Raw genomic sequence first — 278,672 nt, forward strand, 5'->3', positions numbered from 1 at the left:
TGCATGAAAAGTCATAAAGGCTCAGTCTGTATGATAAGGTACCATAAGAAACAGGGATACTACTTTGGGCCATTCATACACTCCATGTGGTGTGTTTCACGCAGATTGCGAATCATTAAGGTGAGCACTTCCTTACAGGTAGCCTGCTGAACGACTGAATGTGTTAACTTGCAAGTATCTATGGTTAATTGGCTGTTTAGGACATTCAAAATATCGGGTCGGACTAAATATCTTCTGGCTGCTTTTGGGTGTGAACGTGTAACAGAGACAGTCAGTAACATTACATAATTGATGTCAGCATATTTAATACAGACTTGGTAGCCATTTGGCCATGTGGCCTTCGCGTGGTAGGTATTTAGTCGAATTTTAATCAATGCTGCTTTTGTTGGCTAAACTAGTATCTTCCATTCCAGAGTAAAGAGTCTGACAAACTGAAACCTATCCATGCAGGTGGACTGATTGTTTAAAGGATAGTGAGATATCAACCCGCTCTGCCACAACAGAAATACCTGTAAATGTGTTTATGTGTTACAACTACTGAAAGAAAATAACAAATTACGTAAGTGAAATGTTTTTTGCACAGAAGTGTTGTACACATGTAAGAAGTAAACAGTGAATGAGTAGTGCCCACGTCAATTTAGGTGTTCTAGATAAGGATGATCTAAACACGACATATTTGCAACTGGTCATGTGCAGGCTGCCAGTGTAACTGCATTACGTGCAAAGGTGGAATATTTAGTAGGAGAAAAAGTAGTAATGGAGGAATTATTATTGGAATTCGAGGACCTATTTAATCCTCGTGGCCCATTGGCAGCAATCTGAGTGAGAATGGGGATCAGTCACTGGGTCACTGTAAGCCACATAGCGTGCCCCACCATATACAACTGGCAATGCAAGAATTTGTCAACCAGCAATTAATTGATGGCATAATTGTGGAAAGTACTAGCCCATGGGTGCACCTGTGTACCTAAAAAAAATTTCCTGAGGATGAAGAAATATTAATTCTGTTGTGATTGCAGGTATGCGAATGCCTGTATGGCCAGTACTGAATATCACAGAAAACCTGGACAACCTGAACTAATGTAGATATTTTTCCACAATAGACCTAAGAAGTGGGTAACATCAATTGGAAGTAGGTACCTATGGATGGAACAAATATTGCACATATGGTTCCTTGGTGTCATTACAAGTATCAGTGAACACTGTTTGGTTTGAAAACTGCACCAGCCACATTTCAGCTGTTGTTGAATGGAGTTTTGAGAGGATTAACACTATAACAGTGTTTTGTGTAACTTGATGTTGCATTTTATTGCAAAGGATGTGGAGGAATATGTGCAAGGGTTGAGAGAAGTTTTTAAAAGACTGTGTCAAACACTTTTGATTCTTAGCATGGACTAGTGTCACTTTGCACAGAAGGAAAAGAATTACCCAGCATGGAGCAAGAATGGCCCATGGTTCGTGAATGCTGTACAAAGTTTTCCAGTGCCAAGGGTTTACAGTTGTTTTTGGTAAAGGCTGATTACTATAGGAAATTAATAATGGAATTTTGCAGATTTAGCATGGCTAGTTACACATTTGTTATAAAAGGGTGTGAAGCTACAGAGGACACTAGGGTGTGAAACTGTGTTTGAAAAACTGTAAGAGTTGTTAGCAACTAGTTCTGTGTTGATATTTCCAGATTACGAAAAGAAATTCATTTTACCATGTGATACTGATGAACATGTATTTGGTGGTGTTTTAAGTCAGGAAGTGGATGATCCAGTCACTTACGTATCATGGCAGTTGAATAAAGACAGAGAAAATTATTCTATCTTCAAGAAAGAGGTGTTAAGTGTAATATATGGCATTATCTGCTTTTACTGCTAATGATATGGGAAAAATTTAATGTATTGACAGGTTGCATAGAATTTAAATTGTTGTTGGGACTGAAGGATGTGCCAAATAGTCTTACACACTGGTAAGTAAAATTGAGTGAATTTCACTTCAAAGTAATTCGCATGTCTGGCAAGAAACACAGTAATGTGGATGGGCTTACCAGTAAAATAGATGTGATATAGACACTAGCTTATAGTGTTATGAAGTGAAGGAGAGCACAAGCTGCTGGCAGAGATCGCAAGCTATTCGCATTTTGCTGTTCACAATGGGATATTGTGTAGCACATTAAGGCCTGGACCTCACATGGTAGTGCCTGCCATACTACAAAAAGAAGCGATTGTATGTCATGTGTGTAAGTCATAGCCAGAAGCTACTAAGCATTTTGAGATGATCAGAATGTACGAGGGCAGTTCAATAAGTAATGCAACACATTTTTTTTCTGAAACAGGGGTTGTTTTATTCAGCATTGAAATACACCAGGTTATTCCCCACTCTTTTAGCTACACAACACTATTTTTCAACGTAATCTCCATTCAATGCTACGGCCTTACGCCACCTTGAAATGAAGGCCTGTATGCCTGCACGGTACCATTCCACTGGTCGATGTCGGAGCCAACGTCGTACTGCATCAATAACTTCTTCATCATCTGCGTAGTGCCTCCCACGGATTGCGTCCTTCATTGGGCCAAACATATGGAAATCCGACGGTGCGAGATCGGGGCTGTAGGGTGCATGAGGAAGAACAGTCCACTGAAGTTTTGTGAGCTCCTCTCGGGTGCGAAGACTTGTGTGAGGACCGAGCGAGGTGGCGCAGTGGTTAAACACTGGACTCGCATTCGGGAGGACGACGGTTCAATCCCGCGTCCGGCCATCCTGATTTAGGTTTTCCGTGATTTCCCTAAATCACTCCAGGCAAATGCCGGGATGGTTCCTCTGAAAGGGCACGGCCGACTTCCTTCCCCATCCTTCCCTAATCCGATGAGACCGATGACCACACTGTCTGGTCTCCTTCCCCAAACAACCAACCAACCAACTTGTGTGAGGTCTTGCGTTGTCATGAAGAAGGAGAAGTTCGTTCAGATTTTTGTGCCTACGAACAGAAGTGCTTTAAGCAAGATATTAGAATCATCCAAATGATTTAACTATTGATATTCATTTCATAAATCAAAGTAACTAGTCTTATGGATTTTTGTTTCTGTCTGACAATATTTCTCCTTTTTTCTGTTTTTATTACCTAAGGAGTAACTGAATCCACTTCCCCTTCTTCCCTTTTTTCCCCTCTCTCCTCCCTGATGAAGGAACAAAGTTCCAAAAGCTAGGAATGTAAATTTTCTGTTCTGTTTTGTGTATTTATCGGCTGTACTGAGCTGAGGTAAGTACTGGCCAGCCCCTCTATCTCTTTGTTAGTATTTGTTTCACACCTTTATATGAGATTTAATCATTTAAATTAATTATTTATATTTATAGTCTGACTTCTTGCCCATGGTGGGCTAATGGCTGTTCAAATGCCTCTGCATGCACTCTAATTAAACTAACCTTGTATTGAGGTACCTAAAGGAGTGACATGTGGAGGTCTGTAGTATATTCTGAGTTTTCTTGCTTAATACTGGTTCTTTAAACTTTGTTAAGTAAACTTTTACTGAATAGATAGGCTAATTTTGAGGATCTTCCAGTTCAGTTTTTCAGCATTTTAATGACATTTTCCCTTGAGTCAAACAAATCCCTTATCATTCCTACTGCACTTCCTTCTGTTAATTCAGTACCACTGGTTAGTCCTATTTGGTGTGGGCTCCGCACATTTCATCAGTGTTCTGAGATGGGATGTATGGATAATTTGTACACAGTCTTGTTTGTAGACTAGCTCCAATTACCCAATACCTTATGAATGCACCATAGTTGACTTACAACTAAGCCTATGTGATCATGCCATTTACTATCCCCACGAAATTTTACAACCAAGTATTTGTAAGAATTGATTGATTCCTGTAATGATTCTTTGATACTGCAGTTCTAGATGCTACATTCTTGCATTTTGTGATGTGAGCAATTTTAGACATTGTAATCTTACCCTCCCTCATTTCTTGATTTTCGGTCTTAAAAATTAAATCTTTCAATAAGCTCTGAGAGGAGTCAGATTTACAAATAACTTTTTACTTATCTTCTTTTCTCATTATTGGCTTCAATTTGTCTTGTCTAGGGGTTGATTCTTGAGGCTGAAATTTTTTGACTTTGTAGGTTCCAAATGACGTGGTAATGATGAAGTAAGCCTGCTGCGTAATTTCTATTTTTGTACTTTTTTTTTATTCTATCAAATTTTTCTATATCACACTGTCTTAACAATTTCCACTTTAAAACCGAAATTTCCATTGTTACTGCCAAACATAAAACCACATCTGATCACATCAGATGCATGCCTGCTACTACTCATTCTTCAGTACTAACAATACTCCACAGAGTTTACAAACTTTGTTGGCAGAAGAAGAATCTTCACCAAATTATATCATTGTTTTGTAAATAAATCCAAAAATAAATTTAATAATTAGTGTTACATTGTGCAATTAATAATAGTAATTTTAAGTATGCCAGGTATTTTGTAGTTTCATATGTTTCTAAAAGAAGAAGAATTTACACTGTAGATACAGAGTTAATGCATATTGATTGTAATAAAGTAATAAAATAATTTTTCTTTATACATTTTAGCCTGAAATATAATGCATCGTATACAAAATCATACGAAATTCCTTTAGGGAAACAGCTGAGATAATATTAACCTACACAAGATTAAAAAGTATTTTGGTTTTGATTACTTCTGTTCAATAACTGTTATGTTAGAGGAGGGTGTCCCTTTACAGCTTTATGACTTTTATTGAAGTAAGTCGTCAATTTTTTGCACTAATTTGGAATCTTGTCAAAAGTTACATGTATATTCGTGAAGGGTTTTTAGATAGTACTTCAGTATAGATACCTGCAGCATTTGTAAAAAGTTTAATGTTCCCATTGAACAGCAAATGTCTCAACATTTTTCCCTATGGCATGCCTAAAGTTGCTTCCACATCTATAAATGTCTTTCAGTCTAAGAAAACATGGTGCATCCTATCTAAAAAGTATTCCTTAATTTAGTCATCAACTTCATTTGGCACACCAAACAATCATACTTTTGTTAAGAAGGATTGATGTAGTACCAAGCCCATTGAAACTTGCAAATCAATAAATACAGCCTCCCACAGACTGCCTTGATGAATAAGTTTCAGGATGTTGCGTAAGAAAAGCATGACTTGAATTTCAAATGACCTTTCTTTTTCTTCCATTGCTGGTTAACATACAAGGGATAATTGTGTTTGTGACACCTCATAAAGTTTGAACTTGGAATCATGCCCTGGGGACTTATGCAATTTTATTAATTTTAGCTGTCTCTAAATGCCACTTGTACTAAGATCTGTATCACTCTGTTCTGTTGTGGTGCAAGAATTAAACTGGGGCAGTACTCCTGTATCTTGCTTTGTGCTGCAGTAATCATTGTTTTTACAACTGTTCATGGGTACTGATACCAGTTTCGATGTCAGATATATCTCTTGGACAAAATATATTTCTATTGTGAGTGTTTCTCAAGTATCTGCTCTGAGAAGTTTTCAGAGAAAGCTTTTGGTATTGTTTCACAGGATGTCTTGGTACACCCACCACATAAATCCAAACCATCAATACCTTTGTTTGGATGTTGTAACTGAATGTCACTATAAATAGAGCCAGACATCTATGGTAGCAGAAAATGAAGTTTCTGCTATGGTTCTCTATAACACAACAGTAGATGCATGCCAACAATATCTAAACATACACTGTTGTGACAGTGTTGCAGTAGAACATAAATGTGGCATACAGTTTAAAAGCACAATTATCATTTATTAACACAGAATAGTGACAATAAATGTACTTAACTGTCTCGAAGCTTGATGTGAGGCACTTCAAGTTCTGTATCTAATACAATGGAATCCAAATAACTGTGGTGTCTTGTGGCAGTTCATGATTTACTCACTACATCTGAAATTACTTTGCAAACACTTTCCATTAATGGTCCTATTGTAGCATAAATAGGGACTGCTATGTTGTAACTATAACCACTGTAGAATTTCATGGTTTTCTGTAGAAGAAACATAACTGTATTGGCTTGTGAAAGGAAATGTTGGAACTGAGCTGCATGGTAAAATTGCCAGAAATGTGTCAGAGCTGTGATGGAACTGACTATGTGTCAGTGGTACATTGCCTTTTTTGGAGCTCTGTCCACACCCATGCTTCATGCAAGCAAAGTAGTCCATGGTTGACAGTACTCTCAATGGTGCCTGTGAAATGTTACACCTCATTCTTCATATGATTCCAAGAACTAATTTAGCTTATCTTTCACATGACACCAAAGTTAATTCAGGTTGCTTAATTAAATGTTGTATGATTAGATAGGACCACTATAGGTAATTTCACCTTTTGAACACTTAAATGTAACTTTCAGTAACATTATTTCAAAGTACTCAACAATATTACATCCTTCCATTGCTAGGAACATTTATAAGCAGTTAGTGTTATTACATCTGGAACCATTCAGGTTTGAACAGTCAAATAATGAAAGAGGCACCAAAAATACTGTTTGTACAAACTCTGATTAACACACTGTTAGTTACTCTGCAACTGCTAATCATAAAAATACTTACTTAGTAGTTACTGAAACTGAAATCTTGGCAATTATGTAAACAAAGTGATTAGTTGGGCTACTGTAATATTTATTGACATTCTGTTCACACCAAAAAGTAATGTACATATTAGGAAGATTTGGGATGGAATAGTTTCTGTGCAGTTAACAAAAATGAAGTCAGCATTGTTTATTTGAATAATTTGACCTATTTTTCCATGAAAACAACAGATATGTATTTGATCTTGTATCCTTTTGCATGCATTCCAATTGTAACCACCAACTGATAGATGCTATTTTCCTTGACTTCTGGAAGGCGTTCGATACAGTTCCGTACTGTTGCCTGATAAACAAAGTAAGAGCCTACGGAATATCAGACCAGCTGTGTGGCTGGATTGAAGAGTTTTTAGCAAACAGAACACAGCATGTTGTTATCAATGGAGAGACGTCTACAGACGTTAAAGTAACCTCTGGCATGCCACAGGGGAGTGTTATGGGACCATTGCTTTTCACAATATATATAAATGACCTAGTAGATAGTGTCGGAAGTTCCATGCGGATTTTCGCGGATGATGCTGTAGTATACAGAGAAGTTGCAGCATTAGAAAATTGTAGCGAAATGCAGGAAGATCTGCAGCGGATAGGCACTTGGTGCAGGGAGTGGCAAGTGACCCTTAACATAGATAAATGTAATGTATTACGAATACATAGAAAGAAGGATCCTTTATTGTATGATTATATGATAGTGGAACAAACACTGGTAGCAGTTACTTCTGTAAAATATCTGGGGGTATGCGTGCAGAATGATTTGAAGTGGAATGATCACATAAAATTAATTGTTGGTAAGGCAGGTGCCAGGTTGAGATTCATTGGGAGAGTCCTTAGAAAATGTAGTCCATCAACAAAGGAGGTGGCTTACAAAACACTCGTTCGACCTATACTTGAGTATTGCTCATCAGTGTGGGATCGGTACCAGATCGGGTTGATGGAGGAGATAGAGAAGATCCAAAGAAGAGTGGCGCGTTTCGTCACAGTGTTATTTGGTAACCGTGATAGCATTACGGAGATGTTTAGCAAACTCAAGTGGCAGACTCTGCAAGAGAGGCACTCTGCATCGCGGTGTAGCTTGCTCGCCAGATTTTGAGAGGGTGCGTTTCTGGATGAGGTATCGAATGTACTGCTTCCCCCTACTTATACCTCTCGAGGAGGTCACGATTGTAAAATTAGAGAGATTCGAGCGCGCACGGAGGCTTTCAGACAGTCGTTCTTCCCGCGAACCATGCGCGACTGGAACAGAAAAGGGAGGTAATGACAGTGGCACGTAAAGTGCCCTCCGCCACACACTGTTGGGTGGCTTGCAGAGTATAAATGTAGATGTAGATGTAGATAACATTTTCTGTAATTTTGAATTACTCATGTGATTGTAATTAATAAATTATTGTATGTAACAATGTCCAACTGTCAGGAAATGTATATAAGACCCATGAGAAACTGCATGAGACAGCCAATATCACATAAGATTTTGATGAGGACTCTGTGACATAATAAATTGTACACATGAAACAGCAACTGTTTTTACACCATTATTGAGAACCATGCAGTTTTCCAGCCTGTTTTCACTTAACAAACTTCCAGGAAATAGCATCTGCAGTGAAGCATCAAGAGCAAGATAAGTTGATAACGTTAATTATTACTCTGAATATACTGAGTTACACCCAGCAGATTACAAGAACTTTAGTTAAAGCTACCATTAACATTATGAAATGATGATTAACTTTTAATTATTTTTGGTGTGTGTGTAAATTCCTAAGGGACAAAACTGCTGAGGTCATTGGTCATCTTTTTGGTACAACATTCTTTTATCCCTAACAGTGCAGTTAAGATCACACCTGGCAACATGTTGGCAGATGGTAGCGACCCACCGCAGAAGCAGCACAGTGGCAGCAGTCTCATGTTTTAGTCTGTGAACATTTTGAGCTATGTTGAACACAGTATGCCTCCCCAGGGAGCGGGCCTCATCAGCGTCCTGCTTCTGCACTTGTCGGTGTGCAAATTTAGTGCTGCACTCATAATGCTAGCCCTGCCATTTGCCCGTGGCAGCTTGGGAAACCTACTCAAAGTCATGATGAGGGAGCTGCTGCATTTTCCATTTCAATGTGCATTGGCTGTCTCTGAGGTGTGAGGCACAAGGTCAACTTCCATCAGCTCATGTGGGGTGGAGGAGGTGGGTTCGGAGGCTGCTAGCTGCATCTGAAAGTTCCCCAGATGGCTGTGGTGCATACAGATCTTGTTATGAGTAGAGTGTGGTGTGATTTGATTTTTATGGTCCACTGCAACTTTTAGCAAATATATAACTTGGGGCAATACATTACCAAGCTGCTCTGTGCCTATGTCTGGCACCCATGTCTTTTCCCCATTTGGACATTGCATTGTGTGCTGGATGATTTGGTTTTAAAAAGTTTTGTTTCAGCTGTTGTCAAGCTTGGCTTGTCGATGCACAAGTGGCTTTAAAATTGACATTAATGTTTGATGCAGTCTTCCATGTAGTTTCTTAGTTTGAGAGTATACCCCATTTGCAGAGGCTCTATACTTTGAAAGGAAGATCAATAAAACATTGTTGTTACTGTACATTTCATCATGTGTTACTTGAAGTTTGTGTGAATCCTACAGTGAGACCATTGAACTCAGGATGAAGCAGTGCAGTACTAAAGCGTGAAATCCTGTTGGATTCATAAAATAACTGAAATTCCTGAGAAGAAAATTGAGTGCCATTATTAGTGACAATAGATTTCAGCAATCCTTCAACAGAGAACAGATCTGAAAAAGCCCAAATAGTCTTTGTTGAAGGTATCAATGACATCTGTATAACATACAGAAATTTTGAGAAAGCATTGACAAGGATAAGCCAGTACCTTCCATGAAATGGTCCTGCAAAATCAATATGCAGGTGTGATCAGGGTTGTGATGCCTTTGGCCATGGAAAATATAGTTAAGTCACAGCTGAATGGTATTTTTTGGCGGAAGTGGCATTTAGCCAGAATTGTGTCAATATCTTTATCAATATTTTCCCAGGAGCAATGATCTCTCGCAATGTGTTTGGTAGCATCTGTAATACCTTAGATTTAAGCATCAAAGGAATAACCAATCATGTCTTGCCTGATCCTGCATGTTCCAGTGTACCTTTGTACACTGTAAGCACATGCCTCATATTCCAATATAATTAAATCTCTGGCTGATTAAGTAACTTCTTATCATTCCATTCCATTCCATTCCACTTGAATTGTACAGGATGACTGTAGCAGATGGGAGATGTGTGGGCATCCAACAGTTAAATAAGAACAGACCAGGATTCCAGGAAAATAAACACATGAAATCCATTTTGGGAAGGGGTGTCCATGTTGCATTTACAGAAGCCATCTTGTCGCACAGACAGAAGTCACCTTGTGTTTGGAGAGACTGTTCATGGTCTAAGTGTTAGAATAAGCCATCAGCATGGCAAAGAGGACGTTTTAGCTGGTCAGAAGTCAGCAAAGGTGAGAGCATTGCCTCTTGGTTTCACTGCTCTGTCAACTATGTCTGAAGCCCATGTGATCCCTCCCAGCAAACTCATTAGACTTCAGTCTCATCTCATGCCAGTGAAGGCATATTTAATTCAGCAATTATCAGCTGTGGGATCCATGCTGAGGTCTGCAATTACATGCACAGCAAATGGACAGGCTGTGGTACTGTCCTGTGAGAGGCCAGCTCTGACTACAGCATCGAGTCTGCATGAACATTTACAATAAAAATTTATATTCCCTACCCAAACTTCTCCAAAGAAATGGCCCACCACACAGAATATACTGTTAGATCTTAGACAAACCAGGACCTATAGGTACAAGCTCAGTAATTAAAATATAGTTTACTGGGAAAATTTGAAAAACATTATAAACTGGTGACAAACTTCTTGTCTTACCCCATGGGGAATAGAGAAAACAAATCTGTGTTCATGTGGTGCACTGTGGAACTGAATATAATTTAGTAGTCATAATTTGACAGAAGTAACGGCCAGTGCTACAGACATTAAGCTACCCTTGTAAAAGCAGTAATTTTTGGTCCAAAGACAGCCAGAAAAGGTTTTTGGTTGGTAAGGAGGATCAATTTATGTCCTCAAATGCAGTCATGAAATTTATTGACCTTGATCAATCATAAGAGGCTTCTTCTTGACTGTAAACTTATTTGTGTCACTATGAGAGTCTGAGGCAAGCACAATTGGTCACTCACAACATGTGGCAAAACAGCACCAGTGCATCCGCTGCAGCAGTCAGCATTTTGCTTTGATCATATGTCACAAAATATTTGGCATCAAGCAAACATCATTTCAATTGCAGTCCTTCTCGGCATATTCCACTGATGAATTCTCCTTGGATTATCAGCCTAGTGGTGGTGTCATCTTGTCGCAACATTTCAATGAGTTTTGTACCCATCATCTTCTGGCGAAGTGTCGGTATGCTGTGTTCTGCATATCTGTATAGCTGCTTGGCTGTTGTCTGCTATTGTAGGCCAACCAATCACGTTCCACGTTCCTCCGGAAGGGGATACTGCGTCAGTAGGGAGGGGGGAGGGAGAGATGCGGTGCGGCCCGGTGTCCAGACCCAGTGGCTATCCAGTCTGTCTGCGGATGCCACTGCCTTCAGATCGGAAAGTTCCTGATGTATTTTGTCAATTGTGGGATTCCACGCTGCACTGAGCTGAAAACCACTATCCCTGTTTACTAAATTGTTGTGCAGACGTATCTCCACTACCTCTTTGGAGATCGAGTCCCAGAAACCGTTGGCCCTGCAGAGCTTCTTCGTTTTTTTTAATTCCAAGGAGCGTCCCTTGATAATGCTATGTTCTGCTACCGCAGACTTGTTTGTCTGTCCTAGTTGTACATTCCTGATGTGTTCAGTACAGCACTGGGAGATACATCGTTGTGTCTGCCCGATATATTCCATGCCATATTCACACTCAATACTGTAAATGCCCGGCGTCTGCAACCCCAGCTCGTCTTTGGTTGAACCAAGTATATCTTTGACTTTTTTCAGTACGTGAAAGATGGTCATTATTTCATGCTTCTTTACTATTCTTGTGATCTTGGCTGTTGGCAATCCAGTAAACAGCAGAAGCGCCACACATTTTGCTTTTTCTTCTTCTGGTTTCTCCTCTTACCTCTTGTCTGCATGCAAGGCGTGTCTTATTTGTGTCTCAGTGTATCCATTCTTATGGAAGGTTTCCTGCAGATGTGCTAACCCACACAGCAAACTCTTGCTGTCACAGATCGACCTGGCTCTTTGTACTAAGGTGCTCAGTACTGAGTAATGTTGTGCTGGATGGTGGCAGCTCCAAGCATTGAGATATAAGTCCATGTGTGTCTTCTTCCTGTAGACCGAGTGTCCCAACGTACTGTCCAGATTTTTCTTGCTCAAAATATCCAAGAAGGGAAGGCAGCCATTCTCTTCTACCTCCATGGTGAATTTGATGCTGTCATCTATGCCACTGAGATGGCATAGGGACTCCTGTAGTTTTTCCTTGCCGTGGGGTCACACTACAAAAGTGTTGTCTACATATCTGTAGAACACCTTTGGTTTATGGCAGGAAGTGTTCAGTGCCACATCTTCAAAGTGCTCCATGTAGAAGTTGGCAGTACCTGGAGCCAGGGGGGAACCCATGGCGACACCATCTGTTTGTTCACAGGATTTCCCACCACATTTGAAGTACGTTGTGGTTAACATGAGGCGAAAGAGTCTGAGTGTGTCCTCATTGAAGTGATCTTTGGGTAGAGCTAAGGAATCATACTGCAGCGCCCAGGTGAAAAGAGAAAAGACATCAAAGCTGACTAGTAGATTCTTCTCGTCCCTCCTTGGAGTACCTTAACAGTACGCCTGGACGAGAAGAATCTACTAGTCAGCTTTGACGTGATTGGCCGCCCTACAGTAGTGGACAATGGCCAAGCAGCTATATAGATATGCAGAACACAGCATCTCGACACTTCGCCAGAAGATTATGGGTATGAAACTCATTGAAACGTTACGACAAGATGAGGCCACCACTCGGCTGATAACCCAAGAAGAATTCATCAACATCATTTCAGTTTGTCAAGTACCGGTATGCATTGGCATTCACTGTAGCATTTTCGTTGTGTGCCTTTATGTAACAGCTTGTGCAGTGGTTCACTGATGGAAGCTGCTTGAGTGGTAAACCTCCTATAATAATTTATTTGTATTAATGTGTCATATTATTTGATATTCTTGGGAGCCGAAAGGTTTTTACTGGGTTCAATGTGCTGCAGCAACAGCTGGATGCCATGTGCAGACAGTATGTGTCTGAAGTTTTGCACTTCATGTTGAAATATGGTGTACTTGTCATTGTTGCATTTCAAATTTGCTGCTTGTAGAATTTTGAAAACGGGTTTCAAATTCAGTATGTGTTCCTATGGAGTTGTTTTGATGGTTCACAGCATTTGGAGATTTCTAAATTTTCTAAATACCACTGGAAGAAACTCAATGCACTGCTTATTCCGAAGTGTAATCTTTTGTAATGGTATACACCAAATGGAGTATTTATCACCATAAGTCTCTGTATGTCTTCATCCAAACAGATTTCCAAATATATATCTTTAAGATCCATTTTGTGAAAGTACATGCCATCAGTTAATTTTGACATTGGGTTCTCTGGATTGTGAACTGGATAAGAGTCATAATAGATTGACCACTAACCATCACTTTGAAATCTTTGCAGATGCCTAATGAGCCATTCAGTTTCTGTACAATTGCCGGTTATGGAACTATAATTTCATTCTGTCCATGGTGCTTGGGGTTCTGCTTTACTTTATCTTTTAATGTAAAGGGACTATTGTGTTCTTTGCAAAATTTTTGCACTGTATTTGGCTTCAGATGAATGTGCCTTGTAACCTAAAATACTGATTGTTGCTTCAGAAAAAATATCATCGTATTTTTATAACTGCTGTTTTAACTTTCCATTCAGAATGTTAGTTTGAATTTAATTCTCTCCTTTGTGAATGGGAAGCCCAAAGCATTGGAGAGTTCCAGTCCAAGTAAATAAATTGCTTTACTTGAATTTGCAACTATGAATGAAGCCTCTTTCATTAATTGTTTACATGTAATGCCCATTGAAAATTATCCTTTTACTGGAATCTCCTGATTGCTGTAAGTGAAGAGCAAGCTTCAAAAGTCCGTTAACTTTGGTGATCCTAATTTCCATATGCCTGTAGGTTGACAGTTGAAACTGGTGACCCTTTATCTGTTTGAAAGTTAGACTCTTCGTTAACTTGAATAGTTACAGATAATGACTAGGTTTTGGCAGGAAAGACAGCATTCACATGATAATTTGTGATAATTTGTCCATGAAAGATTCTGAATTTACACATGTTTGTTGTGAACATCGCTTGACTTTATATTGTTAACCATTACAGTATGCTTGGGTGTTTTATTTTGCTGCAGGTTGTGCTTCACTTTGCACACCTCAACCCTGTGTCTGGTCTTTTTACAATAATTAAAACATGCATTCTGATAGAAACAATTGTCTGTGTCGTGGTTCATGGCACAGCATGAATAAGACTGTAATTCAGCATTTCTGAACTTGTTTACTTACTGCCTAAGTTGAGTAGCATGATCTTCCTGTGTTTTTCAGGTCTGGCCACACCAGTCACTAGGCAGTGCCAGTTGTTGATGCATAATGAACACATCCTTGCTCTGTGATATTTCAGCAGATTCGTGTGCCTGTTTCTATGTGCAAATTAATGGGAGACATTCTTTTGAAGAGGGGCTTGTTAGACTAAGCAGGTCGTTAATTTTTTTCAGGGGACTGCATGATAAGCATATCCTAAATTAGAGAAACTGCATAAAATTTCTTACATTGCCCATTTTCAAAATGAAATTTACCCTGCCTTGTTAAGCCCTGTTATTTAGTAATCTACTCTTTATAGCTCTGATTTAACTTCTTAAAACACTGAAAAAATCTGTGCCTCGCACCGGCAACACAGACTAATGAGTCATAATGTTTCTCAGTAATATCCTTGATGGCAGAAAGGAGAGAGTCACAGGTTCACAAGTAGGCAAGAGTTTCTGGAGGAGTTGAATACAGAAGGCCTGGATATGCTGGCAAAAATTCTTTTTGCTCCACCTTACTTGATATGTGATGCACGATGATGTGCTACTCCAGATGTTGAATACAGTTGTTACAAGCCTCAAGTTTCCGACTGTATTCAAGGAAAGAGTGCTGGCAGCACTTTAACATTTTGAAATTCCTGCTTGCCTTTGCCATTGCTTTGTTCAAATTTAGACAAGCATGTCACCACATACTCCTGGGTTGCTATCAAAACACTTCCTGGAAAGGAAATGGTTTAGTGCTCGTAGAACCTAATATTAAAGTGTTGCCACAAAAATGAGAGTAGAGCATGCACTGAGAAATAATGGAAAAAACCTACTCAATTCTGTGTTGTTGCTGGTGTTGGGATGTTGTAATTTTTGTTGGGATTTTGTAACTATTGTCTTTGAATGCTACCTGGAAGTAAATTGCTTTTGCAGATTTCCATTTTCTTTCAGACTGCCTTCATTTTGGATACTGTTGTGCCTTTATTTCACAATCAAGCTGATTTTTTCTCTTTTCCATGAGTCTTACCCTTTTAGTCCTTGCTCCCCTTGAATCTAAGTCAACACATGTTTGCATGTATGCATGTAGAGCAATACTTTTTTGTGTAGTAATTATATCCTGCAATCAACAACTTAATCAAAGAAACAGAAAATTATACAAGAATCAGTCAAAACGTAAAGGCTCCTATTTTTTTATCCTTACATAAAGTTCATGAAGTGAAAAATTTGAATTTGGCACTGTTCCACAATGCTTCTTCACAAGTCCAGTGTAGTAGTAACTTTCTGCATCAACAGATGCCAGTACTGCAGTTGCTTGAAAAATGACCGACATTGATTTTCATACTGGACAGTGTTCTGTGATGGAATTCTTGAACGCAATAGGTGAAATGCCCTTTTGTGTTCATGAAAGACTGAAAAATGTGTACAGTGATGCGATCATAGATATCAGCACTGTTAAACAATGGGTTTGCCACTGTAATGAACCTGAAGAGCAAGCACCATTTGCTAAGAAAATGTGGAGCAGCTGCCCAGTGATTGCAGAGATTCAACACAACATTCAGTGAGTTGATGACATCATTTGTGGTGACTGCTGGGTGACTGCAAATGATTTTGTTACATTACCTTCCTCAGTAAAGGCAATGTGATGGATACTCAACTGTTTGTGCAACTTGGATACCAAGAATGGCATCGGAAACAGGGTTGTACATTTTACCACACTGGAATACATTCCCCTGTTAAAAGATGGGCCAATTTAGAAATGGATGGAGATTGCGTTGAAGTCATAAATTAGCAACAATCAGTGTTCTTTTCAACCTATGTAGTTGTATTTGAAATTCTTGGCACAAAAAAGATATGCTGAAACCCAGTTCATTAAACAGAAATCAAGCTTGCCATTATATTATACTAAACAAAAACAGAAGCTCTACACTGATAATGTACAAGCAAAAGATTAAATGAGCCCTCATAAATTAAAAAATTATATTAAAGGACAGTTCTGTAGGTTCTTGGTAGAATATTTTGCTAATTATAAATGAAAAAATTGTACTATAAACTTAAACATGCATATTAATGTTCCACAATGATATTTATTTTATACACTGAAGGGCCAAAGAAACTGGTACACTTGCCTAATAGCGTTTAGGCTCCCCGCCAGCATGCAGAAATGCTGTGACACGATGTGGCATGGACTCGACTAATGTCTCAAGTAGTGCTGGAGGGAATTGACACCATGAGTCTGCAGGGCTGTCCACAAACCCATAAAAGTACGAGGGGGTGGAGATCTCTTCTGAACAGCATGTTGCAAGGCATCGCAGATATGCTCAATAATATTCATGTCTGGCAAGTTTGGTGGCTAGTGGTAGTGTTTAAACTCAGAAGCGTGTTCTTGGAGACACTCTGTAGCAATTCTGGACATGTGGGGTATCACATTGTCCTGCTGGAATTGCTAAAGTCCATTGGAATGCACGCTAGACATGAATGGATGCAAGTGATCAGACAGGATGCTTATGTACGTGTCACTTGTCAGAGCCATATTTAAATGTCTCAAGCGTCCCATATCACTCCAACTGCATACGCCCTACACCATTACAGAACCTCCAGCTTGAACAGTCCACTGCTGACACACAGGGTCTGTGGATTCATGAGGTTGTCTCCATAGCTGTACACGTCCATCCACTTGATAGAATTTGAATGAGACTCATCTGACCTAGCAATATGTTTCCAGTCATCAACAGTCCGATGTCAGTACTGACAGGCCAAGGTGAGGCATAAAGCTTTGTGTCATGCAGTCGTCAAGGGTACACAAGTGGGCCTTCAGCTCCAAAAGCCCAGATCTATGATGATTCGTTGAATGGTTCGCATGCTGACATTTGTTGATGGCCTAGCACTGAAATTGAAACAATCTGCAGAAAAGGTTGCACTTCTGTAACAATGAGTGATTCTCTTCAGTCATTGTTGGTCTCATTTTTGCAGGATCTTTTTCTGGCTGCAGCGATGTTGGACATTTGATGTTTTACCATATTCCTGATATTCACAGTTACATTATATTAATACTTGTTCTATAGATCATGAATATGACATTTTGTAATGATGTGGAACATGTCAGTTCAACATAGATTTTCTTTACAAGATATAATTTATTCATTTATTTATTTTACATTTACTACTTCATATCTAAAAATTCATCTATTTAGTAGAAGAAGTTCTCATTAGGAAACTCATTTAATTTGTTTTTAAATGTTGGTTGGCTATCTGTCAGACTTTTAATGCTATCTGGCAAATGACCAAAGATTTTTGTGGCAGCATAATTCAGCTCTTTCTGTGCCATAATTTAACCCAGAATAGTGAACATCATCCTTTGTTCTGGTGTTGTAGCTATGCACTTCACTATTATTTTTAAATTAGGGATGGGTTATTAATAACAAATTTCATAAGTGAATTTATGTATTGCAAAGGTACTGCGAATATCCAGAGTTCCTTAAATAAATGTCTGCAAGGCTATCTTTGGTGGGCTCCAGCTACTATTCTGATTACATTCTTTTGTGCAATGAATACTTTTCCTTTTAATGACGAATTATCCCAAAAGATTATGCCATATGCAAGCATTGAATGAAAATAGGCATAGTAAGCTAATTTACTAATATGTTTATCACCAAAATTTGCAATAACCCTAATAGCATAAGTAGCTGAACCATACTGTTTCAGTAGATCATCAATGAGTTTCTTCCAATTCAATTTCTCATCAGTGCACACTTCTAGAAATTTTGAATATTCTGTGTTAGCATGAGACTTTTGTCCATAGTCTATATTTATCAATTGTGTTATGTAATTTACTGAACAAAATTGTGTGTACTGTGTTTTTTAAAAAAATTTTGAGAGTCCATTTGCAGAGAACCATTTAATAATTTTCTGAAAGACATTGTTTAGAATTTCCTCAGCTGATTCTTGTTAATTGCATGTGGTTACTATATTTGTATCATCAGCAAAAAGAACTAGTTTTGGGTCTTCGTGAGTATAGAGTGGCAAGTCATTAATATACACTCCTGGAAATGGAAAAAAGAACACATTGACACCGGTGTGTCAGACCCACCATACTTGCTCCGGACACTGCGAGAGGGCTGTACAAGCAATGATCACACGCACGGCACAGCGGACACACCAGGAACCGCGGTGTTGGCCGTCGAATGGCGCTAGCTGCGCAGCATTTGTGCACCGCCGCCGTCAGTGTCAGCCAGTTTGCCGTGGCATACGGAGCTCCATCGCAGTCTTTAACACTGGTAGCATGCCGCGACAGCATGGACGTGAACCGTATGTGCAGTTGACGGACTTTGAGCGAGGGCGTATAGTGGGCATGCGGGAGGCCGGGTGGACGTACCGCCAAATTGCTCAACACGTGGGGCGTGAGGTCTCCACAGTACATCGATGTTGTCGCCAGTGGTCAGCGGAAGGTGCACGTGCCCGTCGACCTGGGACCAGACCGCAGCAACGCACGGATGCACGCCAAGACCGTAGGATCCTACGCAGTGCCGTAGGGGACCGCACCGCCACTTCCCAGCAAATTAGGGACACTGTTGCTCCTGGGGTATCGGCGAAGACCATTCGCAACTGTCTCCATGAAGCTGGGCTATGGTCCCGCACACCGTTAGGCCGTTTTCCGCTCACGCCCCAACATCGTGCAGCCCGCCTCCAGTGGTGTCGCGACAGGCGTGAATGGAGGGACGAATGGAGACGTGTCGTCTTCAGCGATGAGAGTCGCTTCTGCCTTGGTGCCAATGATGGTCGTATGCGTGTTTGGCGCCGTGCAGGTGAGCGCCACCATCAGGACTGCATACGACCGAGGCACACAGGCCAACACCCAGCATCATGGTGTGGGGAGCGATCTTCTACACTGGCCGTACACCACTGGTGATCATCGAGGGGACACTGAATAGTGCACGGTACATCCAAACCGTCATCGAACCCATCGTTCTACCATTCCTAGACCGGCAAGGGAACTTGCTGTTCCAACAGGACAATGCACGTCCGCATGTATCCCGTGCCACCCAACGTGCTCTAGAAGGTGTAAGTCAACTACCCTGGCCAGCAAGATCTCCGGATCTGTCCCCCATTGAGCATGTTTGGGACTGGATGAAGCGTCGTCTCACGCGGTCTGCACGTCCAGCACGAACGCTGGTCCAACTGAGGCGCCAGGTGGAAATGGCATGGCAAGCCGTTCCACAGGACTACATCCAGCATCTCTACGATCGTCTCCATGGGAGAATAGCAGCCTACATTGCTGCGAAAGGTGGATATACACTGTACTAGTGCCGACATTGTGCATGCTCTGTTGCCTGTGTCTATGTGCCTGTGGTTCTGTCAGTGTGATCATGTGATGTATCTGACCACAGGAATGTGTCAATAAAGTTTCCCCTTCCTGGGACAATGAATTCACGGTGTTCTTATTTCAATTTCCAGGAGTGTAGCTTAAGAACAATAAGGAGCCAAAGACTGGACCCTAAGGGACACCATTCTTGACACCTTCACAGTTAGAGGACTCTGCTGATTTTTGCAGACTGTCTGTACTGTTAATTTCAACATTCTGCATTCTTCCAATTAAATATGAATTAAATCATTTGTGCACTGTCTCACTCATACCACAATGCTTAAGCTTATCTAGAAGAATTTCATCATTCACACAGTCAAAAGCCTTTGAGAGCTCACAAAATATCTCCATGGGCGATTTTTAACCTATTCAGAGCATTTAATATTTGATCAGTGAAAGCATATATAGCATTTTCTGTTGAAAAGCCTTTGTGAAAATCAAACTGACATTTACACAGTACTTCATTTTCACAAATATGTGATGCTACTCGTGAATACATTACTTTTTCAAGAATTTTGGAAACAGACCTATCCCCTTTTTTTTTGCAATGGTTTAACAATAGCATATTTCAGTCTATCTGAAAAATGCACTGTTTCAGTGAGCTACTATATATGTGGCTGACAATCCCACTTATTTGTTGGGAACAAGCTTTTAGTACTCTGTCGGAAATGCTATCAATTCCATGTGAGCTTTCACTTTTGAGTGACTTTATTATTTTCCTAATTCCTGTAAGAAAGATGGGTTAAATTTCAATTTTATCAAATTGCATAGGTATTGCATCTCCCATATATTACCTTGCATTTTCTAATGACTAGCTGGATCCTGTTTTCTCTATAACATTTAAAAAATGATTATTAAAAATGTTTTCTACTTCTGGTTGTTTGTTAACAAACTTTACATTGAATTTGATAGAAATACAAGAATACAAAAAGCATGGTTCAAGCTGGAAAATGGGCTGCGACAGGGAAGTGCACTTTCACCTTTATTGTTATGGATGAAATCCTACAGCAAGTATCAGATGCAATTGGAGATCATAAAATGAAAGCAGTGCTTTTTGCCGATGACCTGATGTTACGGGGAAATTGCGAGAAGGAGGTGCAAGAGCAGTTAGATGTATGGGAGGCAACGGCAGCACAATATGGAATGCATTTCTCTGCAAAGAAAAGTGAAATAATTGTCACAACAAGGAAGAAGAATAGGCCAAATGTGGATATAACTTGTGGAGGGGAAAAACTACAAGTGGTAGAGAACTTCAAGTACCTGGGAAGCATGATTGAAAGTAAGGGGGGAAACGCAATGGAAATAAATGAAAGGTGCAGAAAAGCAGGGCAGTTCTACAAATGCATTAGGGGGCTTATTTGGAGCAAGGAGGTGCCACAGAAATCCAAGGGAATTATATACCGAACCTACTTTGTCCCCATATTGGCATACAGAAGTGAGACATGGGTAATGCACAAAAGCAACAAAAGTAGAATACAGGCTAGTGAAATGAAGTTCCAGAGGAGCAGGTTGAGTGTAACAAGACGAGACAGATTGCGAAATGTGTATGTGAGGGAAAGACTAAAGGAGGAACCAGTACAGGACAGGATAGAAAAATCAAGACTGCAGTGGTATGGACACATGAAGAGAATGGATGAGGGAAGAATTCCAAAGAGGATGTTTGATCTGCAACTGGAGGGGAAGAGGCCCAGAGGAAGACCAAGAGATAGATGGGTGAAGGGAGTGAAGGAATGTGTGACAAGAAGAGGAGAGAACTGGACGAAGGTGGAAGAAGGGGAATGGTGGCAAGACAGAACACGATGGAGAGGCTTGTGTTCCCGACAGACCCAGCCAGTGGCTGGAAACTGTCCAAGATGAGATGATGATAGAAATACAGTCTTTCTGTGCTCTTAGTTGCCGTTTCCCTTTTGAAAATATTCCAAATTGTTTTAATTTTATTGTCAGAGGTGCTAATCTCAGACATAATGCACATACTTCTGGAATTTTTAATTACTTTTCTTAACATAGTCCAGTAGTTTTTATAATGTTTCACTATTTCTGGATCATTACTCCTTCTAGTTATAAGATACATTTCTCTTTTCTGTTTATGAGAGATTTTTATCCCTTTAGTAAGCGATGGTTTTTTGGATGATTTCTTACAATTATGTTTCACTGTTTTGTTATGGAAACTATTTTCAAATATACTCACAAAGGTATCATAAAATAGGTCAAATTTTGAATAAGCATCAGGTTCCCTGTATACCTCATACCAGTCTAACTGTTGCAAGTTTTCCCTAAAATTTTCAATAGTTAAATCATTCATTGAATGCGCTATTTTGGAGGACTATTTTGCATTACTGTATAGAGCTCTGTTATATACTGTAACTAGCTGTGCATCATGATAAGACAGACCATTCTTAATGAGAAAAGTTGTTATTTAATTAAATTTATCTTGGTCTGTGAAAACATTATTTATCAGAGTGCTGCTTTCCTGTACCACCAAAGTAGGAAAATCAATAACTGATGTCAGACTGAAAGAATCAAGTAATACTTCAAGAGCTGAAAGCTTATATCCACCTACATTAACTTTTCCTTATATATGACTATTTGATGTTCAGACAGGCATAGTGCATCTATTCCACCCTCAGTTTCTGAATCTTCTGAACAAACAAGAAGCTTATCTACTTTGCTTTTTAATCCCCTGATATTTTGATGCAATATACTAACATTACCTGATCGATGTATGTATAATAATCCACACAAATTGCAGAAAATACTATTAATTCCACTCTTTACTGAAGGTGGAAGCACGTCTTCACTGTTGAAAAGAATGTGGGCAACAGTATTCCTAACATAAAAAGCTGGTGTTTATTTCCTTAACTTTAGTTTGCTGGCAAGTACAGAAGAGTCAGAGGATAACGACACTTGTGTATCATCCTCCACAGTTATAACAATGTGAATGCTGTTTCCTGTTACATTTTTTTGTGCTCCATGGTTTGGTCCGCTGTAGGTTAGTAGTTGCCTTTTTCTTATTTTACATAAAGCCAGAGGCAGGATGTTTAAAATTCTACATAAGCCAATAAAAGATGAGCTAAAATGTAATTTAAAAAACATAAACAGCATAAAAATCAGCCCAAAGTAAAATAGCAGTTAAAATTATAAATGACAGTTCTCAGGCAATTACTGATGAACTATTTAAATCAAATTTAAGGTAGTTTGCTACAAAAAGACACACAACCAATTCTGTAAAATATCTCAATAAATTTCTATATCATTCCAAGGTTGTAACACCATTCTTGACTCGCCATGTGTGTGTGTGTGTGTGTGTGTGTGTGTGTGTGTGTGTGTGTGTGTGTGTGTGTGTGTAGAAACAGGACTTGTAATGCGGTAACTGCATGCAGCATCGCCAAGAATAGGTAGGGTGAACTCTCCTCTGTGTCAGAGCTGTCCCACTAGCTCAGTGACATGGTGGTGCACCATCATGTTGAAACCATAGCTGCTGCTGAACACCAAGTAGAGCTTTTTTCCGTCAGGAATACTATTACAAGAAACATACAATACAGGGGCACATTCAACTTGACTGGGAATACTTTAGGGCCAAGAAGCACTCCTCCCACAATTCTGGCCTATGGTTTTATGCCAATTTGTGTCTGAAAGCCACATTCACAGGTGACATGTGGGTTGTGTTCTGACCAATAATGGCTGTTGCAGAGATTCAAAACACCTTCACAAGTGAAACTAGATTTGTTAGTCCATATCATATATAAAATGTTCATTATTCTCCACTTGGTGCAAAAGCCATTCACAAAATTGTACTCATTGAATGCAGTCTTCCGGCCACTGGTATAATGATATGGATGCAGTTCTTTGTTGTGCAACCCCTTGAACAGCCAGTCTCTGAGATATCTGGAGCTGCCTTGCAATACCACAGGTACTCCAAGGAGATGATTGCTGAACAGTTCCAAGAATCACGTCTAGTCCTGTCCATTACTTGTGGATGAAGATTACTGGTTTCCTGCAGGCATTTTTTTTAGGTAGTAAAAAACATTCTTGTTGGGATGGTGCCTTTGGGGGTACCATGCAGCATACACAAAAGCGACAGCAGCAGCAGCTTCATTATCAGATGCACCCTGCACAAAAGCCTGTCGACATATTCACTGTTTGTGTACTCCATCGGGAAGCCACTGGTAGGATCGGCCAACACACTAGTATTACAAAGATGCTTCAGGAACTCAAACGGAAATCCCTGAGTGGAAGGTGACCTTCTTTTCAAGAAACACTATTGAAAAAATTTAGAGAACTGGAATTTGAAGCTGTCAGCAGAACAGTCCTACTGCTGCCAACAGACATATCGCATAAGGACCATGTGGATAAGGGCTGAAACGGATGCATGTAGATAGTTGTATTTTCCTCGCTCTGCCTGAGACTGGAAGAGGAAAAGAAGTGACTGGTAGCAATACAGGGTACCCTCTGCCACATACCATATGGTGTTTATGAGGTGCATATGGAGATGTAGATACATGAACTTGACTGGAGCAGTTATGGTTGTGCACTGCATGCTTTGTACACTTGCATGCAGTTTAATAGATGCCACTGTCAAGTGATGAGCTACTGTCACGTGAAAAAATGATAACATATTTATAAACAACAACAACAACTAGTGAATGGAGATCTAAAAAAATGAAAAACGAATGTTATGAGGATTCGAACTGTGGCTCCATGGTGGATGCGGGTTAGATGTTCTAGAAGTCTACTCAGTGAGCTATGACAGGTGTGTCCATTGATGAGAGATTAAATTGGAAGAAACACATTGATGATCTGCTGAAACGTTTGAGTTCAGCTACTTATGCAATAAGGGTCATTGCAAATTTTGGTGATAAACATCTTAGTAAATTAGCTTACTATGCCTATTTTCACTCATTGCTTGCATATGGCATCATATTTTGGGATAATTCATCACTGAGGAATAAAGTATTTATTGCACAAAAGTGTGTAATCAGAATAATAGCTGGAGTCCACCCAAGATCATCCTGCAGACATTTATTTAAGGATCTAGGGATATTCGCAGTAGCTTCTCAGTATATATACTCTCTTATGAAATTTGTTATTTACAACCAAACCCAATTCAAAAGTAATAGCAGTGTGCATAACTACATTACTAGGAGAAAGGATGATCTTCACTATTCAAGATTAAATCTAGCTTTGGCACAGAAAGGGGTGAATTATACTGCCACTAAAGTCTTTGGTCACTTACCAAATAGTATCAAAAGTCTGACAGATAACCAACAAGTATTTAAGAAGAAATTAAAAGAATTTCTGAATGACAACTCCTTCTACTCCGTAGAGGAATTTTTAGATATAAATTAAGAAAAAAAGAAAAAAAAACAAAAAAATTATAAAAAAACAAAAAATTAAAAAAGTTGTTTTATTAACTTAATTATGTTGTTAAATTAACTTAATTATGTCATGTATTGGAAAATTTGACTCGTTCCACATCATTACGAAATATCGTATTCGTGATCCATGGAACTAGTATTAATCTAATCTAATCTAATCTGGTATGGTACTGTGGGGTGATACACATTCGTCTGTACTTTCTGATGCTCTGAATGATGTGAAGTGTTGCCAGTTGCTTGTTTTCATACATGTGTTTTCAAAATGCACCCGATCAGATACTAAATAATTTTACTACAGTGTAGCGTTGTCTTTTGCCAAAGGCTTGTTTTTACTTGGTGCATATGAAAGTTTGTTTTCTGCCTTATGTTATGATTATGAATGTTTTAAGTTTTGAGAAGGACACTAGAAGATATTATGCACATTTCTTTTTTTAAAAAAAAAATGCATATTCGAGAAGATAAATCCATAAATACTTTAAAGAAAAAGAATTCCCATCCTGTCAAAGAGCAGACTGCAGGGTTAGATTTTTCCATTTATTTCATGATTCTCACTATTGTTCTTTGCATCGTAAATAGTTTGTGGTAAGATGATCAGTTGTCCAATAAAATGATCCTATATTTTAGGGCAGAACGTACATTAACATAATAGGCTACATGGTCATCAGGCATTCCACATGGCAGTATTTTTCTAGCACTGTCATTAAATAGCACATGGTACTAACTCTTTTAAATTAACTGTGGGTCTGTGTTGCCTGACTAAGGTTACCTTAGAGCCAGACTTCCAGAAATTTTATACTGACCACATTTATAATACCTGTGCCTGGTACTCCTCCTTGTTATTCCCCTTGATGTTACGGAAATTTAGTGCTGCTGGTACTGTTTTATTTTTATTTATTATCAGCTTGCTGTGGCTGACCTAATTTGCAATACTACTCTGTGAGTCTTACAGTGTTCTCTGTCACATTACCACTGATTAAGGTGCTTGTGTCTTCTGGAGTTGAATACTTTTATGACAGGTTATCTTGGAGCCAGACAACCAGAATTTTGTACTGACCACATTTACTCTAGCCGTGCCTGACATAGTATGCATATTTATGTGCTCTTCATAATTTCTCTTGATGTTATGGAAATTAGTGATACTGTTTTATTTTTATTAATTATCAGGTTGCTATGGCCGAACCAATCTAGAATACCACAGTACTTTGTGTCTTCTGTAGTGTTTTTACCCATCTTACCCTAATTAAGGTGTTTGTGTCATCTTCAGACTGAACACTTTTGTGGCAGTGCATGTTTAACGTCAGATCATGTTAAAATCAAAAAGAGAATTGGCCTTGTGGCACATTCATATAATTATGACGTGTCGAATATTGTCAAATGATAAAAAAATAAAAAAAATAAACGCTTCAGTAACTGACGGTGTTACCACTCTTGTTAGTTTTTATTATTCTTAAAATGTGATGTGGAATGTGGATGCAGACTCCAGCTGCTGTCCTTTTTTTGAAAAGCAAGGTACTCTGAGGAATAACTAAAACTGTTGACAACAGTGACACGCACGACATAAAATCATTACGCTCAAATATTGCTAACAGTCATCTCTCTAAATCAACGCGATGCTCACTTTAGTTAGTTACGCAAACTCTGGCAGCCACGCTACTCAACGTTTCTGGCAGCAATGGTTGCGAATACTGCCGCCCAGAATTCAGTACAAACTGTTTTGACGCGTCTGTCGCGTGACGCAATACTGCACACACATAAATCGGCCTTCAGCGGCGACTCACTTACAGACATCCAGAAATTTGTGTGGCTGCTCTACTACGCGGCCTTTAAAGCATCTCTTTACTGTTGTGCGAAGGCTGTCTGCGTCAGCTGTTCATACGCGAACAACAGAAAATGGTCCGACAAATTCGAATATATCTCGACAATCCTGTAGCGACGTATTTCGGAGGCGATACCGTAACGGGGAAAGTAGTTGTCAAAACAGACGAAGAGGAAAAAATTCGCTGTAAGTAGTAAGAAGTAATTTTCTGCGATATGCATATATTTGATAGGTTACACAGTAAGGACTTGTCTATCAGTGATGTTCATTTCACATCGTAAATTACCTACAGGAAGGCTACGTAGATAGTAGGAAAATATTAACCGCACAGAAAACAAGATTTTGAAAAGCAGTTGACGCTATCATCTTGAGTCTAGTTATGACAGGTGGCGTCGTTCTCCAGGCTAATGGAAGGATAGATTTAGATAACCAATGAGAGGTGAGAAAAGAGACGACGTATTTTCGGCGCCGAAATTCAAATAATTCGGTGTTTTTGCCATGTCATTTTGAGTCCTCTTATAGCAGGTGGCATTGTTTTCCAGGCTAATGAAAGGATAGGTTTAGGTAACCAATGACAGGTGAGAAAAGAGGCGGCGTATTTTGAACGCCAAAATTCATATAATTCGGTGATTTTGCCATGTCATTTATGAATTTAAACTTTTGCTACTCAGCTTCGACAAACTCTTTTTCCGAACTGTTTATCATGAAAGTTGTGGTAACACTCTAGTCTGTAGCGTAATTCGCTGTCTAGCTCGGTTGAAAATTGGCTGTTAGTTCGTAAAACCAATGAATGTTACGTTATGACAAACACCTCGGCTACATTTATGGAGCAGTTACAAAAGTTATTCAGAAAACAGTACGCGGTTAAAGATTACGTACGTGTCACATTACTTTGAACTATCATACGACAAATTTATTTCTCTCATTACGGCAGTTATCTTCGTGACTTCAACATAGCGCGCATTTCTTCTTGTTGCCAAATTCGCCCTTTCCATCCACGGTTTTTCAATCAAGTGCGTCACGATTTGATATCATTAATCTTTGTCTGGAACTTAATACCAATCAAAAATTGAATAATTATCGGGAAATAGACCATTTATGAAACATCATTCAGTAATATTGTAGACTTTAAGCTGCAATACTATTCACAATATGTTTCTATGTTTTTCTTATCTCACGCTTTGTTCCACTACGTAAGTTAATTCACATCATAATTAGAAATAGGCCAACAATAAATACAGAACTGTTCCATATTCTGGATTGTGCATTCTCATGGTCTGCTTTTGTTGCCCAGAGGGAAGGGCTAACGACACCAAATTATGACTGATAATATAAGAAAAAGACTACAATGTTGCTCTTGATATTGGATTATTGTGTCAGATAGAACTTGCAACTGATCGCTATAACTACCCCACACTTACTGTTTGACAACATTTTGAGCTAAAACAAAAATTACGCTGGATACCAGAAGCATGTTACATACCTATTATTCCAGAATTGCAATGAAAGTTTTTTATTACTGAGAGAGGTTGTGAAATAGTTGATACTTAACAGCTGGGCAGATCAACACAGTTTTCTCAACTGTGGTTGTGACAAGGCATCATGTGAAATGTTACTACATGCCTTCTCTGACAACTACCTAGAACAGATGGTTTGGAACCTCACTTATAATGATAATGTATTAGATGTAATGGAAACAAATAGACCCGATCTCTTTGAGGATGTCCACATTAGAACTGGTATCGATGATGAGGTAATTGTAGCAACAACGATCACTAAAGTATGAAAGCTAACTAAAACAAGTAGAAAGATGTATGCATTCAGTAAATTAGATAAAGAAGCAGTAGTGTCACATCTGAATGAGAAACTTGGAACTTTTAATTCAGAACAGAATCCAGTAGAGGAACGATGTTGACAAGTTTAAAAGAATGGTTGACCTTGTTATGAATAGACATGTACCCAATATAACATTTCTTGGTGGGAGGGACCTCCATGGTATACAGGGTGTTACAAAAAGGTACGGCCAAACTTTCAGGAAACATTCCACACACACAAATAAAGAAAAGATGTTATGTGGACATGTGTCCGAAAAACGCTTAATTTCCATGTTAGAGCTCATTTTAATTTCGTCAGTATGTACTGTACTTCCTCGATTCACCGCCAGTTGGCCCAATTGAAGGAAGGTAATGTTGACATCGGTGCTTGTGTTGACGTGCGACTCATTGCTCTACAGTACTAGCATCAAGCACATCAGTACGTAGCATCAACAGGTTAGTGTTCATCACGAACGTGGTTTTGCAGTCAGTGCAATGTTTACAAATGCGGAGTTGGCAGATGCCCATTTGATGTATGGATTAGCACGGGGCAATAGCCGTGGCACGGTACGTTTGTATCAAGACAGATTTCCAGAACGAAGGTGTTCCAACAGGAAGACGTTCGAAGCAATTGATCGGCATCTTAGGGAGCATGGAACATTCCAGCCTATGACTCGTGACTGGGGAAGACCTCGAACGACGAGGACACCTGCAATGGACGAGGCAATTCCTCGTGCAGTTGACGATAACCCTAATGTCAGCATCAGAGACGTTGCTGCTGTACACGTTTACAACGTTGACCACGTCACTGTATGGAGAGTGCTACGGGAAAACCAGTTGTTTCTGTACCATGTACAGCATGTGCAGGCACTATCAGCAGCTCATTGGCCTCCACGCGTACACTTCTGTGAATGGTTCATCCAACAATGTGTCAATCTTCATTTCAGTGCAAATGTTCTCTTTACGGATGAGGCTTTATTCCAATATTATCAAATTGTTAATTTTCACAATCAACATGTGTGGGCTGATGAGAATCCGCACACAATTGTGCAATCACATCATCAACACAGATTTTCTGTGAACGTTTGGGCAGGCATTGTTGGTGATGTCTTGATTGGGCCCCATGTTCTTCCACCTACGCTCAATGGAGCACGTTATCATGCTTTCATACGGGATACTCTACCTGTGCTGCTAGAACATGTGCCTTTACAAGTACGACACAACATGTGGTTCATGCACGATGGAGCTCCTGCACATTTCAGTCGAAGTGTTCGTACGCTTCTCAACAACAGATTTGGTGACCGATGGATTCGTAGAGGCAGACCAATTCCATGGCCTCCATGCTCTTCTGACCTCAACCCTCTTGACTTTCATTTATGGGGGCATTTGAAAGCTCTTGTCTACGCAACCCCGGTACCAAATGTAGAGACTCTTCGTGCTCATATTGTGGACAGCTGTGATACAATATGTCATTCTCCAGGGCTGCATCAGCGCATCAGGGATTCCATGTGACGGAGGGTGGATGCATGTATCCTCGCTAACAGAGGACATTTTGAACATTTCCTGTAACAAAGTGTTTGAAGTCACGCTGGTGCGTTCTGTTGCTGTGTGTTTCCATTCCATGATTAATGTGATTTGAAGAGAAGTAATAAAATGAGCTCTAACATGGAAAGTAAGCGTTTCCGGACACATGTCCACATAATATATTTGCTTTCTTTGTGTGTGAGGAATGTTTCCGCAAAGTTTGGCCATACCTTTTTGTAACACCCTGTATAGTCACTGTAAAGAAACAGACACTACTGCATAACAGGTGTAAAATAAAGCAGAGCACTATAGGTAGATTTCTTGAATGAAACACATTTTACTGTCAAGAAAGCAATGCCTAAAGCACTCAGTGACTACTGTAGCAGAATGTTGTTTTAAGTTTTTTCACAAAAACTGAAGAAATCCTGGTCATATGTAAAGACTATTAGCGGCACCAAAGTATGCATCCAGTCACTCAATGATGAGTCAGAAACTGAAATTGAGAGCATTAAAGCAAAAGCATTAATGCTCAACTCTGTTTACATATGTGCCCTTACAAAGCAAAACCGAGGAGTGTTGCCCCATTGTAATTCTTGTACCACTGAAAAGATGAGTGAAATAGATATTAGTGTCAGTGGTGTCGACAAATAGTTGAAATTGATATAATTGAACAGAGCTCCTGGGCCCATTGGGATCCCTATCACATTCTATACTGAATTTGAAGCTGACTTAGCCCTCCTTGAACTATAATCTACAACAGATGCTTCCAGTAGTTGGAAGAAAGCACAAGTTACACTCATTACAAGAAAGGCTGCAGAAGTAATCCTCAAAACCATCATCAGTATCCTTGACATCCTAATGTAGAGTATTAGAACATTTTCTGAGCTCAGACATAATTATGTATCACAAATCGACTATCAGTCTGAAGTCAACCAACATGGATTTAAAAACATAGCTCATGTGACATGTGTCTTGCAATTTTCTCACATGACACATTGGAAGCCATGGATCAAGGCAGTCAGGTAGATGCAACATTTCTAAAATACCCAAAAGCATTTGAGTCAGTACCACATCAATGCTTATTATCAAAAGCAAGTGAATTTTGTGACTGCATTGAGGATTTCTTGATAGGGAGGATGCAGCAGGTTATGGTTGGATGGAGTCATCAACTAATGTAGAGGAAATTTCTGCTGTGCCCCAGGGAAGTGTGTTGGGATCCTTGCTGTTCATACTGTATATTAACGACCTCCTGGGCACTACTAATAGTAACCTCAGGTTTTTTGCAAACAATACAATTATCTATAATGAAGTATTGTCTAAAAGAAACTCCGCAAATATTCAGTCAGATTGTGGTAAGGCCTCAAAGGCTTGCACAGTGTGGCATCTTGCTAGAAATGTTCAGAAATGAAAAATTGTGCACTTCGCAAAAGGAAAACATGTAGTATCTTACAACTATAATATCAGTGAGTCACAGCTGGAATCAGTCAACTCATACAAATACTTGAGTGTAACACTTTGTAGAGATACGAAATGGAATGCGCACGTAGGTTCAGTTGTAGATAAAGCGGATAGTAGACTTTGGTTTATTGGGAGAATACTGGGGAAATGCAGTCAGTCTGCAAAAGAGGCTGCATACAAGACACATATGCAACCTATACTAGAAGACTGCTCAAGCATGTTGGATCTGTATGGTAGGGAGGTTAGATGGAGTGGGTGAGGGCAGCAGAAAAGAGGAGAAGTAAAAAGACTGTGAGTGCTGAAGTAGGAATACGGAATGGGCATAGGACAATGACTAACAAAGGTTGAGGCCAGGAGGGTTATGAGAACATAGGATATACTGCAGAGGGAGTTCCCACCTGCCCAATTCAGAAAAGCTAGTGTTGGTAGGAGGGATCCAGATGGCACAGGCTGTGAAGCAGTCATTAAAATGAAGTATTTTGTGTTTGTCACCACAAGGAGTCATCAAAAGAGTTCTGAGGTCACCAAACTATGTTTTTAGTCAACAGTTTTTCACCAATAAAACATTATGACAAACTGTCTCTGTATAATGGCCACTTCACACCTTTACACATACACCCAAATTGGTACTTCAATGACAAAAAAGTGCTAAAAAGATTCTTAACATTCATGAAAAAACTTACTATGACTGCAAAAAGTTATGTAAAATTGGAAAGACTACAAATTCAGTAAAATATTTCTAATGACATTTTTATTTTTTTAAGACAAAGATCATAAGCCAGGAATACCAATGAACTATGGTCAATGAGCAAAGTATTGAGAAAAAACGTGAAGCAAACAATTTTGTGTTAACCTTATATCATGCATACTTATTTATTTGTCGTTTACCTGTGTCAATGTATATAAATGTGTCAAAGTATATAAAAAATGTCAAAACCTTACAGACCTATGGAACTCATTTTATATAAGCAGCACACCCAGTTGTAAAAGTGAAAAGAAGGGAACTCACCAAGCAGGCTCCATCAATCCTCATTCCACCATCCTCACCAAAAATTTTGACTGTTTTGCGCTGAAAGAGAATAGCAGAGAGACACTGATGGTGGAAGAGAGAGGAGAGACAGTGCCAGTGGGAAAGAAAGAGAGAGGAGGCAGTGATATTGTGAGAGAGAAAGTGGCAGTGAAAGAGGAAAAGTGTTGGATGAAAACAATAGTACAGTGGTAAACAGAGAGGAAACAAGAATGGTCAGTGAAAGACAGTGGCAGAAAAAGAGAAAGAGAGATGGATGGAGATAGAAGCAGGGGGAACAAATGAGAGAGGAGACCATAGAAAAACAGAAAATACAGGCGATTGGAGACCAAAGATAGGTTTGGGGGGGGTCTAGACTCTCCCAGATCAGCGAATATCAACACATGGATATAGGTGAGGGCACATTTTGGACCAAAGTTTTAAACACATGGGTATAGGGAAAAAATAGTTGGACCTTCTAGAATTTTTGAGGTGCTGTGGTATTGTGGAGACAGTGGCAATGGGAAAGAAAGTCAAAAGGAGACAGTGTAAGTGAGAGAGAAGACAGTGGCAGTTGGATACACTTTAAGTCAGTGGGAGAAAAAAGAGGCAGTGGGAGGTGGACAGTGGCAGTGAGAAGGAGATACTGAGTGTGAAGGCTTAACTGCAAAGAGAGACTGGGTAAAATGGTTTAGAATGTTCTGTGTTAAAAGAGTGGAAATATATTTGCAAGCTAAAATTTTTGGTGAGGAAGACTGAATGAGGATTGAGGCATCTGGTTCCACACTTATCTGTCAGATCCTTTTTAAAGAGGGACATATTCTACTTTTTTGTGCTCTGAGAGGAGCATTTTCCCACTGGTGTAATACGAATCTGAAGACATGGTGTATTTGGTCCAGAGTTGCCACTGGCCTAATGTTTTAGAACTGTTATCAGTTGAGCATAGGGTAACAAAAGACAGCAAAAAAGTGTATGGGTGTTCTACATCTACACCCTTCCAACCAATTTTTAACAAAACCCATCAACAATCAGGTCATTAAAGATGAAGCACAAGGTTCAATTGAACCAAGTGGGGATGGGAAATCAGTAGTGTCCTCCTCAATGTAACCAAACTGTTATTCACTTTAGGGAAATCACTTGAGGTTTGGGCTGTATAAATGCACTCTCTTGTTGAAATGTCATAAACTGCTACTTAGGTAGAGATTGTCTTTTTACATTACAGGTTATATGGCTTGCTTTTCAGTGAGGGTGTGCATGCAAGATTACAGATATGAGTAAACTGTGTGGCATATGAAGACATTTGAGAGAACAATAAAAAAGACGAGGAAGGCAACCATGCACATCCATCTAGTTGATGTGCAGTGCCCACAAATGTGACAGAACAGAGACATTATAATTTTCAATCTTCTGATCTTTTTCTACTTTCTATAAACATAAAACCGTACAAACACCAATCCAAAATTGTGGTAACATTGGGTATATTGTTACAAGTATTTATGCATGACAATTCATTCCTTCAGTTTCTGTTATAATATTTGACAAATCAGTTATTTTATTGGCAAAAAGGCTAGAATGCAGATTCACTTGATATTGTGATAACAAGTAGATCTTTCAGCATAAAGATAGTCTTATTATCTTAATCAGAAAAAGCACCTCCTACATAAGGAAATAGGAGGAGCAAATTCAAAGTGCAAGTAGTATCAGCCATTTTCCCCGCAGAATCAGTATCACAGTCATTCACTATGCTCCATTTGTAATATTATAATATTATCAAGTTTTTCAGTTGCTTCTGGAAATTAGCTAATTGATGCTTACAGAATCACGTTGCCATTTTGTTTCCTTCTCTATTCCCCTTACAGACAGTATGTTTACTACTGAAGTTGTGATGAAGCAAGCTGGGATTTCTTTACTTTCTCTCCTGCTTTGCATCTGCCTCCTTAAATTTATTTTATTTTCATTTTTGCCTAATCACCATTAAAATACATGAGTATAATCTGCATTTCCATAAAAGAGAAAGGCTTGCCCTTAGTCTTAAAGAAAATAGCACCAGGCCTAATTTTGTGCTTAGTTTTATGTATGTAATTAATTTACTAACTTATTTTGACCGTTCCTAGTTAATACTTCTATTATAGGATGAAATAAGTAATTGTTTTGTGATTTAGATTCTATTGTTGACTTACAGACAAATGTAAATTCTGTAATAATTATAAACATTTGGAAGAAAAAGTACTAGAAATTTTTAAGTATTTATTTGGATTTATTTGAAAACTTGTTTTCAAAGCCAGCCCTTATTTAACTCCAAAACAATTACCAGATTTGTCAAAAGCATTCCAGAATGAGATTTTCACTCTGCACCGGAGTGTGCGCTGATATGAAACTTCCTGGCAGATTAAAACTGTGTGCCCGACCGAGACTCGAACTCGGGACCTTTGCCTTTCGCAGGCAAGTGCTCTACCAACTGAGCTACCAAAGCGCGACTCATGCTCGGTACTCACAGCTTTACTTCTGCCAGTATCTCGTCTCCTACCTTCCAAACTTTACAGAAGCTCTCCTGCGAACCTTGCAGAACTAGCACTCCTGAAAGAAAGGATATTGTGGAGACATGGCTTAGCCACAGCCTGGGGGATGTTTCCAGAATGAGATTTTCACTCTGCAGTGGAGTGTGCGCTGATATGAAACTTCCTGGCAGATTAAAACTGTGTGCCCGACCGAGACTCGAACTCGGGACCTTTGCCTTTTGCAGGCAAGTGCTCTACCAACTGAGCTACCAAAGCACGACTCACGCTCGGTACTCACAGCTTTACTTCTGCCAGTATCTCGTCTCCTACCTTCCAAACTTTACAGAAGCTCTCCTGCGAACCTTGCAGAACTAGCACTCCTGAAAGAAAGGATATTGTGGAGACATGGCTTAGCCACAGCCTGGGGGATGTTTTCAGAATGAGATTTTCACTCTGCAGCGGAGCGTGCGCTGATATGAAACTTCCTGGCAGATTAAAACTGTGTGCCTGACCGAGACTCGAACTCGGGACCTTTGCCTTTCGCGGGCAAGTGCTCTACCAACTGAGCTACCGAAGCACGACTCACGCTCGGTACTCACAGCTTTACTTCTGCCAGTACCTCGTCTCCTACCTTCCAAACTTTACAGAAGCTCTCCTGCGAACCTTGCAGAACTAGCACTCCTGAAAGAAAGAATATTGCGGAGACATGGCTTAGCCACAGCCTGGGGGATGTTTCCAGAATGAGATTTTCACTCTGCAGCGGAGTGTGCGCTGATATGAAACTTTCTGGCAGATTAAAACTGTGTGCCCGACCGAGACTCAAACTCGGGACCTTTGCCTTTCACGGGTAAGTGCTCTACCAACTGAGCTACCGAAGCACGACTTATGCTCGGTACTCACAGCTTTACTTCTGCCAGTACCTCGTCTCCTACCTTCCAAACTTTACAGAAGCTCTCCTGCGAACCTTGCAGAACTAGTGCTAGTTCTGCAAGGTTCACAGGAGAGCTTCTGTAAAGTTTGGAAGGTAGGAGACGAGGTACTGGCAGAAGTAAAGCTGTGAGTACCGAGCATGAGTCGTGCTTCGGTAGCTCAGTTGGTAGAGCACTTGCCCGCGAAAGGCAAAGGTCCCGAGTTTGAGTCTCGGTCGGGCACACAGTTTTAATCTGCCAGGAAGTTTCATATCAGCGCACACTCCGCTGCAGAGTGAAAATCTCATTCTGGAAAAATCCCCCAGGCTGTGGCTAAGCCATGTCGCCGCAATATCCTTTCTTTCAGGAGTGCTAGTTCTGCAAGGTTCGCAGGAGAGCTTCTGTAAAGTTTGGAAGGTAGGAGACGAGGTACTGGCAGAAGTAAAGCTGTGAGTACCGAGCGTGAGTTGTGCTTCGGTAGCTCAGTTGGTAGAGCACTTGCCCGCGAAAGGCAAAGGTCCCGAGTTTGAGTCTCGGTCGGGCACACAGTTTTAATCTGCCAGGAAGTTTCATGTCAAAAGCATTGTTTGTATAACTATATCTGTTAATATCAGTATTTAAACAAATAATTTGGCCTAGCCTTTGTGACAAAATGAACCGTTAAAAAGTAGGAATTTTTTGATGTATTCACTTAACTGAATGATTTATGTGTTAATTGTAATTTCTGTAATTTAAACACTGTACAATGTATAGTTTCAGTACCTATTATTGTGAGGATATATAAAGGCCCTATTTTTGGTCCCAAGTCAGTCAGCCCACAGCCGAATTTCAGAGGGGAATTATTTACTGTTTCAAGTGACAACAATGCATCAACTTAACTGTGGAATTAGTGTAACACAAATAGACCATGTGTTAAAACAATGACAGTGTCTGTTCATTTTTTTTTTAGAAATAGTGTCACACATACCTTATTAGTTTGCAAGAACTGTGAACTGTGTGGTTACGTATCTATGCTCATAGATGTTCAACAGCAAACTATTGTAGCAATATGCTGACTTTTGCCTGCAAGCTATTAATGAGGCTTATCATTTACCAATAGTGAACTGGCCATATAACTGTGTAATATTGGGGGTTGTGAACAGTGAAAGTAAAGAACTGTGAAACATAACTGTGCAACTGTTGGCTACATCACTTACTGTAGTCAGTGTTAAACTACCTCCCCCAACCTCCTCCCCCCCCCCCCTCCCCCCCCCCACCCATTTTCAGCCAGTATAACAATGCAGTACATCGGCACTGAGGACTATCAACGAAGAAAAAAAAAAGGCAGGTGAACATACGAAATATGTACTTATGAACCCATCATGAGACTGTATGCTACCTGGTTGTATTGCAGGTACATGATGCAATAAGAAAAGAAGTATATAAGCAGAGCAGAGATGAATGAAGAATCATTCTTGCAATGGTAGCAGCTGCAAGTCCTCAATCAAAGCCAAGGCAATGTGGAGTTTCATAATAAATGAAACAAATTAAATACCTCATGAACATGAAAATACTACACTGACCCACAACAATTCCACAAGAGGTTGAAAATATTTTCAACAATTACTGTGAAAGTATTGTAAAGCAACTACTACAAAGTGTGAGCAGAACCATATCCACACCCAATAGACAAAACAAAATAAAAACTTCTATAAACATCTGTGTTTTTCTGCGAAACTACAGCTGATAAATTATATTAAGCACAAAGAGCCTTAAAAACAAATTATCATCTGGAATTGATGACATTCCAGATTTGATCTTAAAGAACTGCATAACTAAATTAGCTGTACCTCTCTCTAATGTGTACAGCTCATTGTTGGTGACAGGTTCATTTCCTGATTGCATGAAAGTCGCCAGAGTTATCCCAATCTTTAAAAAAGGTGAGAAAAATAACATGGAATGCTATAGACCTGTATCATTATTATCGATGTTTATCAAACTTCTGGAGAGACTAATCTATCAAAAATTAATAAACTTTCTTGAAAAGAACCAAATCCTCTCAGTTTCCCAGCATGGCTTCAGGAAAAATAAATCCAACAACTGGTATATATGAGTATATACACTCCACCATAGATGCTCTTGACAAAAAACAAAAAGTAATTGTGATTTTTCAAGATTTGTCAGAAGCATTTGACATCATAGACCACAATATTCTACTTGACAAATGACAGTTATGTGGCATCAAAGGCATCCCTCTGAAGTGGTTTAGATCATATATCTCAAACAGGTAACAGAAAGTATCTGTATTTAATATATTATCGTTATTACTTAGTAAATCTCTTAACTAATTTCCAAACTACCATGGATACTAAGTGTGTGCAGTAGGAAAGTTAGTTCAGGGGTTTTCTGCAGCTGTTGTGACAGGTGGTTTCATTGGGGAAATTGTAGCGGCATGGGAATTGGGGAAGCAAATGAGACTCTTCCATTCTCTTGCAGGGTTTGCTCAAGAGATAGGATTATAGCTGAACAGGAGGAGAAAATTAGAGCCCTTCAGGCTGATTTGGACAGAGCGAGGGAGGAACTGAAGAGGTTAAGGGGGAGGAGGGCAAACAGCAGTGAGAAGTGGTAGCTGGGAACAGGGGCCACAGAAAGAGGACAGTGTCTGACAGTTTCCCAATTGGCACAACCAATAGATTTGCCTTGCTACCACAGTTAAGTAAGGAAGAGGCTCCAGTAGAAGTAGATGTAGTTAAGATGGAACAGAATTTCACTAGGAAAGCGACTGTTTCCAAAGAAGTAGAAAGTAAGAGGAAAGTTCTGTTGCTAGTTAGCAGCCATGGAAGAGGTGTGGGCCAGATTTTGCAGGAAAAATTAGGTGACAGGTGCCAGGTCACAAACTTTTTCAAGCCAAGTGCAAGTCTTAGCCAGGTGGTAGAGGATATAGGCTCCTTGTGCAAGGGATTCACAAGGCAGGATCACACGATGGTAGTGGGTGGAGTGGGAAACAGTATTGATAGGGATCAGGGCTACAGCATTGAGTGTGACGTGGTGAAAATAGCCTCGGCAACGACCCATACCAACGTTGGGCTGGTGCCTACTTTTGTGTGGTATGATCAGCCCCAGTTGAACCGCTCTGTCAGGAGGGTAAATATGGAGTTGGATCAGTTGCGTAGGGCGGCCACTCTGTCAGACATTGGATTGGTTCCTGTCGAGGCTATTGATAGGGGGGATTTCACAAAGCATGGCCTACATCTCAATAGGAAAGGGAAGGGTAAACTGGCAGGATTGTTAGTGAAATCCATAAGAGGGGACACTAGTACTCATGGATGTATCTTTTTTTAGACTAATGTCAGTGTCCAATGAGAATTTCAGGCAGGCAGGTGCTAAAGAGGTCCAAAACTCACAACAGGAAAGTAAATAATAATGTTACCATATTTAACCAAAATATTGATGGATTAAAGAAAAAAGTAGATTCTCACAATAGTAAAGTAAAAAATAATGTTACACTTTTTCACCAAAATATTCCGGGATTGGAGAATAAAGTAGATGAGCTCCTGGTTTGTTTAGATGACATTGAATCTGATAATGTAATAGATATACTATGCCTGTCTGAGCATCACATTGTGTCTGATATGAAAAAGGTAAATATCAGTGGTTATAAACTAACTGCACGTATGAGTAGAGAGAATAAGGTGGGAGGAGAAGTTGCCACATATGTCAAAAGTTATCACTGTGTAGAAAGCTTAGATACAAAAAAGTTTTGTCTAGAGCAACATATAGAAGCACGTGCCTGTCAACTTAAACTGAAGGAGGGCTCTTTTATAATTGTAACAGTATATAGGCCCCCTTCAGGAAACTTTCATTTATTCCTGGAAAACTTGAATGCCTTGTTGTGCTATCTGTCAGATAGGGGAAAGCAAAATATTATTTGTGGGGATTTCAATGTTGATTCACTGAAAGAGTGTAATAGGAAGAATGACCTGGAAGTCTTGCTCGGTTCTTTCAATTTGACATCCGTCATTAACTTTCCTACTCGGGTAGTAAAGGACAGCAGCACATTGATAGATAACACTTTCATAGACCAAGATAGGTTTAAAAACATAAATTCTTGTCCTGTTGAGAATGGGCTTTCTGATGATGATGCTCAGCTAGTTACAGTATATGATATAGCTCTATTCATTCATTCATTCATTTCATTGTTGCCCTTATGGACAGTGTTTGAACTCGAAAATCACATGATGACACAATTTTCACTTCTTTCCTTTCTTCCTCTTCTCTTCCCAAAATCTCTTCATCCTTTGGCTGTGCTCCTGTTTCCTTTGCTCTGTCCATAATGTTCCTTTCTTCTTTCTCTCCTTTACAATAAATTTTGCACTCCTAACTTTGTTTCTGAAGTATTTCCTGTCTCCTATCATTTGCCTGTTGATCCCTATCTGCCTTAAGTCTTCATCTATTTCATGATACCAATTTGTTTTCTTGCTTGAGCTGTTTACTACATCAAAAATTTTCTTGGTAAGTCGGTTGTTGTCCATTCTCTGTATGTGCCCATAGAAAGTTAATCTGCGTTTTCTGATCGCGTCTGTTAGTCTGTCAGTGTGCTGGTACAGCTCTTTGGTAGGTCGCTTCATCCATATGCCATCTCTGTGAATTGGTCCAAATATTTTTCTGAGAATTTTGCGTTCTATTTTTTCTGTGTCTATGATGCCTGATGCTCCAATTGTGGTTGTTTCTGATGCGTACAATGCTTCTGGTAATACAACTGTTTTGTAGTGCCTAAGTTTGGCCTGCCTCGATATGCTTTTCTTATTATAATGTGACCATGTGAGTTTGTATGCCTTCTGGAGTTTCTTCGTTCGTTCCATGTTAGCCGCCTTGTTTGATCCTCCCATTTGTATGTACTCCCCTAAATACTTAAATTTTTTGACTCTTTCTACGGATCCATATACCATATGCATGGTGTGTACATTGTTGGTCTGTCGTTCCATATATTGTGTCTTCTCGTAAGATACCTGCAGACCTGTTTTGGCAGCTATTTCATGCAAGCATTCCAGTGCTTCCTTTGCTCCTGTGTATTATTGCTGAGTATGGCTATATCATCTGCAAATGCCAGACATTTTATGATTGTTTTGGTTTCACGTGTTCTTCCAAGCTGTATTCCTTTAACTTGTTCCTCCCACTGCTTGATAATTTTGTCTAACACCATGTTGAACAGGATTGGTGAGAGCCCGTCTCCTTGTCGGACACCTGTGTGTATGTGGAAGGGTTCCGAAATTTCTCCCATGAACTTAATCTTGGAGGTAGTGTCTGTAAGCGTCTGTTGTATAAGTGCCCTGGTTTTTCTGTCGATACCATATTCTTCCAGTACGTCAAAGAGTGTCTGTCTGTCTATGGAATCATATGCTTTTTTAAAGTCCACAAAGGTAACTACAGTGTTTCTTGCCTGTCTGACTTTCAAAAGTGTTCTCAAGTTCCAGATCTGTTCGATGCATGATCTCCCTTTTCTGAAGCCTGCCTGGTATTCCCCAATTTGCAGACCTGCTTGTGGTTCTAGTCTGTTTAATAGCACCTTAGAGAAAATTTTGTATGTAACTGGTACTAGCGAAATGCCTCTGTAATTGTTTGGATCTGACTTATCACCCTTTTTATGTAACGGATGGATCAATGCACATTTCCATTCCTCTGGCACTTTCTCTGTGATCCAAATTTCGGAGATAATCTTATGGATTTTTTTGGTGATGTTTTCATCTTGGAGTTTCCAGATCTCGGCGATAATACCATCTTCTCCGGCAGCTCTGTTATTTTTCATTTGTTTTATGATTTCCTCTATCTCTTCTATTGTGGGTGGATCAGAATCGGCATTAGATGTGGTCTTTTGGAATGTTAATTTTCCTGTAGGTTTTTTGCAATTAAGAAGTTTATCAAAGTAATGTTTGAGAATTTTACAGTTTTCTTTTGTGTTTGTTTCCAGGGATCCATCTGTTCTTCGGAAGCAGAGGCTAGGGGGTTGATAGCCCTTAATATTTTCTTTGAAAGTTCTGTAAAAATTTCTTGTGTTATTTCTTTTGAAATCTTCCTCAATTTCTTTTAGTCTGTTATTGTCATATGCTCGTTTTTCCCTTCTGATTTCCTTCGATGCTAGTTTCTGAACTTCGTGAAATTCTTTCCATGTTTCTGAATTTCTGTAGCTACTGAACTTGTCCCATGCTTGCTTTCTTCTCTCAATGGCTTCATCACACTTTGCGTTCCACCACCTATGTTTGCGTTTTCTAGGTGGTTGTCCCCAGCACATAGTCTTCTGAACTGCCTTCGCCAGATCTGTCCATGTGTCTATTGAGTGCCTATTAATTTCTTCAACGATTTTATCCCTGTTTATCTTCAAGTATTCCGGATCAGGTTTGACTATTTTGTTTTTCGCTGTCTGTTTCAGTCTTGGGATTGGCCTAATCTTAACTTGTAGCAAATAATGATCAGACTCGAAGACTCCTTTACGTGTTCTGACATTTAGAATTTCCCGCGAATTTTTCTTGGATATGGCCACATGATCAATCTGAAATTCTCCCCACACTGTGTTGGGTGCTTTCCATGTTGTAAGTTTTCGTCTTGGTTTTTGAAATTGTGTTGACATGATTTTGAGGTTAAGGTTTTGACAATATTTTATGAGGTGTTCCCCATTTCTGTTCGTGCGAATATGTGCTGAGTATGGGCCTGTTATTTCTCTGAATTTTCTCTCCTTACCAAGCTGCGCATTGAAATCACCCATTACAATTTTCACATGTCTTTCTGGTACGTTGTTAGTTACTTCCTCCATGTCTTCCCAGAAGTCTTCAATTTCTTGTGGCTTCTTTCTGTTATGGTCATTTGTAGGTGCATGTGCGTTGATAATTGTGTATGCTTTATTACCTGATTTGAAGGACAGTGTCGAGATATGTTCTGATATTGAATTGAAGTCTATGATGTTATCCATGACTGATTTGTGTACTGCAAACCCTGTACCAAACAATAATGGTGTTCCTCTTCTGACAGCAGGTTTACCTTTGTAAATCCTGTAATGTTCTGTGTCGAAATGGTTTTCATCTACGAAGCGCATCTCTTGGATGGCAAGAATTTTGATGTGAAATTTATCTAGCATGTCTGTCAGTTGTTTTAGTTTTCCAAGTTTGAACAGAGTGTTTGCATTGAGAGTGCCAAGGTAGTGCTTGCGAAGAGGTTTTGAGAAGCTCCGACTCTTCTCTTCATGATGTTCCTGGTCCCCCAGAATCCGATGACCAGGAAAGTCCAGTCCGTTGACTGGGGCCTGGGGTAGCGGATTTCTTTCCATTTGTTCCATCATGATTACTTCAAGTTGAAGTTGGTTGTGGTGACCTTCAACAAGATCACGGTAATTGCAGACTTGATTGTTGAGATCAAGCCATATTTCACTGCCGCACCAACTAGGTAAACAGACGCAGACCACTAGTCGCTGGATACCAGAACAGACACTAATGGATTTCTTGATGTTGTGTGTTTGGTCCGCGAGAGCTATTTTATTTCGCTCAAGTCCGCCGGCAAGCCGGTGAGGACCCCCCTATCCGCCACCTGGGACGCGCCACGTCGGAGTATCACCTCTCCGCCTGCTACGACACCGTAGTAGTATAGCTCTATTCAGTAATTCAAAACTACCCTCCAAAGTTGTGCGTTCAATTAGTGACTCAATAACCAGAAATTTCACAGAAAATCTTCAGCAGTTAGACTGGGATGAGGTGTACAAGGAACCCGATACTTATTTAAAATATAACTTATTTCATGATACACTTGTAAGAGAATTTGAAAACTGTTTCCCCAAGAAAGTAGTTAAATCTAATTATAAGAAACTATGCAAAAAACCTTGGCTTACTAAAGGAATAAAATTATCTTGTAACCACAAAAGGGAACTGTATCTAACAACAAGAAAGAGTAATGACCCAGAAACAGCCAAATATTATAAAAAACTACTGTGCTACATTAAGAAAGGTTATTAAAAAGTCCAGAAGCATGTGCATCATGTCTGAGATTAATACCTCTGATAACAAAATCAAAACAATTTGGAATATTATTACAAGGGAGACAGGACAACCGAGAGTACAGGATGACAGCATCACCTTCAAAGTGAATGAAACAACAAGCCGGAAGTCAAAAACATTTTGAATAATCATTTTTTAACTGTTGTAGAAAAAATAGGATCTAAATGTTCATTAGAAGAAGCAAGGCAGTTAATGGAAGTGGCCTTACCCACACCATTTGATAAAATTTAAATTCCACCCACCTCACCATCTGAAATTAGGAAGATAATAAACTCTCTCAAGAATAAAAGCTCACATGGAATTGATGGCATTTCCAGCAGGATAATAAAAGCTTGTTCCCAAGAAAGGGATTCTTAGCCACATATGTAATAGCTCTCTGAAGCAGGGTATTTTCCCAGACAGACTGAAGTATGCCATTGTTACACCACTGCATAAAAAAGGGGATACATCTGATGTCAACAACTACCGCCCAGTTTCTCTTCTGACTGCCGTATCCAAAATTCTTGAAAAAGTAATGTATTGTAGAGTAGCTTCACACCTTTGTAAAAATAAAGTTTTAACAAAACGTCAGTTTGGTTTCCAGAAGGGTTTTTCAACAGAAAATGCTATATATACTTTCACTAATGAAATATTAAATGCTCTGAGTAACCGGAAGTCACCCGTTGGGATTTTTTGTGATCTATCAAAGGCTTTTGATTGTGTAAACCATGGAATACTTCTAGATAAGCTCAAGTACTGTGGTATGAATGGGACAGTGCTCGAATGGTTTAAATCATACCTAACTGGAAGAGTGCAGAAAGTTGAAATAAACAGTTCACATAATATGCAAAAAACTGGTGATTTCTCAAACTGGAGAACAATCAAGAATGGGGTGCCACAAGGTTCGGTCTTGGGTCCTCTGCTGTTCTTAATATATATTAATGACTTGCCATTCTATATTCAATAAGATGCAAAGCTGTTACTTTTTGCCGATGATACAAGTATAGCTATCACACCCGACAGACAAGAATTAACTGGTGAAATTGTAAACGATGTTTTTCAGAAAATCATTAAGTGGTTCTCTGCAAATGGGCTCTCATTAAACTTTGACAAAACACAGTATATACAGTTCCACACAGTAAATGGAATGACCCCATTAATAAATATAGGCTCTGATCAGAAATTGGTAGCTAAGGTGAAATATTCAAAATTTCTAGGTGTATGCATTGATGAGGGACTGAACTGGGAAAAAAAAAAAAAAAAACAAAAACGCTGAGGATCTTCTGAAACATTTGAGTTCAGCTACTTATGCTATTAGGGTCATTGCAAATTTTGGCGATATACATCTGAGTAAATAGCTGCTTTCGTATGGCATCATATTCTGGGGTAACTCATCATTGAGTAAAAGAGTGTTCATTGCAAAAAAGCGTGTAATCAGAATAATTGCTGGAGCTCATCCAAGATCATCCTGCAGACACTTATTTAAAGAGATATAAATCTTCACTGTAGCCTCACAATATATATCTTCACTTATGAAATTTGTTAATAACAACCCGAACGAATTCAAAAGTAATAGCAGTGTACATGGCTACCACACTAGGAGAAAGGATGATCTTCACCACTCAAGGTTAAATCTAACTTTGGCTCAGAAGGGGGTAAATTATGCTGCCACAAAAGTCTTTGGTCACTTACCTAATAGCATCAAAAGTCTGACAGGTAGCCACATAGAATTTAAAAGGAAATTAAAAGAATTTCATAATGGCAACTCCTTCTACTCATTAGATTAATTTTTGGAAGTAGTAAGTGGGTAATTTCCCAACGTCCACCAAAAAATAAATAAATATTGAGTGTCATGTAATATTTTGTCTAATGTAATATCTTGTATAGACACCTTTTATTAACTTGACACATTCCACATCATTACTAATCTACTCTACTCTAATCTAAAGTACGAGTAACGTGCAATGGTCATGGACATATTGAAACTTATACTCTATGGTAGTGTCACACACGATGTACACCAGGGTTCAGTATTTGGACTATTCTGTTCCTTCTTCATATTAACAACTTATCATTGAATACCAGTGCCACTACAAGTACACTCCTTGCAGATGATGCCAGAGTCCTTGTTACCAGTAGAAATGACCATGATCTGCAAGAGGCTATAACTGAAAGTGTAGATGAAATGGGTGATTGGTTTGACAGAAAAATCTGATAGTAAATACAAAGCGAACCACCTTCCTAAACTTCCAACTGAGAACCACAAAATTTATGCCTGATGTGGAACTATGTGACTCTGCAATTCCCCCCCCCCCCCCCCCCCCCCCACACACACACACACACACACATCAGAAACAAGATTTTTAGGCCTTTGTATCCAGAACAACTTAAAGTGGGAAACTGTTTGCTGTATGCAATTTCATCATGTAATGCAGTATGGTATCATATTCTGGGGAGACTCCACACATAGTAAAGACGTTCACCTCACCCAGAAAAGAGCTGTGAGAATAATGAACAGGGCAAAGCCAAATGACAGCTGTAGACCTTTCTTCCAAAGTTCTCTTATTCTTCCTCTTGGCAGTCTCTACATATTAAAAACATGTAAATTTATAAAAAGTAATATTACTAAATTCAACAAAAATGTGAATGTTCATGATCATGGTACAAGGCAAAAAACAAAACTCTATATTCAAAATATGCATACCTCCCCCTTCAATAACTCACCATTTAGGCAAGGCATCCATCTATACAACAGTCTTCACAAGAAATAAGGAACACTAAGTATCTGCCTTTGTTCAATAAGACCCTGAAATCTTTCTGCTTAATAAATAAATAAATAATAAATGGTTTATTTGTCCATAATAATTTAACCGTCGTGGTCATAGTCAGTTTACAAACACAAGGACATTAAAAAAGGTTTAGAAGTAAAGATAGATTACAGACAATAACATTAAAAATCCTTGATGGAGTACAAACATTTATCAATTAACAGTTGCTTTAATTTTGCCTTAAATATGTTTCCTTTAAACAATTTTATAATATTTGGCAATGTGTTATAAAAATGTCTTTCAGTGGGAAATGAACTATGATCTGTAGCTCCTTTATTACTGAATTTTATGGTAATCCTCTCTTTTTCTTGTATTATAATTACAGATGTCACTATTGATTTAACTATACTCCGTATTTTCTTTTACAAACAATATAGTTCTGAGAACATACAATGAATACACCTGTGATGCCTCTGGCATGAAGCACCATGTCTTTGGAGCTGATGTTCTTTGACTTTATTTTGCTTTGCTTTGTCTATGTCTCGCTGTGCTCTGTGTTTGACAGCCATTTTTGTATTCATCTTGTTCAGTGTTAAAATACATGTTCATTTGAGTGCAAAAGTGTGTTACTATGGATCTATGCCACTTAATTCCCATAGTGGTGACCCCGACATCGTTGTCGTGTGTTCAGAAATTATTTTGTGCTTCTTTTCATCATTAACAGACTTCATGTGCTGGTCCACATTGTCCTTGGGACAATGGATCTACCAGTGTCCTTTAGTGCCAGTGCCTCGCACTTTATTAACTGTGCTTGTGTTTTTACTAGTGTTCCTTATGTACACTTGGTTAAAAGTGAACAATTACCTGGCCACAGCCATGCTGGCAGCTACTTAATCATTACTGGGTCACCATGGCCACTGTCGAATGCTACTATGCAGCAATGCCTGCTTCACAGACAGTGCATGCTGTTTAGTGAACGGTAATCGAGTAAAGGACGTTGTGTTTCACCCCTCAGCTAAGCAGTCGCCTTCGGGTTGGTTTGATGTGCCGACAATATTTAAGAACTGTAATTTGAATGTTCATGCGCATGGGGCTGCACATTCATATATGCCTGACATCATTACACTCCCCCCCCCCCCCCCCCCCTCCCGCCTCCCCCCTGCACTCTGTCTCGGCGACACCAGTCACCTCAACTGCACCAGTTTCCATGGCCATTGCTCCATGGTCACACCACAACTGCTTTATGTCCGCTCTCATAATGGCACCATCTATTTCATCCATGCTGGTTTCTGAAACAGCCCTCCCTTGGCTGCATTGCGACCGCCTTCCACCTGCTGTTGCAACAGTAGCATGTGCTGCTTGCAGCCGCTCCCCCACGCACACCTTGAATGACACATCATCCACCACTATTGCACTCCCAGCATTGGGGGCTTCCTACACCGCTCACACAGATCTTCACCTCCCAGTGCTCAACATGTGGTACCGGGCAGATATCCACCAAATCACCCCTGATGAGTACCTCGATGACTGCACCCCTTTGCAGCTTTGACGGTGCCTTCATGCATTAATTGACAACAAAGCTCTACCAGACCCCATGCTGTGGACCTTGTGGATGGTCAAGCTTCCATCGGACCTACAACTTCATCTACTTTCTCTCGTAGTGGACACTGTCAATGTCCTTCTATGCATGGCCGATCAGGCCTATGCAATCATTCGTCACTGGCATCGCCTCTCACAGACGACATTGCCTTCACCTTCAGTTGGCATGCCTGCACCTTCAGTTCTGCATCCTACTGGTAGGGGCCAGCTTGTGCACCTCAGCAGCTCAGCGGCCTGCCAGGAGATGCCTCCTGGTGGCCTACAGAAGGTACTGCCTGCAACCTCCCAACAGCAGCCAACCTCGCCCGAGCAGCAGCCTGAGTGGTCTCAGGCAATGATCCAGTCTACTGCATCCCCCACCCACTCTGCACCACCTCGCCTCGAAGCTTACCTACTATGCTGGTACCATGCAACCTATGGGGATGCCGCTCGGAACTGTTGCGCACCTTGTGCATACCCAAACGATTCTGGCATGCACATTTAGGCATCACATCCCGCCACGATCGTCAACGGTGCCTACCTTCAGACGCCGCACCACTTGTTTCAGCAGCACAGTGCCTTTACATCATGGACCTGCTATTGGGCAAGCGCTTTCTCATCAACATTGGCGCTGATGTCAGCATTATACCAGCCAAGCTAGTTGGCAACACACTTTCTCCTTCTAACCTCACTTTGATAGCCGCAAATCACTCTCCTATCACGGTCCATGGCTCCATTAAGATGTTGCTTCGCCTATCACCAGTTGTGACCTTTCCTTTGACCTTCCATGTCGTCAACATGGATGGGCTTGTGATCAGGTTGGACTTTCTACACTATTATGAACTTTCACCAGAGCTGCAGGCCGCAACTCTCTGCCATGCGTCTGGTTCTACCGTTCTGTGCTTGAACGAGTTCAGCATGACTCCACTCTCTGCCTCTTTGGCTGCGCTTTCCACATGTGCATCTCTGCTTGAAGGTATTACTGCACATCTCTCTGACTTGGTGGATGTCCGCATGCAGATCGATAGGCTCCGCACGCAAAACGATAAGTTGGGCTCTGCGCACATGATGAGGATTAACGCACCCACATTGCTGCTACCTCTGCTGAATTGATTCATGTGCAGAGTACTATTTGCAATCTGTCTGCAGAGCCATTTCTTCCAGAACCATTGCTGCTTCTACTGCATCTTCATTCTGCATCGCTCCTGGGTTGAGCTTACCTTCCCCTTCTGCCGGTTCCACGCCGTCACAGGTGCATCTACAGAAGACTCATGTTCCCACTCCATGGGTTCCCTTGCACCGCATGGCTGCTGTGCCATACCCTCCGTTGTCATCTGCTGCCATCACCCCGCCCACGTCACTCCGGCCCGGCACAGATGCACATGTGCTCGATTTGCGGAATCCTCGCATCGCTTGGCTGCCACGCCACGCCCTCAGTTGTTGTCTGCCGCCGACACACCACCCACGCCATTCCAGCCCGGCAAGGTCAGTGAACCACCATTGCTTGTGCCCCCCCTCCCACCTCCCCCCGCCTGCCTCCCTTTGAGGGTTTCAGCAATCAGCAACAGCACTCATCACAGAATCCACACTACAGACGGCCCACCTGTACATCATAAAGCTTGACGTCTTAATGCTTGCAGATTGCTCCAGGTGAAAGAAATGGTTCAGGATTTGTTGGCTTCAGGCATGCATGCTCTGACCATTGGACAGCAACTGGTCTTACCTATCCACCTTGTGCCTAAGAAGGACAGCTTGCTATGCACGTGTGGGGACTACAGGTCCCTTAATGCTAGGACAATAATTGGTAACTATCCCAGTCCTTGTATCCAGGATTTCACTCAATTAGTTCTCCTCTGTCTTAGACTGTTCGAAGGCATACCACCAAATTCCCATGCGCCCACCAAGTATTCCAAAGATGGCCATCATCGCACCCTTCAGCCTATTCGAATACTGTTACATGCCTTACGGCTTGAAAAACGCTCCACAGATGTGGAAACATTTCATTTATTCCATTTTGCTACCTCTGCCTTTGCTTTTGCCTATTTGGATGACATCCTGATCTTTTCCTCGTCTGCCAAGGAACGCAAATTTCATGTTGATGCAGTTCATGTGGCCTTCACGGCCAATTGTGTGGTTATCAAATGGTTCAAATGGCTCTGGGCACTATGGGACTTAACATCTGAGGTCATTAGTCCCTTAGAACTTAGAACTACTTAAACCTAACTAACCTAAGGACATCACACACATCCATGCCCAAGGCAGGATTCGAACCTGCGACCGTAGCAGTCGCATGGTTCCGGACTGCAGCGCCTAGAACCGCGAGGCCACCGCGATCGGCTGTGTAGTTATCAGCCATGACAAATCTAAACTCCGTTCTACATCAGTTACATTCCTTCGCCATACGGTCTCGGCCAACAGCCTCCGACCAACAGAGTCTCATGTCAAAACCGTTCTCGCAGTGCCTCTTCCTGAGGATTACACTCAACTGCAGCATTTTCTGGATATGGTAAACTTTTATCGATGCCATATCCCCCAGGCTGCCTCCATCCAGTCGACCCTTACTTTTGCCCTCTCAGATGAAAATACCATGGGAAAGCAAAAGTTGGACTGGACTAAGCCCATGCTCAATGCTTTCGACAATCTGAAATTGGCCATCACGAAAGCAGTCACTCTGGCCCACCCTGACTACAAGGCCCATTACCAACGCTAGTGAGACAGCTGTGGGTGTTGTCTTACAACAGCACACTGCGGACTCCATGCAGTCGTTCTGTTTCTTTTTGAAAAACTAACCAGGAGACAGTGTAAATGGTTGGCCGTTGAAAGTGAGCTTCTTGTAGTTTATGAGGCAGTAAAACACTTCAGGAGTGATGTGGAAGGGTGTCCTTTCACCATCTACTCGCACCATAAATCTCTCATTGATGCAATACGCAACACGGTGAAGGATCTCCCGCTGCGCCACTTCCAGCACGTGGACTTTATTTGCCAACATCCTTTGGATGCTTGTTACATCTGTGGTGTAGAAAATGTTGTAGCTGACTATCTATCTCATTTCTCAGTGATCTCCACACCCTTGAACTTGGATGAACTCGCACAACTTCAGACTGAAGATGCAGACACACAGCGACTGGTTTCAGATGATAAGTCTTCGTTCACTGTCAGACCTCTTACCCTGCATGGGTCATCGACCCTGTCCTCTGTGACATTTCTACTGGTTGCTCCCACCCCTTGGTGCTGTCCACCCTTCGGCACGGGATCTTTGATGCTTTACAACCTGGCCCACCCAGAACACAGGCAACAACAAGACTAGCCACTGAAAGTTTCGTCTGGCCAGGTGTGCAGCATGACTGCCGCTCCTGGACACACACTTGTGTTTCTTGCCAATGAAGTAAAGTGGGCAAACGTGCACAGCCTCCTTCAGGACAGTTCAACGTCCCCAAGGGCCACCTGCAGCACGTACACATTGATGTGGTCAGTTCTCTCCCCCCTTCCAAGGGGTACAAATACATTTTGTCTATGAGCGACCACTAACTCATTTGGTTGAGGCAGTTCCTCTGGTAAACATTATAGCAGAGACTATAGCTCACACTTTCTTATTGGCGTGGGTGGCGAGATTTGGCTGCCCTTTCACTTACTACGGACCAGAAATGACAATTCGAGTCCACAATTTTTGCTCGACTGTGTGATCTGTGCAGAACAGCAAAATTCCACACAACGGCCTATCATATGCAGGTTAACAGCCCGTTTGAGCGATGACACAGAATTCTAAAAGCTGCACTCATGTGCCATGATGGGCTTTGTTCTGAGGCACTTCCTTGGGTCTCACTCGGCATCCGCTCCGCCCACAAGGAGGACCTGAATGCTTAGCTGGCGGAGGTCTTATATGGAGAACCTTCCATCCTGTCAGCCAAATTCGTAGAGGGCACACCCCTGACCGACACAATCAACCTTCCAGCCCTTGTAGAATGAGTGCGTGCACACGTCATCCACCTTCATGCACCACTGCCTCACATTCATTCAATCCCACCAGTGTCTGTACACAAAGACCAGGTATCGTGCGAATTCATCATGCTATGAGATGACTCTGTACAGGTGGCCCTGCAACCACCATACTCTGGTCCACACTGTGTCTTACGCCGCGGAGTTAATACTTTCTTGATACTACTCAATGGACAACTGAATGTGGTTTCAGTTCACTGATTTTTGTACTCGCCTGGTTCAGCATTAAAATAAATGCTCATTTAACTGCAAAAGTGAGTTATTATGGATCTATGCCACATAATACCTACACACTGTTAGTATATTATACTTAATGAAATATTCTCTACAGGACTGATGCTTACTAATGTTAGCTATTATCCTTATTGCTCTTTTCTGAGCTCTGAAAGCCCTATCCATATATACCATTGGTACCCCACCCCAAATCTTGATACCATATTGCAGGTGGGAGTGTATAATTCCAAAATAGATTTGTCTTAAAACAGGTTGCGCTATTCTGCTAGAAAGGCATCATAGCAGGGAGGTGTTACAGGAGATTTTTTGAGACATATAGCTGATGTGCTCCTTCCATGTAATATGTTCATGTACTATAATACCCAGGAATTTAATGTTTATCAATTGTTTCAACTGATAGCTCTGGTTCTTTATCCACTTGTCTTTATTTATAATTTAGCAGAAACTCCATCAGGATTGTCTTGTCCTTATTTAGTGTCAATTTGTTTTTGGTGAGATATTCTGTGACAAGGTTAGTGTTCTCTGCATTATTTTGCACTGCTCACTGTTTTGTAGAGCCCAACTTATGAAGGTGGTATCATCAGCATAATTTACTAGGTTTAAATTTTGTGGAATTATTATATAACTGATGTACACAATAAACAAACAAGGCCTGATAGGGCTTTTCTGAGGGACTCCAGAGTTAAGAATTTTATAAGATGATTTTGCTGTTTGTGTATGTCTCCCAGCTCTATAAATAATACAGCTTTACACATTGTCTCCTGTCACCAAAGTAGGATCTTAAAAAATCTAATGCTACTCTTCTGACTCCATAAGTTTCTAATTTATGTAGAAGGACAGAATGATTTACAGAGTCAAAAGCCTTGGATAGGTCTAAAAAGGTGCCAATAACTTTGCTTCCATCATCAAGTTTATTCAGTACCACTTGCAAAAATGTAGCTACAGCTGTTATTGTAGACCAGCCCTTCCTAAACCACGCTGACAGTTTTTTAATAGATTGTACTTACAAAAAAATGATTCAAGTTGATCAAGAAGTAGCCTTTCCAACAGCTTACTAAGTACTGATGTGAATGAAATAGGCCTATAATTTTGTATGTCTGTAGTTATTCCCTTTTTATGCACCAGTCTTACTTCAGTGACTTTCAAGAGATCAGGAAATGACCCCTGCCTGAAAGAGCTGTTTATTACATGCTTTAGTTTCTTTATTAATTCATTACTGCATTCTTTCAGAAATTTCACTGAGATGTCATCCCAGCCACAGGATGTACTAGCCTTTAAGTTGGAAATGGTTTTCAGGATTTCCAGTTCTGTAACACACCTCAGGAAGAATGAATTACTAACATTACCAGTGGTGTAGCGTGGTTTTAAAAGTTGGGGAGACTCTACAGTTATTACAGGGAGACAAAATAGTACAACAAACAATAATTTAAACAAATGAAACAAAATGCATCAAATAAAATGACAACAACAACAACTACTACTACTACTACTTCCACTACCACTGCCACTAATAATAATAATAATAATAATAATAATAATAATAATAAATAACTTGTTCAAGAAAGGATGACAAATTTGTAGAGCTCCAGCAGCAAGAGAAGAAGCACTTATATTTCCTTGTACACAAGTGCAATGCGCCTGTCTTTTCCTTACATGAATAAGTCTATAACTTGGTCTACAAAGATCTGATCACTGGATAGCTCTCTAAGTAGTCTCTTTCCTATCGGTAACATGCTCAAACAAGACAGCCAGGTGTTGGACATTGAATTTCTTAAATAATTCTTCACTCGTTTAAGAGTACTCATGCTTCATTCTATGCTTGCTATAATTGCGGGTAGGGTCAAAACCAAAAGCAGAAACTTCATCGTTTCTTCATAAACAGAGTTTAAATCATTGTTGACAATGTACTTTAAGAGGATTCTTGGGGATAAGTGTTTTTTCTCATCAGCGTATATGTTACACAGTTCACGCTCAAGTTGTTCTTGTTCATAAAAAGGATACTGTTCTAATAACTGAAGCAGCTTCAACTTTGGGAATTTTTTTGGATAGTTTGGGAAACACTTTTCATTCAGAAGTTCAACAAATTGTTTTTGGGATAAAGTCTTCAAATCTTCTTTCCATCTGAAAAATTTGCAAATTCATTATCTGCCCTGAGAGGTGTCTTTTGACTGTCAGAGGATGATAAGTTGCCATTCAAACACAAGCTGCATTTAATGCATTCATAAACGAATGTTTGTGTTCTTAATTGTCATAAGTTTCTAAAAACAGTTCTTATTTCGTGGTGGCAAGCAATTACACTGACAGATTTTGACTGAAGAACATTAAAGAGATGATCGACATAAACAAAGCACTCTCGGTAGAAGCAAAGCAAGTAGACAAACATAGGATCATCCATTTGTCGTTTCATTACCTACATCCATCTACATCCATACTCCGCAAGCCACCTGATGGTGTGTGGCGGAGCACAGCTCAAAGATTCTGGGTCCCATTGAGAGTCTGCATCATCAATTACATAATTAAAAGCAACATATAACAGTGAGAAATGACTAGATATTGTTGAAACTGCCCTAGAACGAATGTTTCAGCAGTGTTGCTTGCTTGTGGCAGGTTAAATCCTTTCTCAGTTAGCAATACAGTTCGTTTTGATGATTTGCTGAAAAATGAATGGAATGTAGTACTATCACTTACAAACATGTGTACTTGTCATATGATTTTGGAGGCATGTAACAGTACCAAATTCAGGTGGTGTGCATAACAGTGAATAACCAGCGCATGGAGACAGAACTGCTTCACCAATTGTTGTAGTCTTCTTTCTCTGCCCTCCATTACTGAAGCGCCATCCTCTGTTTGACTAACCACTTTTCTTTCCACATTCCACTCTTTCAGTACTGCATGAATAATGTGTGACAAACCTTCAGCAATTTTATCTCCAGAAACATCGTGAAATCCGACGAATCTTTCCTCAATTTTATTTGCAATACAGTACCTGAATATTATAATCATTTGACTCTTGCATGACGTGTCCAATGCTTCATCAGCCTGAATCGAAATTAAATTGCAGTTCTCAATTTCAAATTTTATTTTCTCATTAATTGCCAAAGTTATCATTTCTATTACATCATTCTGTATATCTGGAGAAGTTCCTTTAAAGGTTGAAGATGATGACAGATGGTCTCGGATTAACTGCTCTCCTTGAGCTAGTAAATCCAACAATTTCAGATAGTTGCCCTAGTTGCTAGAAGATTCGTCTTCTCGATGGCCGCAAAAGGCTAGTTCTTGTTTACAAATAAATTCAATTGCCTGAATAAGATGAGCCACTCTCCTGTTGGATGCAACTTGTTCATTTTATTTCTTTGCCGTCAGACGAGCGGCTTCAGAAAGGGCGTGCTCAATTCTGCTTTTGCCCAATAGCTGAAATGATTATTTGTTCTGCAGGTGACGTTTTGATATCTGATGCTTTTGTGCTTTCCTGTCAAAGTTCTTTATTGTACAAATGCCCTCACTTCACCATTCCTTTTCACCACCGAACAGAAGACATATATAACAATATAATCTGTTATTAACAGCATTCACAATCAGCCAAGTATACCTTTTGTACCAGGCTGTCTGAAAAGTGCGTTTTTGTCTGGCTTCATTTAAAACTACGTCTGGCTTCATTTAAAACTACACTGAGTATAGGAATAGGTCGTTTGTCCTTCAATTCGCACTTTTTGCATTTGTTAATGTAGAAAAAGGCATTTTTTATAAAAATTCTATAAGGTGTTCAGTTGCTGGCTCACTCATGTTGGCGACACAGCGAAAATATGCGCTATAATCACACAAGAATGACTATGAACACAAACCGCGCCACTGTTCACTTCTGTGTTAAAAGCCAGCAAGAAGCGGCAGAGACTAGTCTCGATACGTGCTGTAAGTGCAGCGCACTGGCCTTCGTGGAAGAGGGAAAGTGGAGGGGAGCCGAGAATGCCACTAAAGCATGCAGACGCACACAGCCAGGTAAGCGAAGGGAGGCAGAGACTGGGAGCAGTCGAGTCTCAAGCAGGCAAATACACCAATACTCAGGGTGCGGCGCGGGCTACAAAACTGATGTCTTCGCACATTTAGAGCTCTTAGTAGAAAGTTACTTATATTTTTGTTGTGAATTACTATTGCATCTTTTTTTAAGCAGAAATACAGTGGAGACTAAGTCTCAAAGTCTCCCCTCACGCTACGCCACTGAACATTACTGGGATTTAGCATCTGTGGTGGGTCGATCACATCCTCCCTACTCATCTTACTAAACTGGTCTATGAATCTCTCACATACCTCCTTTGGGTCACTCAGAAATTTTTCATGGTCACTTATTATATTATTATGTTATTGCACACTACATTGCCACTCCCTCCTCTTTCCTTATTTACTATACTCCACATTGTTTTGGTAACATTACTAGATTTCCTCATCTGTTCAGCATACATCTGCACTTTTAATGTTTTAAGTGCTTCTCTGTAGGTTTTCTACAGGCTTTGTTGATGCCTGGAACTGTCAGTTTTCTTTAGTATTTTGACCACTGGGGACACTTGATTAAGACAATGGGTTAATGTTGTATAAAATTTGTCCCACTTTTCATTAATATCTTCTATTTCATATAGATCTACCTGATGCCAATTTGTGTGTGCCAGGGTTTTCTTTAATGCATGATAGTCAAGCTTTCTTTTATAGGTTGCTTTTGCACAGTATCTGAATTTTTTGCCCATATGTGTGAACAGAAATATGAAATCAATTGCAGGAATGGATTTTGTACAAGAAGTAAACATTAATATAAAGTAGTTTTGTGTTTATACCATCTAAAAATAAGCAAATTCTGTAACTATACCAACCAGGCATGTGTTTTGTATATGTGCGAGAAAGAAATGGAACTAGAATAATTAATAACTATGTAAAATTCTGTTTGTACATTCCCATCATATCGCATCATGTCTTCAAACCATCATATCATGCTATGAATTGTCCAATTTCAATTGTATGTTTGGCATCACCCTGTGCATGTCTTGTACAAAAATGATTCAAAGGACAGATATACAAATGGAGAAATCCGATGACATAAATGACTTTGACAAAGGGCAGACTGTTATGCCTGGAACATGGGAATGAGTTCTTGGAAATGACAAAGTTGGTTCAGTGTTCAGAAGTTATTGCCATTAGCATCTCTGGAAAGTGGTTGAAGGACTGGGGAACCATGAGTATGTGACAGTGTACTGGACGCCCGTACCTTATCACAGTATGTGAAGTCAGGTGCTTGGCAGCTCTGGAAAGTAGGATAGGTGGTGATCTGTGGAAGATCTGATGACAAAGGCACAAGTGTTTTGGATTACATCATTCAGCATATGTTGTTGAACAGGAACTTTGCAGCAAATGTCCCCAAAATGTCCTCATGTTAACCCAATTCCATCATCAGTTGTGATCACAGTGGGCATGGGATCATAGAGATTGGACTACAGGTGAATAGAAACCTGTTCAGATGAATCATGTTTCTTGTTACACCATACTGATTATTGTGTCAGGATATGTCATAATCCAGTCAAATGGCTACTCCAAACATCCACTAAACAACAGGTGCAAGCCTGAGGGGCATTATTATGCTATGGGGAACAGTTACTTGGACTTCTGTGGGGTCTGTGGTAGTAATCAAAGGCAATATGACAGCTGTGGACTTTGGGAACATAGTTATGGACCACCTACATCCACTCATGCTTGAAGTCTTTGCTGACAATGATGACATCTTCTGGCAGGATAAATGTCCACATCATAATGTCACAATTATGCCACAGGGGATTGAGGTGCATGATAGTGAACTCACCTGAATGTGTTGTGCACAAAATTTACTGAATCTGATTTTTCTGAAATGCTGCTGGAATGCTAGGAGGTGTCAGCAGGACTTATCAAAGCCATGTCAGACAGAATTGCTGTCACACAGACTCACTGATTTATAACATTCCAAAGATGGACCAACATGTGGTTAAGCAGCTGATCATAATGTTTTGGCTCATCAGTGTAAGTTGCAAAGGTTACAGCACATCACTTCATCTGATGTCTAGATGCCAATCTCAGTCTCACTGATTGGAAACGAGTAAAGATCTTGAACTATTCTTATGATGTTCATGCCAATTTATTTGCTTGCTTGTCACTCTCCATGATATTATTGACTCACTTTTTACAGATTTCCATTTTTGTAAGACCAACCATTATTTTCTGAAATAGAGGAAGGGGGAAGAAAGGAAAAGGGATTTGTGGGAAATCATGACTCCCAACCACACAGGGCATTGCAGTATTGCAATAGCAAAAATTGAAAATTTGTGCTGGACTAGGAATTAAACCTGGATGCTCCACTTCTCTAGAATGGTTGTCTTAACTGTCTGGATTTAGTCACAGATAGCAGGTTTGTTTAATAATCATTTCTGAAGTGTACTAGTTCAAAACAAAAGTTGAAGCAGCATCTTGAAAATGCAACCCACATCAAATTCAGTCTTATGGACCTGTCATCCACTTCTCCTTCAGAAATTAATGAAATGATATATTCTCTCAAAAATAAAAGCTCATCTGGATTCATGCTGTTTTCAATAGAGTACAAAAGACTTGTTCCCGTATAATAAGTGGAGTCTTTTCTGAAATATGTAATGCGTCACTAACTCAGGGTGTTTCTTTCCAGAAGATTGAAATATGCCACTGTTAAACTTCTCTACAGGATTTTCCAAGTCTATTCATTCAAATTAATACAGGAGAAACATAAAAACAAATATATTTATTTATTGCACATATGGTTCCTGATGGCGGTTTCTGGTGCTAAGGACAATTTACACAGAAGGCAGTTTATTATTCTAATTATAGTAATGGAATTCATAGGAACTGCTCAAATGCATGACCATTTGCCTGTATGCATCAGTACACCACGGGACATTGTCATGTACATTTGAAGATTGCTGGCATGTCCACAATAGTACGGGCAGCAATGGCAGATCTTCCACTGTTTCTACAACAGTCTCATACACCAGCTATTTCATTGCATCTAAAGGTAGAAATCCAGACATTTTAGGTCAGGTGATCTGAGTGGCCAGTTCACAGGGCCACATCAACTGATCCATCAACTGCCAAAGGTGGCTCTTAGGTGATTTCTCACAGCGTTGCTGAAATGGGCTTGAGCCCCATGATGCTGAATGTACATCCTTTATTTAACATTCAGATTCAGAGGCACATCTTCCAGCAGTTCTGGCAATCATTGTCCACAAAAATGTGATGTATCCATCCATTAAGGCAAAATGAAAGAATGTAAGGTCCAGTCAACCTATCACTAAGAATGGTGGCCCACATATTAATTCTGATTCACTGTCGATAAGACTGATGCTGGATAACTTGAAATTCACATGTGCCATAACATGTGAATTGTGGTTATTTGAATGTCAGTACACATTCACAGTCAGTAACACTGACACAACGGCTTACTCCAGCACCACTAATAAAATGTTCCCTAACAGTACAAGTCAAATTCAGAGACCATATGTTTCTTATTGAAATGTATTTGATTTGATATTCTCCACCTCTTGTATTAATTTGAATGAATAGTTTCAAAACACCCTGAATATGAAGAAAGGTGATAGGAGAGAAGTCAGCTATTGACTCATTTTCCTCCTCATACCATTTTCCAAATTTTTGAAAAGGTAATTTATCCTATAATAGTAATCCACCTGAGTGATAATAGTATCCTCGGTAAAATGTAATGTATTGCGAATACATAGAAAGAAGGATCCTTTATTGTATGATTATATGATAGCGGAACAAATACTGGTAGCAGTTACTTCTGTAAAATATCTGGGAGTATGCGTGCGGAACGATTTGAAGTGGAATGATCACATAAAATTAATTGTTGGTAAGGCGGGTACCAGGTTGAGATTCATTGAGAGAGTCCTTAGAAAATGTAGTCCATCAACAAAGGAGGTGGCTTACAAAACACTCGTTCGACCTATACTTGAGTATTGCTCATCAGTGTGGGATCCGTACCAGATCGGTCTGACGGAGGAGATAGAGAAGATCCAAAGAAGAGCGGCGCGTTTCGTCACAGGGTTATTTGGTAACCGTGATAGCGTTACGGAGATGTTTAATAAACTCAAGTGGCAGACTCTGCAAGAGAGGCGCTCTGCATCGCGGTGTAGCTTGCTCGACAGGTTTCGAGAGGGTGCATTTCTGGGTGAGGTATCGAATATATTGCTTCCCCCTACTTATACCTCCAGAGGAGATCACGAATGTAGAATTAGAGAGATTAGAGCGCGCACGGAGGCTTTCAGACAGTCGTTCTTCCCGCGAACCATACGCGACTGGAACAGGAAAGGGAGGTAATGACAGTGGCACGTAAAGTGCCCTCCGCCACACACCGTTAGGTGGCTTGCGGAGTATAAATGTAGATGTAGATGTAGAAATGCACTTTCTGTAACATTTCACCATTTTCTTTAACCCTCTGCATAGAACTCTGCTGACTGCAATTGAACCACTCGTTAATGCCAGTCTTGAGTTCATCATTATTTTGAAATCATTGTCCATCTAGCCACTTTTTCAAACACAACAAGAAGAAATAGTTGTAAATTTGGAACTATATGGGTTATCAAAAAGTTCCCATGAAAATCTTGAATCTTCTTGTTGGTTTTGGCAGAGATGTGAGGGCATCCATCATTTTGAAGGAGAATTATGCCAGATGCCAGTTTCCCACAACGTCAATTTTTGATTGCACATTTCATCTGGTTAGTGTATATGTCAACTGTAATTGCTGACACATTGTCCATAAAATCAAGCAAAAGAACGCCCTTCTCATCCCAAAAAATGGTAGAATTCATTTTTTGATTTGAGAATGGAGATTGCTTAATCTTTTTGGTTTGAATGAACTTGTATGGCAGCACTGCACTAACTGTTGTTTCTGTTCTGTGTTGGTGTGTGATATCACCCATAAGAATGTGGGAAAACAAAACATCTCCATATTGTCTATAGTGCTCCAAAAACTGTCATGCACTTCACATTCTTTGCACTTTGAGTTGATTAGTGAACAACATCTTACACACACAATTTGTGATATCTAAGCTGTCCGGTGACAGTCCTTGTAAATTGAGGTTTGAGCAACATTTTGGAATTCATTTTGGAAATAGCCAGACCACTAATTATCAATTGCCAATCACTTTGAAGTTTTTGGTTCACTTGATCAACAATGTCATTGGCCCGAATACTGGGCCTACCACTTCGCTATTCATTATGAGCATTTGTGCAGCTATTTTGAAATTCTTTACACCAATTTTGAACTTTGTCACTCATTATTTCATGTACATACATTAGGCATAACTCATGGTGGATTTCAGCAGTTGAAGATCCTTTTTGTGCAAAAATCTAATCACACCACACACTTCACAACTAGTGGAATCTACAGTTGTCCTGGCCATTGTGATCTGATCACACTGATTGGCAAACAACTACTGAATCAAACGAACAGTGCAGTATTGTATTGTATTGTATTTTTATTGATCCAGGCAATCATAGTATTGTACAGCTGTACATATGATATTGGATAGATCAAGAGAGCTATTTACAAGTAATTTTTACAAATTGATTTTTACATTATTTTGTAGCAAGGAAATAATCTATCTTAAACAAAACAGTTAATACAAATCACAGAATTGTAAGGTTGTACAAACGATATTGGATAGGTCAAGGGAACATATTTGCAAGTAATATTTAATAAATTGATTTTACATTATTTTGCAATGAAGAAGTTAGCTATATTTAACAAAACAGTAAATGCAAATGTTGTATGGTAAAATACAAACAGCCAATACAAATGTAATAGTAAAGTAGTCCAGTGTATTTCATAGACATGCACAGTATATAATAATCCAGTATATTTCATAGACATGCACAGTATATAATTTTCAGACCTAATTGAACATTTATCATATTGTTTACATTTTTAACCCCTTTCAAAAAAAGATCAACTGCATAAAAGCAATGGTCCAAGAGATATTTTTTTAACTTATGTGTGAAGGCTCTTGGGTTCTTTGTTGCTTTGATTTCATTGGGTAAATTATTATACATTTGTATCCCAACATTTAAAACACTTTTTTGGTAGCAGGTAGTTCTGGACTGAATCATATGTAGGTCAGATTGCTGCCTTGTTGCATAGTTATGAATATCTCCATTGAATTTTAGTGTGCAGTCATTGTTTAACAGGTATGACTTGACAAATGAGACAATATTATAAATGTAAGCAGAGGGCAGTGTCATAATGCCATTTGTTTTCAAATGTTGTCTGCATGATTCGTTATGTCTTAGATTACATATTATGCGTATTGCCTTTTTTTGCATTTTGAAAATATATCTATCTCCAGGTGAGTTCCCCCAAAATATGATTCCATACTGTAATGTAGAATGGAAGAAAGCATAATTTACATGTATGAGAACAGATTTTGTGACTGATTTTTTGAGTATCCTTAAAATGTAACACACAGTTGAGAGCTTTTTTGAGATATAATTTGTGTGAGTCTCCCACTTAAGATTTCCTTCAAGCCATATGCCAAGAAACTTGACAGAGTCCACACACATAAGCTCTTGGTTATTTAGAATCACATCAGGCATTTCTTGTTTTTGGGATGAGAGTCTGAAGTTGATGAACGTTGTTTTCTGTATGTTTATAATCAGTTTGTTCTCGTTGAACCATTTGCTGAGTGACGACATAGGCGGTTTAATTTTTTGGTTGTGGTCCTCTGTATCAGTACCCATTATTAGTATACTTGTGTCATCGGCAAATAGTGTGTATGTCCTGTAGCAAGCTTCGTGCTTATATCATCAATGTATAGCAGAAACAGTATGAGTCCCAGGATTAAGCCTTGTGGCACACCATATCTAATGGGCATTGTGTCAGAGGAGTGGACAGTAGATCGATGGGTGGTTGTATTCTTTTTTTCAAAATTAATTTCAAATTTTTGAAATCTGTTTGACAGGTAAGATTCTAACCATTTGTTTGCAATTCCTCTTATACCTTTATTTGCTAACTTCTTAAGGAGTATGGTATGGTCAATTACATCAAAGGCTTTGGATAAATCTAAAAAGATACCAGTAGTGATTTCCTTATTATCCAGTGCTTTTAAGGTTTTGTTGAGATACTCATAAATAGCTGTGGTAGTTGTCTTTTGCTTTCTAAAACCATGCTGGTGTTTTGTCAATAAGGATAGTTTATTAGTAAAGTCTTCCAATCTGGTGTAAAATAATTTTTCAAATATTTTTGAGAATGAGCTGAGTTGTGCTATGGGCCTGTAATTGGCTACATCATTTTTAGAGCCCTTTTTGTGAAGTGAGGTAATTTTAGAAGTCTTTAGTAGATCAGGGAAAACTCCATTTGTAAAGGATGCATTTATTATGTGGGTTAGGGGTTATACAATGGATTCTCCACATTTATTTGCAATTAAATCAGCAATGTTGTCACTACCACTGGAGTACTTATTCTTTAGTCCTTTTATAGCTGTAAGTACTTCAGTATTGGAGACTTTGTGAAGAAACATTGATGCCTGTACTGGTATGGTTTCTATTAGTGTTTGGTGTTGAGTATTTGGTCTGTGGCAGTTGTTCTTTATCAGGTTTTCTGCTATTTTGCTAAAATAGTCATTAAAACCATTTACTATTTTTTGGGGATCTGATGTGACTTCATCATTTAGGTTTAGTTTTAATGTTTTATTTATAACATGCTGCTTGCTGTTTGTTTCATTTTTTACAGTAGTTTCCTAAAGAGTTGGTAGTCAGTGGTGCATGTGTGTTTTCTGATAATGGTCTCACTCTCAATTTTAGAAAGACACAACATATTTAGTTCAGCACATCTAGAGAGACTACATCAATGATAAGAATAACACATGATGAGGAAATATTAACTAGGGTGGAAACTTCATAATTTATAGGCATCCAATTTAAACTGTATACAAAAGTGGTGCATTTTTGGACATCATTGTAACCAACGGAGATACATAATTTTCAGCCAGAGTTGAAGTACCTGTATGCAGTGGAAACTTCCTGAATCACTTTTGTGTAAGACATACAAAATGCAACCATTTATTGGTAAAACCACATTAACTATCCTTCTATCCTTTGAAGTAATCATAAGCTAATTACCTCTTATTTCTTGGAGGAGGAGCCTATACTGCTGAGGCATGATTAAGAACAATATCAAACCCACAATGAAAAAGAAATATCTGAAATGGCAGAGAAAAGATGTGTTTCTTCATCAAGGCAATACTTGACTTCATATGGTACAACTGACAATGAAAAAAATTGGCAAATTGCATTGGAAGCTCCTGTCTCACCTTTATTACAGCACTGACCTTGCCCCTTCAGATATTTTTCATGTTTGCTCAGATGAAAGAAGCATTCCATAGCATCAAGTTCAGCTGCAGTGAAAAGGTAAAGAAAAAAATTCAAAACTGACTTTGAGATCAAGGCAAAGAATGCTTCACTGAGGAAACAAATAGACTTGTAAGGAGGAGGTACAAGTGTGTGAGAGTTGGTGTCGATTATGTGCAAAAACAGACAAAAACATTGTACTCATTAAAAAATTATCCCTACACTGCATAGTGTTGTAAGTTTTGCAACACTAACGTTTTTTATGTTTTGTAGGCATACTTTTTGTTTCCAAATGGAAACACCATACATCTAGTACATACTGGAATCTGTTCTGAGCATTTAGTTGATAATTTCCTCCAAAGATAGCATCCCAGTCATTAGTTGCATAGAAATACTACAAAGAGCATGCAAATGAATTTTACTCACTATTGAGCATTAAATTTCATAATGTACAAACATGTTGATATGACATCTATGAATTAAAGAAATATCATAGCACTGCAGACATCTAATAGGAATATAAAACAAGGTAGATGTTAATATTTTCCCTATAAATAAGTTTCAGCCTAAATAAAATCATTTGTTGCCATTTGGCAACATCATGTGTTCATTCATAGCATTGTCGTGCACTTGTATAGTTATCTGGTGCTCACTGCTCATGAATTTTGTGCAGTTTCAGTGGTTTTATGATGTTTCTGCAATCAAACAAGACAATGTGAGTAGAAGTTTATTTTGTGGATGATGTGGGCAGTTGAAAGAGTTGACAGAGGAAATTTTATTCTCGATGCCAATTCTGACTGAAAGTGGATATGAAAGTGGCAATGAAGATGAAATTTGTGACAGTAGCAAGAAATAAATAAGAAACCAGAATGAAAACATTAATGTTATTGTTTATGAAGAGAGTGCTTCCTGTCTAGGTGCGGTTTCAAATGAATCTGAGTGTGCTGGGCAATCAATGAATGCAAACACTTCAGTAGTTACAGCAGGAACTTCAGCTGTGAGTTCAAGTGGCTGTTCTCCTGGAATGTTGTAAGACAATTATGATATAGATGAAGAAAATATGAAATGTATTGTGAAAAAAATCAGAGATGAATTATGTAGAGCTATCTTTTCTTGGAAGAGAAGCTTTATCAGATGAGATATTTGCAAAGGAAACACCATATGACTTCTTTTCATATTTTTTATCAAGATATTTTGGGGTTGATTTCATGAAGATCTACGCAGATTTGTTTAAGCACTGCAATATTGCTGCAGAAGATATTTGGCAGTTTTTAGATGTCTGTATTGTTTCTTCTGTAGTAACACTGAAGAATGTGAGGATGTCCTGGAACACTGTTGTTGGCCAATCTGTTGTACAAGACAGTGTTACTGCTAAAGCCAGGCACCATCTAAAATGTATATGCCAGTAAACCACATAAATATGGCTATAAACTGTTTTTGTTATGTGATGTGTCTGAATACATCGACAAAATGGAAATATGTACAGTACATGAACATGAATGGGACAAGAATAATGCAGAGCCTAATATCTGAGTCAGCAGTGACATGGTTGTTAGATTATGCCAGAATGTACCTGAAAATGTAAATCACATAGTTTACTTTGATAATCATTGCACATCAATACTGCTGCTATATTATTTGAAGGGAAGAGGCATTTTATCTTTAGGGACTGTTAGAAGGGAGAGAATTCACAATGAGAAACTCCCAGATGACAAGTCCCTGATTGTTCAAGAAAGAGATACAATACTTGAGTACATTGGATGTTCTGAATGAACAGAGGTGTCAAATGTACTCTGGCAGGGTGACAAGACAGTCATGTTAATGTCCTGGCTGTAGGAAATGGCCCTGCATGCAACGTAGAGAGATATGATGAAGTAGGAAGCAACATATTTTTGTACATTGTCTAAAGATTGTACAAATCTATAATAAGCATATGGGAGGAGTGGTCATTCTGGACAGCCTCACTGGCAGATACAGAATCATAATGCAGAGTAAAAATTGGTACTTCAGATTATTTTATTATCTTGTTGATACACATATAATTAACAGCTGGATTCTGTATCACAGAGTTGACAGCATCCACATTCCAGGGTCTACAGCAAAGCAGTTCCAATTAGCAATTTTTTTAATTTAATTGACTGAAACTTTGCTCAAAATTGGCTTCAGTACTACATCAAAGAGGGGTAGATCAAGTTATATGGATAAACTACCAGCAAATAGGCAGAAGACAGGTTCACACCACCCAAGTAAAAATGTCAAATTTGATAAGGTTGGACACTGGCCTGTTCATTTAGATAAAAAACAGAGGTGCAAAAATTTATATTTCAAAGGTTATACCATTGTTAAACGCAAAAAATGTAATATGGAACTGTGCCTTAACAAGAACACACTGAGTATCATATAGAGTAATTTTAATGTTTTCTGATTTATTTCAAACTAATATCTGGCTTTAAAAGTCATGGCAGATCAGTAATACAAATTTTAAATCAATACTTAAGATCTCACAAAATGTTTAATTCATAAAATGTATTTGTTCAAAGATTTTGTTTGATGTGCTCTTATAAAAGTGTTGTCTGTTGAAGAGTGAGTTATGTCTGAATCCATGATGTTGCCATACAGCAACAGGAAGTAAAAAATTTCACACATTTAAGTGAGAGATACAATTCTTTCAATATTTTTCCATGGCATGTATGGCTAAAATTGATGCAGTGTACGGCGATTTTTCCTGTGTCACTATTTGTCTGTTTGATTTTGAATGACCCTAATATCATCAACAGTTTTCTCAATGAAAACATTTTCTCACTTTTCCTTAGCTAACAGGAAGTTAAATATTCTAATCTTCCATGTGATTCCCACTCATAGGTTGCCGACCATTGCTGACTTTACTTGTAGAGGTTCTTGTTGCACTGCTTCTGCCTCTGTTCCAATCAACCAAACCCAGTTTGTAATTTGCGATTGCCTGATCAGTATGTTGATAGTTGTTGGTTTCAAATGTTCTCCCAACTTTGCTCTGGTGTCTTTGGATTTGACCACTTTTTAATTTGCATTTGTCTTGTTGCTTAATGACTTGTAGGAAATGCAGCTGCAGTCCTTCCTTGGATACTACTGTTTTTTGCTTAGACTGCTTTATAATTTGCATAGGTCTGCCAATTTTACTGTCTGCAATCAGTTTCAATTAAACATAGCTCCATTTCTAATTCATTTCAGTGGAATCCATGAGCAGTGTGGTATCTTTGACAAAGAATACAAAAGATAGTCCAATGTTTAACACTGAAATCATATTTGGTATGAGTGGGGTGTAAATCCATGAATGATTATTTTAAATTGAGTTTTCTGTGGTTCTCCAAAATAAAACATGACACTGTACTACATATATACTCATCAATGACATTAATGAGAAAGTTAAAATTAAGAAACATGAGGTGCAAGCTGCACAAGTAGCATCAAGTAAAAAGGCTTGCACTGAGGTGTGAACCACACAAGTAAGGAAGTAAATGTTTCGTTATTTGGATGATTCTGTGAACAGGCAGAGATCACTGCTTCGTTCATTGTACTCCAGTCGACTTAGTGCTTCATCTGTAATGACTTTAATGACACTCTGTGAGACATTGTATATTATTTTTCCTTCCTTCCATGACTAGATGAAGAATGTATTCCCCACATAGTGTGACACCTTCCCACTTGAGCAGCATCCCGGAGTATCATCTCAAAACCATATTTGTAAACTCATGAACTCATGGATAATGCCATTATGTCAACTGACTTCACATATACCTTTTATGTATTCTCTTTGTTCAAATTATTTATACGATTTCCTTCTAACACTTTCTGTAACATCCAATGCGCTATGGGATAGAAGTATGGGGACCCAGCAGTAAAGGTAATATGAAAAGTGTACTTATCTTACCAAAGAAGGCACTTAGAATTATGGGAAAGAAATGTACCAGGGAGTCTTGCAGAAATTTATTTAAAGAATTTAAAATACTAACCGTTCATAACCTGTATGTACTGAAGATAATCATTATGGCAGTAAACAGTAACAATACACTTAATAAAAAAATACACGATCACAACACAAGAGGTAGAGAGAGACCCCACATCATCTCTCATAGAACTATGCAGGCATAAAACTACTGAATTGCTTCCATCCTAATATCTCCAAATTGCCCATTACAAAACTAAAAAAGAAATTAAAACTATGGCTCCTAAACAATCCTGTATATTCAGTAGATGAGTTTCTAGATGTAGTACACTTGTATGATGGAAGACCATCTATCTAAAAATATATGTAATCTCAGATCTTAGACTGTGCCACAAACTGTAAATCCTTGAATCTCAGATCTGAATACTGTGTCACAAACTGTAGATTCCTTAATATAAGTATTGCAGTAACAAATTGTTTTTATGTATAGTCCATATATGTAACATTGCTCTCTCAACTAAATTTAGAAAAAGTTGTGTAGATAAAAGTTCCAGGCAGTAATATGTATCTTGAGTAAGTAAGGCTCTGACATATCCAGAAGACTGTAACAAAAAAAACCTTTTTTTGTAATCATTTGATGTTGGTTCAAAAATAAATAAAACAATTGCTTATACCTACATCTACATCCAAATCTACTTGGGTACTCTGCACATCCCTGTAAGTGCCTGACAAACGGTTCATTGAACCACCTTTACAATAATTCTCTGTTATTACTCTCTTGAACACCATGTCGAAAAAATGAATATCTATATCTTCCTGAGTAGCTCTGATTTCGCTTATTTTATTATGATGATTGATTCTCCCTATGTAGTTCAGCATCAACAAGTTATTTTCACATTTGGAGGAGAAAGTTGGTGATTGAAATTTTGTGAGAAGACCCCGCCTTTTTTTTTAATAATGTCCACCCCAAATCCTGTAACATGCCTGTGACACTCTCTCCCCTATTTTTCAATAATAGAAAATGTGCTGCTCTTCTTTGAACTTTCTTGGTGTACATTTTGATGTACATCAATATTACTGCTATATTATTTGAAGGGAAGAGGCATTTTATATTATATGACTTTCTTGCACAACTTTCCATAGCAATACAAGTTGCAGTCTGTGACTGGTTCTTTCAGTTATATTTGTCTTGGCATTCTCGAGTTCCTGTATTAAGTTGAATGAATACCTTGGTGACATACTCTATGTAATTCAGTCTTTATTCACCTTAGCTTTTGCATTTAATATGAAACACACTTTCATTTAACTTGGTTCCATGGTTTTTTTTTTTCTTCACCAGGGCTTCAGGCTATAATATTGCTGTTGTTGTTGTCTCCAGTCCAAAGACTGGCTTTGATTTATCTCAACAGGCTAGTCTGTCCTAAGCAAGCCTCATTGTCACTGCATAACTTGTACTAATTTAAGGAGTAAAGGTAGCAACTCCCTGAAATGTAGATTCTCAAAATCATCAGAAGAACATAAACAAGCCTTACAATATTAAACAGATAACACTTTTGTGATTTTCCATAAATACTGAGAACTTTGCAAGCTTTTGAATTAGTCACACACACACACACACACACACACACACACACACACACACACACACACACACACTTCTCCCTACATATTAAGGACAATCAGATATTGTAGAATAACTGTTAGATGTTATAACTTACACTTTTCATGAATGCTAATCTTTCTGTATCTGTGATCTTTCATGTAGATATTTCTGCAAAATGTAGAGGTGAAGCAAATGTAAGCTGGACCAGACGAGTGAGAAGAAGAGGCCATACCAAGCATATTAGATATTCAGCACACGAAAACTACTTTGAAACAAAATATTACTTTGTTGGAGGTCCATGTAAGTATGTTTAATTTATTCTTATTTATTTTGAGTTATTTTCTGATCAGATTTGTTTATACTGGGTATTTAATTTTCGTAGAGCTCTCTACCATTTCAGAGATGCTCAGATCACAAATAAGGTATCATTAGTTTGTATGGCAAGAAGAAAGCTTACGGTTGAAAAGAAAATGTGTTGCTGCTCTCCTATCTGATGAAACTGTAACATAAAATTTTACTTGATTCACCTCAAATAAGCTGGTGAAATGGAAGCTCTAGATTTTTAAATTTTGAGATACAGTTGTTAGTATCATGCGTTTGTCCAGTAGATATTTCCTTTATATGTTTCTCCTATCAGCAAAATGAAATATTTTATTACTCAGAATTTAATTTAATTTGGTTTAAAAAACCTCTATTCACTATATCATGTTTTTAAGAAGTTCTATTAAAAACTTGCATCTCTTTGTTATCAGTCTGCATTTCAAAAAAGTGTATCTATTTTGACTTGTGACAGATTTTGTTTTTTTTACTAGTTTTCTATAGGATGTAGTTGGATATGGCAAGTACCAAAAATGTATTTCACTTCTGTGATTCAAGATAAGTGCTAATAAGAACACTAGTCAGAGCACAAGTGAAGCATCTCGCTGCAAACTACTGTAATAGGTTGTGACATAGTGCTACCCAGCTAGGAAAGACCTTCTTCATTCTAATAGTTTAGATATCTGTTCCAGCTAAATTGCATCATATTTTGGTGCAAGGTGTATTTTCTTGAATACAATGATACTGGTATGAAAATTAAGTCCTGCTATACAAATTGCCAATCCTTATGACCACTCATATAATTTATATAGAGACTGTATAACTTATCAACCTGGTTCACATGTCTCTGCCTCGTCAAATTTCTGTTACAATATTCTTCCTGTGCTTATTGATGGTGGTGCACTTTTATTAAATGATATACACAACACCATAGAATTTGGTTTTGATTTCTCATTATATTTATTAACACACAGTTTAGTTCAATGATCACCTTTGTAAACTATATGACAGCAAAATCTTTACACAGGTCAGTAAGCTACAGAAATTCAGAGAATGTTTGGTAATTCCACAAGTGGCATTAATCAGCAAATTAACTGAACACATTGCGAGATTTGCTGTGAAGTTTACCATTCTGGCACATAATAATACACTTTAACAACTGAGTACAGACTGGATGACATAGTGACTGTATTAACTGAATACCAACTGCAGGCTCTACGTTTATCCACAATGCCTACCTATAGATGTGTGTATTAGCTGTTCTGAATTTTGGCATTGAGATGGTTGTAGATATAATAAAATAAAATGTTTCCATATCAACTAAATATACCATTGTCATCAGCAATCAGTAGATTAAACAGTGAACAACAAAATTTAGTGAAATCGTGTTTGAATAACAAATAATTTATTTCCTGTAACTGTGGTACATGCTCTATAAATGAAAAAAGAACAGAAAGGGAGGAAAAAAGCTATTGATATCAGAAGTGACATAAGAACCAGTTGGATAGTCCCACCTTGCTGTGTCAAAACTGGACATGTGTACAAATCATGTATCTCCTAATCAGTATTTGTAATAAATAACAGCTCCACAACCTATGCAAGCCACCACACAACACAGAATGAAATAAAGCACACTTGAGCAGTTTAACTTTGAAAAATGTCTGAGTAATTTAAATTATATTTATCATTCGCCATTACCGCACTTTGTAAACAACTATTTTGATAAATGCATGATGGAATTGTGTGTTAGTGAAAATTATGATTACAAAGGTGAAACACTTTCGAATCAACCTCAATTCTTCCTCTCCCACTAAAAAAATGTGCACAATAACAGACAGCCAGTTTGATAAATACATGATGGAATCATGTGTTAGTGAAAATTATGCTTACAAAAGTGAAACACATTGGAATCAAAATCTTCCTCTCCCACTACAAAAAATGTCCACAATAGAAGAATAGAAGAAATCAGCTGGTGGTTTGATTGTGATGCATTTAACTGAAATGTGTGTATAATAAAATCTGAAACAAGTTTCATTGTGTAATAAAAGAGGGTCTGATGAATCTTTTTTCCCAACTAGAGAAACATGTGATACCACTTAAATTTATTTATTTATTTATTTCCATCCATCTGTAGACAATATAGATTGTATGGATGTTGTCAACAAACACATATATTTGGTTGGCTCTGAGCACTATGGGATTTAACATCTATGGTCATCAGTCCCCTAGAACCTAGAACTACTTAAACCTAACTAACCTAAGGACATCACACAACACCCAGTCATCACGAGGCAGAGAAAATCCCTGACCCTGCCGGGAATCGAACCCGGGAACCCGGGCGCGGGAAGTGAGAACGCTACCGCATGACCACAAGCTGCGGACATATATATATATGGTACAGACACAAGAGCACATAAAAGTATAATTGGATTTCCTAAATATAAACTACAATTAATTGTCTTACTGTGTTTCATGATTGTACTATAAATTGTCATACTGTGTTTCATGATTATACATGATGTACCACTCTGTTATTGAACATATCAAAGAAAGCCCCTAAATACAGTACTTAATCAGTCACATTGCCGACGAAATTTTACCTACTTTCCAGGTAATCTTCAACAGAATAAAAACACTTTTGTAACAATTAACTTTTCAGGCTATGTCTGAAGGCATGTATTTTGCTTCTATCTTCTATATTCTGTGGAAGTTTGTTGAATAGTTTAAGTCCATTGCATAGTACACTATTCTGTGTTTTCGTTTTGTTTTTTCTGTTCAGATTTAGGTGGTGACTTGATCTGGTTTCATGTTCATGTAGGAACTGTTTGTTGGGTACTGATTGGTGTTTTTCTTTATGTGAATCACTGTTTCAAAAATGTGTGCACAGGGAACAGTCAAGATTCCCATAGATTTAAACAACTCGGTGCAACATGCATTCTCTTGTTACTATTTGTCATAATTTGGATGGCTCCTTTTTGTAGTTTGAAGATTGTTTGCATATTTTGAATATTTGTTCCCCAGAAGATTATTCCGTAACAAATTATTGAGTGCACATATGCAAAGTAAGTTGCTCTGGTGGATGAGTTACTACACACCGATTTTATCATTCTAAGGGCATAGCATGCTGATGCTGTTCACTTTCCAAGGGCGTTAATATGTTCAGTCCATTTTAGTTGAGCATCAATATACATACCCAGAAATTTAGTTTTTGAGACATGTTCTATGTTTTCGTCTTTCACTTTCTGGATAGATTTTGTATTGCTTTCATTTATGAAGTACATAATCCATTAGTGTGGATGTTTATGAGTGTTTCTAATCCTTGATTATAAATTTTACTGTAAATATATTTTTTGTCTGTACATCAATGTGTTCACTTTATGCAACAAAGCACTTTGAAGATTAGTTTACAAAAATTCAACAGGAAATCCTGTTAAAACAAAACTATGTTATTTATTAACAGTTTTAACAGGTTTTTTCAACTGCAGTCACCATTTATATTCTTATATTTCTTATATCAATATGTAATTGATGTTGTAACAGTACAGGAAGTTTCCAGTTGCAATATTTGCAAATGTCTAAATCTTTGTATCAGCTGATATTACTGAAAATCTTCACATGTCCTCAAGAAACATTCAATAAACTAAATTTGATGATAATTTAAAAATTGAAATCACACTAAAATAGTGTTGACTTATCAAAAGTTCTAGAAGCTTCGAGAGAAAAACAACTTATCATGTATTATTGTTGGCAGATCTAACTGCGTCAGACTGTTTCTGATATAGATTAAGTTAACACCTATAAAGCTCTTTGCAATGTGTGTGGCAGAAAAGAGTGCTATGTTTTATTTGCTGAGATTTTCATGTGGAAATGTGAAACTATATGTGAAATTTTATGTGGAATGACAAATAAACCACATTTCCTTGTATAGTAGCAATTAAATCCGTGCCATATTGCTTAACACAGTGGGCATAAATATGATATTACATAACAGCATTTTAACACCTTTGGACACTTACACAATTTTAAAAATCTAATTGAACTTTTTACAATTGTTTAACATCACCTTTCTTGCTCTTGAATATATTTTTTAAATTTAATATTAACATGAACTATAAACACAATTTTTTTACTGCTACACATGGGAGGGATTTCATAATTATTATTTTGACCTATGTCATTATACATTTAACAAATATATTATTGTGATGTCATTTGTAATTGATGTTGGTGGAACACAAACATATAAAATAACAAATGCAACATAGTTGTATATTCATGACAGTGAGGGTTTTTTTCCTTTTTTTCATTATTGCTAGTAACATTTCTCAAATTTTGCAACACTAAATTTCATTTGTAGTTCTTGACATGTTAAATTGTGTATTTGCATTGTTAGTTATGCCAAATGGAGCACATACTTTGATGGTGCTCCACAATTCAGCTAAGTAAGAATTTATGCATTTTGTATGTTTATTTAATTATATAAGCTGATTTTTGAATTTTTTCTATGTATGAGACTGTGTGTACCATGCAGGGCTGATTCAAAATTCCAGATTCAAATTATTTCTGTTGGTGTTTTTTTCACATGATCTTTCATTGATTGTGCCAAGACATGTGTTGATCATGATATATTGCAAATTTTTAGTCATCTGCAAGTGCTGTGAAAACTCCATACTATATTCTCAGCTGTAAACTTAATTTGAGCTTTTTAGACACATTTAGCAACAGTACATATCCTCATTCAAAAACAATCATTCCCTAATTACATTGTATATTTATTAGAAAAACAGGCTTATTTTTGAAAATTTTTCAATGCTTGTCTTTGTTGATTATAGAGTTTCAGCAGTAGTATCCTCTTTCAAAGATAAGAGAAGGAAGGACAGAGAGAATCTTAACCCCAAATTTCAGTGCATACTTAAGTGAATAAACATATATTTTTGATCATTTTCGATAATCACAAGTCTGGTGCATACATGTTTTGTAGCAAATTGGCTTTTGTGATTTACAGTAACTATTGCATGTATTGTAACTAACATACTATGCCACATTTAGTTTTTTTTATTTTAAAACGAGTGTATATTGTGTGGAGATATTGTAAATTAATGCTATTTTCAAGTTATTTAGTGATCATAGTTCCAAAAAGGTTTTATGAAACCAGGAAATTTTATCCTGAGTTTCTCTGTTGTCACAATAGATATCTCTTTTTGCCTGTTAATCACTTCAGTTCTTAAAGCAACAGTCCATCTCTAATGACCTCAATGTCGATAGGACATTAAACCTTAATCTTCCTTCCTTTTTAAAGCAACTGGTAAGACCTATAGCAAATCAGCCCCATAAATTTAAAAGAGGATCAACAAGTGCTCTACCAACTGAGCTACCGAAGCACGACTCACGCCCGGTACTCACAGCTTTACTTCTGCCAGTACCTCATCTCCTACCTTCCAAACTTTACAGAAGCCCTCCTGCGAACCTTGCAGAACCAGCACTCCTGAAAGAAAGGATATTGCGGAGACATGGCTTAGCCACAGCCTGGAGGATGTTTCCAGAATGAGATTTTCACTCTGCAGCGGAGTGTGCGCTGATATGAAACTTCGTGGCAGATTAAAACTGTGTGCCCGACCGAGACTCGAACTCGGGACCTTTGCCTTTCGCGGGCAAGTGCTCTACCAACTGAGCTACCGAAGCACGACTCACGCCCGGTACTCACAGCTTTACTTCTGCCAGTACCTCGTCTCCTACCTTCCAAACTTTACAGAAGCTCTCCTGCGAACCTTGCAGAACCAGCACTCCTGAAAGAAAGGATATTGCGGAGACATGGCTTAGCCACAGCCTGGGGGATGTTTCCAGAATAAGATTTTCACTCTGTGTTGGAGTGTGCGCTGATATGAAACTTCCTGGCAGATTAAAACTGTGTGCCAGACCAAGACAAGGTTCTGCAAGGTTCGCAGGAGAGCTTCTGCAAAGTTTGGAAGGTAGGAGACGAGGTACTGGCAGAAGTAAAGCTGTGAGTACCAGGCATGAGTCGTGCTTCGGTAGATCAGTTGGTAGAGCACTTGCCCGCGAAAGGCAAAGGTCCCGAGTTCGAGTCTCGGTCAGGCACACAGTTTTAATCTGCCGGGCAGTTTCATATCAGCGCATACTCCGCTGCAGAGTGAAAATCTCATTCTGGAAACATCCCCCAGGCTGTGGCTATGCCATGTCTCTGCAATATCCTTTCTTTCAGGAGTGCTGGTTCTGCAAGGTTCGTAGGAGAGCTTCTGTACAGTTTGGAAGGTAGGAGACGAGGTACTGGCAGAAGTAAAGCTGTGAGTACCGGGCATGAGTCGTGCTTCGGTAGCTCAGTTGGTAGAGCACTTGCCCGCGAAAGGCAAAGGTCCCGAGTCCGAGTCTCAGTTGGGCACACAGTTTTAATCTGCCAGGAAGTTTCATATCAGCGCACACTCCGCTCCAGAGTGAAAATCTCATTCTGGAAACATCCCCCAGGCTCTGGCTAAGCCATGTCTCCGCAATATCCTTTCTTTCAGGAGTGCTGGTTCTGCAAGGTTCGCAGGAGAGCTTCTGTAAAGTTTGGAAGGTAGGAGACGAGGTACTGGCAGAAGTAAAGCTGTGAGTACCGGGCGTGAGTTGTGCTTCGGTAGCTCAGTTGGTAAAGCACTTGCCCGCGAAAGGCAAAGGTCCCGAGTTGGAGTCTCGGTCAGGCACACAGTTTTAATCTGCCAGGAAGTTTCAGGATCAACAAGCTTAGTTTAATGTTATTTATTTACTCTTCTGTAAAATATTGTGCCAGCCACAATGCAGCCTCACTATGTATGGTGCTGCATGCATGGGATTAGTTAATTAATATTTATAAGCATCTAGGAATTACACTGACTGCTGACAAGCCATTGGAAGCTTCTGTGAATGGGTGTGTTGGCAGGGCTACTAAGAGCCATGTACCAGAGATACCAATATTACCTTGAATACCATCCTCTACTGTAGATACTGTCTTCTTTGAGGTGTTTACAGAATCTATCACTACTTGTCCCCTTGGCTGTGAGTAGTGTGTCAATGGTTGGTCTGCATGCCTTGTACGGGGAAGTCTGGATCAGGTAGGACTCAGGATTCTAACCAACAAATTCAAGGGGCTATTTTCACACTGAAACTAAAACTGAGCCTTTGAGACTTACTTCACCTATTGTAACTGGATGAGGCAAGTGCAAAAGCATAGGGCACCATTAATTGTCAACAATTCAGAGTCGTGGTAAATAATGGTATCCCTTAGGAAAATGGCAATAAGAGATTGAAAGGAATAATACCAAGTGCATTCAGTGCATGCTTGAGGGCCTCTTTCAGTATGTTGAAGGAGGTGTTCCAGCAACTGTTGAGGAAACGGGGTGCAACCAAATGGAAAATGTGGTACACCTAGTAGCAAATGATGACTGTTAGCTGAGCTCTGAGATCATATTGGGATAATTTAGGTGACAGCCACAGAAGGCTGACAAGATCAGCCTTGTTCCTGGAGTGTCAATGAGGCTCACTATCTGCAAACCTGGTTGTGGCCTCCTATTGTCAATGGAGTGTAAAACTTGAACCAGAAACTTTGAAGGATCTGTAACAAGCTCGACTGTGACTCCCAACACTTGTAACATAGTGTTGTGATCTGTAGGGTCTTCCTAAATATGAGTGTTGACTGAAAAGTAATGCCTCCACCTTTGTAACTCTTCAACAGTTGGCAGCATTGGTATTGCAGGTACTGGCTTGTTACTTAGCCTCTTCTGTACAGCTCCAGTTGGCAGGAAGCCTTAGCATTGAATGTTTGTGTTATTACAGTGTAAAGTATGGATCCCTACGCAGACGGTCAGTCAGTGCTATTTACGCAATGTGCAGTCATTGAATTCTTGACAACAGAAGGCGTCACCCCAAAGGAGATTCATCAGAGGATGAAAGCAGTTTATGGTGATTGTGTTGATGTGAGTACTGTGCATTGTTGGGTGCATATGTTTAAAGATTTTGAGGTGGGAGCATCTAACCTGCATGACAAACAAAGAGTTGGACGTCCTGTGACCATAACCACTGAGTTTCACAAACAAAATGTTGATGGATTGATTCAGGATGATCGTCATATCACTCAGAGAGAAGCTGCAAGCACAATCGGCATTTCACAAGAATGTGTGGGTCACATTATTGCTCTGCTTGACTATCGGAAGATCTGTGCACGATGGGTACCCCGTATGCTGACTCCTGGAATGAAAGCGCACAGACCACCATACAGCATCAGCCATACAGTCCAGATTTAGCACCATCTAATTTCCATCTGTTTATGATAATGAAAGACGATCTGTGAGAACATCATCATGCTTCTGATGAAGACATTGAGAGAACTGTGAGACCGTGGTTGCGGAAACAGAGTGTCGACTTCTTCCGTAATGGCTTCAGAAAACTTGTTCATTGTTGGCAGAAATGTATCCAAATGCCTGATGATTATGTGGAAAAGTAAATATTGGTAATTAAATATCACATTCTAAGGATTATTTCTGCATTTGATTTATTAAAATATTCCCATCCAAACCCAATTAACGAAGGTGGAGACATTATTTTTCATTCAACCCTCGTAGATCAGTTGTGCACTACACATCAGAGGCTGCTTCCCAGAAACTGGTCTGTGTGTGGCGCACACACAAGGTTTTTTTGAGATCAAGTGACTCGTCATTCAGTCCCCATAACAGTAGACAGTAGCTATGGGAGACCAAGAAGTTTCAGTGTAAGATTCTAAGAAATGCCTCCACATGCAAGAGTATTAAAATTATTAACTTTCTAGTGATTAACTGCTGGAGTATTTACAACAAGGTGCCAGAGGTGAAAGGACCTGAAAACAGTTGTAACAATCTGCTAAAAGATTTATGGGAGAAGTTTATGATTAAATGTAAATTTTATGTTTTTCTTCAAAACAATTAAGGAAAAATTTTACAAATCCTGATGTAATTAGTTGCAGATGGTTACTTAGCTTGGTCTCTTTCTTCATTGCTGGCATGATTGTTAAAACTTGCTTCACTGCAGTTCAAGTAACCTTAGTTCATGCATGTTGCATGTCAGCTATGCATTTAAATTAAAAAATATACACTGATTTTTAATCAGTTTTTGTTCTGGATTATAACTTTACTCAGATACATCAATTCTGCCAAACAAATTTGCACTGCATGCTGCTCAAACACTCAACTGAACTGTCTTGAACCAAATCCTATACTAACTTGCTTTGGCCCAGAAGCTTGGTTTTTTATAACAGGTAACAATTACAGTCTTCATGTTGCATTATTAACATGATTGATGAATGGATTTACAAGTAACTTTGGCAACCCTTCAAGCATTTAAATATATCTAGAATTTCGTTCCTAAAATTGTATGAACCAGATTTTGATAGATGCAAGTGTTCAATATGAAATTTAGTAAAACGCTTATTTGAAACAGTGTGTCAATTGGTGTAATGAGGTGGATGACCCTCTAGAGCACATAAAACACTATAGGGTGATTTAAACATAAATGTACGAGGGCTATCCACAAAGTACATTACGTTTTGGAATTAAAAGCAAATAAAGTATTGGAATTTTTTTTTTATTATATACAGATGAAAACCACACTTAAATACTACTTTTCTACATAGTTGCCATTTAAATTAAGGCACTTATTGTAGCGATGGATGAGCTTGGAAATTCCTTCATCGTAAAATTTGGCCGCCTGCGCCTTCAACCACGTGGTTAACTCTTCTTTTGGGACAGAAAAGGTGTGATTTTTTTGTGGATTTCCTGGAAAGAGGCACTACAATAAACTCTCAAAGGTATTGCTAAACTCTGCACAACCTCAGAAGAGCAATACAAAACAAGCGCAGGGGAAAGTTGGGCTCAAAGATCTTGCTGATTCATGACAACACCCGGGCCCACACGGCAAATGCCACTCGTGAAGTTCTCGAATCTTTTAAGTGGGAGTTGTTTCCTCATCCGCCGTACAGTCCCGACCTGGCACCGAGCGACTTCCACTTATTCCCAGCAATGAAGAAGTGGTTGGCTATGCAGCGTCTTGATGATGACGCACAGCTTCAAGAAGAGGTGTTGTACAGTGTCAAAAGCCTTCCAGAAATAAGGAATCAATCTGAAATCCCTTGTCACTAGCACTCAACACTTCTTGTGAATAAAGAGCTAGTTGTGTTTCAAAAGAATGATGTTTTCTAACCGCATGTTGACTGTGTGTCAATAGACCATTTTCTTCGAGGTAATTCATAATGTTCAAACATAATATACGTTCCAAAATCCTACTGCATATCAACATTAATGATATGGGCCTGTAATTAATTGGATTACTCCAACTACCTTTCTTGAATATTGGTGTGACCTGTGCAACTTTGCAGTCTTTGGGTAAGGATCTTTCGTCGACCAAACGGTTGTATATGATTGTTAAGTATGGAGCTAATGCATCAGCATAGTCTGAAAGGAACCTAATTGGTATACAGTCTGGACCAGAAGACTTGCTTTTATTAAGTAATTTAAGTTGCTTCACTACTCTGAGGATATTTACTTCTATGTTACTCATGTTGGCAGCTGTTCTTGATTCAATGGCGAGATTGGACTGAGCAAAGGTTGGGAATTTGTATGGGCACTGATAACCACGCAGCTGAGCGCCCCACAAAACAAACATCATGATCATGTTCTTGATTCAAATACTGGAATATTTACTTCTTCTTCTTTTGTGAAGGCATTTCTGAAGGCTGTGTTTAGTAACTCTGCTTTGGCAGCACCGTTTTTGATAGTATCTCCATTGCTATCATGCAGAAAAGGCATTGATTGTTTCTTGCAATTAACATGCTTCACATATGACCAGAATATTGTTGGATTTTCTGCCAGGTTTCGAGATGAAGTTTCATTGTGGAAACTGTTATAAGCATCTCACATTGAAGTCCACACTAAATTTTGATCTTCTGTAAAAGATTGCCCACCTTTGGGATTTTGCATCTATTTAAATTTGGCATGTTTGTTTCATTGTTCCTGCAACAGTGTTCTGACCCATTTTGTGTACCAAGGAGGATCAGCTCTGTTGTTTGTTAATTTATTTCCTATAAATCTCTCAATTGCTGCTGATACTATTTCTTTGAATTCAAGCCACACCTGGTCTACACTTATATTGTTAATTTGGAAGGAGTGGACATTGTCTCTCAGGAAGGTATCAAGTGAATTTTTATCTGATTTTTTGAATACATATATTTTTCATTTATTTTTGGAGGATTTGGGGGGTCACAATATTCAATCTTGCTATGACAACCCTGTGTTCACTAATCCCTGTATCCATTTTGATGCTTGTTATTAACTCAGGATTATTTGTTGCTAAGAGGTCAACCGTGTTTTCACAACCATTTACTATTCGTGTGGGCTCGTGAACTATCTGCTCGAAATAATTTTCGAAGAATGCATTTAGCACAGATGCGGATGATGTCTTATGCATACCTCAGGAATTAAGCATGTATTTTTACCAACTTATCAAGGGTAATTTCCAGGTAGAATGGTATAGGAATGATGATGGAAATAGGATCACATTTGAGGAAGTGGAGAAAATGGTCAATAGATTGCAGTGCAATAAAGCAGCTGGGGTGGATGAAATTAAGTTGTAACTCATCAAATACAGTGGAATGTCAGGTCTTAAATTGCTTCACAGGATAATTGAAATGGCCTGGGATCGGGACAGGTTCCATCAGACTGGACAAAAGCAGTAATCACACCAATCTTTAAACATGGATACACAAAAGATTGTAACAGCTACAGAGGAATCTCTTTAATCAGCGTTGTGGGTAAAATATTCTCATGTATTGTTGAAAGGAAAGTGCGAGTATTAATTGAGGGCCAATTGGATGAAAATCAGTGTGGGTTTAGGACTCTTAGAGGTTGTCAGGACCAGATCTTTAGCTTACGGCAAGTAATGGAGAAGTGTTATAAGTGGAACAGGGAATTGTATCTATGCTTTATAGATCTAGAAAAGGCATGTGGCCGAGTTCCTAGGAGGAAGTTATTGTCTGTTCTACGAGATTATGGAATAGGAGGCAAACTTTTGCAAGCAATTAAAGGTCTTTACATGGATAGTCAGGCAGCAGTTAGAGTTGACAGTAAATTGAGTTCATGGTTCAGAGTAGTTTCAGGGGTAAGACAAGGCTGCAACCTGTCTCCACTGTTGTTCATATTATTTATGGATCATATGTTGAAAACAGTAGACTGGCTGGGTGAGGTTAAGATATGTGAACACAAAATAAGCAGTCTTGCATATGCGGATGACTTAGTTGTGATGGCAGATTCGATTGAAAGTTTGCAAAGTAATATTTCAGAGCTAGATCAGAAATGTAAGGACTATGGTATGAAGATTAGCATCTCCAAAACGAAAGTAATGTCAGTGGGAAGGAAATATAAACGGATTGTGTGCCAAATAGGAGAAACAAAGTTAGAACAGGTGGACGGTTTCAAGTACTTAGGATGCACATTCTCACAGGATGCCAACATAGTGAAAGAACTGGAAGCGAGGTGTAGCAAAGCTAATGCAGTGAGTGCTCAGCTACGATCTACTCTCTTCTGCAAGAAGGAAGTCAGTACCAAGACTAAGTTATCTGTGCACCGTTCAATCTTTCGACCAATTTTGTTGTATGGGAGCGAAAGCTGGGTGGATTCAGGTTACCTTATCAACAAGGTTGAGGTTACGAATATGAAAGTAGCTAGGATGATTGCAGGTGCTAGTAGATGGGAACAATGGCAGGAGGGTGTCCACAACGAGGAAATCATAGAAAAACTGGGAATGAACTCTATAGATGTAGCAGTCAGGACGAACAGGCTTAGATGGTGGGTGAAATATGGCATCCCAGCTAAGACAAAAGTTGAAAATGTGATCACTATTTTTTATTTACTAAAATTTGGCATATTTCGTGACAGTACCTTTTCCGTTAGACGTTTGCAAGGCGATATTAGTCTTGCCTTCAGTTGTCTAAGTATGATTCCACAATGCATGTTTGTCAGCTGCAGAAAAGACGTGGTTCAACGTGTTTGCCTCATTTTGGTGTTTCAAATATCATTTCTTCAAATGTAGTTTCTTTTTTTATGGTTAATACAAAAAAAATAGTAACATAATTCAAAATTATTTATGACGGCGACCTTCACATTCTTCTTCCGTCAACACACACCAAGAGTTAACAGCCAACTGACTATAGTCAAAGACGACTCCAACGTCAAAGATATTTTACACAACACACAAGCTTCCACTTGTAATCAGTCTCTTTGCTATTCTTTGATACATTTTCTAATAGTAATCAATATGCTTTCACTCTCAAAAACAGAAGTAAATTAACATATAATAAGACAAATTATAATAAATTCTGACAAAAAATACAAGAAAACATTTACAATTCGGTATCAACAAATACAGTGAAAAAAAATAACATCTCCCAGATCCATTACAACTGCTCCCCAGAGTTTTTGTTGTTACGGACATATACAACAAAATCCCGACCACACTCAGTAATGGATCTGTATTACACAATTAGTACATTAATGATGCAGTCTGATAACCTCTTCCAAATTTGGACTCTTTGAATCTGTGGACTTGTTACTGGCTGTTGTTGCAATGATACTTCCCCATCAATCTCATACACAAAAAAAATTCAAGTAAAGAAATTATTTGACCTGACAAATATACATGGTATAAAACGTACATGAGATATATTCTAACATACAGCATATATATATATGTAAGGCAAATATTTAAAAAAATTTAAATCTTATTCTAGGAAATGAGTTTTACCTTCCTATTATTTTCAATCTGTATGCTGTATGTTAGAATATATCTCATGTATGTTTTATACCATGTATATTTGTCAGGTCAAATAATTTCTTTACTTGAATTTTTTTTGTGTATGAGATTGATGGGGAAGTATCATTGCAACAACAGCCAGTAACAAGTCCACAGATTCAAAGAGTCCAAATTTGGAAGAGGTTATCAGACTGCATCATTAATGTACTAATTGTGTAATACAGATCCATTACTGAGTGTGGTCGGGATTTTGTTGTATATGTCCATAACAACAAAAACTCTGGGGAGCAGTTGTAATGGATCTGGGAGATGTTATTTTTTTTTCACTGTATTTGTTGATACCGAATTGTAAATGTTTTCTTGTATTTTTTGTCAGAATTTATATATATATTATTTTTTAATTATTTTTTTTATTCATGTTTTTTTTTTCTTTTGTGTATTTTTGAATACTTTTGCTCCCCATAACATCAGTATAAACAACAATAAACTGCTCATATATCATGAGGCTTTATCTAAAATTGGTTTTGAAACTTATACCTTTGCATGCATGTCCTCACATGCATGCCTTCACCCACAGGGAAGACTTAGCTTCCAAAAATTAGAAAAATTCAGAAATGCTCACTATGGAGACCTTTTTTTTTGTAAAAACGTAAAAATAAATCTTTCTCTCATTCTTTGTTGCAACAGTGTTTTTTTTCATCAGTTTCAATTAACATGTGACTTCAAATTATTAATTTATACATGCAAATATACATACTTGGTTGTACAGGTAGTTTTGTTCTAACAAGCATATTCCAGTGGAGGACTTTTGTTTTAGATGATAATAGGTTATTTAAATTTTGAAATTATGATTTCTGTTTATATACATTTACTCCACCATCTTTTTTTGAAACCACTGCTAGAGGATTATTATATGTGCTGATACTCCTTTCTATTATATTACATCCTTCCATCTTTTTCAGCTCTTTCTCAACAGCAGGTCTTTTTGATATTGCAATACTGTATGGTTTTATGAAAAATGGCTCATGAGGTTTTACCTGAAGCTCACACTGATAACCCTTACCCTACCAGGTATGTCACTGAAAACATCACTGTATTCCCACAGCAGATTTTCTAACTGTTGTTTTTGCTCCCCAGATAAATTTTGTGTTTCTGAAATTTTCAAATTTACTAAATTCCCAAATTCAACTTCATCAGAATCAAATATATGAGTTTCAATATTCTCCAATCTATTTCCTTTTAGTAAATTGATACTGTCAAAATTTCCATTACTCTGATCACCAAGTGTGTTCACAAAATTTGTCTGAATGTATTCCCTTTCACTAGTTTCTATCAAAAGTTTTCTTCCAACCCAATCAAATGCTTTATTTACTTTTACTATCCAATTCATACCCAAAAGAAAATCCTCATTAAATTCCTGAATTACAAAACATCCATGTGTGAACAACTTGCCTTCAATTAAAAATGTCACTAAAGCCTGGCTTTTTACCAATTTACTGCTCTTCCCAGTAGCATCTTTTATCTTTACCCCAACAACTGGCATTTCAACATAATCTTTCCTCACTTTCAATTTCTTGCTTAACCTTTGAGATATTCCCGAGACCTCACTTCCTGTATCAATTAAACATTTACCAATCCATGACCCAATTTCAACTTTTATATAAGGACTGCAAAATTGATCGCTTTTCTCAGAACCTGTATCCTCATGTAATAAATCACTTTCAATTTCCCCGAACCTATACTTATCAGAATCATATGGTATATCATTACATGAATTATTTGTCACAGTTACAAAATTTGCACAAGATACAAAATTGTCATTAGTACTCTCTATTATCTCAAATAGCCAAGAATTTTCATTCAAATCACATTGTATACTATTGAAGTGCTTATCCTTCAGCTTTTCAAACATAAAATATCTCATCTTTTTCCACCACTCAGGACATACAGTTTCACATACATTAATAAGCATCTTTCTAAAGTTCTTGTCAAAATAAATAGTTTCACTGTTCAGCCATAAATTCAAAAGAAATGTGTGTGTGTCATTAGTATCTGTAAAAGTTTCACTTAGGCTAGAAGTTATACATATGTCATCGTTATTTGTGTAATCAGATTCTTTACCAACAACATCAAAATTCACACTTTCACATACATCCAGCTTGCGAGCCTTATTCATCCTGGTAACATCCCTGGGAATTTCTATAATATTCTCACTATTTAATCCATTTTCAACCATGTGTATACCCAACTCCCTATTTAAACTAATGAAATACCTTTCCTCAACATCATCATCAATACCATTACCATCATTATCAACTTTATCATCAACATCATTATCATTACACATATTCAGGTCATACACATTCAAATTATCCCCCAAAATATTATTTCTCCTTTCTAAAGTTACCAGATCCCTTTCACCAATATTTTCATTCTCACAGCATGCATTCTCTCTTTCATTCACACACATCTCTGAACTACTACAAATTACATCATCTGACAAAGTGTTGTTCTTTTCTGCCCAAGTGTAAAACTCTGTTAAATTAAATGAATCACAATTACTTTTAGCTACTGCATGTTCTTGTGTACTGAAAATGTTATCTTTATCATCATTATTTTCCTCTTGAAATTTCTTCAATAAGTAGCAACTAATGACCTCATGTGATAGCTTAGGTTTGGAACTGTCATGTTTGGGTTTATGATAGTCACATCCATTGGTCCTTTCATCATGCTCACCTTCTGCCTCAACCTTGCGGACCTTCAAGGGGGCGTCTACTTGTTTTTTATTTCCGGTTCCTGTTTGAACTCCTGATTGTGCTTCTGCCAATGTCTCTGATCAACATTTCTGTTCCCATTCCTATGCCAAACATTACCTGATTGTTGGTAGTTTCTATTGTACTGATCTCTAACAAAATTTCTGTGATTTTGATCCCCAAAGTGCTCTCTATTTTGTTGATTATTTCCGCGAAAATGTTGTTCTTGTTTTGGATAAAAATTATGGTCCTTCTTTTGAAAATTGTTATATCCCCCTGAATTTTGACTGACACCATGATAATTGTTTTGTTCCCTTTTTTGAAAGTTGTCATTTCCCCAATTTTGACCATTACCTTTCTGAGTAAACCCACTATGTGTTCTTGTTGTTACCTTATCCAACTTTTCAATATAATTGAGAAACTGCTCTACATTACTATCAGGACAATAAACTAAACTCAACTGCATTGCTGATGGCAATCTTCTCTTTAAGGTATCAATTTTGATCAAGTCATCCAAAGGTTTTGATAAATGAATAGGTTTTTGAAGTTCACTTTTGCAAAATTGTTTCATGCTCCCATCTGATTCTCTATAGTTTCTCCCATTCAAAAATTCACTTTTGATTCTAGTTTGTTTAAGATCATCCCAAAATTTTTCCAGAAATTTTGATTCAAATTCTGAAAAGGTCATCCCCAAAGTTACAATCTGGCTTGCCCAAGTCAAAGCTTCCCCGTCCAAGAATTTTTTCACAAATTTAATTTTCATATCATCTGGCGAGTGAGGTAAAAACAATCCTTACAATACTGTATAAAATCAATGGGATGTAAGGGTCCATCTACCGAAAAGTGCTTCACTGGAATATTAGATACAAGATTGCATGTGTTGACATTGTGATTTTTGCTTTGAAATTCAATGTCAAAACTTTCAAGTTTTTCGCTAAGTTCTCTGACAGATTTTTTGTTTTCTAAATCATTGCACTCTACTTTTTTTTCTAGAGTAACCAAACGATTGTCAGTTCCTTGTTGTACATTTTTAACTAAAACTTTTGTATTCTCATCCAAATTTTTAATTTCCCCTTTTATCTCATTAAATTCAATTAAATTTCTTTCCCTATCTACCAGTAACTCATTTTTTACAGTATTAATTTCACCGCTCAATTTAGCATCAATTTCATTTACTTTTGCTTCCACAGATTCAATTTTTTCCTCAACACTGCCAACTCTGTTCGAAAGATCACCCACTTGGGTATTGACTGCTTGGACTTGCAACAAAATGTTATCAATTTTTTCATCCCAGTAAGTCTTATTGTTGTCAACTGATCGTTTAATTTCTTTCGTGAAATTTACAAGAAAACTTTTTAAATCAAATTGATCGGTTCTTTCTGTTTCATTTGACCTGTCCTGATTTTCGAAGTCTATTAAATTACTACTTTCTACTTTAGGCACAATACTCTCGAAAATCTCATAAGTCATTGTGAAGAACAAAAATTTATACACAACAATACAAAACAAGATAAAAATATTGTTTTAACAAAATACGAGGGTTTCGTGACTTTTCTGGAACACTCTTCTACTGTTGCAAAACCTTGTTTTCCATCCATGTGATTGTTGACCAAAATTCTTGAAGTATTTTCTTCTTTAGAAAATTATATTTTTTGCCGAAACATTTCTTCTCCAAAACTTTTACTTCCCGATGAACACAAATACTGTAACACACATTCTGAAGAAACTGGTTTTAACACACAAAAATTTTCTTCCTCGTAGCACTGTTGAAGATCTCGTGAACACAATATCCCGGCTACAGTCCCCAGTTGAAATATTGCATCCCGGCTGAGACACAGTTGAAATATAGTATCCCGGCTAAGACACAAGTTGAAAATATGGTCACTATTTTTTATTTACTTAAATTTGCCATATTTCGTGACAGTACCTTTTCCGTTAGACGTTTGCAAGGCGATATTAGTCTTGGCTTCAGTTGTCTAAGTATGATTCCACAATGCATGTTTGTCGGCTGCAGAAAAGACGTGGCTCAACGAGTTTGCCTCATTTTGGTGTTAAGAATACCATTTCTTCAAATGTAGTTTCTTTTTTATAGTTAATACAAAAAAAATAGTAACATAATTCAAAATTATTTATGACGGCGACCTTGACATTGTTCTTCCGTCAACACACACCAAGAGTTAGCTGCCGACTGACTATAGTCACAGACGACTCCAACATCGAAGATATTTTACACAACACTTTGCTATTCTTCGATACATTTTCTAATAGTAATCAATATGCTTTCACTCTCAAAAACAGAAGTAAATTAACATATAATAAGACAAATTATAATAAATTCTGACAAAAAATATAAGAAAACATTTACAATTCGGTATCGACAAATACGGTAAAAAAAAAATAACATCTCCCAGATCCATTACATGGGGTCATGTTACACGCATGGGAGAAGCAAGGTTACCCAAGAGACTCATGGGTTCAGCAGTAGAGGGTAGGAGGAGTCGAGGCAGACCAAGGAGAAGGTACCTGGATTCGGTTAAGAATGATTTTGAAGTAATAGGTTTAACATCAGAAGTGGCACCAATGTTAGCACTGAATAGGGGATCATGGAGGAATTTTATAATGGGGCTATGCTCCAGACTGAATGCTGAAAGGCATAATCAGTCTTAAATGATGATGATGATGATGATCAAGGGTAAATTAAAGTCACCACCAACTATAATTGTATGAGTCGGGTATGTGTTTAAAGTCAAACTCAAGTTTTCTTTGAACCTTTCAGCAACTGTATCATCTGAATTGGGAGGTCGGTAAAAGGATCCAATTATTATTTTATTCCAGTTGCCAACAATGACCTCTGTGCATACTAACTCACAGGAAATATATACTTCAATTTTGCAACAAGATAAACTACTTCTAACAGCAACAAACACGCCATCACCAACCGTGTTTAGCCTATCCTTTCAGAACACTGTTAGGTTCCTCATAAAAATTTTGGCTGAGCTTATCTCCAGCTTTCAGTGCCTATAACAATTTGAGCATCAGCGATTTCTATTAGCACATGGAGCTCTGGTACTTTCCCAACACAGGTATGACAATTTACAACTGTTATACCGATGGTTTCTGTATCTACGTTCTTCCTGTGTTCAGCTTGCACCCTTTGTGACTGAAACCCTTCTTGTGTTTTCCCGAGTCCCTCTAACCTAAAAAACCATGCAGTCCACACCACACAGCCCCTACTACCTGTGTAGCCACCTCTTCAGGATAATGACATCGCTTGACTAGAGTGGCCAGCATGTTCTCCAGATATGAACCCTATTGACCATGCCTGGGACAGATTGAAAAGGGCTGTTTATGGATGACCACTCTGAGGGATCTACGCCAAATTGCTGTTGAGGAGTGGGACAATATTGACCAACAGTGCCTTGTTGAAATTGTGCTATTTGGTATTTGAGGAACCGGTGTGTACAGCAGTGTGGACCACCTCTGAAGGTCTCGCTGTATGGTGGTACAACATGAAATGTGTGCTTTTCATGAGCAATAAAAAGGGCAGAAATGATGTTTATGTTGATCTCTATTCCAATTTTCTGTACAGGTTCCAGAACTCTCTGAACCGAAGTGACACAAAACTTTTTTTGATGTGTGCTTAATGGCATTGTACGGTGTGTAGTTTTGCAATGTGTACAGAAGCCAGTCTGCACAGCAGCCTGCTGCTAGGATGGTGTGTGAGCCAATGCACTGATGCTGTCTCTTCTCAGTGAGTGGGGCTGTTTGATCATTCAGGGGCTGTGCTGAGGTAGATGATTGGAAGAGGCTTTCAAAGTTTCTAAAAATGTATTCTTAATCATTCTGCTAATTTAATGTGTTGCCAGGCTGTTGCAGTTGGTGTGTAAATATCTCAATTTCTTCCATCATTGTTAGGAGTGGTCCTGTAGGTTCATTGTTCAGCACTTCCAAATGTGTAACAATAGTTCCAACATTATGCTTTGATGTTAGAGCACTGTGATGACTGTGAATTTGTCTTAAAAAGAAGCTCCACAAGTGTGGTTAAATTTACAGTTCCCAGTCAACAACAGCTTCATAGGCTAGGGTTTGGGGTTCAACTTTAGGGAACAATTTTCTACACAAATGAAAATATGCTCTCCTGCCAAAGCAAAAAAGACAGAATGTTGTGAGTTACACCTGATTTTGTAAATTGCTAGGTGCTGCTCAAGCTGCATACAGTACTCTGTTCATTCCTCTTGGTTTTCACCAAAAGAGCAACAAAGTGGAAGGAAGAAGGTGATACTTGGCCCACCAGCATTCTGTGCTTGGGTCATATTTGCTTGCTGTGCTTCCACCAGCTTGGTAAAGCTTGTTAACAAAGTTCTGATTTGCTGGTTCTGAAACTGAATAAGTGCAGTGAATGGTTGCTCTCCATAAGTTGATATTGATTATAAAATTTAAATCACTCCAGGAACAGATATACCAAATTTAAGTAACACTGTAAGAATAATGCAAAACTGAAGACATCATGGCATTTTCAACTCCTGACTGTCTCTATAAAAGAAAAATTTCAATTTATCTGCCAGCACTGAAAGAAATATAGATTAGTTTAGCATGCAGAGATGTCAAATCTTCTTCCATGGTTTCAAGCTGTCACTAATCACAAACTTCTCACGAGAAATATCTGTTGTGCTTGTCAATGTAATGTGGTGGATGTTGCTCTAGAACACATCAAACTCTAGAGAATGATTAAGCCATAAATGTATTTATTTACAATTTATATAATATTAAGGACACATAACTTTTTATCCTTAAGTCTCTCCCTCTTCCACTAGTACTTGATTACAATATTCACTAGCAGTCAGAGTAGCAATAACATCATGCTAGGTTCATAATGTCACACTGCAAGTCTTATGTAAGCTTGGCATGATCTAAGAGTAATCAGAGGATAGTTTGAGGGGGAGCTGTGAGTGTGTTGCCTTAAAAAGACGTGCACACCAATCAGAATTACGGGCAGTGAGGTGATGCAAATTCAGCATCCTCTGGTGGCATGTGTAGTGCAATGTGTGGTGTAAGGTGAACCCACAGTAGCTGTGGCTGACAGTGGCTAGTTTAAATGTCTCTTCTGCAGAGATGAGAGCTATGCACAATTCTCCATGTGCAGTCAACGAAGACTCCATCATTAGCGTTGAAACAGTCAATTTAGAAAAGTTGTAATATCTATTTTAATTACTGCACAATTTTTTGCACTATTATACTTATAAAATCTTGTTTCAATAACTGAAAGCATGCAACTGTTGTTCTCAAAAGATTCAATCTGGAAGAGCTATAAAAAGAATTGATGTTAATGTGATTATTTTTGTAGGAAATCCTATGAAATTAGTTTTACATAAAATAATGATGATTTGATGCCCAGCAGTAAAACTTTTTTTGAGTGTAACGACAAATATCGACTCACATAATAAGGAAATTAACCCTTTTCTATGGGCATACATGTATGTCCTCCAGATAGAATGCCCAGATGGCAATGGGCACACAAGTACGCCCAACAGAGAGAACAGCCATATGGCTATGGGCATTCATTTACACCTGGGAAGTTGAAAGGCCTATTGTCCACACTTGAACATTCTTGTAACACTGTCTTTATTTGCTGTTCTCAGAAAGCACTACAGCTTTTACCTGCTCCTGACCATTTTCAGTTTATGAGTTGATCTTTTAGATGCAATTTGATATCCTAGCTTATCAAGACAAAAGACACAAACATATATAACCTGAAGGGCATGAATTATCCTAATGAACCATCATATCAAATGTCACAAAAGACAGACCATGCAGCAAAATAGTGTAGTGCTTCGAGAATTTTGGGGTAAATTCTAGAAACACTTGGCTCTCCACCATCTCGAACACCGATATTTTAATGACGAGGGTGAGAGAGCCTTTTTACTGTGCCACACATGTCTGTGTGTGCAGGAGGATGAGAGTTGAAAATATATTGTAGTTGAACTGACAAGATCCTATGAGTACATAATTTATTTCAAGAATGTAGAGTTGCTAATAATATTCCCTTTAACCTGATAAAGTCTTTGGAGATGAATTAAACAGTGAGAGGAACGTAGCTGATAACTCAAAGAAGAGGATCGGCTGCACACACAATGAGTAAGTCAACTGGAAGAGATGTGTGAGTCATGCAACCCAACACCACGCTGTCTCTTGTCTTCCAAGAAAGCGTTAGAATATGTATAAAACTTACTGACTGAGCTAGTTTTAATCTGCCAGGAAGTTTCATATCAGCACACACTCCACCACAGAATGAAAATTTCATTCTGGGAACAGCCCCCAGGCTGTGGCTAAGCCAGGTATCTGCAGTATCCTTACTTCCAGGGATGCTTCTCTTGCAAGTTTAGCAAGAGAGCTTCTGTGAAGTTTGGAAGGTAGGGGATGGCAGAGGTAAGGCTGTGAGGATGGGCTGTGAGTTATGCTTATGTAATTCAGTCAGCAGAGCAGTTGCCCACTTGCCCACTAAAGGCAAAGGTCCCAAGTTTGAGTCTTGGTCTGGTACACAGTTTTAATCTGGGAGGAAGTTTCATATCAGTGCACACTCTAATGCAGAGTGAGAATTTCGTTCTGAAAACATGTTTAGTTTCTCAGCATCACTCACTGCCAAGTGGCACAGCATACAGCATGCACTGGCAAACAAATCCAATTTGGCTTCCTAATCTGCAAAGTACACATGATACAAACATAATATAGCCTGAAAGAACATGAATTGTTCTACATAATGTATACATTAGATATTTTGAAAGGAGAACACTACAGCAAATATATATATATATATATATATATATATATATATATATATATATATATATATATATATATATATATATATATATATATATGTCTGCTTGTGTCTGTATGTGTGGATGGATATGTGCGTGTGTGCTAGTGTATACCTGTCCTTTTTTCCCCCTAAGGTAAGTCTTTCCGCTCCCGGGAATGGAGTGACTCCTTACCCTCTCCCTTAAAACCCACTTCCTTTCGTCTTCCCCTCTCCTTCCCTCTTTCCTGATGAGGCAACAGTTTGTTCCGAAAGCTTGAATTTTGTGTGTATGTTTGTGTTTGTTTGTGTATCTATCGACCTGCCAGCGCTTTTGTTCGGTAAGTCAGCTCATCTTTGTTTTTATATATATATATATATATATATATATATATATATATATATATATATATATATATATATATATATATATAGACACACACAACACACACACACACACACACACACTCCTGGAAATGGAAAAAAGAACACATTGACACCGGTGTGTCAGACCCACCATACTTGCTCCGGACACTGCGAGAGGGCTGTACAAGCAATGATCACACGCACGCCACAGCGGACACACCAGGAACCGCGGTGTTGGCCGTCGAATGGCGCTAGCTGTGCAGCATTTGTGCACCGCCGCCGTCAGTGTCAGCCAGTTTGCCGTGGCATACGGAGCTCCATCGCAGTCTTTAACACTGGTAGCATGCCGCGACAGCGTGGACGTGAACCGTATGTGCAGTTGATGGACTTTGAGCGAGGGCGTATAGTGGGCATGCGGGAGGCCGGGTGGATGTACCGCCGAATTGCTCATCACGTGGGGTGTGAGGTCTCCACAGTACATCGATGTTGTCGCCAGTGGTCGGCGGAAGGTGCATGTGCCCGTCGACCTGGGACCGGACCTCAGCGACGCACGGATGCACGCCAAGACTGTAGGATCCTACGCAGTGCCGTAGGGGACCGCACCGCCACTTTCCAGCAAATTAGGGACACTGTTGCTCCTGGGGTATAGGCGAGGACCATTCGCAACCGTCTCCATGAAGCTGGGCTACGGTCCCGCACACCGTTAGGCCGTCTTCCGCTCACGTCCCAACATCGTGCAGCCTGCCTCCAGTGGTGTCGCGACAGGCGTGAATGGAGGGACGAATGGAGATGTGTCGTCTTCAGCGATGAGAGTCGCTTCTGCCTTGGTGCCAATGATGGTCGTATGCGTGTTTGGCGCCGTGCAGGTGAGCGCCACAATCAGGACTGCATACGACCGAGGCACACAGGGCCAACACCCGACATCATGGTGTGGGGAGCGATCTCCTACACTGGCCGTACACCACTGGTGATCGTCGAGGGGACACTGAATAGTGCACGGTACATCCAAAACGTCATCGAATCCATCATTCTACCATTCCTAAACCGGCAAGGGAACTTGCTGTTCGAACAGGACAATGCACGTCCGCATGTATCCCGTGCCACCCAACGTGCTCTAGAAGGTGTAAGTCAACTACCCTGGCCAACAAGATCTCCGGATCTGTCCCCCATTGAGCATGTTTGGGACTGGATGAAGCGTCGTCTCACGCGGTCTGCACGTCCATCACGAATGCTGGTCCAACTGAGGCGCCAGGTGGAAATGGCATGGCAAGCCGTTCCACAGGACTACATCCAGCATCTCTACGATCGTCTCCATGGGAGAATAGCAGCCTGCATTGCTGCGAAAGGTGGATATACACTGTACTAGTGCCGACATTGTGCATGCTCTGTTGCCTGTGTCTATGTGCCTGTGGTTCTGTCAGTGTGATCATGTGATGTATCTGACCCCAGGAATGTGTCAATAAAGTTTCCCCTTCCTGGGACAATGAATTCACGGTGTTCTTATTTCAATTTCCAGGAGTGTGTGTGTGTGTGTGTGTGTGTGTGTGTGTGTGTGTGTGTGTGTGTGTATATATATATATATATATATATATATATATATATATATATATATATATATACACACACACACAGTATGATACTGATTTTAAAAAGAATATTTTTGAAGAGTGGCTGTGTGTGCACTGGAACGTGCAACTAGCCTACAGTGGCCATAGCCTACAGTGGCCATGAGGCTGTGTAAGCTATACACCTGCCCATGCACACAATACGTTCATCCCCGTTAACTGGCTGGGCAGGCAGGACACTTGGCCCTAGCAGCTGCAAAAAAGTTAATGATCTCATTATTAACAGTAATTTATAAAATATGTTTTCTATTCACATTCCGTGTATCGGGATGTTAATCAGTCCCAGTGTTGATCACTTCACTACAGCATTTCCTCAATTGCCACATTATACTGTTGAACATACATAATCATAGGTACAGGAAGTTGATTAAAACCAAAAACTGACAGCCATAAGGTTTTGGGCAAAATTTAAGCACATATCAAACAACTGGCTAATGGTACATGGAGGTGGTGTTTTTGTCACAGTAGACAAGATACTCAAATTCACTGAGACTGAAACTGAAGCTTCATGAGAGATGGTTCATGCAAGACTTAGTATCATGGGTGGACTATACTTGTAACTGGATACCTCTGTTGACAACCAAATTCATCTGCAGATGTGACTGAAAAAATTTGACATATCCTCAGTCTGATATTCTTCACGGGTTTGCAGCCGGATCACGTCGTCTTCCAGACACAATATTTTGGCAGACCAGCTGGCTGCCATCTTCAGGTGAGTTAATGCTCAAGCACTGCCTCACCGGAACTGCATTCCAGCCACAATGACAGGAACCTTTATACACCATGGACAGAGCAACACGCGTGCGGGAGAAGCTGGGCAGTGCCTAATGGCAGCAAGTAGACACGCAGCGCCCCAGTGGGAGAAGACGGCAGAAATGATACACTGCAACAGCACTAGTTGGAAGAATCCAATGATAGAAAAGAAGACCATTGTTGTTTAATGTCGGACAAAATCAGATTCCATATCTTACTTAGAGGAAAATCTTTATCCCTGTTAATAATATTACTTGATAATCCAATTTCAATGGATTCTGTAAGAACACATTCCCAATAGCGAGAAGCAGGAGAGATCAATTGTGTCTTGTCATACATCATTCATTAAGGCAGTGTTTCACCATTGCCAACTTCTCAGGCTGGAACAACCAAGTGTGTTGATATGTGTCACACACCGGTCCTGAATAGTTTGACCAATATACTTCTTTCCACAGTGAGATGGAATTTCATAAACTTTGGTCTTCCTCAAGCCCAAATTATCTTTAACTCAGCCAAGAAGGGCTCTAGTCTGGGCCGCAGGCATAAAAACACTTTTAATATCATATTTTCTTAACATTGTTAAAAATTTTGGATGATATTCTTCCCACAAAGGGTAAATAAGCAACAGCTTCGGACGTATCCTCTATTGGACCATGTGACAGACCAAACTGAAGAGCCCAGCATATTTGCTGTTCCGTACATCCATTCTGTTTAAAAACAATCTTCAAATGATCAAGTTCTTCTTTCAAATGTTCCTCATCAGAAATGGCGTAAGCTCTTTTCACCAGAGTCGGCAAAACTCCACTACATTGGTGTCGTGAATGACAGCTGGTCACATGAAGATCTATGAATAGGTTTCCGATACACACTGTGTCCAATAGTCCCATCATCCTGTCTTTGAACTAAAACATCAAGAAACGGAAATTTAGTATCACTTTCAATTTCCATAGTAAATTGAATACTGGGATGTGGACAATTAAAATTATCTAAAAAGCGATTCAAAGCATCAATTCCATGTGGCCAAACCATAATAATGTCATCAACGTATCTTGAAAAACACTTAGGTTTAAGAAACGAAGTTTTGAGTGCCATGTCCTCAAAGTCTCCCATAAAAAGGTTGGCAACTATAGGGGAGACTGGACTCCCCATAGCCACTCTATCAGTTTGCTCAAAATATACATCATTGGAAACAAAATACATTGAAGTCAACACATGACGTCATAACTTGGTGGTTTCTTCATCTAATTTCTCATTGATTAGTAACAGGGACACTTCAAGAGGAACTCGAGTAAAGAGAGAAATAACATCAAAGCTGACGAGCAAGCGAGCAAGTCAGTGGGACCACAGTATACAGATTTTAGTCATCGCATAAAGTCGGACAAATCTGATATGTGATGTTCACATTTTCCCACATATGGCCTGAGGACTGAAGCTAAATATTTGGCCAAATTATAGGTAAGGGCACCCAAGTTGCTGACAATGGGATGCAGAGGAATACCACTCTTATGAATCTTGGGTAAACCATACAATCTCGGAGGAACCACCACACCAGGATGAAGTTTCTTGATGGCATCACTAGGTAAGGAGCTCTTCTTTAAAAGTGAGAGAGTCTTCCATTTTATACAATCCGTGGGATCATTTTTGATTTTCCGATAGGCCAAGTCCTCTAACAAAAGATCCATTTTGGCAACATAATCCTCAAGTGAGAGAATAACCGTGGCATTACCTTTATCAGCTGGAATAATCATTAGATCCCAAATAAAATCCATAATAGGAGTCCTCTTAGGAGTAGGTGCAAAATTTAAACCTTTTTCCAAAACAGATAATGTAGCATCATCAAATTCCTGATTCGTAAGATTAATAACCACCCTTTGGTGGGTGTTGTCACCAGACAGAATAGGAGAAACACAAAGATGTTGGAACTTAGATGACTGTTTACCAGTAGCAATTTTCTGCACTGAGTCCAAAAAAGCCCATGAAGTGCTATCCACCCATTCCCACGATGTGGCAGACAGTCTTGAAGAAATTTCCAAATGCAAATATTATAAATCTTTGGATACAAAATCCAATTGTCACTGTGTAAATCAAATACGTTCCTGTACCATTGCAAGACTGGCTCGCTTCTTGATTTTATTGGCTGCTTTTGTGTCAATATAATGATTAATTCTGGAAAATTTAAGGATAATACTCTTATCCCAACATCTCAATAAAAACACAAGTGCACTCAGTAACTTCCCTTCCTTCTTGCAAATATTATCCAACTTTCTAACTCACCGTCTTCTCCCGCAGAGGCTGTGGATGTGATTTCGTAGGAACTGAATTCCAGCCACAATGACGGAAACCCTTATACACCACGGACAGAGCACCACACATGCGCGAGAAGATGGGCAGCACCTCCTGGCGAAAAGTAGACATGCAGTGCACCAGTGGGAGAAGACAGCAGAAACAATAAACTGCAACAGCACTAGTTGGAAGCATCCAATGATAGAAAAGAAGACCGTTGTTGTTTAATCTCGGACAAAATCGGATTCCATATCTTACTTAGAGGAAAATCCTTATCACTGTTAATAATATTACTTGATAATCTAATTCAATGGATTCTTTAAGGAGAGATCAATATTGTGTGTTGTCTTACATCTTCCTGTGTCCTTCGTTAAGGCAGTGTTCTGCCACTACCGACTTCTCAGGCTGGAACAACCGAGTGGGCTAATGATGTTCCACACACCAGTCCTGAATAGTTTGACCAATATACTTCTTTCCACACTGACCCAGAATTTCATAAACCCCAGGCTTCCTCAAGCCCAAAATATCTGTAACTGAGCCAAGAAGGGCTCTAGCCTTGGCCAGGGGTGTAAAACCACTTTTAATATGATATTTTCTTAAAATTCTTGAAATTTTGGATGATATACTTCCCGCAAAGGGTAAATAAGCAACAGCTTCAAAATATCTGCTATTGGTTCACATGATGGACCAATCGTGGGAATGGGTGGATAGTGCTTCATGGGCCTTTACAGAGTAAGTGCAGAAAATTGCTACTAGTAAACAGTCATCTAAGTTCCAACATCTTTGTGTTTCTCCTATTATGTGTGGTGACAACACCTGCCAACAGGTGGTTATTAATCTTATGAATCAGGAATTTGATGATGCTACATTTTCTGTTTTGGAAAAAGGTTTAAATTTTGCACCTACTCCTAAGAGGACTCCTATTATGGATTTTATTTGTGCTGTAGAACAAGCTGTGGCCCGCCTTCCTGAGAACAGGGCAGAAGAGATCAGGCAGGAGTTTGCCTATAAAATTCATCAAGTTCCTGCTCCACATAATAATATTCCATTTTGTGAAAGGACTGCTATTCAGTCTCTGAGAGAATTCTTACAGCTGATAAAGGTAATGCCACAGTTATTCTCTCACTTGAGGATTATGTCGCCAAAATGGATCTTTTGTTAGAGGAATCAGCCTATCAGAAAATCAAAAATGATCCTACGCATTGTATAAAATGGAAGACTCTCTCACTTTTAAGGTAGAGCTTCCTACCTAGTGATGTCATCAAGAAACTTCATCCCGGTGCAGCAGTTCCTTCAACATTGTACGGTTTACCCATGGTTCATAAGAATGGTATTCCTCTGTGTTCATAAGAATGGTATTCCTCTGTGTCGCACTGTCAGCAACTTGGGTGCCCCTACCTATAATTTGGCCAAATATTTAGCTTAGTCCTCAGGCCAAATGTGATAAACTGTGAACATCACATATCAAATTTGTCCGACTTTATTCGACAATTAAAATCTTTGTACTGTGGTCCCTCTGGCTTGCTTGTCAGCTTTGATGTTATTTCTCTCTTTACTTGGGTTCCTCTTGAAGAGTCCCTGTTACTAATCAGTGAAAAATTAGATGAAGAAACCACCAAGTTATGAGCAAAGTGACGGAGTGGCTTTGGGGAGTCAACTCTTGCCCATAGTCGCCATACACGCTTCGAGGACATGGCACTCTAAAATTCTTTTCTTAAACCTAAGTGTTTTTTGAGATACGTTGTTGACATTTATATGGTTTGGCCACAAGGATACTTTAGAAGCTGTTGCTTATTTACCCTTTGCAGGAAGTATATCATCCAAAATTTCAAGAATTTTAAGAAAATATCATATTAAAACTGTTTTTATGCCCGTGGCCAAGACTAGAGCCCTTCTTGGCTGAGTTAAAGATAATTTGGGCATGAGGAAGCCTGGGGTGTATGAAATTCTGTGTCACTGTGGAAAGAAGTATATTGGTCAAACTATTCGAACTATTCAGGACCAGTGTGTGGAACATCATCAGCACACTCGGTTGTTCCAGCCTGAGAAGTCGGCAGCGGTGGAACACTGCCTTAACAGAGGACACATGAAGATGTAAGACAAGACACAATTGATCTCTCCTGTTTCTCGCTATTGGGAATGTGTTCTTAAAGAATCCACTGAAATAGATTATCAAGTAATATTATTAACAGGGATAAAGGTTTTCCTTTAAGTAAGATATGGAATTCAATTTTGTCCAACATCAAACAACAATGGTCTTCTTTTTGATCATTGGATTCTTCCAACTAGTACTGTTGCAATTTATCATTTCTGCCATCTTCTCCCACCAGCGCCCTGCATGTCTACTTGCCACCAGGAGGCACTGCCCATCTTCTTGCGCACAGGCGGTGCTCTGTCCGTGGTGTATAAAGGTTTCCATTGCTGTGGCTGGAATTCAGTCCCAGCAAGGCAGTGTACTAGCATTAACTCACCTGAAGATGGGGGCCAGCTGGTCCGCTGAAATATTGTGTCTGGACGATGACATGATATGGCTGCAAGCCCATGAAGAATATCAGCAGTTTTTACGCCGGGAAAGTCTATAAAATCATTATCTCAGTCTACTTCTACATAAGTTCCCCAGTCATACCGTAATCATCAGAGGAATCGTTAGTCATCCAACAATCAATTGTGATAATTACAGGTTTGCTAGTGGTGGGTGTCGCAAGACACCCTGTGAAACACGGCTCAATGCTTTCTCTGTAAAACTACGCAGAACATATAGTTCAGAACCTACTCATGATGCAAATATATTAGATCTTATGGCAAAAAACAGCTGACCTGTTTGAGGATCTACGCAATGATACAAGTACAAGTGACTATGACACAATTACAGCAATATCGATTACAAAAAGCAACTAAAACAAGTAGATAGATTTATATGTTTAGCACAGTAGATAAAGAAGTAATGTTGTTAAATGTCAATGAGGAACTTGAAACACTTGGTTGTAGAAGAACTGTGGCTCAAGTTTAAAAGAATATTTAACCAGCACTGGATAGATATGTACCCAGTAGGACAGTGACCCTCCATGAGAAATATTGTAAAGAAACAAAGACTATTGCATAATGGGTGTAAAACAAAGCTTATGGCTATAGAAAGCAATATGCTGTCAAGAGACCAATGCATGAAGCCTTCAATGTCTGTCATGACAGAATATTATCAAAATACCTCACACATAACCCAATGAAATTCAGTTCATATATGCGAGTATATAGACTGTTAGTGGCACCAAGGTTAGTATGCAGACACTCATGGTTGAGACAGGAACTGAAACTGAGGGTAACAAAGCATAAGCAGAAATTCTGAACGCCATTTTCAAATGTTCCTTCACCAAGGAAAATCCAGGAGTATTTCCCCTGTTTATTTCTTGCACCACTGCAGAAATTAATGAAGTAGTTATTAATGTGTGTGGCATTGAAAAACTGCTGAAATCATTAAAATTGGCCAAAGCTCCATAGCCCAATGGAATCACTGTCAGATATTTGTGGTTAGATTAGTCCCCCTTGTAATCATGATATACCTTGAACAAAAAATCACCTCCAGTGGTTGGAAAAAAGTTCAGGCTACACATGTCTGCTAGAATTATGACTGAAGTCAACCACAAAACTGTCATCCAGTATCTTTGCTATCCATTTGTTGTAGAATCTTAGGACATATTCTGAGCTCAAATGTAATGAAATATCTTGAACAGAATAATTTCTTCCATCATAACCAGTGTGACTTCTGAAAACATCATCCATGTGGAACACAACTCATACTTTTATATCACAATGTCTTGAAAGCCATGGATCAAGATACTTAGGTGGATGCAGTATTTCCTGATGTCAAAAAGTGTTTGACTCAGTACCAAACACCTGCATGTTTAAAAGTAGTACCAACATACGGGGTACTTAGTGAAATTTCTATCTGCGTTGAGGATTTTTTGGTAGGAAATATGCAGCATGTTATCTTGGATGGAGAGTCATGGATATATGTAGCAATAACTTTAGGTGTGCCCCAGGTAAGTGTGTTGGGACTCTTGCTGTTCATGTTTTATATTAATTACCCTGCAGACAATATTATTAATAACATCACACTTTTCACAAATGATGCCGTTATCTATAATGAAGTAATATCTGAAAAAAGCTGCACAAATATTTTGTTAGATCTTGATAAAGTTTCATTGTGGGACAAAGCTTGACAACTTGCTGTAAACATTTATAAATGTCAAATTTTGCATTTTACAAAATGAAAAAAATGTGGTATCTTATGACTGAAGTATCAGTGAGTCACTGTAAGAATTAGTCAACTCATACAAATATTTGAGTGTAATAATTTGTGGGATATGAAATGGAACAGCCACATAGAGGCAGCTGTGGGTAAAACACGTATCAAACTTCGGTTCATTGGTAGAACATTAAAGAAATTTAATCAGTATAGAAAGGCGATTACTTACAAAGCACTTGTGCAACTCATCCTAGAATATTGATGTAGTATTTGAGACACTAACCAAATAGGACTAACAAAGAACATTGAATATACACATATACATAGGCACCCCTGGCATAGAGAAGCAATTAAAAGACTTGAAAACAAATAAGTGACCAGGTTCAGATGAAATCTCAATTTGGTTTTACAGAGAGCCACTTTCCCCTTACTTAGATTGCATTTATCATGAATATCTTATGTAGTGCATAATCCCAAGCAGCTAGAAAAAAGTGCAGGCGACTCCTATATATAAGAAGGGTAAAGGAATGGCCTGACAAAATAACAAACCAGTATCCTTAACGCCGATCTACCACAGACTTCTTGAACATATTCTCACTTCGAATGTAATAAATTTTCTTGAGATAGAAGAGATTCTGTCCACAAGTCAGCATGGATTTAGATAGTATTACTCCTGTGAAACTCAGCTTGCCCTTTTCTCACATGATGTCCTGTGAACCATAGACAAAGGGCAACAGGAAGATCCTGTATTCCTATTTCCAGAAAGCATTTGACACACTGCTCCACTGTGAACTGCTAATGAAGGTACAAGCATACAGAATATGTTTCTAGATATGTGAGTGGCTCATGGACTTCTTTAGTAGTATAATCCAGCATGCTGTCCTTGACATTAGATACGAGGGCATCATCAGGAGTGCCCCAGTGAAGTGTAATAGGAGCACTCTTATTCTCTATGTACATAAATGATGTGGCAGCAGGATGAGCAGCAATCTGCAGCTGTTTGCTGATGGTGCCGTGATATACAGGAAGGTGTCATTGTTGAATGACTACAGGAGGATATGAGGTGTCTTAAACAAAATTTCCAGTTAATGCTGCATGGTAAAAGTCTAGAACAGGGCCAGTGGCATACTTGAATGCTTTGTGCATGAATGTTGTCAGTGCTTGTGATGAGGTATGATGGGGGCAAAGAAAAGTGTGGCAGCACACCAAGGACAGTATTGCAACCCATTATGTATTTAAAAAAGCAGTGAAATATTTCTCTGTTTTGTGTTGCTATGCAGTTGATCTGGGCAAGCACACTATGGGGATCAATCATGGGAGCAGGTTTGTGAATCAATTTTTAATAATATATCAAATGTGTGACTCTATTATTAATAAATGTTGATTCACCCACTTTGCCTCATGCCTGAATTGAAAAACATTAATCCACTTACTCAAAGTAGTAGCTTTTGCTGCACTTCCACATGATCCCATCCACACAAACCTTTGACTCTTGTAAGAGTCATTTCAGCACCATATTTGATTCATTTTCATGTCTCTGCAATTAAACCATGACATGTGCACCAATGGGCAACACCACTATACAGAACTAAGTCACTTAATGCTAGAACATTTGGGTGAAAAATTGTTTCAAGAATGGTTTGGCTGGGTTTGTGGGACCCAATAAATAAAACACTTATAACAAGTGACAAACAGTATATGTACATCAAATGATGAATTTTTAATTTGTTTGGATGCTATAGTGACATTATTTGAACTTTTTAAATTATATAATAATTGTAAAAAAACCTGAAAAACATACTTCTTTCTAGTACTAAAAGAAAGAAAACTGGAAATACATTGTGAATTGTGGTTTATTAGTCTCATAATGTACATAATCTAAATCATAAGATTTAGGTACAGGAGACACGTCAAAATTTTGGTAAAGTTTTACCATATACATACAACACCTCATTTTAACAAACGGTACCATAACAATAATACAATATAAAAATACACATACAATAAAAAACTAACAATTAATTACAACAACTGATTTTAACAAATGGTACCATAATAATAATACAATTTTTTTACACATACAATAAAAGACTAACAATTAATTACCCCTAGCTCAAATTATCAGGTCATCCTCTATGAATTCTTCTACTGAATAGTAGCATTTATCCCACAGAATCTGCTGTAGCCTTATTTTTAGACACTCTGGCTTCATATTAAATATATTTTTGCCCATTAGCTTGTTATATATTTTCATCCCCATATACTGTGGAGTTCGTGCATATAATTTCAGATGGTGCGTGGGTAACATAAAATTATTTTTATTTCTTGTGTTTTACGTGTGGTTAAAGTGATTTTCTTCAAATAATTTTTGTCTGCTGTGTACAAAGATTATAATTTCATAAATGTAGTTGGAGGGAACTGTTAGGATTTGCAGGTTCCGAAATAATGGGTGACAAGATTCTATTTGTTGTGCACTACACATGTATCTTATAATTTTCTTTTGCAGTTTCAGTATTCGAGATACATCACTTGAATTTCCCCAAAAAATGATACCATATCTAATGGCAGATTCAAAATAACTATGATATGCTATTTTTTGTGTACTCATGTCAGTAGAGTTTGCTAGTATTTGCATTGCAAATGCAAAGCTGCTTAGTTTATTTGATAGGTACTCAATATGTGTACTCCAGTTTAAGTTGTTGTCCACATTTAGTCCTAGGAATTTGACTGTGTTAACTTCTTCCATAGGATGATTGTGATGATGTATTTTAAGATCCACACATTTCAAATGTTTGGTTTTGAAATGTACCATATTGGTTTTTGCAATGTTCAGTTTCAAGCCATTTAACTGGAACCAGTTTTCTAGAGTACCCATTGTGCTCACAATGGAGCTCTGAATTTTTTCTGCATCATCTTCAATTAAAACAGAAGTGTCATCTGCAAACAGAACTGATGGGGAATTTATATTTATGGGCAAGTCATTTACATAGAATAGGAACAGGATTGGTCCCAAAATGGAGCCTTGAGGCACACCTTGTGATACTGTACTTTATTTAGAACAATAATTCACTGCATTTGATGTGACACTTACCCTTTGCTTTCTGTTGTGCAAGTATGATGTGAGCCATTTCAGAGCTTTGTCCTTAATCCCATATTTGTTTAATTTGTAGATAAGCAAGTCATGGTTCACTGAGTCAAATGCTTTTGAAAGATCACAGAAGATACCTGCAACTTTACTCCTCTGATCCAATGATTTGCATATCTTCTCAATAAAGTTATTTACTGCATCCAGTGTATTTTTTCCTTGTTGGAATCCAAATTGGTTATTTACAATAATATCATTTTTTACAATAAAATTTTTGATCTGATTTGCAGCTACTTTCTCTAACACTTTTGACAGGATTGGGAGAATAGAAATAGGGGGATAGTTTCCCATATATTCCCTCGACCCTTTCTTGAACAGAGGTCTCACTTCAGCGTATTTTAACACATCAGGAAAGCTTCCCTGTTCAAAAGATTGGTTGATTATTTTAGCTAGCGGGGGTGCTATTATGTCATATACTGCTTTAATCACTTTACTTGGTGTCCCATCCCACTCAGCACAATTTTTATTTTTTAATGACGATATAACATTTTTTACATCATTTATTGTGACTTTTTTAAAATCTGTGAGATACTCAGCTTCTTGGTCGAGTCCAAAGGAATTTACTTTACTCTGATATCCTGCTACATCAACTTCTGACTTCGTGTACAAACACCTTGCGGTTACCATGGCGAGAAGGTGGCGGGCAACGTATATTTGTGCAGTGACGTTTTAGCTGCTGCACCCAGTGTGTGAGGCCCTCTGATCCAGGTAGTAAGGTTGGTACTAAATAATCTGCAGGAATCCATAGCGGCTCGCCGTAAACCATCTTGGCAACTGATGCACCAATATCGGGTTTGTGAGCTGTCCGCAGGCCTAACAACACTAATGGTAATGCTTCCGTCCATCTCTCTTGATGACACATCAATGCTGCTTTGAGTATTCTGTGCCATCATTCGACCATACCATTACTGGCAGGGTGATAGGCAGTCGTGTGGTGGCGTTTGAAACCGCACATTTTGGTTTTCTCTCCGGATAGTCAGTGATCACGTCGGGGTCACCAATTATGTAGGCGACTTGCCTACAACAAATAATTGCATAGCAGTCCGGTATAATGAGTTAACGAAAAATATTTATTCGTGAAAACTCACAATGAGAAGTAACTAAAAACAACAGAGAAGTAACAAAAACTAGGAGATCCTATAGTTTTATGGCAAAGATAAAAAACAACACATGACCAAATAAAACTCTCGCGCACTTTTGGTCTCACTTTGCACCAGACATGAAAAATATCACTGCCACAATGTAGTTGCCTCTTTCTGGCACTAGAAATTTTTATACCCTGAGTTATCCATTTAATCTTCCTAGTCGTTGTGTTGCATTTGGCTTTAATTGAAAAAGTTTCATTAAATATTTCAAGAAAACTGCCATTCAACCTCTCTTAACTTATTGCTAAATATAGTTTTTTTCATTGAAGTTCCTTTTCATGTGGCTTTTGTTACCTGAAATTTCTTGATAGTGTTTTGGTAGTTCAATGAATAATGCGGAGTGGTCAGAGATTCCTAAATCTAAGCAAAATTTATTAACATCTTCAAACACATAATTTGTTAAAATATTATCAATACAGGTCGGTGACTGTGCATTTATTGTAGTGGGTTGCATGAAGTTTGCTTTGAATCCAAAGTTTTTTATTAAGTCATTGAATATGGACACATCTTGTTGTGAGCTATGATATTAATATTGAAATCAGCAGCTATTATAATATTTTTCCTTTTTTCTTTATTAAGATTTTCAAGAAGGCACTTAAATTTGAGCAGTAAAGCTTCAATTGTAGTTTTGTCTGGTACTCTGTAAATAGAAACTACTAGTCTAAGACATTTAGGTCCCTTAACTCGATACAACAGCTTTCAGATATACATTCTTCATTCAAATGATTAAAATCGTTCCTTACTTCAAATTTCATGTCAGAATGAGTAAGTATGCAAGAACTTCCACGTGATTTCTCTCGTCTACAAAAACTGTTAGCTAATTCGAAATTTTCGAGTTTATTAAGAATTTTAATATTACCACATGTAAGCCAATGTTCATTGAGACAGATAACTTTAATATTTTTAAATTCTGAAAGAATAATTTGTAAGTTGTCAGGGTTATGATTTTTTATTTGAAAAGTCGGCACTGAGACCGTTTATATTCAAGTGCATTATACATGGGCACTCTTTTTTATTTGTGCATTCAGGCATAGGCCTATCGTTTCTTGGGTACTATTTCGGTCTCACCGTTTTTGTTAGCAAACACTGTTTCCCATCCCCATCATTACTTACAAGTTTCCCTAATTATTCATAATTTTACATGTATCAGCGAACATTTTACTGAGAATTCTGGATCCTAGCCTATTTAAATGAAGACCGTCTTTACCCAAGCATTTATTGTTTAAGAACTTCTTCGGATTTATAAACACAGCTCCTAAATTGTTACAGATTTCGTTTACATCACGGTTTATTCTGTCTATGTATTGATCACTGACGGATCGTCTGTATACAATACCACTCACTACAAATCTAGATGATTTGTAGAGATTACTGGCTGATCGAATTAAGTTTTTTGTTTCACTTACAATTTCCTCTTCAGTGTTGCTTCTAAGAGAATTTGTACCTACGTGAATGAAGACTCCTTCATAATTCTTCCGAGAAGCCTCTGCTGGACCATTCTGCGACCTATGTATGTTGCTGAAGTGTTTGTTCAACTGGTGAGTCTTGATTCCTGGGCGAACGTCTACTTTGCATTTTGGCACTACCACATTTTTGAGCACAGAATCGCCAATAACAAGGAAGTCATTTGTTTTGTTTTGTTTTTCGTTATACAGGCGCTTTCAATTCTTTTTACTGTACGTTACTCTTGTCCACTTATATTTGTTTTCGGTTTTTGACACTCTCGCATGGGTTTCTTCCGTAGGTGCAGCAGAATCGTCGTTTAAGCGAACAGATGTATCGTTCCGCCTGTTTTTGATATTTTCATCTATCGCCTCAACGGTTTTGCAAAAACATTTTTTCCCGCACTTCAGATCACTATTTTCTTGCTTCTGCACTGATAATTCTGCTCTTAAAGTGTCAATGTTGCTATGCAGCACTTTAATAATTTCTTCCTGTGAGCTAACTGTGGAAGCTAGTTTCGTGTTTTCGTCATGCAAACAGTCTAGGCATGACCAGTGAATATCGTCGCTAATAAATTTCAGGCAAATTTTTGCACACCTTTCATGCAGCCAAAAGTTGCACTTCACACACAGAATTCCTTTAACAACCCGTTTCTGACACTTTTTACACGATGCACCATTTAACTTTTGCCTATTTACGAGCGTTGTGTCACTGCACTTTTCAGTAGGCGCCATCTTGACAAATTCATACAAGGAAATATGATTGAAATGCGAATATAAATTAGAATAAATTATAGAACTAAGAAGCAAACATGTAGAATTTTCATTATATAAATAGAAATTGTGAATATAATAAATACTTACTCAAATATTATCCTCTAAAATCATCATTTTTCAAAACAGTCACCGCAAGACATTTCAGCAAGCGCCAAGCATAGCCACACCTTGCAAACTTTGCAGAAGCTCTTAGTTTTGCTTTCTTTGCATTTGTAGTATCTCCCCCTTTTCCCTGATTGTGGATCTTCAACTATTATTTGTTCTTAGGAGGTAGGGATATTACAGGTAAGCCTGAGAACTTCCTGCTTTAGGTCTGGCTGGGTTGCATGCATTGTCAAATATGGTGTTGGGTTCTAAGGTATTCTCTTCTAACTGAAATGCTTTTGTTTGCTTTGAATACAATGTAGCCATTGAGAGCTGCAAAGTTCAACAACTGAAAGAAGAGACAAAGCATCTGTCTCTCTAGCAACAGTATATCCAACACACAGAGTATCAATGAGATCTACGCCATCCTTTGTTTTGTTGTAGTATGTTATTATAATTGGTTTTTCTTTTGCTGCTGTCACTGTCAGTTTCATCATCATGATGCACTGACAAAACAAGCAGTTAAATTTAAAATTTTCCCAGTGAATTAAATGTTTGAAGAGATTCTGGGATTGCAGTCAGTCACTGTAAAATTCACTCCACAAAGTATGCAAAGACCGGCTGCAGTCCTGAAATAAGGGGTACTGATTTGTTTTGTTTTTTTGCATATGAAAGAAGTGTTATGTCTTCCTGAAATCCAAACATAGTTGAGTACATTTTTTCAAAAATTTTTGGGGTAAAAACTCAACTGGAATTTCAGGCTTAATTTTTTTAATGTACCTGAGTCAGTTGCAGGAGCAGTACTTGAATCAGCAACAGTAGGTGCATCAGTGTTGACAAAAGTCTGAACATCTTCCGCACCACCACTTGTTTCACTATTACTCTCATGATCACTGTTTATTTCAAAGTCTGGGTTTGCATCATAATCATCTACTTCACTCTCATGATTGTATAAAATTCTATAAATTTCACTGCATGAAAGTATTTTCTCATGCCATTTTATATTTTGAACTATTGACAATTATAAGTCAGCTTTAGGACATCACAAATTGTTTGCAAAGTAACTGAATGATAGGCCTAAACCAAAAAAAAAAAAAGAAAATGGGACTGTAGTGCCAGAAACTAGTAATGTAAATGGTTGGGCTGGGTCTGACAGACCCAAGCGGTTTTTGGAACACTGACAAACAACGACTAAACAAAGGGAAACTCATTCACGAAGTGAACAATTTCTCTCAGCTCTTTCAGGAAGCTGGCAGAATGCTTCAGTCAAATCAGCAACTATAAGAACATAAATTCAATGAAATAATAGCTATTGGGTCTCACAGACCCAACCCGACTGTTCTAGAATTAAACCAGTCACTTTGTAACACTCACTGGCATAATCACAAAATGGTTCTCTTGAAACTCACCAATACATTAAAAAGAGCAAACAAGACAATGGTTTCAGTTTCAGTGCTAGAAGTAAATAGCCTCTGTTCTCACCTTTCCTTGGTTACATCAAAGAATCATCCCATAAACTATATGAAACTAACATGTTGCCAACCTATGAGTAGTAGATATCTACCACTCTATGGCTGCCACTGGCCCTGATCTAAATTTTAGCTGTAATGAAGTGCTTGTCACAGTCATGTCAATTAAATATGTAGATTTAACTTTACAAAGCAACGTTAAATGGAACGGGCAAGTAAGGATGGTAGTAGGGAAGGCGAATGGTCGAATTCAGTTAATTGGGAGAATTTTAGAAAGGTGTGGTTCATCTGTACAGTAGTTCAAGTGTAGAACATTAGTGTAACCAATTCTTGAATACTGCTCAAACATTTGGGGTCAGTACCAGGTCAGATTTGAGGAAGAAATGGAAACAATTAGGAGGCATGCTGCTAGATTTGTTACCAGGAGGTTCGATCAGCATATGAGTTTTATGGATTTGCTTCATGAAGTGAAATGTGAATCCCTGGAGGGAAGATGACGTTATTTTCCTGGAACATTATTGAGAAAATTTAGATAACTGGCATCTGAAGCTGACTATAGAGCATTTTTACTGCCACCAACAATATACTTCACATGAAGAACATGAAGATAAAATAGGAGAAATTCGGGCTCATATGGAGACATATACACAGTCATTTTTCCCTTGCCATATATGCAAGTGGAACAGGAAAGAAAATAACTGGTAAATACCCTCCAAGACGCATCATACAATGGCTTGCAGAGTATATATGTAGATGTAAATGTAGAAAGAGTGCAGCAAGAATGGTCACAGGTTTGTTTGACCCATGGGAGAGCATCATGGAGATGATGAAGAAACCTAACTGGCAAATGCTTGAAGATAAATGCAAACTATCCCATGAAAGTCTACTAAATATCAAGAACGAGTATTGACTGAGGCATATACTAGAACCTAATATACTAATTAGACTAATTACAGCAGACACAAAGGCATTTAAGCACTTATTCTTCCCATGCTGAGTATGTGAATAGAGTGGGAAGAAATATCCCTGTCATGCACTTCACAGTGCTGTGCAAAGTATGGATTTAGATGTATACGTAATTGTAGATCTGCATTGCTGGCTGGGCTTTCTGTAATGCGTTAATCATGGAGGTTCATGGTGTTGAGAAATTCTGAGAAGCCAAGAACTACGATGTGTGGAAGTATCAACACTATGAAAAGGAAAGTTGCTAATCACCATATAGCGCAGATGCTGAGAAGCAGATAGGTGCAATAAAAAGGCTGTCAGAAATAAAGCTTTCGGCCAGTAAGGCGTTCGTCAAAATAGACCACAGACACCCACCCACCCACACACACACACACACACACACACACACACACACACACACACATGCACACTCACGCAAATGCAACTCACACAGATGACTGCAGTTTCAGGCAAATGAAACCACACTGCGAGCAGCAACACCAGTGCATGATGGGAGTGGCAACTGGGTGGGGTAAGGAGGAGGCTGGGGCGGGGAAGGGGAGGGAGAGGGATAGTAGGGTAGGGACAGTGAAATGCTGCAGGTTAGGTGGAGTGCAGGGGAGAGAAAGTGAGTGGGGAAGTCGGGGGGGGGGGGGGGGGGGAGGGGGGGGGGAGGATAACAGAAAAGGAGAGAAGTAAAAGGATAGGGTGCAATGATGGAATGGAGGCTGTATAGTCCTGGAATGGGAACAGGGAAGGAGCTGGATGGGTGAGGACAGAGACTAACAAAAGTTGAGGAGCATTACAGGAACATCAGATGTATTGCAGGCAAAGTTCCCATCTGTGCAGTTCAGAAAAGCTGGTTTTGGTGGGAAGGATCCATGTGGCACAGGCTGTGAAGCAGTCACTGAAATGAAGGATGTCATGTTTGGCAGCTTGCTGAGCAACAGGGTGGTCCACTTGTTTCTTGACCACAGTTTGTCAGTGGTCATTCATGCGGACAGATAGCTTATTGTTTGTCATGCCCACATAGAATGCAGCACAGTGGTTGCAGCTTAGCTTGTACATCACATGACAGGTTTCACAGGTAGCCCTGTTTTTGATGGGGTAGGTGATGTTTGTGACTGGACTGGAGAAGGTGATTGTAGGAGGATGTATGAGACAGGTCTTGCATCTAGGTCTATTACAGGGGTATGAGCCATGAGGTAAGGGGTTGGAAACAGGTGTTGTGTAGGAATGGATGAGCATATTGCGCAGATTCAGTGGAGGGCGGAATACCATTGTAGGGGACGTGGGAAGGATAATGGGCAGGACATTTCTCATTTCTGGGCATGATGAGAGGTACTTGAAACCCTGGCAGAGAATATAATTCAGTTTCTCCAGTCCTGGGTGATACTGAGTTACGAAGGGAATGTTCCTCCGTGGCCGGACAGTGGGACTTTGGGAGGTAGTGGGAGACTGGAAAGATAAGGCATGGGCGATTTGTTTTTGTACAAGATTGGTAGGATAATTATAGTCTGTGAAGGGCTTCAGTGAGACCTTCTGTATATTTCAAGAGGGACTGCTCATCACTGCAGACACGACAACCATGGGTGACTAGGCTGTTTGGAAGAGACTTCTGGGTATGGGAGGGGTAGCAGCTGTCAATGTGGAGGTATTGCTGGTGGTTAGTAGGTTTGATGTGGACAGAGATAATCGTGTAGCCATCTTTGAGATGGAGGTCACCTGACCGCCACCCCTACCCTACTATCCCTCCCCCTCCCCGCCCCAGCCTTCTCCTTACCCTCACCCAGTCACCATTCCCATCATGCACTGAAACCTTTATTTGTGACAGTCTTTGTGTTGTGCCTATCTGCGACTCAACATCTCCACTGTATGGTAAGTAGGAACATTCCTTTTCATAATATTGTTATATTCCATCCTGGATTGTCCATTGTTTGATGTGTGGAAGTATTTTATTCAAAATTTTCAGTACAATTTAGAAAGAGGTTATAGGACTTAAATAAATAGTATTGTAAAAGTGGGACCATTGACAAATGTTGCAACCATAGAATGCTTAACTTAACAATCTGAAAATAGAAGAATGGTACAAGTCTAATCACTTGACAAGTCAGATTGTTATTAAAACAGTAGTAATGAAATGGTCCGATGGTTGTGAAAGGACATGTCAGATTGTTATTAAAACAGTAGTAATGAAATGGTCCGATGTTTGTGAAAGGACATGGAATTTCTGAACAACAGATCAATTGATTCATACTCTCCAAATGGAAATTTTTACTTTTCACATGAATTGGGCTGATGGTATGGCAACAGAGCCAAATTTAAAGGCTTATACCTGGAAGTTAAACAAGAAAATTCAGTACTGATTGTTAAGTTTCTGGATACATTTCCAGTTGCCTACAAAAGTTTTTGTCAGGATTGGTAGGCACTTCTAGAGACCAACAGACACAAAATATATACACTACTGGCCATTAAAATTGCTACACCACGATGAAATGCAGATGATAAATGGGTATTCATTGGACAAATATATTATACTAGAACTGACATGTGATTATATTTTCACGCAATTTGGATGCATAGGTCCTGAGAAATCAGTACCCAGAACAACCACCTCTGGCCATAACAATGGCCTTGATACGCCTCAGCATTGAGTCAAACAGAGCTTGGATGGTGTGTACAGGTTGAGCTGCCCATGCAGCTTCAACACGATACCACAGTTCATCAAGAGTAGTGACTGGCGTATTGTGATGAGCCAGTTGCTCGGCGACCATTGACCAGATGTTTTCAATTGGTGAGAGATCTGGGCAGCAGTTGAACATTTTCTGTATCCAGAAAGACCAGCACTGGACCTGCAACATGCAGTTGTGCATTATCCTGCTGAAATGTAGGGTTTCGCAGGGATCGAATGAATGGTAGAGCCACGGGTCATAACACATCTGAAATGTAACGTCCACTGTGCAAAGTGCCGTAAATGTGAACAAGAGGTGACCGTGACGTGTAACCAATGGCACCTCATGCCATCACGCCGGGTGATATGCCAGTATGGCGATGACAAATACATGCTTCCAATGTGCGTTCACTGTGATGTCGCCAAACACGGATGTGACCATCATAATGCTGTAAACAGAACTAGATTCATAAAAAAAAATGGCATTTTGCCATTCGTGCACCCAGGTTCATTGAGAGTACACCATCGCAGGTGCTTCTGTCTGTGATGCAGCATCAAGGGTAACCTCAACCATGGTCTGTGAGCTGATAGTCCATGCTGCTGCAAACATCGTCGAACTGTTGTGTAGATGGTTGTTATCTTGCAAACGTCCCCATCTGTTGACTCAGGAATCAAGACGTGGCCGCACAATCCGTTACAGCCATGCAGATAAGATGCCTGTTGTCCTCACTGCTAGTGATACGAGGCCATTGGGATCCAGCATGGCGTTCCGTATTACCCTCCTGAACCCACCGATTCCATATTCTGCTAACAGTCATTCGATCTTGACCAATGCGAGCAGCAATGTCACGATATGATAAACCACAATCATGATAGGCTACAATCCGACCTTTATCAAATTCGGAAACATGATGGTATGCATTTCTCCTTCTTACACGAGGCATCACAACAACGTTTCACCAGGCAATGCCAGTCAACTGCTGTTTGTGTATGAGAAATCGGTTGGAAACTTTCCTCATGTCAGCACGTTGTAGGTTTCGCACCTTCTGTGAATGCTCTGAAAAGCTACTCATTTGCATACCACAGCATCTTCTTCCTGTCGCTTAAATTTCACGTCTGTAGCACGTCATCTTCGTGATGTAGCAATTTTAATGGCCAGTAGTGTATGTAACTGTTTCAACATCTGACAACTGAAAGGTAAGCATAGTTCATAATATGTTGTATACAGTGTAGTTGAGTCAGCATTAATTGCAGATGGCTGGGTGTGGCAGCTTCACATGCCTACCTCAAACAATAACATAATGTGATTTTGTAAATGTCTCTATGGCATGCCTAATTATTGCTTTTGCTTTCGCCTGCAACCATTAGCACTTACAGTTAAAAGTTGGCTACAGTGCTACAAACTCTCAGGGACCTTCTTAAGCTGGCTTGACTACAATGACAACAAAAGCTAAAGTTGATCATAATAATCAAGTGAAAGGATCTGGAAAATTGATGAATCAGAAAGGCCACAAGCTGTGGATTAAGTGCTTTAGTTACACTGAGAAAAGACATATCATGAAAAGCTATCCAAACATCTAGGAAGTTAGTTTACAGGTTGTAGTGGTACTTACCCACTTTTCGTAATTTCTCCTTGGTGGCAGAAACTTCTGGTCACCTCAGAGCTGAAAGTCTCATTGAGTACGGAAACTGTTTTCACAAGAATCTACACAACACCATAATTTGAATTGCTCTGACATACATTTATTGCTTACAAAGTTCAATTCTTAATAATGACAACCTGTTTGTCAGTTACAAAAGTTTATTAGTGTGCTGAACAGTATCAGCACCTACAATTCCTAACAGTTATAGTCCAGTGGTGAATTTCACATTTACATCAGATTGTCATAGTTCCTGCAGTAATTTATTAAAGAAGAAAATACACTGTGGTAATTCAATTTAATCAGTCCAGAATAGGAAAATAATCACTTGTTTTGATGACAATAGCATTCCAAACTTGCCATCAATCATGACACGGTTCAATTAATATGTTCCTTAATTTGAGGCAGTGTAATCGCACAAAAGTCTTTAAACATTGATATTACTGAGTTATGTGGTTACTGGTCCACATATTTTTGCTTACACAATTTGCATAGTTGTGACGTGAATCAATAATGAGAATGTATCTAACACAGGCCTTACTCATTGGCTTTCAAGATGCAGACTGCCAATTTTGGGTGATGTTCAACAACTTAAAGATAGAATAAACTGTTATTTCATAAATTACTATACGCTCTGAAAATTTATTAGCACAGATTTTACTGTTTTTAATGAACTACAAGAACTACTGTGATTTTGTCTTAAAGAAAATTTTGATGATTAGAAAGTTAGAAAAATATATGGATACTCTTATTCTTCATGATGTGAATCCCCTTGTTAACATGTATGAGTGCCACATTGCATATTAGGGTAAATATGTGACATTATTAATTAGTGAGTTAACTAATCAATGCTGTATGTAATTTTGTGTAGAAAAGTTAAAATACGAAAAGTATGCAGTCAAAGTTCAGAATCTAAAAATCATTGTGACAAAATCTGCAAAGAAAAATGGAGCTGCTTATGAACTTGATTGCTAATTATCTCTTCAATTAATTAGTTTCTGCTAATTCAAAGCATTTTACAGGAAAGTGGGACTGGCAGAGTTTCTGTTGGTATGGGTCACCTTTCTCAAATATACTGATTAGCTTGTGGTGACCGTTGACCACCAGAACACTGTCATTCATCTTTAATGCTATGAGCTTTGACTCTGCTCTCTTTGTCTTTGTGCCTGTGTGGTATTATGAGTTGGTCACTTGCATTGTGCATCTATTTTTTTGATAACAAATCATGTGTCCATGATTTCCATCCTCAACCATATCATTGTTAAGATTGGAGTTCCCAACTGGTGACCCTGATGATGCTCACAAATATCATTTTGGTGCCTACAATGCGGGTTTGCACTTTATCATGGACTAACGGTGTGGCTATTTTTTGTTGAACTTCTACGTTCACCAGTTTTACAGCTCACCGTATCTGAGGGCAGTGTACTGAAAGTGTGATTAGTGTGTACTTTCTGGGCCTGAGTGCATGCAGGCCTGGACTTGCCTACGCTCTGTTGAACGTTATTGTGGCATTTGTCTAATTTTGCATGTGTACTTTGCTAACTATGAATCCTGGAACATACAATGTGTCGGACACTGTGCTACCCCATCACATTGTACCACAAGACTATGAATCCCAAATGTGTCATCCTCCACATCTTACCATTGATCTGGATCAGGAACAATTCCACGCTTAAGTGACTCAAACAGATGCTCTAACCTTACCATCTACACAGTGACATGGAAACAGTGCACCGACTTCAGTGTTTTCACACTCTAATGTTGGTTTCAGTACTTCACACATCATGCATCATGTTAACAATGTACATTCTTGACCTGATGTTACCTCTCAATGTGTAACCACTGTGTTACATACTCCACCACTGCTGCTCGGCAGCCTGGAATCTTTGGATTACTTGCCTTTTATGGATACCATCCGCTTTCTAGCTCCATATGTTCTGACTCCTCTGTTTCCACATTCTGTAGCTACAGCTGTACCTCCTGTGATGGTCAACTGTGCTTCCACACCTGCATTGTGTATCCTCATTCCACCCACATGGGCCTTGGGTGACACATTGTATCACGTTTGTCTTCTGCATGTTCATGTAATGCTATCTTGACAACCATGGTCATCTCCACCGCACTGGCCTACAGTGCTCTGTCATACCTACTGCATCATGTGCTGCATGCAGATATCACATCAACCTCCCCCCCACCACCACCACCATCACCAACTCCCCCCTCCCCCCTCTCATGATGACCTTGGTGAGCGTCTCACTAGGACACCCACAACTGCTCAATCAATGCTGTACTACCTCCTAAGCCAACACCTGGATAAACAATTTTATCTGACAGGTTTTGTAAATTGTCTCCATAATTGAAGGACAATCCAAATACATGGTTCACTTTCGCAGATAACATCCTCGACCTCCATGGCATTATGGACAAAGACTCCCATTTTATTTCCCTGTTTTCATGACTACATAGGCTTTATCAATGACTTGGTCCTCTCTGTACTGGCCTACTGCAAATACTATGTGGCTAAAACTACTATTATTGAACATTTGACACGCTGTCCTTCCAAGGTTGTGCATCATATTATACATATCAAGGTCTTAGCATCTCAGACCCCATCCCAACTTTGGCAGCAATGCTGCACATCAGTGGATGTCAAATTCATGCCGAACATTGGGTTGTGGATACCATGGCTTGTCACATTCTCTTATGAACTGCAATTACAGTTGTTGTCACATGGTACTCATCCACTGGAAAATACATTACGCCTCACGAATCAAGCATATAGCATCCTGTGGCACAGACACATTCTCGCTGGCCTGAACAGTAATTCAGATGATAATGCTGGCACTACAAACGACTAGTCTTCCACCCCACTCCACTTTGAACAGCTGGTAGAGGCCATGCAAGAGTGCACACTGTTGCCTGGGATGACACACAATCATTAGGCAGTAACTTTCATGCATTGCCAATACCACCTCTCTGATCACTTCCGATCTCCTCCGAGGACGTAGCCAAATAGAGGGACCCCTCTCTACAGAATCCAATAGATAGCATGTGAATGGCACAGCTTACTCCTCACTCTGTGTACCCCTTCTTCTGGTTCCATGCTAATTTTGGAGATGCTGCTGGGAATTGCCACCATCCTACACTGTAAGCTCTGTATGCAGACCTGTTTAGGCATCCCAGCCCATGCACCTCCTACATTGTGCCTTACCAAACAATTATTGGTGAATATGTCCTCATCTTCTGGTGATCATCTTTATGTTACAGACTGCACATCAGACCACTGATACCTCATTGGTACTGGTGCGGAAGCTAGTGTTATACCTACAGCACATTCCCTACCAAACTGGCATGCATAGTGAACATCTCCCACATCAAAGACCTCAGTGCTGCAGATCTCCAGGTCCACTGAACATCACGTCCCTGCTGTCAATGAACATGTGTTCTGCATTGTCTTCCATAGACATTTCAGACTTTCGCCCAACATATAATTGGCTTCAGTGCTACACCATGCATCTGGTGCAATGCTGCTTATAAAAATCTCCATCCTAACTCCCTCTCCCATTGCTCTACGTTATTGGCCCAGCTCACTGTTTCACTGGTTGAGCTTTCACTCAAGTGCTCCATAATTGAAGCTCTTTGAGCACACAACACCTCACTATTTCAACGGATCGATGCTGCATTTGCATGGCTGCCACAGGCGCTTCATGTAATATGACACAATTTCCTCACAACCAGGCGACATGGTTACTACCAAGTCTCCTCTACCTTCACTGCTGCCAATGTCTCAGGGCTCAAAGGTCAGTGAAATTTGTCTCTCCGGTATCACATCCCAGTGTACTCCCCACCTGCATTCTGATAGTGATGGTCCTCAGGCAAGTTACCTGAATGTTATAACCTCCAAAAGTTATGACATTCCAAGTCAGCCATCAGTGAACTACTTGATGCTGGAATCATTCCCCCATCAGATGGCAATTGGTCTTCCCCCATACACTTTATCTAGAAGAAAGATGGCTCGTTTCGTCTATGTGGGGATTACTGTGTCCTGAACTCTCAAATTATCATAGATAACCCCCAATCCCACACATCCAAGACTTTGCCCAATTGCTTAATGGTGCACAGGTGTTCAGTGTCTTGGCATGCTGCAAGGCTTACCACCAAATACCTTTGTTCTCTGACAAAATTCCAAAATCTGCACTGATTACTCCCTTCATGCTTTATGAGTAGTGCTTCAGACCTTACAGCCTCAAAAATGCAGCCCAAACATGGCAAAGATTTATTAACTGTCTTTTGATCAACCTGCCATCTGAATATGCTTACCTTGATGACATTTTGATATTTTCATCTACCACTGAAGGATGTGAACAGCACCTGTCACAGCTCCAGGTGACACTGCAACACAACAGTGCTGAAATCTATTATGAAAAGTCACAACTGACCAGCTATAGTGTTATCTTCCTGGGTTATAGCATTTTGTCTGACGAGATCTGACCTACATTTGACCATGCAGAGTTTGTTCACAACCTGCCATTACTACAGATTACTGTGAACTATGTAGATTCCACAGCATCATAAATTTCTACTGCAGCCACCACCCTCATACTGCCTCTATCTGGATCCTGCTTGCAGGCACAGTTGTTGGTAAGAACAATTCAGGCAGCAGGAAAGTGCCTTGGATGAAAGATATGATTACCACTTTTGAGTCACTTAAGTCCACCCTCATGAACACAGTCACACTGGCTCACCCGGTGCCTGATGCTCACATCTTGGTTACCGTGGGAATGAGTGACACATCGATTGGTGCAGTACTGCAACAGCATATCAGTGACACAGCCAAGCCTCGTCGGTTCTTTTCTAAGAAACTTGTGTCCTCTCAGTGCAAATGGCCAGTGTTCAAGCACAAACTTCTCGTGGTCAATGAGACAATCAAACATTTCCACGATGATGTTAAGGAACACAAATTCACCATGTTTACGACCACTGCGTACTGGTTGACACCGTCCGTAATCTGGAAAGGATATTCTGCCTCAACGGCTCCAGCACAGGAACCTCATCTGACAGTATACCTTGGATGTATACTATTTATGTGGGCCCGATAACATTGATGTGGACTGTTCATCCCAAGTAAAAAATTATTTCAATTCCCTTGAACATTGCTGATAACCTCTCCATTGAGCACCCATAAGCTCACTCATTCTGAACATGAATGGATTGCTGTGCTTACAGACAGGTAATCCTGAGCTAGCCAAAATGTTGGTGGACAAAAAATACTTTTTAATGCATGAACGTTACCTCCTCCTGGGTATCCTATACCCACCATGTGAGACACCTTGACAAGCAAGCTCCGTCGAGTCATGCATGCCCCTCGATGCCAGATGATCTTTGCATCCTTGCACAGACTAGCACACCCAGGTATCAAGGCCATCTTAAAACTAATCACTGAACGTTTTGTTTCATCAGAGATCAAAAACGATTGTCATGCTTGGACATTAGTATGTATGCCGCATCAGAGGAGTATGGTGGGATGGCACGTCCAGCCCCTCTTGGACAATTTAACATCCCCAAGGATTGTCTGTGTCATGCCATTATTGACACTACGTTCTGTCTCTCATTGACCGAGTCATGAGATTGGTTCCCCTCTCTGATATTACAGCCAAAATAGTTGCATACGCTTTTGTTAACTCTTGGATTGCCCACTTTGGCTGTCCCTGTTCAGTTACAACCATCAGGGTCACCAGTTTTAGTATTCACTCTTCTCAAAACTTTGCATGCTGTGCAATATTGACAAATTTCACATCACTGTTTACCACACACAGAGCAGTGGCCTTATGGAATGTTGGTACCACAAACTTTGATGCATTATCTCCACAGCCACATTCTCTGCCCCATGTTTTTGTCCACAAAGAACTGGCTATTTGTGATTATGTGATGCTTCACAATAACCTTGTTCACACATCATTTCAGTGTCCTTACTCAGGCCCTTACAAAGTCCTCAGTCATGGACAGAAAACCTTCAACAACAACCTTAGTGACAAATGCCAGACAGCCTCAGTGAATCGATTGAAATCCACCTGCTCACTCTGCGACACCTTACTCAGGCTGCATCTACCATCCCTTTGGACCCACCCTATGACCCCTCCCCATCTTCTGTGGCCTCAGCTTCATCTTTCATCAATCTAATATACAATATGTATACTGACTGTGAGTCACTCCCTCTCAAGGGTTCACACCTCACACCCAGTGTTTCGAGTGACTTATTTGACGATAGTGAAGTACCATACCTAACTCCTACTCCACCTCTGCACAACCAACTCCCCCTGTGTTCACTGTCAATGTTGGGGATGTCAACATTGATGACCCCACTGTTGAGGCCAGGAATGGCACAACCTTCATCTTTGTCATCTCACCACCACCTTGAAATGATGCCTCCACCATGCACATGCAGCTCCCGAACTCTTTTGAGCTTCCTCCCAACAATGACCAGGATCTTATTTTACGAGGGCAGTTCAAAAAGTAATGCAACACATTTTTTTTCTCGGCCAATTTTGGTTGAAAAACCCGGAAATTTCTTGTGGAATATTTTCAAACATTCCCGCTTCGTCTCATATAGTTTCACTGACTTCCGACAGGTGGCAGCACTGTACGGAGCTGTTAAAATGGCGTCTGTAACGGATGTGCGTTGCAAACAACGGGCAGTGATCAAGTTTCTTTTGGCGGAAAACCAGGGCATCTCAGATATTCATAGGCGTTTGCAGAATGTCTACAGTGATCTGGCAGTGGACAAAAGCACGGTGAGTTGTTGGGCAAAGCGTGTGTCATCATCGCCGCAAGGTCAAGCAAGACCGTCTGATCTCCCGCGTGCGGGCCAGCCGTGCACAGCTGTGACTCCTGCAATGGCGGAGCGTGCGAACACACTCGTTCGAGATGATCGACGGATCACCATCAAACAACTCAGTGCTCAACTTGACATCTCTGTTGGTAGTGCTGTCACAATTGTTCACCAGTTGGGATATTCAAAAGTTTGTTCCCGCTGGGTCCCTCGTTGTCTAACCGAACACCATAAAGAGCAAAGGAGAACCATCTGTGCGGAATTGATGCTCGTCATGTGGCTGAGGGTGACAATTTCTTGTCAAAGATTGTTACAGGTGATGAAACATGGGTTCATCACTTTGAACCTGAAACAAAACGGCAATCAATGGAGCGGCGCCACACCCACTCCCCTACCAAGAAAAAGTTTAAAGCCATACCCTCAGCCGGTAAAGTCATGGTTACAGTCTTCTGGGACGCTGAAGGGGTTATTCTGTTCGATGTCCTTCCCCATGGTCAAACGATCAACTCTGAAGTGTATTGTGCTACTCTTCAGAAATTGAAGAAACGACTTCAGCGTGTTCGTAGGCACAAAAATCTGAACGAACTTCTCCTTCTTCATGACAACGCAAGACCTCACACAAGTCTTCGCACCCGAGAGGAGCTCACAAAACTTCAGTGGACTGTTCTTCCTCATGCACCCTACAGCCCCGATCTCTCACCGTCGGATTTCCATATGTTTGGCCCAATGAAGGACGCAATCCGTGGGAGGCACTACGCGGATGATGAAGAAGTTATTGATGCAGTACGATGTTGGCTCCGACATCGACCAGTGGAATGGTACCGTGTAGGCATACAGGCCCTCATTTCAAGGTGGCGTAAGGCCATAGCATTGAATGGAGATTACGTTGAGAAATTGTGTTGTGTAGCTAAAAGATTGGGGAATAACCTGGTGTATTTCAATGCTGAATAAAACAACCCCTGTTTCAGAAAAAAAATGTGTTGCATTACTTATTGAACTGCCCTCGTAGCAAAGATTTCCTCCTACAGCTGACTCTCTGTCATCATCCCCATTTGACCTCTGATCATGGACATTGTTCCTGCCAATGAGTTCTCTTGCTCCTGTGTGGGACGTCCATCTGAGTGAATCCAAGATTTTGTCATTGAGTGTGCATGTCAGGATGTGGCTGAGGTGGAAGTGGGGTCTAAAAAAGAACAAGTGTTAATTTTTCAACTCCAGTCGGCAAACTGCCTCCCGTTTATTGAGAAAACATTTACTGATTGACCTATCCAGGGTACATTATGTGAGTTTAGCGGCCCTAAGGTGCAAATAGATCGAGCCGGAGCTTGAAAAGTGCACGGAGGCAACCGGCCAATGTGTCTCATCTCGTCGGGGGCCTGTCAGTAAAAGAGCGCGATCCACACACCTCGTCCACACAGCTCAGCACAGTGGGCACTCACACGTGATCTCCTGGACGTTTCTGGTTGGCTACTGTAGGAGCTCTGCCTAGGCAAGCGACGCATCCCGAAGCGTCACCCCATCAGCAGAAAGGTTGTTTGTTCATCGAGCACGTGAACAAGCTGCGGGATAGCGGCACATACTGGAAAAATCTGATGTGTCGCCAACCAGGGGCCTGTGCACGGCTTTGTGAAGATCCATTGCCATCCATAGCTCACGCATTTAAAAAAATTTCCCTTTTCTTTTATTGAAAATAAAGGACTCCCGTACTCAATCTGTCAGCACCTGTACATCTCCTTCCCCTTCCGCGGGAGTGAGGTTTTATGGTGAAAATTAGTTGTTGCTCATTGATAAAAGAAGACAATTTGCTCCCTTGGTCAGGTGTGCTAATATTTGCAAACATGGGGGTGGAGTGAATCCAAGTTTTACAAAAACATTGGAATGAAGTATTACAGATTCTGTTAATCATATATACTTGCAACGCTAAACTTGGTGTAGCAGAAGTGTAGATGCTGGCCGAACTGAATCAGCACTAATCTTTTGAAGGTTACAGGCACCTCTAGAAATGTGTAATTGTTTGTGTTGTTTGGCAAACGTTAAACTCTGGAATCAGTTTCAGGATATAAACTAAAATATGAAGGTAGTAATTGTCACAAATTAGTTAATTCCACAAAATAAAAATATTCAATTGACAAACATAGTTAACATAAACAGAATATGAAGATAGTAAATAATTAGATAAAAACATTGAAATTCTCAAACTGAGAGGTAGTTTCTATGGTCAATAGCTTCAAAATAATAATTAAAGGCTTATTGAAACACTAACAACCTAAAAAAAATTGCTTCATATACAGATAATAGAAAGTTAAAACATGTTCATAATGTAACATAAAAGGCATTTGCTTCTGTGTAGGGACACTGATTGCAGTTGGTTAAACACAATAGAGTTAAAGTTCTAACTGTTGATGGTATATCTTCCACATATAATATAGACAATCATTGAAAAATAAACAGAGTGAGAATCTTTGGGTCAGATGCGGCGCTGTGATGGGGTGGTCCATGTGCCACTGACAGAGAGCAAGGCAACGCAGGGCGCCGCGCAGCGTTGGATACACTGTCGTTCCCTCAGGTGGGGATGGCGGGAAGGAGTGACATGGTGGCAGCTGCTTATTGTGTAGGCAGGCACTGAAACACTCCCCCCAGGGATTGTATCAATAAAGTTTGCAGGGGTGGGCTTCAGTAGCAAATAAATTAAGGTTTCCTACATTCAGTGGTCATCTTTAGTATCTTTATCCAAAATATTAGACCCCAAAAGATAATTACACTACTCCCTGATAACAATGCTAGAACAGTAGCTATCTTTCCCAATAGGTCACATGATTAGATACATTGATCCATGATAACAATAATAGTAAATGAACATTAGACAATACAAACTTTATTTCAGTTAAAGAGTGTATTTCACTGTGGTAGACCATGCCTGACATTACTCTTGTTGAAATTCACCCTTGGGCTGTGCCTCGGGGACAGTTGGTTGTGTTGACTTAATGTGTTTACAATATCCTTTCTTATACAGGCACCAGAGAATGTCTCCTGCGACAATCAGGGTTGGAACAGTCAGGGCACTAGGCAGAGTAACCATATACAATTGTTTCTGTGTCCGCCAGGTAGCTATGTGAGCAACAGCTCGATCCAGGGTGATTTGGCCCTTTTCATGAGCTAGTAACTCGTCAATTGACTGAAGTAATCGAGCATTGGACTCGTTGGGTAGCCTGGGTACACTATTGGGTGATGGTAGTACCACGGGTACCTCAGGTAAATAAAGTAAAAGGGGTCCGAGGCTCAAATTTTTCACTTGTGTTAGGTGTGCTGACAGTTTGACAGTAGGTGTTATTAAATCACATGTGGACATGTTGAACAGTAATCCACTGTTTTCTAAAGCGAAACGATAAGTCCGAGACACAAAAACATGGTCATAGCATATTAAAGCAATTCTAGATGTTTGAGGTACAAAATAGAATAAACTATCCCCTACTGGTTTAAACCAAGGCTCACACAAGGTCGATAACATACGAGGACAGGGGGGGTTTTGTTTCCTCTAAAAACAAGGCTGCCTCTCAGTCCTTAGTTCCAGTATGAATGGATAAGTTTGAACACATATAGTAATTAGTGGGAAGGCACTGATGGAGGTCAGTCAGCTGCATGACAGAATGTCTTTGGTGATCTTTGCTAATAGCTAAGATATCATTAGTTTGCCAAGTCACTTGCTTTCATAGGGCAACCCAAGTAACCGGAAAGGTGTGTAATCGGTAGCATTCAAACTCGCAGTTGGCGCATGTGATGGGTAGAGAAATCTGTGCGCACAGTCCTTGAGAAGTTCGCACAAGATGTACTATAGCTGCGGCATAATAATGGGGTAGCGAAGATTCCCATACGGGGTAAAGCATTTGCATTGGCGATGCCAGATGAAACGAAACATTAGCCAGAGTTTGCAGGAACATTTCTGCAGGCATTAACGTAGGGCTAAGCTTATGCTGTATTCCTAGCAGAGTAATAGTACGGAAGGTGTTAATATGTAACAGAACGGCATGGGTGTTGTATAGTAAGATCTGTAGCGCTCTCGTTATCTCCAAAGTGTAGGTCACATTAGTTATGGTATGATGTAAAAACCAAGGTCCTGTTAGATAACATTCCTGAATGTTTCGTACCGGCATACAAGGTCAGTTTCCACGACATGAAATTGCCCAGTAGCAGCTAATAAACTATCTTCAATATGGCTGGGCGTAATTGCTGGTGGACCAGTACGTCTGGTTAGTAGTAAAAGTTACTTGGCGAAAGGTTTGGTCCCAGCGGGTAGCATCAGCATGGTCGGGAGTACCAAAGATAGTTTTGAGTATAGCACCTCCGGCATTGAACCAGGCTCTCTTAACCCGAGTTAGGGGCACAGTGTCGAAGATGCTTCGTAGTCGTTCTTGAGTGTTTAGCAGTGCTTGTTTTAAATCCCACAGAGTGAATAAGGTGGAAGTCTGCCCTGATTGTTCAAGTAAAGGTTCACAGGCCAATAACCGATTGATAAGTTGTTGTTAAACTAGCTCTTCTTCCTTAATGGAGATTAGGTGTATATCAGCACGTATTACCACTTGATGGGGGGGTATATAGCAAGTTGTTCAAATGTTCAAACATGATGCCTGACGATGATGGATGATTACTAAAGGTTGGGAGGCTGACAGCTCCAGTGAAAAGAATCAATAAAGCACAGCATCTCATGGTGTAATGTCTGGTCGATATTCTCCAGGTAGTTATTCAACAACTCCAATAGATTATGAGTGACACCGCCGAAGTGGCCGATGAAAGGACAGAGTGTAGTAGTGTCCTGCATTCAGAAGAGAGAGAAGGCGTGAGAATATCTCAATGCGACTGTGTGTAGTAATGACTACAAAATATATCTCAGCAGTGCGTAATAGTTTTTGGTTAATATTTACCGTGCAACGGAGTCGGAGAGTAGTATGTTCCGATGAGGCGGATGCAACTTCACTGTTAATACTGAACTGGCCAGTAAGTGAGCGGTCATGGGTCTTTATACAATAGCAAGTAGCCAAAAGAGGGTTGTCAGCATTGCTGACAAGTACCTATAGTCAATGATCATGTGCAGAAGACTGACACGACAATTTCACAATCTGACTGAGTGAATTAGTCGGCAGAATAAGCCCGCATCTATGTAAGAAGTGTGACTGAAAGGGGATCAGCAGCGCCTACGTGTTATTTGTGTGTGTTTTTGTTTTATATATAGATATTTATGGGTCTTCACCCAGAATATTGGTGCGATATCAATGAGAGTCAATCTGTTGAGGTGGAAGGTTTCTTAGCCGCTAGATGCAGATAAACTGTTAAGCGTGTTGATGGAAGCACTTAACCATGCGATAAAGTACATGACTGCTTCTTTCCTTTACAGAGAAGGTGACACACAGGTAGAGAATGGTGGTAATTACATTTTGTAAGTGATAAAAATTTTCAGAAAATTCCATAGGCCCTTTATCCATGGAGTTTTTTTTTTCCAGGGTGACTGTTCAAATCGCTGCAGCTACCCTAGACAACACATTGCGCACTATGTTGAAAAGCGTTTTCTGTGTGAACTGTAACAGGTTTTCCCAGTGAGAAGTATTTAATGAATAATTCTCCCCAAATAAAGTGAGTAGATGCAAAAGCAATAACCAGATAGAGGGTTTAACTGCCAGAAATGCAAACAAAACAAGTGCAGCTGAACCCTTTTAATACATCTCCTGTAGTAGAGTTTATACTCTCCCTTTCAGGGTGGGGTGAGTATGACTGTGTATACGTATCATGTGGATGAGGTGTCTGTGAATGTGTAAGGAACATTGTGCGGGTGTTCATGAAGCGATGACATGTAGTTCATACACTATGCTGACAATATGTGGCTATTCTTCGCTAAGAGTTGCCAAAGCGAGATGGGACTTCATCATCATAGAAGCACCAGAGGTACTGAGAGGAAAAACCGATGATAGCAGCGGTGAAGGATATTCTGGTGTACAAGGTTGCGATTGCCAGATGGGCTGAATAGTAGCTAACTTGAAGAAGGACTTGCTACTGCTGTTATTGAGTGCTCGAGATTCGTGGATTAAGCAAACCAGTGCATATTTACGAGGATAACAAAATGTTTCCCGGCATCAGGTAAAAATAAGGCAGAGCATAGCAGAAAAGAATGAAATAGCAAGCATTTGCAGAGAGATGGTTACGTGAGAAGCATTCGCAACAACCAAGGGCCACACTTGTTATGATATCAAGGCATTAAGCAATTAACAGCATGACTGAAGTGGTTACTACACCCCGATTGCTTCAGGCAAATTGGGAACAGCAACTTAACAAGACAGATACTTCGGCTCTTTACTCCTATGAAAACTTGAGATTCGCTGACATGACTGTTGGAGAAGAAATGTGCCAACACCTGGCATAATACTTGGGTTCTAAGAAGACAGCAAAATAATGCAATATGTAATGACTGTAATACAAGAAAAGGCAGATCAACATTGTAATAATGCATAGCATTTTAAAGCTCAGAGTGACTAACTGCCCATTCTGTGGATAAAGATTCTGAGAGGTGAAGCGTAGCTGAACAGTAAAGTTTACCGGTTACAATACGTACACACGTGGCTGCGGGGAGCCTCACCAGGCCCAGACACTGGAAGGATTGACAGATTGATAGCTCTTTCTTGATTTGGTGGGTGGTGGTGCATGGCCGTTCTTAGCCTGTTAACTAGTCACATGACATCCTTTGTGCTGTACTTTTCTTCTTAGAGGGACAGACGGCTACTAGCCACATGAGATTGAGCAATAACAGGTATGTGATGCCCTTAGATGTTCTGGGCCGCATGCACGCTATGCTGAAGAAATGAGCGTGTCTTCCTAGGCCAAAAGGTCAGGGTAACCCGCTGAACCTCCTTCATTCTAGGGATTTGGGCTTGCAATTGTTCCCCATGAATGAGGAATTCCCAGTAAGCGTGAGTCATCAGCTCGCGTTGATTACGTCCCTGCCCTTTGCACACACCGCCCGTTGTTACTACGGCGTTATGTGATACACGTGTCTGCTGATCAGGCAGCTCGTGCCCGCACGCACACGTGTGTTGTGCACTGCACTGCTTCACAGTAGTATGCATGGGGAATAAAACTTCCCTCTTACACGACCGAGTATTGGCGTACTTAGTTTAGCGAGTTACACTGAGAGATAATTTATGTTGGCACTAAGAACTGTGTGGTGGCTCTTCCAAGTACGTATCATATCATTGCTACGATGCAAATTATGCATCGCACTTATGTTTAGTGTCATGAAAAGTCACGAGCAGCAAGGAAAAGTGAAAATGCGAACACGATGATTGTATTTATGTACTTTAAGGGAGGGACAAAACTCTCCTTAGGAACAACCAAGTAATGCCCATGGTTACGTCTTTAAAATTTCCAATGCAGGTTTTGGCCTACTGTTGAAGGACGCTGATTCTTCGCTTAGCTAGATAGCAGAGACACGATTCTCACTTCGCATTAGATCGTCGGAGAATAGCTTAAACATGGACACCGCAACAAGGGAGAAGTGATACCTCGATGAGAAAAATGGCTGGAAAGACAGATAGGACTGCTATTGGAGTAATTTACAGTACCACTGCATACTCATCAACAAAAGAAGAAAGGCAGGATAGATCCGAGGGCTCGGCAGTAGGGTAAGTAATAAAACGGGAGGGCTTCAAAAATTAACTGCAATCACAGACGACTGCAGGTCTCCACTGATTCGGCAGCACGGATACCAGCATGTCGTGTGTTGTCAGTAGCATGAAAAAACTGAGCCAACGGAGTAGTTGTCCCTATTACTCATTCTCCATTGTGAGTGCGAGTCTGTCTTTCGCTGAACTAGCCATTTAGTGATTCAGGCCAACTCAGCGGGGGTTCCTTTACCCTTGTCAATTACTACGTGGTGCTTGGGCCCATTCCTGAGTAGTTTCCATAATTTACTGAGTCCAACCTATCAATCTGTGACTGTGTCAGATAGTCTTCCATTGCTGCGTGGCACCGGAACATTCCCACAGACAAACAGGTGTTTTAGTTTTTATCGCAGAGCCGCTCCTTGTTATGCAAGGTAGCAGAATGACTGGCATGGCTTAGGTGCTATTTGATTCATAAAGGAAAGATAATAGTAAGTAACTATCCCTTAATACAGTGAGGGGAGGGGGAGGGTTGAGACATGGCCCCGTGTTCCTTGCGTATACAAACTAAAAGTATACAACATAAAATGACAAAAAAATGCACACATACAACATAATAAACTGACATGAGGCATAATGCAATTAAAAATGAAACACACAGCATAAATTAGCTTATGACTTAGATCAGTGAGCAAGCATTGCAAAGCGACTGGAAGGCAGTACAGTCGTCTCAGGACTAATAGATGTGCAATCTGCTACGAGTTGGCATTAAGACATTTAATTCTGAACAAATTACGTCACTTGAAAGGAGACTGTCATGATTCATGGCTATGAATACTAAGGACATCCATTACTGGGTGTGTGAAAACATTACTTGTAATGCAAGGTGGTGTGATTGGTACAAAGTGCGTAAATGACGGTAATAGGAAATAGGAGCGAGTGGGACTGTGGTGATGTGAGTCAAATGTAATTCATTGAGGTGTTAAATTGTAATAATATCGTGGCAGTGAAATGATGAGATTCTCTCACTTGTTTTGTACCACCTATAACCCCTGCCACACTCTCTAATAAATGGTTCTTTCTTTAAATCCACTTACTCTGTTATGGTAAAGTATGCATATTTTATCTATAGTTATGCTATTCCATGCTGAATAACGACGGCTGTGAGGATATGGGAGGGTCTCGTCATTTAATTAGTGATGCGCATGAATGAATTGACGAGAGCCTCACTTCCTATCCACAATCTAGCGGGACCACTGCCAAAGGAACAGACTGGAAAACGTTAGTGAATAAAGAATATCCTATTGAGCTGGACTCGAAGTATAGACTTGCATGAGTAATTATGCAGACCAGCTGTCATTAACTCTGCCTCTATTTTGTCAGTAGGTGTGTGTCATGCGCTATCCTCCTTCTATCATGTATCTCCCTAATCCTGGAGACTTACCTGAGCACGTACTGTAGCACCACGGCGACATCTGGACGATCTATGACTTACCTGTGGCGTCTGCTCGGTGAGCCGCTGTTGCGATCAGGACATAATTTTATAGGTGTGTCGTATGTAAACAGTGAATAATTCTCTGAGTTAGCATTCTATAATGATCACTTGTATGAAAGCTAATAGTGTTCTATACTTCTTTAGCTAAGGAAAATGATTATCTGCATTGTAGAAGGCAGCAAATGCGTATATGTGAGATGTATTTACACTAGTAGTGCAGAACCCATTTCATGGTGTATCATGGCAGTTGTGTATCCTGTAATTCTCATACGTGCTTGTTGAATGCCATAGGTTGCATTTCAGACAGCATAAGAGTGTGAATTAGTTGCAAGGCTGTAGATAAGGTAGGAATAATTTCGTTTACTAGTGTGTTTCATGTAATTTGCGTTTAGTTAGGTATAAGATACTTCATGTAGTAGTGTAATTCATCAACTAGGACGTGTGTGGTTCATTAGATTACATAACAAATGACAAAATGTGGCGCAGTGATTCATTTGATGGAGTGTGTACTGATGTGTGGGTGTGCGTACGGCTGCGTATCTAACAGAATGCGCTGCTTTGGCGCCTCCAGCAAGGACGCTCTATCAGGCAGCTGTGCTCACCTTCGTACGCTTAGTTATGTTTTGTTTTTGTCTGCGATGGTGTGGCCTGTTATTTGTCACTATGTGGGTGAATGACTTTAGTACACTAGTGTTTGACTATGCCGAACTAGTGAAGTTGTGATACTCAATACTTCAACTCTAACTATGATTCTGATTCTATTCTTCTTAAAGTAGTGCTCTCTATCAGACAATTCTGAGCCCAGATCCCTTCCATACATAGCCAGGTTGGAAACAGAAATGCACACCATAGTGGCCGGCTAAACTAAGTTATGTATATCCGCCAATTCCTGAATGTGTATGGCGAAGGAGTACACCCAAAGACGCCCAAGAGCAGCACTACTTCCTTTAATTTGCAACCGCGAATACCAATAGCCTCTTTAACGGTGAAACACAAAAACTTTTAATCCCTGTTTTCCAAGATAGCGGAAAAATATTATTGGGCGCTATACGAACCGAGATTCATTACATTAGAAATGATTGTGTCCTCTACCAATTACGTAGTAGTGCCAGTATACATCAGCGCATAGACAACGATCATTCTATGTGAACTTTGACTAAATAAGTTACTTTTTCATCACATAGTATTGAAGAAATTACATTGAATATTCACTTGGTTTGTAATCTGGGAAAAGTTTTCACTAGCTCCCGCTAGACAATCAATAAAAGTTCCTCTTAAAAGATAGCAATTTTTGTTGTGTACATCGGCAGATATCGTTATGAAAAGGTGTACTTTATTTGAGCATTAGACAAAATGATTTGTAGTTAATAGCTATTGCAGCGATATTCAAAAGGGAAGTTACCAGTACTGTCGTATGGAGGATGAATGGCATAAATACTACAAGTGTAGTTCCCATAACCAGGTATCATTGCACAGATCACTCCTCTTCACAGAACACTTACCTTTTAATGTTCTTCGTCATACTCTCCAGCATTTCAGTGTAGGCATATGATGCACTAAAACTTCGGTGCAGCTACCAGCTCTCTTTCATTACAGTGGCACTAGTAGGTGTATTTTGTTACTGATAGTCATAGCTATTTTGGATAGGTATGCTGTGTAGATGGACAGTGTGAAAAGAAATATCATTAAAATTGCTGTGTCCTTCCAGGCTGAATGTTAGATTTGTATGTATTGTGTAATTATTTCTTTCAATAATTAATGATTCCAAAACCTCACTATTCTCATCCTGTTACCTTATTGATACATAGATTAAACTCTGGGATACACTCCATAGTTCAGGTGTGGATTTGTACTCTCAGGGTGGGAAACAGAGAGAGAGATGTGGTGTGATATTTACAACGAGGCATATGAAGCTAGTATGAGAGTGACCCAGTGATTACAAGCATTGGGTCTGATATCCTCTAGTGTGATACACAGGAACTGCAGAAAATGTGGACATCTGTAATTGTTCCGTTATCTTAAGCTCTGGAGAATTTAATTACATGGAAGATACTAACAGTGGCTATAACTGATCTAATATCCCAGGATTGAGTTTTAAACTCATGTTAGTGTAGGATCATGATAGTCTCGTATTATTTGTCAATTACTTTTTCCATTCAGGAAGTGGTTAGGAGCCCTTGCAACAACTTATCGTACTATTTGAGCAGATATCTCCTCATTGAATATAATTATACTGCCATTCCAACCCATACTTCCAGCACTTTGCTTGCTTGCTACTTACTCTACACTTTGCACTTACATATTAGTAAGCTACACTTAAGGCTGCAGCAGCGCATGTAACTGAACAAGTATTACATGAAACTTCAAATGAATATGAGTTAACAGCTATGCTTCATACACTACAAAACAAAGTACAAACTTAGTCTCTTGACCTCAATGCATAAGGATGCTTGTTCCTTAAGGAATATCTAGGTCTGACAGGTAAAGGTTTTACCTTCTTTTTCTTTACTTTAGTCACTGTAGGTCCTGGCATAGTTGATACACTACTAGGCGATGGATTAGGCAAAACTGTCGGAATGGAAGGTGCTTTTCCATAAAAGGGTTTCAGACGATCAAAACGTACTATCACTAACTGATCTGGCATTTCTGGATTTTTAGCATTGACTGGATAGGTTAACCAAATGATAGGGTATAGTCCCTCGTATTGAGGTGCAAACTTCTTTGTTCTTCCTCATCTTACTGTTGGGTTATGCAACAAGATTAAATCTCCAGGCTTGTAAAGGGGCATTACTGCATTCTTATTACTCCACTGTAATTGATCTTTTGGTGGCTTTGGAATTATTGGTTTGAACTTGTTTCCAAATTGACTTGAAATGGCGAGCTAACCTCTTGACTTCAGTTATGTCCACACCTGGGGGCAATTTGTCCAATTCAAAAGGTGAGTTCATAGGTTTGCCAAAAACTATGTCATAAGGACTATAGCCTGTTGACTCATGGACACGGCTATTATAGGCTGAAGTGACTATATTGATATAACGGTCCCAATCTGAATGCGTTCTGTTTACATAGTAACTTAACATTTTCTTAATTGTCCTGTGGACGCATTCCAGGCGGCCATTTGCCTTTGGATGAAAGGGGGTCATTCTCCACTTTTTGATTCCTAGAAGCTTGCACACTTGAACGAATAAAGCCGACATAAAGGTCATACCTTGGTCTGTTAGAACAGCGCCAGGGCTGCCGAAAGGCAAAACTAAGTGATTGACAAATTGTCTAGCAACTATCTCTGCTGTCATATCAGCGAGAGGTACCAAAACAAGGTATCGAGAAAAGTGGTCCATAATGGACAGGATATATTACTTGTTTTGATTGCTTTGTGGAAAAGGACCGACAATATCCAAGGCAATATTCTGGAATGTTCTCGTCGCCTCTGGAAGGCTTTGTGAAGGTATTTTGGTCCTAGGAGGGGGTGCTCTTTGAGAGCAAGGTACACAATTTTGAATACACTTTTGAACATCTTTCTTTCTGTTTTTCCACCAATATCGTGCAGCTATCCTTGCATTTGTTGCTCTTCGCCCATTATGGCATGCTTGCAAACTATCATGACATTGAACTATTATTCAGGGCTGCAGTTCCTTAGGAATTACAACTCTATTACCACCCAGAGTCTTTCGGTATAAATTACCATCTTCAGTAATGAAATATGACATTCAACATCTCGGCTTTGCGCCTCTTTTAGTTCCTCAATCAAATCATCATTTGTTTGAACTACCCTTACTTTATGACTCAGGGAGTCAGCATTAGAATGCAGTCTACCAGGTTTATGCTTAACCTCGTAGTCATATTTGGCAAGTTTTAAAGCCCATCTAGTTAAACGACTTCTAGGATCTTTCAGATTCAACATCCAAGTTAATGCCGCGTGATCTGTTATTACGGTGAACTTTCTACCATACATATAACATTTTAAGTAGTTTACCCTGAACATAAGTGCAAGCAATTCCTTTTCAGTAGTACTATAATTTATTTCAGCCTGATTCATTTGGCAGGAGGCATACCCAACAGGTCTTTCCTCTCCGTTATATTCTTGGCTAAGGACTGCACCCAGAGCAAAATCTGAGGCATTGGTTGCAAGAATAAAAGGTTTTTCAAAATCTGGATAGGCTAACAGAGGTGAGCTTGTTAGTACTTCTTTAATCTTCTTTACAGCTACTTCACATTCTTCTGACCACTCAAAAACTGCAACTTTTTTCAACAACTTCGTTAATGGCTTAGCTATGGTGGCATAATCTTTCACAAACCGGTGATAGTAATTATATAGGCCAAGCAGTGACTGTAACTCTTTTACATTGGTTGGGGTGGGAAAATCTCTCACAGCCTCAGTTAACCGAGGATCAGGTTTGACACCTTCAGCACTAATGACATGTCCCAAGTACTGGACTTGTGACTGTGCAAATGAACATTTTTCTATCTTTCAAACACAACTCAACCTTTCTGCATGTTCTTCAATAGTTCTAGAAAATACAGTAATATCGTCTAAATAAACTACACATGTGGTGGACTTTAAACCATGTAACAATAAATCAGCAAATGTTTGAAAGGTTGCAGGAGCCTTCCTGAGACCAAATGGCGCGCGTAAAAGCTCATACAAACCTGAAGGCACAATAAAGGCGGTTTTAGGTCTGTCCTTAGGAGCTATAGGAATCTGATGATACCCTGATCGCGTATCTAAAGTGGTGAAATACTTTCAGTTTCCTAATTGATCTAGGGTTTCGTCAATACAAGGCAAAGGATAAGTATCAGGTGTTGTTACTTTATTCAACACTCTCATATCAACACAGAGCCTATAACTCTTCTTGCCATTGATTGATTTCTTACGAACCAGAACGATTGGGGACGACCAGGGGCTGGCAGAGGGCTGAATAATCCCTGCTGCTAGCTGCTATTGAACTGTGTCTTCCACTATTGGTTGTAAATGATAAGGGATCCTATATGCCTTTTGAGATATAGGTCTAGCATCCCCAGTGGGAATCTCGTGCTGTATGAGGTCAGTAGCAGGTAAATATTGCCTTTCCTCAAACAACCACGCAAATTCTCCCAATAAAGGCCATATTAGCCTCTGCTCTGCTTTACTCAAATGCTCTAACTTTTCATTAAATTGCTTTTTCAAAGAGGGTATCTGGGTATGCACACTTATAATAGGGAACTGCTTCCTATTTTGACTCTTACCTTCATTTATCACTGAAAAATCATCATCTCCAATTTCCTGACCACTTGCTAAAACTGTTCCACGTGGAATCTCCATCTTTCTCAAACCAAAATTATCGACACATACAGGTACACAAAACATCTTCCCTTTTCTCTCTACAGTACATAAACCTCGCTTCACATGAACTTGTAACCTGTCCAGCAGATCCACCAAAACGATTGAACTAGTAGGCAAAGGAGCTTTGATATCAATCCATAGAACCTTGCCTGTCCTACTCTCAATGGTAACTGGGCTTAACGATTAAATGGGCCATCGATTTAATGGGTCATGTACACGGTTCTGTCGGATCCTGTGAGAGCGGCCATCCCTCACAGTTTCCTTGCGAACTTTTGGTCTGAATGCCACCGAAAAAGTGAGTTTCCTCACCAAATCGGACGGTGTGCGTCCTATAATCAATTACCCCTTGGTACTCATTGAGGAAATCATTGCCTAGAATGATATCAAAGTCCCTCCTACGTTTCTGTATAACCTCCATATTAAAACCATATGTTTTTTTACTTAACTGAAAACTAACGAAAGATGACCTGGCAGGAATGATCAGTCCCTCACCCAACCCAGCAATGTGATAGCGGGGCGGTTTCAACCTCTGCTTATCGTGATAGGGGACAAACAGCACGCTAATTTGTGCTCCGTATCTACTAGCACTCTAATTGTTCTACCCCTGAGTTTACCCTCCAGCAAAACATTTACCACCTCGTCTTTCTGCTGTTTTTTATACACCAGTTTCATCACTCTTATCAGGGGTGAGGGTCGGTGGCTGAGCCTGCCCCCCTACCATTTCCCTGTTGGTAACTACCCCGTTGCCTGTATGTCTATGGAACATTTTGCTGCCTTTGTCTAGTTACATTGTTTTGGGGGCATGTGGCATTAGTATGCCCAGTCTTGTGGCATCTGCCACAACACAATGTGTGGCAGGGCGTGGCAGTATGATTAAACTTACCGCAGTGCTAACATTTTGCATCATTAAGAAACACGCGCCGTGACCCGTTACTTCGCGATGGGTTAGAAACTAATCTCCCTGCTTCCTCACATAGCAGTGCAATTCACACAGCTTTGTGCAATGTAGTAGGGGAAGCCATTTTCACTTCTGTCCCTGTTTGCGGGTTAATCCCTCGAATGAACACGTCTATAGCCCTTGCTTCTGCTTGCTCTATTAAAGCTTCATTATGGGCCTGGCAGTTGCTAAGCACATAAGTGTGACACAATACCATGCGGGTTCGGTCAGCAAATACTTCTAAATCTTCATTGGTTTTCTGTCGAAAGGTAGACAACAAATCCCAATAATAACTGACACCTCTCTTATCAGAATAGCGCTCTGCTAAACCTTTAGCCAAGGCTTCAAAAGTGATAGCAGCTCGCAGAGCATTGACTGACTCAACATATGTTCTAGCGTCTCCTGCTAGTTTCAGCTTCGGCACACTCAAAAGGAAACTATCAGGCCAGCCACAAGTCCTACCTACATCATTGACACACTGAAAAAATGTCGTTACATTTTCGTTAGTTTTACCCGCGAAAGTCAGGATGAAATTTATGGCAGGGAAACTGCCAACAAGAGTGGACATAGGCGGAACTGGACTATCTGCAGAGGCACGACTAGCACTTGCATCTGCTTGTTCAATTGTAACTTTTTTATTGCTTTCTGACGCAAGCACATTGCACTGCTCTTGCAATTCCATCTTTTGCACAGTTAACTGTCTTATCTGTTCTTCTAACATAGTGACGGGGCCTGCACCAGGAATTTCAGCAGCAGCTCCTGCTTGCTTATTTGAATGGGTGTCAGGCATGTTTACAAAATGACTTCACAAACAACTCAAGGAATTGCTACAAAGATAGCGAGGCCAGGCTACTGCAATTGCTCGCGACTTACACTACTTCATTATGCTGGAGGCGGCGATGTTGGCGGTGGCGGCGAAGGCGGAATAGGCAGATGAAGCAGCAGCTGGGTGTTGACTGCAGGCTGTGCAGCGACACTACAGCGGTGGTGAGAAGTGCTGCCCCAGCAACATCTGATACAGTGGCATCCGGCTGACTGCAGCTCAGGTGGTGGCGTGATGGTCAATGCGCGCCGATGTCGCTGTACCACGTGCGTTAATGCTGAAATAAAACGGGCCACCAGGGCCGATGTGACGGCAACAGGGACAGGGACATGTAATAATGCAGTGTAGTTTCAGTGCTTCCAGCACCACAAGAAGTTAATTTACTGCATGGCCCCCAGGTCAAAGAAAATGTCCCGGCGTCTAGCCATAATTTCAATACTTGTTAGACTGCATGGTGGGTCAGATCCCACTTCTGACACCAGTTGTGCATGTCAGGATGTGGCTGAGGTGGAAGTGGGGTCTAAAAAAAACAACTGTTAATTTTTCAACTCCAGTCGACAAACTGCCTCCCGTTTATTGAGAAAACATTTACTGATTGACCTAGCTGGGGTACATTATGTGAGTTTAGTCGCCCTAAGGCGCAAACAGATTGAGCCAGGGTTCGAAAAGTGGACCTTTCTGATTGGCTGCTGTAGGACCTCTGCCTAGGCAAGCAATGCTTCCCTAAGTGTAACCCCGTCAGCAGAAAGGTTGTTTGTTCGTCGAGCTTGTGAACAAGCCGTGGGATAGCGGCACATACTGGAAAAATCAGATGTGTCACCAACCCAGGGCCCATGCATGGTTTTGTGAAGATCCATTGCCATCCATAGCTCACGCATTTTAAAAAAAAATTTCCCTTTTCTTTTATTGAAAATAAAGGACTCCCGTACTCAATCTGTCAGCAACTGTACATTTGTATTACCTGCTCTGCACCTTCCTCATGCTCTGCACGTCCTCTGTTTAAGATCCCATCAGCACATGCATGGTGCTCTAGTTGGCAATTGCTCATGCATTGCTAGAGCGATGTGCTTCTGCTGTAAGTCTGTGGGCTGCTCTGTGGTGACCATCGTCCACTAGAGCACCAATGTTCATGATTGATATTATGATCTTTAACTCTGCTCTTTTTGTTTTTATGCCTGTACACCACTATGAGTTATTCACTTGTGTTGTGCTTTTATGTTCCATTAAAATTTTTGATAGTGGTTCAGTTGTTAGTGATTTCCATCATCTACTGTATCATCATTAGGACTGTAATTGCCATAAGCCCATAAGGTTTTGCATGGCACAAACTATAGTACAACACCAGTTAATTGTATTTTGTACTTATGGGAAGTTGAGATTTTTATGTAAGTTTCACGTGCCAGTATGTAAATGTATTGAAAATAAGACAAAAAATTAGCAGAAGAAATTTGGTTACTTGTGAGAAGACAAATAATGGAAAGAATCCATCTTGTTATGTCACAAGGTGAAACACTTATGCATGGCATTGTTTCTGAGAATCAGTTAATATCTGATTGATGAATTTGATACAAATGTTTGCATTGTTACTTTAGAAGCTGTCGACCATGGTGATTGGTTCTAAATGTTTATCACTTTTCCACCACTAGCTGAACTTTATTTCAATAATAATACCATGATGAATGTTGCTGCAAGAAGAGGAATTAATTCCTTGTCTCCTGCCACTGAGTTGCTTAATTTTAATGAAACTAGTCACAGCATAAGAATATAGTTGAAGGTTGAAAGCAAATCACACTCTAATGTGCCATGATCAGGGACCTGCAAAATTTACATATGCAATGAATCCATATATAGACACAAATTCCACCTCAAAATGCAAAAATGTGAAATTACCTAATAAATGCCATTTCATTGCAAATTGTATGTAGATGTGCTATGAAATTTTTGGAGAACCTGTGGATGTCTGTACCTTACTGGTATGATATTTCAGTGCAGAGTCTTCTGGCCATCTTCAAGTGAATACTGACAAACAATATGATGAGCTCCCCTATTTAAGTTCCCTCCTGCACATGCATGGTGTCATAATTAGAAATTGTGAATGTGTTGTTAAAGCACATGCACTTCTGCAGTAGGTCTGTGTGCTGTTCTGTGTGCCCTCCATGGTGAAAGCTTGCCTCTTTGGTATCAAAATGATTGTCTTCATGCAGTAAGATCTCAGGATGATGCAGATTATTCAGAGCACAAAGTTTTTCTGAAATTGGGTCTGATGCACAATTTAACTGGAAACCATCATTTGGTTTATAAGGGATTCAGATTTCTACTAATTCATTGATGACTGAGCCCCAGAAGTTTAATGTATGGGCCACAATTTTTGTTTCATTATATTTCATTGAATGGCCAGTGGAAATACAGTGCTCAGTGATAGTGAACTTATTTGCTTGGAGAAAGCAAGTATGCCACTGATGTTCTGTAATGTAACCCTGCACAGAGTGTGTCGTTTGCCCCAAATTTGACATGTAATCAGATGAATTGTTTTATCAGAGATAATTTTAAATAGCTTATTTTCTGCTTATTTATATTAAAAGAGTAACCAATTTTTGGTTATTGGTGTTACACAATATCTGGTGAAGGGTAATGTGGAAATGAAATGTACCTAAGAAGGCATTTGCAAATAAAGAGCTCACTCTTGTATGAATACAACTTTGTATCAGTGTGTTCATAACCTGTGCTCTGGTGCCACAGCATTTGCAGGCTTTCGAGAATGGTCCCTATAAGATAAACACCACATGTGGCAACCCTGTGGGACCTAACATTTTAGATCAAAGAAACCTGTATGTTGTGTGGGCACTTAAACATGCCATTTTTAAGCGCAGGATTGTTTTGAACTGTGGTTGCATAAGACACTGCTGAACTAACTCATTTTGATTTTGCCAATCTCAAAAAGTAATTATGTGGTAACAGTAATCAAAGGCTTTGTGCACTCTGCTTTACTTTGGGTTGTACATTTCCTTCTGTTGTTATTTTGAAATGAGTGAAGAACCTAATTCTCGTTCATCTTATGGTTCAAGTATGGCTCATAAAAGAGCACAAAGGATTTGATATCCCTGTGAAAATATGTTAGTGCTGTTTTTGCAGGAAAACAGAACACTGGTGTAGGTTGGCTGCCCTGCAAGAGGGAGTTGCAGTTTCATTTCACCATTCCCCTTTTGCCCCTAGTTGATTGAAAGGCTAACTATCATATTACAGTGTTCTTGCTATGGCTACTGGAAAGCAGTACTGGTCAGCGTATTTGGACCACACAGAAAATTTCCTGTAAAGCACAAGAAGTTATTTAAACAATGGAAAATCCAGGATGGAATGTAACAATTTATGAAAATGGTAGTTGCTGCTCATCAAAAAAGCGGAGATGCTGAGTCACAGATCGGCACAACAAAAAGACTGTCACAAAATGATCTTTCGGTCAACAAGGCCCTGATCAAAAATAGACAACACACACACACACTCACACAAATGCAAATCACACACTCATGACCACAGTCTCTGGCATCTGAGGCCAGACTACCCATGGCTTCAGCTGCCAGATACTGTGCTCATGTGTGTGTGAGTTGCATTTGTGTGTGTGTGTGTGTGTGTGTGTGTGTGTGTGTGTGTGTGTGTGTGTGAGTGTGTGTATGTGTGTGTGTGTTGTCTATTTTTGACAAAGGCCTTGTTGGCTGAAAGTTTATTTTGTGACAGTCGTTTTGTTATGCCCATCTGCGACTCAGCATCTCTGCTATATGGTGAACAGCAACTATCCTTTTCATAATATTATTACAAGTAGTTATTTTTTATTCTAGTCTCTTTAAGTACCAGTAATCTTGTCAGTTCTATTTGTAGCATTGTCAAGTAGAGGCTGCACAGCTATGATCACTCGCAAAAGAGTCCTGCAATATGCTAATCAGAGCTTATGTGCTACAGATTTGACATCAGTGCTCTGCAATTTTTGTAATTATTGAATTGGGTGGGAAAAGAGAGACAGTGTTGAGAAACACCTTAAATAAGATAAGCACTCTGTCCACTGTTGAGAAAATGCTGCTGCTTCTCAACAGGAACAATCATATGTTGAAAGTTTTACAGACTCAAAAGAAGAAAACAATCAAGAATCCATGTCAGAAAAAAAACTGTTGACGTTTCTGCAAAAACAAACATTCCAGTCAGAAAGCCAGTATTATAGAAAGTAAAAACTATTTATTTTCTTTTATTATTATTTTATAGCCCATCACTTTTTTCAGTCCATTTTATAATGATGGTGTTTCATCTTCTGGCACATAGTTTGGCAGCCTTTTAAATCTGAACACCTAATCATTTACAAAAAATAGATGCTAATTTTGGTAAAAACAAATGTTAGTTTTTCCATAAAAGATGCTATATTTTCAGGTCCTTAGCCATGATAAAGGGTACTTTAGAAATGCAAGAACTGCCATTTTTTGTGGTAAGATAGTATCACAGTGGACTGCACTCAGCTAATGCTTTTCACATGTGCTTGAAAGTTTACAATTCACATTTTTTGCACATCACAATCCACTAATATTCACCCTACACCAGACACTGGAAGAAAGATTGGCACATTAATTAAGAAACATTAATTATGCTGTGCAGTTTATCACAGACATTCCACATATTGATACAAACAAACACTGTCTGAACAGGGTTTGAAGACCCCAGTGGTGCAGACCGGCTACCATGTCATCCTCAGCCATTCAGCATCACCGGATATGGATACAGAGCAGCATGTGGTCAGCACACAGCTTTCAATTTTCATGACAAGTGCTGTTAGTCCTCGATCAAGTAGCTCCTCAATTGGCCTCACAAGGGCTGAGTGCACCCCACTTGCCAACGGCACTTGGCATACTCAGATGGTGGGTGACCCATTCATGTGCCAGCCAGATCCAATAGCTCTTACCTTCAGTGAGCTGATGGGAACTGGTGTTGCCATTGTACCAAGGCCATTGGCTCCCACATATTGATAGTGAAAAAGAAAGTATTAGCAGATATTACAAAATAACAGGATTTTGAAACCCTTGCCCATGATCAATATGTAAACTGTGAACCAAAATCGTTCCACACAAATATATCATCCTTGCAACTCCAATGCATCAAAATTAGAAACATGAATTTTCTAAGCCATGTGCAGGAGTCAGCAGCGTTATACATGATTTACATTCTTTAAGGCAGGATCTTTGTTAAGAAATCATGTAAAAGCTGTAGGGGTGCAGGCAACAGTCTCAACTGCTACATTAATTATACAATTTAACATGACAACTGGCAGATCACTAAAAATGCTTGTTACATTAGTGTGGAGCCTGTGTCACTCTCTGAATAGTATGGTAAACTCTGCATGAAGCATTCTGTGGAATGTGTTAATGCAAGACATGGGTGTGACTGACGCATCACCACTCACTGGGTCATATCGTACACAGCATAGTTTGCATCTGAGTACTTTTAATATGAGGCTAGTTATGCAGCTAATTACCAAAACCATCTTGTCTTATCAAAATAGAATTCATCCTATTCCACTGATACTATATGATTGCTCTAAATGTTTGGAAATGTAAAATTGTGAACTTCACAAAACAAAAAAACACTTAGTATCCTGTGACTACAATATCAATGAGTCACTGTTGGAATTGGCCAACTCATACAAATACCTGGATGTAACACTATGTAGGGATATGAAATGGAATAATCACATAGATTCAGTTGTGGGTAAAACAGGTGGTACACTTCGGTATATTGGTAGAATACTGGAGAAGTGCAGTCAGTCTACTAAAGAAACTGCATAAAAATCACTCGTGCAATCCATCCTAGAATATTACTCAAGTGTGTGGGACCTGCACCTGACAGGGGAAACAGGGGCTATTGAACATATACACATAAGGGCAGCAAGAATGGTCACAGGTTTGTTTAAACCCTGGTAGAGTGTCACAGAGATACTGAAGGAACTGAAATGGCAGACTGTTGAAGACAGATGTAGACTGTTCCTAGGAAGTCTGTTGGCAAAGTTTCAAGAACCAGCTTTAAATGATTACTCTAGGGATATAGTACAACCCCCTACATATTGTTCACACAGGGATCGTGAGGATAAGATTAGAATAATTACTGATGCACAGAGGAATTCAAACAATCATTCTTCCTGTACTTCATACATGCATGGAACAGGAAGAAACCCTAATAATGTACAATGGGACTTACTCTCTGCCATGGAGTATAGATGTAGATGCAGATTTCCAATATATTCTCCTACTCCAGTGATTTCCCCTGCTACCCTAGGCTTTTTTAAATAAATTTATCCAAGAGACAGAGCTGTAGACTAAGTATAGTTAAAATTAAAATAACTTCTATCAAAACAAAAGCCTGAAATTTTGACAAATCCATGAATTTTAAAGAACAGTCATTTAGTATCTTCCATCAAATCATCAGAGCCTTATTAATGAAAAAGATGAACTTGTACCACCTATAAAGGCAAATGAGTGGGCCAATGGAATGCCAGTAGGTGTGTTGTGCTTATCACTACATCACATGGAAGTACGTGAAAATAAACAGATTGATAAAACGTAAAAAAATCTAGTCTCATACTACTGTACAGCCAGTAAGGGAAAAAAGTGAGTGGAGTTATATACTAGGTGTCCCAAGAAGAGGTTAATATTCAGGGATATGACAGGAATGCTCATTTGAATCGAAATACTTCATATGGACATATGTCCTATTCCAAATGGTTTCTGAGGTAGAACACATTTAATGTTTATTTGTTTTTGGGTTAGTGATGCACACAGTTGTGTCTTACCATCCACATCTTTGACATTTTATTCCAGCCCAACATACTTTGTTGCTTTCATGATAGTCACTTGGAATGTCTTTCACCATTAAACTAACCCATTGAATGTGCAGTTGCCCATGGTGTGTTGTGAGTTGAATAGTGCAAGGGACTGTGAGCTTATCAGTGAGAAGCATCAGTTAACTATGATTGTTAAGTGCTGGCTAAAATGCCACACATAATGAAGAGTATGCAGATGTGGTGTATATTCATGGCCTCTGTGTTTCTAGCGTTCCTGTTGCTATGAAAGAATACCATTGACACTTTTCATCACTTTGAATTCCTGATAGTAGAGTGTTTACAAGGGTTTTAACCATTTTGTGTGTCACCAGTATTATTCCAAGTTCCCATTTTTGTTCTGAACATGTATTTCAACAGCCTGTGCAGGAACAGCAATAATAATGTATATAAATAACAATATACATTAAATGTGCTATATCTCAGAAATGATTCAGAATAGGCCATATGTCCATATGATGTTTTTTGCACCAAATGTTCATTACTGTCTTACACCTGCATAGTGACAGTTCCTTCTGGTGCATTCTGTATATTACAGAGGATCAGGTAACACACAAGCTGGAAGCAGTAACCATTTATAAACTACCAGTGAATATCATAGGTTTTATAAATCAAATAAAGACAGTTTCAATAAAATTTTGCAGACCAATTTGGAGAATTATTTTTTGTGAAGACTCTAATGTTGATTGTTTGTCAGGTGCTACAGATTTTTGGAAACTATTGTTGTTTACATCTAGCTTTCAGTTATTTTCCTCCAGTGAAGTTTCTAATGAGGATTAAAGGAATAGTGCAGCAGTCACTGACAATATATTATTAGACTAATTAACTTGCAGTAGCTGAAAGACAATACAATACTATAACAAAAATTATTGTACTACAGAATCATAAACTTAACAGTACTGTTTACAGAAAAATATTGGAAGAACTTCAGGAAGAGATTCATCAAGCAAACAGCATATATGGAAAATTTAGACCTTTCTGAAACATATTCTTGTAGCATTTTGAGTCTTGTTTTCCACGAAAACAAAGCAGGGAAAAAAATTAACACAAGTAAGGATAGGAATGGATAACTCATATGACTGAAGTATTTTGTGCAAGGATCAGAGAGTTCTCCCTAGGGATGGATAATTCATATGTTTGAAGTATTTTGTGGTAGAGACAGAGAGTTCTTCCTAATTCAGAGCATTCAGAGCACAGGTTGTAGTCAAATATTGATATTCCATGTACATCTGCATACATATTTCATAAACCCATGCATTGTGGTTGTTGGAATTCCCCTTATTCCAGCATTCTACTGTCTATGATAGTATTTCTAATAAAGTATGAAAACCTTTAAATGATTTGAAAGGTCCACCAGAAAGCTACCTTTGTAAAGAGTCAATGACTCAGGGCATATTTCCTGAATGAATTAAGTAAGTGGCAGTAACTTCCATTTGTAAAACTAGATATAAGCAAACAAGCTGTAATTGCTAACCAATTTCACTCCTTCCAGTCTTCCACAAGATAGCAAATGAAATAAATTTCCTGTATGAGTGCCTAAACATTGTGAATAAAACTGTCTAGATTGCTTAATAAATTTCTGTATAAAGCTGTTTCAGTTACTGCCAACATCAGATATCTGCAATTAAGATTATAGGAACATAATGAGTGACAAACATTTGATGTGCAACATCAAGCAACAAGAGATGAAAATTAAAAAGTTAAAAAATATGTTTTTAAAGTTAACTCACCATAAAACTTAGAACTTGTGAAACAAGGCTCAATGTTAGTGTTATTTACTAGAGTCAGTGTTATTTATTGGGCAGAGATGATTATACATTTTATAATCACAACATCTTGTTAAAACAAAATGTATTAATTCTGAAGTTCATGTGGCAGTTTTGTAGATATTATTGTACAGTGAATTCAATGAATACCTATTGTCAAGTTTAGGTGAACTCCACTTGGACTAATTGCTGACATCTGAAAAACTAGTTTTATGAGTATGCGACTATATTCATTTAAATGCATCTTATGGTTAGACTTTCAGTGTTTGTAAACTTAAACAATGTCTGTCTTTTTATAAGTATGAAGAGCAAAAAATAAATAAATAAGTAAAATAAAATAAAATAAAATTTGAAGGCAATGTCTCCCACACTAGTGCCAACTTTTGGCTAGAACTTATATCTTTTTATTTTTAAACCTATTTATACTTGACACCCTGAGTAGGCATAGGTTTTTAATACTAACATTGACTATTTTTTGCAAGTTCTAAATTTTTTGCGAGTGAACTTTCTTAAAATATTTTTTGCCTTTTAATCTTTGTTTTTTGTAGCTTGATGAGTATAATAAACATCTATGATGCTATACGAGGGGTGACCCAAAAATAACCGGAATTTCTTTCTAGAAAGCATATACTTTATTGTTTTCAAATACAACCTTAATATCCTTCAAAGTACTCTCCATTAGCATTAATACACTTGTCCAAACATTCATTCCAGTGTTCAAAGCACCTTTTAAATTCATCCTCTTTGATATCTGCCAGCACTTTCATGACATTGGTTTTTACGTCTTCCACATCTGCAAAACGCTTCCCTCTCAAGTCTCTTTTCATCCTCGGGAATAGGAAGAAGTCTGAGGTTGCTAAAATAGGGCGCATGGGTCAAGGTAGTCATCTTCGTTGAGGCCAAAAACTGGTGAACGTTGAGAGCCGTGTGTGCGGGAGCATTGTTGTGATGCAGGAACCACACGCCAGAATCCCACAAAGCCGGATGTTTTCGCGACAAACTTCTGCGAAGCCATTTCATAACCTCCAAATAGAGTTGTTGGTTTACTGTCTGGCTTTAAGGGACAAATTCAGACTGTACAATCCCTTTGATGTCAAAAAATCAGTTCAACATCGTTTTCACATTCGATTTCACGTGTCGAGCTTTTTTTGGTCGAGGTGAGCCAGGTGACTTCCATTGTGATGACTGTTGTTTACTTTCTGGATTGTACCCATAGCACCATGACTCATCACCTGTAATCATATTGTTGAAAAAATGTGGATCATCTTTGAACGTATCCTTCATTTCGAGACAGGCTTGAATGTGACGATCTCTTTGATTTCCAGTAAGAAGCTTCGGCACAAATTTTGCTGCCGCTCTTCACATCCCCAAATCAATGGTCAAGGTGCGCTGAATTGAGCTCCAGGACAACCCGGACAAGTTCTTGAGTTGGTCAATTGTCCTGCATCAATCTTCACTGATGAGATCATGGATTTTGTTGATGTTGTCTTCACTTCAAGCAGTTGAAGGTTGACCGGAACGGGGCTGATCTTCAACCACCATTTCTCCCTTTTTAAACCGAGAAAACCATTCGTACACTTGCATTTTACTAAGAGCATGGTCTTTGTAGGCTGTCTGAATCATCACAACAGTTTCTGCTGCATTATTGCCGAGCAAGAAACAAAACTCCACTGCCATATTTGTTCGTAAGAACTAGCCATTTCCTTGTGTCACATCCGCACTGTACACACACCCAAATAACTGCCAAAGAAACCACACTTCTCACTGTTGGGTGATGCTGCATGGCAGAATGATTCAGAAGAGCTCCTACTACAACCCTGTAGTGGCGTAACCTGCTACTACAAGTACAGAATGTGCAGCATTATGATTCCGGTTACTTTTGGGTCCCCCCTTCGTACGTTCCTTTAATCTTAATTGCAGATATCTGTTGGTGGCAATAGCCAAAGCAGTGTAATAAATAAATACATGCATTATATGAGCTAGATGGTTTTATTTACAAAAATTTAAAGGAGAGAGAGAGAATATTTCTCAACCAAGAAAGCCATACTAAACATCACAGTATCCTGTAGGTAGGTTCTGTGATCTTACCAAAGTCTTTTGATGTGTAGACCACTGATTTCTACACTGCAAAGTATTGGAAACTAAATTTTTGATTATAATGATATATTTCTTGCATGACTGGAGTCTTACCTTCATAACAGAAAATGGAGAGTCAGAGTGTTACCTTCTGGCAAAGGGTTAGGACTAGGGAAACATAACATGTGGGGAGCCACATGACTTGTGTTCTTAGTCTACATAAATGATCGGTACAAACTATAAACTACATAAAAAAATAATAATGTTTGCTGATGACATTGGCATACTAATTCAAGGTCCATACTCAACCTTACCAAGCAAAGCTTGAATAGCTCTATTGACCTATAACTGATACACAGTTAACAGTCTCTCAAACACTTATTTTATGCAATTTTAAACAAGAAAAAATGATCATATTTCACTGGATGTGGCCATAAGTTGTTGATGGAGAGTGAGGATATAGCTGCATGGTGATGCCAATTTTTAAGATCATCTGTACCACAAATATCGACGGAGGTGGTGTTGCTTGATGAAATGTGTGTCAATGCTGCTCATGTTGTTGAGCAGGGCTGGACAGGAGAGACAGCTAAGGGAACAGTAACAATGCTTTCTGGCAAGGGTGCTGACTTATTCTTATTCATGCAGGAACCTTGCAGAGTTTTCTCCCAGTCTCCTGCTTTTTAAATAAAAGAAAACATCATGAACGAATGAACCATGTTACATTTACAAATGTTTCAAAATTCACTTATACCAAATCTTGAAAAACAGTCAACAGTTGTACTAGATAATGCTCCTTACCATTCAGTTTTTGTTGACAAGGCAGTTACAATGGCAAACCGATAGGAGGAAATGGTTGATTTGCTTCGACTTCATAATGTCGATATAAGAGATGACCTTAAAAAGATGGAGCTTATGGAAAAAAATATCTCTTCATAAGCCACAACTCCCCCTACATAAAACAGACAAACTGGCGAAAAAAGCATGGACATGCAGTCATTAGGCTTCCACCTCACCACTGTCATTTCAACCCAACAGAGTTAATATGGGCCCAAATTAAAGGTTGTGTTGCCACCAGAAATAATAATAAATTTACCGTCTCTGCTCATTTTAAGCATTCAACAGAGAAAATGTCAGGAACATCACCACAGAAGACTGGAAGAAAGCCATCAAACATATGCAGAGCACCATGGAAAGAGGATGATAGGATGAAGCTCTTTTGGAAAATTCAGTGGAGGAGATGATAATTTCATTAAATGACAACAGTGACAGTGATAGTGACACTTCAAGAACAAGTCATATTGAAAGAGTGATATCACTGGAGCTTTTCCATTATCCCTGTAGAAATGGAGCACAGGTGGATCCAGATATTATATGCACAAATAAAATTGACACTTGGCACGGGTGGCTGATGGGAGAGACTGTAAAGGCATTTCCCATTCACAGTCACTCCCATCAGCCACCCGTGCCAAGTGTCAATTTTGTTTGCATGAATATTACATGTTTAGCATGCACAGTTTACATCTGTAAGTACCTTTATAACAAAATTACATCATCATCAGTTTTGAAATTTTAACAAGTAGAACTTAATAGCAACTAATTTCAAAGGAAGTTCATCTCAGTAATTCACTATGCATCACACAAAATGAATGTTACTGTTTACAGTATAATTGCTGTAATACAGAGTCTCTGTTATTGGTATCACTTTTTTTCTTTCTAAACAAAAGAGGTTGGCCTATATAAGATATGTTTTCCCACCGTGATTAACAAGATTAATCTTATTTTTGATTGCATTAGAATTAAGTATGTGGATCTGAAAAATTAATAACAGAGCAAACCTATTGTGATCTGTTTCTCATGCCAAAACTATATGAGCCCTATTAGTAGTTGATGCGTGAGCATTACATTACATTAATACTTGTTCACAATAAAGGATGACAGCCAAAAACAGTTGCAGGATAGAATTTTTTTATTAAAATTCTTGACCAAGGTTTCGGTACATATAAATATACCTTCATCAGAAGTAAAACTTCTAAAATTACATCATGCACTGGAGAATAATAAAAACAATTATGCCAAAAGGCGTCGTCAATAATTAAAATATCATCTCCATTTGTACAACATGTGTAATGGGCACAGGATCAAAGCGAACGGTTTAACACCGTTACTTCGCCTATGCAGTTCATAGGCGAAGTAACGGTGTTAAACCGTTCGCTTTGATCCTGTGCCCATTACACATGTTGTACAAATGGAGATGATATTTTAATTATTGACGACGCCTTTTGGCATAATTGTTTTTATTATTCTCCAGTGCATGACGTAATTTTAGAAGTTTTACTTCTGATGAAGGTATATTTATATGTACCGAAACCTTGGTCAAGAATTTTAATAAAAAAATTCTATCCTGCAACTGTTTTTGGCTGTCATCCTTTATTGTGAAGAATTTTGACAGTTGCTGCTGCAGCCATGTTTAAAATCTTGAAATTAATACTTGTTCCATAGATCATAAATACAACCTTTCACACTGATCTGGAACATGTAAGTTTGACTAAGTTTATAAGTTTTCTTTACTCTCTCTCTCTCTCTCTCTCTCTCTCTCTCTCTCTCTCTCTCTCTCAGATTTGTGCATTCGGGCTTCACAGTGTGACTCTTCACATACCAGTGATAAAGAAATGTCTGTCACAAAATTTCGTCTGGCAAGTACATCCAGCAAAAAAGGACAGTAAAGAGTGGCAATCTGGCAATACTGTAACCACATGTATGTTAACTACCTCTCTCAGCACATATTCTGTTGTGAAGGTCATTAATACGGACATTAATATTGTCACTGGTTGCTAATGTGTGACATTAGTGACATAGTGAATGCTCATATTACATGTAGTATTAATGAAAAGTAGATTTTGTGTTATTGTACTATGCTCACTTGTGGTCATTGAATCACCCTGTTAGCTATTTGCAATATCTATCTGGTCATTCCAATGAGGGGGTGATGTGATGAAGCAAGCTGGGATAATTTTTCTTCCCCTCTTGCTTTTCCATCTGCCTTGTTAAATTCGTGTTGTTACTTTTAACTATTTACCATTAGCGTACGAGAGTATAATCTGCATTTTCATCAAAGAGAAAGGTTGGCCCTCAGTTTTAAAGAACATAACACCAGATCTAATTTTGTGCTTAGTTTTGTGTATTTAATTGATTTTCTTAATTATTTAAACTATTCCTAGTTAATATCTTTTGTTATAGGGTGAAATCAGTAATTGTTTCGTAACATAAATTCTACTGCTGACATATAAACAAATATAAATTCTGTAATAATTGTAAACATTTGACAGAAAAACTAATAATATTGTTAAAGGATTTATTTGGCTATATTCGAAAATGTGTGCAAAGGCAGCCCTTAACTAATTCCAAAGTGATTAACAGTTTTGTCAAAAGTATTGTTTGTGTAACTGTATTTGTTAATTTCATGATTTAAACAAATAATTCAGCCTAAACCTTGTAGTAGAACAAACTGTTAAAAGGAACGAATTTTTCGACGTACTCAGTTAATTTAAGAGTTAAGTTTTAATTGTAATTTCTGTAAATTTAACTTCAAATAATGTGTAGTTTCAGTACCTATTATTGTAATGAAATATAAGAGCCTGATTTTTGGTCATGAGACAGTCTGTCCAGAGCCGAGTTTCAGACAAGGAATCTGTGTTACTTAGAATGACAACAATGCATCAATTTAACAGTGTAGTAAGTGTTAAACAATTAGACTGCATGTTAAAACACTGACAGCGTCTACTCCATATGTACCTTTTTATTCTTCAAGAACTGTGAACTTTGCGGATATGTTTTTACTGCTCATAGATGTTCAACAGTAAACTATTGTAGCAGTATGTGGTGGTTCACCTGTAACTATTAATGAGAATTATCGAAAGTTAATCAATAGTGCACTGGCCATAATAAATGTGTATAGGGGGGTTGTGAACAGCAAAAGTAAAAGACTGTGATATATAACTATGCATCTGTTGGCTACATTATTTACCGTAGTCAGTGTCCAAATTACAAACCCCATTTTTCAGCCAGTGTAGCAATGCAGTACATCGACACCAAGGACAACATAACGAATATAAATAAAAGAAGTGTACAAGTATAGCACAAAATCAATCAGCCACATAAACCAGAGTATGTAAGGATATGTTGACTCGTGAAAGGAGAAAATAATGAAAAAATATTAGGTCCTATGCTTACAATGTGAGGACCGACTCATGTATCCAAACCACATCGGGTACACACCAGCAGACATGATTCGACACAGCAAAATGAATAAAATTCATAATCATATATCAATCAGTGCAATCATATGTAAAGAATAATTAGAGGAAGCATCTAGCATCAATCAATAATTGCACACTCTCCGTTAGTACACGCACACAGTCGCGATGGCCAGGGGTAGCCGAAACAAAGTTAAGCATGAGTTTGCACACAACTCAAGTTCCAATGAGACACAATAATGCAGTACTGAGGATAAATACCTGTAAATAGAGCCATAAATAGCTTTGAATGATAACAAATTTAAATAGCTTGAGGACCAAAATCAGTGTGTGAAATCAGAAATGTATAAATCCTGTTATATAGTCTATACTTGATTTATGATCAAAATTGTAAATGTCTTCCACAGAATTTCCTAATTGTTCATACAAACTAACATATGTACATAGAAGTCAAGAAGATTCATTTACAATTGATTAAAAAATATATATACTGAGTGTTGAGACGAGAAAATTCATTGACGTGTGTGACTACTAACCTAACAATGCCTAATTTTATCAGATTCTGATAATTATTTACAATGTGGTTCATAGAATGCACTCTTGAACTTTTTAAGTTTTCACATTTCTGTATTGAACATAATAAATCATCAGTCTTTGAACATCAGCCTTCCACAGCATTATTTAAAGTTATGTAACATATTGAGAAGTTAATCCCCCTACTTGAAGAACTTAAATTTCTGTGAATAACACTATTCATAGAAGTGATTACCTTTCTAAACAAATAGTTCCATGAATTCTTCGTATAGAATAATTTCTTGGCTAACAATTTCAGTCACTAGACTGATGTAGCTGACAGATGCTTGAATACATTACCCAGCACCTGCTCTTGTAGGTCAACTGGACCAGCAAGAGTGAGGCCATAAAGGTGTGTGGGAGTGGATCCATGCACATCTTTCAGTTTCCTCCCTAGATTTCTCATCATGCGTTCCAACAGATTGGTAATTTCCTATCTAGCTTTCACACTGAATCATGAAACACAGTTTTGTGTACTAAATATGCTGTTGAATACCCCCCCCCCCCCCCCCCCCCCCACCTCACACAGCATACGTTTTGCCTATCTACACTAAAAAAAATAAGTATACAGGTTTTACATCAGAATGGATTATATACTGTTCACATATGAAACTTTAAGGCACTATTCCTAATATTTACCATACATATGAATAAAACAAGTCTTTGCTCAATTTACCACAACTCCCATGACTCTACCAAAAAGAGTTCATGACAATTAAATTTAATTATTTTCTGCAATGTATACAGAAATAATAATAATATTTATCACTAATAGCATTCTATGATAAGAAGATAGATATTTATTGGCATTGTTCCACTTCAAAATTGTCATAGTATATGCTCCTTTAGTCACATGCCATATATGTATCAAATTCTAAACCACAAATCTATTACAAAACAGAATTATATAAGTGTATGAACCTGCAAATATAGTGTGGATGGAGAAAGAAAAGGAAACAAAAAAAATTAGACACTTATGGATCATTTGTAAAGCTGTCAGTTCTTGGATATTGCATAATCCATAGAACTTCTTAGATTTAGGATACACAAGTATGTATGCATTGGGATGTGGATTTTCAAGAATTTCAAATGGTCCTATATAAATATCGAAAAATTTCTTTATTTCAGATGTCAACACTTAAGATTCCTCTTTAGCTTTCACCAACACTAGATCTTCTGCTGAAACTTAGAAAATCTGCCTTTACCATCATATCTCTGCTTTCTCCTCCCCCCCTGCTTTTTCATCATCTCACTGACAGACTCTTGTATCTATTGCGGTGACAGAATTTTACATGTGGAAACTCAATATTCTCAGAAATAAAGTTAGCTGTTTGTGATTAAACGTGATTTCAAATGGTGAAAAACCTGCTGAAGAATATTGTAAGCTGTTCATAATATCCTCAAAATCACTGACAAAATCTATCCAACTGGTATGATTCTTACTATAATATGTTCTAAACAGTCTTCCAATTTCTCTCATATATCTTTCTGCAGGATAACTTGATGGATGATACACAGAAGTTAGAATACACCTTATTTTTGCTTGATCAACAAAATCATATTGGAATCAGGAATATCAAGCTGCTTTCGATATGCCTGTGATGTCAAGTGAAAACCATTGTCAGATAAAATTGTTTTCGGAATACCCACCTGATGAAACTATGTGTTTTCAAACTTGGAAATGATTTGCTTACTGGTAGCTTTCTTAAGAGGAAACAGCTTCATGAATGTCAAAAATACATCAATCACCACAAAAACATAATAAAATCCATTCTTAGACTTAGGCAAAGATCCATAACCATCCACAGACATGAGATCTAGGTTACTATTACACAGTATGTTTTGTATTTGGACTCTACTTGTTTGGTTACATATCTACTCTTTGACATGTGTCTCACAGCTGGCAATCTTCTTCTTGACTCTCCTTCCTATGTTATAAAAATAGATTTTTTCCTGACTCTTTTGTGTACATTTGGTTGATCCACAATGACCAAAACTTTCATGTGTATAGGTAATTAAATTATAAATACACTGTTCCAGTTAACATAGTTTCCAATCATCTCAGTCAGTCTTAAGTCTCCTGAATAAAATACACTTGTGTATCTTATAATATTGTTCCATCTTTTCTCCTCCTTTCTTACTCAACGTGCTCTTAACCAAATTCAAATTTTGATCATGATTTTGATACCTGTGGATGTCTTTGCAAATTTTCAAGATCTCTTTTTCCTCTTTTACACCTCTCAAGTACATAATTTTAAACTCCATCTCTCCTTCTCCAAACTTATTAGATGATTCACTCCCTAAAGGCAGCCTAGACAAAGCATCAGCAACTACATTGTCTGTGTCCTTAATGTATCTGATTTCATAATTGAACTGATGTCAAAACAAGACCCAATGAATTCTTGTATGGTACAGCTTACACACCTAGAGATAACATAGTGCTTTGTGATCAGTATAGATGATGACTTTGTGACCTAGTAAATAACTTTTAACCTTGTAGAACGTCCACTGTATAGCCAAAAGTTCTTTTTCAGTTACAGTGTATATCTTTTCATGCTTCTGCAAAATTCTACTACCAAATGCAAGAGATCTATGTTCTGTAACACCTTCAACTTCAACCTCCTGAAATAAATGAGCACCCAAACTAACAACACTGCTTTCTGTCATAATACAAAAAGGAAGAGACAAATCCGGTCTGAACAATATTTGGCATTTACAAAACTGTCCTATGATCTCATCGAAAGCAGCTTGATATTCCTTATTCCAATCCCAAACAGTAATCTTTTTCAAATATTCACACAGGAATGAAGCATTCAAAGCTTGGTTGCTACAAAATTTTCTATAAGATCCAGTTAACCCAAAAAATTATTGAAACTGATTTTTGTTGCAAGGAGTAGGAAAATTAGCAATAACATAAAGTTTCTTTTTAGCAGGTGCAATTCCTTTCTCAGATATAACGTGTCCAAAAAATTTAACTTCTTCCACGCCAAATTTACCAGATTTTCAAAGTCATACGTTCTGATTCCAATCTTGAAAACACATCCCTTAACAGATTCAAATATTATCTCCAGCCTTTTCAGTGATCAAAATGTCATTAACACACACAATTAATTTTGAGCTCACTTCACTTCCCAAGACAGAATCCAGAGCTCTTGTAAATTCAGCTACAGATACATTTAGCCCACAGTATTTAAAACACTTACCTCCATACAAAAATGCTGTATACTGTCTAGAATTAATTTCAAGTGGGATCTGTGAAACCCAGATGTCAAGCCCAAACTACTCATGAGTTTTACATAATCAGATTTGTGTAACAGCTCATCCATGTTCTCAGGGTGGTCATTCTCTCTGATAAGAAACTTACTAAAATGTCTAGAATCAAAACAATTCTCACTCCACCATTTCACTTACTTGCCACAACCAAAGAACTATTGTAAGCAGTCCCACTTCTCTCAGTTAAACCCCCCCCCCCTCCCCCCTTTCAGTTTTCTGAATTTCTTTCTCAATATCTTTCCTTTTTGAAAATGGTATACTATATGGGTTGAGAAAGAAAGGTTGTTAATCTATAAGGTAAAACATGCACCAATAGCCTTTCAGTTTCCCTGGTCTTTTACTGAACACATTTCTAAACTCCAATAACAAATTCTTAAGATGTTCCTTTTGTTGGTCACTTTAGAATCTACCATACTTTCAAATTCCTGATCCTCAGTTTCATCAAAATTAATGTCATCATCAAACATCTGGTACTCACCTTTGTTCACAATGTTTTGCAAATAGTTTCCCACAGTTTAAAATAAAGAAATTAGTTTTCACATAAGTATTACTTTTAGGTTCCAAAATAAACAATTCTTTAGCACTCCATCCAAAAGAAGCCTCAACTTTCACTATCTGATCCATACCGAGAATTATATTTTCTTCTGGACTAGGGATCACTAAGCATCCATGCTCAAAGGTCTTGTCTCCTATACTGAAAGTTAAAAGTACGTACCTGAGATTTTACCATTTTGCTTTGCTTACCTGTAGCTCCTCTTATCTTTACACCTACAATCGGTATTTCCACAAAATTCTTATTACGCATGGTCTTGTCTCTAAATTGTTCATATATACCACAAATCAGGCTACCTGTATCAATCAAACAATTACCTTCCCACTGATCAGTCCTAATTTTAATGTAAGGACACCCAAAATCTCTCTGTTGTCAGACACTTCATGCAAAAGATCACTTTCAATTTCATCAAATGTTCTATCCAGACTGTCTTTGCAAGGTTTAATCAACTATACACGTATCATAACATTACTTTGATTTCTCATGTTGTCAGATAAAGATTGAACACAATGAATAGAGTTCATGACACAACTAACATCACTTGTTACAGAAGGTACATAAAACACATTACTGTCAAAATTACACTTCCCGCTTAGATCCTCTTTCACTTCATTCCACCAACTGCGATTCAAATTCTGACTAACCACAGCTAACCTATTCTAGAATGCACCTTCATATAAGTTATCATCAGTCTGATTCCAAACAAACTTCAAATGTTCTCACCTTTATTCTCCAGTCTCACAGATACCTCGCCTTTATTGTTTGGTTCATTAAGCTGCATGACATTAACGAAAAACTGTTTTGGTTGCACTGGCATTCCATGACCCTCACTTACAACATCACATACATCACTTACCTTACCTGTTTTGTCGATATCATTTACAAGTAACTCTGAAACTTTATATTATTCTTAAACTCCACAAATACCTGATACAATCATCATATTCCTCCAAAATTACTTCATACAACATCACTAACAATACAAGTCTCATCTCCTTCAAAGTCTCTTTCCTCACCTACATTCATCTGCAATAAAGTCACTTTCCTCACCTACATTCATTTGCAATACACCACCAGTCTCAGACTTATCAACCTGTTACTTCATAGCTCAGTTACTTCACAGTTACCAACCTCAGTTACTTCACATTCACACTACATCAAAAATGCCACCTAGTTCAGATACAATACAGTCATCACCTGATTTACATACATCAACAACACTGTTTTCCACCCAAGAAAAATTGGAAATTTGTGGTAAGTTCTAAGGGACGAAACTGCTGAGGTCATCAGTTCCTAAGCTTACACACTACTTAATCTAACTTAACTAACTTACACTACGGACAACACAAACACCCATCCAGAGGGAGGACTTGAACCTCCAACTACATCAAAATTCTCACTACTCTCACAATTTGGTTTGTGATTAGCATTTACATCACCATAATTAAACACAGTATCCGAAAACTTTTGGTCAAAACATAAATGAAATATTCCTCTTGTTCAGTTTCAGATATATGTGCTATCTAGTTAACACTGTTATTATTGTCTAATTGCAAGTGTAACATGGGAGTCCTGTGGTTGTTATGTTTCCTCAGCCGAAAATTGTGGACCTTCATTGAGGCCAACTGACATTTTTTGAATAGTTACTTCTATGATTATTTCTTCTATTAAAATGCCCATGGTTATACCCATTATTCCTATCCTGCTGCTGTTCAGAATTTCTGTCTCTACTGACACTTTGATCCTGATGGAAGTTCCCATTATCTCTGTTTCTGTGATTGCTCCCATTGTCATTTATATAATTCGTATTACTTTGGTACATACTCCTTTCTACTGCCCTGTCCAGTCTGTCACAATTTCATAACAACTGTTCAAGACATCATCAGGTCCATGTACCAAATCCCACTACAATCTTTCTGGTAATCTCCTTTTAAGTGCATCAGTCAAGGTCATTTTGTCAAATGGTTTGTCAAGATGTGCTAATTTTTTATGTTGGTTCTTACAGAACTCTTTCTGAGTGGCATCCCTATTCCTGTAATTAGAATCATTCGAAAAATTCACTTTTGATTCCCCCTTGTTCTGCTTCTGACCAAAATTTATTTAAAAAAGGTTTCTCAGAACTATGATATGTTTGCTATTGACTTAATTTAAATTTACTAATGACAGAGCTTTGCCTTCAATAAATCTTTTTAAAAAATTAATTTTGTATTGTCATTCATGCCGGACACAAAGTTATCTCTGCAGTGGAGCAGAAGTTCACTGGATGTAAAATATCTGATGGAAAACTTTTGATAAGAGTGTTGGACCATGCAGTATCACGGTTTGCACACAGATTTTTGTTAATACAACTTTCCTGAGCTTCTGAAATTTTTTGATCTAAAACAGTTACATTAGTTTGCATATTATTTTCTACATTTAAAATTTTTTTGTTTAAACTGGCTCCCAACCCACATAGTTTTTCCACTATGGCCTTCTGTTCAAGTCTAATATCATCAACATTATTTGACTGTTTTGCTTACTCAGCTACAAACTCATTTATTTTCTAAAACATCAAATTCTTCATTCACACTTTTTAACCCCTCTGACAACCCATTTTTTAGCTCTGAAACGTGATTACTAAGTTGATCTATCTGATCTTGTACTCTTTAATGATATGAATATAATAGAGGGAAACATTCCACATGGGAAAAATATATCTAAAAACAAAGATGATGAGACTTACCAAACAAAAGCGCTGGCAGGTCGATAGACACACAAACAAACACAAACATATACACAAAATTCAAGCTTTCACAACAAACAGTTGCTTCATCAGGAAAAAGGGAAGGAGAGGGAAACACGAAAGGATGTGGGTTTTAAGGGAGAGGGTAAGGATTCATTCCAATCCCGGGAGCGGAAAGACTTACCTTAGGGGGAAAAAAGGACAGGTATACACTCGCACACACACACATATATCCATCTGCACATACACAGACACAAGCAGACATTTGTAAAGGCAAAGAGTTTGGACAGAGATGTCAGTCGAGGCGGAAGTAAAGAGGCAAAGATGTTGTTGAAAGACAGGTGAGGTATGAGCGGCGGCAACTTGAAATTAGCGGAGGTTGAGGCCTGGCGGGTAACGAGAAGAGAGGATATACTGAAAGGCAAGTACCCATCTCCGGAGTTCTGACAGGCTGGTGTTAGTGGGAAGTATCCAGATAACCCGGACGGTGTAACACTGTGCCAAGATGTGCTGGCCGTGCACCAAGGCATGTTTAGCCACAGGGTGATCCTCATTACCAACAAACACTGTCTGCTTTTGTCCATTCATGCGAATGGACAGTTTGTTGCTGGTCATTCCCACATAGAAAGCTTCACAGTGTAGGCCTGAAATGAGATCCATCCTTCATGAAATCCTCCCCACTCCACCAAGAGTGTCTTTCCACTGTCCACCTAACCTTCGTAACCTCTTAGTTCATCCCTATGAAATCCCCAAACCACCTTCCCTACCCTCTGGCTCCTACCCTTGTAAGTGCCCCCGGTGTAAAACCTGTCCCATGCACCCTCCCACCACCACCTACTCCAGTCCTGTAACCCGGAAGGTGTACACGATCAAAGACAGAGCCATGTGTGAAAGCACCCACATGATTTACCAACTGACCTGCCTACACTGTGAAGCTTTCTATGTGGGAATGACCAGCAACAAACTGTCCATTCGCATGAATGGACACAGGCAGACAGTGTTTGTTGGTAATGAGGATCCCCCTGTGGCTAAACATGCCTTGGTGCACGGCCAGCACATCTTGGCACAGTGTTACACCGTCCGGGTTATCTGGATATTTCCCACTAACACCAACCTGTCAGAACTCCGGAGATGGGAACTTGCCCTTCAGCATATCTTCTCTTCTCGTCATCCACCAGGCCTCAATCTCTGCTAATTTCTCATTTCAATTTGCCGCCGCTCATACCTCACCTGTCTTTCAACATCTTTGCCTCTGTACTTCCACCTCGACTGACATCTCTGTCCAAACTCTTTGCCTTTACAAATGTCTGCTTGTGTCTGTGTATGTGCGGATGGATATGTGTGTGTGTGTGTGTGTGTGTGTGTGTGCGTATGTGTGAGTGTATACCTGTCCTTTTTTCCCCCTAAGGTAAGTCTTTCCACTCCCGGGATTGGAATGACTCCTTACCCTCTCCCTTAAAACCCACATCCTTTCGTCTTTCCCTCTCCTTCCCTCTTACCTGATGAAGCAACCATTTGTTGCGAAAGCTTGAATTTTGTGTGTATGTTTGTGTTTGTTTGTGTGTCTATCGACCTGCCAGCGCTTTTGTTTGGTAAGTCGCATCATCTTCGTTTTTAGATATATGATCTTGTACTCTGTTCAATTTGTTATTCTTATCTGTCTTCAGTTCCTCTATTTTTGCCCAAATTAACTGTAAAATATTAGTTTTTACAGTTTCTTTACTGACTATGATTTCACTTGGCTCAGACATGTCCTGACTGGACCCTGAAGCTTTTGTTTCTACCTCACTTTTGCTTTTGTCCCTATTCATTTTGTTAACAAGCACACAAGTCCACAAACAAATTAACTTCACAAATAGTTTCTGCTTATCTTTCTTTTTTGATGTTCCTGGTTGTAGTTGTAAAGTCCTCTTTCTTTTCATTCGATCTGGACTGTCATTAGTGGTAGTACATCATCACTCTTGGACTGATTTGCTTTGTTGGGCAGTCTTTGATTTTTTGCTCCACATGATCAAAAATTTATTTGTACATAAATTCTGAAAATTAACAGAATCAAGCACTTTCTGAAACAGATAAAACTAACTTCATTATTACTCAATTAATCCCGGACTAGCCCTCACTTGTAATCTACCTCCTTCCTGGTTGCATCTGGTGCACAATGAGCAATTTCTTTTCTGAAGATTTGACAGGAGTAAGATTACAACTTTTTAGGTTACTTATCATTACTTGTAGAGTTGGCTCCAGTTCTTGTCTAGGGTTTTGATTCTTGAAGCTGAAATTCTCACATTTTAGGTTCTCATGGTTGAATTGATCTAAATTATTTCGAAGTTTGTCATTGCAGAATTTTTGTTTTTACATTAATTTATTTTGTCATATTTTAGTATATCACACAGTCTTTTGAATTTTCACATTAACAATGCCAAAATTACATTGTTCGTCCAAAATACAAAAATACATCCGATCACATCAGTGGCATGCTTACTACTCCTCACTCTGTGGTAATAACAATATTCCAAAGGGTTTATAATTTTTCTTGGCAAATGAATTTCTATTAGTTTTGAATATTATTTCATAAATAAATCCAGAAGTAAACATAATAAACAGTACTAGATTGCACAATTAATAATGGAAATTTTAAGTGTGCCGGATAATTCATAATATCAAATGTTTGTAAAAAAATTAATTTAACTGTACATGCAGAGTTAGTACTATTGATTGTAACATCGAAAATAATAATTCCTATTCATAAATTTTAGCTTGGAATACACAGTATGGTGTATAAAATTATATATGAAATTTTTCAGGAAAACAGCTGATATAATACTGATCTGTCCAAAATTTGAAAAATATTTCTGGTTGAGGAAAAGTAATGCTAGAGGATGATGTCCTATTGCAACCACATTCACAAAGGTTTCTCTGAGCCTCTACACCCTCCAGAAGTTTTGAAACATATTTTCACAAGATGCAGAAGATAAACTTGGCAGTCATTTGTTTTAGTGAACATCCACTATTGCAATGCAATCCATCATAGCAAACGTAGTGAGAATTCTGACCAGGTAGAATCAATCATGTTTAATTCTACCTGCAACATCTGCCTATTTGATCACGTTAGTGCTTCAGGATTGTTGCGGCAGATAAGTGACTGTCATATGCTCTGTATAGTTTTCAGCTCCTCATTGTGCATGTTTCTCAGCACATTACATCAGAGATTAAGTACCTGTCATCCCTTCACAATCACAAGTTCTCACTCATCTAGTGTCCTTGCTGTGTGCACCAGTATTTGGAGACTCTTTCCATTCTGCTTTCCACCTGGGCATCACTAGAACAAACTTCCTTGCATAATGCAGTGCCGTGTTGCATTTTAGAAAATGCTGAAGCTCTTCCTCTTGTCAATCTCATAAATTTATCTGCAAAAAATCTGCTTATGGCTGTTCGTACTGTGCGTAACTGACCTGACTGTGCTCTGGATTGTTGTCAAATGAAGAAGGAGGGCGGACGTACATGCCAGAGGTCTGGTTTTAGGTGTGGCATTTCTGAATGGACCAGAAGTGGTGTGAATGGGAGAATGGATTCCACCTCCATGGGAACCCATCTGCAGCTTCTGCAACCCTCTGCCTGCTAATTGGACCCATGACATGGTACTTCAGGACTCTCCAGACTAGCAGCAAGAAATTATTTTCACAAAATGAATTGCAGATGAACATTACCTACTTTACAGTTCTGGTTCTGGGAGAAATGTAAATATTGTAAAGGTTATGAACCTCTGATAAAGTGCTTATTTTACTTACTTCAGAGGTCTTAGCAGTGCATGGGCATTAGCTGAGGAATGTGGCTTTCAGAATGTCATGTGGGAAAAGCTTGAGTTGGGTTTCACAACAGCATTGATTTCAGAGTCCATGTTGGTCCCATGGGCAAGGTCATTCTGTTAGACATACCTCATTACCTTTGAGTTCGGAATGGTTTTTAATATTCTACTGTATATGAGTGTATCACAAGATTTAGGTTTCCATGTAATATTAAAGGTGCTAGGAAATGTCTGCGTAGTTTATAATGAGGTAACAGGCATGGCAATTGTTTGTGAATATCAAGAAGGAAGTGGGAAATTTGACCCATGACATGGTACCTCAGGACTTTCTAGACTATCAGCAAGAAATTATTTTCACAAAATGAATTACAGATGAACATTACTTTCTTTACAGTTCTGGTTCTGGGAGAAATGTAAATATTGTAAAGGTTATGAACCACTGATAAAGTACTTACTTTACTTGCAGGTATACCCATTTTGGTTTACAAATTTATTCAAAATATGGTCTGTTTCAGCTGAGGAGCTCATACTTCCACCAGGAGAGCATGTGTATAATTTTTCTGTCAAACTCCCAGAAAATTTACCATCATCATTTGAAGGCACATACGGCCATATTCGTTACACAATCAAAGCAAAAATGAACCGTCCATGGGCATTTGATGAAAAAGTCAAAGCTTTCTACACTGTGTTATCACATCTAGATCTGAATACAGATCCTTTGGTCAAGGTATGTTATTATGAAGTATTGCACACATAAGAGGGACATGGTATCATTGATTTACTAATATTCCATTGTGCTGCATATAAGAATGACCTGTGTTTGAATATTCCACTATGTCAACTGATGGTGGTGGTGATGATGATGATGATAAAAGATGCAAGTTAAAGACCAGTTTCATATGAAAATGATAGTTTCTTATCTAAGCAGCAATCTACATTGTTCATGTTTTCTTTAATTTCTGTGTCTATTTGTAATTCATTACACCGACTGTTAATGAAATCATTTTGTGACATTTTGTTAACTATAAAATGTTATTTGAGTTTTGCTTTACCTCAAAAAAAAAAAAAAAAAAAAAAAAAGAGAATTGTAATGCACCAGTATTTAAAAGGATTCAAAAATGATAACACAACTGTCAACAAACTGTCTGCTTATGTTAACAGTTTTTCATTGACATGGAATTTTAACGTTAATATGATTGCAAATCTGAATGGTATAGATTCGAAGACTGATGATTAAAATGATGGAAAACTTAAAATTTCTAAAACTGTCTACAGCCTTCAGTGTGTGGAGAGAATTAGGTGCAGAGTCAACAGCATTCTTGGCAATAATCTACAAGAAATTCTTTAATCAGTAAACTAGTTCTAGTGTTGTGGAGGAGTGTACATCACACACTTGTATGAGATCAGCAGAATTTGTCCTTGTTACTGTCATTCTGTTTGTTCCTGAATTTTAGAAGATACTCTGAGTTTATTGACAGAAAACTTTGAAAAACATCTGTCATGTAACACAAGGCTCTAATAATGGAAGGATATATGACAGAGAATGATTACATAGCTTCACTTTTGGGTAAAGCTTAAATAACTTCCTTTTTGGTGAAAGCAAATAGCAGGCTACTGTTAATCTGTAGAATGCTTGGAAACTAGATTTCATTTACAAAGGATATTTACTTATAAGACCATATTGTGAATTTCATTGCAGAAGTGTTTAGGAGCCATACTGGGCTATACTAGCAAGTGACAGAAAGTGTGTATACAATGAAGCTGAGTGTCAAGTCACAGTACTATTTGACAAATGGGAGAGAGGAAAATGTGGTTGTCACCATGGAAATTGATTTACTTCCAGCTCATACTTGCTGTGTCTACTAAACTATGAAGAAAATCAACAGACAAGTAACATCTCATACAGAAACACAAGAACAGTTAGTAAACCTGCACTCACATCTGAGTAGAACACAAAGGAATCCTTATATATGGTACCCTACAGTAAAAACTAATATCCTTCACATCCCTTACAATGATTTGCCAAATGTATATGCACCTGTGGATCTCATCCAATGATTTAGATTGTTCGCAAATAATGAATTTAATGTACATTGTATGAATCTGGAACAGTTTTGTTGTTTGAGCTCGACTTCTGAACTGTAATCATCAACCTAAAAACTCAACATGTTCAAACTTCAGATAAACTAAACAATTTTTGAAATTAATTCAACAGAACTTATCAAACTACCATTTTATGTTTTCAAAGTTTTTCTTCAACAACAACAATTCCTGTAGAAAAGCCAGATGGTACACTCAGTTTAATTGGTAGACTACTGGGATGTTTCTTAGTGAAAGATACTGTTCATTGAATTTTTTTCTGAGATGTTGTTCAATACCAATTTACAGTATGATTGATATGAGGTTGAGGTAAAGTGAATTATCAAGTGTATTCAAATATGGATGGCATGAATGGTCTCAAGTTTGCTTAAAATGAGGAATAATCAGAAATATATATCTACAGATGACTGAAGAAGAGCCCTTCTATTTTGGAAAAAAATTGCTCATTAAGTCTCAAAAATATACACTGAAGAGCCAAAGAAACTGGAACACCTGCCTAATATTGTGTAGGGCCCCCGCAAGCATGCAGAAGTGCCACAACACGATGTAGCATGGACTCAACTTATGTCTGAAGTAGTGCTGAAGGCAATTGACACCATGAATCCTGTAGGGCTATCCATAAATCCATAAGAGTACGAAGGGGTAGGGAGTGGGGGGAGATCTCTCCTGAACAGCATGTTGCAAGGCATCCAAAATATGCTCAATAATGTTCATGTCTGAGGAGTTTGGTGGCCAGTGGAAATGTTAATAGCAATTCTGGATGTGTGGGGTATCGCATTGTCCCGCTGGAATTGCTGTAGTCCATTGGAATGCACAATGGACATGAATGGATGCAGGTGATCAGATAGGATGCTTACTTATGTGCCACCTGTCAGAGTCGTATGTAGACATATCAAGAGTCCCATATCACTCCAACTGCACACGCCCCACACCATTATAGAGCCTCCACCAGCTCGAGGAGTCCGCTGCTCAAATGAAGGGTCCACAGACTCATGAGGTTGTCTCCATACCCGTACACATCAATCTGCTCAATACAATTTGAAACAAGACTTGTCTAATCAGGCAACACGTTTCCAGTCATCAGCAGCTCAATGTCAGTCCTGATGGGCCCAGGCAAGGCATAAAGCTTTGGGTCATGCAGTCATCAAGGGAAGGTGAGTGAGCCTTCAGCTCTGAAAGCCCATATCGATGATGCTTCATTGAATGGTTCGTGCGCTGACACTTGATGATGGCCCATCATTGAAATTTGCAGCAATGTGCGGAATGGTTGCACATCTGTCATGATAAATGATTCTCTTCAGGCATCGTTGGTCCCATTCTTGCATGATCTTTTTCTGGCCAAAGTGATGTCGAAGCTTTGATATTTTACCAAATTCCTGGTGTTCACTGTACACTTGTGAACTGTTCATACGGGAAAATCACCATTTCATCACTACCTCAGAGATGATGTGTCCCATTGCTCGTGCACCAACTATAACACCACATTCAAACTCACTTAAATCTTGATAAACTGCTGTGCCAGACACTTGTCTTATATCAACATTACTGACTGCAGCACCACATTCTGCCTGTTTACATGTCTCTGTATTTGAATTCACATGCCTATACCAGTTTCTTTGGTGCTTCAGTGAATACGGAATGAAGGACTTTTTTTACAATGTAGATATCAAAAGTTTCATTCAGCTGATATTATTGTTGGTTGTTGACTAATAGATGAAGTCACTGAGTGGGTGAGACTTACAGCAAATCAATACGAAATATCAGCTCTGGTGCAGTTGCAGAAGTAAGTGTGATATTAAAACTTCCTGGCAGATTAAAACTGTGTGCCGGACCGAGACTCGAACTCAGGACATTTGCCTTTCATGGGCAAGTGCTCTACAGCGAAAGGCAAATGTCCCGAGTTCGAGTCTCGGTCTGGCATACAGTTTTAATCTGCCAGGAAGTTTCATATCAGCGCACACTCCACTGCAGAGTGAAAATCTCATTCTAAGTGTGATATTAATTGAAAATTTCACACTTTAAGTATCTGTACTGCAATGACTGCTATTTCATGCCAGGCATGTCACTTCCACTCAGAATAATGAAAATTATTAATACATATTATCCTCTGAGAAATAGCAAAATAGAAAAAGGCATATATATATTGCCATGAGCTGTGGGGCATGTGGTGTGGCATAGCAGTTAGCAAAGTGGACAGTGTGTTCTAGGTTGCCAGTTCAAGCCCAACCACCAACAATTATTTGTTAATCAGTATTTATAATTACTGGAAGGTTCTTGAGAGGTATTATGTTAGGATATTATGTATTATTTGATGTTTATATAAATAGCAGCACTCTCCATCCATCTGTTCCAGCTGGACATTAGTATTCACAATAAATGTGCTTTCAGTTCTAAGTATTGTACTTCATAATAACTGTGCTTTCATATTTGGACTTTATTGGGGTTATGATATGCCACTATTTGTTGGAACTGCTGGATGCTTTCAGCCTTCTGTATCACCATGGCTCCAATTAGGCAATGTAAACTCCATCGCTACACAGAGAGGAACCAGGATACAAGTAGTGCATCATTACCAGAGTCTGTGTCCACCCCTGGTAGCTGAATGGTCAGAGCAACAGAATGTCAATCCTAAGGGCCCAGGTTCAATTCCCTGCTGGGTCGGAGATTTTCTCTGCTCAGGGACTGGGTGTTGTGTTGTCCTAATCATCATCACTTCATCCCCATCGACGCGCAAGTCGCCGAAGTGGTGTCTTATCGAAAGACTTGCACCCAGCGAAGGGTCTACCCAATGGGAGGCCCTAGTCACATGACCTTTACATTTACCAGAGACTGTGTATTCAGGAGACTCATAAATTAAGGAACTGACTGAGTTGCCAAATGCAGGAGGAGAGATGACATGGTGTGTTTGGCAAATGTGTACTTTAACTTGGATGGCACAGCCTGGCAGTTGTTCAAGAACAACAAAGAGAAGCTCAGTAGCTGGAATAAATTCCAGGCAGAACTGAAGAAAATGTTTGATGTCAATCAGCAGCAAGTCTGCTGAGAAGAAGAACAATTGAAGAACAGGGTCCAATGTCATGGAGAAACATTGCAGCCCTACAGAATGTTTTGGCCCTGTGCCGCAGTGAGAATCTGAATATGACAGAAGCCAAGAAAATCTAACACTTTATGAAAGGAGTCACAGAAGACATGTACCAAGTTCTTCTGGTAAAGGATGTTACAACAAGAGATAAATTCATCAAGCAGTGCCAGTACATCAACAAAATGCAACAGAAAAAGAACTGGATCTGAGAGGATGACCCTCAAATGTGGTCCCTATGGCAGTTGTGGAAGTCTGTCATGACTTCACCTCTTTCTTAAGCCGGGTTGTAAGAGAAGAAGTACAGCATTTTGTGGCAGACAGAACAGTCAGATTAAGTAAGCAAGAGATAGCAGCCATAAACATTCATCCCACATGGCAGAAGATAATAGAGAATGTTGAAAAAGATGGATTTATTGCCCTTTAGTACAAATCTCCACTACCAGTTAAACCTGCCAAATGAAAAATACTTTGAGAATTTGGAGTTATGCCACAGCTATCAGATGACAACCCAGCACCCAATCATCTCAAGTGTCATCAGCTCCCCTGCCAACTACAAAGCCCTGCAGAAGAAGGGAAATTTGGAGGACAGAGGACAACAAGCCAGTATCTATCCACTGTTGACGTCCTGGACACATTGTCCAGAGAAAGATGATGAGTTTTTGACAACTACTATGGCTCTAATTATCAACAATCACAACAATTCTATTCATGCCAGTCAACTGTAGTGTCAGATGAAGCCCATAGCCACAGCATGGATGAGGTCAATCTCCAACATGGCGTAGCCAGTCCCCATCACTTTACTGAGTTATCAGCCACACCTAACCACTGAGTTCAGGAAAACTAAGTGAGGTGACCATCTGTGGCTGTGAGTCCGTCACAGGTGAAAATATTTCATGAACAGTAGTCACCAAGACGTCAGGAAATCTCATCGACAGTCAACCTGTCCAAGAAATAGTTGACTTGGGGACTTCTCTTTCTGTAATATCAAATGCTTATCATTGCTAGCTAAAGAAGGATGTGGTACTGATTGTGCTGAAAGTTTCAAATGGGAAATCTGTCCAGCCAGCAGGAGCATATATTGGAAGAATAACTATAAATGATTGAACAAAGCCCTTAAAATTTTTCATTTTATTAGAATGTGATAACAATGTTATTCTTGGATGGGATTTCTTGCAGACATCACAAGCAATCATAAACTGTGGAAGATCAGAGCTCAAGAGATTCTGTACGAAGACACATCCCCTGCATGGACTATTGCAGTGGGATGCCAAAGTTTCATGGAATGAAATGCAAGAAAGATTTTTCCTTGTCCTGAGATTTTCTCCAGTTCTAGCATCATATGACAATAATGCCAAGACAGAATTACACACTGACACTTGTGGTTATGGGATAGGTGCAGTACTAGTACAAAATCAGCATGGTGCTGAAAGTGTGTTAGCTTATGCTTCCGGGGTACCTTCTGGATGTGTTGACTTGACCTTACAACTGAGAAAGGGTGCCTTGCAGTTGTTGGGCTATCAACAAGTTCCTGCAAACCATTCACCACTGTGAGAGAGCATCATTCTCTGTGCTGGCTCATTAGCCTGAAAGATCCATTGGGTCAACTGGTGAGATGGGCACAGAGGCTTCAGATGTATGATGTCTCAGTGGTACACAAAAGTGGACACAAACACAAGTATGTCAACTGCCTATCAGGGAATCCTTTGAAGAACATAGCAGTGTGGACAAAATCTCAGTCATCACTGCATTAAATGACATTACTTCTGAATAGAGAAGAGATCAAGCATAGCTGAAAACCATAGTAGCCTTGAAGAATGAGGAATGGAAAAAGGAGAATTTCAGTTAATAAATGGAACATTGTATATGAGTAAATATGATCCAATGGGGTGGAGAGGGTAGCTCACCATCCCAGTTCATCTATGTCCAGTTATCCTGAAGTTTTTCCATGGCACTCAAACTTGTGATCACGTGGGATTCATGAAGACTCTAGATAGATTCAGATGCAAGTATCACTGAATGTGGCCCTACCAATCCACTACACTGTAAGTGAGGAATGCCAGTGGCAGAAGTATGTGCTGCAGTTACCTCCAGAACACCTGGTACCAATTCCAGTTCTGGCACACTGCTCTTCCAAATTGTAATCGACCTCTTGGGGATGTTCCCAAAGTCGACAAATGAGAATTGATTGATAACAGTCTGCTCTGTCCACCTCACCTGATACACTGTCACCAAAGCTCCAGAAATTCCAAGGCTCCTTGTAGAAGACATCATTTTGAAGCAGCATTCTGTATGATGATATCTGACCATGGAAAGGTTTTGCAGTCAAGACTAATATCAAAGGTAATTTTAAGTTGTGAAATCACCCACAGGGTGACAATTGCCAGCCACCCACAAATAAATAGTTCCACAGAGCACTTTAATAAGACATTGGCAAGTATGTCTTTCAATGTATGCTGATTTCAAACAGATAAATTGGCCTACAATACTTGTCATTGTGACATTAACATAAAACACAGCAAAGTAAGACACTATAGGCTTCACACTTTTCCTTCTGCTCCAAGATTGTGGGGCCAAAACAACAATGTGTACAATGTTCCTGTTTCAACTGGACAATACTCGGGATGACTACATGAAAAATATCACCACCTGTGTCTAATAAGCAAGACAATTGAATCATCTAAAGTCTTTGGATGCTCAGGAGAAAGAATGCAAGCACTATAACATCATGCATTGGCCAGTAAGATACAGCCCAGGAGACTTTGTACCGATTTTTAAGCCTATGCAGAAAGTGAGACTGCCAGAAAAGTTAGTAAAGAGCTACTTTTGGTCATATCATAACCTTTCTCAACACATGTAGAGTTGCGGATTATGACGCTTCATCAAGAAGACTAAAGAGCAGAGCTGTTATACTTTCCTTTGTATATACTTTCCTTCGTATGAAAACCTGCTACATTCCAGAGGCATAGATCAACAATGGAAGGTTCAAGCAAATTAAAGATCCACTCATCAAACATGCACTTTGATGGGAGAGGCTATTTTTATGGTGAAGAGTATGTAACTATACAACCAGAATGCAAGAACCCTCCAACACTGTTGCACAGAGGATCATTGGCAAGATCTAGATCCAGGGTGTAGTGAGCTCCAATGAGAACTTCTGAGGAATACATGTTGCAGGCTGTGGTGGATGTAGTGTGGTATAGTGATTAGTGTCATTGGCTGGCATGCTGCATGTGACCAGTTGAAACCCAAGAACCACTTATTTGTTATTTAGTATTTATAATTTCAAGAAGGTTCGCAAAATACTTTTGAAATAGCAGCACTCTCCATGCAGGAGTTCAGTCTGTTCTGATCTGTTTGTACATTGGTGTTCACAATGAACATGTTTTCAGTGCTACTTGTTTGTACCCATGGACAACCCTGCTTTTGGACTTTGACTTGATTCTGGTTATTACAATATAATTTGATTTGGAGGTAGGTCACAACATTGAAACTTACTGAAACTTCCTGACAGATTAAAACTGTATGTCAGACCGAGACTCGAACTCGAGACCTTTCCCTTTCGTGGGCAAGTGCTCTAACAACTGAGCTACCCAAGCACGACTCACACCCCGTCCTCACAGCTTTACTTCTGCCAGTACCTCGCCTCCTACCTTCCAAACTTTACAGAAGCTCTCCTGCGAACCCTGCAGAACTAGCACTCCTGAAAGAAAGGATATTGCGGAGACATGGCTTAGCCACAGCCTGAGGGATGTTTCCAGAATGAGATTTTCACTCTGCAGCAGAGTGTGCACTGATATGAAACTTCCTGGCAGACTGTGTCCCAGACCAAGACTCGAACTCGGGACCTTTGCCTTTTGTGGGCAAGTGAAACTTACTGCCATGATAAGGACAACCTTTGTTGTTTCCTGCCTAACCCCAATACCTATTCTCAAATTCACTTCACCTAGTCCTTCTCAACTCATCAAGACACATTTCCAGATGTTGATCTCCACCTCTCAGAAGGCTCCATAAATAACACCATCTACAACAAGTGTACCAACCACCAACAATACCTCCATTTTGACAGCTGTCACCTGTTCCACGTCAAAAAGTCTCTTTCTTACAGCCTCTCCTTCTCCATATGCCACATATGCAGTGGAAAGCAGGAGTTGTCAAAATATACCATTAATCTTGCCGGAGCTGTTATTGACACACAATATCATATACAGCTCATACATTAACAGGTCTCCCATGCCATCTGCTCCTCTGACACCAGTAAACCTGTTAACCAGCTAACCACCAGCGCTTCTCTGATCACCCAGTATCATTCTGACCTTGCAAAGCTCAACCACATCATCTACCAGGGCTTTGTCTACATCTCGCAGTGCCCTAGGATGAGGGACATCCTGATCTAAATCCTACTCACATCTCCCAAAGTAGTGTTCTACCACCCACACAACCTACAAAATATCCTTATCCATCCTTGTTCCAAACCTCCCAATTGTGCACCCTGTGGGTCATTTCATTGTGGTTGTCCCAGATGCAAGACCTATCCTGTGCACCCACCCATCTACTCCTGCTCTAGTCCACTCACAGGCATTTCCTACCCAATAAACAGGAGGGCCATGTGTGAAAGCAGCCATCCTATATATAAGCTATGCTGCAACTACTGTACCCAATTTTATGTGGACATGACCAGTAAAACAACTGTCTATTCACATGAATGGCCACCACCAAACTGTGTCAAACCTCAAACTTGTCCATTGTGTTACTGAGCATGCTGCATACCACGACAAGAATGACTTCAACAGTTGCTTCACTATCAAGGCCTTTTGAGTACTGTGCTACAGTGCAAATTTCTCTGAACTACTCAGATAGGAATTGTCTTTCCAACATACCCTGCACTCTCACAGTCTCCCTGCCATCAGCCTTCATTAACCTGTTCCCACTGCCTCACCATATATTTTCCCTTCTCACTTCTGTCTGCACCACTTCTACTCTGGCCAAATCATGCACTGCCCTCTCCTACCCTCTTTCTTCCACCCCCCCCCCCCCCTTCTCTCTCACCACCATTTCTCCCTCTTCATCTTCACCTTTCCCTCTCCTCCCCCCTCTCTTCCCCCTCCATCTTCCTATATTCCATTTTACTCTACCCTCTGTACTCTTTCCATCTTGCTGTGCAGTTGCAGAGTCATCTATCCAAAGACCTGCCACTTTCTCACTAACCCCTGCTTGTGCCCTTCCCTACAGACTCCCCACCTCCATCAGCTCAGGCACTGTTTTCAATAATGAAGTATCAATAATTATCAGTCTTGTTGAGGTCACGGGAGTTTATATTTGGGTGTCTGTGTGGTTCTGCTTGTGAATGTGTGTACTTCTGCTAGTAAAAGAGCTAGTTCTTGAACACTATTGTTCCCTGTTATTTGTTTCTGTGCTCCAAGCATTGATCTGCTATAGGTGAGTAGTTGCCTTTCTCTTATTATATAACATTACAGATGGGAGGGAGATACATGAGTTCAGATGTGCTCAGTAACTTTTTGGAGCATATTAGCTAAATGTGTTGTAGGTAATGTAGTGGAATTCAGGACTGAATTAGAGAACTTTCTGTTGGAAAATTCATTCCAAACCACTGAAGAGTACCTTCACAGAAACTCTTTAAATAAATGTTTTAGGTTATTTTATTATCACTATTAACATTGTTATATGATAATCATTTTTTATACTTAGTTTTAGCATGAAAAGGGTATTTTAGATTAGATGACTCTTCACCCAGTCCATCATGATAACTGTAGGGGACCCATAAGTCTCAGTATGAGATTCAAAGAAATGTCCACTAAAGCTGTGAGTCTTAAAACCATTGCAATTGACTGTTGGAGCATTTACAACAAAGTGCCAAAATTTGAGGCACTCTTGAGAGGCAGTGGAGCTCAGAAAATAGTTAAGTGCAGAAAGTTGGTTGAAACCTGAAAGAGACAGGAGTGATACTTTTCAGGAGAATCTGAGTGTGTATCTAAAGGGTAGGGTAATGATAAATGGAGATTGTGCATTTGTGACTGTAGATAAGAAACTAAAACCCAACGTGGTAGAAACTGAAACTGCATTTTGTGGCCACAGCTCAGTATCAAGGGTGGGCATAAACTTGTAACTGGATCTTTCCATGGGCTGCTAGGCTTGCCTTCAGATGTAACCAAAATCTTTAGAGAAATCTTAAGTTCACCAGTATGTAAGTTCCTCAGTCATAATTTCATCAAAGGAGACATTAATCATTCAACAATCAATTGAGAAAATTACAGTTTGTAACTGGTGAGTGTGACAATATGCCCTGTGAAACGTTACTAAATGCAGTCTCTGAGAACTACTTAGAACAGATTGTTCAAAAATACAGTCATAATGGAAATGTACTGGATATAATAGCAACAAACAGACCTGGCCTTTTTGAGGATATCTACTTTGATATTGATATCAGTGTCCATGTGAAAACTGTATTAACAATGATTTCCAACATATGAAGAGCAACTAAAAAAAGCACAAGTATTTGTGTGTTCAGCAAACTAGATAAAGAAGCAGTTTGAAACATTCCAGGGAGGATCATATAGAAAGCTATGGCATAGGGCTGTAGATAGGAGGATGCTGACTGAAATGTGTTTGACTGTCAAACAAGCATTTGCATAATGCCTGCAATGTCTAATCTAGAAGTTGCAGTCATTGACAGCCCTGACATAATTTCTGTTAACAACCTCTGCTGACTATTGCAGCAGAATATTATCTAAAGATCTCCCAAAAAACCCTAAGAAATTCTGGCTGTATTTAAAGATTCTTAGTGATACCAAAGTTAATGTCCAGACCTTCATGGGTAAGACAGTAACAGAAATTGATGGTAGCAAACCATAAGCATAAATGCTGAGCTCTGTTTTCAAATTTTCCTTTATGAATGAAAACCCAGGAGTACTATCCTAATTTAATTCTCACATGACACCAAAGACAAGTGGCATAGACGTTAGTGTCATAGGTGTTGAGAAACAACTAAAATTGTTAAAATTGGACAAATGCCTAGGTCCCAATGGAATCCCTGTCAGATATTATACTGAATTTGCAGCTGAATTAGCCCCTCTTTTACTTATAATCTACTGAAAATCCCTCAAATGAAAAACTAGGCCCAGTAATTGGAAGAAATCACAGGTCAAACCCATCTATACAAAGGATAGCAGAAGTGGTCCACAAAACTACTCTCCAATATCCTTCAAATCTTTAATATCCTCCTAATACATATTCTGAGAAATTATAATGAGGTATGCTGAACAGAATCACTTCCTTCAAGCCAAGTAGCATGGATTCTGAAAACATCGATTGTGTGAAACCTGACTCACACTTTTCTCACATGATACCCTGAAAGCCATGGATCAAGGTAATCAGAATTTCTTGGTAGGGATTACACAGCATGTTATCTTGAATGTAAAGTCACAAACAGGTGCAGAAGTAACATAAGATGTGCCCAGGGAAGCGTGTTGGGGTCGTTGATTTTCATGTTGCATATTAATGACTGCAGATAATATTAATAGTAACCTTAGTCTCTTTGTAGATGATGCAGTTATCTATAATGGAAAGAAGGATTCTAGGGGAAGGAAAAGGGTTGAAGCAAAAGGACTTGAGAGGTTTAGGGAAAGGGGTAGAGTTCAGAAAAGTCACCCAGGACCAAGGTCAGGGGAGACTTACTGGACAGAATGAGAAGGTGATGTCTTTTCTCCTCATCCCATCCGGTAAGTCTCCCCTGACCCAGGGTTGTGTGTGACTTTTCAGATCTCTACCTCTTTTCCTAAACCTCTCCAATCCTTTTCCTTCACCCCTCTTCCTTCTTCTTCAACCCTTCTGCCAGAAGAAGGATCCACTGGCTCCAAAGGTTGCATAATTAAAACCTTTTTTCAAATTTGTTCTCCTGCCGCTACTTGGTGAATAGATTTCTTTGTCAATCCAATTACATTATATTGTAAAAAATGATTATTTTCAGTGTCCGATTCCTCGGTAGAGTACTTGAGAAATGCAGTCAGTTTACAAATGAAATTTCTTACGAAAACATTCATCATTATATGGAACCCACATTAGAATATTGCAGAGATATACTGGACCTGTATGAAATAGGACTACTGGAAGATATTGAATATACACAGAGAAGGGCAGCATTAATGGTTACTAATTTGTTTGACCTGTGGGAGAGCATCACTCAGATGCTAAAGAAACTGAACTGGCAGCCACTTGGAAATAGACACAAACTATCCCAAGAATGCCTACATAGAAAGTTTCAAGAAACAGCTTTAAATGATAAATGTAGGAATATAATAATATCCTTTATGAATTGTTCCAATAAGGGCTGCAAGAACAAGATTATATTACTGAACATGTATGCAAAGGCATTTAAACAGGCATTCATCACATGCTCCAAACGTGAATGGAATGGGAAGAAGCCCTAATAAGTGGTACAATGCGAAGTATCCTCCGCCATGCACTTTACAGTGGTTTGTTAAGTGTGGATGGAGATGTAAAGTTAGAAATAAATGTATATCATTACTTTTTCAACATTCCAGGATGTCCTAAGGACCCATAGAATACAAATAATGTAATGTAACAAGATGCTTTTCCTAACTTAATAACTTTTTTTCATTTGGTGTGTCTTAGAAAAATACTCTCTGAGAATACAATGGTATTTGCATGACATATTAACTTCTAAACTTACAATTAATTGTCACATTCTTTTTGTGGAATCCACGTGCATCATTACACTGAGGTGACAAAAGTAATGGATACCTCATAATATCTTTACGGACCTCCTTTCGCCCAGTGCAGTGCAACAGCAAGATGTGGCATGGACTCAACAAGTCATTGGAAGTGCCCTGCAGAAATATTGAGCTGTGCTGCCTCTATAGCTGCCCATAATTGCAAAAATGTTGCTGGTGCAGAATTTTTTGCACGAACTGACCTCTCTATTACGTCCCATAAATGTTTGATAGGATTCATGTCAGGCAATCTGAGTGGCCAGATCATTTGCTTGAATTGTCTAGAGTTTTCTTCAAACCAATCGTGGACAGTTGTGACATGGTGACAAGGTACATTGTCAGCCATAAAAATTCCATCATTGTTTGCTGTAAATAATCTCCAAGTAGCCAAACATAGCCATTTTTAGTCACTGATCAGTTCAGTTGGACCAGAGGACTCACTCCATTCCATGTAAACACAGCCCATATCATTATGGACCCACCAGTAAAACCTTGCGCAGAGCCTTGTTGATAATGGGTTCAAGGCTCTGTGGGGTCTGTGCCACACATGAACCCTGCCATCAGCTCTTAGCAACTGAAATTAGAACTAATCTGACTAGGCCATGATTTTCCAGTCATCTAGGGTCTGTCTGATTTGGTCATGAGCCCAGGAGAGGTGCTGCATGTGATGTATGCTGTTAGGAAAGGTACCCACATTGGTCATCTGCTGCCATAGCTCATTAATGCTAAATTTTGCCACACTGTCCTAATGGATACATTCGTCGTATGTGCCACATTGTATTCTGCCATTATTTCATGCTTTATTGCTTGTCTGTTAGCACTGCATTTTCTGCTATGAGATTTAACACTTGAAATTTGATGTTCTTGGCGCATTATTTACACTGTGCATCTCAGAACATTTAATTCTTTAATGACTTCTGAAATTGAATGTCCAATGCATCTAGTTCCAACTACCATTCCACGTTCAGAGTCTGTTAATTCCCATCCTGCGGGCACAATCACATCAGAAACCTTTTCACATGAATCACCTGAGACAAATGACAGCTCTGTCAGTGCACTGCCCTTTTATACCTTGTGTGCACCATCTGTGTATGTGCATAATGCTATCCCATTACTTTTGTCTCTTCAATTTAATAACCTCTAAAATAGATGTTAGGTCATGTCTCAGGGGTGTTCTTAAATCAGCTTGTGATGTGATCAAGCTTGATACACATTTTTAATTCTACAATACCAGTGAATTTTTTGCCTTCATTTCTAGGTGAAGACCTCTGTATAAATCCTGTGTTTACAAAAATACATTATTTCATGCCCGCCTTTTTATATTTCATGTTATTAAGATAATTTTGAAGTTTTAACTTGAAAAAAGGTAAATTTATTTTCACTGAGTTTTGTTAAATATAACAGTTGAGCTAAATAAGATGTTATCAAAGTTGTACACAATTAATTTCTTTGAATTTATATGTAATCTTTGACCTCCCTTGCACTTGGTGGGAAGAGCAGTTGTAAGATGGAGTGTTGGAAAACCAGTTGCTAAGAGTAGTCATGTCTGACTTATTGTAAGAAGCAGTTCCATTTTAGATGTTGTGGAAAGTTAGTAATGTTTTGAGTTATCGCAGAAAGCAGTTGTGAAAGGCAGTCTTGTGAAATCTTTTGTGAGGAGCAGATATCTTTTAGGCAGATGTAACAAATGATCAGAACTTTATAGCTCATATATTTTGTGAACCAGTCAACTAAGTAATTAAGAATACAAAATATAGAAAGAATAAACTGGTTTTATATGGTAGTTAGTGTATCCTCAAAGGTTACAGTCCCAAAAATAGTATAATTTCTTCATACAAATAGGACCTGTAACCATTGTTATACCTCTGAGAAGAGACAACAGAGCCAAAATCAAGACAGTCATCTAAGTACAAATATAATAATTTAGTACAGTGTGCACATCTTGTCTATGTAGTTAAAAAATAACTATCATCCATACCATGAGGAAGTTATTGCATAAATTTGGAAGAGGTGTGTTACAGTCTGCGCTGAATTTTACATTTGAGCTCAAATTTTAATTCCTGTGATCAAACTATACATTAAGAATTTCAACATAAAATAAACTGACTATCCATAATTGCAAAGAAATACTATACCAATAATATTAGCATATTCTGATGCAGAGAATGATGAATTACACATTGAAAATTTGTGAGCTGCTTTTTAACTTAAGTGTGTCACATAAGATTTCACTAGAGGTGTCAGTAAAGAAGCTGTAGTCAGTAAATAAGACATTGTAGGTACAATAGTCAGCTGTTGTAATCTCTGTCATTTGGTGGAACACTCTTCTATTTTTCAACATTGTTTTTCATATAAAATAAATATCTAGTAATGTACTTAAATTAAAACTAAGTACACTTTACTGAAACGTATAGTGAGCACTTGTTGCTTTTGAAGTTCAACATCTTCCCATTGAAATGTGAAAGACACTTGCTTTCTAGAACGAAAGTTGTTCCCATTAACTACACAGCATGTGGCGTGTCATCATTTTCTGCTGGTACAATGTGACAAATGTTCACCACCTCAAGAAATTTTAGCATATGTGATTACAGCAATGGATAACATTCCACAAAGGAAAGAGAGGCAAATTAAAGTACAATTTATGTTTTAATTATGAAGATCTCAGCAGGCTGTGTAATCTTTGTATAGTGGTTTCATAAGAAGTTTGTACAGGAAATGTGATGCTTTTTGAAATCGTGAACAAGAAATAAATAAAGATTTGTGTAGTCTAGGTACTGTTTTTCTTTTCCCTGTTATTAACATTCAGCAATTCAGTTTTTATTCCTCATAAATTAAGGACCATTAAGTAAAATTTTCACTTTCATTTGTTGTAGTCTGTAATCTTGTAGAATGTTATAGAAAAAAAGAGTAATGTGAATGAGAAAATTAATTATGAATGAATCATAGATCATTCAAACATGGTTTTTCTTATTATCAATAAATAGCAAATAAGAGTACACTGTTAAGTGAATATAAGATTACAAAGGCATTTTTAGAGATCTCTGCAAGACATGCCATCATCTTACATATATTTTGATTTTATTGTTCATTTTTGCGGCAAGAATACTTTATTTTGGTACGTTCTTCCACAAAATAATTCCACAAACAAAAAGCAAGTAAATGGCTGCAAATTAAGCCAGCACCCTAAGCTTCATGTCAACACAATGACAATGATTTATTTTAATGCTGATGTACAAAGGAATGTTACATATAGCACATCATTTAGTGTATGAACATTTATATCTATTTCTGATGCCATCAGGCCATTGTTTCTTGTTTGAAATTGCATAATACAAGAACTGGTGAGATTAAGATTTGAATTGTTTACTGTGGGCTATATATAGGCCATTTCAGCTCTAATATGTGATGTGTTTGGTATATGCTGTTGTGACTACAGGCCCTGAAATTATGTGAAAATATACGTTTTGTTTATGGATCAGTGGAAGTAAGTCATTTGGTCAGGAGAGTCTTCTTTCACACTGTTTACAACCTCTGGCTGAGTTTACATCTAGCATATGCTGTCCCAAGCATATGATGCAGACTGCTTCCTGCTGAAAGTGAAACATGGTGATTTTGGCAATCATTGTGTGGTATTGCATGGGCCCCATGGTTACTCTGTAAGATCACATCACTTCCAAGGATTATGTGATCATTTTGGCTAATCAAGTCCATCTCATGGTACAATGTTTGTTCCCCATGCTGATAGTTTGTTCCAAGATGACAGGCCCCCTTGTATCATCCAGGACTGGTTTTATGAGCATAAGGATGATTTTATGAGCATGAGGATGAATTGTCACATCTCCCTGGCCACTACAGTCACCAGTCTCAGTATTACTGAACCTTTGTGACCTGCTTCATAGGAAAGGATGTATGATCACTATTCACATCCATCATCATTATCTGAACTTGCCACTATTTTGCAAGAACACTGGTATAAGGTTCCAACGAAAACCATACAGGGCCTGTATTTATCCATTCTGAGATGACTGGAAGCTGTTTTGAGTGCCAGCATGTATTAGGCATGGTAATATGTTGTAGTTGGGATATTTTCATGTTTTTCTGGACCCCTGTATTTTGTCATGAGATCTGTTGCATCACCTGGGAGCACATTTAAATTATCTACAATCAATAATCATTAAATAATATTCATTATATTATAGATCACTGATGATGCCTAGTATGAATGGTCAAAATACGTTTAGTTAAAAACAAAATAAACATTCAGTTGCTGAAGACAGTATGGTTCTTATCTGTAGGATAAACACAAATGAAACAGGCAGCTGAGCAATGATAACTGCAAATATTAATAGTATTATAGCAAGGATTTGATCTGACCATATACATATGTGTATGTATTTGTGCTATAGACTGACAAACTAGTAAGCTCTCTGTCTCTTTTGTGTGCACCTATCAGTGACTCAATGCTTCTGCTATTTGGTGAGTGGTCTCCTTTACTTTTAAAGTATTTACATAATAATTTGGCTGCATTTGTTTGGACATGTACCTTTCCTGCAGGGATGGTTTGGGAGGAGAATTTAGATAATAATGCAGATGAGCTTTTCCATAAATGTTCTCTCTCTCTCTCTCTCTCTCTCTCTCTCTCTCTCTCTCTGTGTGTGTGTGTGTGTGTGTGTGTGTGTGTGATGGAGGTGAAGGGGGAGGCATTTCTTGTTTGTAATCCATGCAAATAGATGTGTGTATTTTTTGTATGAGGTCTTAATAATAGTTAATATAAAGTTTAAATATCAATACAAATGGTCATGGAAAAAGTATGAAATAAAGCCTTATATATTTCATTTTTGCGCCAAATAATTTCCAGCCCAATAACTGTATGCCTTCATTCTCTAGAAACCCTCAACCAATCGCATTTTCTTTAATGTTCACCTTCTAAAAGCAGAGCATAGTTACTGTCCTGTGGCTACAGAAGTATTTTAACCATGGCAAGGGTCCCTCCTTATACTCAGGTCTTTATTTTTGAGAGTCACATATAGTAACACAAGTGCATATAGAGTAATACCACTGCTATATCAAAGGCATCCAATGTTTTGCAACCATACTACGGCTAATACACTGAAATGTTATTTTTATAAAAGCATATTTTGGGTAGATGATTTTAAATAATTTTGTCTTTTTTAAATAATCTTTGTCTTTGAACACCCACTTGTTTTGCAATATGGTCAGAGTATTATAACAATGAAATCAAGTTTCATTGGATCAAAGAGGCATACTCAAATTGTGAGGTGCACCACATGAGGGATTTTAAACAAGTGTCTGTGCAGTGACATGATGTTCCATCTTTTTGTCACACTAGGTGTGTTGCTTCCACAATAAACTAAACTTCTTGTTTATTGCAACCTTGAGTGGTGCTGGGATTTGCTGGTACAAAAAGGCCTAAAATATTCTGTCTGTTGGTGTGACAGTCACATTACTCTGGCTGCATTATTCCCTATACTCCTGCAATATTGCCTTCAGTGGCCAATGAATGATATCTAGCTAAGCACAGAGCATCATTTAAGGTGTCATTACCTTCAGAAACACTAAACTTCATTTTAATATGACAAAGCTGTATGGATGTGTTATCCAGTTGTGGGAGGCACATCCATGAAACATTTTTCCATGGTCATCTGTACTGGAAAAAGGCTCACCATTTTTTCATACAGTATCACTAGTTAATAAACAGATACAGAAAAAAGGCAAGGAAGAGCTTAAGCTTCTGCTAAAAAGTACAATTTAAATTTCTGTAGAAGCAAGCTATGACTTGCCCATATGGATCAAAACTCTTTTGCCTGCTTTTTACAATGTTAAATTTCATATAACAGCAGCTATTACATATGTAGATTAGCATATTCAGTGGCTTCTATTTTTTGTCCACAGAATACTACATTTTGTGCCATAATGTTTCAGGAACCTGTATCTCAAGTCACTGAGAAAACTCTGTGCTGCTGCTGGTGTAGATCCGGCCCTTTAACATTAGTTGCTAAAGTTCCAGCTACAGGATTTGTCTCTGGACAAGAAATACCTGTGACAGTAGAGGTTGATAATGCAACTGAAGAAACAATAAGTGCTGTTACATGTTCTCTAAAGAAGGTATTATACAATAACAACTTGTTTCCAATCAGCAAATTTCAGTTTTGAATAATTTTAATGTGAGCAAAAGAATATAGCTCACAAAATTTCATAAAATAAACAAAGAATAAAAACCAAACAAAGAAACTGGACCAAAAACTAAACATCTCTGCATCATCTCAAACAATTTAGGTCTGTAACATTTTCACATTTGCCAATGTGATCTGTCACTGCAGATTTCAACTTCACTTTGCATGCTTTTGTCAATATTAACTTTGTAGTCTTCTGTTGTACTAGAGAAATTTCACATCACCGTAGTTCCACAAACACAGATATAATGCAGATACTCGTGAGGAGTGACAGTGAGTGCGAATTCTTTGATGTCTATAACAGTGGTTAGTCCTCAATGGAATCTCAAAAATAGTCCTAAGCCCTGTACATCAGCTGGTACATCACACCAATTTAATGCTTCTATAATAGCTGAAATTTGGAGATATTCAGGATGCAAAAAATCACAAAATGATAGCAAAACCCTCTGAAAAAGAGCACGCCACAGTGACACTTTTGATTGGATTTCTAACTATTAAAGCATATGTTTGATAATTTGACTTCAGAGAACCAATGTTAATTGATTAATGACTCACACATTCTGCCTTTTGCTATGATATTCCCATCAGGAGACATGTTTTATTTTATAGTTGATGAAATGAATCACTTTTACGTATGCACCATGGCAAATACTCTTGAAAGTGTGCATTCTCAGTGGTCAAGGGGAAATTATACTGGCTTTGAGAAATTTTATTGTTTTTTTTTTTTTTGCTATTTGTCCTCTAATGGCTCAAGATAAAAGTTGAAAATAAGTGATTTTTTTGGTCTGTTGACTTACTTTTAGCATTCCAGTTTTCAGCAAAATTGTGCCCCAGGACAGTTTTATTTTTCTCTTGAAAATGCTATTGATTAGTGACAACTGTGCAGAAGATGGAGGCAACAGTTTGCTTAAAATTAGAAATTGTGTTGATATAGTTTGTTTGATGTTTTCGACATGTATAGTCCACATCAGAAACTTTGCATTTATAAAAGTCTCTTTTGCACAAGGACAATTATCTTTTAAACAGTATATTCCATCCAAATTAAATAAATTCAGAATAAAAACATTGGTGCTGTGTCAGTCAGACTAGGTACATTTTGGAATTCATTGTATATTCTGGCACAACAACAGGAATTGCATTCCACAGTTGAGAAAAGTAGGGATGTAGTGGGAACACTGATGAGAGCTTATTCGGAACAGGGACATATAATGGTATTTCACTCCAGACCTATTCCTGTCTTCACAACCACTGAACGATCATGTGGTGCTGTTCATAATGAGAGGTGTAATGTGCAGAGATAACTGAAACAAGGAGAAACTGAGTTGAAGTTCTACAGATGAAAGGATTGCTATCAATTAGTGTGACAAAACAGAAGCCCAGATGTGTGACCACATATAACACAACACAAAAGGTTGAAATGGAGAAGGGCAATGGAAATACTGGCAAGAAAAGCAATAAACCCCAATGTTTTGCAAATTGAAACTGAAGTTTGAGTGCAGTTTGCATTTTCGACATGCTACTGAGCTCAGTAAGATTGGTGCGTAACACTGGGAAATGGTATAAGAAATATTTTTTCACATTCTGGATTACTGCATTTTAAATGCTCATGCTCTGCTCAGTTTGGTTACTGGGCGAAAAATGGCACTTGTAGAAACTGTAGAAAAATATGTAATGGATTGGAGAAAATCTGGCAGAGAAAACAATCAAATGGCAAGAATCCTCTATGTTTACAGGTAGGCATTTCCTTGATGTTACTGTGAGTGTACATTTAAAGAAAAATTTGCTAATCTGCAGATGTATGGTTTCCACAAAACAGAAAGTGCACCAGGAACTGTACACTAATGCAAAACTTGCGACAGACCATTACATCTTGTACCTTGTTTCAAGATTTGTCACACAAAGGAACATTACTAATTAGTGGGAACTAAAATTGATAATAGAAATTATTTGACACTTCTAAAAAAAATATTAAAAGAGAGAGACAATACAAAACCCTATTTTTAATTTTGTCAGTGTCAGACCAAAGCCTGGATCAAAAAGAAGGATGGGAAATAGATACAATGAGTATAAAAAATATTCAAACAGTTCTTTCAAATGAAGTCATTCACTGGTAGACAAACAGATATGTGTTTCAGATGCTACTATATATATTTTGTACCTAATGATATTTCACAGCATACATTGTGATAGTAAAACAAAACTCATACATGTACATCTACTTATAACATGCCCAAATTATTACCACGTAATGTAGGCAACTGCATTTGGATGTTACTTGGTGCTGAAATTAACACAGGGACATAGAGCAAAACTGAAAATATATAGTTCACATTGAAACAAGTATTCAAATGCTTCAAGTCCCTGAGGTTGAAATCCCTCTCCAGATAATAGAAGATGCTTGCAACAAACAGACATGATATTTCAGTTGCTACAGTATCTATACCTTACATGAAATAAATACAGAGGATTCAATTTGCCAGTTAAACTGAAACTACACATATTCATTACTTTATGATCTGATGAATTTATTGCAACACAGCAGAAACAATTGTACTAGGGTACAATGTAAGGACATAAGGAAGGATGAAACACATACGAAGTATTGTAAAAAGTATTCAAGCAATTAAGTTTCCTCACTTTGCTTTGTGTCTCCAAATGAAGAAGTGTGCTCACAAGAAACAGGCTTGCTGTTTCAGATGATGCTACACTGTATCTGTGCATGAGGTAATTACACAGCATACATTGCAGTAGTAAAACAAAAACTGTGCATATCTATCTGCTAATGATACACTAAAATTATTACCACTTAACAGAGATGATTATATTTGGGTATCATGATTATTGCATCTCCATGTTGTCTAGGGACATATAAAAGGGCTGAAACAACATACTGTACGGACATATAAAAGGGCTGAAACAACATACTGCACATTGTAAAAGGAATTAAAAAACTTAAAGGTTTCAAGTTTGAACCATCTCTCCAGATGAAACAGTGTGCTAGCAACAGATGGACCTGAGTTTTCATATGCAAAAATATCTGTTCAAAGCACAAAGTAAATACACAGCACACATAATACCAGTTAATAAAAAATCATGCAGCTTCTTCTCTTCATGATGTGATGAAATTATTCTGACAGAGAGGAAAGAATTTGTATTTAAAACAGTTGCAACAGAAGTTTTTCCAAGTAGGAATTTATTTCCTTTGTAAACTGCCTTTGAATGAATTATTGTGTTAGCATGCACCAAGAGCACAGATAAATTACAGTGTGTGGGCATACGGATTCTACAGTGTGTACCTCACAAGCTATGACAAATGTTCAGCACATGGCCAGGAGACAAGCACAGGTAATACAGCAGGCATTAAGTTGTCACCAATGGAAATGTCGTGGTTTAGGTAGTGGGCTTAGGCTGTAATGACACCTTACTCAGCGTATCTGTAGCAGCAAACCAGTTAATGTAACTCTTCAGGCTTTCCCAGAGATCTAATGACATCTTGGGTTCTCGGGTGTTCTGCCGGATATCAGCGTTGTTCTTGCACAATATTTCGGTAACACAGTGTGTGTCCTTCATCAGGTGGGACCTGACACTGCTCCTCAAGTGGACCTGGTCCAATATTTATGTCTGTGGCCTTCCCCCTCCATCAGCGGTTGCCGGTGTTCCCTCTGCGGTCTGCGCCCACTCACTGCAACCTGTTGGAGCGCTGCTGTTCTGTTTTCTGTCCGCTGCAGTTCTGTCTGTGGCCACCAGACCCACTCCTTTGTGTTTCATCATCTGCTTGGTGCATTTGGAGTTCTGTCTGTGTTTCCAGGCGATCTCCATGTGGTCCTCTCTCACTCACTGTGATCTTCTGGAGTGTTGCCATTCCGTTTTTGGTCTGCTGTGGTTCTGGGTATTCTCTCTGTGGTGCATGCCCCTCAGACCACCTCCCGGACATTCCATCTTTGGTCTGGAGAGCCTGGCACTCTGTCTGAGGCTCATATAGTATATCCGCACCTTCAGTTCTTCTATTCATGGAGTGCTGCAGCTGTCCCCGTTGCTCCTTTAACAATTCCAGAGCAGGATCCCAGGCTCTGCTTAGCTGGTAACCCATGTCACAGTTCATGAGATTATCAGTTACTTGTATCTCTATAACACTGCCCCAAAATCTCGGTGTCTGTGCTAGAAATTTTGTTTCATCATAATTCATGGCATGATCTATTGCTAGACAGTGTTCAGCTATGGCTGATTTAGTCACCTGTCTTAATCAGGTGTGCCTTTGATGGTCCTTGCACCTGATAACCACTGTTCTTGTCGTCTGGCCAATGTAGGACATATTGTAAATGCCTGTTTTCCGTAACAAAGCTCATCTTTAACATACCATCCCACCCGTCCCCCAATCTTGCTGGATAGACAGAAAACACAGTTGATGTTGTGTTTACGGAGGATGCTATTGATTCTGGCAGAAATAGAACCAGCATAGGGCAGGGCAGGGAAGGCCACAGACATAAATACTAGACCAGGCCCACTTGAGGAGCACCTGATATAGGTTACAGGTTACATTACCAAAATATCATGCGAGAATAATGCTGATATCCAGTAGAACATCCGACAACCCAAGCTGTCATTAGATCACCTGGAAAGCCCAAAGAGTTACATCAGAAGACTCTATGGGGAGGAGATGTACCAGAATCTCAAGAAGCTGGACAAGCTTCGACAGAGGAAAGGAAGGATGCCGAATTCTCTCAGTTTTTTGCTGAGATGTCGAGATGGAAAAGTGGTACCAGTATTTCCCAAAATTAAAACATCGCATCAACTCCAGAGTGGTGAACAAGGTAAAACACAGAGCAAGCATGGCACTGGTGAGAGAGAGGATCTGAGATATGAGCCACAGATTAGATGTTGTAGCAAGGGAGCTGTCACATCTTCATTTGTACTTGACAGCCTCCTTAACAGAGGAATACTGGAACTGGGTAGACCATGCCTCCTGGTCTTTAGCAGAGTGTGCCTGAAGGACTGCTTCATCTTGCCAATCTGCAAAGTTTGACTGCATGAACAAGAAAGCACAGCAGATGGAGGAGATTCACACTCTGGCAAACCTAAGTGACATACAGTTTGATAACGCAACCTTAAAGTTACTCAGCAAGGGTCTCAACTTCACAACAACCGCTAGAAATTTGCCCATCTCTGGTTTCATCAGTGTAATAGAGCAAGTTGCAGCCACACTTCCACCTAATGTGGCAGAGGAAGTCCGCCAAGAGACTTGCAGGGCTCTCACCAATGCCAGGCCTCCAAAATCGAACATCACAACTGAGGATAGGTGTGCACTCAATAAGCTCTGGGAAGACAACAGTATTGTAGTACTGCCACCAGACAAAGGGAATTCTACAATGATTCTGCAATGGGTGGATTAAGATGAGAAAATACGCCAACTTCTGAGGGACCCTGCATATAGAACCTTGGAGTGTGACCCCACTGACAAGGTGGACAAGAAGACCAGGACTCTTCTGTAAGAGATGGGGATGCCCGATAAGATAATCAGACAACTCCAGGAAAAAGCACCAGTACCACCTAGATTAAATGGTTTGCCTAAAATGCACAAGGAGGACATGCTCCTATGCTCAATTGTCAGTAATACTGGGGCACCTACATATGCAACAGCCAAGTATTTGAAAGCTCTGCTTTCTCCATATTTGGGGAAATGTGTTCACCACATCCAAAACTCAGAAGACTTCCTGCAATGCCTCAAGCAACTATACATCATAGATTCAGACATCATGGTTAGTTTTGATGGGGTATCTCTGTTCACTAGGGTCCCACTGAAAGAATCACTAGAACTGATTGCAGAATAATTTGACAGTGCTCTGTTGGACCTGTTCAGGTGTACACATATTTCCTGTATGGGAACCAATATTACGAGCAAACTGTAGGTGTAGCTATGGGCAGCCCACTGTCTCCTGTGGTTGCCAACATGTTTATGGAGAGATTTGAGGAGAGGGCATTAGAGATGACAGTATATAGACCCACATGCTTTGTAGGGGTGTGAAATGGAATGTGGTAAAGCAGGTGGTAGACTTAGGATTATTGGCAGAATACTGGGGAGGTGGAATCAGTCTACAAAAGAGATTGCTTACAAATCACTTGTGTGACCCATCCTAGACTACTGCTCAAGTGTTTGGGACCCATATCAAATAGGACTAGCAGGGGATATTGAACATATACAGAGAAGGGCAGTATGAATGTGGACAACACCTTAGTGATCTGGCTTCATGATAAGGACAGACTCAGTGAGTTGCTTGAACATTTTAACTTCTGCCACACAAATTTCAAGTTTACCGTAGAACTGGAGAAGAATGCCCAGTTGCCGTTTCTGGATTTACTAGTTAAAAGGAAAGCAGATGGATCCATTGGTTACAGAGTGTATTGAAAACCCACACCCACTGATTTATATCTGCAGGCCAGCAGCTGTCACCACCCTGTGCAGAAGAACGGGGCTCTTAAGACATTGGTCCATAAAGCACATATCCTGTCAGACCAAGAGAGTCTACAAATGGAAATAGAGCATCTTAAAACAGTGTCTGCAAAAATAGATATACTACCAAACAAATTGAGATGGCACTCCAACCAGCCACTACACCACAGGCTCCAGAAGCAGAGCAAGATCAAGCAAAGAAGGTAGCATATCTGCCCTATGCTGGTTCTATTTCTGCCAGAATCAGTAGGATTCTCCATAGACACAACATTAAGTGTATTTTCTGTCCATCCAGCAAGAATGGGGGACACGTGGGATGGTATGTTAAAGATGAGCTGGGGTTATGGGAACCAGGCATTTACAATATACCTTGTCAATGTGGCATGTCCTACATTGGACAGATGACAAGAACAGTGGATATCAGGTGCAAGGAACATCGAAGGCACACCCGATTAAGACGGGTGATGAAATCAACCATTGCTGAACACTGTCTAGAACTAGAACATGCCATGAATTATGATGAAACCAAGATTCTAGCACAGACACCCAGCTTTTGGGACAGTGTTATAAGGGAACTGATAGAGATAAAAGTAACTGACAATCTCATGAACTGCAGCCTGGGTTACCACCTAAGCAGAGCCCGGGATCCTGCTCTGGAATTGTTAAAGGAGCAACGGGGACAGCTGCAGCACTCCATGAACAGAAGAACTGAAGGCATAGATATAGAAAACGAATCCCAGACAGAGTGCCAGGCTCTCCGGACCAAAGACAGAACATCCAGGAGTGGATCTGATAGGCACGGACAGCAGAGGGAACACTCAGAACCACAGCAGACCGAAACTGGAATGGTGATGCTCCAGAAAATTGCAGTGAGCGGGAGAGGACCACATGGAGAATGGCTGGCAACCCAGATAGAACTCCAAACATGCCATGCAGAAGATGGAACACCCAGGAGCAAGTCTGGTGGGTGCAGAACTGCAGCTGACAGAAAACAGAACAGCAGCTCTCCAGCAGGTCGCAGCGAGTGGGTGCGGACTGCAGAGGAAACGCCTGCAACCGCTAGTGGAGGGGAAGGCCACTGACATAAATACTGGACCAGGTCCACTCGAGGAGCAGCCTCAGGTCACACCTGATGAAGGTTATGAGCTAAGTTACTGAAATATGGTGTAAGAATAACGATGAAAATGGTTAATGTTGACCAATTCTGTTGACATAATCGTCACAGCCATCCTTGTGATAAACACATATTAAATTAGACTGGAGAAAGAAAATGCTCCATCTAATCATTTCAGCTTGTTCCATGAACACATATGAAAGTTTGTATTTCAGTCTGAAAAAAATTATGAGTGCGTTTACTATTATTTAGTCATAAAAGAAGGCAAAAAATAATCAGTGAATACATTTTTGTGAAGCATAGGAAGTCCTAAGATAAGCTAAAAGAAAAAGTATGCGAATGAAATGAAAACAACTAACACCTCTACTTATTGTTTACTAGCTGAGTAACTGACATTGCTTGGGTATGTACTTAGTCTAATCTTCTATTAGCACATCTCCTCCTTTCCCCTGTCTCTGTCCATCTCCTCCTCTCCCCTATCTGTGTGCACCTCCTCCTTCCTCATCTCTGTCTGTCCATCTCCACCTACCCTCTTTTCTTTCCCCATGTTATCACCTTCACCTCAATAGGAGGTTTCTGCTTTTTACACCCACAGTATTTCTTTCCAGAAAGTAAGTAATATGTGTATGAAGTTTGGTTGAAATCAATGTTTTAGGAGGACTTTACCATATGCTCTCATGTCACATATATTTAACGTATTTGTCATGTTTGTATACACATATTTTATCTGCATCTCTAGCAAATCTAGCCCTGCAGTTTTGTTTTCATGCAGCTCAATGTTTGTGACGTCATATCTCCTGAACTATGTGTCACACAATGATGTAATTTTGCATGTGTATCAAGTGGTAATTGTGGGTACTGCCTGAAAAATGTGTGGTGAATAGAGTTAGTAGTAAAGAAGTAGTAAACTAAAACATCACACATGATGCAGCACTTTTACAAAATGAACAACAAAAATGTAGTAACCAATAACTTTCTTCCTTTCATCATTTTGTGGGGGCTGTCAGCAAGAAAATGTCTTATAAAAATTTTAAATTATGTCTTAAGTTGGCTGCAAGTCACTAAGTGCTCTCATTCTCGAATTCTGGATGAATATAGTCAGGCTATTTGTGTATCATAAACTATGCTTCTTTTTCAGCCCCACCCCTTTCAGAGGTTGATGGTTCTTACACACACAGTGATTCTTTTGTTACAGTAAATGATATGCACACCAGGTTTGGTTGAAATTGATCCAGTGGTTTAGAAGGAGATGTGAAACATACATACACACACTTTTATAATTTGAATGGATTTGTGAGTAGGTTGTGACAGAATCACATAAGAAAGAAAATTTTCATTGTATGGATGTCATTTATGTCCACTATTTAGCAGATAAACTTACAAGAAAAGTACAGTGAACTGTAGAGCATGTATGGCATTCATGTGAATTCCTTTAAAAAAGTCATGGTTCTATAATAAACTCTGTTTGCTCATCAAGTTCATGCTCAGTACTAAATTATCAATTACACTCATATTACTGATTGAATGACTGAAGTTGTTTGTTCACAAAGTGCATCTACATTTACTCTTTACACTGTTTGAATTTTTACTTTGGTTTTCATAAATATTGTTGCAAATAATAATTAATACATTTTTTCTTTTCAGAATGTGTGTTTCACTGCCCATTCACCTCGTAAGGAAACAAAGAGAATAACAGACAAAATGGAGACTATTGTGTATGAACCTGTGGGGCCAAATGCATCTAGAACTTGGACCAGAAAGTTGAAAATTCCTAGTTTGCCTCCATCCAATTTGAATAACTGCAGTATCATTGATCTTGATTACTTTTTGCATGTAAGCATTCTAAGTTTGACTCCATAATGAAGAAATACTTATGTTAACAGAATCTTCTATTGGTTCATGGTAGAACAACATTATAATAAATGAAAAGCACCAGTTTGCTAACAAAAGTAAACTGGTGCTTTTCATTTATCAAGAAATACTTATGTGGAGCTCACTATTATTAGTGATACATTTTTTCAAGAAAATTTCATTCAAATAGAGATAAGTGTGTGCAGTAAATTATGACTTTGTGTTCCTTTGTTGCAGATAAATGTTACACTAAATTTTTATCACAATTGCGTGTTATTTTTTATTCAATAATCATAAATTATGAAGTGTCATGTTTTAACAGTATTTGTGCCATATTTTGTTAGAACCTGATGATCTGTAAACTGTATATGAAATTACTTCTCATTTTTCCTGTTAACAGGTTAAAGCTGTTATCAATGGGCCCCACAGAAACTTACATGTAAACATCCCAATAAAATTAGGAACAATTCCACTCTTGAGCTACATACCACCTCCATTATCCAAACAGATAATGAGCTCCAACATTCAGATTCCTCAACTCCCCTCCTTGCAAGATGCCCCTGTCAAATTTCCACAGTCATCCGCAGCTTCGGCACCATGTCCACCACCTCAGACACAGTACTCTACTGCACCATGTTCCTCCAATATTGCAGCTGTCATGCCACCCAGCACAAGTCAGCATGGTATGACAGATGGACTGTCAAATGAGTTAAACATAGTTCCATCTGCGCCACCCCTGTCATACCCAGAAGTTCGTAAGTATTCTCATATTCTCTTGTTTCCTTTTTAACCTGTACTTAATCTATACGAAACAATTATGGGTGTACAGATGGGACAACAAATTACTAGAAAGATGTTTTCTACTTTTTGTATATACACTAGCAATTTGCTTAATATGCTCTTTCCAAAATAATGCTATTTCAAAAAAATAAAAGTATAAGCAACAGGTACAAAAAGTATACAGATGAGTGTTTGGTGGTAATTGGGAAAGTTACAGATATGGAAAAGTCACTTATATTGTTATGTAGTTTGTAAATGTGTTCGTATTTGTCTTGTGGAAGAAGAGCTTATTCACTCTCATACTGTGTGATTCTAGTTTCAGTTTTAATTACCAATTCCATATTTGTTCTCCGATTTGTAAAATCAGAAATTAACAAAAAAGCTTTTCATTTTCGTGAATGAAAAACAGAAGTCAGAAGTCAAGGCTGCATGTTCTGGTCATGTTCACTGATGAAAAGTATGCAGTGTAGTTTGGGTGAACATTACAACAACATTGTTATTAGTAATAAATATCACTCTCTCATGAAAATTATAGCATCTCTAGACCATTTCTGTATACCCCACCACATCATTTAAATCCGGTTCTACAAAATTAACAACTCTTTCTTCTGATAGTGGAGTGGGCTGTCAGTTTGTATTACATGAAAGTTAGGAACTAATGTAAAGAAGGGACATGATAGTTCTCAATAATAATTTTAACTGTATTATCTTCTAATTTTTGTGGCCCATCTTGGAGAATAAAAATAACACAAAATACGTAGATGTTCAAAAACAATATTGTCTGGGCTGGAAATGTAATTGAGTCCAAATCTGAAGCAGGGTCATCATTGAAGTAAAACACTTAGAACTGAAAGCATTTTTATTATTGACCCGAATGTACATTCAGAGCAGAACTGAACTCCTGGATGGAGAGTGCAGCAATTTACACAAATATCAAGCATGCCAGAATGCTGTTTTATACCAACATTGAATATACCAGAATATAGAAACATTCACCTCCTCTGGCCTCAGTGCATGCACTGGTTGGATGGAAGCACTGTGATGAAGTTACATCTCAGCTGGTCCCACAGATGTCCTATCGAGGCCAGATATGGCTGCCTTTCTGGCCATGAGAGTAGCTTAGCGTCAGATGGCCTGTTGGTAGACACATTCCATTTGTAGATGAACACTGCCCTATTGAAAAAGTGCATCTACTGTTGCCTAAGAAATAACACATGAGGGCACAGAATGTCCATGCATACCATTGTGCTGTCAAGAGTTCCCTTACTGCCAACTGTGACCTGAAACCATACCAAATGGTTCCCCACATCATGACACCCGGAGTGACACTGCTGTGCCTCCCGAAAACATTAGAAGAGGGAGACCTCTCCTCAGGACACCAACATACTCACTGGCGATGGTCATGTGGGGTAGTGCAGAACTACAATTCATTACTGAATACAATGTTATGGCATTCGACAGCAGTCCATGATTCCCAGGCATAGCATCACTCCAAACACAGCCATTGCATTGTGGTGTTAATGGCAGTCTATGCCTGGGGCAGTAATTCCCTCAGCCGGCTGCTGCTAGTCTCTGACCAATGGTCCAGGATGACACAGGGTGTTACAGGGAGTCCATCACTTGTTCTTGCTTGGCATGCACAGATGTGAAAAGGTTATGATGTGTAACCACCTTGCTGGGGGTAAATGTTCTCAATAAAAATCAATTCAAAGTAAAAATCTTCACGAAATATTAATTTTGTCGATGGCAGTTGAAATAAATGTTCTTACAACTTGTGGGATATAGCTCGGCTTGTTCAAAATAATAAACATTGATCAGAACTCATCTTCATTTGGTTGCTTCACTGCAGTTGATGTTTCCTGTAAGTTTCTTAAGTCAAAACAGGTCAGAGAACACCATGGTTCTCAAAAGACATGGAAAGTCAGTTATTGTTTCGAGTGTACAATTTATTACATCATAAAGTGCTGCTCAAGATCTTGCACCATACTGGGCTTCCTGTATGATTTCTTGTGGGTCTTATATCTCTTGCTAACACTCGATGTGTTGTTGCATATAGTGAATTCACTAACTGCAATTACAGAACTTCTTCATAATTACAAAAAAATGTCATCATACAGTGTTTACAATTGAAATGCATGAAACTGATAAAAAGATGATTACATATCTCTTGTTTCCATGGAAAAATAAGTGAAATGATTCAAATAAATGATGATTATATTTTTGTTTATTACAGTGAAACTGCATTATCCCAAGTATTCCTCCCATGTTCCCTGTTTGAAAACTGAGTGCATTTTTTAGTGTGAATGGAATTTCAATATATAATACAGTAGCCCAAATAAACACTTTGTTCATATTGTTAATCTGGTTTCATTTTATGAATTACCATAATTATGAGGTAATAAGTCTTTGTTATGTTAACCAATAGTATAGCAAGCTGACAGTATGAGAAACAGAGTTGTTACAGGTTTGAAACATTATAATTACAATACATTTTCTATCTCTTTAGTAACTCAATTACAATTAAATGAATTGATAATACATGTTTCTACAAACAGATGGAAGTAATATTAGCGAGTCTTTTGACAGGAAGTTGTTGAAAATTATATTATGCAGCTCAGAAGACAAAATTATTTATATGGGGCCTACTTAATGGCATAACAGTTAACCATACAATCCAAATTAGCTTTGAAGTTGTATGAAACATGCGCTGTTACATGCCAGTGCACAAGTGTTGACCCTCCCTTGTGATGGATAGACTGGGTCAACTGGGAGCTTGACAACAAGTATGCCTACCCTCAAATTCTCATGGAGACCGACACTGGGCCACTGTCACATCCAAATTCCCCACAAATCTCTATGATAATTAAACTGGGTGATGCAATAGAGGTCCATAGTGAGGCCCCTTTCAAACTGTGCCACATGCTGATAGCAGTGTTTAAAATGAATACACAGCATTGCTCTAACCTTCAGAGTGTTCACTGAACATCTGAAGCTGTTCATGCCCCCTATATAACCTTCCAAACCCAGCAGCAGCACAAAACATGAACAACACTAATACACTGTTGTTGCTGTTCCACACAGAGAATTGATTCAGATCATTTACATAGATGCTGATAGTGTGTACTTGTCCAAAATTACACTGGCATGTGACCATGTATTCTGGGTGCTCTGCTTATTTTGTTAGGCAGTGAATTTGTAATGACTTCTGCAACTTGCAAATATTATGTAGACTTCTGTTCTGCAACTAGATGCAACTGCTGTTATGTTGTTACATATATTGTGTACAATCCCACACAGGTATAACATTCCCAGCAAAAACAATTCACTTTATAAATTAAACCATCAAACAATGAGAGCTGCAGTTGAGCATGATCATGTTACAGTAATTGATGTTAACACCTTTCTGAGCAGAAATGATTCTACAAGGCATGGGCTGCATCTAGTGTTGACAGTAAAAACAGCTTTGTGTAAAAGATTGAAAAGAGAGGTGATAAGTGAGGCAAATAGGAATACTTCAACAGCAACTAACAATATATTGAAACCAAAACAGTTACCCAAAATTTATCTGACAATAGTGAGCTGTACTGTGAAATCTCCACAGAAGAAGTCATGAAACTAAATCAAAATGCAATATAAGCTGCAGAAGAAGAAATAATGTCACTGGAAATTAATCCAAAAGACAAAACCAGTGATGAAGAGCAACAAAAAATAATTAGGTCTAACGAGACTGGACTGAATTGCAACATATCCACAGTAGAAATGAAGACAGTAATTGAAAACCAAAAAGTGGTGAATTTTGATAGCTCCATAGTAGAAATGATAGAACCATTCCAAATCCAAAATATCCAGCACCAGAAAAAGCAATATCATTGCAAATTAATCTGAAAGGCAAAACTATTGATGAAGAGCAGCAAAAAATAGCTAGGCCTAATGAGACTGAGCTGAATTTAACATAGCCACAAGAGAAACAAGTACACTAAATAAAAACCCAAAATACACTGCAGAAGAAGAGCATATGTTACTGGAACTAAGTCCAAAATGCAAAAGTAATAAAGATGAAGAACAGCAGCAAACTGCTGCACAAAGAAAAAAAAAAGCCTAGTGAATCAGTGCCCAAAAGAACTTTAGTAAGAAGAAAGATGATGTCTCAATGTTTGGGAGATGATTTTTTATGGTACAGCCAAGGGAAGCAAAAACTGGAAGTTAAATATTAATGGCAAGAAACATGAACATGCTAATCAAATAGAGACTGAGTACTTTATTAGTAAGCAAAAAGAAATTAAGCTCATAATTCTGTATCAAAATCTGCAATACATGAGTAATAAAAAACTAGAAGTAGAACTACAGGAAAATGAAATATGCCCATACACTACTGGCCATTAAAATTGCTACACCATGAAGATGATGTGCTACAACCGCAAAATTTAACCGATAGGAAGAAGATGCTGTGATATGCAAATGAGTAACTTTTCAGAGCATTCACACAAGGTTAGTGCTGGTGGCAACACCTACAACGTGCTGACATGAGGAAAGTTTCCAACTTATTTCTCATACAAAAACAGCAGTTGACCGGCGTTGCCTGGTGAAACGTTGTTGTGATGCCTCGTGTAAGGAGGAGAAATGCGTACCATCACATTTCCGACTTTGATAAAGGTTGGATTGTAGCCTATCATGATTGCGGTTTATCATATCGTGACATTGCTGCTCGCGTTGGTCAAGATCCAATTATTGTTAGCAGAATATGGAATCAGTGGGTTCAGGAGGGTAATACGGAACGCCGTGCTGGATCCCAACGGTCTCATATGACTAGCAGTCGAGATTATAGGCATCTTATCACCATGGCTGTAACGGATCATGCAGCCACGTCTCGATCCATGAGTCAACAGCTGGGGACGTTTGCAAGACAACAACCATCTGCACGAACAGTTCAACGACGTTTGCAGCAGCATGGACTATCAGCTCGGAGACCATGGCTGCGGTGACTCTTGACGCTGCATCACAGACAGGAGTGCCTGCGATGGTGTATTCAAATGAACCTGGGTGCACGAATGGCAAAATGTCATTTTTTCGGATGAATCCAGGTTCTGTTTACAGCATCATGATGGTCGCATCCGTGTTTGGCGACATCGCGGTGAACGCACATTGAAAGCGTGTATCCGTCATTGCCATACTGGCGTTATCACCTGGCGTGATGGTATGGGGTGCAATTGGTTACGCGTCTCAGTCACCTCTTGTTCGCACTGATGGCATGTTGAACAGTGAACATTACATTTCAGATGTGTTACGACCCGTGGCTCGACCCTTCATTCGATCCCTGCGAAACCCTACATTTCTGCAGGGTAATGCACAACTGCATGTTGCAGGTCCTGTACGGGCCTTTCTGGATACAGAAAATGTTCGACTGCTGCTCTGGCCAGCACATTCTCCAGATCTCTCACCAATTGAAAACATCTGGTAAATGGTGCCGAGCAACTGGCTCGTCACAATATGCTAGTCACTTCTCTTGATTATCTGTGGTATCGTGTTGAAGCTGCAGGGGCAGCTGTACCTGTACATGCCATCCAAGCTCTGTTTGACTCAGTGCCCAGGTGTATCAAAGCCGCTATTATGGCCAGAGGTGGTTGTTCTGGGTACTGATTTCTCAGGATCTATGCACTCAATTTGCATGAAAATGTAATCACATGTCAGTTCTAGTATAATATATTTGTCCAATGAATACCCATATATAATCTGCATTTCTTTTCGGTGTAGCAATTTTAATGGCCAAATTGCAAAGAAAAAGATTTTGAAATTACAGGTATAGTCTACAATGAGTTAAGAGTATTCTGTGTGTACCGATCACCAAGTGGCAAAATAAATCCTTTCCTCAAAAAAATGCCGATTCTAGTAGAAAAAAAAACAAAATGAAAGATTGTGTAATATGTGGTGATTTTAACATTGATATGGGAAGAGAGACAGAGAAAGCAAAAATCTGAGGAGCTGCTACAACAATACAACATGAAGGCAACTGTTATGGAACCAACAAGAGCGACTTTGGTAACTGATTCAATTATTGACAATATTATCACTAATATAGATAGCGAAGCATATACAACAAAGGTTCTGCTAACAGGAATTTCTTATCATTTTGGACAGCTTTGTGAATTATACGGAAATCTGAACTCACAAAAGGAACACAAAAGCGTAGAAAGAGATGTTACGCTTATCAGCCATCAAAATATCAACATTGTCAAAGTGATGTTAAGAAAAGAACAGTGGATGCACACACTTCAAGCCCAGGGAACAGAAGAAAAATACAATGCTTTCCAAGACACCGTAACACATTACTTCAATTTAGCATTTCCAAAATGACAAAAATCTCGAAAATAAGCAGTGGATCATGAAGGAAATAATAGAACAGAGAGCTGCCTTAGGAGAAATGAAACAGAGAATAAATATTGAAGCCTACAGGTAGCACCAGAAGAAATATAGGTAGTTGATAAGACAAGAAAATGTTTCCAAAAATTTGGAGGCACTTGGGCAAAATACATTCATATCAGTCAGTAGTACAACACAATGGCTCTCTGAAAGGAATTAATTATTAATCTGAAAAAAAGAAACTATGTACATGGTCTTCAATAATAAACAGAAAGAAGAACATATGGATGTCTTCTTAGATGGAAAAGGACTGGAAGAAGTAGCCTCTGTTAAGTTTTTGGGAATTACAATAGATAGTGAGCTAAATTGGAAACAGCAGATAAATACTGTTTCCAGTAAGTAAAACTTAGTGATATTTATAATGAAACAACTGGCTCAATATACTCACTGAGAGTTCTTGTGCATTGTCTATCATGGACTTTTTGAACCATACATGCGATATGGAATCACAGTATGTGGGAAATCAACTTTCACAGGAATTAAGAAAATGTTCACTTTACAGAAGCAACCCATTTGAATTATATTCAGAAAAAAAAAGAAAAAAAGAAAAAAAAAGAATCATGTAAAAGTTGTTTCAAAGAACTAAACAGTCTAACGTTTCCATCATTGTATATATTCAAGACCATTGTGAGTGCATTACGTGATCACACCAAACTGGAGACTAATGAGACTGTTCATACACACAACACAAGGAACAGAAAACAACTGCGGTGCATTCCACATAGACTTAAGATTTTTGAAAAAGGACCCAAATACTCTGGCAGCAAGTTAATACAAGCAATGCCAAGGTAATTACAAGACCTCAAAACTGAGAAAACATTCCCCACAACTCTAAAACAGTTTCTAACACAAGGAGAATTTTATAGTGTAGCTGACTACATTGGCAAACAGTGATCAAGAGTTCATCCTGTGAGTGATAAATCTCGCACATCATAAAAAGACCTGGCAACAGAAATTGGTGTTAAAGAAATTAACTATAATTAGGAACCACTGATGTATAATATAAGCTAATTATATCTCACAAAATTATTATTATTATCTTAAGTCATTTTGTACCGTGTAATATTGTGAATATGTCGTTGCTGTTGTTGTTGTGGTCTTCAATCCAGAGACTGGTTTGATGCAGCTCTCCATGCTACTATATCCTGTGCAAGCTTCTTCATCTCCCAGTACCTACAGCAACCTACATCCTTCTGAATCTGTTTAGTGTATTCATCTCTTAGTCTCCTTCTACGATTTTTACCCTCCACGCTGCCCTCCAATACTAAATTGGTCATCCCTTGATGCCTCAGAATATGTCCTACCAATTGATCCCTTCTTCTAGTCAAGTTGTGCGACAAATTTCTCTTCTCCCTGATTCTATTTAGTACCTCCTCATTAGTTATGTAATCTACCCATCTTCAGCATCCTTCTAAAGCACCACAATTCAAAAGCTTCTATTCTCTCTTTGTCTAACCTATTTATTGTCCATGTTTCACTTCCATACATGGCTACACTCCATACAAATACTTTCAGATAAGACTTCCTGGCACTTAAATCTATACTCTATGTTAACATATTTCTCTTCTTCAGAAACGCTTTCCTTGCCATTGCCAGTCTACATTTTATATCCTCTCTACATCGACCATCATTAGTTAATTTGCTCCCCAAATAGCAAAACTCCTTTACTACATTAAGCATCTCATTTCCTAATCTAATACCCTCAGCATCACCCGATTTAATGCAACTACATTCCATTATCCTTGTTTTGCTTTTGTTGAAGTTCATCTTATACCCTCCTTTCAAGACACTGTCCATTCCGTTCAGCTGCTCTTCCAAGTCCCTTGCTGTCTCTAACAGAATCACAATGTCATCAGCGAACCTCAAAGTTTTAATTTCTTCTCCATGGACTTTAATTCCTACTCTGAATTTTTCTTTTGTTTCCTTTACCGCTTGCTCAATATACAGATTGAATAACATCGGGGATAGGCTACAACCCTGTCTCACTCCCTTCCCAACCACTGCTTCCCTTTCATGCCCCTCGCGTCTTATAACTGCCATCTGGTTTCTGTACAAATTGTAAATGGCCTTTCACTCCCTATATTTTACCCCTGTCACCTTCACAATTTGAAAGAGAGTATTCCAGTCCACATTGTCAAAAGCTTTCTCTAAGTCTACAAATGCTAGAAACATAGGTTTGCCTTTCTTTTATCTATTTTCTAAGATAAGTCACAGGGTCAGTATTGCCTCACATGTTCCAATATTTCTACGGAATCCAAACTGCTCTTCCCCGAGATCGGCTTCTACCAATTTTTCCATTCATCTGTAAAGAATTCACGTTAGTATTTTGCACCCATGGCTTATTAAACTGATAGTTCGGTAATTTTCACATCTGTCATCCCCTGCTTTCTTTAGGATTGTAATTATTATATTCCTCTTGAAGTCTGAGGGTATTTCACCTGTCTCATACATCTTGCTCACCAGATGGTAGAGTTTTGTCAGGACTGGCTCTCCTAAGGCTATCAGTAGTTATAATGGAATGTTGTCAACTCCTGGGGCCTTGTTTCGACCTAGGTCTTTCAGTGCTCTGTCAAACTCTTCACGCAGTATCATATCTCCCATTTCATCTTCATCTACATCCTCTTTCATTTCCATAATATTGTCCTCAAGAACATCTCCCTTGTCATCTGAGCTCTTGATATTCGTGCAAGTGGTTCTCTTTTCCCCAAAGGTCTCTTTAATTTTCCTGTAGACAGTATCTATCTTACCCCTAGTGAGATAAGCCTCTACATCGTTACATTTGTCCTCTAGCCATCCCTGTTTAGCCATTTTGCACCTCCTGTCGATCTCATTTTTGAGACATTTGTATTCCTTTTTGCCTGCTTCATTTACTGCATTTTTGTATTTTCTTCATTCACCAGTTGAATTCAGTATCTCTTCTGTTACCCAAGGATTTCTATTAGCCCTCGTCTTTTTACCTACTTCATCCTCTGCTGCCTTCACTATTTCATCGCTCAAAGCTACCCATTCTTCTTCTACTGTATTTCTTTTCCCCATTCTTGTCAATCATTCCCTAATGCACTCCCTGAAACTCTCTACAACGTCTGGTTCTGTCAGTTTATTAAGGTTCCATCTCCTTAAATTCCCACCTTTTTGCAGTTTCTTTAGTTTTAATCTACAGTTCATAACCAATAGATTGTTGCCTGAGTCCATATCTGCCCCTGGAAATGTCTTACTATTTAAAACCTGGTTTCTAAAAAACTGTCTTACCATTATATAATCTATCTGAAACCTGTCAGTATCTCCAGGCTTCTTCCATGTATACAACCTTCTTTTATGATTCTTGAACTAAGTGTTAGCTATGATTAAGTTATGATCTGTGCAAAATTCTGCCAGGCGGCTTCCTCTTTCATTCCTTACCCCCATTCCAGATTCACCTACTACGTTTCCTTCTCTTCCTTTTCCTACTATCAAATTCCAGTCACCCATGACTATTAAATTTTCGTCTCCCTTCACTATCTGAATAATTTCTTTTGTCTCATCATACATTTCCTCAATCTCTTCATCATCTGTGGAGCTAGTTGGCATATAAACTTGTACTACTGTGGTAGGTATGGGCTTTGTATCTATCTTGGTCATAATAATGTGTTCACTATCCTGTTTGTAGTAGCTTACCCGCATTCCTACTTTTTTATTCATTATTAAACCTACTCCTGCATTACCCCTACTTGATTTTGTATTTATAACCCTGTATTCACCTGACCAGAAGTCTTGTTCCTCCTGCCATCAAACTTCACTAATCCACTATATCTAACTTTAACCTATCCATTTCCCTTTTTAAATTTTCTAACCTACCTGCCCGATTAAGGGATCTGACATTCCATGCTCCGACCCGTAGAACGCCAGATTTCTTTCTCCTTATAACGACGTCCTCCTGAGTAGTCCCCAACCAGAGATCCAAATGGGGGACTATCTCACCTCCGGAATATTTTACCCAAGAAGATGCCATCATCATTTAACCATACAGTAAAACTGCATGCCCTCGGGAAATATTATGGCTGTAGTTTCCCCTTGCTTTCAGCCATTCACAGTACCAGCACAGCAAGGCCATTTTGGTTAGTGATACAAGGCGAGATCAGTCAATCATCCAGATTGTTGCCTCAGCAACTACTGAAACGGCTGCTGCCTCTCTTCAGGAACCACACGTTTGTCTGGCCTCTCAACCGATACCCCTCCATTGTGGTTGCACCTATGGTACGGCTGTCTGTATTGTTGAGGCACACAAGCCTCCCCTCCAATATATATACTGTGAAAGCTCTTATGTATATTTAATGTGTAAGCTATTTTATATACTTTTATATTTCATATTATCTAGATTGTAAGTCTAATGATCTGTGCTATGTTACAAGTAAATAACTGTACGAAAGGTAATTTATGGGATCATTAAAAATCACAATCACACAATCACAATTATATGGGCCAGACCTGTTTATAAGTTTTTCTTTCCATTAGACATTTCCAGTATCAATTTTATTTCACATGGATTCAATTTATTAATATTAACAGTCATTTTACTCTTTATGGTGTACAAAATATATGAACACAACCTTCAGGAACATTTTGGTAGTTTGTACTATTACCATCACAGTGAATTGAAAGTTAAAAGTATGAAATTAAGACACAAATATTAGCAATACATAAAGCAGAAGTTCTTTTTGCACTAGTCATTGTTTCTTGTCTACTGTATGCTTAAGTATTTGTATTGCAATTTGGATTATTTGCTATGGTTGTTCAGACATGCATACACTACAGTATTCTGTTTGAAAATGGATGAAGGCCTGAAACCAATCACCACTAGCAAATAAAGCAGACTTCCTAATGCAACTTGATTGTATGCCAAAGTTTTTTGGAAAATAGAGTAATCAGATAAATCACTGACAGTAGGAAAAATAGTTGCACAGCTCACATAATAAAGCAAGAATATTTTTTTTCTTTTTCATGAGTCAGAAGAAGTAATAACAGGAAAAGAGAGAGAGAAAATAATAAGAAGGTATGTGAAAGAGGTTCATATGAAGTACCAGTGGAAAAATGGTCCCATCGGAGCCCAAAAATGTGAATATGCTCCCGTTTAAAACACTCTGACAGCTGAAAAGTGGGGAACTAGCTGCCTCATTCTACCTCCCTCAGCATCTTTAAAAATTTTCCCAAAAATTTGAGCATGCAAACATATCACACTCTTTTTAACATGCAACTCACATCTAACTGCCACAAGCTCCCTTAACTGTAACTCATTCACATGCACTATTCTATTGCTTTAAGTCACCAAAACCATTCGCTCTCACTTGCCCATTCTCACACATTCACTACAAATCATTGTCATTATCTCTGAGTCACTGTCACTGTCTCCTTTCTGACAGCCACAGTCTCCTTTGTTCTGTCCAACTGCTACTGTCTCCTCTCACTGTCACTGTCTCCTCTTGCTCTCTGCTACTACTGCTGTCTCTTCTCACTGTCATTATCTCTCTCTTCCTTGTTGTCATTCTCATGGACTTGCTCTTATTATCACTGACTCTCACCCACTTCCAGTTCCTCTTTCTCTTTACTCCACTCCCACCGGCACTCTCTCCTTCCCTCTTTTCTTAGCACTGTTCTGTCTCTGTCTACTATGTTCCACTGCCACCGTGTCCCTGTCTTTCTCTCACACTGCAATTGGCTCCCTCACTCTTTCTATGCCACAAGCACTGTCTTCTATTTTTCAGTATTTATTACTTTTCTGTCCCTTTCCCACTTCCACTGTCTCCATTTACTCAGCATAAACAGAGTGAATATGTTCGAATGCCAAAATTTCTGGGAAATTTTTTAGAGGTGCTGAGGAAGGTAGTATGAGACATCTGGTACCCCACTGTTCAGTCATACTCATTTAAACAAGAGCATGCCTCTGATAGAAACTATTTTGTTGAAAACTGGCACTTTGAGATTGTGGCTGTAATACTATAGGCTTTGTAATTGTAAAAGCAACCAGCCACAGGTATAATTTAATAATGTTTATTTTGATCAAACCATGATTGGTTTTGGATTTTTTACAAATCCATCTTCAGACAGGTGTAAACATTCCATTTTGTATTTTTGCTGGGGCCTCATTTTGTATCCATCATTGGTTTGCTGCAGTGCTGTATGCTTTTGCATGTCAAAATTGTCCTATGTTTTTGGTGTGAATTTTGAAGTTAACACCTTTGTGGGTGTGCACACCCATAAATGTGTTAACTTACAATATTGAGCAATATGCTGCAGTTAGTTATTTAGATATGTGCTGCTGACAGGAACCACCCATGAACAAAATAGTGCTTCATTAAGCCCCTTAAGGCACATCATATACTCGATCTTATGTGGAAAGAACCAACTGATTTGCTCCATTTCATTTGCCTAAGCTGGAGGAAGTGTATAATATTCAAATTTTGATCCTGTAGTGTAGGATAGCTACAGTTAAGATGTTCCTCCTGTTGGATAAAAATATGACCCTTCTATTGTGTATACAACTGGTCTCTAGCCTAAGGTCCACCCAAAACACTTGGCCCTACCTTTGTATCACCAACATAACCTGAGGCTCTGCTGTTATGTTGCAGAACTTATTGCAAAACGGAATGACTTATTAACAGTTTGGTGCATCTCATTCCAATTTCGTATTAACTGTTAGTGCCCATTTCACTTTGACTTAGCTTTTATAATTTCCTTGTTAAATATAGATATTAAAGTCCTGTATCCATAACTTATAAAAGTGTGTTACTCATCATTTAAATAACATCTTACCGTCTTTGATTAGTCTGTGAAATCTGAGCTGCTCTAGTGATTATTTCATCCAATTTACAACATAACAAAAACTGATTTTCATTAAATTCTTCATCAGATACCACTAGTGTCTTGATAGCCCAATGCTTCAGCATTTGTCATGTATGTTGATCCCAGATTGAAATATTTCTGAGTGGCACTTACTTGCATATTCTGTAGTTACATAATAATTACACATTGCTTCCCTGTAATTTCCTGGATCTTGTATGACTCTGTTCATCTGTGTTTGGACTGAGCTTCCCTCTTTACCATCATTCCTTTCTCTTACATATTTTTAAATATATTTTCTTTACCTTTCTCAAGATAAAGATATGTTTGAGAATTGAGTAGACTATTACATTTTTATTTTTAAATTCATATGTCTGAATATGCTGTTAGAATTATTATAGTCCCAGCCATTTTATTATAATCCACAACTATACTGCATATGCTGCCTTAGGGTGTTAGGTGGAGTATATTTCATATACCACTATCATTTCCACTTACATTTTCTATTCACAGAAGATAACTGTTGGTAAGTCCCTGTATGAGCTCAATTTTTTCTGATTTTTACATCCCGGCCATTTCTCAAGAAATACCTGGGAGGAAAGTAAAATGTTGCTTGACTCTTTTCAAAAAGTGTTCTCAAGATTTTAAGACTAAACAGTGATGCACTATACCTCACTTACAGTAGCTATGAAGTTGGATGAGTATTTCTGAGACATTTCCACACTTTCTTAACAAACCCATTATGAAATTAGCTGTTGTATTTTGGTTTTCGTCTATCTCCTCTGTTAATCCTACCCATTCCATATTGATGAGCAATACACATTAATTAGCCAAATGCAATATCTTGCTGACGAGTGATACAGAGGATGAGGAGCTAGAAAGGTACAAAATACTGAATTCTGTCTTCCAAAATTGTTTCACTGTGAAAGATTGTGTTATCCTTCCTCCTTTCACTCATTGTATGATGCTAAAAGGGCAGATATTGAAACAAGTATTCATTGAATAGAAAATAAAATAATTTACTCAATAAAGGAAAGAACTTGTCCTTAATGAGATACCTGCATTATTGTATGTAGGTTATGCAAAAGAAATTGCTCACCTTCAGGCAAATACAGAAATACACCATACAAATGGCAACTGGCTTATCCAAGTGTAATTTAAGATTTCACTCATATTCACTTCTTGTTTCAGCCAGCTTTCTGTTCCTAGTGCTAAGAGCGAAATATAACCTTAGTGAGACTAATACAAAGACTGCTGTGCATGCTCCAGCAGTTAACTAACCCCATTTTAACATTTTGTTTTTGTGCCTCTTAATCTAGCTGATCTACTTTTCTCTCTCAATATGACATGTAATTGCTTATTCTCTTTGAATTACTTGTTTTCCAATAACCAGAATATCACTACTATTTTTCTATCATTCTTTAGGAGTATGGCCAAAAAATCTATCCAGCATGTTATTAAGTATTCTGCATTGTGCTGATGATTTAAGACTGAAATTAGTAATTAGTAAGTAACACTAATTATTATTAAAATGATAGCTGTTGTCCACCTTATGATGTCTTTCCAGAATCATTTAAGAGCTGTTGAGGACTACTTGCAGAAAGTATACCTAGGTTTATCTGTCACAAAGAAGACTGTATTTCTGTATTACAAGAAGAAGAAACATATATGCCGCCATATTCTGTGTTACTACTCTATGTGTGTTTCGTTGCAGCGCCTCCTTCTTATGAAGAATGTGTGTATGGAGCCAGTAATATTGATGACGAAGAAGATACAAGACATTATCAGGATGATAACAGATTTGTTCCAAGGTATCCCACATACAATCTACATTTTGAAAAGTAAGTACTGTTATATTCTGTATATTAGTAATATGAAAATAATTCTGTTTCTCATAAAATAATGCTTCTACAACATACATTTACTCAAATGTCTTGAAAATTATACAACTTGTGGTTTCCATCTCTTTGGTGTGTGTTTTCAATTACAGTGAATCAGATTCTCCAATACTTTACAATAAAAATGAGCTATGTTGAACAGTTCCATTACAGTTTCAGTTAGTTTATGTAACTATCGTTTATTCATTAACGGAAAAAAGAAATATTTAAGGAATAGAATTGTGCCAAGTGGAGCTATCCCATCTTGGTGTGTTTCAAGCTGAAGAGGCTCACACAGGACAGATGAGCATGGAAAGGTGCATCAAATCACTTATTTGATTCAAACTACATTGTCATTCTTCAGTGAAGGAAATTAAACAGACATAAGCACACACGTATCTGATTGATGATGAGACTGATACTGTGGAATGAGTGGCATTACAGATTATCTAGATTTCCATACAGCAGGTGTTATATGAATCTCCTGAACAGCCCTGCACATTTGTTCATGTATTTGCCCTTCAGAAAAGATGTAAAGGGTGAAAAAGAGGTGTCCAAAGAGATTAGGTTGGAGCAGATAGAATTGGTGTCTTGATGACACTGGAAACAGAAATGTTCCATAGCAATAATGGCATGGGTATGGGTTATGTTGTTGTATAGGAATATGGCATCCACAGTGACAAGTAAGGAGTCTGGTGGTGGTAGAGGGGCAGGTACCTCAGGGAAGGAGTAGAGGAGATGATTAGTGTCTCAGATGTAGGAAGACAAACTAACAAGATGCGACATGAGCACTAGCAATGAGTAACTGCCACTCCACGGCCTATGTTAAGGTTGAGGCATTCCAATTGCATGACAGTGGATATCCTTTATACAATGACGAAACATGTATGTTAAAGAAGTATCAAAAAATGAAAACAAGAAGAAACAAAGACTGGGTGATGAGCTCTAGGCAAGAAAACAAAAATAGAAACAGAGACAGGATGGCATCTGGCACATTTCCAAGTTGACCTGTTCCTTCCCTAAAGTCTTGACATAATAAATATTGCAGCTATAGTGGTAAACAAGAGTTATCTAAATATACTAATAAACCTGTCAGAGCCTTTGAAGGAAGACCATATCCTGTTCAACTAGTACAAAATAATTAAGTGAAAGATAAAATCTTTCAATCAGTACTTATCACCAAAAAGTAGATGATAATTGCAAACTGGCTGTTGAGCAGCTCTACCTTTATTACCCAAGCCTAAATAAAACAAGACACAACCTTAGTCAGGGCTCCAGGTAATTCTCATCAAGCTCTAAGATGTGATCTTTCAGTTTCTCCCAGCATATTTGTTGTCTAAACAGACTAGGGGTGTACTGTTGGTTTGTAGTGTTCAGTGGACACAATATTTTGATGATCAGACATGTAGCCACCATCAGGTGTGCTTACAAACTGAAAACTGTAGTGGTGCATGGCTGACTTATGTCACCTACAACCCACGATCAGTTCCCTACATGATCCGCACCTGAGGTCACACTTTCACAGCCATGGAGGGGAAGGTTTCACCATCTGCCATGGAGTAGGTGTAGTTACTCGATATTCCCTGGGCACTAGATCATTGTGTTTAGTGAGTGTCTGCTTAATTAAACCCAGTGCCAATTCCCAAGCCTTGCTGAGACTACAGCTGCAGCCCCAGTTGATAAGATTGTTTCTGGTGTGAATTTTGATGGCCTCTATAATGACATTTTCCTTGTTCCAGTATTTTGGAGACAGTGCTAAAATCCTGGTATGTTCATATTCTATCACATTATTCTTCACTGCACAGTGTTCTCCAACTGCTATTGTTGGAATACATTAGTCGAATATATGCTGCTGGTACTGATCCTGGTAAATGATGATTCCTACAGGAAGATCAACACTGATTCTACCAAGAAGGTGGAGAACAACAACTTGGATTTACCAAAGGTGGTCATCAAAAAATAATACCACATAGTACTGTACAATGAAGACTTTGTGGATAGAGCACTGTTATGCCCTGTTGTCAGCAATATCAGGGCTCCTTGATACTAGGTGGTAAAATCCCTGACAGAAATACTAAGCCCTTCTGCGGGTAAATGCCCACATCACTTTTGCAAGTCTGTGGATTTTGTGAAACACCTCAACAGCTTCAGGTTGAAGGACACAGATATCCTGATGAGCTTTGACTTCATTTCATTATTCACCATGGTGCCACTACAACAGTCACTAGAACTTATTGGTCAGAAATTTGATGGTAAGACCACCATCCTTTTCAGACATGTTCTGACCTCCTTACATTTTCTGTTTAATGGAGAATAAAATGAAAACTAAACTAAATTCCACCCAAACAGACCATGAAGGCCCAACCATACCAACCAGCCAGTGTGTCATCCTCAGCCCACAGGTGTCACTGGATGTGGATATGGAGGGACAAGTGGTCAGCACGCCACTCTCCTGGCCGTACGTCAGTTTACGAGACTGGAGCCACTACTTCTCAATCAAGTAGCTCCTCAGTTTGCCTCACAAGAGCTGAGTGCAACTTGCTTATCGACAGCACTTGGCAGACCAGATGGTCACCCATCCAAGTGTTAGTGCTGCCCGCCAGCACTTAACTACGGTGAGCTGATGGAAACCGGTGCTACCACTGTGGCAAGATCATTGGCTTTAATGGAGAATACTATGAACAAATGGAAGGAATCACAATAGGCAGCCCACTCTCACCTGTGGTTGTGAATTTGTATATGGAGCACTTCATGGAAGAAGCCCTGACATAATCCAAAAGGAAACCTAGTTGCTTTTCCTTTATGTAGATAGCACAGTCATCACCTGTCCCATGGAGGGGACAAACTCATTGACTTCTTTGTACATCTGAACTCCATACATCTCAACCTCAGATTCATTACAGAAACTGAAGCAGAAGAAAGACTACTATTCCTGAACACCATACTCAAAAGAAGAGCTCATGACATCCTGGGCCATTGTGTGTCTCAGAAGAAAAGACGTACTGACCTGTATTTGCATGCAGACACTGACACCACCCTGTGCAGAGGAATGGGGTACTGAAAATGCTTGCACACAGAGCCTGCACTATCCCAGATGTAAAGAGACTGCCCAGGATCTGGAACACTTCAGATCTGTGTTCCGAGAAAATGGTTCCTCATAATAGCATATTATACATGCTCTCTGCCCCACCATAGTACAATGTATGGAGATTCAAGAAGTCACAGAGGAAGATGTAGCCGGTGCCTTTATATTGTACACCAGTGCTCTGTCAGGAAAAATCAGAAACATACTGAAAAAACACTGAGTATAAACTTTATGTTGCCCACCCAAGAAAACATGGGCATTATTGCTGGGTGTCAAAGATGATCTCCATTTGTGGTAGGCCAGGTTATATCAGAATCTATGTAGATGTGGCAAGACAAGTATTGAACAAATAGCATGCGGCATCAAAGATTGATGCCAAGAAAACCAATGACATAGGTACTCAATTAATGTATCCCACCAAGTCGGCAGTGGCAGACCACAGTTTATTTGAGAATCATGCAGTGGAATATAAACATACCAAGGTTTTGATATAGACTTCAAAATAATGTGGCATTGCCATTAGAAACACTATTGAAATCTGCACCAAGGATAATCTAATCAACTGGGACTCTGGCTGTAGCAAACACAATGATCTGGCAGCCAGAATGAATGGAATGCTACCACGGACTCCATCACCATCACCTCCGCAGCTGCCGATGCACTCCCTTGGGCACAGACTGTACAGCGAATGGCTCACAGGGGGAGAGGATATAAGTTGGTCACACACCTCTTGGAGCTCATTTCATCAGTACACCTGATGATGGTGACATGTTTAATTGCTGAAATATTGTGCCTGTTGGATACCATGAACCAGCATTACATGCATGGACTGTTTGATCACACCCTAAGGTGGTTTATATCCCAACCACAATTTTACCTTCATGCCCCAGAGCAATATACTGTCAACCATCCAACCTACACAATATCCAAGTTAATCCCTATGACACTCTTGCTCCCAGCACTGCATACCATGGATAACTCAGGTACAGGAGATGCCCTATATACTCACCAGTTATTCAGTATGAGATAATTTTCTGGGGAAATTCTAGAAACATCACAAGACCATTAATTCTTAAGAAGTATATTGTTACGAACACATATGCTGTCCATAAAAATGAGTTATGTCATCATTATATAAACAGTTAAAAATACTAACCAATCCCTCATTGTACATTTTTGAAATTTTGATTTTTGTTTACAATAACCAATTTAAACTGAAGTACTACTTTAAGCACAGCTATGTTACTCATCACAAGGAGAACTTCAAACTTTCCTCACATCACTTAAAGCTTTATCCTCAGACACCTCTGTACATGGGGCTAAAATATGTAACAAACTACAAGGTAGAAAAAAATTAAACATGAGTCTTGACTCTCTGAAAAGGCTACTTCATAATATTTTAGCAGTAAAAGTTACTATTCCATTGAGAATTCATGGAACAATAGAAAGATGTAGACTGTTATCTGTAGCTATTAATGTATAACAAATATTATATAGAAGCACATGCATAACTGTTCATCTGTAACACGTAACTTAGTCAAAACAGTGTAAAAAGATATTATATTCTTTTCAAACTTGGCATGTCTCCTGTACAGCAGATCTAATGATCTGTACACTGTATGTAATGAGACTAATGAATCACATTTTCACTACCTCCTACTACAAGTTTATAAACCAGACCTCATCCACTGCAAAAAATCACTGAGCCTGCTGTTTACTGACAGATGTTTGTGAATTTGAAACTGCATTCAGTTTTCTGTTCTTTCTTTTTGGAATTAATACAATCATAGTAGGATGATGACTTTTGGGAATGGCTTGACACACTTATAGTAATAACCAGTATTTTTTAAATATGCCTATTAAAGATCCAACATTGAAGTGCTTATTTCTATTTTGCATTACAAAATCAGAGACTATGAATGTCATCGGATGTTAAGATATTTATTTTTCTAAGTGACTTTTTTTGATTTATGTATGGAATTTATATTTACAAAATACATGATGGGATAGAGTAAAGAGTGAGTTCTACATTTGAATGGATGTCATCATACTTGAGTTATTTCTAAATCTGAGCTACTTCTAAATGCTTTTTTTATGTACTTTATGGTGCTAAAAATACAATTAGTAAAAATTGGTTGGATTTTTACAGTCTTTTCAAAATCAAATTTTACTCTTCCCAAACCTGTACTACAGGAAATTATCAGCAAGTTTTGATTTATTATTGTTGACTTAAACTCAGTTATAGTAGAGAAGCTCGTGTTGGCAGCACTTAATTTTCATCTGGAAATATACTTAATTCACATGTTATTTTTTTGAAACTTTATAATATAAAATATAAACAGAGAACCAATTTCATAACATGCATATTATGTGTTACAGAGAAAAACTTGAGAATTTTTTAATTTTTTAGGGACTCTGGATCATGAGAATTTGGTTCTTATCATATTGTGCTTTTGATGCAAGGCTTTCTGGACTATTGTTCTAGAGGAAAGAAATACTGAATGTCTGCATTTCCCTATAAACTACAATTTATGATCACAATAGAGGTGCAGCCATCCTACAGGGCCATGAAATATCATTCCTTGTTTGGCTAAAGCATGTATCTGCTTGTCTGTTATGCTAATATTGTATTTTTACAAGGGTAAGGCAATGGTTGTTCTTGTTCTCTCATGTAATTATACTCATTTAATTTACAGCCTAATATTGGAAGTTCAGTATTATACTGAATTATACAGAAATTGTTAACATTTATTATAATTGTAAATGACTATACTGGCACATTTTCATTGTTGTGGTGTGACTGTTGAAATCAGCCCAATAGTATTTTGTCTGTATAGTTTTTCTTGAAGAATTTATGGGCATGAATGGAACAAAGACATTTCCAGTTATGTGACTGGGAAAATTTAGTTGGCAGACTTCACACAGAGAAGGGCACCATTGTTGTAATTTGTGAGCTCTAACTTTACAACTGTGAACAGTTTTCAAGCTTTTTTAATTTTCTTTCCATTTTACCAGTTAGCTCTTTGCCTGTAGCTGATTACTTTGCACACTCTCTTTCTGTGTATTATTAAATGACATCATGAATAATTGTATAATTTAAGTGATTCCTGTTTGTCACTATTTTCTGTATACAACCCTTAACTGAATTAGATCCATGCAATAACATGAGTTTAGTGTGTTGCTAAACTGTTACTATAGAGTGTTTTTATGCTGATGCATTCCTAACAACTATAATAAAACAAAAGTTGGCTACTTTAGTACTTAATAAAGCAAATTTTTCAACAAGGGCATTCTTTGGTATCTGGTTATAGAGGAAACATTCTGACTACAGTTCATTAACCACTGTAATTTCAGATTTCCATGTAACAAAATACTTCTCAAATATCATATACTGCTTATATTTTATGACTAGACTGGTCATTAAGTTTTATAATGCTTTCAAAAGAAATATCCCCACACATAATCTTGTTCTGTTTATTCCCTCAAGTTAAATGAATAAGAAATGGGACAAGAATAATTACCAAAAAAAAAAATTGAAGTCAATTTTAAGTAATTAAAAATGCATTTTTGTAGATGTCTTTAACCTTTTTTCCCACAAAAAGTCATTGGTACTGGGATATTGTTGTAAACTTTTGTCTAGACTCTAGAGTAATGGTTTCATCCAATATCATTCAGTGTAAAGATAGATATTGTCATATTACAATCAACTTATTTTATTTTGTACTACAGGTTTTAGTATCTGCATTAACCGTATCAAAAAATAATTCTAGTAAAGTTAATTAATGCTAAAAACAGGCAGTCTCATCATGAGACACTAGAGACAAGCACAATAAAAAAAGTCAGAAACTGTATGAGTTCATACGTTTTATGTCTCACTGTGACACAGATTTTCTATTGCCTTAATTTAGCACCGTCTAAAGGTTAAATTGGGTTGCTTTTCTCAGATTTGCCCATTTCTCATTGAGAAAGTGCCATTCCTGGAATAGTTTTGTTTCACTTATCTCATCTTATTCCGTAACATTTTATACTGAGACTAGTCATTCTTGGACCACCAGGCTACATATTTCATTAAGAGCACTTTTCACATGAGTTACATATTATTAATGATAGATATTCTTTGTAGCAAATCATGTTTCCAAACACCAGATACATACATCACAGAAATTTAGCTCTACTGAATTTGTTCACACTTGGAAGTAACACACATCAAACATATTTAACAACCAGAGATATACATATGATACAGTACAAAAATACCCATCTTTAGCAAGGTGAAGCCCATGAAGAGCATAATATAGAATTGTTATTCTTTCAATTACTTATTATGTTACTGTTTCTAACCTCATCATAATATGTTGCATTGTATGTAGTATTAGCATTGTGTGAAAAAATAAATATTCAAGAATATCTGTTTTTACATATGTATTATGCATGTAATAAATTTTATGAAATCTACACTCAGTATCAATACTAAACAAGTTTGTCACTGTGACAATATACTGTTTTCTTGTGTATGAATTTATATTTTTGATAGTGTATATTGTTATACTATGGATATTTTATATGGAGTAAAAGTTTCCTGTGAATTTTTTATACTGAATATGTACTTCATATAAATAAAGAAGAAAGTAATTTTCTGGATAGTGGTTTTATATTTTTGCCAATGAGATTACCACATTGAGGGGACACATGCACACTGGACTTTTCAAAATGGCAAGATGTTACATTTACATACTTATTTTGTGTATCATTTTTTTCCATCCTAGTTTCTTTTGAGTGGTTCATGGTGTGGGTTCCTGTAGTCATGTCCTAGTTCATGAACCACGGGCAACGTATGAGTGGCCAAGTAAGTGGTCCCGACAGTCGGGATACCAGTTACTTTGGAAGAAGGCTGGGCATCTCGGACATATTCTGAGTCGTGGTCACCTTTGTGCTCATACAGTAAAGACTACCAAATCCACCTCCTTCAACCGTTAGGGGTAAAACTCAATGGGACTCAGGGCAAGTAAGGCTAGCAACCTGCTTCCCTGGTACTTTAAATATGATGCATGATGCTGGCAACAATCAGAGCAAAATGCCTCGGACCTTTGGAGGTGACGGAGTCCCACCTCTAACTGTCAAACCAGGGATTCCTAAGATACAACTTGGCAAACAAATGGTAATGAGATGGGGAGCTATTAATATCAATGGGGGCTACTCTGGGTAGAAGGGAGAACTGGCAGAGGCTGCAAGTAAGATGGGGCTGGATGTTTTAGCTGTTAGTGACATTCGGGTAAGGGGTGAGAAAGAAGAGGAAGTGGGAGAATACAAGGTCTACCTGTCAGGAGTCAAAGCAGGAATAACACAATGGGGTGTTGGGCTTTACATCAGGAAAGAAATGTAACCCAGCATAGTTGCAATAAGGTATGTAAATGAACGACTGATGTGGATAGATTTGACAGTATCTAGCAAGAAAATTAGTATATTCGCATTGTGAAGGGAAAGATCAAGATAAGATGGATAGTTTTTATGAGGCACCCAGTGATGTAGTTGTTATAGTAAAGGACAAGGACAGTGTTCTGCTCATGGGGGATTTTAATGCCAGGATTGGAAATCAAACAGAAGGGTATGAAAAGGTTATGGGTAAATTTGGAGAGGATATGGAGGCCAACAGGAACGGGAAACAACTCTTGGATTTCTGTGCCAGTATGGGCTTAGTAATCACAAACTCCTTTTTTAAACATAAGAACATTCACCGGTATACCTGGGAAGGCAGGGGAACCAGATCTGTCATTGACTATATATTCAGGAAGGCTGTGAGGGACACACATGTATTCAGGGGATTCTTTGATGACACCGATCATTATTTAATCTGCAGTGAAATTGGGATTGTGACGCCAAAAGTGCAGGAGGTCAGGTCCATATGTAGGAGGATAAGAGTGGAGAAACTTCAGGATAAGGAAATCAGGCACAAGTACATAACAGCGATCTCAGAAAGGTACCAGTTAGTTGAATGTAGTCAATTACAGTCATTGGAAAAGGAATGGACAAGATACAGGGACACAGTACTAGAAGTGGCTAAAGAATGTCTTGGAACAGTAGTGTGTAAAAGTAGGATGAAGCAAACAGCTTGGTGGAATGACACAGTCAAGGCAGCCTGTAAAAGGAAAAAGAAGGCGTATCAAAAATGGCTACATACTTGAACTCAGGTAGACAGAGAAAGTTATGTTGAAGAAAGAAACAAAGCCAAACAGATAATTGCAGCATCCAAGAAGAAATCTTGGGAAGACTTTGGAAACAGGTTGGAGACTATGGGTCAAGCTGCTGGAAAACCATTCTGTAGTGTAATTAGCACTCTTCGAAAGGGAGGTAAGAAGGAAATGACAAGTATTTTGGACAGGTCAGGAAAACTGCTGGTGAATCCTGTGGATGCCTTGGGTAGATGGAGGGAATATTTTGAAGAGTTGCTCAATGTAGGTGAAAATAAGATCAGTAATGTTTCAGATTTCGTGGTAGAATGGGATAGGAATGATGATGGAAATAGGCTCACATTTGAGGAAGTGGAGAAAATGGTCAATAGAGTGCAGTGCAATAAAGCAGCTGAGGTGGATGAAATTAAGTCAGAACTCATCATATACAGTGGAATGTCAGGTCTTGAATGGCTACACAGGATAATTGAAATGGCCTGGGAGTCGGGACAGGTTCCATCAGACTGGACAAAAGCAATAATCACACCAATCTTTAAACACGGAAACAGAAAAGATTGTAACAACTACAGAGGCATCTCTTTAATCAGCGTTATGGGTAAGATATTCTCAGGTATTGTTGAAAGGAAAGTGCAAGTATTAGTTGAGGACCAATTGGATGAAAATCAGTGTGGGTTTAGGCCTCTTAGAGGTTGTCAGGACCAGATCTTTAGCTTACGGCAAATAATGGAGAAGTGTTATGAGTGGAACAGGGAATTGTATCTATACTTTATAGATCTAGAAAAGGCATATGACCGGGTCCCTAGGAGGAAGTTATTGTCTGTTCTACGAGATTATGGAATAGGAAGCAAATTTTTGCAAGCAATTAAAGGTCTTTACATGGATAGTCAGGCAGCAGTTAGAGTTGACGGTAAATTGAGTTCATGGTTCAGAGTAGTTTCAGGGGTAAGACAAGGCTGCAACCTGTCTCCACTGTTGATCATATTATTTATGGATCATATGTTGAAAACAATAGACTGGCTGGGTGAGATTAAGATATGTGAACACAAAATAAGTAGTCTTGCATATGCGGATGACTTAGTTGTGATGGCAGATTTGATTGAAAGTTTGCAAAGTAATATTTCAGAGCTAGATCAGAAATGTAAGGACTATGGTATGAAGATTAGCATCTCCAAAACGAAAGTAATGTCAGTGGGAAAGAAATATAAACGGATTGAGTGCCAAATAGGAGGAACAAAGTTAGAACAGGTGGACAGTTTCAAGTACTTAGGATGCATATTCTCACAGAATGGCAACATAGTGAAAGAAATGGAAGCGAGGTGTAGCAAAGCTAATGTAGTGAGCGCTCAGCTACGATCTACTCCCTTCTGCAAGAAGGAAGTCAGTACCAAGACTAAGTTATCTGTGCACCGTTCAATCTTTCGACCAACTTTGTTTTATGGGAGCGAAAACTGGGTGGATTCAGGTTACCTTAGCAACAAGGTTGAGGTTATGGATATGAAAGTAGCTAGGATGATTGCAGGTACTAGTAGATTGGAACAATGGCAGGAGGGTGTCTACAATGAGGAAATCAAAGAAAAACTGGGAATAAACTCTATAGATGTAGCAGTCAGGGCGGACAGGCTTAGATGGTGGGGTCATGTTACATGCATGGGAGAAGCAAGGTTACCCAAGAGATTCATGGGTTCAGCAGTAGAGGGTAGGAGGAGTCGGGGCAGACCAAGGAGAAGGTACCTGGATTCGGTTAAGAATGATTTTGAAGTAATAGGTTTAGTATCAGAAGAGGCACCAATGTTAGCACTGAATAGGGGATCATGGAGGAATTTTATAAGGGGACTTTGCTCCAGACTGAACGCTGAAAGGCATAATCAGTCTTAAATGATGATGATGATGATGATGATGATGATGATGAGTTTCTTTTGAATTTTAGACAAATGAAACAAATGTCTAGAAACATCACAGTGACTCTGTGACTACTTGGATATCTGAGTTCAAATAAATATTAATAATAGCCACAGTTGTACCTCAAGTAAAACAATAGCTTTTTTCTGAAATTGTTTTCATACATAAGGATTCTTCTCTGCATCTATTTTTATCATATAGTTGATACTCTGAACAGCTGTCTCATATTGTCATACATTGTATGTAGTTGTGTGCAAAATGCATGACATTGTAAAATGATGTGACAGTGAGTCCTATAGTGGAACAATTCATTGTTATATAGGTCTGTTATACTAACTGCAGATAGCCTGAACAGTAATACAATATCTCATCTGATTAATAATCAAGACAGTATTAATCGTTTCTGTGTTAATGGCATGTGTCTTACAATTTAAGGCAGTCTGCAAACTGTAATTATAGCTGTTCATTTCCACCACAGCGTCCTACTAACACACTGTTGGCAGGTACATTAACACAATTTTTAATAGTAAATTAATAGAGAAGACAAAAATGAAAGCGTCATGTTAATATGTAACAAGATAAAAATATATTAAAGTAATGTCCAAAATTTCCCAATAATTTGACATCTAAGGGCTTTATTCCTAAATATTTATTACAACTACAACACTCAGTTCAGAGAATTTATGAACTGTCATGTACCAGTCAGTTATATATAACTAGTTTGCAGCAGTTTATATGAAGTATCTGTCCTTTTATATGTAAACTAAAAAGCTTTCTTTTTCATTTGAACATTACTGTCCTTTCATATCCAGTGCATGTCATTACATTTTCTCATGATTATTTTTTCAGCTATACTTAGCCCTTATGTGACCATTACAAAAAAATAAACATTTCACAAAGTAGTTAAACTAACAAAATGCACTTAAAAACCAGATTCATTTCAAATGGGAAAAAAATCAAAAGCAGTTTTGTCTATTATAAGAAGTGAAGTAGACAGTGCAACGGTGAGAAAATGCCCCTCTAAACTAGTGATAAATGTTGGTGCTGTTGTGGATCCCAGCGTCAATTGTGAAACCTTCAATGACTTCTTCAGAAACTGTAATAACATTGATGGCTACTCACCACAGAGTAAAATTCCTAGTATGACAGAGAGAAATTGCACAGGTTTAAGTTTTTCCATGTTTTGAACTACAATGTTGTGTCCCAAAAATATTTAAAATCACTGGGCTGAGATGAGGTTCCCAGTAGAATAATAAAAACAGTCAGTCGTAGTATTGCACATCCATTATCCCTCGTAATCAACCAGTCTTTTGATAAGGGTGTTTTCCAGATTGGCTGGAATATGCTAAAGATCAACCTGTTCATAAAAAATGCAAACAATATGAAATGGGAAACTATAAGCCTACTCATTGTTACAGAGACATTAAGAAAGAAAAATGCATTTCATCCCACAGTAGTATGTGATGCAATCAGTATGGTTTCACAAAAGGTTGCAGCACATCTCAGGCAAGAAATAAAGTGGTCACATAAGTTAGTAGATGTCTTGATAATGGGAGTCTTATATAATATCACTAATTTAACTGTATAAAATCTATGTGTTATGCATATTTTGTTTTAATTGTTATGTATACTATAATTTTTGGGGGTCTGAGAAAGCTAATCTACATAAAGCTTTTAGATTACACAAAAAGGTCATCTGGGCCAAGATGGGAACTAAAGAGAAACAACACTGCAAACCTTTATTTGAAAAGCTAGATCTAATGTCTACTCCAGGCATGAACAGTAAAACTTCTGAATAACAGACATCTATTGCTTTTAAGAAGTGTCCACAATTCAAACACAGATAAAAATATAATAACTACACAATGCAGTACATACAAAGTACTGTAGATAGAAAAGTATTATACCACTGTAAACTGTAAAAGTAAAGTAATGGAAATTTAAGTACAGTACTACAGTAACAAATCCCCATGCGCCAATATAAAACAGTATTAAATTTTCTTTCATTCTGCAAGTTTCATTTGAAATAATCATGTATTTTTTTCCAAGTCATTTATACTTGTCTTGTCAATATGTGTTTGAGCTTCTAATGTTAAACTGCTGAGTCCCTCTTCATTACTTTTTGCTTAAAAGTAGTGTTTCACTTTTCTTACCTTGCAACTGCCTGCTTACTTGAATGTTAAGTAAGTCCAGTTCAGTTATGCCATCTCCATCTTCATCCTGTTGTCTATTCTTGATGCCCTTCTTGCTGAAGCTCCTGTTCGACTTCAGTTATGCTAGTTGATGCACTTTCTGTGAACAGTGCATCACTGATATTGACATGTCCCTCAGATCCACTAAATTTCTCTACTAAAGTCTGAAGTTCATGCTCACATCCCTTGAAGCCATTTTCTTCGGCACCATCATCAATTGCTGAAGCGCAGTTATTAAAAAATGAACCCTGCCTTCTTGAAACAGTTACTGATTACTGGATTTTACTTGTTTTAAAGTTAAAGAAATCCACAGAATTGCATCCAGTACACTGAGAGATTTTCTGAGTTTGTATCCAGATTCAACATTGCCCCTTCAAGACTAAATATGTCTCAACATTTTTTGCCTGTAAAAGAATTGGACATTTTGAATAATCCCCTTGTCCAGTGGCTGGCAATGTGAAGCTGAATCTGGTGGCAAAAAGACTATTTTCAAATTTTTTAGTGTACCATCAAAATGGGAAATAGCATTATCCATAAACAAAATCATTTCCTCCTTTGTCTTTCCATTATGCTATGAAATGCCAGCAACCATTCAATCATTATTGCCCTCATCATCCAAGATCATTTATTAGCACACTATTCCATGTTACTTTACTCAAGTCAGTAGCCTTATTACATGTAGGCATTGCAGCCTTACCCATAATTAAAAGCTTTTGAAATTCACCTTTCATATTAACACATAGTAGGACACACAGTAGGACATTGAGTCATTCTTTTCAAATTTTGCCTCCTGAACAGTTTTCACATTTCAAGACCATTGTTTCACTGGAAAGACTTCTGAAGAAAGTTAAAATGTTTCATTCTTCATAGCCCTCAAAATTTTCTGTTACACTTTTTCGCCAGTCTGACATAAGGTTTTTTGTCTGCTGCACTGGACTTACCACTCACCGTTAGAAAGGAGATGTTGTATCTACGCCTCAGTTTGTCAAACCAACCTTACAGATGATTTAAAATCATTAAGTCCTATCTCCTTGGTCACTGCAAGTACTTTCTCATGTATCACAGATCAACTAACTAGCAAGTTATTACTGTGAGCATAGCAAACCATCCAAAAGTCAAACTGTCAACTTCTAAGCCTGATGTGTTGGTAAAAGCATGTTTATCAGTAGAGTTTTGATTTGCGGTCCACGATTTCAGAATGTCCTTGTTTTTTCTTAAAATTTCACTGATCTGTGGTTTTCAACAGTAGACCTCATGGCCATATCTCTGGCACTAAGCTTTTCCTTTTCATAAACAGTGATGATATCGGCCTGTCCATTCAGATTAACCATTTCCATTTTTGAGAGATCCTATCATTGCATATGTAAGCTCTCTTGCTTGAAGACAGCTTGCTCTTTAACTTACATAATGTTGAAATACATGGTAACGACTGTTGCCATTTAATTTACAACCATCCTTTTCTTTCACGATGTCCAGTCTTAGGACATCTTAATTGTTGTTTGGGGGAAGCAGTGGTTGGCAAGCGCTATTGAGAATGTCTGCTTCTCAGAAGAATTTAACCATAAGCGATAGTGATATTTTGCAGTGGAATTTTAAAATGTCTGCTATTGAAAGGAGCCCGCAATTTGGAGGTTATATATACGAAACTCTAATTTCACAAGAGAAACCCACAACTTTTTGAGGGAATTTGCTCCTTGCATCAATATGAGAGTAGACATAGAGCAATTTACATGTACCAAGCCACAAACTAAAAATATATGATAAAATTCCTCATTACGAGGACATGAAATTTTATACATAAAATGAGGAAGTGGAGGAGTGACTCAAATCTAAAAGTGCTGAAGAAGCCTAGAAATAGCTGATAAGTAAATGCTGTTATGCTGTAGGAAGATTTCTTTGATGATAACCATGTAAAATAGAACATGGGTGAAGAAATGATACCATATGTATTATAATATTAGATTAATTTTATTAATATGTATACAGGGTGATTATAACTAAAGTTAAACTTTCAGACTGCTGTAGAAATAACACGACTGGTCAGAATAATGCAAATTGCAATGGAGTATTATTGGAGAAGTGGGGAAACGTATGACAGAAGAAACATAAATAGTTACAAGATTTACCAATAGATGGCACTGTAAGCATCATAGTTTAATAGTGGTCGGCTACAGATCACAAATAAATCATACAACAATGCCTAAGATGTATAATTGATGTTAAACTAACTGTATTACTCAGTGTGCATGGGTGTACAGGTGTGATACTGTTAGTTATTAACCCGATCCATCTTGGCAAGGTCATATCACATCAGATGGGAAAAGTCATTTTTTAATTGTTCTGAGGCCAAAAACCATCAAAACCACCAATCACATCAGTTTTTAACTGTCCTGACGCCAAAAACTGCATAAAAAGCATCAATCACACTGGCTTTTAATTGTCCTGAGGCCAAAAACTGCATAAAAAAGCATCAATCAAAATCAAATTGGATTACTAATTTCCATGTGACTGGGGCAAAACATGTTCAATATGTTGTCCACAGTTTTTTGCAACAAGTTGAAATCGAAAAACAGCATGTTCCACAACTGATTGAAGTGTTTCTGGGATCACATTCAGAATGTGCTGCACAATGCGTGCCTTCAATGCAGCTAAGTTTGCAATTGGAACACTGGCCACAACATCTTTCAGATAGCCCCACTGTCAGAAGTCACACGGGTGTTTGGGATGGCCAGGCTGTAGGGAAAAGGTGGCTGATAATTCTAGCATTTCCAAAATGGTGCTTCAGTAGCTGCTTAACTGGATTTGCAATGTGCGGAGGTGTGCCATCTTGTATAAAAATGTTCCCATCCACACACCCATGCTGTTGGAGAGCTGTAATGACAGGGTTGTGCAAAAGACACTCGTAGCACTTACCAGTGACGGTTCAGGACCAGAAGCACCTGTCTCTTCGAAAAAATGTGACCCTATGATAACTGATGCTGTAAACCCGCACCAGACAGTGACCTTTTCAGGATGAAGTGGTACTGGTTGATTTGCTTGTTGATTTTCCGTTGCCCATTTTTGACACTTCTGTGTATTGACATATCCTATCAGATGGAAGTGGGCTTCATCTGTCCATAAAATCTTCCATGGCCAATTATTGTCCACTTCCATGCGAACAAGAAATTCTAAAGCAGAGATCTCTCTTACGTGCATGTCAACAGGAAGCAACTCATGCACATGAGTAACTTTGAATGGATAGCAAAGAAGGGTGTTTCATAAGATTTTATGCACCGTGCTCACAGGTATGTCCAATTTCAGGCAATTCTCAGTGCACTACACATTTGCACACCACCACTCGTCTTCTCCTGCATTGCTGTGGCCACTGCTTTCACTTATCATGAATCAATTCATTTCCTCCCTCTACCACGCTGCACACCAAAAGAGCCCATCTTCCCCAATTTCCAAATAATTTTCTCCAGACCCATGGCAATCATTGGATCAACGCCTTTTCTCAAACCCTTCAGTGTCCAGAACTTCTGCAGAGCAACATGTGCACAGTCATCATTCTTGTAATATAGATTTACAAGCACAGCATGATCCTGCATTGAGACAGTCATGATGAACATTGCGGACATGAAAGGCAGAAAAGCAGTGTACATGGCATATTTATACCAGTTTCAATGGATCGTGTGCATGACAGGTGTTTTCATTTACATATTCTGACACATACAGTGCCATCTTTTGATCAATTTTCACACTACTTTTTTTTTCTTCTGTGATATGTTTTCCTCCTTCTCTGATAATATTCCATTCTAATTTGATGTCATTCTCATCAGTGTTGTTATTTATACGGCAGTTTCAAAGTTTAATTATAATCACCCTGTATATTCTTAGAATTGACAGGTCATAGATGTCACAATCTTTGGTTTCATGAAGCATGCTATGTGCCAACAAGGATTTGATTTGATTTGAGTAAGCAGGTATCTCTTCACACATAATTATCATCTGTGGATATCTGTTTTATTGTTTTTACTGTGTAAGCATGTAGTCGAGGGGTATGAAATCAAAGCAGTTGTTGAGATGGGAGTCAGACAGTGTTGTAGCCTATCCCTGATGTTATTCAACATGTATATTGAAAAAGCTGTAAAGGAAACCAAAGAAAAATTCGGAGTTGGAATTTAAGTCCAGTGAAAAGAAATAAAAACTTTGAGGTTTGCCGATAATATTGTGATTCTGACAGAGACAGCAAAGGACTTGGAAGAGCAGTGAACAGAATGGGCAGTGTCTTGAAGAGAAGATATAAGATGAACATTAACAAAAGTAAAACAAAGGTAATGGAATGTAGTCAAATTAAATCAGGTGACGCTAAGGGAATTAGATTAGGAAACAAGACTCTGAAAGTAGTAGATTAGTTTTGCTATTTGGACAGCAAAACAACTAATGATGGCCAAAGTGGAGAGGATATAAAATGTAGATTGGCAATGGCAAGAAAAGCATTTCTGAAGAGGAGAAATTTGTTAACATCAAATAGAGATTTAGGTGTTAGGAAGTCTTTTCTGGAGGTATTTGTCTGGAGCGTAGCCATGTATGGAAGTAAAACGTGGACAAGAAACTGTTTGGACAAAAACAGATTTCAAAATGTGGTGCTACAGAAGAATGCTGAAGATTAGATGGGTCGATCACATACCTAATGAGGAGGTACTGAATAACATTGGTGGTGGTGCAACCTGACCAGAAAAAGGAATGGATTGATAGGACACTTTCTGAGACATCAAGGGATCACCAGTTTTGTATTGGAGGGAAGTGTGGGTGGTAAAACTCATAGAGGGAGGCTGAGAGAAGAATACAGTAAACAGATCCAGAAAGATGTAGGTTCAGTAGTTATTCGGACACGAAGGGACTCGCACTAGATAGAGTAGCACGGAGAGCTGCATCAAACCAGTCCTCATAGTGGAGACCACAACAAAACAACAACAACAACACCATGTAGTTCATATTTTTCATTTTTTCAGATGTTTTAAGTTATCTAGTTTGTATGTCTGCTAGCCTTTCCATAAAACATCTTTGACATCTCTACTGAAATGATGCTGAACAAGTCAGTTTATGGAATACACAAAGGGAGTCATCTCAGCATACTGACAAATCATGGCGGCGAATGTGCTTCTCCACCTGACCACCTGTTGTGGAGATCTGCTTATATTTCAGCATTGTGGCTTGGTGGTGCCTTGAAAGCCAAGGATCAAAAACACTGCTGATAATGTCATTGCCAAAAAACCATTGATAAATTGTTATTCATTTATGTGCTGTCCTATAAGGTAAAAGGAGTACATGAATATGTGTTGTAATTTGTTATGAGCTACGAAGTAGAGCGATCTCTTCACCCATAGTTGTAATTGGAGTTGTTCATAAAAAACATTGTGTTTAAAATAAAGAAGATTTACAGCAAAGCTGTTTATCATTTAGTAGCTTGAATGGATCAGAGCTCTCTTTCTGGACCCAGCCCACTGCAGAAGGTGAATAAAACACACATTATGGTCTAGTGGTACTGCCTAGCTGGTCCACAAAAGTGATCAACTTCAGGAACAGTGAGTGCAAGTTATTTATAAGGCAAAGCTTTCACAAACACACATTTGGATGACAGATTGTACATGAAATGCAACTCAACAACACCAGTCACACAGCAACATGTAAACATCAAAGCTTTTTCTTAACCATATATAACTTTTCCAGTGCTTCTGGAGAATTGTACAGAACCTTGAAACTCATGTAAGTCCTGTAACCATACTTAATTTGAAATGGTATTACTACAGGAGCTATGACAGTGCATCTTATGCACATATAAATCCAGTGTAAGGGGATTGAGCTTACATTGAATACAACACTTCCTGTTACTATAAAATATTGCATAATTAGCTCATGGGATAAAGGAAGTTAACTTGGAATGAAAAATGAAAAGTCCATCATGTATCATAAGGTAAGGGGAGCTTAGGTTCAGAACAAAAAGATGAAGTCTTACAAATAAAATAAGTATGTATTATCTTACTTGACAATTTTCTGTTGGCAGTTAATAGAAAATGTACAAGAATCAATAAATATAGTCTAATTTCTTGGGTCACTGGGTCTTAAACATGAGAAGGATCTCACCACAAGGTAAACACAATATAAAATGATAAGACTACTGGTTATGTATGAAAAGAAAATTTCCACCCCAGCTACAGAGCTTCAGAGAGGGCACTAGTCAAGTGCTGTAATAAGGGAAGTGCAGTGCCTCGGTAATAATGGCTGGGAGGATGAGATATTGAACTGGTACTGCTGGAAGGGTTCAGTGAATGACCTTTCTTCAGCAAAAGGAAAAATGAAGGATAGCCCCAGGGATACAGAAAGAGGGTAAGAAGATAAAAGGGGGAAGGGACATATAAATTGGTAGAAAGTGCCCCTTTAACCCTTCAGTTTAAATTAACAATGATGATCATCAGTATGAATGATTGTTGAATCCATGAAATATGAAATATAGAATCACGACACTGCACTGGGTGCATAAAACGTGACCAACACACCGTTGTAAGGCCATTACTATTTTGTGGGCAAATATATGGGAGTGTGGTGGAAAAGCATTGCAAGAGCTGTGGCAGCTGGTTAGTGTATGGTGTTGGTGTTGTAATTATTGTAACAGGGCTGTTTATCAACTGTGAGATGGGGGTTCTGCAAAACCTGGCAACACAGCGGTGATATATGAATCTTGCTGTATAGGCAATGGGATTTTTCCACCAGTGAGCTTCATGGTGTTGTCAAGAATGTGTCTGGAAACAGCACACTGCATAAAAGGTCAACTGCTATCCAGTATATATAGTTGTCATTTTGGGTCAGATTCATTCACAGCCCAGTAATATTATAAGGGAGTTGAATGCTACACTGGGTGAGGGGATGACATGGAGTTGCCAACAGCAGCCACAAGTTCACCCCATGTTAAGTACACCTTCTGGACTTGGTGCCACAGTGCACCAGGTCTGTCACAGACCCATTCCCTCAGCGAGGCTGACTCCTGCCCACCATCTACTGAGGAGCTGGATACTGATGCAAGAACTATGACTGTTGCCAAGCACCTTTGATACCATGTGCTTGTGGCACAATTCACTTATCCAGGCCATGTGCCACATACTAGGCAGTGGTGTCAGCAATGGTAGGAGTGAGTGTCACAGTCAGCCACCCAGAAAATAGCTGTCATCTTGCTAGCCACATGACCACCAACATGTGTGGAGAGGGGCATGGTCGCTACCCCACATTAGCAAAATGCAAATGTCTGACTAAAATAAAGCTCTTATTGCAATGGCCCTGTTTCTCTGGGCCACCACTGTCCAGCATCAATGCCATAATCATCTGCTACTCACCATCCTGCACCAAAGTCACCCTGTGACCCCCGGGGTCAGCTTCACTGATTAAGCAAATGTTTCCATGTTGAAGAACTGTCGCTGAGTTGATGTACACAACTATAGGTGTATATAACTAACACCAACCAACTGTGGGATATGGAAGATGTCTTATGGTCGTGTATTATATCCTTTCCACAATTGCTGACTGGGTGAAATCCAGGTCACTTTGCACATTCATTAATCCATAGAGGCTTTAGGTCAGTGTTCGATACAGATCCATGATGTTGCCACATGAGAAAAATATGAAATATTGCATCAGATTTACGACAGGATCAATGAGTTCCTTGTAAATAGCATGTTGCTCTTAAGATTGAGAAACTTCACTCTGTTCTTTCATGACCACAGACACGTTAGGACGATGCGGTGAAAGCTGTTGTTAGTGGGCTATGGCAGTAAACGACCTATAACACTATCTTGTTACACATCACTCTTCCCTAACAACCTCACCTTAAGTCCTGTCATGGGGAAAGCCACGTATAACACTAACCTGTCGTGGCAGGAGCTAATGTTACCCTCTAAGAGGATTTATAATTTTGAATTTTGACCATGTGTGGGTCTAATGGATGAAGGTGTCAGACTGTAATATTGAATATATTGCAGTTAACAGAAAACTAAACAGACTTTAACTTTGGGGTTCATGAAAGTAGTAAAATTCATATAAGAATGAAAAAACGAACGGACGCCAGCCCAATTAGGCACAATAATTCGGAAATATATGTTTAAGAAAATTGAATATTAGTTGTTGAAGTTACTTTCATTAATATTTCCCTTTGAATAGCACACAGGATACAAACTGACACAGGGCACTCTGAGCTGTGGGTAGCATTAGTTACCAATAATGCAAAAATCAGTAATCATAGAAAGCAAAAATGCTCCAAACCCATACTAATAACAGCTATACTCAAGATCATTACTTGAATCAGTACTGAAATGTTACTGCAAGAAGTGCAGAACTAGATTTAGGCATGGGGCCTCTGACTTAACTGACAAGTAACAATCACTAATAAAAAAACAAAGAGTATCACAATTACACTGTTAACATTCCCATTTAAAGAAATGTATCAGATTTCCTTAATAGCAATAATATTCCAATTATCTTTCTAATATGAGAAGAATATGGGGGGGGGGGGGGCATAAACTGATATAGTATCACTATTCAAGCTCTATGATTATTTCAGTAGCAAAAATTAATTCAAACAAAGTCACTTCTTAAATTCACGTAGGATATTTTATATTTTACTTTTCAAGACAAATTATTCAACACTGAGCTGCATTAACTTCAAAAACAATCATTCATGATAGTAATCAACACTAAATTATGTTTCAAATGAGTTTTACTTATTTGCCTTTTTCATCACCTGTGAAGCAGGTATTTTAGACAGTAACATTTATACAATCTTGCACTGTATTTTTGCAAAGTGATACTTTGCACTAAACTGAGAGTACTTTAGCAAAATTCTAACTAACTTCACTTTTGTGATTTTAACTTCAACTTTTGCTAATCCTTGCACATTTGACAAACATAAATAAGTCACTCGTCCATTTGAAACAGGATACTCAGTTTTATAAACACTTAGGAGTGGACGCTGCATAGGTTCGTGATCAGGCTAGAAGATATGGTACCAAACACAGATTTATAGAATTTGAATTATTATTGAAATCACTCACACAAATTAACTGGTCCATGCTCTGATACATAACTATATGCATGAAGTTAGTGGAGCAGTGGCAAAGTTGTGGTGGCAAGCGACATGGCGGCTTCTTGATGTTTGAATGCTCTATAGAATTTCTTCTTGGCAACGGATTTTTAATTTATTAGAGCTGATCCTTATTGCCAAGAATACCAAGCAACAGCCAAATCCACATCCGAGGCAAAATTCCTTGCAAAGTGGCTTCCAATTGCCTCCCTTGGCACCGACAATGTGTACCGTGCAACGACTTGTCACTGACTGTGTACTGTTCAAACCAAGGAGCCACCCAGTTCAGCCACCAAAACCACCTTTTACATCACGCAATGCCACTTCCATTGTGAAGGGACCTCCCTACATCTTTTACATTTCACAATACAGTGCCCTAAGCATGAACCAGCTTCCAATACACATTGGTTTTCTTAAAGTATACACATATTATAAAATTTCATTATTTTAAACAATCATTTACCTTTTTCCATATATACATTGCAGAACTCTAATTTCCTATCATAAATCAATGACCTTAACTATCAAAGAATAAACACTTCATAATTACAGGTACACAATTATGTAATAATAACCTACTTCTAATCAATATAAGTATCTTTGCTAACAGCACGACACTGCTATAGTGCCTCTTCTGGGCTTGTGACCATATCAGTTGGACCTTAGACAACTGGAAAGCTGTGGTATGCTCAGATGAGTCCCAATTTCTATTGGTAAGAGCTGATGGTATGGTTAGAGTATGGCACAGACACCATGAGGCCATTGACTCAAGTTGTCAACAAGGCAATGTGGCTCCATAACGATGTTGGCTGTATTTACATGGAATGGACTGGACTGGGTCCTCTGGTCCAACTGAGCCAACAGAGACCATTTGCAGACATTCATGAACTTCACATTCCTAAACAATAATGGAATTTATAATGATGACAATGTGCTATGCTGCTGGGCCACAACTGTTCGCAACTGGTTTGAAGAACATACTGGACAATTCAAGCAGATGATTTAGCTGCCCAAATTGCTCAACATGAATCCCATTGAGCATTTATGGGACATAATTGAACCATGGACCTTGCTGTTGGTGGGGAGTCTTGCGTGCCTCAGCAATACAGTTGGCCATATCATAGGTGCAACCACAATGGAGGAGTATCTGTTGTGAGACCAGGCAAACGTGTGGTTCCTGAAGAGGGGCAGCAGCCTTCTCAGCAGTTACAGGTTACTGTCTGAATGATCCACTGATCTGGCCTTGTAACACTAACCAAAATGGCCTTACTGTGCCGGTACTCCAAATGGCTGAAAGCAAGGGGAAACTACAGCTGTAATTTTTCCCGAGGGCATGCAGCTCTACTGTGTGGTTAAATAATGATCGCATCCTCTAGAGTAAAATATTCCGAAGATAAAATAGTCCCCCATTTGGATCTCTGGCCAAGCAGATGATTAAGCTGCCAAAATTGCTCAACATGAATCCCATTGAACATTTAAGGGACATAATTTAACCATGGACCTTGCTGTTGGTGGGGAGGCTTGTCATTACCAAGAGAAACAAAACTGACTTTCTATGGATCAGAGAGTGGAATATTGGATCCTGTAATTGGGCAGGTAGGTTAAAAAATTTAAATAAATTTTGTATCCTGCCTGGGAGGCGGCGTGTGGATAGGAACGGAAAAAGGTAATACAAGTCGGTACTGTAAGAACGTGGTTTACTGGTGGAAAAACAAGGTGATAAATGACTACATAACTTTGTACATAGGTGCAATGCTGAAGCAAAGTGTTCTGGCTGGCTGCACCTGATCAAATGGGCTGAAGCAGTCGCGGAGCTCGTAGACCTCGACAGCACAGGCTAGAGGGTGCTGTCATCTGTGTCTCTCATAGTGCCTACTTGAGAAACTATTCCATAGCATCGTTGCTATCAATACCACAGGATATAAGACAAACAGCAACAAAAGCAAAACAAGGATAATGTAACATATTTAAATGAAATCAGGTGCTACTGATGGAATTAGATTAGGAGATGAGACACTCAAAGTAGTAGATGAGTTTTGCTATTTGGGCAGCAAAATAACTGATGATGGTCGAAGTACAGAGGATATAAAATGTAGACCGGCAATGGCAAGAAAAGTGTTTCTGAAGGAAAGAAATTTCTAGCATCGAATATAGATTTAAATATCAGGAAGTCCTTTCTGAAAGTATTTGTATGGGGTGTAACCATGCATGAAAGTGAAACATGGATGATAAACAGTTTAGACAAGAAGAGAATAGATGTTTTTGAAATGTGGTGCTACAAAATAATGCTGAAGATTAGATGGGTAGATCATGTAACTAATGAGGAGGTGTTGAACAAAATTGGCGAGCAGAGAAATTTGTGGTACAACCTAAATAGAAGAAGGGATTGGTTGGTAGGACACAATCGAGGCATCAAGGGATTAGCAATTTAGTACTGGAGAGAAGTGTGTGGGGTAAAAATCGTGGAGGCAGGCCAAGAGATGAATACAGTAAGCGGATTCAGAAGGATGCAAATTGCAGTAGTTACTCAGAGATGAAGAGGGTTGCACAAGGTAGAGTAGCAAGGGGAGCTGCATCAAACCTGTTCCTGGAATGAAGACCACAACATCAACAACCAACAACAATAACACAACAATTGAGAAGTCAGTTTGTGCACAGAATCCTGCAGCGGTAACACTTTCACAATTATGGGTAGCGATAGGGGCAGCATGGCTTAATAATTCTGCAGGGCACTTCCAACGACTTGTTGAGTCTATGCCATGTCATGTTGCTGCACTACACCTAGCAAAAGGAAGTCTGACATAATATTGGGAGGTATCACATGACTTCTGTCACCTCAATGTATGGCTTCCATGAGTTGAACCCGCTATGATATCATCAATATAATTTGCACACTGGAGAGTATTGTATATCAACTGCTCTAAATAGCATTTAAATATCATGGGTTCACTTGCATTACCAAAAGGTAAGCTGCTGTAATCATGAGTCCTAGTCAACAAACGTAGCAACAAAAAAAAAAAAAAAAAAAAAAAAAAAAAAAAAAAAAAAAAAAAAAAAAAAAAAAAAACTTGTAAGTTTGGCATAACACTGTGAGATAAATAAAAGCTAGGTTAAGGATACAGGGTGCTTATAAGTGGTAGAAAAATGGAAATTTTTTTATGACTTTATTAAATTCTATAGTCTTTCCTGATACACTGATATATACATTATAGCGTTCCAAATGAAAAATTACATATATATACCAAATTTTAAAGTTATGGTCATGTATGATGCTACATCCTCTTTATTTCTGTTACAGAAACCAGTTTTATTTCAAAAAGATGTTTATGGTGATACCTTGGTAACAAAACTGAAGTGTTGTGGACATGTGCAAAAGAGGTTGGGTGCTAGATTGGGGAAGCTAGGAGGAGAAATGAAAGGAAAGTTGCTATCTGGTGTAAAATCTCTGTCTGGTCGAGGCAGATTAACAGCAACTGAAATAGACCTTCTTCAGAGTTATTATAGACTGGCCATTAGACGAACTGCACCTCTGAATGATGTTACAGCAATGAGAAAAGCTGTATGGGCCACGTACTTTCATATGTTGTCCACAGATGACCACACTGTTCAAGGACTTTGCCTTAAAGGAGCATAAAGGAGCAGATTCTTGGTATGGTTGCAAAAGAAAGTCGTCAAATATACCATCATATGCATTCTCTTCCTGAGTCTGTTATAAATGAAATAAAACCAATTTTTAGAGACCTGAGTGACCCTGTTTCGCTTCGTAAATGTCTTCATGGGGGCACTCAGAATACAAAGGAAAGTTTCAACCATTGCATGTGGGAAAGGTTACCCAAGAATGTTTTTGTAGGGCTAAATACATTAATAGTTGGTGTACTAGATGCAGTGATATGTTTGAATGATGGTGTGATAAGAAGGTTGGAAGTCCTGAGAAATTTAGGCATAAAATGTGGCTCTAATATTGAATATTTGCTAGAATGACAGTTTGTATATTAGGAAAATTGTTTTCTCACTAGAATGTAAGTAGTGTCTGTTTGCTGTAACATTTCCACTTTAGTGTTTTTTACTGTTAACAGTAGCTTCGTGGAATCGGTGTTTTCCTTGTTCTGGTCAGGAAGTATGTGTTTACGTCAGACTGCTGGCTTGGTAGCAATGCGCCTGTTTTCAGGAATGCTACGACTTTTCTTGTGACTAAGCTATGTGCTGAGAGGACAAAAAATGGCACATGAATAAGACGATGACGGAGAAAAAAGAATTTGGGTGTGTGTGTCATCCAAGTAAGTGGCAATACTTTGTGCAGTGAAACACAGTGGCAGCTACGTAAGAAGTTAACAAAATTCTCAGGTCTAGAATCATTTAATTCGCACAGCGAAGATATGGAATGTCTGTGGCTCCAGTGAATGGACGATCAAATTGTATAAAAATATTGTAGACAATAGAGAACCGCATCCTTCCCCACGTGGTATAAAAATAATTTCTGTAACTTCTTAAGAAATGGCTACGGCACTACAGACACATAGCAAGGCCAAAAGCTGACAAAGGCACGAAAATGAGTGTCCAGAAACTAGACAGAGTAAGGACCATAATATATTGCAGCCAAATCAAAAAGTGAAATTTTTGATTATATCTCCAAATACGAATGACATACTGTAGCAATCAGTACTGGCACTCTCGCAAATCAGTTGAACCGCTAAATGGATGAGCATTAATTATGTGAGGGGTTTTCTTTAAAATTTAGGGCGCCCTACCCCCATTGGTGAGATCTGGTGAGCTGGGATGGGATCCCACTTGATGTTTACCCTGTAGGCGGGTAAAAGTGAACTTCTTCATTTGTTTTAATCATTGATAAAACACTTCATTAAAACAATGTTTTATTGATAAAGTGTATTAAATAATGTTTTTAACACGGATTAAGAACACTTCATTTTAAACTTGCCAACCCTGAGTAGCATTCGTATCGACAGACAGACAGACAAAAAGGTTCCACGAAAGTCGTATTAACCGCTTTCAAGCATCCGTAAAAAATTGACCTTTCTGTTGGTATATTATATACATTAAATGTCATTGAACCTAAACTTACTTTGATAGATGAAAGACAACTTTTTTTATACATTCCTGTGAACTGTATGATTACGTAGCTTTCCAGTCTCTTGTTTAATCTGATCACTAAGCAAATTCTTGTCGGTAAACTTCATCTTAGCTGCCTTCCATAAATAATAAACTTTTTGCTTGCACTCCCCATTTTGAGCTCATATAATTAATGGACGTCCCCTAAAATACACTAACACTCATGGTCATTCGGCAACCATGTTGAGTTCCATAAGGAATCTGCGAGTGAACTACCTCCACTCGGCTCGATACTTTACGAAAACTTCAAAAGCAGAGAACTGTTCCCTGAAAATCGAAGAGAGGACATGTTACACCCATCTAAAAATAAAAAAAGAAGAGTCCGAAAAACTGATCCATAATACTTCTGTAAAATTTGGAAGGTAGGAGACGAGATACTGGCAGAAGTAAAGCTTTGAGGACGGGGCGTGAGTCGTGCTTGGGTAGCTCAGTTGGAGAGCACTTCTGTATTCTTACAGAATTCTGGGCCATAGTTCAAACATAATGAACTAGTTGGAAAAAAGTAACCTCCATGAAGACTAGCATGGACTCCGAAAATGGCGGTAAAATGAAGCACATCTCGCTCTCTTCACGCTCAATATCTTTTACTGCCATGGGCAGCGATAACACAGTCTAACATGACTGTGGCGATAACTTGGTGGATACAGCGTTTCTGGTCTTCCTAAAGTATTTTGATTCAAATCAAACTGACAACTAGCAAAGAAAATACAAGTACGAAACTTCCTGGCAGATTAAAACCGTGAGACTCGAACTCGGGACCTTTGCCTTTCGCAGGCAAGTGCTCTACCAACTGAGATACCCAAGAACGACTCACACCCCGTCCTCACATCTTTACTTCTGCCAGTATCTCGTCTCCTACCTTCCAAACTTTACAGAAGCTCTCCTGCAAGCCCTGCAGAACTAGCACTCCTGAAAGAAAGGATATTGCGGAGACATGGCTTAGCCACAGCCTGGGGGATGTCTCCAGAATGAGATTTTCACTCTGGAGCGGAATTTGCGCTGATACGAAACTTCCTGGCAGATTAAAACTGTGTGCCGGACCGAGACTCGAACTCAGGACCTTTGCCTTTCGCGGGCAAATGCTCTGCCAACTGTACTACCCAAGCACAACTCACACCTCTCCTTTCTTTAGGAGTGCTAGTTCTGCAGGGTTCGCAGGAGAGCTTCTGTAAAGTTTGGAAGGTAGGAGACGAGATACTGGCAGAAGTAAAGCTTTGAGGACGGGGCATGAGTCGTGCTTGGGTAGCTCAGTTGGTAGAGCACTTGCCCGTGAAAGGCAAAGGTCCTGAGTGCGAGTCTCGGTCTGGCACACAGCTTTAATCTGCAAGGAAGTTTCATATCAGTGTACACTCCGCTGCAGAGTGAAAATCTCATTCTGAAAATACAAGTACGTTCGTACGACAGGTTCACCCTACAAAATATTTTAAACCGTATTAAACGGGCACCCTTCTCATTTGGGAGTGTTGTAGATAGAGCCGTACTGATACCAGACCAACGTGTGACCCTCCATCACTAATGTAAGTCATGGCAGTGAAGTGACGCGTATGTGCCAGTCGATTGTATGGAATCAGTCCATTTTACCAACAACCGTCATTGGCCAAAGACGGCCAAAATTTTCAAACCAGTACGCCATTACGTAAGCGGCCACAACGCAGCCGATCTTATTGTCTGAATGTATACACTTCGGACAACATTGGTGAAATTCAAATCAGTTTGTTTTCTTCCGTTGAAGCGGCCGACCATCTCAGACATGATACATGGGCTGTGAGACACTGGCAAGTTTAGTCCAAGAAAGGAGTATTTGGCATCCTGACGCTGAAAAATATCGTAATCTTGCGATAGCTCGGAATCTATGGATTGAAATCACAGCTCTATTGGAAACAAGAAGTAGGCAAAATCTTTGTCGGAAATTTTAGGTGTTCATTATAATTTCAAAAAATAATTTGTTCAAGTGAAAAAGGTGACACATTTTATTGCAGTGGATCGTTTTGCGTTGTGGTAAGCGGGCGTTAGTTGTCAAAGAATTGTTATTGGTTGCGGTTGTTTTTATGCATGTGGGGTGGTGATTCTGTTGTATGAGGTGGTCTGCGAATGTGCTGTACGTTTTTCAGCTTTCAGTGCTTTAGATGTTGAGAGTATCTAGTTCTAAAATTTGTGTTTGTCTTTCACGAGCATGCTGAATGATGGTCATTGAAGGTGAACTGGCACATGTCAGATCTGCTAAATTTATTTGAAGTTGCGCAGTGTTTGTAATCCTGCTTTTCAGTGTCACCACAAATCTACTTTCCACGTTATTTTCGAGACAGATGTAGCTCATTCATACGCATGCTTTCGACGTACTTTTAATAGCAAAGACCTCAATGCAGCACTCGTACCCAAGCAGAGGCGTCGTGACATCCATCTCCCCGCCCCACACTTTCAAACTACACTCAAATATTTTCAGGAAAGACTTCCTGACACTTAAATCTATATTCGAAGCTAACAAATTTCTCTTATTTGGAAATGATTTTATTGCCATTACCAGTCTACATTTTAAGTTCTCTTTACTTCGGTCATCATCAGTTATTTTCCTGAATCTATAACCTCCTGTAAAGACACTATCCACTCTCTTCAACTGATCTTCCAAGTCCCTTGCTGTCTCTGACAAAAATACAATGCCATCAGGAAACCTCAAAGTTTTTATTTCTTCTCCCTGGACTTCAATTCCTACTCCAATTTTTTTCTTTGGTTTCCTTCACTGCTTGCTAAATGTACTCGCTTTTCGCGACTACTGCTTCGCTTTCATGTCCCTCGACTCTTTATAACTGCCGTCTTGTTTCTGTATAAGTTGTAAAGAGCCTTTCACTCCCTATATTTTACCTCTGCTGTCTTCAGAATTTGGAAGAGAGTATTCCAGTCAACATTGTCAAAAGATTTTTCTACCTGTACAAACGCTATAAACGTAAGTTGGCCGTTCCTTAACCTGTCTTTTAATAGAAGTTGTAGGATCAATATTGCATCGCATGTTCCTGCGTTTCTCCAGAATCCAAGATGCTCTTCTCTGAGATCGGCTTCTCAGTTTTTCCATTCTTATGTAAGGAATTTGGGCTAGTATTTTGTAACCATGACTTATTAAACTGATAGTTCGTTAATATTCACATGTCAGCACCTGCTTTCTTTGGAACTGGAATACATGATACTTTTCAATAATCTTGAAGGTCTGAGGACAAGTTATCTAATCAAATGTGATACTTGGAATGCTATGGAACTCAAACTAGTGCTATGGTACTGGATTTTCTGTGAGTCAGTAAGTCACTGAAAATAATTTGGAAACAATAGCAACTGAGGTCCTTAAAGAGATCAGCGGACATTCTTGGCATTTATACTCAAAATCGTCTAGGTTGGGTCAGTGCTTAATTTCTAAAATTTTATGTGCTGGAACTCACTTCTTCAACCATACAATCCCACTATCCCATCGCCCCCATCCGCAAGCCATAAATCACAATTTTGGTTTTTTAAAACTTGTGATAAAACTTACATCGAGAAATCATGCTATTCTGAAATTCAAGTTTTTAAAACATAATTTCTTATAATCAAAACGAAAAATTCTTAAGATTTCTTTCAGGGAAGAGATGCTACCTGTCTGTCCCCATAGGAAAGTCACTTTGGTCCCTAGTTCTGCACGGTACCTATCAGCTCGAAAAGCTGGCAACTTTTAACCATGCGTGGGCCGTGCGCGCTGTTGATCAGCAGCTATGTCATAAATTACGACGCAAAAGAGCTCGTGAGAGCACATTATACACACGCTCGTGTTCGAACACTTCTTACATTTCCAGAATGAGATTTTTTCACTCTGCAGCGGAGTGTCCGCAGATTGAAACTGTGTGGTGGAACGGGACTCGAACTCGGGACCTTTTCCTTTCGCGGGCAAGTGTTCTAGCATCTGAGCTACCCAGCTCTACTGGAGGAAATAGAGCTGTGAGGGCAGGTCGTTAGTCGTGCTTGGGTAGCTCAGATGGTAGAGCACTTGGCTGCGAAAGGCAAAGGTCCCAAGTTAGAGTCTCGGTCCGCCACACAGTTTCAATCTGCCAGGAAATTTCACTTCTTACATTATTTATCTCTTATTGACACACGACACGAGATACTTATATATATGGATATAGTGTCTGTTCTTTGGGACATGTCCGAAAGAACAGACATCATAACCATGGAAGTACATAGTTCTGGCAATACCGGCCATGACCTTCTTTTTCTGTGCAGATGCACCCATATTCCCCAAACTCTTACGGGACTTCCACGAGTAATGAGTGTGTTGGGGTGGGACACTACGAATGTAGTGTGTGGACGAACAAGGTGAGAATGTGGGTCTCGCGGGAGGCGTGCGCAAGATAGTCCCTGCAGTCACACTGTCCTCTGTGCCCTCGGTGGCACAGATGGGTAGAGCGTCTGCCATGTAAGCAGGAGATCCCGCGTTCGAGTCCCGGTCGGGCCACACATTTTCACCTGTTCCCGTTGATATATAACAACGCCCGTCAGCAGCTGAAGGTATTAATATAATTCTAATTTCACAGCATGACTTGTCGGCATGCTACTAGACTGCTGAGGTTGCTGGCAGTCGTAAACAAAAGGTGATATGTACTGATCACAACTTCACAACGAAGTTCAGCTTATCTTGGAAGCATAGGCTTCCGCGACTATTGTCACAGTCAATAAAATTGTTTTTGGTCTGTGACCGCACTGTCAGTGTGTAAAACTTCCGACGTTGCGGCCTCTACTGCAAGTGGCTTTTTTCAGGGCGTCTTTTTCCTCTAGCTGCGGAAAAAGCGGATGGAGATACCCTGAGGAAGGTCGCTTACAATTGTGGCCGAAACGTCGGAAGCTTTACACACTGACAATGCGGTCAGAGACCCAGAAGAGCTTTGTTGACGGTCAGCTTATCTTCGGTATACTGCAGATTTTTGAGGTTGCTGGCAGTCGTAAACAAAAGACAGTTGTTTATTGTATGTTGAACTATCTGTAGAGCCATTGTGGACTGTCCGCTGTGGCTTTTCCCAAGCATAATATCCAAAACTTGCCACAACTAATAAATAAAGGATTCTTCTTGATGCAACTTATGACGGACTTCGAGACATTTATTTCAAAAGGCGGTTGACACGAAGGTTACCGACAATTACCGATCACAACTTTGGAAATAAGTTCAACTTAGCTTGGGTGCACTACATACACAGTACCTTCGCCCCCACGCCCCTTCCCATCGCTTCACGTTGGTTACACACTGTCAACTTGTGCCAGCCCAGCGGCAAATCGTAGTTACGTTACGATTTAATGCAAGTACACTATTTTAAATCTCTGATGTCGACTTGTTCCAGCGAAAAAAAATACTAATAGTAATAATAATCCCGTGGAGATGTAGGAAGGCTGCCCCGGCACGTTCCGTCCGAAATTAAGCCCTGGACTCCATACAGGGTGTTACAAAAAGGTACGGCCAAACTTTCAGGAAACATTCCTCACACACAAATAAAGAAAAGATGTTATGTGGACATGTGTCCGGAAACGCTTAATTTCCATGTTAGAGCTCATTTTAGTTTCGTCCACCTACGCTCAATGCAGCACGTTATCGTGATTTCACACGGGATACTCTACCTGTGCTGCTAGAACATGTGCCTTTACAAGTACGACACAACATGTGGTTCATGCACGACGGAGCTCCTGCACATTTCAGTAGAAGTGTTCGTACGCCTCTCAACAACAGATTCGATGACCGATGGATTGGTAGAGGCGGACCAATTCCATGGCCTCCACGCTCTCATGGCCTCAACCCTCTTGACTTTCATTTATGGGGGCATTTGAAAGCTCTTGTCTACGCAACACCGGTACCAAATGTAGAGACTCTTCGTGCTCGTATTGTGGACGGCTGTGATACAATACGCCATTCTCCAGGGCTGCATCAGCGCATCAGGGATTCCATGCGACGGAGGGTGGATGCATGCATCCTCGCTAACGGAGGACATTTTGAACATTTCCTGTAACAAAGTGTTTGAAGTAACGCTGGTACGTTCTGTTGCTGTGTGTTTCCATTCCATGATTAATGTGATTTGAAGAGAAGTAATAAAATGAGCTCTAACATGGATAGTAAGCGTTTCCGGACACATGTCCACATAACATATTTTCTTTCTTTGTGTGTGAGGAATGTTTCCTGAAAGTTTGGCCGTACCCTGTGTATTTATTAATCCTTACTACTATTAAAACTCAAATGTGGCACTTAACCACCGGATGTTCAGTACAATATTTGAGGAGAAACATTGTACACGTCTTGCTCTTTTCTTATATATGATCATGGCTGAGGCCGAAACGCGTGATAACGAGGATCAATAAACACATGCGACATAAATAATTCCCGGATTACGGTGAAGGGGGCAACAGACCAGAGCGCGGCTGCGCGGCGGGCTTGCTCCACGGCGTGGACGGCAAATGCGCACGCCGGCTGGTCTGCAGTTCTTGTCAAACGATTTTAAACAAACTACTAGAAAAAATTATGATCCTCACACATCTTATAACTTTATTCGTCAGCTTCATGATGAACTGCTCATCATTTCGTTAATCGCCATAGTTACTGCGAAGCTTCCAAGGTACTGCAAGAAAATCAAGCAGTTTGCAATGAAAAATACAGGTCGCTATAAACTTGCGTTTGGTGCGCCTTTGATCATCTGTTGCTGGATAACAAATATAGTTAACACATTAAAGTATTCTTTAAACTTGAGATGGGATCTATAACTCTTTCCATTGTAGATAAAATTGATCGTATATACCGCACTACATTCCACTCACGTGCCCAGATGATAAAGCGAGAATAACACACTTATATCTTGTAAACGGTTTGAGATATCGAAACAAGACTTTGGCAATTGATAGACGCAAAGAGGAGAGAGGTTGCCATATAGTTACTGTGCGAACTTCCTTATCTAGTGCAATGAACAAGTAACTACAGATTTTTTCAATGGGAAAATGTAACTCTTTAAGGGTCCTCGACAGCTGGGGAAACGAGAATTGTTGCAGGTTCCTAGAAACAATAAGAAGTTTTCGAAACATGGGACTCACATTCACAACAGATTCACACGCATTGTAGCAAATCTGATTAGTCTTGTGGGATTGCATCCTGTCACAACACCACAGAGTGCCTTCTGAAAACGATTTTCTAAATACTGTAAATGATTTATGCAACATATAGAACTTTCGAAATGTAATCGAGCCGCGCTGGGTAGTCGCGCGGTCTAGGGCGTGTTATCACGGTACGCGCGGCTCCCCGCCATCGGAGGTTCGAGTCGTCCCTCCGGCATGGGTGTGTGTGTTGTCCTTAACGTACGTTAAAGTTAGCTTAGGGACCGATGACCTCAGCAGTTTGGTCCGTAAGATCTTAAATTTCCAAATTTTCCAAATGTAAGCGATGATGTTGACAGCAACAACACATTCGTCTAAAACACTCAGAAAATTCTGGTGCATTGTTTATGACTATAAAACATTTTCATTCAATCATGCTACAAGCAGTTGCAGATCGTCACAGGTAGTTCATTATAATCGGTGTAGGGTAATATGGAAAGGAAAGCAAAAATGGTATATTTAATTCTTCTACTGTATTTCGTTTAATGCAGGAAGCAGAACTTAATATACCACCAGACACTACACTACAAAAGACATCAGTTGTGTTGCCTTTTGTGTTTATTGGAGATGAGGCATACCAACTGTTAAGGTATTTTATCAACTCTTACAGTCGATGAAAATGGTTCAAATGGCTCTGGGCACTATGGAACTTAACTTCTGAGGTCATCACTCCCCTAGAACTTAGAACTACTTAAACCTAACTAACGTAAGGACATCACGCACATTCATATCCGAGGAAGGATTCGAACCTGCGACCGTAGCAGTCACGCGGTTCCAGACTGTGGTGCCTAGAACCGCTCTGCCACCTCGGCCGGCACAGTCGATGAGTTTTAGATCCAGAGAAACAATATTTCAGGTTTGCAGATCTGGTCCCGGCGGAGGTTCGAGTCCTCCCTCGGGCATGGGTGTGCGTGTTTGTCCTTAGGATAATTTAGGTTAAGTTGTGTGTAAGCTTATGGACTGATGACCTTAGCAGTTAAGTCCCATAAGATTTCACACACATTTGAACATTTTTGTTTGCAGATCACGACGATTAGCTGAATGTGCTTTAGGGATAATGAGGGCTTAGTGGAGAATATTTTGGAAGCGAATGAAAACCTCACCAGAATTTTCTGATGGTATTGTGATATGTACAAGTTCTCCACAACACTGTCATTGGCTTATAAGGAACCCTCAGTGTCGATGAACGACGTATAGTAGAAATCGAACATTCTATGTAAGGCACTTATTTGACAGGAAGAAACTTGAACAGAGCTCAAATCACACTGTCCTAGTGAGATGACATAACAATACGCGATTTTCATGCGTTTGTCAGCTATGCTACTTCTACTTTATTATTGCCTATCTTTTTAAGGTCCGCAGCTCGTGGTCTTGCGGTAGCATTCTCGCTTACCGCGAACGAGGTCCCGGATTCGATTCCCCGCGGGGTCAGGGATTATTCCTGCCTCGAGATCACTGGGTGTTGTGTAGTCTTCTTCATCATCATTCATCCCCATTACGGTCGGAGGAAGGCAATGGCAAACCACCTCCACTAGGGCCTTGCCTAGTACAGCGGTGCGGGTCTCCCGCATCGTCCCCTACGCTCCTCGGAGTATGGGACATGATCATCATCATCATTTTAAGAGCACAGCAGCGGTGGCGGACCAAACATGTGCTGCTCAGTGCACGAGGTTACCGTAGCGCTGCATGCACAGGGGCGCGAAGCACAGCGGGGAAGACCGGCGCTGAGCACTGACTAGCGCGGACGAGTGATTCCGGCTGCGTTCGGGTAACGCCGGCAGCATTCGGTGGATGTTGCGGGTAGCAGCGTCATTACCGTTGCTGGCTCTTCTGTTTCTTTTGTTCTGCTGTTGGAAAAGTGGCATCAGCGGGCGCCTTAATAGCAGCTGTTTTTTATTCAGCTGCCACAATAGGACCACGGAAATTACAAGGACAGAATTCATTTCCTTATTCTCTTATTTCTTTCATAATCTGAAAACGATAGGGGATTAATAAAGGTGCACAAGGGCGTACCCAGGATCTGAACTAGTGGGGGGGGGGGGGGGGGGGGGGCAGGTCATACTAGTCTCAGGAAACAAGGACTCGAGACAACATACAGCACTTCTTATTAAATAAAACAGTAAACCAGTGAAAAACTACTTTTAATAAATATTTTAAATACAAGAATGCACTTGTACAATCAGAGAAACATGCAGCATTTCTTATTAAATAAAACAGTAAACTAGTAAAAAAAACTGCGATATTTTCTAGGGGAGGGGAGGGCAGCTGGGTACGCCCATGAAGGTGCAGTAGCATAGCTGACAAACACAACAAAATCACGTTTTATTGTGTGAAAAAATGTTTTCAAAACCATCTCATTTGGAAAGCTCGATCTGAGGCTCTGTCTATAGATTCGTCCTGTCTGATAAAAGCCTTGTTCAGATTGCTCCATTTCTACTATACGTTGCTCATCGACATTGAGGGATCGTTATGAGTCAACGTCAGTGTTGTGGGGAACTTGTACATTTCACAATACCATCAGAAAATCCTGGTGAGGTTTTTATTGACTTCCAAATATGCTCTACTTAATCTTCATTATTCTTGAAGCACATTCAATTAATCGTCGTGATCTGCAAAAGTGAAACATTCTTTCTCTGGATCTAAAACTCATCGACTGAAAGAGTTGGTAAAATGCCTTAACGCCCGCATCTCGTGGTCGTGCGGTAGCGTTCTCGCTTCCCACGCCCGGGTTCCCGGGTTCGATTCCCGGCGGGGTCAGGGATTTTCTCTGCCTCGTGATGGCTGGGTGTTGTGTGATGTCCTTAGGTTAGTTAGGTTTAAGTAGTTCTAAGTTCTAGGGGACTGATGACCACAGATGTTAAGTCCCATAGTGCTCAGAGCCATTTGAACCATTTGAATGCCTTAACAATGTGTATGCTTCATCTCCAATGAACACAAAAGGTAACACAACTGATGTCTTTGGTAGTGAGGTGTCTGGTGGTATATGAAGCACCCTTCCCGAATGATTCGAAATACACTAGAAGAATGAAATCTACCACTATTGCTTTCCTTTCCATATCACCCTACAGCGATTATAATGAACTTCTTGTGAGGGTCTGCAACTACTTGCAGCATGACTGAATGAGAAAGTTTTATAGTTGTAGCCTTCGCGCCAGAATTTTCTGATCATTTTAGATGAATGTGTTTTTTCTGTCAACTTCATCGACTACATTTCGAAAGTTCTGTATGTTGTATAAATCATTTACAGTGTTTAGAAAATCGTCTTCAGAAGGCACTCATGTGTTGTGACAGGATGCAGTCCCACAACACCTTGGTAGTTAACTTCACAATTGTTACAATGGTTATGAATCTATTGTGAATGTCAGTCCCATGTCTGGAAAGTTTCTTGTTTCTACGAATCTGCACCAGTTCTCGTTTCCCCAGTTGTCGAGGACCCTAAAAAACTACATTTTTCTGTTGAAAAAAACCGGAAGTTACTTGTATATCGTACTAGGTAACAGCACATCGCTCTAGATAAAGAAGTTCGCACAGTAACCGTATAGCAACCTACTCTCCTCTTTCTTTCTATCATTTGTCAAAGTCTTGTTTTGATATCTAAAATAATTTGTTAGATACGAGTGCGTTACGAATACTTCTCTCTCGCTTTATAGTCTGGTCACGTGAGTGGAATGTGGTGCGCTTTATACGGTCCATTTTCTCGAGAAAGGAGAGAGTTGTAGGTCGTATACCAAGCTTAAAGAATAGTTCAATATGTTAACTACATTTGGTACGCAGCAACATATTACCTAACATGCACCAAACACAAATTCATAGCGACCTGTATTTTTCTTTGCAAACTATTTGATTTTCTTGCAGAAACCTGCTTAATTTTGAAATATCACAATAACTGTTACGATTAATGAAATAATAAGCATTTCATTAGGAAGCTGTCGAATAAAGTTAAAAGATGCACGAGAATCATTTTTTTCTACCAAGTACTTACTTTAAAATCGTTTGAGGAAGGCTGCATCGGCCGGCTTGTGCGTTTGCCCTCCACGCTGTGAAGTAGGGCTGTTTGATTAAATTCGATAGTTTTTCCAAAAGCACCAATATACGTCGGCCATTTATTTTCATTGGTCTATCGAAATGGCAATATCGAGTGACGAAATTTTTATTTTATATTATATTTTTTCGCAATTTTCGGTAAATACTTGGAATTGTTCTCTTGAAATTGTAGAGAATATAATTATACTTTCATTGTCTGAAGGAGTCTTACAACTTTTTGAGCTTTCATCACGTCCACTCTTTCTCTTTTACTGTGTGAACCATGTACAGGTGGCACAAAGAAGTCCGATAGCAGTGGGGAGGCGGCGGTATGAATCGAATAACAAGATTTTCAGTGTGGAGAAATAGTACACCAGTTCCCTAAAAACGCAATTTTTAATGCAATTAGTGTTCTGTTTCTTCACATTGGCATTCTTCAAAAACAGTTGCTCAAACTAATGAATAAAAATTTAAGTGACAAGATTGGTCTTCGTGGTAGGCGGTGACGCGTGAGGGGGAATGCTGATGTAATTAGCTCTAAGTGCTACGAACAGCAACTGCAATATTTACCTTCACCATGCAACTTTTGACACTACAATTGCTAGTTGGCTGGCGTTTGCAGAAATGAAAAGAACAGGGAAGTCGACATGAAGTGTTCCGGACAAATCCGATATGTGATGAAATCGAACAACGGACCGATCGAACATCTTATATTGTGCCACTTCATGCAGTTACCATGATTGATGTACAGAATATCTACTAATAAATCAGTACTTGAATATAAGCTCTAAAAGCCGCAATATGTTTACAGTGTGCAGCCGATATTTTTTCCACATATTCATCGATAATTTTTCCTATATATCGACAGCCTTTGATGACATTACAAAACATCGATATATCGGATTATCGATATTTTAAAAAGTATCAGTAGTCCTACTTTGTAGCGAGCCGCCTGCTGCTGCGCCGCTCTTCCCCAGTGTACCCGGGCGCTAAGTAGCGCAGCGGCAGCTCTCCGACATGGAGCCACGCTCTACTCAGTTGCGCGCTCCACTACAGGGCTATTACAAATGATTGAAGCGATTTCATAAATTCACTGTAGCTCCATTCATTGACATATGGTCACGACTCACTACAGATACGTAGAAAAACTCATAAAGTTTTGTTCGGCTGAAGCCGCACTTCAGGTTTCTGCAGCCAGAGCGCTCGAAAGCGCAGAGAGACAAAATGGCGACAGGAGCCGAGAAAGCGTATGTCGTGCTTGAAATGCACTCACATCAGTCAGTCATAACAGTGGAACGACACTTCAGGACGAAGTTCAACATTGCTCGGAGCACTATGGGACTTAACTTCTAAGGTCATCAATCCCCTAGAACTTGATGTGAGTCCCATACTTCTTTACAGAGCGTGGGGGAGCGACGCGGGAGTCCCGCGCCGCCTTACTCGGCAAGGTCCTAGTGGAGGTGGTTTGCCATTGCCTTCCTCCGACCGTAATGGGGATGAATGATGATGATGAAGACAACACAACAACACCCAGTCATCTCGAGGTAGAAAAAACCCCTGACCCCGCCGGGAATCGAACCCGGGATCCCGTGCTCCGGAAGCGAGAACGCTACCGCGAGACCACGAGCGGCGGACACCTAGAACTTAGAACTACTTAAACCTAACTAACCTAAGGACATCACTCACATCCATGCCCAAGGCAGGATTCGAACCTGCGACTGTAGCGGTCACGCGGTTCCAGACTGTAGCGCCTAGAACCCTGGGGAGGACTCGAACCTCCGATGGGGAGAGCCGCACGGACCGTGATAAGACGCCCGAGACCGCGCGGCTAGTAATTCTAAAACACATATTTCATGATATAGGTGAGACGTTTAGGAAACGAACCAGCATTTAGTACAGTAACCACCAGTAAGAGTGCAAAGAAATAATAAGTAATAGAATAATAAAATTATCTTTTATTTTATACATCTGGAAACAAAGCTTGCACAATACAGTTTCAGTTAGCTTCGTAACCTTACTACCAGGAAGTAGTTATTATTATTATTATTATTGTAGTAAATGTTTTCCTGTCTCAATTTTACTGGAATTCTCAGTAACGTCGTTGAAATATACCTGAAACCTTTCTCTCAATTGATGAAATGGACAGGTTGGTTAGTCATTCTTGATTCATCGTAGGGCGAAGATAACTTTTTTATTAGTTGCTGTAGAGAAAAACTTTCTCGCACCATGTGACTGAGACAAAATGAAGCTAATGGATTGAAGTGACGTACATAATAATAAATCACTGAAGCCCATTTCTTAATTGAAGCATTTTTTGGGCTGTCCGTCTAGCAGCAACGTCCACATTTGTGCCTATGATATCTTTTTATTTCTTGCAGCATCTGTTCCTTATTAAACTCATCGTAAATTTCTACAATACTCTACAGTGCTATAACCAGAGGATCATCAGAACCTTCAAGCATAAATTTTATTACAAAAATTTGGACAATTCTGATGATTCTTTCAAGGTAGTGTGTCGTTGAGACAATTCTTGTATAAATTCGTCTACGCATTCGAAAACTGATCGACGAACTACTTCTTGAATCGATAATCCAGCGTCGAACTAGTTCATCCGGCACTGTTTTATTTACCCTTCTTCCTCGTCGGTCTGGTAATGTCCGTATCATTGAATTTTTTAGTAACAGCATTGTCTATAATTGTAGTTCGCTCCGTCACTAAAACCTTATTCAGGGTTTTTAATTTCGCTACTCCTTTATGCAAAGTCGTTTTTGGAGATACTGTTGGACAAAATTTACTTCCTCCAGCATTGTGTGCCAAAAGCTGATGTACTCGTAGATTAAAAGTATAAAATCACATATAGCTGGAAGGAGCAAGCTTGCTGCAGGTCTTACGTCAGGTTTTCCCGTGAATGAATCTTTTATATATTCCAAAGGGCTCACAAGTGCTTCCACGTTTCTTTTATGACTCTAAGTAAACTGTAATGAGCACTTCAGTGACTATCAGACAACCGTTTCAAGCTTTTCCCTGTTCCATCTACAAGTAATTCTCGTCTATATGTCTAAGAGGAGATGAATGAATATAAATTCTCTACAGTTCCAAAACAGGTGCCGCTCATGAGAATGCATGAACTCCATAAAGATTTAAGGCATGATCAGCACAGGACTGAATAGAGCCTTTGGTTTGACTTTTCGAATTTTTCACTATATTCCTCCTTGTACACCTGACATTGGCATTGTCATAACCTCTAGCTCTGAACAATGAAATATACAGCCCATCTTTTTCCGCCTACTGTTGAATATCTTTTGACATATCTTCTACTTCATTTAGTTGGATTTTCATATTCATAAAACAAACTACATAATAATTACGTAGAATCTTTGAAAAAACAAGTTTTTAATGTAATACTGTAGCTAAAAAATTAATAAATCGGTGGTAAGTTCTTCACTGTACCCAAAACAAACTACATCATAATGATGCATTACCTTTAGAAAATTAATTTTTGGAATGTAATACTTTAGCTGAAAACTAATAAATCGCTGGTAAGCTCTTCATTGTACCTATGCACGTATTGTTTACTGTACTTGTAGTACACCTGCGTAGCTGACATGAAATCTAAATACGTTTCATGTAGAATAATTGCATCTATCAGACAGCTTGTTGTTATTCTACAGTTTTTAAATTTCATTCAAAGTTCTAAAATAATTCCAAAAATTCTGCACACACCCATCGACAATTTCCACGGCCCGATAATAACTTAAAGGGTACCTATGTTTACATTTTGTACATTTGTGGGACCTCGGACTCCCAACTGTCTCTTATTTACTGAACATATTTTGGCCTTGTTTGGGAGCTGATTACACGTGACAATGGTCTGGTCCTTAGGCGGAAGGGCGGAGCGGGTGGGGGGGAGAGGGTGGGTGGGGGGCGGCTCCAACTCTCGAGGCCCTCCTGATTTTGATTTGGGGCAGTCCGCCCGCTCCGACCCCTCTTAATCTGCCACAGGATGGGAAGAGCTGCTGCCCGCAATCCAGCCGTTAGTTGAATCTCTTGGATGTCAGCCTTTCCTAAGCTATCTAACGTTACTGTTCCTAGGTGCGCCCAAATAACGGTGGAAGCTAGTTCAAATGACTGAGCACTATGGGACTTAACTGCTGAGGTCATCAGTCCCCTAGAACTTAGAACTACTTAAATCTAACTAACCTAAGGACATCACACACATCCATGCCCGAGGCAGGATTCGAACCTGCGACCGTGGCGGTCGCGCGGTTCCAGCCTGTAGCGCCTAGAAGCGCTCGGCCGAAGCTAGTTCCCATATTCATGTTTTGTGTGATGCATCGCAGTCAGAATAATTCGCTGCCTTATACGTAACTGGTGCGGTAAACAGTCCACAACTAATATGGAGCAAGACATGTTTAGCACCCGCAAAGAGACTTTCACTCTCCTGACTTGAGTCGATAGCTGCATTTATAGGTGTCAGACCGCTACGCAATAACTGCAAGCCACTACCTCCTACCTAGGCGGGCAACAATACGGACTGGTTATGCCGTAGCCCGTGGATAACTAAAGCGATACCGCAACCTGGAAACTTGTGTTCAACAGGGTTGTAGAAATTCGATCATTCGCGTCGCCGTCTCAGTGGACGTACTGTCTGTACAAAGTCAACCCTGTGGATTCACGGACAAGCGGAGCCACGCCTCAGACGCATTCGACTGGACATCCGACTCGCTGTGGAACTGACCGCCGTGGGTTTCGCAATATTGTAAGTTCCAGCCAAGTAGTGATCTCGCCCAATTATACCTCTCCCTTCACGGAAGCCAGCAGGCTACTTAGTTCTCCTGAGACTATCGTCATTCAGGCTCCACAGCAGCAAAAAGGAGTAAACAGATTCAGCTTCTTCTGGAAACTATTACACACCGAGAATTCCTTGTCGGAGATGTAGCAGAGGCTAGTTTCTGTTTGAGCAAGGTCATGCAGAAAGAATACTTCTTCCCGGGAATCAAACATTTAATCAAACGCATACAACTACACAACATGTCGAAGATGAAATGCTACAACCACTGCTGAGATTAAAGTTAACTACATTTGGGAAGCCACCTATAGTACGGTCAGATGTCTAATGAAGAATATCACCCCTTTATTCTAGAAGGGATCCTTAAATTCGTTAAATTCTTGATCGTGTAGACTCATATGAACCTACACCATCTTGGAATGCGAGTGGTTCTTTTGCAACTAAGAGGATCTTTCTGGATATTAACCGCCCGTCGTGTCATCAAACCTGTCTTATGACGCTGTCTTCCCTACAAAACTGCACACAGCATTGCTGGCCAACAGAGAAGCACAACAGGCAGCCGATAGAGTCAAGACTCGCAAGCTGTTTGAAGTCTCTGTAACAGATTTTTCTGGATACCTATACTTAAAAATAGGCAGTGTCATAACCAACGTTGTACTGTCTCATTCACTTTAGCAGTCAGTGGAGCTGTCCGTCTGGAACTAACCACCAACGAAACAATGGATAGATTCTTATCAGCTCTTGCAAGATTTGTAGATCAGCGATCCATTCTATTCATTATTTACACCCAAACGTATCATGGAGTTAACCGAGAGATAACGGAACTAGAGGGCAGGATCCGACAGTTTATCGCACAACACGACGTCACGCGAAAATTTATAACACCCTCTGGTCTGTTTGTTTAGAGTCCAAGTGCACCGTCATCAAACTATCCGTCGACGGCAAACTGAGGTCAGCAGCTTCTAACGTGTCGACATGTCTCTCACAGGAAATAAGAGAACAAAAGAAGCTGCTTAAGTTATCTCTGGCGAGCGTGATACTGGTGCCAGCGTCCGGCGAGCGTCGAAGTACAATCGGTAGGCAATTACTAACTTCGCTGAGTGGCGGCAAAAGAGAACATCAGGTACCAAGTGTTTGTAACCGGTAGGCTGTCGCTACATGAGATTATCGGCAGCGAAGTGTTCGCGGATAGAGCTGCAGTGCTTGCCAGGTCTTCAAAGAAAGTAAAAAGTCGTGTCAGAAAATAAAGGAGCGGCATAAAATGTAGTAATCATCATATCTAATGGCGAAGGGAACTTTTGAGGGTTGAAAAGGGAGTAAAAGGATAAACCGCAATATGGATTGGTACAGGGTGTTTCTAAAATGACCGGTATATTTGAAACGGCAATAAAAACTAAACGAGCAGCGATAGAAATACACCGTTTGTTGCAATATGCTTGGGACAACAGTACATTTTCAGGCGGACAAACTTTCGAAATTACAGTAGTTACAATTTTCAACAACAGATGGCGCTGCAAGTGATGTGAAAGATATAGAAGACAACGCAGTCTGTGGGTGCGCCATTCTGTACGTCGTCTTTCTGCTGTAAGCATGTGCTGTTCACAACGTGCAAGTGTGCTGTAGACAACATGGTTTATTCCTTAGAACAGAGGATTTTTCTGGTGTTGGAATTCCACCGTCTAGAACACAGTGTTGTTGCAACACGACGAAGTTTTCAACGGGGGTTTAATGTAACCAAAGGACCGAAAAGCGATACAATACAGGATCTGTTTGAAAAATTTCAACGAACTGGGAACGTGACGGATGAACGTGCTGGAAAGGTAGGGCGACCGTGTACGGCAACCACAGAGGGCAACGCGCAGCTAGTGCAGCAGGTGATCCAACAGCGGCTTCGGGTTTCCGTTCGCCGTGTTGCAGCTGCGGTCCAAATGACGCCAACGTCCACGTATCGTCTTATGCGCCAGAGTTTACACCTCTATCCATACAAAATTCAAACGCGGCAACCCCTCAGCGCCGCTACCATTGCTGCACGAGAGACATTCGCTAACGATATAGTGCACAGGATTGATGACAGCGATATGCATGTGGGCAGCATTTGGTTTACTGACGAAACTTATTTTTACCCGGACAGCTTCGTCAATAAACAGAACTGGCGCATATGGGGAACCGAAAAGCCCCATGTTGCAGTCCCATCGTCCCTGCATCCTCAAAAAGTACTGGTCTGGGCCGCCATTTCTTCCAAAGGAATCATTGGCCCATTTTTCAGATCCGAAACGATTACTGCATCACGATATCTGGACATTCTTCGTGAATTTGTGGCGGTACAAACTGCCTTAGACGACACTGCGAACACCTCGTGGTTTATGCAAGATGGTGCCCGGCCACATCGCACGGCCGACGTCTTTAATTTCCTGAATGAATATTTCGATGATCGTGTGATTGCTTTCGGCTATCCGAAACATACAGGAGGCGGCGTGGATTGGCCTCCCTATTCGCCAGACATGAACCCCTGTGACTTCTTTCTGTGGGGACACTTGAAAGACCAGGTGTACCGCCAGAATCCAGAAACAATTGAACAGCTGAAAGCAGTACATCTCATCTGCATGTGAAGCCATTCCGCCAGACATGTTGTCAAAGGTTTCGGGTAATTTCATTCAGAGACTACGCCATATTATTGCTACGCATGGTGGATATGTGGAAAATATCGTACTATAGAGTTTCCCAGACCGCAGCGCCATCTGTTGTTGAAAATTGTAACTACTGTAATTTCGAAAGTTTGTCTGCCTGAAAATGTACTATTGTCCCAAGCATATTGCAACAAACGGTGTATTTCTATCGCTGCTCGTTTAGTTTTTATTGCCGTTTCAAATATACCAGTCATTTTTGAAACACCCTGTAGTTAGTGGGGCATAGAGAGCCCACGGGCTTGCCGCAGTGGTAACAACAGTTTCCGTCAAATCACCGAAGTTACGCACTGTCAGGCTTGGCTAAAGTACTTGGATGAGTGACCGTCCAATCTGCTGCGCGTTGTGGGCAAGCGGGGTGGAAAATTGTGAGGCAAATTGAGGAGCTGCTTGACTGAGAAGTAGCGGCTCCGGTGACGACAGCGTCTTCCGAGACTTGTTCCGACGGAGAGAGAGAGAGAGAGAGAGAGAGAGAGAGAGAGGAGGCAGAAGAGACGAGTGTCAGTGGAAGCTGGAAAACGCGTGTAATAGGGGAAGCGAGTGATGTGGTAAAAGGAGTGGAGGTCTGTTCGAGAGGAGTCAATGGATCGCGTGAATAAAACTGAGGATATATTGTATACTCTAAATTTCGGAGCACGTTCTCAGTTTCGCATGAATAAAGCGAGTAGGAGACTTCACCCGAGAATGTTCTCAGCGTGAGAAAAAGGGTGGGGGAAGTTGCTCGCATCAAAGAAGATTCTGTGATTTTTTGTGAATAAAACTAAACGAACTTCTCACAAGCGGAGAACGTTCTCCGTTTTCTGAAGTGAGCTCTGTAGCGCACTTCGAGCTTAGTAAGTTTCGTCGAGGTTAAGTGTTACCGATTTTTTGTGGAATCTGTTTTACTTGGCAGGCAAAAAATTAATAAATACATAACTTGAAGAAATACTGAAGAGAGAAACTAGAAGTTTCTACAGATTTAACAATAATAACATTATGTGCGTGGCGAACTTCCTTTCCGAAAATCAAGAAGGAAGAGGGTATGGGCTTTCAAACGAAATTAAAACATTTTTGTTGCTATTTAGCAGACCCAAGTTTTCAGAGTGATGTACGACAAGACTGTGCACCAGACGACTGTGTCATTGATATTTTCAAATGTTCATCATCAGATTTTCTCACAGCATAAATATGTTAGAAATACGTAGACGGATCAGAAAAATTAATAACTGGTTTATTACAAATCTAGCGATCTGTTTCTCGCAACGCACCGCATAGGCAACCGCTTGCTACTTGACGCTCGAGCGGGCCATTATCCGTCGTATTTAACCAAAATTATCTCGTGTTAGAAAACTCTGACAGAATTCTGGTTTCAAGCAGATGAACATGTCATGTAATCTTAAGATTTCGTTCGCGTAATGTGCTCACCTAACTCCAACAACAAAAAAGTTTCCGGCATGTCGAATATTCGGTAACATCGAAAGAAAATGCATTTTCGTAAACTATCCGCAATGTCTTTAATAATTTGTAGCCGCAAAGAAGAGTGAAATCGAAAAATAGTGCACTCTTCCAGAAAACACTGACGCCAGTTCCATATTTGTACCCTCAACATTTCGGCTGTCTGAGCGAGGTAAATGGAATGTAACGTTACTTGTATGTTCTGCGCCGGACACGGCAGGCGACACAAAGCGAGACAGGTAATAAGAAGGAAGTGACTTCTGAAATTTTCCCGGCGTATTTCTTCTTCTAATAATTTCCAGGTATGCAGCCGGATCCCGTCGACATTCTGCCACGATATTTCGGCCGAGAGACGTCCGGCCAGTTCAGGGAATTCACCTACCTCTTGAACACTTTGGCTAAGCTGCAGAAGAGGTTCCTTTGTAATCGACTACAGTAGTTGTGTACTCACCTGATGATAGCCGGACGTGTCTGGGCCGAAATATCGTGGCAGAATGTCGACGGGATCCGGCTGCATACCCGGAAATTATTAGAATAAGAAGGAACCTCGACAGAGAATATGCTTCGAATTCATTTTTTTTTTTTTTTTTCATGCGGAATTGAGAACTTTCTCGGAGAATGTCCATCTGCTCCTAGAATCTTCTCTGGAGAACTATTTTTTTCCCCTCCTTACAACCCAGATCAGGGAATTCACCTACCTCTTGAACACTTTGGCTAAGCTGCAGAAGAGGTTCCTTTGTAATCGACTACAGTCACAAAGAAGACTCTTCGGCCTTAGTCCACATCAATATGGCTTTAGATCCAAAAGCTCAATAGACGATGCAGTTAACCACGCTCTGGAAATGATACAGGACACACAAGGAAAATACGCAACAGCAACAGACACAGCCGCTGCTTTCGACAATCTCTGGTGGCCTGCCTTATTCGCAAGGCTACGAGAGACGCAGACACGAACAGTCCCAAACAATAGTTTACTTGAATACTGCAAAGATAGGGTGGCTCCGTGGCAAGTGCGAACACAAAAGGTTATCAAGAAAATAAGTAAAGGATGCCCCCACAAGGCCAATCTGTGGGTCAATTTTCCGGGATATTGCCACAGAACCAGTCCTAAACAATAGGGACGAAGAGGTTTAAAATGAGGTGCGAATACGCTGCCCACGCGACCAACGCCACATGTGTTAGCGAAAGATGTTAGCGAGAGGCGCGTTCGTGACAGACGCGAGGCAACATCCCGTCACGAGGAAGCGGATGAATCACTGATAGTCAGAATACGCTCCTGAAGGAAGTACATTTCCACGAGGGGCGTCATGTGCTCACAGACGGTGAAACACTTGGGAGAGCGAGCAATAAAGTCTGCTCGGTTGAAGGAAAATCTGAAAACAGCAATCAATAGGTTCTGGAGAAGCAATACGCTACGATATAGTTAAAAAAATGAGGTTCCGTAGATCGATTACATGTTAGTTGGGAATCAGTGATTATAATACCGTTGTAGCATCACCGTCTATAGTAGAAATGTAAATAAGCTTCTTTCTGCGTAGTGAGTGTGAAAAGAAACAGATTCCAGATAACTTCAACAGTCAACACCAAATATTCATCTCTGAGAATGAAAATGTTGGAATAAACTGATAAAGTTCAAGAGTATTGCACAATACAACTTTGACAATCAAGACATTTCCTCTGTAGGAAGCAACAGACGAGGGTCACTCCAAAAGAAATGCACACTATTTTTGTAAAAATACAGTTTTCATTCTGCATGTGTGAAAGTTTTACAGTGTGTAGATACATCCTTCCCGATTGTTTTCAAACTTAGTTCAACCTGTTCCCGTGAGTGACGCCGTCACAGCTTGTCTTCAAGATGGCTGCTACACTTGACGTTCGTCAGGAGCAACGTGCTGTCATAGAATTCCTGTGCTGTGAAAACGAGACAGTAGGAAACATCCACAAGAGGTTGAAAAAGGTGTATGGAGATGCTGCTGTCGATCGCAGTACAGTTAGTCGGTGGGTAAGCAGGTTACGTGATGAAAGTGGGCACGGCAATATTGAGGATTGTCCTCACAGCGGCAGGCCTCATACTGCACACACTCCAGACAATGCGCAGAGAGTTAACGAATTGGTGATTGCTGACAGATGCATCACAGTGAACGAATTGTCACGCTACGTTGGGAAAGGGGAAGGAAGTGTTTGCAGAATACTGAAAGTGTTGGCGTTAAAAAAGGTTTTTGCCAGGTGGGTTCCCAGGATGTTGACAGCGGCTCACAAAGAAACAAGAAAAACGGTATGCATCGAACTTTTGGAACAGTACGAGAATGGTGGAGATGAATTTCTTGGAAGAATTGTGACAGGTGATGAAACATGGCTCCATCGTTTTTCACCAGAGACGAAGAGGCAATCAATGGAGTGGCATCATGCAAATTCACCCAAGGAAAAAAAAATTCAGAACCACACCTTCTGCTGGAAAAGTTATGGCTACGGTGTTTTTCGATTCCGAAGGACTCTTGCTTCATGCCAAGTGGAACCACCATAAATTCTGATGCATATGTGACGACACTGAAGAAACTTCAAGCTCGACTGAGTCGTGTTCGACCACATCGGCTGTTGTACGACAATGCACGGCCACATGTCAGTCAAAAAACCATGGAAACGATCACAAAACTCGGATGGACAACACTGAAACACCCGCCTTACAGTTCTGACCTGGCTCCATGTGACTATCATATCTTTGGGAAACTGAGAGACTCTCTTCGTGGAACAAGGTTTGAAGTTGATGACTCCCTTGTGCACGCTGCCAAACACTGGTTCCTACAGGTTGGTCCACAATTTTACCGTGCGGGTATACAGGCGCTGGTTCAAAGATGGCGTAAGGCAGTTTACAGGGATGGAAATTATGTGGAGAAATGAAAATATTGTTCCTAAAGGATGTATCTACACACTGTAAAACTTTCAAACATGTAGAATAAAAGATGGATTTTTTAAAAAAATAGTGTGCATTTCTTTTGGAGTGACCCTCGTACATTCTTCAAACGACGATCGAGTGAAACCGCGCTCATTCTATTCGCGCACGAGACGCAGAGTGTAGCAGATACCGGTACCCAGGCTGATGCGCCGTTCATTGACTTACGCACGGTGTTCTAGGTCAGTTCCTTGTTAAAGATAGTACACCCAGAGGGCCCATCAGGTGTAGCGTGGCGTCTGCACGTTATTGAGACTCCCTTGTACAGCATGTGATCCCTGCTTTGGAACAGCGCAACTATGTGGAAACCACTGTTTTCCTGCAAGACAGGGCAAAACCTCATTTCGATCGCCTAGTGAAAGATCTGCTTAATGCAACCTTCCACGATCATGTTATTTTCAGAGGTCTTCCAGGTGAATGGCCTACAATATCACCTGATCTGAATCCATCTCCCTTTTGGCTCTCAGGATATCTAAAACAACGCTTTTACCAGGGACACGTTCGGTCTCCAGCTGATCTGAGGGTCGTATACAGGAACAGACTGCTCAGATTCCACTGGAACTGCTGCGATCAACTGTTGATCACGTCGTTTTACAGAGGCAGCAACTTGTTGATGTCTTCAATGCTCGTATTGAACAAATTGTGTAAGCGGTGGTTAATAATAAAATCAACATTTTGCCCTTCTCGCTTGTTTGACTCTTTCTGCGCACGTCCCGTTTCTAATCCATTACATATGGAAACATTTATATACGTCATTCTAGCATTCACAGCGCCACAACTGTTCGTGGTGGCCAAAATTGGAACTAATTTGTTTCCAGCGTAAATTGATTTCCCATTACCTCACTAGAATATCTACCAAGTTTCGCTGCCGTACGATAATTACAGCCCACACTGGACCTCTGTAAGTAGCTGCATTTTGATTATAATCACCCGATATATGAACTGGATTACATCCACAAAACGAGCAATTGAGACCTAGAGAAACGAACAAAACAACAACAAAAACAGATATTCTAGAGATTAATATAGGCCCTATTCCGCCGGCCGGTGTGGCCGTGTGGCTCTAGGCGCTTCAGTCTGGAACCGCGTGACCGCTACGGTCGCAGGTTCGAATGCTGCCTCGGGCATGGATGTGTGTGATGTCCTTAGGTTAGTTAGGTTTAAGTAGTTCTAAGTTCTAGGGGACTGATGACCACAGATGTTAAGTCCCATAGTGCTCAGAGCCATTTTGAACCCTATTCCACGCAGTAACAAATGAAGAAAAATTCACAAAAATCAGAGGATCAAACCTAATACTAATGAAGAAATAGACACAACAAATGACAAAGTTCCTATTCTTTAAATGATTTGACATGACCCACAAGGTGGACTTCTTCGTCCTTAACGACTGCAGCTCTGACGAGTTTGCGTGAGCAATCCTCCACAAATGAAACGGCCCACTATACGATGGAGGATTGGAATGTAATGTACAATATTTTTTTCCCCGGATATTGCAGCTGGAATGTTGAAATTTCACGACGGTATAGTTTGAAGTTTGCACAACAGAGCGTATTTTGTTTTCATGTGCAAGTCTAGCGAGAGAAGCCTGAACTACGAAACAAAACTGGCAGGCATATTGCCGTCCTCAACTTCTTAAGAACAGCGAGGAGTAGTTCTATATTTGTGGGTCAAAAGTTATAACCCAAGTGAAATTCACAGGGACAAGCGTGGCGTGTATGGGGACGACTGTATGGACTGTAACAATGTCTCTAGGTGACGTGCATTCTTCCAAGAGGGCCTTGTGAACCTTAGTGATTTGCCACGCTCCGGGCGGCTGGTAACAGCTGCATCCCCGCAGAATGTCGGAACCACTGAGGCAGCAGTTTGTGGAAGTTCTCGAGCAGTTCCTCCAGCCTCTCTGGTCATAGACTATCGACCATCATGTTGACAAGGCGAATCGACCCGTCTTTCTTTTTCACTGTCTTGATGGGGCTGTTGTAAGTAGATCTCCCAGGTTTTAACACCTCGTCTTTCAACATCTTTGAGATTTCAGACGCAATGTTATTCCGATACACTTGCAGGATGGCGTAAGACGGAACGAAGAACTATGTGTGCATTTTGACCTGGAATTCATACACAAAATTTAATTTTTGGTTATTCTTGGCTTTGGCATAAACAATTTAGTGTTTGCCATGAGCACACTTAGGAGTTCTTTTTGTTCCGTAATCCCTACGTTGAGGACCGAGACCACTTTCTCCTTGAAGATCTCCTCAATTTGTCATTCTATGCGGACCTTTCCTTCCTCATGAACATATTCAGAGTGGATGACCGCTCTATCGAATCTGTTATTGTCCACTTGTGTGACGCAGCCGGTAGGTTAGCCTGAGGCTTGTTCCTCAAATTTTATACTCATCTCGGTTTCCTCATTAAGGGTAACCAGGCTTCTGACCAGGTCAAGATTTGCGGCCAGTTCCTAGTGCAGCACATCGACGGAACGCATTTTCTGAGATGGCTGTAATATTGCTCCCGGTATCAACAATCCCGCGCTGCTCATCATTCGATATTGTAACCGTAATTACTGGGTGCAAGTCCTCCCTGCTGACGACTTCTTTTTCTTCCATAAGCACTTCACGCATGTCTTGATAACCGTTTACATTTATGCGGTTCTGACCGAAAGTTGATACGGAGTTACTGTGAACCGCACCCGCACGTTTCTGGCGTCAGCTATGATTGTCAGTTCGTTGTTGTAGCCCATTTTTTTTTAATTCCACAAAAACAGTAACGAAAATGCCTAGCTTACAATAAAATGACATAAATAAGGTGGCAGATAATTGCAGTCATAAATTACAGCATTCATAGAATGAGGAATGATACTCAGTCTTTAGCAGTAGCACACATGTAGCACCTTCACTGTCACCTTCAACTGGTGGCAGTTCATCATGCACATTTTCTTCTTCTGCAGCCTGAGGTTCCTCGTCATCATTTCCCAGACCCAAATTAACCATTCATTAAATCCTTGATGTGTGTTTCTTCCAGGGTAAATTACGTGGACAGAAGAGCAGTCCCGAACAGCGACATCGCAAAGCCCTTCACTGCCTTGTTATTTTTTGTTCGTTCCAGCATTCTAAACGCATCCTTACGGAGTTCAAGATCTTCAAGACAGACACCAGATGTTTGTCGTCATTTTCTTGTATCTGCTGTACTACTGATTTATTTTTCATGCGTGACTTGCAGGTGAGGTTAGGGTGTGGAACGTGACCCAATTCATCCCCTCTCCACGAGGAATCCACGTGTTCCTAACCTATACCCATTCTGTTGCCATTGTTCGGGTTCGAACCTCTAAATTAGATTTTGTCGCTATTGTAATAATTATGGTTCTGTCTGCCCCGTCTGTTGTCTCCCTTGTTCGCACCATTTGCTATCAGATACGGTCTGGAAGTGCTACTGCTTCTTGTCGCACAACTACCAGTTCATTTTGCTCATTGCTCCTTTCGCTATTCATGTGAGGCTGCTGATTAGTCGCTTCGTTTGCCCTTCTTCTTTCCCCGGCGTTTTGTTTTTCAAACACTATTTCCAGTTTGAACAGCGAACATTTAAACGATTCAGTTTTGTCACCGCATCTTCCAACTATCGCTTGCTGGTAGTGGGTGTGGACTTTGCTGAAGCAAATCCGAATTATCTCAGACGCGCTGTATGGGGAACACGGGGAGTCTAGGAATTTACTTTTCCTAAGCAGCGCGTCCAGCATTTTCGTAGGGCTTTTGTATCTGGATGGCTCTATATCTGGTCACATCATTATTTCTTGCTTACTGGGGGTCTTGCATTTCTCGCGACCAGCAAGCGGTGAGAAACGCGTCACTAAATTCGCCGAACGAACTGCAGCGTGCTGCAACGTCTCATTTTTTCCGCAGCGGCACCTTTCATGTGAGCACAAATAAGTTCCAGCTTCGCATTCACTGGCCACGAAGAGGGGAGTGACTTGCTAAATTGTCCAAGGCAAATCTTGCTTCTGCAATTACATGACGGGCAGGAAATGTTTGTGATAGAACAACGGTGTTCCTTTCACGCTTGAGCATCTCATCGACTCCGATATCTGAACAGGTTCGACATTATGTGCTAAATCATGTGTACAGCGGCCCTCGTACTGACCGCATTTACCGTTACCGATGTCTGGTGTTGCTTCTCGCGAAATGGATCTCCGGGCGCACAATGATCGTGTCTCTGTTCCGATTATGCAGGCCGACGCTCAAACCGGAACATGCCGGTAAAGACTGAACCGATGGTGACCCACATAACCGTACCGACTCCTGCACGTCTTCCCGTGCACCGCCTGTTTTGAACGCTTGCTTAGGGTGAGCCACTATCATCTATTTTTGTGACGCTCGACCACGATCTCACCTTCTCCTTCTCGACTGGTGAAGGTCTTTGTGTTCCGATTCGCTGTCTGATTCGCGTGCATAGCTCTCCCGGCTGCAGTAATGGCTGTCTTCTTGGTCCAGCAGCATCTAATTTAGCTAATCGCGCGTCTCTTTTTGCGCGCATTGCAATTTGTTTCGCTTCTGCGCTCGATTTTGCTAATTTCAACATCTCTTCCCCGAGTTGACTAATTTTAGCGGAAATTCGCTTCGTAACTTCTTTAAAATTTGCATCTCATCACTTTTCAGCCTCCTCCCGCCTCTTCTCTGCCTTGAGAATTTCCTCACGAAATTCTTCGGCCTTCTCTTACCTCTTTTTCCTGCTTCCTACCTTCTTTTATCTGTTTGCTCTCTTTTTCTTTCCATCGCTCTAAGAAAAGCTAAAATAGGATCCTCGGTGTTTCACACGCCATGCTGATATCAGGGGACACTACTCTGGATTCTCGCGCGCTGTTATGCTGGTACCCACTAACTGACGAGTTGTGTCTTCGCAACGTGTTCTGGTTTGTTGCAATGGCTTCAACAGTTTCTTATGAAGTGGCTCGACGGAATCCGCATTATCCTGAATTGAGTGTGATACTCGTTCAGGATCAATCTCAAAGCGCTGAAAAACGCTAGAATCTGGACCTGCCTGCTCCGTCTTCGCGAACACCATCTCGTCCGCTGAAAAGTCGCCGTCCTTGCCGTCAAATTACTCCATCGTGTAATTAGAATTCGTACGATTCGCGTAGCCTAACAACCTCGGCCTTACTCCTTGTCCGCATTCAGAACTGAATGACATAACAACAAAGACAGTAATTGAAACAAGAAAGGATCTAATAATGTGCCTTTCTTCTCTGGAGACATTAATCGAAATAACTTTTCCATTCCAAAAATAACAAATACCCAAAAAAACTTATACAAGTTAACGACGCTGTTCAGAATGCTGATTTGCGACAGTTATTATGAATGTGTTGTAGGACACATAAAGACTTGAGTCACTATGGACGGTAACTCGCTAAATAAAAGATAAAGAAAACATGCGGATTAGCACATAGGCGCCGCCAACTGAAATCTACCGCTGGTCTAAAAACAATTTCGGGTGACTGATGAGGGAGAGGAAAAGAAACTAAAGTAGGGTACGAATCCTAAGGCAAGGGCCGCCAATATGGAAACTAGCCATCTGTTTGCTATCGTGGGATCCTTAACTGGTATTCACCTAGAAACAGAATCGCAATGTTATGCAAATTACACCCAAGTTGGTTTATATTGAATCTGCACAGGGTGTATAACACAATCTTATAATGGTCCTGACGTAAATCCTATGTGGGGTGGATAGCCTCTCATATAATTTATTACCTAAATTAATTGATTTAAGTTCCCATCCAAAAATGACGATGGGAAAGGATTCTGGTGATTGTGACTATTTAACTGACAAATGCCGTCCTAAAAATGTACAATTACATTTATTTTCTTTAAATGGAACACACAATCGACCAAGAATTTCTACAAGGAAAATCATGTATATTAACGTAAACCAAACATATAAATAGTCCTCAGTTGACAGAAGTGTCGACAAGAACCTAGTACAAACGACATTGCAAGCAATACAAGGAAAATCATGTATATTAACGTAAATCAAACATATAAATAGTCCTCACTTAATATAAGTGTCGACAACAACCTAGTAAAAACGACACTGCAAGCAATCTAATGTGTTTCTACACTGCTAGAAGGGAGAGCAAAGAGAACAGGTGACATGTATAATACCGACAAACAAGTGAGCAATAGGATGCAATAGCATTATATCACCTAAGGAAGCAAACTGGCTCTACGGACGCCACGGCTGAGAAACGTCACTTCGAACTCTGAGATCTGCGTATATTACAGACAATACGGCGCAAGGAGGCGTGCTGATGGCGCCTACCATTCGTCGTCGACTGCTGCATGCAGATGGGCTCCGCCTTGAAGACCGATCGAAGCGCGAGCGCGGAAAGAGTGAGTGTTCGTTCCGGTCTGTGGACAAGTGAAACTGCGAATGAAATTATTCTGCAGCAAGGGCAGCAAAGTATGGGATCGACTCCTGCAGCGGCCAGAAGCCAACTCCCTCAGATCTCTTCTGCCCCGCGCCCAGAGAGCGAGAACTATACTTGTGCCACAACTCGGCCAGATGTCATCGAACTGCCCCGAGCCACGGTAAAAACAGTGAGCGTCCGTAATAAGTGTATGAAGAGACCAGAAGTTTGTTCTGCTGATTATTATTATTATTGTTTCGCTGGAGCTATCTAGGACCACCTTAAGTCTTGTTACATTTTGCAGCGAACTTTGCTTTCTTTGGTGCCCAGATTTCCTTCATTCTTCGTGAGTGATCTCGCTTACGCTCCTCCGCCCAAGGGACCATGTCTTCTTTTTGGTTTCTCAGCTCTGTGCAGCCCGTTCGTCACTGTTGTCTTACGGGAGAGATCCCTGTCACAGACGTCTTTGGGTTTGATTTGCGTGAGTTGGTGGTTTTCTTTCGTATTTCCAAACCAGGGCATCGCGATTCTGGAGTTTCAATTATAGAAGTGGAAGATCTTCTTCGTCTACCTCTTCCCGTTCATCCATTTAAGGTGACCGTAAAATCGTACACGTCTTTCGCGGATTGAGTCTGTTGTTTTTGTGTTTTGCCCTAGACTTCCTTGTTGGATCTTTTCCGAAGGATGCCATTCTTGTGATTGTCCTAATGATTCTGTGCTGTTTTTTCTCCAGTTCTACGAGGAAGCCTTTATCTTGCATTTACGACGTTTGGATACGTAACTACTAGTTTCAGAACCGTTTATTGTGAAGTGTTTTAGTGTTTTGTGAAAGGCATTTTCTGTTGTAGATCGTGGGCGACGTTCCGCATGCTATTTCATGTACTCTGCTGATGTCTCCATATTTCACCTGGAGTTTTGGGGGGGCATCTCTGATATTAGTCATTGCTTCCGTTTTGTCACCACTTATCTGCAGGTCAGTTTGATTGGCGGTTTTCTTTAACAGTTCGATTTGCAGTTTATACGTCGTTTGGCAGAATGGCGATATCACAGACAAAAGCTAGGCAGTCTACCATGATTACCTTTGGATTTACCGTAGTTCCGAGGTAGAACCAACTATCATCAGAAAACCAAACTTTCAGGAAACATTCCTCACACACAAATAAAGAAAAGATGTTATATGGACATGTGTCCGGAAACGCTTAATTTCCATGTAAGAGCTTATTTTAGTTTCGTCAGTATGTACTGTACTTCCTCGATTCGCCGCCAGTTGGCCCAATTGAAGGAAGGTAATGTTGACTTCGGTGCTTGTGTTGACATGCGACTCATTGCTCTACAGTACTAGCATCAAGCACATCAGTACGTAGCACCAACAGGTTAGTGTTCATCACGAACGTGGTTTTGCAGTCAGTGCAATGTTTACAAATGCGGAGTTGGCAGATGCCCATTTGATGTATGGATTAGCACGGGGCAATAGCCGTGGCGCGGTAAGTTTGTATCGAGACAGATTTCCAGAACGAAGGCGTCCCGACAGGAAGACGTTCGAAGCAATTGATCGGCGTCTTAGGGAGCACGGAACATTCCAGCCTATGACTCGCGACTGAGGAAGACCTAGAACGACGAGGACACCTGCAATGGACGAGGCAATTCTTCGTGCAGCTGACGATAACCCTAATGTCAGCGTCAGAGAAGTTGCTGCTGTACAAGGTAACGTTGACCACGTTACTGTATGGAGAGTGCTACAGGAGAACCAGTTGTTTCCGTACCATGTACAGCGTGTGCAGGCACTATCAGCAGCTCATTGGCCTCCACGGGTACACTTCTGCGAATGGTTCATCCAACAATGTGTCAATCCTCATTTCAGCACAAATGTTCTCTTTACGGATGAGGCTTCATTCCAACGTGATCAAATTGTAAATTTTCACAATCAACATGTGTGGGCTGACGAGAATCCGCACGCAATTGTGCAATCACGTCATCAACACAGATTTTCTGTGAACGTTTGGGCAGGCATTGTTGGTGACGTCTTGATTGGGCCCCATGTTTTTCCACCTACGCTCAATGGAGCACGTTATCATGATTTCATACGGGATACTCTACCTGTGCCGCTAGAAAATGTGCCTTCACAAGTACGACACAACATGTGGTTCATGCACGATGGAGCTCCTGCACGTTTCAGTCGAAGTGTTCGTACGCTTCTCAACAACATATTCGGTGACCGATGGATTGGTAGAGGCGGACCAATTCCATGGCCTCCACCCTCTCCTGACCTCAACCCTCTTGACTTTCATTTATGGGGGCATTTGAAAGCTCTTGTCTACGCAACACCGGTACCAAATGTAGAGACTCTTCGTGCTCGTATTGTGGACGGCTGTGATAACAATACGCCATTCTCCAGGGCTGCATCAGCGCATCAGGGATTCCATGCGACGTAGGGTGGATGCATGTATCCTCGCTAACGGAGGACATGTTGAACATTTCCTGTACCAAAGTGACTGAAGTCGCGCTGGGACGTTCTGTTGCTGTGTGTTTCCATTCCATGATTGATGTGATTTGAAGAGAAGTAATAAAATGAGCTCTAACATGGAAAGTAAGCGTTTCCGGACACATGTCCATATAACTTATTTTCTTGCTTTGTGTGTGAGGAATGTTTCCTGAAAGTTTGGCCGTACCTTTTTGTAACACCCTGTATAAACATAATTGTATCTGTAGCCCTGCGTAGTTACAGTACAAGTGGATGTAGTTCTGCATAATATCTATTCATCCACTAAAAATCTATCATCACATACAGTCAAACTCTGTATAACGATTACCAATACAACGATAAACCCGGGTACAGCGATAATTTTATGTGGCCCCGGCTGATTTCCTATATGTGACAGTAGACGAGGTGCACCAAGTCCAATATCGTCATAATTCTATTTCTTCGAAAGCATAGCATCAAATTTCCATCGCCGGTGGCCTTTGTAGCAATTGGACGAATAAGGTTAAACTATTTGTAAACTGCAAATCAGCACTCATTATCACACCCTATCAACAACAGAAAAATTAATATTAAACCGCGTCGTCGCCTCAGTCTGAGGCAGCTGCTGATCCATTTCGAGATTTACCCCTTCGCTTCCAGCTTCTGTTCTTACTACATCGCATGACGAAGACTGATGTGTTTGTACCTCGTAGGAATGGTGCAAATGTCTACTTTTATTTGATCTATGAACATTTCATGTTAGTTAAAAAGGGGAGGACATAAGCGTGCTTCTTTTAGCATTTTTTGGCGAGTGTCAGCTTTTTACGTTCACAATTTCCTTCGCACCGTTTAAAGATACAACCAGTTTCTACTTACAGACGGATTTTCGTTTTCAGTTTAGTCGTTTTGTCGTAATGAAGGAGGACGTAGATTGCAGCTATTCGACTAGTGGTGATTCGCATGAACAAGAAAAATGCGAATTCACACCTCTATAGCAGTTAAGTCTTGATGCATATAAATCTACAAAAGGCGCTAATGGCAGGCGTGTAATTTACTTGCTTTTGCGTCTTAATGCACCGCGTCCTCGCGGATGCTGTGTTGCTGCACTTCTGAACAGTATTTCCATTTAATTGTTCGTTGTTGCAGTGTTTACATCGGAGCTTCCCGTCAGCCAGGAAACAATCGTATTGTCATTCGTAGTTGTGTACTCGAGTGGGACAGTCCTCGTGTTGTTATTAACTGCCTTGTACTTGTGCGAAACCACGCATCATTTACGGAGCACAGAGTCCTGAAAGTTCCATGTCACAGCCAGTAGAAAGAACTTCTGAATGTCTCAGTATTAGTGACTGTACAGTGAATAGAATTTCGAAAGAACACAGAGAAACTACATGTTTTGTCTCACAAAAAAAGTTCTGGCAGGTGATAGAATTTTGCATGGAGTAATAAGGAAAATCCACGACATATGCGTGCTATTCGGAAACTGGGCTTCAGCAAAAGCCCATACTATGGAAAATAGCCTAATAGCAAGATAATGATACGCGTTCTTGTAGGAAATAAGACACTTGTGAAACACTGGATGGACTAATTATTATACTAGTGACTTATTGTGGTGCAAATCATTCCATAAAATCTGGATGCCAGGCACAAACAATACCATATGTATCAGAAAATGTATACGATCATGACAGAGGAAGAAGTGTCCAAGAGTGGAGTAGCTAAAAGCAGCAGTTCAAAGCACCGCCAGATTCTGGGAAACACATTACAACGAGCCACGCTGGGAACAGAGATGAGTTCGTGGAAAATACCGGCTTATGTTTTATTGGGCAAAAAGTCGGTTCAGACTATCACTGTGAGATGAAGGCCAGACACTACGAAGAGTTGTTTATGAGCATTCTGGAAAAATTACCCCACAGATCTCCGATTGTTGTAGATCAGGCCTCATATCACATGATCATAAATCTAGTATCACAGAATTGGACAATAACTGAACGCGGCTATGTGGTACTGGAATGCAATTACGAAGCTGTCATTTTTCGCTAGCGTTAGGCGCTTCTCCAGATAGCTTATCGCGCACAACAGTGTCAGCACGCTCGTATGACAACTACGCATCGCCACAGCCTTACACTGACTGCAGCTACTAACGCAATTGCTTCACAAAGCCTTGACTGACAAACACGGGTTGTAATCATGCGATGTAACCAACAAACTTTCAAGCTATACACTCGTGCATTTTACGCCACAATAGCTATAATGACAATCTCAATCAGAGCGTCTCATGTTTGAGAGTCTAGTGATGAAAAGAATAATCAGAAAATAACGAAAATCCGCTTGCAAAAGGAAAAAGGTTTTGTATCTTTAATTTGGTGAAGGGAAATTTTTCTCCTAATTACAGTCTGTCTTCTATGGTTCTTCAAAGTGGACACTCGTCAAAAAATTCTAGAAAAAGTATGCTTTCATTTAAATATTACCGCGTATGTCGGAGCCTTTACAACTAAAATGCAATAGTCTCACACTAATTAAAATTAGAATTTTCCACCATGCCAGCAAGGCACAAAGCTTCGACGTCTGCTATGTGATGTAAAGTAGAATATGAATTCGAAGTAAGCGGTCAATCATTATGAAATGGACAAATAGTCAGTCAATTGCTCTCAATTACATTTCGATTGGTGACTGATGCTATATGTAATTCGATCAAACAGGTTTTCAGAGTTCATTCTCATATTGTAACCAGGACTTAATTTCGGCTGGAACGCGTTCCGGCACCTCCCAGAGAACCTTTTTTTTCTTCTTTAACAGTTCAGCACCGGAGCGCGCTTCATGCTTTAGTTTGATTGTTGTTGTTGTTGTCTTCAGTCCTGAGACTGGTAAGATGCAGCTCTCCATGCTACTCTATACTGTGCAAGCTTCTTCATCTCCCAGTACCTACTGCAGCCTGCATCCTTCTGAATCTGCTTAGTATATTCATCTCTTGGTCTCCCTCTTCGATTTTTACCCTCCACGCTGCCCTCCAATACTAAACTGGTGATCCCTTGATGCATCAGAACATGTTCTACCAACCGATCCCTTCTTCTAGTCAAGTTGTGCCACAAGCTCCTCTTCTCCCCAATTCTATTCAATATCTCCTCATTAGTTATGTGATCTACCCATCTAATCTTCAGCATTCTTCTGTAGCACCACATTTCGAAAGCTATTCTCTTCTTGTCTAAACTATTTATCGTCCACGTTTCACTTCCATACATGGCTACACTCCATACAAATACTTTCAGAAACGACTTCCTGACATTTAAGTCGATACTCGATGTTAACAAATTTTTGTTCTTCAGAAACGTTTTCCTTGCCATTGCCAGTCTACATTTTATATCCTCTCTACTTCCACCATCATCAGTTATTTTGCTCCCCAAATAGCAAAACTCCTTTACTACTTTAAGCGTCTCCTTTCCTAATCTAATTCCCTCAGCATCACCTGATTTAATCCGACTACATTCCATTATCCTCGTTTTGCTTTTGTTGATGTTCATCTTATACCCTCCTTTCAAGACACTGTCCATTCCGTTCAACTGCTCTTCGAAGTCCTTTGCTGTCTCTGACAGAATTACAATGTCATCGGCGAACCTCAAATTTTTTATTTCTTCTCGATGGATTTTAATACGTAATCCGAACTTTTCTTTTGTTTCCTTTATTGCTTGCTCAATATACAGATTGAATAACATCGGGGATAGGCTTCAACCCTGTCTCACTCCCTACCCAACCACTGCTTCCCTTTCATACCCCTCGACTCTTATAACTGCCATCTGGTTTCTGTACAAATTGTAAATAGCCTTTCGCTCCCTGTATTTTACCCCTGCCACCACAGAATTTGAAAGAGAGTATTCCAATCAACATTGTCAAAAGCTTTCTCTAAGTCTACAAATGGTAGAAACGTAGGTTTGCCTTTCCTTAATCTTTCTTCTAAGATAAGTCGTAGGGTCAGTATTGCCTCACGTGTTCCAACATTTCTACGGAATCCAAACTGATCTTCCCCGAGGTCGGCTTCTATCAGTTTTCCCATTCGTCTGTAATGAATTAGCGTTAGTATTTTGCAGCTGTGACTTATTAAACTGATAGTTCGGTAATTTTCACATCTGTCAACACCTGCTTTCTTTGGGATTGGAATTATTATATTCTTCTTTAAGTCTGAGGGTTAGTTTGATTACAGAGAAATAATCAGTAGATGCAGAATGAAAGAGACGGAACTGACGTTGTGAGGTAAGTGCAAAAAGGCCTCTCCACACACCACCGAGAAGCGGTTCTCTGCGCGCCCGAGCATTCAAAAAGCACTTATCAGCATGCCGCCACTGGCAACATTTGCTGCTGTTGCTGTGAGCGGTTTTAGTGCCGCCGCGACCAGCTTTGATGCTGCCGCCATTGTTACTACTATGCTGAAGTTACGTGCCGACTGTTCATATGCGGCGACCCGCTGCTTGGCCCGGTCAGCATCGCCACGGAGTAGAGTTGTGTCAAGGCCGCCAAAAATTACAAACAACAATAGTGGTTTTTTTCAGTTCAATTTTTACACGTAGAGTCTCGTGTTAATTAAATGGTAAAGACCTCTCTCTTTGGCTAGTAACATAGATACTACTTAATTATTTTACGAGCGTAAAAGTAAGTCATAGATATTTTTTATTCTATTAGTTACATTTTACATTTAGAAACGAATTTCTTTGTTACTTGTATAAATAGAACTTGTGATTTCTTTTTCACTCACTATCGTGAAAGTTTCAAATGACAAAATCTGACTGAAGAACATTCCATATAGTCTTTCCCCATGGCAGTGTAACATGATGTGGGGAGGAGAGGAGGAAGAATATGACAGCCTCAGGGTGAGGAGGGGGGAGGCGGGAATGTTTTATCTCTATCTTGCATTGTTATCAATTCAGGCGCCACGCAACGATCAGCTCAGGCGCGACGCAACGATCAGCTGCCATGGTACAAAATGCACACGGAAAAAAAATTTTCGTTGGAGTCGTGGGAAATCGGAATTACGAGACCCAGATGGAGCAGGAATATCTTCATCGTCAAAAACCGCTAAATGCCTTGTTGATTAATACTGAACACACGTTCATAGAGCAGCTACAAAGCAACTGTTCGAACGTTGCGGCTAGCAGCATTTGAAAACATGATGTCACAGTCCCGCAGACTACCGACTTGTGCCAATACGTATGAAGCAGAACTATGGAGTAAAGTGATACTGTTACGGCGGCAGGCGGTGGCAGCTGTTGTTTATATTGGAACCTTGTGGTGTTATGATTTTGATTATAAGATATTATGGTTTAAAAACCTGAATTTTAGAACAGTACTTTCTAAAAAATGATTTCTCATTGTAAGTCTATCACAAGTCTGTATCTGTCGCCGGCGAGGAGGGTGGGGGGGGGGGGGGGGAGGGAAGTGGTAGAAGGGGGCGTGTTCCGGCACTTAAAAGTTTAGAAATTAAGCACTGACTGTAACACAACGTCATCTACTCTCAGACGGCCTAGTACCGGCTTTTTACTGATCACGCAAGCTTTTTATAACGTCGTTAATTAACATATGCTAGTTTTGCTCCGTACAACATTCGCAACTACATACTCAGCTTTCTACAACAGCTTCATGTTTACCCAAGGTATTGCTGTATTTTTATGGTTTTTCCTAAATTGTGGAAACCAGTGTTCAAAAAAATGGTTCAAATGGATCGGAGCACTATGGGACTTAAGATCTGAGGTCATCAGTCCCCTACAACTTAGAACTACTTAAACCTAACTAACCTAAGGACATTACATACATCCATGCCCGAAGCAGGATTCGAACCTGCGACCGTAGCGGTCGCGCTGTTCCAGACTGAAGCGCCTAGAACCGCTTGGCCACTCTGGCCGTCGAAACCAGTGTTGACTAGAGAATTATTTAAGTATGAAAATTATTTAAATATGCCCCAGATTATTTCCTGTGCTCAACAGTTTTCATTCCCCTTTTTTACTCACTTCTTAATTTGAAAGATTATTTTTCAAACCAGGATTATCAAAGCACAACACAACATTTCTTAGTAGACTATACATGTCTTCAACGGCATATACTATTTCAGTATTACTGTTATCCCTAAGCAATTCGAAAATATAATCACACTTACTCAAACTTTGTAGGCCTATCAACAGTTACACATGTTTCTTGTATCTCATTTTGTCACCTAGCCATAATTTAATTTACTTTGTATAACTTGCCTTCTCAGTGCTGCGGCATTGCATTTCTGCATTGCTTGTGGCTTTCGTTCTTGTATCTCTAAGCATAATGTACACTACTAAGCACAATGTACACTACTGGGATGGATTGAAGGGTAGAGCCAAGGGTCGTAACACATCTGAAATGTAACGTCCACTGTTCAAAGTGCCGTCAATGCGAACAAGAGGTGACCGAGACGTGTAACCAATGGCAGCCCACACCATTACGCCGGGTGATACGCCAGTATGGCGATGACGAATACACGCTTCCAATGTGTGTTCACCGCGATGTCACCAAACACGGATGCGACCATCATGATGCTGTAAACAGAACCTGGATTCATCTGAAAAAATGACGTTTTGCCATTCGTGCCCACAGGTTCGTCGTTGAGTACACCATTGCAGGCGCTCCTGTCTGTGATGCAGCGTCAAGGGTAACCGCAGCCATGGCCTCCGAGCTGATAGTCCATGCTGTTGCAAACGTCGTCGAACTGTTCGTGTAGATGGTTGTTGTCTTGCAAACGTCCCCATCTGTCGACTCATGGATCGAGACGTGGCTGCACGATTCGTTACAGCCATGCGGATAAGATGCCTGTCATTCGACTGCTAGTGATACGAAGCCGTTGGGATCCAGCACGGCGTTCCGTATTACCCTCCTGAACCCACCGATTCCATATTCTGCTAACAGTCATTGGATCTCGACCAACGCGAGCAGCTATGTTGCGATACGATAAACCGCAATGGCGATAGGCTATAATCCTACCTTTATCAAAGTCGGAAACGTGATGGTACGCATTTCTTCTCCTTATACGAGGAATCACACCAACGTTTCACCAGGCAACGCCGGTCAACTGCTGTTTGTATATGAGAAATCGCTTGGAAACTTTCCTCATGGCAGCACGTTGTAGATGTCGCCACCGGCGCCAACCTTGTGTGAATGCTCTGTTGCATATCACAGCATCTTCTTCCTGTCGGTCAAATTTCGCGTCTGTAGCACGTCATCTTCGTGGCGTAGCAATTTTAATGGCCAGTAGTGTATTACTGACCTTGCGCACAATATTAACAGTAGCTCAGACTTTCTGCATATGATGCAGTTATCTATACTGGAGTACAGTGTGAAATAAGCTGCGTAAGTATGCGGTCGGATCTTGATAATATTTAAAAGTGGTGCAAACAATGGCATCTTGCCCTAAATGATCAGGAACGTAAATTGTACATGTCACAAAACGAAAAAATTATATATACTTGGATGAAATAGTTCGCAGTGATATGAAGTGGAATGACCACGTAGGCTCAGTCGTGTGTAAAGTAGGTGGAGGACTTCAGTTTATTGCTAGAATACTGGGGAAGTGCAATCTGTCCACAGAGGAGCTCGCTTAGAAATCAATCGTGCGTCTCATTCTGGAAAACTGCTCAAACCCGTAGCAAATAGAACTAACAGGGGACATTGAACGTATACAGAGAAGAGCAGCACGAATGATCGCAGGTTTGTTTGATGAATAAATTGAACTGTTAGACTCTCGAAGACAGACCTAAACTGTACTCCCTACGTATTGCTCACATAGGAATCGTGAGGACAAGATAGATTAATTACAGCACGCAGAGAGGCATTTAAACGATCATTCTTCCCGCACTCCACACTTGAAACGAACGGGAAGAAATCCTAATAATTGGTACAATGAGACGTACTCTCAGCCATGCACTTCGGAGTCGTTTGCCGAGTATAGATGCAGAGTATAGATGTAGATGTTCACCTCGATGTATGTGTGTACGGTACTATAATAGTGCGAAAGATAAATAAAATCGGTGAAGGTTTGTATACGTTTCTCTTATAAAATACAAGATTAAGCAAAAATAAGTCAGGTCACGGCAAGCAGACCTTATAAATGGGTTAACAAAATAAAAATGAATATTCTCTCTTTGTTT

General features: G+C 39.4%; 1 protein-coding gene across 4 annotated transcripts; it reads left to right on the plus strand.

Annotated features, from left to right (window-relative positions):
- Positions 1-26,571: 26,571 nt before the first annotated feature.
- Positions 26,572-217,659, plus strand: LOC124777034 (arrestin domain-containing protein 17-like). 4 transcript variants are annotated; one of them, XM_047252295.1, is made up of 8 exons: positions 26,573-26,920; positions 70,599-70,736; positions 166,146-166,357; positions 185,503-185,685; positions 194,960-195,148; positions 195,567-195,921; positions 210,891-211,017; positions 216,549-217,659. In XM_047252295.1, the coding sequence occupies exons 1-8, from the start codon at positions 26,809-26,811 to the stop codon at positions 216,562-216,564; spliced, it is 1,332 nt and encodes a 443-aa protein (XP_047108251.1). In that variant the 5' UTR covers positions 26,573-26,808; the 3' UTR covers positions 216,565-217,659. The 4 variants fall into 4 exon arrangements, with proteins under 4 accessions (XP_047108254.1, XP_047108251.1, XP_047108253.1 ...); XM_047252297.1 differs by lacking the exon at positions 26,573-26,920 and adding an exon at positions 27,100-27,173; XM_047252296.1 differs by lacking the exon at positions 26,573-26,920 and adding an exon at positions 27,229-27,312.
- Positions 217,660-278,672: the final 61,013 nt, after the last annotated feature.

The sequence above is a fragment of the Schistocerca piceifrons genome, chromosome 2 (genome assembly GCF_021461385.2).
Source record: "Schistocerca piceifrons isolate TAMUIC-IGC-003096 chromosome 2, iqSchPice1.1, whole genome shotgun sequence".
Classification (NCBI taxonomy): domain Eukaryota; kingdom Metazoa; phylum Arthropoda; class Insecta; order Orthoptera; family Acrididae; genus Schistocerca; species Schistocerca piceifrons.

What these genes read in the sequence shown, in the direction of transcription:
- LOC124777034 (XM_047252295.1), top strand. Translation starts at nt 26,809, where the DNA reads ATGGTCCGACAAATTCGAATATATCTCGACAATCCTGTAGCGACGTAT. An exon ending in TTACTTTGTTGGAGGTCCAT is followed by an intron (nt 70,737 to 166,145) that starts GTAAGTATGTTT and finishes GGTCTGTTTCAG; the next exon opens with CTGAGGAGCTCATACTTCCA. An exon ending in ATCTTGATTACTTTTTGCAT is followed by an intron (nt 195,149 to 195,566) that starts GTAAGCATTCTA and finishes TCCTGTTAACAG; the next exon opens with GTTAAAGCTGTTATCAATGG.